We start from the raw sequence: 240,405 nt of genomic DNA on the forward strand, positions 1-240,405 counted from the left end.
TGGTTTTATTTGCCAGTTGTGGTGTTTATTTCCAAGTGTACCTTGATATAGATGCATTTCTGATCATTTATTCTTGATCTTGTAAATCTAGCAAAACTAGACAGACTAAGCTCTTACTATAATCAATACATATCTTGATCCTTTTACCAGTGCTATTAATTTCTCTTTATATTAAGCATCTCTAAAATGTAACCTCTGTCAAAATCTTACACCTACAACTGAGGAAAGCAAGGAGCTCTGTAGCTTCTTGAAATGTTATGAGACAGAAATTATATTGGAGTGAATGGAGGAAGCCTATTACAGTAAAATGGAGCCTGTTCTTACAGATGATGTCAAATTCACTTGGCTTTGCTTCTCATTAGTGCAACAAAGACTATGGCCTACGCCAGATATAAGTAAATTTATAGGCAGTGAAAAACGTCCCTATCATAGAACATGAACATTTTAAATTGACAAGGGTTAATGGAAAGACCATCAGAGCTGAATAAGTATTTGAGAATGTAGTCTACACCTCAGTACACCTCCCAGGAAAACCAATGCTCAAAATTGTTGAAAAAACATTCTTAATTTTTCCCCCATTTGTTTTTAATGCTTAGAAGATTTTATCCTCAGGAATGATGTTTCTTTGTGCTCAAAAAGCTGCCTTGGTAAGTACTGGGAAGGCCGAAGGCATCACTTGATCCCTTGATCCAGTGTATGCGTAGCTGGGGAGAGGCTGTGGAGGCTATCCCAGATTGTCCTGCCAGCGTGCACAGGCCATGCTGTGGGGAGGCAGAGCAGCTCCAAGGCTACACACCAGCTGAGTTTCTCAGGTTCTCTAACAGGGCAGCTTGTAAAATGCTAGCAACCCCTCATGACTGTTTCCTCAATATGTTCTATAAAATACACAAAGCACCAAAGCTTAGCAATGTGGGAGCCCAGCACTGCATATTTTTCGACTTGTGCTACATCACTAGCAGGGGAGAATCAATGTAGCTCTGAGATTAATGGTCTTAAGGTTACTTCTATCAATTGAAGATGTGACCCAGTGTGTTAAGATATGTCTTGACCATGTAGTTCAAAATCTCTTTTATTTAACTGCCCACATCTGGTTTTGAGTCCCTCGCTTTAGTGCATCACTTCATATTCTCTGCTCCACTGTAAACTTAGAATAAAGTATTGGGGGGTAGCCGGTCAGTACCCAAAAAATCATAGCAATGTCATACTGCAGGTGGCCTGGGCTCAGTTTGGAGGGTTGCATCTAGGAAATTCAAACAGTCAAGAAAAGTATGAAGCCTCCTTCCTGAGCAACTGGGGGGAAACACTACAAGGTTTTCTCTGGCCCTTTGTTTTTATAGCTCTTATGTTCTTGGCTCTGAATGTGCAAAGGGAAGCAACAGTATATGAAAGAGACTTTTTCTGTGCATGCTAGGAAGCCACACCTGTATGTAGGGAAACTGCATGATTTCAGTCTGGTATACATTTTTTGTATCAAGAGCTGGGTTTCAGCTCAGGTAAGATTCTTCTTGCAGTTTGGGTTTGGTTTTTTTTCAGCTCAGTTCATCCAGTTATAAAACTGCATTTCAGAATTACCTTTATGCAACTGCTACTGCAGGAATCAACTTACATTTGGTGCGTGGAGAACATAATGTTCTACTTGTTCAGCTTAGTACCCAATATTCAAAACTGAGTACTGTGTACCTGGATGGACAGCAACATCCCCACTTATGTGTAAAATTCGATGTGTGCAGTTGCACAAATAAATGAAGTAAGCTCATTCAACAGGGGAAGTGTGAGTCAACAAAACAAACCAAGGCACCATCCTAAAACAGGACCAAAGTATGCCTTGCCCATTGCATTCCAAAGCCAGTTTTTCCAGGTTCTCTGAGTAGCTGAAAATAATGGAACTCACGGTGCCTTTCTGGCTTCTATTTATCTTTAAAGGCCAGAGAGTAATTAATTACCTTTATTTTCAACTAGGTTGAGAATACCTTAAAATAAGCCATGACATTGTACATGAATATTTGCATCTATTTTCAGATGGCTAACAATGTTTTCTAATACCTGATTACTTAAAAACTGAAGCTCTTTGCTTAAGTTCATGCTTCATAGATATGGCTTCTTCCATGTAGTTAAAAGTAGATGTTTTCATCTCTTTTAATCGGCATCTTTCTGTTTGTTCTGTACTTTCCTATCAGTCGTATGTCAGCCACATGAAACTTCAGCAGGCATTTGCAGTTTGTATTCTTTTAAGGGATGCTCTTCCATACGAGCATAAAGTCATGCAAGTAAAAAAAATAGCAAATACTTTAACAAAACTTATCATTTTACTCAAATAAATATATTTTTACTCAAATTAATATATTTTTGCAATATTTGCTCAAGTATAGTACAGTGTTCTACACGCAGATGCATACACAGGTACCTGATCCTTATCCTTGACCTTCAGATTTCTCTTTTTATATCACCATTAAACACCGATTTGTTACTAATGCATACTTTGCAATTAAAGATTAATTGCTTTAAAAGCAAAGGCAGTTTCCTGCCTAGTCCTTAATTAATCTTTATTTAAGACATTTAAATATTTATAGTGACTTACTTTATTTTCATTATAAACACTGTAGTGCTTCAAAGAACTTTTATGTTTCTGAAGGGTTTTCACTTAAACTGCAATGGCTACTCACAAAAAAATTCAGGACCCGTCTCTATCCATAGACTGTGATGTTACAGCAGCTGTAGGCACAAAGATGTGAGGTTTAATGGTGGCAGATTGGTACAGAAAGAGTCAGGTTTCCCTTAGGCCTCATTCTCCCTCACTGAAAAGTGGAACAAAGTGCAGGTAAACTATTACTGTGCCTGCTAGACATGAGCAAGGTCCTACTAACTTCACTTCATGACAACTGCATAGATAAGGGAACAAAAAAAAATTGGATCTATTGCTTAACCTTCTGCCTGCTTCAGCATTCATCATGCCAGAGCAGCACACTGCTCTCCCGAAGGACAGCAGCAGGGAGTGGCAGCGGGGTTTTGCCACACCAAGGCATGGTGTTTCCTGGCTCCTGTGCTTTATGAAAGCCACTGTCCAGTATCTGCACAGAGGGCTGGGTTATGCTTCCACCCTCGACCCACCAATTGACTGTACTTCAAACCACTTGGCTGAATCCCCAAGACAATTTTTTAGACTTTCCCAAATTTGCTGAACCCCTGCTTATCTTGCAGATTTTCCCAGGCATGCCTGGACTTGAAATCATCAGCTGAGCCCTATTCAGTATGCAACCTTTCAATTCCTCCAACTACTTAATGCTTTTGGTAATTATGTAATTGTAGATAGAACAGATTCTACTTCCTTATTCTACAGACAAACGTACCCTGGATCTAGATGGGAGGAATTGGCCAGTAGTAATTCCACAGAACACTTTGTCTGACCTCCTTTCAGTCTGTAGAACCATTTTTTCTCAATCAGCTTTATTTTTCTTGTCTGTATTCTCTTTAGAGAAGAAGGGAAAGCATAGTTTTTAAGAGGAATCCTATTTTCATACACTAAAACCAAACAGCTTTGCTGGTGAAAAGAAGGATACAGGTGGGAAGGGAGTCGTTTAGGCTCGTAGTTGGGGACTTGCAAAGTAAGTGGGATTCTGCATCACATATTCTGCAGTAGGTCAAACTTGGTGATCAAAGAGGACCCATAAGAAGGTCCTAATCTGTAAGCAATGGAAACAACCATGGCTCTCCTTTTGGCACAAGGAAGGGTAAGGTGGACTTCTGCATGCAAGTTAAATTAGAGAAACATCACTGTGCTTCTGCATGGCCAAATTGCCTTCAACAATGGGATCACCACAGTGTTCTGGGAAACACAGCAGGTAAAATTGCTAAGCGGATATGAGAAAACTGAAATCTAAATTGCAGTACAAGCAAATGACCTGCTGCTATAAACTGTACCCTTACAGATTTGCTTACTGATTGCAACACTGTGTATAAGGTCTGGATTTATCAAGATTATTTGTTTCCATTTATATCGTGTTGGAAAGCAATGGGAGATCACTGTTTGAATGAGGTAGATTACTGCCAATCATTCTGATATGTGAAATGAGGAAATTGAATAAGCATTATTCTTGTCATTTTCCACTGAGTTATTTAACTGAAACCATAGCTGAAAAGGTGGGATTTTTCACACTGTTTAACTGGAAATACTTAATGTAGCCAGAGATCAATATTGATGCTTGAATGGATGAAATATCATTTTAAGTACTGCAGTGCTGAGTAAAGATAACAGTATAATTGGTGATGTGTAGAACGCATCAGGGATGTCAGCTGACCGTATTAAGTGAAATCTTGCTCATCTTAATCATGTGAATGGTTTCAAGGATGTCACTGAATGAGATTCTTTTATAAAGCAAGAGTATTGTTTTAATATATAAATGAAATGGGATTGTGCCCACAGATTCTTTTAACAAGGTATGCACTCATTTATTCTAGTCCTGCAATAAAAATTGCTGATTAAATTGATACTCTGCTAATAAGTTTTTCTTCCTAATATACCTATATCTACTGGGCAGTGAGTTCTCTGTGCAAATTGTAAGTCTGTGTTATGATTGTCCTGCTTCTCTTTGCTGGAGAGTGGTACTTTAATGAGAGTCATTTTTGTGATGCTAGCAATAACTTTCAGCAAATCACACTGAGACTTTTATTTTCAGTTGCCTTCTGATAGCATCACCATTTCATTAGCCTTAGCTTATTCCAGAGGCAGAGCACTTTATCAGATAATGAAGGCTGAGTAAGCCTCACCTATGTGACATGTGGCAAGTTATGTCATTTCTCTGCCCTTACCTGTTAGATGTGTCATCTGTGTAACTCAGTCTGCAGTGATGGTACTTACACAGCACCTGGGACAGCTCACATAAATTTTACTTCTAGTTCTATCCCTTTCATTTCAAGACCTGAGGCGGTGGCGCAGCCTTCTTTGTACTTGCATAATACTGCATCTCAAATAGTAAAGGATTTTGATACCTACTGTGGAGAAGAATGATAACTCTGGAAGTGTTTAATATTCCTGCTGAGCAGTAAGGCACAATAAGCATGCCAAATTGGCATGGTGCATGAACTAGACAGTCTCTCATTCTTAACCATTACTGATCAGTGCCTACTGCATAGAGAAGAGTCTCTACAAAGTGTGTCAGGGAAACAACCCTTGTTCTCTGCTATCTGCACAGTCTTCCCTGTCAGTCCAAGCTTGTCAAACAAAGATCCCGTACTGACCACCACACTCTTTTTTGTCCATCCTTCCCAAGGCAATGCTTACTCAGCTGTGGAGTGTTCCTCACATGCATCTTTGTGTTGTGCATGTCCATATGAAACTGAGGCAGCTAGAAAACTTTCAGCATTTAAGTATTGCTTCCTGACACACCATGGCAATTTTCAATAAAACACCAGCTTGCTTCTGGATGAGGTAGCACAGTGTCCGCTGCCTAGGATTACTCATGTACTTTCCAGCTGGACTAGCTCAGACTAGAAGAAGAGCACATCTCAAGCAGGTGGGAGATTTCTCTAGCACAGTAGCCACAAGAAATCTCAGTGCATTATGGACAGTTGGGACCAACTGAACAATCAGTATTGAATAAAGGAGGAGACAGCTGGGAGGACTTGAAATTTTTTCCTCTCATCATAGATACTGTGATATTGCCAGTCTCTCTAAATGAAATAACAATACGGAAGCCTCAGGGCAGATTGTCTGCTTCCCCTCTCTTGGGGAGTATCCCTTATTTTCCTCAGCATATTAGAGGTGGCTGATCCATTGTAATGCAATGTCAAAGGCCTTTGGGACTTAAAAAATGTTGTGTATGTGGTATTGGAAAGGCAAAGAAAAAGCATTGACCCTACCAGATGTGATCTTTTCAGGTGGCATGTATGCACTAGGGTTGACCAAGCTTTAAGAAAATGAAATCATTCCAGACGATTGTCTGAGCTTAGAGTAAATATAATTATTTTAATTGATTGCCCCCATAGCTTGTAATCAAAACTCCTTGAGGAATATGGGAACCTTTGCATTACAGATTACATGAGAGTTCCAGTAAAATTGTTTTCTTAAAAACTGATTCACCTCTGCTGTAACATTTGACAAAAATGTGTGTTAGATCCAAACAGCTATTTGACAAATACTTACCTGTGTGAGGAAGCACTTTGCCATGCTGATTGTTTTGTACTCACACACACAACAAATCAAGGTGCAATCTAGCATGGTTGCTATTTTCTGTTTGTTATTCAGTCATTTCTTAGTCACCTCTATCTTGCTGAAAATTGTTTTCATCTGTTCAGCAAGTAGAAACATTCTGGTTACTATGAGGTGGCCATTCAGGAACAGTGTCATTCTTCCTCCACCACAAGGAGCAAAAGGCAGAAGTGGAAACAACTGTGAACAATGCATAGCCAATAGCAAACAGCTGACAAACCACCCACATGCTGAAAATGCTTTGTCCAAATAATTCAATGCATAATTAACAAATGCATCTGCAGAAATCTGCCCATTAACAATTTCCAAGTGGAAAACATGGCTAGATAATGCATTTACAGTCTACCTATACTGGATGTAGTAAGACAGTAGGGTTGCATCCTCGTGCTCCCTGAGAACAGAATCATTCTTTGTCAATATAAGGGTTGCTCAGAGCAGTTCAGTTTAAGTTAACTGAAGGTATGGAATTGGTGTGTATAACTGAGGTGCAACAAACCCGGTCTGGACATTTTTACTGAAAGCAAAGTCACATAAATACGTTGCCTGATCCAAGGATCCAGTGGGTTGATCTTGGCCAGTGGCTAGGCACCAACCTGGCTGCTCTCTCAATCCCTCTCCTCAGAAGAGGAGCTTAAAAAGCTCGTGACTCAAAACAAATTAGATCATTTTACTGTCACAGAGAAAACAAACTCAGCTTGGGGACTTGAACAGCTTGCCCTAGACCAACACAACTCTCCTAGCTGAAATACCAGTTAACACAACTGGTAACCTTTATGGAGTGGACAGGTGTTGGAGTAAGTACATGCCTGCATAGGAAAGTCTTTTTGCTTGGACAGAATAATGATTTCATGTTCATTCATTCATTCATGTAAACTTTGAAGGAACTTACGCAGACACTCTGATTTGTATGTAAACCTCATTTGTTTCCCATCAGTTTTGGACAGCTACCATTTCTCTGTACAGAGTATGAATTTCAAGAGTAGTCACTGTTCCAATGTGGGCAATTAGAAGTATTTTTCTGCAGTATCTCTTGACCCTTGTTTTTATTTTTTGGGCAAGGCTCTTAGGAATTGCTCCAGCTAGTATGCAAGAAAATTTTTGAGGGCAGAAAATTCTGAGTTTCACTGGCACCTGTGTACAACTTCACATTCTAGGGTAAATAGAATAAATGAGGGGTTTTATTTTCAGAGTTCTATACATGACCATCCATAGTTTAGGAAATAAAAAATTAATACAATGATAAATATAATAATTCTGTGCGCAGACCTGTGACAATATGTTAGTGTTTTGGCATTTTGCATAAATGAGTAACTAAAAGTGTCTACACTTAGGTCTGTCTACCTAAGCCTGTATCCCACCTACAACAGTAGCCGAAATACCAAGTTAGCTTAGACTAGCATGACATATTCAGCTTTCAGGACACTTAACACTTTAAGAAGCCATGAAAACATTTTTTGTCCTGAACAGACATTGAGTAACCACTATGAAAGTACTGGAAGAAAATTCTCCTCAGGCTTCTGGTTCACTTCCCAGTGACTGGGATCACACCAGGCTATGCCCTATCCCTCCTCCCATATGCTGGTTTTCAACGAAAAGTAACACGGGTAGGTAGCAGGAGGGAATAGTGATAGAAACTAAGGTTAGTGATCTGGGCAACCAAGAGTTGTGGGGCCAGACATGCCCCACAATTTAGTTGCCACCTTCACAACCAGAGATCTAGTCAGCCAAAGCCAGTCAGAACATTTCTGTCACAGTCTTCTAAAAGCATTTCCTGACCATGGCCTCTTATCTGACTGGAAGCATCAGCCATCCCATGGTGGAAGTCGCAAGCCCATCATTTGTGTCAAAACAGTCTCAGGGCAAAGTCTTTAACAGATCTGCGCCAGATGAACAGAATATGCATACAGAGTTCAAGCAACCTTGCTTATTCACCAAAATTATGGTATTTTATCACCACAAAAAACAGCAAGTGACAACTCCATACATCCTATGTCTATGTGGTTGTCTGGAAAAATCTCTACTCCTGCCATCATGAGACACATGAAACAGTTAAGATGAAGATCACTGACTACACAAGAAAGACCATTTTCTTCTTTCTTAAGGGGAGAAAATTCAGTATCATTTCTTATTTCCATAAAATGAGAGTTTTGTTGATCCATCCCTTTAGTCTTCAGTAGCAATTGGATGCTTGGATGCCAGACCTGATGATCCTCAGAAAATCCTAGCCTAAGGCCTGCCTGCCTGAGTAGGCTTCACTATTTGAACTTAAAATGGTCCATAAGCCCTTCTATATATATGTTTATATAAATCTAAAATCACATATTTGCACTAATGCTCTCTAACATCTGCATGTTGCAAGAGATTGCTAAGAGTTCAGTAAAAGAGCAAAATTAATGAGAACAATTGCAACAGCTGTATTTAAATCAGACCAAAGGACAACCTCCCCTGGTATCACCCTACAGCACTCCGTGATGCTTCGTACCCAGACCGTTTGTACCGTGCAGCTTTGTGTAAAACACAGACTGGTACTGGTCAATGTTTCTTTTACCACTACAGTGACGTGCTTTTTGAAGCCCACACATGTTTGTAGCTTCCCACCACATCCTGGGGCAAGGAGTTCCACCCTTTAATTATGATCCTTGTGGAAAGCATTCTTTCTTGTGTTTCATGTTTTTAACTTGCTAACTGCTCATTTTATTGTGACTGCTTCCTTTGCTATGAAATAAAGTGAAAACCATTCTTTATTCACTTTCTCAGTACTGTTCATGATTTTCCTGGGGCTCTGTCACAGTCCTTTTCCTCATTTGTCCCTCTTCCATATGAAAATCCTAAAGCCTTTCTTTTTCCTTTCCTAGCACAGAAACCATTAAATACCTTTGATCATCCTGTCACCCTTTTCTTTATCCTTCTATTGCTATCCTGTCATTTTTGAGATGAGATGACTGGAACCATAGTCAATATTCAAAATGCTAGGTGGGCAATGGATTTCTATGTCAGCATTATCATGTTTCTTCTGCTGTTTTCTGTTCTATTCCTAGTATTTCCTAATATACTGTTGGGGGTTTTTTGACAGCTGATGAGGATTTAGGTGACATTTTCATAAGGCTGTCTCCAGGCTCTCTTTCCCAACTAGTAGTTAATTTCACTGTGTGTTTATAGATTTCCCAGGGTACAGGTAGGAGACCTTAGTCATTTAGCATTGAAAACACAGCTAAATTACAAGAGTGGTTGGGCTGTAAATGGGAGGTTGTTGATAGAATTTTGTACTCGCGCAGTTCTAATGGCAACTTTTATTCTTCTAGGTCTTGTTATACCAGAGGTTTCTCACATGTATGTGAGGCAATGTGAATGTTTGCCATGGATCTCACCTTTTTAGTGGGTTGTTGATTATTTTAACAGAACATTAATTCTAACAGAAAACTCATTCAGGAAAGAGTTTGTTCAATGACTTTTACAGAGGGTTTTGCTAATTTTTCCACTGCAAGGCATATCCTGACCAAAACCAAGGGAATCCAAACAAATGCATAATCCTCTGCAGTACTAACTCGATGGAGATTTCATCCCATAGCCTTCAATATCAGGTAGAGATGCATAGCACTTCAATCTTTTTCATAGCTGAAATGTGCTATTGGCATCATAATGATTGCTAAAATGGAGTTCTGGAGCATAATGAAATCTGGAATTAAATAAATCACTTCAGTTTTGTAAAACCCTAGCTGCAAAAGAACTTTAAATAGTTGTTTCTAAAAGAGTGCTGACAGAATAAATATATTGCTACAAGTCGATCAGTCTCATCTCTGACTTTAAAACACTTGCTATGTTATATTTCAATGATTGCAGTCAAAAATTCCTTAATGGGCCAAAGACACCTCAGTATCATATCACAAGCACAGATCTTTTCAGCGGTCTCCTTTCATGGAGTGGGAGTCATTTGATTTTGTCCATGTTACCATAAACTCTGCACTACAGTACAGAAGTCAGAGATCTACAAAGTTTTCCTGTTAATGCAGCTTTCTCTGATCAACATTTCTGCTCCTTACTAATTCTGTTTATTCCAGTATGTTATAGGCAGAGTTTAATTAGTATGGATTTTTATCTCCATTCCAGTCTAAGTCCTGGGGATCTTGGAAACATTGGCAATGGAAACATTATTTTATAGCTATGGTGGGCTGACTCTGGCCAGCAGCCAGGCACAGGCACCCATCCTTCTAGTCTCTCACTTCCACTTCTCAGCAGAACATGGGGAGAAAATATGATAGAAAATATTACAGACTGGAATAAAGACAAGAAGATAACTCACCAATTGCCATCATGGGCAAAAAAAACCCCAGACACGACTTGTGGAAAATTAATTTAATTTTTTTTTCCAATTAAAAATAGTGTAGGAAAGTGAGAAACAAAGATAACACTAAACCCACTTTCCCTCTAACACTTCTTTTTCACAGGTTCAACCCCACTCATTAATTCCTAACTCCTCTACCTCCTTCCCCCACAGCCTAAATAGATGGAAGCACTGGTCATCTCCCAGTCTTTCAATTTCATTTTGATTTGGAGAGTTAAAAGTGCTCCTTGACACAGTCAACTCCCCTGTCTGTCAACGGCAATTGGAAATTATAAAGCTTGACTTTAATGTAGAATAAGGTTTGAGTATAAAGGGATATTCTCAGCTACTAGACCACGAATGAGGAGGCCAAATACATGAACTAATCCAAAAGATAGCAAATTAACTCTAAGTCATTTGTTTGAAAGATATTTAGGGACATGATTTTCTGTGCTTGTTTTGGAAAGTCATTTACTCCAGTATAGTGGTTTTTTAAACAAGAAAGGAGTCAGACTTCTTTCATTTTCGCTGTTCTCTGTCAACTGTAAGAGCTTGGAAATGTAGGTATGCAACAGAATGAGTAATATAATTACTCTTCTCATTGTTCTGACTCCCTGTGCACTTCAGGAAGTTTGATCTGAGCAGTTCAATTTCTGGAAGCCCATAAAATTGCTGCAAATGCAGTGGGAAAATAAAAACATACTTTATGAATTAATAACCCCATAAAATGGGAGAGCAATCTATTTTGGACAAGTTTCAGTTTAGTATTTGATAGGTGATAAAATTACTAAATCTTTGATTCTTCTCCTTTTCAGAGCACACTCAACACTTTTAGATATCTGGAGACTGCAAAAGCTGACCAACAACAGCAGGTTTTTAAACATCACTGCTCTTCTGACAAGTAAGTTCTCCATTCTCAGATTTTTTTTTTTCTCTCTGGTATTCCTAACTTGTATTTTATTCTTGCATTTCTTATATGGACTACCACATTCATTTTCTGGGCCAAGTAAACGTGAGTGCAAATTGAATAGTATGGAACTGCTCTTAAATTTCCCAGCTAGAATGAAACCTATCAACATTACAGATAGAGTTGACATAAAGCACTGACTTGCCTAATTATTCCAGCTTGTAGAGCCAATGGAACTGTGGTCATACCTCTGGATGTTTCGGGTAAGCTTTTTCTGGTAAAATGTTTTTTGGATGGAAAAATTAAATTATTTAAGCATTTGCATGTTCTTGCTGGACTTAAGGAAAGGAAGATGGAAGAATTTGGAAACTGCTGGAAATAATAGTGTCTGAGGATAGCCTTTACAGTTAGAGGAAAGAGTGTTAGAAAAACTGGTAAGGATTGGGAAAAGTGGAGAGGGAAAAAACTCTGCATTGAACAGAGGAGGAAGAGGATCCTTACAAAGAGGAACAGAAAAGAAAGTTCCTTGCTGTTCATGACTTGCTGAAGGAGAGCTTCAGAACTTTTTCGAAAATTTTAGTTTTCCTGCACATAAAGTTTAACTTTCATGAGGGACTGCACTTTAAAACACAAAATTATTCTAAACAACCACGTCCACTTACCCTAACTTCTTAAGTGAGAGATCTTATATATCCAGAGACTGCTGCTCCAAAATATCAGTGAAGATTCTCATAGCACTACTAAACTTCACCTTTCTTTCTAGTTTCATAAAACTACTGCAAATACTATGTTATTTGCTACTTCTTGGAATATATTTCATTTATTTCACTTCAGTGTATCCAGTAGATTTTATGAAATGTAGTGCCTGGTTACAGGTTGCTTCAGCTTTGACAATCTTGTTTTATTATTCTGTGGATGATTCGTATTGAAATTTTGGGTGGGGTTGTTTTTTTTTTTTTTTGGCCACTGCATATTTCTGAGATAAGGAATACATTGAATTTAGTTCATACAGTATAAAATATTTCATGACCTTCAATATGATAATTAAGCATGTTTAGCTACCAGCAGTCTGCAAAGCAAAAGACTTCTGATGTATTATTTTTATAAAAGAAGAAAAAGTGCTGTGAAGAATATGCACTATTTAATAACTGCCCATGGGAATAAAAATCTTTGGGTTTACATTTATAAAAACAGCTTCCTTCTTTCTTGTTGCTTGTTTGGTTGCTTTTCAGGCATTTTAGCTGTAAGAACACAGCCAAACTTTTGAGTCTTGTTTGGGGTCCTAAAGGATCACAGGGTCATGACTTTGATTTCTCTCTTCCCAGAAAGCAGAAGTACCGAATACCTCACTCATTACTACGTGATCCACCTGTCCGCAGTTCTGTGTGGTTCACCTTCCTGTTTGGGCCAGAACATGCCACAGGCGTGGATAACAACACAAGCTACCATATCTACTTAAGTGACCACTCAGTTGTATTTTGCTAAGAGGACAGACAGGCTAGAGCCAACAGCTTCCATTCTTCTTGGATTTGTCTGTGAGACGCAGTTTGGAAGCTCTGTCCTGTTTACCATGAAAAGCAGATTGTAAGGAATATGAGGCTCTTTGACAATGAATCCAAGCTTAATAATTGAATTAATGAGTCTCTGTGGCATTAAGCATGTCAGGACTGTGCATAAAACTGATTTATCAGTTCATCAACCCAGGAAATAAATAATAAATTTTGAGACAATCTAAATGGAGAAAACAGAGGGTTTCTTTTTGAGATGAAGTGGGAGGGCAAGTTCCAAGGAAGAGGCTCCATTTCTGCTTGGACAAATTAATTTATTTTCATTAACAATATTATGTTTTCAGGAAAATGCTACAAAAGCAAAAGGAGAAGGACAATACACCCATAGGTGAAGTAGTGGTGGTCATATCTCCTTCTGTTTTGTAGTACAGAATTGCAATAGTCACAGGGTAAATCCTCTCCTCTGCTAAATAATATTGGAACACAAATCCCTCACCTCTGGTCACAGTACCTATCAGCTTCCTTGGCTCTACAGTATTTCCAGCAAAGTATTTATTAGAGATTACTTCAAACTATTCAATGTTCTCATAAAACATTAACCCTACACAATGCAAATGGAGCACATGCTAAATGAAAATATCACAGAAAATACTTGGCAAGAGGAGTCGTAATTGAGGCAGAGTCTTTGCAGAAGATTTCAGCAAGTTTCACAATTAGATGTTTTCAGTATTTTGCAGACAACCTGGAAGCCAACAGAATATCCTTGTCAATGAAATTTGTAAATTATACCAACAGTCCAACAGGACCACTTGCTCTATCAAGCAGCCTGGGTTGCTTGGTAACCTCAGCCCATCTATGTATAGCAACATACTGAATTTAAGGCTGAAGAGTACTAGATCCATCAAGAGAAACAGGAATTGTGTTCTAAGGGGTCCTAATCTTTGAGGGAAATATTTCAGGAATCACAACAGATAAGCAACTTCATTGAAAAAACTGATAACATAAAACAGGGGTTGTTGCTTCGGTTGTGAGTCTGACTTTGGTGAGACTGATCCAGAAGTCTGTGTTTTGGTGCCTCTGCTTTAAGAATGTGTGCTGTAAAAACATAGAGGGTCAGAAGAAATTATCACTCTGTCTTTCTTCTGTGCATTTGCTTTGTAATGAGTTTTCTGGAGAAGGGTTTGTTCCCCTTAGCTGGTATTATTAAAGTATTTTGGTTTTCTGCCAAAGTGTAGCAGTAAATAATATGGTGGATGACCTCAATAGTTTGATAATCTAGACTGGGTAGTACACTATTACCCAAAAAAAAGTGGGTAACCTCCTTTTACATCATCTTCTCCCTGCTTACTGTATTGTTGACTGGTAGCATAATTCCTGTAGTCAAAATAATGATGGGAGAAAAGTCTTTGATCACTATAATCAGTCCTGTTCCACTGTTGTGAGAATATCACACAACAGATTATTTTGACTGCTACTTTGTTTACTTTAGGTACTTATATTAGTAAAGGTGGACCTATATTAAGTCTCATTTAGAGAATTACATAAAACTTTCTGATATATTTATTCAGATTCTTGATATTTGCTTTTTGTTTTCTTAGAAACCAATGAATGACATTTCACATTTTTCTGTTTGTTTATTTATTTATGGCATATATTAAGGTGATTTATTAGTCAAATTAGCCATTCTTTGTATTGAGTAAACAGAACAGTGTGTTTTTTTCTGTGCCCTGCAAGATTTTAGTATTAGCAGATTTCAGTCTCTGCTATGGTGCTTTTCCCTACAGTAGAAAGTAAGGTTTTCTGCCTTTATCAGCTCTCAAGAGATAGCTCTGCATGAACTAGATATTGCATAAAGCTAACCTGAATAAAGTGAAGAAAATACCTCCTCTGAACAGGCAGACAAAGCTACAGATATCAAACTTGGACTAAACACTTCTGTCAGAGGCTGTTTTCTCCAGTCACTTAAACTCTCCCAGCTCAGGGGTTTGATGATCAGCAAATATTTGCTAACATACACATAATAGTGAATACTGAATGTTATTTAATGTAAAATCAGATATTGAATTTAAGAAGTTTGGCACTACATTATTAAAAATTTATTTTTTATTTTAAATTAGCCTATTTGAAATCAAAGGATAATTTAAAATAAAAATATAGGTTTAAATTTTAAAAATGTACCTATTAATAAAAAGCAAACAGCAGTTTGAACAAAATCCATTCTTGTATTAAAAAATGATGCATGACTTCCTATGCAGGCTGCCTGCAGGACAATGGAAAATGAAGCAAGCAGCTCTACTTTGCATGGCTAGTTGGAAACACTTGAGATGTTAAAGAAGTGAAATAGTGGCTTACCTAAGGCAACAACTGCATTAAACCTACATGTTGATTTGTTTATTTAATAAACATAACAAAAAGGCAAAATACTAAATGAATTATCTTCGTGAAAATAAACAGAATTATTACTATAAAGAAAACCAATATTATTTCTTATTTCAGGAATTTCAGAACCAGATTAAATGGGCACTGAGATATAAAGGGAACATGCATTTTTTGTTTCAGCTTTTAAAGACAAGGTAGCATCCAGGCAAGTATATTTGAGTTCTGTTTGGTAGTTATGCAATATGAAGAAAAGAGAAGCTAGATATGTATTTGATCTTTCTTTTTTCCTAGAAATGCACCTTAAGTCTTAGGCAGTACTCCAGCTCCCTAATGTAAAATTCTGTTCAAATGAGTGTGATGGATTTACTTTCAGATATTTTTTCTCAGATTTCTAGCAGAACTTCTGCAGTAGAAGCCAAATGGTGCTGAATTCTTTGTTGTGGAAAAAGGCACAGGAAAATTCAGATGAGTGTAGAAAGACTGTAAATAAAAAAACATTAGCCTCTGACCCAACAATTGTCCAGAAACAAGTGTGATTATGTAGACAAATGGTGCTGATCACAATCTTCTTCCCCACAGTGCAGCAGTTGCTCAGCATAGAGCACTGCTGAATAGGTAGATGTGCTTTTGACATCAGCAGGATGGAATATGTCTGCCCACAGTGAGATAGAGCAGTCACTGACTGGGCTGACAGCTATAACAAATAAAGATCTTGCCTCAGCGGGAGATGTCAAGCACCTGTGACACTTGTCTTTGCTAATTCAGGTTTTTGCAGATGAATGCAAAGGTGAATATGAAGGGTCACAGTCACCTGGCTGGGAGGGGTGGGCAGCAGCAGGGAAATCTGAATGAGGTAATCACTTTTAGGGAGCTTCTAATCAGTCAAGAAATGCCAGTGGCACCAGACACACAAAAAGCAAAAATTCAGATTTCTAATTGTAGGCAGGGATTATCTATTCCCTCAGGATTTTGTGCCAGAGCAGCCATTGCCTGCCTTTTCCACCTGATGCTGAACCCACAAGCAGCACCTTCACTCCCTGCCTCAGTGGAAGCTCTTCACAGCCCTCCCTTCCTCCCCAGAAATGTCTGTGGCCCCAGGTCTCATCCTGATCCCTCAAGGGGACCCTTTGAGGGGACCCTTGTGTAACCCCGACTTTGAGGGACGCTCTGCAAGGGTGCTCATGGCAACAGGAGGAGTTAAGTGGGCAGGTCCTGCTGGGGTGTTGGGTGCCATAGTCACTGCTCTCACCCTCATGGGTGCTCATTCCTCAAAAATCCCATGAACACACATCTGTGTAACTCCTGGCATCTGATGGAGGGTCCTAAGTTTAGTCATGCCATCATCTTACATTCTTCCAGTTAACACAGAGGAGGAGTACTTGGAGGGCAAGACCTTGAGGGTTCTGGTCCATTTAAGAGCTGATTGAGCCTTCCAATGTGTCCAGTTTCTTTCTGTTGTTGGTCAAAAGCAACTGTTCTCCAGAACTGGGAGCTTTGGTAAAGTGCCTAAATGTAGGCAGGATCGCTGTGAACTTCAGTCCTCATTCCTGTAGGTGAAGAGAGTGGTCTCTGCTCCTTACAGTGCACAGGCAGGCTGCTGCTCTGCTCCTGCTCTCAGCAGCAGAGGCAGCTGAGCCTTCCAGGTGTGGGCTCTCCCAGCCTCGCTCCTCTGGGCACAAATCACGAATGCCCAGCAGCAGCCCTTCCAGTGAGCACAGGATTCTGGGCTGAAAGGGGCTGCAGGGTCAGTGTGCCTGCCTCAGCCCTTTGGCTGAAGAACAGCGCTGCATCACTCTCAACATTAAAAATAGAAGAAATCTATGTCGCTGCAGCTGGGATCCCTGGGGCTGTGGAGTATGTCTGTGACACCCTGTCCACAGCAGCTCCTCCTGGGGCTCTGGCAAAGGGCTGCAAATTCCTGACATACCAAAGAATTTGGGGCAGAGAGCGAGTGTTTAGCATCTTTTTAAACAGGAGTGCCTCTTCCAGAGTATGATTCCCCAATTCTTATACGACAGGGCAGGTTCAGCCCAGCTTAAGAGCAGTTTGGCTAAATGGAATCCGATGTAGCTCAACACACATAGTATTTTTGTGTTGTAGTATAATAACCAGTTAAAAAATAACACTTATTAGACAAATTATTTGCCTGTCGTCAGGATAGAAATGAGCAAAAAGCCAGAAATACAGCTCATTAGGAAGGAACTAGGCCATATAATTACCCTAAGAAAATTGTCTTCATCATTTTTTTTTCTTTCTCTCTCTCCTTTTTTTTTTCCTTTTTTTTTTTTTTTTTGGACTAATGGTTCTTACTATTCACTGAGATTTACATATTGAATAGAAGAGCAGAGCATCTGTCTTCTGGCCTGTTGACTTCATCAAGCTTGGGGAGTAGAGGTGGAAAAAAGGAAAAACATATGTGAATATAATAGCATGAATTATTTTATGCTGCCATATGGACTTAAACTGGTTTTAAAAAAAGGAGATCTCCATTTCAATGCTATTTGTCTTATCATAGAAACTTTCCTTTTCTTCATTCTTCTACTTCCAGAAAGGTCTTATTCAGAGTATTCTATCCTAGCTGAAAGGTCACTGTTGTCCTACAAGAGAGACCTCCCTCCCCTTCCTGTCAAGTCTGGATGCTGTGAATAGGGGTCTATTTCTCTGAGGCTGAGAAACATCAGTTGGAAGGTAGATATTGCTCTCCACTCCTGAAGGTCAAGTGTGTCACCCTTGGTGCTGCAGAAATTGTGGGAGGAGACGGAAGGACAATCACAGCAGTCCGCCTGGCTCTGACCCTACAGCACTCAGCATGCTGACCACCCTCCCACTGCATTGCACCATTAATTTAAATTAATTCAGTCTCTTTGATAGATAGTTCCCTAGATAAGTAATCTTTAGTTTTATATTAAATTTCTTAGTCTAGGCATTTAACATTTGTATTTGTAAACACATTTTTCTTTGTGCAGTCCTAACTTTGACAAGGCATTGATGAAGTAACACATCCTGCAATATGAAGCAGTCAAAGGGATCCTCATTCCAACCAAATTCTGACATTGCCAATCACATTAATCATGTTTCATTTTAGTTTTGTCTTATAGTATTCAGTAGGAGTTCTTATAGAGTAAAACTCAAGTCCATGTGAATAATGCTCTGAGCTTTTTTCTGTGATACTGGGAGAGGACATGCAGGAAGGCTGTTGCCATTCCAGCTTGTGCTGTGAAGAACTAAGAGACTAATTAACCAGTATGAAATGGAGACAGGACTCTACCGTAAGGCTACTCAACTTGGTGATTTCATTGGTTTGTGATCAGAGACCTTCGGCTGCACTGGATGGTTTGAATCAGAGTACGACAAAGAGCAACAAACCCAACACTAGAGGAGGATTTGAGGTCTAGGACAAAAGGACAGTCTCAGACCCCCTGGCAGACATGTTTATGGAGAGATGGCCTGTACTGCAAGAAATGGCTGTGAGGGCATAAAGGGACCTTTTTCTGCTTGTATTTTCATACTTCCTAAATTAAACTGTGCCTATGTGCCTTTACAAGCATCTCTCTCTCTTCACTTGCTTATGAAAACTCAGACCAGCTCCAAGTTCTTGCTATTAATAGGAAACAGTAAAGATATTTGAAGAAAAGAAACAAGAAAGACTTATTACTTGCAGGTAAAAGCTCAGAGGGAATAGGATATAAACAGCACAGAAGAAATCTTTAGAGAGTCTAGCTGCTACTGTTTGGCATGCTTTTACTCAGTGTCTGCAAAAGGAGATTTGGGGCAAAGCTGAAAACACTCAAGAGACAGAGCAGAGGGTGCACAGGTAACATCAGGAACTCCTATCAAAATTAGCAGAGTTTCTGAGGACAAAGGAATAAGAATAGTTAAATACTGTTTTGCAAAAAAGCTACATCAGTTTAATTGTAGCCTTTCAAAATATCTGACCTCAAATAGACAAGGAGGCTCACAGGTTTCAGACTGATGATTGGAAACTATGATAAGGTTGCAAACAATCTGTTAATTTTGGCTTAACTGTAGTCTTTTTTATCCTTAATTATTGGTGACATTTTCCATGTATTGCCACAGAAAAGGACAGACTAGAGACTCCTAAAACATGACTTGTAAAGCAGTGAGAGTGTAGATATCAAAATGACCAGAAAGGGACTAGATCAGTCCCCAGCAAATTAAGAATGTGTATTCACTATGCTTGTAATAATGATAGTGTATGTTTTATAACATTACATTTAAGCAATTGTAATTTCAGTCTTATGGAGCAAAGAGTGCAATCACTGAGATTTAACTTTTAAATAGTGGATTTAATTGACACTGCTTGAAAAATACTCACAGCCCTTCAATAGTTGGTATTGTCTCTCCCCTTATCCTACATGATTGTTTTAATTTAAACTAGCTCCTTGCTTTGTGCATAGAATTATTGACAAAAATATGTCTTTCTTCAGCAAATGATTAGCTAAATCATCCTTTTATTTACAAGCAGCACTGTGTCCCTGTGCCCTAAATCTTGCTAGTTGGAAGAGTAGGAGGGGAAGCAATTTAATTAAGTTAACTTTATTGACCCAGTGGAGCTGTTGTTTAATAGCATGGCTCCCTGGAGTGTAGTGCAGGTAAATTGAATGAATGCCACAGAATATCACTTCCCTGCATTGCATATTTCAAACCTCTGCCAGGCAGTTTGGGATGAGCAGCCAGTCGGGAAAAAGGTTTTTCCAGCCTTGCTGGTGTAGATGGCATTTCCCGTTACGCTTCGAACCAAGGTGCCGGGTGTTACCCATGCATTCCTCTGAGTGTATCGAGAGGGATAACTCTGGGACTATGTGTTGTGCTCAGCTGCTGCATTTGGAAGGCAACTCTGTGGATGGGCTCTTCAGCCATGTATCCAAAAATGCCTTTTTATGAAGGAGGAAAACTAGCATGTGAGTCTGAATGAAAGTGCTGTGAGTAAACTATTTAATACTAAAACCTCAATACGCTGCATGAGAAATCAGACTCCAGAAGGATAAGAGACATTTCCTCAAGCTGTGCTTGTCATTAAATACTTGGGAACAAAAAGAAAAATTGCAAAAAACTTCTTTTTTTAATAGGTTTTTGATAAAACAAAAGCTACAAATACTTCCACAATGTATACTCATATATAATAGCGCCTGGTACTATTTCAGTTACTGTTTCTGTTGTTAAAATCTTTGTCCTAATGTTTTATTGGTATATAAGATGAGTACAACTGCTCCTCTGCAGCTGACTGGAACACACACCCTTTTCTGCACTGTTCTTCAACACTGCCCACTGAATGATAAAAAACAGCATCTCAATCTCTTGCACCTGTACTTTCAATCACTTCTTTTAAAAGTCAAGCCAGTTATGTAGTTCTGCAATGTAACAGCAACTTCCTACAGCTTTTAACCCCTGAAGAATTTAATTTTCCTTGATTAAAGCTGAGACCTGAAGATCCAGTCCTACAGTTTTGCTTGAAGAATTAAATACAGCCACTCAGCTAATTTATGTTTCACTCTGTAAAATAATAAATGGTAGAACTTTATTTACAATTCATACTTTTCTCACATTCATTCAATTCAGTGTCTGAAAAAGTTTGTGTGTAATTTTTTATTTTACCTAGGAACAGATTTTTCTTTACTTCAAACTGCTGTTTCAAATTTTAAATGCCTGTGAGATGAGAGAGATGGGCTGTAGGGGAGCAGCACTGTTCTTTTTGGTGTGGACCAGAGTAGTGGAGAGACGCAGGCAAGTGTCAAGCATGTAAATCCTTTAGGTTAGATTTGTGTATCTTCTAACAATCACATTTAAAGAGTTGCAGTGATTTTTGCCCCCATGGCAGGCTGTTGATGAGACTGACTGTCCTTTAGAATGTCATGTCTCATGGCACTGAGGCACTTTTGGGGGTGGTTGGCCCTTGGGGTGATCATTTTCAGTTCCTCTCCTGACCTTTATGCCCTAATATGCCACAGACATCCTCAGAAGTGCTGCCAGGTGCTTTTAATATAGAAACCCAAGCTTGGTGCAGCCTCGGGAAACTCCAGGCACTCAGAATCCGGCCCTCTGCTTCGATCTCTGGAAAAGTTAAACTGCTTTTAATTCAATGTTAGATTAATGTGGCTTTTGACTGGCACTGCATGTTTGTGTACTAGTTTGAAAACAAACCAGTGGGACATCACAAGTCAGAATTATAATTTAATATGAAAATTAAAATAAATGCAATAGTACAAGAACACTGACAGAGTCAGGATACAACCTGACACCCTGTTAGGGTGGTGGTAGCAGTCCAGATGAAGTGGTCCTGTTGAAGCGGTGATCCTGTAGAAGGGTCTGGTCTTCACCTGAAGGTCCAGCTCTTGTCCTCTGGAAATCCAGTAGATAAGGACTGCTCGTGCTTTTCCAAACCCCAGATTATACCTAGGTGGGAATGCTTGGCTGCTCCCCCCTGGGCGGAGCATCTCACAGTGGGCTGATGTAATTCTATGAGTCACGTGGTGGGTCCTTGATCGCCCACTGAACAGAGATAGCCCCTCAGCAGGAGTTATCAAGGATGAGCCATGGTAGGAGAACACGAACACTGCCCCACCTGCTTTAACAGCTTGTGAAGATGATAACAGAATACATGCTTTTGGTTACATCTTACACTGTAACCTAGGACAGTTTGCAGAAAATTATGATGTCTTGCATGAGTAAGACTGAGCAATTTACTAGCTGATATTCTTCAGTGCTCTATTACTCTACTTTCATTAAATGTGTGCTTTGGCAGCCATTGCTTGAAGTCCACATTCCATATTTGTGCAGAAAAGTGCAGTTTCTATGCTAATAATTGTGTCTGAAATAAAGATATTCTGAAAGCCTTATTGTGTATCTAATGGAATGAGAAGAAAACATATTTCCATGATGCCACACCACAGTTCCTTCCAACAGACAAATCACAGTGAATCATAAGTGTTTTCCTGCATAAGAATGCATACTGTATTTTTAGGTGAAGTTCTTTAAATGTGTTAAAATGCAAATACATTATAAATGCCTTCATTTTAGTTTTGCTTGATTATAGTTTTAAAGGAATATTAAATCAAGGTTTCTAATATTATTTATTTAGTATGTTTAATTTTTAACTTAAAATTATTTAATGTATGTGTATATTAGTACTAATATAAATTAATATATGCTAATTGATGGTTCTGGGTGGGGCACAGAAGTCATGCCTGATGCTATTTTAGACTTCAATATGTATATTTTTTGGTGAAAAAAATTGAACTTAAGCATCTCCCACCCCTCACCACAGCCTTCCACCTATCTCTGCCCTTTCCTTCCCATTGTGTTGGCATAGTTCGTTTTAGGACTGAACTCTGATGTGGGTTAGTAACCTTGAAAGATTACCCATCTCCTTTCTTTTCCTCAAGGTCCTTTATAAAGCAGAGCAATGTGCTCATCTGGTTTGCAGTGTAGCCTCCAAATCATTGCTCCAGTGCAACTGAACATGCATCAAGGGGAAGGGAGCTGACTCAGTTCAGGCAGGCCAGGGGAAAATGCCCATTAAACCACCACTGGATTTTAAGACATGCCATTTGCTTGATGCTATAGCCTGTAAACTCTACACAGACACACTTAAGCAACAGTAATGGTGTTTTTTCTGAACTAAATCTTCACTGAAAACTTTTGCCAGTACAGAAACAACATTTAGGGTTAGATTTAGTTTTCAAAATTTGAAGGTTTTACGAGTTTGGAGAGTTTTAATACCAAAAACTAGGGGAAAGTTTGTGTCAGTGCACTTACACCACAGATAAGGACCATTTGTTTATCTTAGAATTGGGTACAAGAAATTTGTACTTTCTATACTTAAAAGAGATTGCTCATTTACTAGCTGGTTTTGGGTTGGTTTTTCTTTTCCAAGTACAACATATATCAAGTGGACAGAAGTAACATACTGTAACTTTTTCCCCCCAGATACTAAAAGAAGCTTTTCCTGTGGCTGGTCTTTCCCACACCTAAGGGACACTGGGGCAGAAGTTTTACAGCTGCAGAGGGATGGCATCTTCTGTGCTCCAGCTGTTCTGCTTAAAGATGTTCCTGCTTTCCTCTGCCACTGCCACCCAGCAGCTGGCAGTGCTGCCCCTCTGGTTTTGCTAGTGGAGTTCCTTGCATGATTTCTCTTTGGCCTGAAACCTGCTAGCTCAGCCAAGCCAGTTCAGATCCACAGGTCACATTGCTTAAAATAAACTGGCTCATTTGGCCTTGAGTATTTTAGAGAGTGTTCATGCAAACCCCTCTGCTGGCACAGCTGTGGGGCAAGGTGTGAAAACCAGGGAGAAGTAATGTGTTGCGGTGGCTAAGTCCACTTTACACCCCCCAAGCTGCCTTAAAAGTGGTCTCTCCTTACAACACTGTGCTAGAAAGTTCTCCCTTTGTCTAGATTCTGCTGGCCCTCTCCCCCCTCCCATCCCTTTTCCCATTGGCCCCTGTTATGCCATTCAACCTTGCCTCTGCCCCCTAGCCTTTAGACTATTGGTTTTGGATGCTCTGCCTACCTTTGGGAGTTTTCGGGATAAAATGGGCATGGGCTTTCAGTTCTGGGTTCTTCTTGCCTCTGTTCCCTTCGGGGTGTTGCCATTAAACACCTTGGAATTGGATGCAGAGAACCCCTCTCGCCTCTCTGTCTCCGGTTCGTGCACAGACTGTGGGTGTGAGCGGCTGTTCGCGACCACCTGCGAAGGTGAGATCGTGTGCATGCATGTGTGCTGGGAGAGCGCTGCCTGAGCGTGTCCATGAGGGACCCAGCAGGGACAAACATGGCATCGATCCACCGACGCCCTCTTCCATAGTAATGTTGTCAAACCAGTGTAATGTTGTGTGATAAGTTAGCTATTCCCTAAGTTTGAGCCACTTTAAACACAAGAGAAGGTGACAGAAGTGGCTGTAGCTTGGTTGTGTCCAGCAGACTTGCATTCAGGTGTGATGCTAAGCATGCAGTGATAAGTAAACCCATATGCAAATATTTTTGTTCACGCTGGTATTTAGACATTCATTCACAGTTTTCTCCCTTCTAAAGACTAGCATGGGCTTATGCCTGCATTTTGAGGTTGGTTTTCTTTGCTTCACATTAATTGATTAGCCATTTATTTCAGTAAGTAGAGATCAATGATGATGTGTCGAATCTTTGCTACACTGGAGACAAAACTTCAATTTAGACTCCAACATCATCTCTAAGTTGACCAGTTAGAAACGTAAGAGTTGATTAGGAGGTGCTCTCAGCAGCTCATGGAGCTTAACCTGGCAGCAGACAGCTAATGCTCCATAATGCCAGCTATGGAAAGGCCTAAGGAGTTTGAAGAGTTCAGTTTGGTAATTTACTAGGAAATCCCTGATCATTCCTCCAGAAGAAAAATTAAGTATATGGAGAAGATAATGTGGTCTGGACACCTCAGGAGGAACCCAGATGCTGAACAGGATTGATTGGTCTCTTTGACCTCAGTCAGAATCCTGTTGCTGCAATATCTAAGTGGATTGTCTGCCTTATTGTGTATTACCATGAAAGGATGGCTGCCCCAGTGTCACAACGAGAAGATCCCTTCTCTGTTGCAAGGTGTATCATCAATGGTATTGCTCTTTAAATTCCCTACCAGTAGATGACTATAACCTTCATGAGTAGAACTGACAGAAGGACCAGGAGAATAAACGTAGTTTCTCAGCTTGGAAGTCACATATGAGAATTAATTAAACCCAGTGGGTTTTTTTCTTAAATAAGGAAGGTTAAATAAAATTATTGAGAAGAACCTTGTTTCCTTGCATAAATGCAGCATAGTATTTCAAAAATCCTGACCACGAGAGAGAAGAAAAAAAATCACAGGAAAGAAAGCTTGTTATTACAAAATCCAGGAAGTCTGAAGGGAATTCTGTAGTACACTGGCAGTAGAGGTATTCTGACTCAAGAAACTGCTTCACAACTACATCAGTCAAGTCAGACATGGTATTTTAAAGACTTTTATTGAAGCACAAAAGGCCTGCAATAACCAACATCATAATTTCTGCCAGAGAACAGGAATTAAATAGTCATTTTGGTATTTTATTTTATGATCACCGTTAACTGTCTTCTGCACCCAGATGATAAGATATCTCTTAGCTGTGTTCTGCATCCACAGAATCACAGAATCAATTAGGTTGGAAAAGACCTCTGAGATCACCGAGTTCAATCCTTGACTGAACACCACCGTGTCATCTAGGCCAAGGCACTGAGTGCCATGTGCGGTCTTTCCTTAAACACCTTCAGGGACAGTGACTCCACCATCTCCCTGGGCAGTCCATTCCAATCTTTAATCACCCTTTCTGTGAAGAAAGGTTAATTGGACATGAGGAGAGCTGCTAGGTTGTTCTTAAAACCTATCCCGTTCCTTGGTCTTGAGGAGAGGCTGAGAGAATGAGTTGGGGGAGCAAAGTCATATTCAGATGGCCTAATTTCCATGTAAATTCCTGTGTCAGATGTTACCTGAAGTTTTAAAGACTGTTAAGAGGAAAGAATTAGACACAGAAATTAGTGTTCTTATATAGGCCCTGTGACAATGTACCCTGACAGCTAAATGCAAGTAAGCATCACTCAGCCACCTTCCTCTTGGACTAGTTCATTTATGGAAGACATGGGAAATGTAGGAATACCAGTGGTGCCACTTTAGTACAGCAAATTCACAGCTTTATTTGTGTTCTAGATTACCAGTCACAGGCTGTCATGGTGCCCTGACTGAAAACACAAAATATCTTGTTAATCTGTGTGTGCTAATAGATTTTCTGTGTTGCAGAATATGAACATAATTTTGAATAATTCCGCTCTCCTAATGCATATAATTTCTACTCTAAGTAACTACTCGGCCTTTTAGCAATAATTCTTGATATTTTTAAAGATACAGGTTATAATTGATATTTGTGAGTTATAATTACCTCTTGAAAAAAGAGTCCACTGAAATACCTAGCCACTACTACTCAGTACGTTTCCATGTGGAGTGCATGCAATCGCAATAATTCTAGTTAAATAAGAGGTTGCCTACATACTGGCCTATTTAATGGGTTTTACATCCAAGAACAATCAAAAAGAAAAATCTAATGTTCTGTCTCTAGATTTTCTACTTTTTATTTCAGGTTCCACTCTTTGGCTCCACTGTGGCAGAAAAGAGATGCTTTATGCCTGTGATACAATTGTATTCTGAAGCCCCAGGCCTTGACCAGTACAACTATTTCTTATGGGTAGCTTCAATAATTTAAAAGCAAATCTAGCACTGGGAGAGGAGGGGAAAAACACTTTTTGTGAAGTTAGACCCCATATAAGCATCCAGCAGTCTGGAAGAGTTTCAGGGATGAGCAAGACCCACTGTTTACCATAGAGTTGCAGTCATGCATGCCACTTACAGGACCTGTTCTTGGCTAGAACAGTTCTATAGGTTATGGGACAGTCAAAAGAATGGTGGCCCTTTGCTTCAGGGGCACCTGCTGAACAGACATTACTATAGACTGTGTTTAGATCCTATTTAATCATAAAATAATAGAATATGCTGAGTTGAAAAGTACCCACCAAGATCATGAAGTCCCACTCCTGGCCCTACACAGGACACCCTAAGAATCCCACCCACCACGTGCATGGCACAGATTTTCCCTACATGAAGTACTGGAAAATGTAAAAGCTGTTGGTTTTCATCCTTGTGTATATGCTCCATCAACAGGAACAGCATAAATAGAAGGAGGCTGGATGGGAATAAAAGGAGAAGCAGGGAATGTCTGGTAGTGTTATGTATAGCAGAGACTATAGGAAGAGAGAAGATGAACAGGAGGAAGGGCGTAGCAAAGAGAGGAAAAGAGATCAACAGACTGGGAGAAGGTAAACCTGCAATGATAGAAGGGCCAGAAAACTGTTAATGGAAAAATGAGAACAGAGAGAAGAAAGAGAGATGGCACATTCTGTTATTTAATATAAGGCTTAATGGGCCAGGTACTCAGAAGAATTTTTAATCTAAATAAGGCAACTGAGTCATCTTCTTAACCTGAATTCTCTAAGTGTTCCCTTATGACCAGATGAATGTATGTGTTATCTCATAATGTGATTATGACAGAAGATGCAAGCAAAGCAGGTTTGAACACAGTATCTGTAGCATATAGGGACAGCTCTTAGGAAAGTTGGGAACAGATGGAAAGTCAGTGAACCTACCCAACTTTTAAAGCAGAATACTTGAGAAAGCTGCTTTTTTGTTTGAAATACTACTTAAAGATCAGCACACACACACACAGCCCTTCACTTTCCCAACCAAAGAGGGAGAATTGATAGCTGAGAGCTATGCAGATCTTGATCCTGTAATTTTTTAGCCATAAAAGATACTTTGCCTACCCACCTTATAAGCAGTCAGGTGCAGCACAGACATTATTCAGTCAATTTTTCAGTACAGAAAAAATCATAAATTCCTGCCAATGAGCAAAAAGAACTTAAGGCAACATCCATTTACTTGTGTTCATTTTACATGGCTTTATAAGGCACTGTGCAACATTGCAGTAACGTTTCTTATCTCATTTATGTTGTAGGGGTGAATTTGATTTCTCTATCTGCTACCCTCTCCCTGCACCCATGTGTGACATTGAACTGCATTGCTTTGGCCAAAATTACCAAAGTACTTTCTGTAATATAGTCCTAAATGGCACTCTCAGATTTAAGGTGAGATTGTTTCTAAAAATACTTTTCTATAACTTGAAGAAGAAAGTGCTACAGAAACTGAAATTTTGACTATGTTTCCTACAGGTTTTCTTACTCTAACACGTACATGTTGCACTGTTTGCTTTTCATGCAAGAAATACTGTGAGAAGTATAGGCACAGATTAGTTCAAATAATTTTATTCATCAGCTATGTGTGGAAACACAGGATACTGAGAGAGCCATCAGCAGGCTAAGAGATTATTTAAAGTGATACTGCCAAATTCTCAAGTGCCACTTCAGTATGTTAGTGGATTAGTGTTTAATCATTACTTTAAAATGTGTTGCAGACTCCAAAGTGGTCTGCTCTACAAGGGGAGCATGTTGAAAAACTGGAAATGTAAAGGCTAAGATAAGAACGCTGCCTAGATGCTGTACAGGTCATAGGACAGTCTGAAATGAGAGCTGGTTCCCTCCCTTCTGTGACCAATATGGTTTGTGTGCCTGTGTGATATAACAATATGTAGTGAACTATAAGGTCTGGGAAATTAAAGTAACAAATTAATGACTATTGTGACTTTGAACTCCATTGATCTTTCCCCCTGTCCAAGACAGGGATGGCAATGTGAGCTATTATCAATGTAAAATTTACTGGAAAAAAGCAATGACAGGGGAAGTTAAAATTAGAGCAGTCTTCAGTTTTTGCAATATTAAAGTATAGATGATGAATCACAGTCAATGTAGATAAACCACTTACCTTCATAAGGCTGATGTAGGATGGGAGCAAACGCTCCCCATTCAAATATCCTGTTGGATGCCTGTATACTATCCGACAGGCAGTAATCAGGGCAAAGCAGTACTGAAATTAATTCCTATAATACTGAGGGGTTTAATGAAAATCCCGATGACAAATTGTCTTTGTTGTTCTCTTCACCATTTTCTCTCTTGTATCCTAGGTTAATTATATGGCATTTTAAGAGAAGCTTTTTAAGCATACTGTACATGTTGAAGGAAAAGTAAAATGCTGTCAGTTGCTGGAACTTGCTCAGACTCTCACAAACATATATTAATTTAATGCTGATAGTATTCTAATCCGAGGGCTCATCATTTATATTTTTACCTGTCAAAAGCTCATTCAGCTTCTCTTACCATAACAGGTGGGAGCAAAAAACCAGTATTCTCCCTCTTGCTTGTCTTTTGTAAATAAAATGAAAGAAGCAGTAATTGCACATTTCACAACCTCATGATTTAGGACTAAAAAACACAATTACAGAATGTTTAAATTAGGCACTGCTGTGACTTGCAAAGCAGGCAAGACAAGGTGAAAAGTGGAACAGATGTTGACAGGCAGCAAGCAAAATTCATGGAATGCTGAGCTGGGAGGTGTTCTTTGTAATCTCTCTTGATTTTATTTTCCATCCATATTGTCAGACTTAGTCATGGATCATTATTTACAAATTAGTATTTAAAATTATAAATAATCTAAATTATTTTTAGTCAATAAGCATTAAGCATCTCTACTCCATTACTTTTCATTTCACCTTAGTAAATGAACACAATTTAGTGAGTATGGCTCCTTGTAAAAGTTCAGTTGCATCTAAATTGACTTCGATAGAGAAAAAAGTTTCATTTAATTTTTTTTTTTACACTTTATTTTTTTGAGAATCTTTTGTCTGAAAAGAACAAATACTTTGAGCAAAACCTGAAAGTTTTCAGAATGATAACAGCAAATGAAAATAGAGAGTTCAACAGCTCATTCTGGGAACTGTTTGGCAGGTTCCCATGAGAGATTGTCTGGAAGGACAACGGGAAGGGCAAGGGGAAGGGGAAGGGGAAGGGGAAGGGGAAGGGGAAGGGGAAGGGGAAGGGGAAGGGGAAGGGGAAGGGGAAGGGGAAGGGAAAGGGAAACAGAAAGGGAAAGGGAAACGGAAAGGGAAAGGGAAAGGGAAAGGGAAAGGGAAAGGGAAAGGGAAAGGGAAAGGGAAAGAAACCCAGAGAGGATGCTGCTCTCTGAGGACAACCTCCCCAGACCTGGGCTCAGCTCAGCCCACAGCCCATGCAGGCACAACAGGGAAGCAGGGAGCTCCAGCTTCTCTCCAGTGCAAAAAAGGCAGAGGAAGCCAAAGAGCGCTAGTCAGGAGCAGAGCGCTGTCAGTCATGTAGGCAGGGAACTAGAGAAGTCAGAGCTCAGCTGGATTTGAAACTGGTGAGGAACAGAAATAGCAACAAGAAGAACTTCTAGAAGTAGAATCAAAAGGAGGTCTAAGGAAGATGTGGGGCTATGAAGCAAGGCAGCAGACTTGAAGCATACCGAAAAGGCTCAGCAACTCAGCATCTTCTTCTCTTTGGTCTTTTGTGGCCAGTTCTGTCCTCACATCTTCCAAGCAGAATCTGGGAATATCGTGTTGGTGACCAAGTAAGCAAACTGGACATACACAAGTCCATGGGACAAGAGAGAATGTATCCAAGGATATGGAGAGAAGTAGCTAAGGTCACTACAAGGACTGCTTTGTATCTTCTTCAAAAGGTCCCAAGGAATCAGGAGAGGTTCCTGAAGTCTGGGAACAGGCAAGTGTTACATGCGAGCATGAAGGCAGATCTGGGGAACTATTTGCTGATAAAGCTCCCTTCAGTTTCCACAAGGATTTTGAAGAAAACCCTTGTGAAAACCATGTCCAGTCACATGGAGGACAAGAAGGCAATTGGGAACAGCATGGATTCACAAACTGCAAATTGTGGCTGAACAGTCTGAGTGCTTGCTCTGAGGAGATGGCTGCCATGATGGATGAAAGAAGAGGTTATTTACCCTGGCTTCTGCAAGGCCTGTTACATGGTGTTCCTACAGCCAAATAGATGAGACATGGGCTCAAGACTTGAGCATGACTCATGAGACTTGAGCAGTGGACTACAAGGTGAACGCACTATTGCCCATATCATGAGGCTCCAAGAGTTGTGATCAGCTGTAGGAAGTCCAATTGATGAGTGATTTCTAGTAAGACCTATCAGTGCTGACATTCATTCATGCCTTCACTGCAAATGTAGCCAGTGGGACGAAATAAAGCCCTCAGCAAGTTCACAGATGACACCTGATTAGGAGAGCAATTATAGTGCCCAGAGTGCAGGGCTGCCATTCAGAGCATTCTCAACAAGCTGGAGAATAAATCTGGCAGAAACTTTTTAAAGTTCAGCACAGGCCAATGCAAATTCCTGATCATGCAGCAGGACAGGCTTGGCACCAATTGGCTCCAGAGCAGCACTGCATAAAAAGCCCTGGGTGTCCCAGCAGACAAAAAAACTCCAATGTGGATCAGCAGTGCATCCTGAAGGTCAACAGCATCCTGGGCTGTACTACCAAGAGTGTAGCCAGCAAGCTGAGAAAAGTGATTCTTTGCCCTCTGCTTGGCACTAGTAAGACCCTAGACAAGACTGTGTCCTGTTTTGGATTCCACTGTACAAGATGGACACTGACATACTGGAATGAGTCTCTTGGAGCTCCAGGTGCCTGGAGCACACAACATACATGGAGAAGCTGACAGAAAAGGGGTTCTTCTGGCTGAAAGTGAGAATAAGGGGGGGATCTAACTTCAAATAAACTAAGTTAGTTTTCACCTACCTATTGGCAATGTACAGATGAGATTAAGTCAGACACTTCTAGGCAGTGCACCAAAATAGGACTAGAGGCAGCAGTCCCAAGTTGTATTTTGTTTAAATATCAGAAAAATCTTTCCTTTCTTGTGTGGGTATGTCAGCATATATTTATGTGTGTGAAATACTGGCACAGGTACCTAGACAGTCTGTGGCATCTCCGTTCTTGGACATAGGACAAAGATGTCTTTGCAAGCTCCTGAGCAACCTCTGAACTAGAATGTAACTTCAAAGCTAATCTTGTTTGGGTGATGAGCCCCAAAGACATCTTCCAACCTGCTAATTCCAAGAGAATTTGGCTTTGCTTACTTAAATGGCTGCTTTAATGATTTAAACAGTATTCCTGGGACACTTTGTATTTTGAAGAAAAGGAACAGTGAAAATGCAGATCATTATTATTACCAAAATGTATGTCTTTGCTGCTAGGAAATATTGTAGGAGTGATCATGTACACCAGGATGCCAGAATAGATTGTGGGTTTTTATTGAACAGAACAAAAAAAGTCAGTTATCCCAACCTGCTTATTGTTCCTCATACAGATCCCATGCCTTACCATTAGTTACCTTACTTACTTATACATGCTTGTTTATATGTTTTCTACTTCAGGTGAGATAAGGTGTATTTGTGACTGTATCATCTCTCTTCTATTTCATTTTCCTAATAATTCATAATATTCCTTTTGCTTTAGGCCAATGCTTTTATAGAATGGTACCTGGTTTCACCAGTTGCAGTAGCCCTATTTCAGATTTTGTGGGAGCTCACTTAAGGCTCATCACTGGGTATGTTGTATAGTTAGGACTCCTTGTTTTTTTGTTCCAGACTGAACATTTACCAGCATTACTCTTGGTCCAGACTTTTATCACCAATCACAAAGAACTGAGATTATTCTGCAATTTTTCAGACATCTTTGGCTTTTACTACATTAAATAATCTAGTATGATTTACTCTCACCTCACTATTCAGCCTTAACCAAATTACCAAGGACTATGCTGAACAGTTTTTTCCTACACTGATCTACTAGAAATCTCTCTGAATTTTGAAGAGTGAACATTTTATTTTCTGCTCTGTTTCCTACTGTCTAACCAGTAAGGAGGTTGTGCCCTGTAAAGAAAGTTTCAGCCTGGGAACCTCCAAAGTCTATTCCACAGTGAACACCAGTGTAAAGATTTCTTTTCACGTTGCTGAGGTAGAGTCTGATCTTATTTGGGTTCCCCTTTCATATCCAAGTTACTTATCAGCCCTACAGACATTCTGGCAGACTTCCTGTTTTGGATGCACTTAAAAATACTTGCTTTATGCCTTTGGAAATTTGCTCTTCAAAATAATTTTTTGGCTGGACTTATTAAATTTAACTTTCCAGAGTTGATATTCTTGTCTATTTTTCTGGTTGGGAAACAAGTTCCACTTTCAGAAGAACTTCTAATAATCACCACTGCTGTGCTGTGTATTGAAATGGCACAGAAAAAATGAGAACTCTGGGGAGTTTCTCTTTCCCTTTTCCCTGCCTTCCCCCCAAAATGACCTGACATTAACTGAAAGAGGGTAGATTTGGATTAGATATTAGGAAATCAGATATTGAATCATGCTCAAGTTCATGTTCTCTGTTGTCAGGGTGGTGAGGCACTGAAACAGGTTGCTCAGAGAAGCTGTGGATGCTCAATCCATGGAAGTGTATAAGGACAGGATGGATCAAGCTCTGAGCAACCCGGTTTAATTAAAGGCGGCCCTGCCCACAGCAGGAGGGTTGGAACTAGATGATCTTTAAGGCCATTCCAACCCATTCTATTATTCTATGGTTTCATGTAATTAAAAGTTATAAAACAATTATTGTTCTTTTTCTGAATTGTTTTCTCTCACTTTAGTGCCTCCTCAGAAAAGGTCCTAAAACATGAGGGGAATGCTCACAAAATTCAAACCATAGGGAAAAAAAAAAAAAAGAAAACTTTTCCAGAAATTAATTGAGAAAAGGAGCAGAATTATGAAAGAACAAGCTGGGAAAACTTAAACAGATAAATAAAAAAACTGATCATACCAAAATAATCACTTCTGAAGTACTAACAATTTCAGTGCCACTTGCTCTATGGTTCAGTGAGTCCTAGAAATATTCTGAAACTATCAAATAGTGTGTTTTCTGAAAATTATACCCACATATAGACAGAGGTGTAGATATGGATATATGCATGTGTGTATGCATGTTTTGCCTCAGAAATGCAACTGAGACAGCAAGGTTTCCAAATGCTTTGATGAGATTTGAACAGTGAGCAGAACACCCTAACTAGAGGCAAATTTCATCCTTGGGCACCTGCCAGATTTCATCAGCAGATTCCAAATAGTGGGCTCTGTCTCCTGCAAACAGGTGTGTACAAATGTGATTCCTGGGTATATTCAGGCAGTGGCCAAGCACTGCACACTTGCAGATGAAGCCAAGGATGGTACCAGATTATATCAGTGCCTTTGCAGGACTGAGTCCTGCGAGCTTTTGCTCACAAGCCAGTCCAGGAGAGTTGCTGATTTCTCCCTGAGCCAGCTGCTCTGCACAAAAATGGGGGGTCGGTTTACAGTCGTAACAAGGTAAGGCCTTCTGGCCATGTATTGACAACTTTAACTTTTTTCCAGATTTGCAGAGAGAAGATATCTTACCTTTTGGAACTGAACAATTATCAAACTTTAGAAATGCACCTACCACCCGTTAAAGGGAAGTAATACAAAGACTAATATCATTCTACGTGCAAATAACATGTCTATTCTTACTCTAGGAGCTCTGCTGGATTCTGAGTTCTTATTTGAAAGGCGAAGTTGCAGTTGCAGCTGTAAGCATCTTTTTTTTTTTTTTTAAACTAGGCTTAACAATGAGACTTTTGATTTATATTTCTGAAGACAGAACTAGGTCCTCCAAATTATTGAAATCGAGGTAAAGATAGCATTGGTTGGTTCTGATTTGCACTTCTTGAGAATTCGCTGCACAGCTAGGAGCCATCAGCACCTGGGCTGCGATCACCCCATAAACCACCTGTTTTGTAGCTCACACCAGCTTTGAGTTTGTTTCCCAGTTGGGTCCAAGATATAAAATTTAACCTGTAAAGCCTCCTGGGATTTGAGCTGTAGCAACTTGAAGGCCTCTGCAAGGTTAGCAACTTTTTTGCACTGAGCACTGAAGAAACCTCTATTTCAGGCAGATACCATCCCCACCCTGAAGCACTCATTATCTCTGAGGCATTTTACACATCACTAAGGGCCTTCATGTGCCCTGAATAAAAGCTCTCTGATCATTCATTCTTTGTGATTTCCTTGTCTCCTCATCAATGAATGCTTGCAGGTGTAGTGCTCTCCTTTACCCCCATAAAGGGAGGAAATTCCTTCAGGAAGCAAAGCAAGGTGGTTCACAGATACGAAAGGAAAGGCTCAGAGTAATAACAGAGATACAAAGACCTGAGTAAGTTTGAGAATAGTTACCTAGTCTCAATCTGGAGAGACTGGCAATATATAAGAGAAATGAGAAGACTGAAACAGTGGAGAAAACAAATACTGAAAAAAACTCATCACAGATGACACAGAAAAGTGACTGAAGCAAGAAAAAGACTATACCAGGAGACACAACACAGTACACAGCAAAACAAGGTGATGGAAGTTAGAAAAGAAAATGAAAAACCAAATGTTCAAGAGACAAATTTAGGTTTTGTGGGTTTTTTAAAAAGTTCAGTGGAAAATGTACCCATAAAATGGTACATATATAAACCATTTTTCTTCCATAACACTGTAATGCTACAGAATATAAATGGGCTCTGCTAATAGTAGCTCTGTGAGGTAGGACAAGGTTATTGTTTTACATCCTTGGAGCTAAGGTGCTGAAAGATAAAGGGAATCTCAAGAGGGCACAGTGGAAATCTGCAGGTGGAGAAGGGGTCTGAATTTGCTGAGCATCACTGAATTATTTCTCCCTTAGTAAAGTTTCATATATTAAAAAAAAAAAATAATGGAAGTAGAAGATGGGGTTTGATATAAAAAGTCATTACAGTACAGCAAGGTATGATTTTATGCTGCACAAAATTATTGTTCTACCTTTTTTCCCTGCTGTTGCTACTCTACTGGGCAACAACAGAATAATCTGTTAGAAAAGCTGCAGCAAATCTACCTGCAGAAGGCTTTAGTAACTTCAGCTTGAAACACTAATATTTACTGAAATTTGAGTGTTTTCTGCCAATACTGATGCAACACATGTTCTGATGGTCCTGTAAAAGGAACAACTGCCAATATACATTTCAAAGCATTTTCTGATTTTACATCTGTAATTTACTCTACAGCTCTCCAGTAGTTTCCTGATCAAACAAGTCATGCTCTACCCTGACACACGGATAACTCTTATGTTGCACCAGCATATTGAAATATCTCACAGTGGCCTTTTACATCAAGAATTTCCCTGCAATTTCACTTTCATAAGGAACTTGAAGAGCACAATACAGACAATATATTCTTGAGCATTGGAGATGAACTATTTGCTTTTTTGAGCATGATTTTATCCTGGTGACTCTGGAGATGGAATTAAGACTTACACAAGGTGGATTTCATAGGGTCAAGGCCCCAGATTCTCAGAAGCATTATGACACCAGTGGACATAACTTTTGCGGAATCTTCTGAGAATGTAGAAGAAGCCAAGTTAAATTGAGTCTTCAGCTTTCAGCAGCAAACTGGACTGGCTGTGAGCAGAGGCAAAGCAGAAATCGTCTAAGGTGGCAGGCTCCTGGAAAGACGAAGCACACATCCCTTAACATCTGTCCACCCTAATTTTGTCCATATTAGGACAGGGAAAAACAGGTTGTCTGAAAGTGCTGCTGCCCCTAAAGTAGGAGTGGAAACTATGGGTAGAATGCTCAGTGCCAGCAGCTGTGATAGCTGACTGCTATCAGTCCCTGGAGGCAGCCAGATTAACAGCATGGATCCTCTAGATCTCTTCATTGCAATTCCCCACTTTTCTGTGGCAGGCAGGGGTGGCCCTGTCCCATCTGTTATTTTAGGAGGATTGACTGTCAGTTTTGTCTGAGGCGTTGAAAAGTCTTGTGCTGGCTCTAGAATAAAAGGCATGCAAAATGATTATAGTGAGGAATATTTTAAATGAGGAATAATCATGGCATTACTTGTATTTAGAAATTCAGGGAGCGTCCTTGGTCTCAATGTAGTGTGTAGTATGCTACATATTCCAAAATGTAGATGACCTTATCAGAGTTTTATTCTCCACTTCTGGCTATCTCAGTTTTGTCTTCTTCTACCCCAAGTTCTTTGTGAATTCAACAATTTAATATTAAAAACATTTTCATTCAGAATGGACGGATGGTCTACCATCCCTGTCTGCTTTTGAGATTTGAATCACAAAGGTTCAGTTTTGACTTTAAAACGTCCCCGTGTTTGGGAGATTTTGGTAATTTCCATACCTTTTATCAATGGAATTTCCAGACATGACCAATTCAGTAGCCAAAGTCAGAAATTCTAAGTGGAACTTCCCAAGTTCTCTTCCACAACTGTCTGATTGATTTTTGTGCCCTGGAGCTTTGTTCCTTCAAACTGGCAAACCTCAGACCTTATAAGATGGAAGTGAACCATTCCTTTAGATTTCTGAATTGTTCTCTTGGTTCATTCTGGGCTTGTGCTACCCCCTCATGTTGCAGCCACTGTTTTTCATAGTGGCAGAATTTTTGAACGTAACTGCTTCTCTGGTTTCACAAATCAAGATAGCTTTTTTTTTAGTTAATTAATTACTTTTTACAATTGTTCATAAGTGTCACAGTGAACATATTATCACATATTATAAACCCCCTTTTTGTCCTCTGTATTAGGTCAAGGATTGTATTATGAGGCTCATGAGGATTAGATTTCTCACTCCTTATTTCATACTCCTTATGGCTGCTTCCTGTTTGGTATACTACTGCTCTAGGAGAGAGGAGGAACCTTCTGCGAGTTTTGCTCAGGCTCAGTCTAGGGCTGCACTCTAGCCAGTTCACAGGCTTCCTTGCTCTTTCTATTTCTGGCTTTTTTCTGGTTGGTTGGTTGGTTGGCTGTTTTTCCCAGATGCAACTTATTCCAAGAGTAAGCAAGCTCTGATGTTTGTATGCACACATCCTTGCCCTTCTTTGTGAAAACCCTTCGAGCACCGTGGCTGGAGGCTTACTTCAGCTTTGCAGTTGGACAGTGGCTCCTGTTATTTCAGTTGTCATTACTGTCAAGGAGCTTGATTGGTTTTTATACTAATCCGCAGTGAAGACTGGATATTTGCTTCCAGTTTTTGATGAACTATTAGGAAGCCACTCCAAAAAAAATTGCTTCTTTGAGTTTTTAAAAAAGAAGATGGTTGGTGATTTAAAATTATTTTTAGCTCTGAGATTAGTAGCATGTAGATGTTATTTAGACTTTATACAAAAAATACAGTAATTTCTTCTTTGTACCACACAACTAGCAACTCCTCTTACACCTGCTTAGTCACATTTTTGCCAATCAGCACAAGCAAACTTCCCAAGGGCAGCTTTGATAAAATGGCACACTCCCCATGCCGGTGAAAAATGACCTGCTGCCTTCCCTGTAAATAACCAAACACAGAGTCAGAGGCTGTTTGAAAACCCAGGGCTCACCCAGAACTGTGGAGTGTTGCTTTGCCAGCATGCAGGAGAAGAATTAGTTCATGCCTGTTAGGGATAATCCTTTCCCTGCTAGTAAAGTCATCCCGAGCCAGTGACCCTTTGAAAATAGGAAGGAAATATTTGCCAGCTTTGGTCTTCTATGACCCTGCTGGAAGAGACATTCATGTCTCAAGGCACCCTTCTTTGTTTTCTGCTGATCATCTACTGGTTTCACTCTGTTTCATCTTGTCTCTTCACTGCACCAGGCTGGCTGGGTGGTGAGACACCACAAAATTATGTTAAGCAAGACCTAAGGGCAGACATCCAAGTGCAAGATTGAGAGCAAAAGGGTATAAATAAAGCCATGACAAATTCGCTTCCAGAGTATACTTAAGCATGACTCCACTTCCAAGTATCCCATGAGGGATTTCTTTTGCACTGCTCTGCAGTGAGAGCAGAAGATGGTGGATACATAATCAGATTTCTTCCCAGATGGTGAGCTCACTTCTGTGTGGCTTTCATTTTTATATGCCCTGTATTCCTCTGGGACTCTGCTTCTGGATGCACATGCAAATGCTGATTACGTCCTGTCTTGAGAGGTACCTCAGATACTTAAAAGTTTACTTCCATGTGAGCCTGGCAGGGCTGCTAGCAAAATACTGCTGATTTTGCCTCCTGAGATCAGAACTGTTGTGCACCAAGAGCATATTCTCCTTTTGTCCTTTGGCAGTCTGCTGACAAGCTGCCCCTGCCCATGAGATCCTTTAATTCTCATCATGCTCCACTGAGGTTATTTATACAATCATCATATGTCTATTATAAGATATCAGTTGTGTGTGTTCTGCAAGGTTCATGATCACTGGTACCTTAGTGGCATTCTACAGACATCACACTTTAATAACATGGATATCTGATGCTGTAAAATTCATATGGTATGGGTGTTAATGCAACTTGCACCCAGTGTTTCAGATGGTGTCTTTTTGGAAGATCAGCTCCTCTCTGCTTTGCTATGTGTCTAGGTACAAAGTGCATTTTCTTCTGATCTAACTGCACTAGAATTCCAGGCGAAGGATATCACTTTAATAGAGCTATACCATAATTCCATTTAAAAAAAAAAAAAAATCCTAGTTTTATCTTGAATGTACAGTGCTCCTGGTTCCCTGCAGATAGTCTTCCTTGATACAGAAACCCAGACACTGATTTTGAAGATAGAGTTCATTTTGGACTTTATTGAGGCAATAGACCTTGGTTTTGGCTGCCTTCAGAGAACAGAATTTCAGTCAAGCAGAGCTGATGTTGTAATCTTGGATGATGATGGCATTTGTGATTGTTCAGTGAGCCTTCCAAGGGATCAGCCTACATCTCTGGGTTTGCATGCAATTATTTTCATTCTGACAAAATTACTTGTGGTGTGGAAGGAGATCACGACTAAAGCTGGGGTAGATTTAGATCTTTACCAAACATGAGATGTTTTATTGTTTGCATCATGTCCTGCGCTTTTAAAATTTTCAAAGTCAGCTGAGTAAAAGGCCTGATTCTCTTTTCAGAATGGTGTATGAGGTCAGCTGTCTAGAGATATTTCTCTCTTCACAGTATTTTTAGGAAAGAGGCAAATGCGTAGATTTTTAACATTATGCTAAAACAGCCATCATATTGAGATTTTCATTTTAGAAAACAACTGGCTATGAATGAAAGATTTCTCCTCTCTTCCCTTCACTAATTAATTTTTTAAAACACAGCTTGGCTCTTTTTTTTTTTTATTCCTAAAATGATATCTGTTTATCTGTGTAAGAGAGCTGTAAACCAAAATTATGCAATTAATTGATTGATGTGTTTCAAATGCTGTATATGTGGGTTTTTATCCCCTTTCTCCCTCCCACTAATGAGCAAAAGAATTCTATGTTTAGGGGATTATACCACTAGGATCATGAGTTTAATGTGAAGCTCAAATAATTGGCATTGACAGTTTTATCAAACAAGAATAAAATTAGAATGGTAAAGTAAATGCAACCTAGAGAAATGAGACAGAAGGCAGAAGCAGAGGAGCAGGTTTTTCCCACCACTAGTGTTTTTGTAGTTGGTGGCCACACAAGCATCTTTCTGACATGTATTGCTTGGTGTGGTGGGCTGACCAAAGCAGGAGAGAGGTAGTAGGATCAAAAGTTTTCTCAGGCTTTCCAGCTACAGATACTTCCTGATGAACAGGGCTCCTAATCACTCGATAGAGCTATATGCTTTATGCATCACTTACCACAGCTTTCTCTTGCAATCTTTGGTTTATTCACATCTAGTGAACTTCACTGTGCTTTCATTTTTTGGAGAACTAAATTTTTACTGTTTATCTGTTTGAATGCAAGCTCTTGTAACACATAGTATAGAGTCAATTGAACATGGGCTTTTAGAACAGAGTATTGACTATTCTTTCTTCAAAGGTTAGAATATATTTCCAAATTTTGGATAGTTTTTTGTGCTTTTCTTTCTCCTTTTTTTTTTTTTTTTTTTGAAATCTAGTGCACAGTGCACTAGAGTTTGATCCAGAATAATCGAAGCACATGCTTAAGGAAAAGAATGGCATGCGGTTCATGAACCCCATAATTAGTTCCCCTTCCTAGCTCTAAGCAGTAATTAAATCTGTCACTTCTGCTCTGCTGATTCATTTATTTAGCTATTTAATTGCTCAGCTCAATACGTCTTTATCTCCGGAACTGCAACATTTTATTCAGGCTAAGGAATAGCAGAAGCCATTATTATTTTTTGTCCAAGGGCACGGACATGTAAAAGAAAAGAACACTAATACTAGATGATTTGGTGGTGTTGTCAGTTTTCACTTATCAAACAAAACAGTATTTAAGGGAAAACTTCAACGAGTGCTTGAGGAGAATTTTCCATACACAGGTTTCCTTCCCCAGGAAATTATGTCAAATACAAGGACCCAATGTATCTAGTCCAGGTTTCCATTGCCATAATGAGTTAACCTAAAGCACTTCCAGATAATGCATAATTCTCTATAAAACAAGTGATCTATTGGTGGAATACTTTATAAACAAATTTAAATTGCAAATATACATTATATTGTTTATAAATTAAACAGTATCTTTTCTTTATACATTTTCATTTTGGGACATTGCTCAGTCAGGGAGATTTCTGTCATCTGTCTCTTAGATTTATCATCAAATAGAGCATTTTAATCTGAAAAGCAAATGGCATTTGGAATACTTTCAAGTTTGCATAGACAACCCTCCTGAATACCCCTCTGTGAGGTATATTTCCATACATGCAGTTTTTCTCATATTACATTTTCCTCAATCCTTAAGGGAGATTGCAAGATTCCTCCACCATTTCTATCCACAGGTTGGAAAAGCTGGTGTAGGAAAGCAGCATGCAAAACAATGAGGAGCAGATCACGACAGATCAATACAAACAGAGCCTTTTGGCAAAAGGAGAAGGTTTTTTTATTTTTATTTTTATAACCCTTTTTATTTACCCTCTTTGAACTGTGGAATGACAGATACAAAAATTAAAGATACAAAACCCACCCGGAATTCAGAGACAAGGATATTTTTATGTCACTTCTGGCATCAGTGACTCAGTTCCACCAATTTATTCACCTGCCTGGCTGGCTAAATTTGTATACCATGCACACAGCCTTGCATTTCACTCCATTAGTGATTTATTTTTGCTGTCTTGTTATTCAGTTACAACTATGCAGTTATTTTAAGTCATTGCTCGTATTTTTGCCAGGTAAGCTTATTATTCTAAAAATCTTTTATTTGCTTACCTGGAGGGTTTTTTGTTGTTGAAGATTACGTCGGGGTTTTTATTCCTTCAGTGAGAGATCTGTCCACTCTTGCAATGCAAAACATGCCTGTACTGCTGCTGTGGACACCCAGCTTGGCCATGACTGAAGTAGAGGCAGGAGCCTGTGTAAAGACCAGCCAGTGGAACTGGCAGGGTTTATTAGCCATATTTCATTGAACACCTTGGAAATACAGCTGGATGTGCTGCCATAACTCTGGCTGCTGTGCTGGGCTGCACAGACCTGCACCATGCCTGTGCCAGAGTGAGGACCTCTGCTTCCCTCTGCCCCTGTCATCAGGGAGAGCTTTGTCAGCCCATGAGTTGGTAGCTTTGCCTCGACAATGCTCAGTCTGTGTTGCTCATGTTGGTGTTATTGTTTTGCATCTGTGCACTCGGGGTTACTCAAAACTCTTTGTTGAAATAAGGAATATTTCTGTCCCTGCTGAATCTAGGAAGTCTGGAAATCTTGCGGGCAGTTTTGTTCTTGCAAGCCTGCACATGTGATTTTTTGGACTAGAGTTTTGCAGGAGCTTCACTTAAATATTCTCTCTTTTAAATGTGTTTCTTTAAAAGATCTTCTAAAGTACACTCTTCATTATGTTGGGCACATGCTTAAATTCAGGGAATTAATAAAGCAGCAAAACCCCTCTGTGAACATCCTTTGTGGATAAGGGTGCTTTGAGAATAAGTCTGTATGTGACTTGGTTTAGTTTGAGAAAGCAGTGTTCACTGCAGCAGGACAAACAAGTATGATCAGAGGAGGGCATGGGAATGAAATGGAAAAAATAACTTTTTTTTTGTAGTAGAAGAGAAGTTGATTTTTGAGTGATGGAAACCCGACAGAGGCAACACAGGGTTAATTTCAGATAGCCTTTATCTCAGTTCTAAAAGAGCATGAGGTTGGTCAATAGGATTAACTACTTTTACACAGATTTGTACATAAACATTGAGGCACAAGACTTGGACATCAGCAGAGGGAGTGCCCTCCCTCTGCAATGATTACATTCTTGAACGTCTGGGGAGGGAATTAGGTGACAGTGGCTATTGGCTTCCCCTCAGATGAACCTAGCTGTTGACATCCGGCCATCAACAGACTGGAAATTACTATCTCGAAGGGACTGCAGAGTTTACAAGCAGTCTTATGGGACCAAAACCACTCCCTTCTTCCACTCTGCCCCCCCTCCCCATGCTAGAACCAGTGGCATCCCGCTACTTGCACAGTGTGAACTGGACGTTTTTGAAGTGGTGCACAAGCCCAAGGTCCAGGCACTGCTGGTGGAGGCTCTGTGTTTGATCAAGGGTGTGTGGGCTTTTTGTGAGGTTGGTCGGTCAGTTGGTTGGTTGTTTTTTTGTTAGTTTTAGCTATCTCCCTGTATAGTTAGAAACTTCGGGCTGGAGTTTCTCCTCACTCACAGCACCAGAATATGTTAGTGTAAAATGTGTCTAAATCAAATTGCATTAAACGTGTAAAATGTGTCTAAATTAAATTGCATTAAACCCTCCAGTCTTCATATAAATGCACCCCTGTCTGTACTGTACCAATGTATTGCTTTACTTATTGGTGTACTGGGAACTTCTTGTTAACGTTTTAATTTAGAGAAGTCACCACTTGTACTATTTGTGTGATGCACCATATCTGTGGGGTTGGAGGCTACCTCTGCCCAGCCCTGGTCAGTCGACTTGGTTATATAAGGTGCACAGACTTGGGTACCTATAAATATTAGCGAGCAGCTGTCACAAAGGGATTGTGAACGAGCTGCTCGGGACCTCGAAAACATAATAGCTTGGCACCCAGAAATACACAACTTTGATAACACGCTACAAGGTCACATACTGGGGGGAGAGGGTAAGGAGGTGGCAACTGCTTTTAATCTTTGTCTCTTTTATAAAAAAAAACCAACCTACTTTTCTTGCTTTGTGTTTCTGGTATACATCGGATATTTACAATTTTTATCACATTAGGATATGACATTCCTGGCCTTGCCAGTGCTTTTGTTTGGATATTTATAGCAGCTTCTGGTCATTGTTGAGCAAAGGCGATTGCCCTGCCCTCTGGCCCTTTCTTAAGCAGATTTTGGGCAGAAGCTCCTCTCATGTGGCACTAATTGAAGTGACTGGCGGAGGGGGTGTTGTGAGCACACTTGTGCTGATCTGCCAGGGTCTAAGCCAAGGCAGGAAGAGAGGAAAGAACACGGAGAAGGGAGGAAAGAGGAAGGGGAAAAAAAAAAAAAAAAAGGAGGGGAAAAAAAAAAAAAGCCGGGCTTTGCCTCACTCCGGCAGAGCGGAGGGCTGTGAGGGCTGCCGGCCATCTGTCCGCGCAGGGCGGCACGGCGGGAGCTGCGCCCGGGGAGGCGGGAGCGGAGCCGCTCCGCAGGTGGGTGCCGGCCCCGCGGGGCTCCGCGCTGCGCTCGGGGGTGGCGGGGGCCGCCCGGGTGGGCGCTGCCCCGGGTGGGCGCGGGGTCTTTGTTGTGCGGCGGCGGGAGCCGAGCGGGCCGCCCCGCGGGGAGCCTGGCGGGCCGCGTCCCGCCGCGCTGCCGGCCCGGGACGGGCAGCGCCGGGCCAAGTCGGGAAAACTCCACTTGTGAAAGCCCGAACACAACAAGTTGCTGTGTAACTCCTCCGTGCGGAGATGGGGCTGGTTTATCCGCCGTGAGTGAGCCACGCTGAACGAGATCGTCAGGGACTGTGAGTCGGGAAGTGTGGGCTTCCCTCGGGTGAGTAACCCCGCCTGAGCCGGGGCTCCGGCGCTGGAAGGCGATAATATTATCCGGAGCCTGCTCGGTGTGTGTCCGTGTGTCCCCGGTTAATGGTTTCCTGCAAGTTGAACGTGAAGCGGAGAGAGGCCGAGGAAGACCGCAGGGGTTGCGGAGGGATTAGGAAGGCAGAGGCTATTAAGTTTCTGATGTGCTGTAAACCAGCATCACTGTCGGAAGCAACCAACCTGGAATATTGTCCCATGTTTTGGAATTTGTGTTGGCATTGGAAGTTACCACCTTTCGTTTAATTGTTAACGTTTCTGGAGGCTTTTCTTGCTGTTGTTTTTGAGTTGCTGTGTAAACAGCCTGAATAAACAACCTTGTCGTCGCTCTGAGACTTGTGCAGTGGGGGAAAAGTGAACTTCGAAGTGTGTGTTTCCAAAAGAAAAGTTAGAAAGTATATGGTAGTTTAAAGTTAACAGTAATAATAGAGGAGTCTGGACTTCAAACCTCATTACTATGGTAATTAATATTATTATTTTTGAAGATGAAAGAAATGTTCCTGTGTGCCTAAAACTATGTTTTAATGTCCTTTATGCATCTGTCAGAATGTCCTGTTAGTGGATATGATTATGTTTAGTGTACAATTTGTATTTGTGTTTCTGATAACCTTCCTAGTGCTACTGGAAAAATAAACACTCAGTTAACGCACATTACCTAAACATATTTTAACAGCTCAGGCATAAATTATAGGCTACAAAATTCAGTTATAACTGGCAATTCCTTTGCATGTCTATCTTCAGATGTTAAAAATGAATAAATAAGTATGTGTTAGAAGTGTGTGTGTACCATCCAGTCTAGCTGCAGGTCTTGTTTCTTTTGTTTATGTTTCTAGAAGTAGAACAATAGTGAAAAGTGGAGTTGAACAGCTGGTAATCCATTTGTCCATTGCTTAATTCTAAAAAGATTACTGGTGCAAAGTTCGTGAATGGTTCAAAGCAGAGTCCAGAAATCGGCCATGCTGAAATCCATCCAGGGTTTATAAAAATAAACAGAAGAGCTGAGGTTTGCTTCCTCATAAACCTCTTAAGAAATATGTCCTCTATCTAGTATGCTGCTCGCTGTATTCAAGGCAAGGAAGAACCTTGTTGGATCATGTGGGTATTGCTCCATACAGTCCTTATCTGTAATCAGGCGGGCAAAAATATTTTTACTTTCTTTAGTCTGGAATAGCTGGTTTCTTACAGAAGACCTCACCTTTTTTCTTTCTCTCATCTGTGTCCTTGCTGCAAAAACAAATCTTGAAGAATATAAACGTTTGTTTTACTGGTTATGTTCCTTATCTCTCCTGCCTTCCAATTTATGCTGGTTTGAATATTTCTGTAATATTGAAGTCAGTTGCCATTACTTCCTTCAAGGACCCTATTTAAACACATTTGTAGAGTGTGTGCAGTATGATAACGTGTAGCGCCATGGATATATTAATTTTATTCTTACATGGCTCAGTCTGTTTCTCTTGTTACTTCAGAGAAGCAAGAAACATGATGAACGCTCCATTAGTGGTATTGGTAAGAACTACATTAACGCAAGCGCACAGTCAGTAAGAAAGTGTTTTTATTTGAAAGCTTCTTGTACCAGACAGCGTACTAATAATCACAACCTGTGCCACATATCTTCAGTGCTAGATTGCATTTGCTTTTAGGTTCTTTATAAATACAATTTTTATTCAGAATAGCTGCATTTCCACCAGATGCCCAGGCTCCTTGTTCCTTTGCAGCCTTTGCAGCCTCTGAATGCTGAAGGAATTTGCTGGGCAAAGGACTGGGTGTCCATGGGGTAGGCATTTCAGGATGCAGCCCCCTTCTCAGAAGCCAGCCTTGGTATTGTAGGACACTGAGGTCTGATAATAAAGTGAAGTGAAATGTGGTATTAAAAATATAAGTCAAATCCAAAGACTGCTGTGTTGGTTGGATACCCAAGAGCAAGCTGGAATAGCCACTCTGACAGATTACTGAAAATACGGTGAGCGACTTTTGCAAGCCGTGAGGGAAAGTGCTCCATTTTCTGCGTGTGAAGCCACTTTCCACAGATCCATTGCAGGGCAAGAGGTTCTCCTGGTGAAAGGACCGGGGTTCACATCCCTCATGGTGCTCAGTGCTCGGGGAGGACAGGACACGGGGGAGCAGAGGGTGAGGTGCGTCTCCTGCTTGAGAGGGTTGGGAGCCTGGGTCCAAGCATGCTGGGCAGGGACAACTGCATAGGGACCCTGCAGCAGGGTATCACTGCCATGGAAAGTCGTGGAGCAGCTTGCAAAGCTGATGGGGGATGTGACTGCAGCCACGGGTGTGTGTGGCAGAAGTGGAAAAGAGGTATTTGTGGGAGGCAAGGGTTTTGGAGTGTTAGACGTTGTGGAAAGACACATGGTAGTCGTGGTGTAATGTTTTTAAGGTGGAAGAGAGATCAGAGGTCTAGTGGAGCAAGCAGTGAAGGCAGGTGGGTGACACCGGGAGCCAAAGGTCGTAATGCTCCCCCAGGGAGGCTTTGCAGCTGGATGGATGACTCAGTTTGAGTGCTTTGGAAAGAGCGAGTCAGGAGCAGGGAAGAACCAGCAAGGTTCCCGTTTGTCATCATGGACCAAGGAGGAAGCATTGAGCAGCTGAGCTGAGGGGAGATGATGTGCAGCAGCTATAACTGCAGGGCTGACAGCCAAGAGGCAGGGGCACAGTGAATAATCTTTAGCCTTTTCTGTGGCATATGTGAAATTGGGAAGACAGAGTTCAGAGCAAAACATAAGGATAGCAACCAAAATGATTCTGTAGCACTGAAGCTGTTTACTCTCACTGCTATTCTCTCCCCAAGATTTTAAGTTAGTGGGATCATCTTCTGATGTTTATAACAACATGATTTGGGATTGTAGAATGCAGAGAAATTAATTTTCTAGACTTTGCCAGATCATTTTCCTTGAAAAGAGACCTAGTTACACTTTTAATAACAGATGCACTCTGTTGTAATCATTTGCTAAGCAACAGGCTCACTGTGCTGCCTATGAAGCACAAAAGCAAGGGACGCCTTGACACGTCATGTAAAGCTTACGTAAAGTTTGTGAACAGCAGCAGAAAGAGTGAGTGATGAATGCTCTGGGTTTTGTTCCTTATATTAAAATAGTTTAAAGTTGGGTATTTTTCTCTGCTGGCTGCCATCAGCAATCGAAGTATCAACAGGAGAAAAATGGGTCGCTTGGGTTTTAGCATTAAGCAGCAAATCCAGGGCCAATAGGATTTAGCTGGGATGTTAAGGTTTATTCAGTGCATTTAGTTAATGAAATTGGGGAGGGGAGGAAGAAGGAAGAAATCAGTGTCTGGGCTTGGGGGAAGGGATGAAATAGCCTGCTGCCAACCAAGTGCATCTTAGAGTGACTACTCCTGATTGATAGATGCTCCACAAGACAAAAAACAACGGAGCAAAGGAGATTTTAATTAAAAAACAGCAGCTCAGTGCCAGCTCTTTTGGATTAAAATCAAGCAGAAAGTCTTCGTAACAGACATTTACCTAAACTAAAGGGTGTGTTTTTACCCCTATGAGTGTAGTGTGTGTCAGCTTGGGAGAGGGAAGAGGGAGATGATAATACATGTGAGCATTTATAAAGTGGTCATAGAGCCACAGAGAGGTTCAGCAAGAGAAGTTGCATGTTCATATTCATCAGTCAGGCACAGAAATCAAGTTCAGGCTAACAAACTCCCATTTGAACACTCTGCCAGATTTCTAGCAGACAGCCCATCATCCCCTATGCACACGGGTGGCCCTTTGCTCACCCGTTCTCTGAAGCCTTTGTGTCCCCTGCCAGAGGCTGTCATCTTGTGTACACACATGCTGTTCAGCATCTTGACTTGCTTTCTGAGCCCTGAAAGCCTTCAGCACAGAGACACAAAAAACAATTAGTATAGAAAGTCGTTGTTATTTAAAATATAAAGGGCTATTATCTATATGTCCAAAAAAAAATTTGCAAACCAACATGACTTGATCTCTTCTCCCAAGAGAGTTAGTTGGTTGGGTTTTTCAGTTCTGATTCTCTAGTTCTGCCTTCCACTTGCATCAGACCCTGTTTTCCCCAAAGCTGTAATGGTCATTTAGAGTCTGATGAAGTTACTTTCTTCCATGCACCTCCTCGGAGGTCTGTGCCTGACCATAGTATCTCGTTGCTGCTGGGAGTTGTTGAGCAGTGATTAAAACCATCAAAACTCAGCCAGTGACCTCCACAGACTTTCCTCCTATGGGAGATACAGGTATCAGTGGCAGGATCTGACTAACAGTATGGAATAAATAAGCAGCAGGTTTACAAAATGAATAAAAAGAATCTATGTACCTGTTGTTCTTGGCATAATTTAGCTGCTCAGACAGCCTATAGCTTGATAAAATTCTGTGAGGAGGATGCTGCAATATTTCTTAGTAGGATTTATTGCAATGACACCTGAAAACTTTCACAAAATGGTCCAGAGAAAAACTTGAATGTGTGATATTTGGTGTTGTTTCTTTTTGACCTTAAAAACGTTTTAAGAGAAATGTTTTCAAATAATAATTAAAAAAAAAAAAAAAAGTAGTGGAAATGCTTAGGAAAACTCTGTACTTTTCTGCTTTGTCCTGTACTGTTTTATTTCTGTTAGATTCACAGTACATTTACTGAAAAACATTTACTTACATAATAGTTTAGGCACATGTCTGTAATAGGAAAGAAAGAATTTGATCTCATTAAAATTTAAAAAAACCAAACCAACAAAAGGACTTGACTGTGATGCTTACAGCAGGGCTTTATGAATGTTCAGCCAAGTTTTAGAAAATGGGGGTGACTGTGTCAGAACAGCAGTCCCAGGCATGGCAGCAGGAGTCTGGGCAGCTGCACACAGAGAGTGTAGAGGTCTACGAAAAGACTCCTGTCATGTTTTATGTACAAATAGGTACCTGTTTCTTGGTAAGCAAATACAGATATTATTGCTGATCTTAGGATTTCATGAAATGAAATCTGAACAGTCTGGTTGTCTCAGTGGCACCAAGGGAAGTATAATACCATCCCAGATGCAGAGCATGCTACAGAAAAATGAAGAGGGGTACATCTCCCAAGAAAAAGAATACTTTTGGATGTATCTACATGGTAATGAAGTGTGTGGTGCAATGTCCACACCATCTAGTCCTGTATTTATGATGGTCTATTACCTTTGCCCCTGTTGGCATGTATTTTCTTGTCAGTGGGCAGTAAAGCACCTATTCAGCATTTGAGCCTAAATGACTAGAAAGACAGAATCTGAGACTTGAAGACCATAAAATGACTTTTCTGTGATTCCACTCAGTTAACAAAACTGTGTGCATACCTCAAGGATCTCATTAACGTTGTTCTGGCTACATGCCAGCATCTACCCAGAAGAGCAAACAGAAAACTTCTTGCTGTGTTGTAACATTAAACACTTTATAGAATAACAGCAGAGATTTTAAATGAAAAGGTTGTGAAACATTGGGGGCTAATGCAACCTTTGTAAATGGTGTAAATCCACTCAATAATTACTGTATAGGCTCAATAATTACTATATAGTACTGGATTAAATACTGAAAGTCCCTGATCTGCGTGGATATGGTGGAGATTTCATTACATATGACCAAAGTGATTAAAAAGACTTGTTTCTTTATAAATGCATGCTATACCTGTGAGAGTAAATGAAAATGAAACATTTTGCTCCTGCAGATAGGAAGACATGAGAATTCTACCTTTCTTCTGCTAGACAAGTTCATAGTATTCATTCACAGCAGTGAGAATCAGGTTTGGAGTTCCAAGTCTATTTAATTCGGCAGTTTAGATCGGTGGATTTTGATTGAGTAGTAGGGAACATGAAAAGTTACACCTTTCTCCATGAAGAGCAAGGGCTCTGTGCTGTCAACAAGAGAGAGATGCACTTTGTTTCCCCCTTCCTCCTTCCCCCATCAGCATTCACACTGCACAAGTATAGATGCCTGGCAGGTAACGAAGAGACTGTCACTGTTAATCTGCTGTGAGCATCCTGCGGTGCTTACTGTGGGCTGGGGTGGAGTAGAGGAAGCTGAATAAAAATTGTAAGAGCTGTTAAAACTGGCTTGTAACAAAGTCCAGTGTCCCTTCAGTGTTTCTAATGTCAGATAAAATTCTCAGAGTCTGAGCCTGTGTTTTAAAATGCTGTTTAAATTTTGGAAGCTTCTGTTTTTTGTATAAGAGTGATACATTTCTGACAAAAGACTCCAGCATGAGCCATGATGGTGGAGCCTCCTGGAATCTGTTATTTTTCCGTCAACTAGAGCAGATCCCCAAGCAGCCCCCAATCCTGACTGAAATGCTGCTGCACTTGGAGGTGACCATCGTGTGCTGGCGTGGCTTTCCCACACTTCCAACCAGTGTTGCTGTTGGCCTCCTGTTTGCTTACTGGAACCTTAATTGCCAGTATATCTCTAGGAGCTTCAGTACCAATTAATCTGTTGGCATATCCTGTTATAACTTAATATGTGACATCATGGCATTCAACCTCTTATTGGTTTTTCTGAGTAATTTCCTCCATGTCTTGAAAAGCATGCTTTTAGAAGGCACTGATCTTGAGCTGTGACACAGTAACTTCAGGGATACCTGTTCTGTTCCTGGCTGTGGAGGAAAATGCATTAGCTTAAACACTAGAAATGCAAGTTTCTTCCTTCTGCAGCTATTAAGACTGTCATGACTGAGTGTAAGAATACCTCACCTGTTTTGTTCCATTTTGCTGCAAAGTAGGATCACATCCATGGCCAGTTGCTGAGTTCCAGCTGATGAGTGATACTCCTCAGTGGTACTTCCTAGCCAGTGGGTGAAACAATCTTCTTGCAGCTGTGTGATCAACTTTAATGTGCTTGGATGACACTTTGTGATTTCTTGGTAACATCCCTCCTGTCTTCCTGGTTTCTAGTTTCAATGAAAAGATGATAAAAGGTGGATGTATGGCCATTTAAGTGACCTATCTTGATATTTCCATGTTTTCCATTACTACCCTTTTTCTGTCAAAGGTAGCCTTAGCTTTTGGATTTGGTAAACTTTGATAGAGTTCTCTTTGTTTACTCTGGGGTTTGACTGGGCAATTGTATGAACACCACTTGTGGTGGATTACATATATGTGTGTGTGTATATATATACACATGTGTATATCCAGTTTTGTTGGTAGTTACTTCTTGACCCCAGATTTGCTGGGGGGAGATTGCTGACATAGAATTTGGACTTTGGGCTTTGCCTTGTCATTTCTGGGTTTCCTTTTAGGGTGATCTGCTAACCAGGACCTATTCAGTTCTAATCCTATTCATTGTCTGAAAAGAAATCTCCCAGCACCGTGACCTTTCCTTGTCTGTTGTGCCACCGGTTAAGAAACAACCCTGAGCACGCTTTGAGTGGGTGTGTGGAGTTACTGGGGAGCTGGCAGTAAAATGTGAGAGAGGCTTTACAGAAAAAGTGTACAGGAATCTATTTTACCGTGGCTTTATTAAACACAGATTATTCTGCACAGATGGATGGTCTTTTACTTGGCTCAGGTGTAAAGGGCCCACCAATATATATCTAAATCTTTCTAAAGCAACTTGAATTCCCCTAGGAGAAATGCCTTAAAGTTCCTACGGAAATGGAGTTTTCTTTTACCTTTTGACCTTTCTGATTTCCCGTCCCTAGACAGGAATGACCCAGTCTCCAGTGAATATTATTATTATTATTATTAGTCAATAAAGTTAAAAGCAGCAGATCATGTAGATATTGGGGCATATATAAAAATGTAAGTATCCAGAACTAGGGTTGCCTATGGCTACTAATAAAATGTCACTTATATTTTAGCTCTGTATGCCTCTGAGATCATACTTTAAAAATACATGAAAATGTGATTCTCTCAATGAGAGTATGAGTGACCTGCCAGGAAAATAATTGTATTTCTGAATAATATATTTTAAATATACAGGACAATCTTAAAAGATTGCAGATAACACCTAAAATCAGTTTAATTTCTAGTTCCTATGCTGCTAATGCAATTCGCATTTTTCAGATACATATATTTTTTTATATGGGGGGATTATCTCATGAGGAGTTCATGAGATTTTTGCACAATCCTTTCTTGGTTGTGTTGGTTTCAAAGATATTAATTCTTACTCAACTGAAAAAATTAGCCAGAATCTTTAACTACAACTTTGTCAGGTTTATACTACATTAAATTTCTTGCATGCTTTCGTTTCTAGAATGTGGGCAAATCAGGCAAAATTTGTGGGTATGTTTGTCCTAGTTTAAAAGGAAACTAATTTTGCACTATTACCACTGGCTTCTGAAAGAGGTTTGAGAAACTTTGTTGCTTGGAATAATCACAGAAATGTCTCAGTTAAAGTTGTTTTGGATTGGGACTTTTATTTTCTTAATAGTAATTGCAGTTTTTTGGGGGGTGGGAATAGCCATAGAATAAAACCGCTTTGGCCCTGCAAATATGTCTAAAGCTAAGGGCAAAGTCTTCTTTAAAAAAATCACATTAGCACAGATCCAGTCTAGTGATGAGTTTTTCTCAGCGCGTCTTCTGCCGCAAACCTTGTTTCAAGAGATTATTAGTCAAAATTTGAAAACTGTGCAGACATCTCTTGCACAAAACTGATAATCTGTCTAATGAGCCTCAGTGCTCTGGGGAAAGCCAAAGAACAGGGTGTGTGTACTTGAATGCTTTTCATTATGAACATTTATTAGGGTAGATGTCAAATGGGTAGGCTATAGTAATAAACGAAAATGGGGTTATAGCTCATGTTGGAGGCAAGCTTTCATGTCCGCAGCTCTGAATAGCTGCTGCCTGTGACAGTGTCTCCACGCTTTCATACAAAAGAAGGACTTACGGAAATGTATTTATTCAAATAAATACCTTTTTTCATTTATGATGTGTAATCAACAAGGTATGAACATCATCTATATTAATTTTTAGCTTATATTGTTGTTCAGCTAATACTTGGTAAAATTCAGTAGTTTTGTGCAAGCACTGGAGCACCTAATTTACATACCGGTCTATGGTTTGTATATATGCATAGTGACTTTGTGACACAAATGGTATTAGAGGAGATTCTGAGACATAAATATCTTCCATTTATTGTCAATCTGAAGTGTCATTGATCTGTATTCCTAGCCAGCAATGATCTTGCATTTGTAACTTTAGTTCTATTTTAATATGGTTTACCTGGTTATTTTTTGCAAATTGAAACAGTTATTTCAATGCATTCCATTCATTTGCTGCCTTAATTATTCGGGACAGACTGTGAAGGTTGTCCTGAATTTTAATATGTGTACAGAAGACCAAATCTGATAAAAGTCCCAGCTGTAGGTAGCCTTGCCCAGTTGTAACATCCAAGGAAGATGCTGAGGACGACATGTCCACAAAATCTGTGACAGAATTTTTCCTCTGTTAATCTGTTGGAGCAGTAGGATCAGAACAGGTCTCTGTCTAATCCCTGAGGATTTCTGGGATCCTCTGTCCTCCTACATCCAATTTTTGTGATGACACAATGATGTTCCCAGACACTTCTGTTGACTTTGGCTGCAAAATGGCATCTCATTGTGAAAGTGATGTGCGACACTACTCCAGCTTCTATCTGGATAAGAACAGAACCTTTTCTCCAAGTAACAAGTGATAGGACAAGAGGAATCAGCTTCAGTTATGCCAGGAGAGGTTTATATTGGGTATTAGGAAAAAATTACTCACTGAAAGGGTTATCTGGCACTAGAACATGCTACCCAGGGAAGTAGTTGAGTCACCACCATTGGAGGTATTTAAAAGACATGTAGGTGTGTCACTGAGGGACATGGTCTAGTGGTGGACTTGGCAGGCCTGGCTTAATGGTTGGACTCAGTGATCTTAAGGGTCTTTTCCAGCCTTAATGATTCTGTGTTTCTATTGTCCATGGAAATTTTGTGTTCACAGGTTCTGTCTTCTTTGTCCATCTGTTTCTCCTAACTTTCACTCGTTCTTCAGAAGATCTTCTGAGTTTTCAACCTGGATGGTTCCTTCTGTTGGGGTAAAAGGAGAAAGGATGCAATTTGCAGAGATGTATTGTCTCAGTGTGATGGGACCAGTGGAAAGTGAGCGTGGTATGTCCATGGGATTGGAAGAGGAGTGTTAAAGTCTTTGCAGTATGTGTGGATAGAAAAAGCTTACCTTGGTATGTGGATTTTTTTCCACATCCCAAAGAGGAGATAATATTTTTATTAACGTAGGAAAGGTCAGTGGTTAGTACAGGAACACTACTGTGTCCATCACCACTTTTCTTCAGTAGGAATAAACTTTCCAGAACTTGTGTATTTTCATTTCAACCACTTGGAACATTCAGCAGTGAAATAACTAAAAGATCATATTCTAGGCAGACTTCCCCCCGCCCCCCATTCAGAGCAGCCTTCTGGATCTCTATTAATCATAAGACCAGCTTCTTGTCTTTTTGTAGATCTCTGCTACTCTGTTGAATGTATTAGGAAAGTCACATTGGAGATTGAAGATTATTTTGCAAGTTTGATCTGTTTTCAGGAGAAGCTGTTTTTTGGTGTGCATGTGTCCACTTTTTTTTCCGTTTTTGAGGTAAATCTCTGCTTACTCATTCCAGTTTATATGAGAAGGCATGTGTTACAGTGATGTTATGCAAATTGGCAAGCTGGATTAATTGGGAGCAAGTCTTCTCATGCTGTTTGAGGTGCATCCTGGGCACCCAACGTATGTCCATCTTTAAGTGTTCTGATGGGTCATTTGCCATTTCAATGCCATTTTTTCCTGTCTGTGGTTAGTTTTAACAACCTGTCTCCCATAAGTTGGAGGGGGAAATAAAAATTCTTCTTTTGCACAGCCTGTATTCTAAATTTATATTCAACTTTAATGTCTCATTTGAATTCATCTGTGCTGTTGGGTACCCAGACACCAAAACAAACACCAGCCCATTTGGCAGATGACCACAGGATTGGGCTGTGTCCTGTGAGGCACAAGACTTGCCTATTTTACTTGGAACTGCCACACGTATGAAGTGATTCCACCTTAATTAAAATGCAGTCCCATGCATGATGGTGTGGGATATTAAGTTTTGCAAATGTCTGGCCTACATTCTTCTGTTCAGTTTTTCCTTCTTTAGCTGAAGAAAGTTGCTTCTCATCTTACCCTCTATGAGGACTCTCAATAATTCTCTTCTTTCATCTATATTGTTACCTGTAAGTTATTTATAGACTATGATCATATTCTCCTCAATCCTCTTTTCTGGATTATATAACTTTAGCTTCCTTAGTCTGTCTTCATATTCAGTGTCTTATCCTCCAATTCCTATATCATTTAAGTTAGCCTTCTTTGTATGTGCCTAGTTATTTTATCTCTTTTTTTGCAATGCGTGGAGATAAGAGCCGCATACGATATTCCATTTGTGGTCACATCATGGCTTTGTACTCTGAAATTATTACCTCCTTGGATTTATATGAGATACATGCACATCAAAGACCAGCAGTTGCTTCTCTTGCAAACAGATCAAATTTGCAAAATAATCTTTGATCTCCAATCAAATATTTTAGATTGCATATTTCAGATGGCATCACACTCTATGTTTTTAAACAACATTTAGTACTGCTTATATTCCAGCCTAAAGCAAGAATACCTTTACTTATTATGAGGAAATATTGCCTTGTTTTCTGCATCAGCACATTTCAAATGTGTGTGGATTACTATTCTCATGTAGGCAAAGACAAATCAAATGGGAAGGTGGAAAATATTTCCCCCGAAGTACATGAACTTAATGTTTGTGGAATTAAAAAAAAATAAAAAAAATCATTCATCTTTACTGGAAATGTGTTTGGGTTTTGGTTAATTTTCATGTGTATTTGTCATTTTTTATTTCAAGAGAGCAACAAAGTAACAGTTCTAAAATAGAAATTAACTGCACATAAAACCAGCTGCTGGCAGGACTCTCACAAAACCAACTTCAGTTGCTGTGCTTGGGAGGCCTCTAAATTTTTAGAAGCTTGGTTGGTTTTGTTCTTCACACTCATCCCCCCCCCCCAGTACATCCAACCTCTGAACTGTCTAATTTATTTTGAATTCAAAATGTTTTCAGTTTCTGTGACCCAACAGTGAATTACATTCATGAATCAAATTACATAGAAATATCACGTGGTTCTATTAATGACATGTATAGTAACTGTTATTATTAAAAAATCATTATTTTAGCTTCCTGTAATTTACTTGGTGTGCATTTTCCAAGTCAGTAGTCTTTTTCTGCTAAATTTATCTTACTTGTCTAATTCTTTCTCTATTGCTGCTGCTGCTGCTCCTCCCTTGAGTAACATTTAGAACCTTTTACTTCCTTCCAGAGCTGCTTATCTGTGGAAAAGCTCACACTACTGGCATCTTGTATACTTGCTGGGTGAATCCTAGAATTTCAGAACTAGTAAGAAATAAGTTTGTTGCTTGATTATCAAATTCATCTACCCATGCTGATGTAATAAACACCTAAAAGATTATGTGCTGATTTTATCACCACCGGTGGTTTCTTCTTCTTCCCATCCAGATTTGTCATCGTCATAAGTGGCCTCATTTCTTACTTGCTTCCATACTAGTCTGTGAGAGATTAATTTGTTTCATCATCTTCAGATGGAAAAAAAATTAAACATTGCTGTAATATTATACAAAATATTTTGCTGCAAGGATGACTCTTGTAGTAATCCAGGTGAAAGTTGAGTGAGGCATGCTGCCTTTAAAACGTGCCTGCTTCCTCCTGTGGTGGAGGTTCTTACCAATAGTTGGCAAATCCATTTTGACTGCTAGGTTATACTGGTTATTTAAAATAGTAATAAAAAAAGTTTTTAATGCATTAAGTGCTTTAAGATTAGTGCCAGAATGAATGTCATTAAGCAGTCTAATGAATCCAGTGTTTTCCCTTGTCAAGTTAGCAGTCACTGAGATCGGGGAGAGCAATGTTAGTCCTGAAAAGTTTAAATGCAGTCGAAAGGAAGCCCAAGGAAAGGGGACATGCTGCAAAAATTGAACTGGAATTAGAATGTAACAGGATTTAGGGAGAAAATTTAAGCCATTTGGAGGAAGTTTTCAAACCCCGGAGCTGGAGTCTTATCTCATACCTTATTGCCACTGAATCTGCAGAGACATGGCTTTGATTACCATCTGCTTGGTAAGTGACTGGCTCCTTCCTAAAGTCTGTCTTGGACTATTAGATGGGGACTTCATCTTGCCAGATTGTGCTTGGAGCAGAGGGGTTCAGGATTGTTATTCCTGGTTTGCCTCCCTGATCTGTAGAGCAGATGTCTTGAATGCCTGCAACATTACTGTTAACACAAGAGTGGTGAGGGGCATTCTTTCTGGAGGATGAGGGTATTCCATGAGTGCCTGAGTTTGGGATGTTGAAGTGGCTAGTTATTTATTTAATTATTCTACTTGGTGTCATTTCAAATTAGTAGCCTGCCCAGAAAGTTTGTGCTGTAGTACGTAAATAGCAAAAGAAAAATGCGTGGGGAAAGACAGACATGGTAGAGATAAAAAGTTCTCCAGATCAAAAGAAGCCATTTGGTTTCTACTTGTACAGCTGAAGCCGTCTGTATTGTTAGGTTTCCGAAACAAATGATGCTGCCACGTTACTGTGGTTGGCTGCAAGAGCCTGGGAGTGCCCTACCAGCCCTGCAGATCTGTGTGGCATCTGGAGATGAGGCCAGGGAACAGAAAGTGTGAGTGGGCTCTGCACCACAACTGTGTGTCCCCATGGTATTCACAGGCCCTTACAGCATCACTGGTAGACAAGGCATGGCCAGGGAGCATGTGACCATGCTGCTTGTGGCGGAATTGTCAGAGAGAGAGAATAGGGGTGTATTTGGGGCTTTTTGTTTTGTGGATGGTTTGGTTGGGTTTGGGGGTTTTTGCATTTTGGGTTGGGTTTTTTCATTTTTCTCTTTTTTTTTTTTTTTTTAAACACAGCCACCTAGCTTGATTAGTCTGCTGAGTGCAGGCAGTTGTGCTGCAGGGACTGGTTGTCGTCTCGTGTCTGTACCTTCTGGGATGAGCAGAAATGGCTGTTCCACAGCTTCACCTCACAGGCACTGGAAATGCAACTACATCTGCTCCTGAGTCAGCAGTTGCTTTTTGGGGGGTATTACTTTGCAAACATACCAGATTTTTGAGGTCTGAGCAGTAATTTGTACTGAATTCGCTTGCATTGTACTGCACTAGCCTTGCAAGATTAAACAAGAAAACAGGCTCCTAGTCATAGAGTTTCCTTGGGGCAGGGGGAAGTCTGTACCCATTAGAGGATCCAGAGATGAGGTGGGCATGGGACGTGAGTGACCACTGTGTGTAACACTCCCCTTCCTGTTCCCTCAGCTGAGGCCGTGCCTCCTTCACTCACAGGCTGAGGAATGCATCCCAGGCTGAGCTGGGACCCAGCTGCATTTGGGACATGAAGTCCCTAAATATTGCTGGCACTGGGCTGGGAGGAAGGCAGCTGGGACCCAGTGACAGTGCGTTAATCCATTCTGACAGAGAATCAGAGCTGGAAAAGGATGATTTTCTGAAGAGTTAGGGCATCAGAAGTTGATACCACAGCACCAGTGTGGGCTTACGGTTACTGTCTCCTGACTGGTTTTTGTGCCTGGGTAATCCTTGCACCTTAATTGCTTCATCCTTTGGCTTGCATTGAACATGACCACCACGGTGATTGTCAGGTCTGGTTTTAAATTGGAATGGTACAGGGAATGCTTACAGAGGCAGGAACTGTTCTACTATCTCTTCTGTGCACTCTCTTTCTCCTTCCCGCATTCCCCCCCCACCCCCCCCTGCTTTTAACCGCCCCTCCACTATTTTTTTTTTTTTACCTTCTCTGCCAAAGAAAATGTAACACACAAATTAAAATCAGAATAGCAATCATTTTGTGCACTTTTGACATCAAAAAAGAGGTCACCTCAGGAGAGTTAAGTTGCAAAATGCTGGGAAACAGTCACAGTTTAAGGCCAAGTGAAAGTGTATTAGTTCATAATGCTGGGAGGGCAAAGGCACTTAACTCTCGATTTCTCCTCTGTACCCACTGATCAGGCAGTCATCAATGGTAAGGAGGCTCTTTCTGGTGTGATCTGAGTTATTTCACTCTATGTGTGGCAGTGTATTTCAAATTTACTTTATTATTATGAACCAAGGGTAATTAATTTTAGTGCAAGTTTCAACAGCATGTTTCGTTGGTTTTTTTTTTAGTAGTTTTATTAACATTACTTTCAATTTTCCCTAGCTAAGCAGCCCAATTGCCATTGTTTCAAGTAACAAAGATGCTCAATAAGTTTTCATGGCCACGTAAAGGAAAATCATACATTTTATTTCATCCAAAAATAAGAAGGATTTTTTCTGAAGTAGTCAATTGTTCTTTGAAGCCCCTCTGAACCACTGATTCCTAGAGTCAAGTTTTTATTTGACTTCTGTGCAGTTCTATAGTATGAACATTAGATCTTTCAGGATGTTATAACTTGTTGGGGAAAAAGTGTACCAGTCTCTGTTCAGCATCTTTTGTTCCTCAATGAAGATTTCTGATGTTATTTCATGTACTTGATCTGGATATCTCTGAAAGCATAGTTGCTCCTAGTTGCAAGTGAGAGGTGTTGACTCAGCCACAATGTTAGTCAGTCAGACAGACGCTAAAAGAAAACAATTTTATTTTTCTTGATCAAGTGCAAGAGTAGATGCATACAACTTTTCTGCTTGATGTGCTCATGAATTCCTCTCCCCTCATTTTTGATCCATTTTTGATCCTCACAAAGAATCTTGAATGTGAGCCAGATTTCTCTGGGAAATTGTCCCCTTGATGATGATATTTGCCAAGAAAAGGATTTCCACAGTGTGTTAGCAAGGGAAAGGACTGTTAACACTCTGTAGATGGGGGAATGGCTAACATGAAAACCACCATGGAAAAAAAATGACATTCTTCTTGCCTGCATCATATAAATGCGTAAGAATTCTTTCTGGTGATTCTATCAACCTATCAAGGTTTTTTCATGTTTTCTATCAAATTGCACAATCTCTACCTAAGAATTCTTGTGAGTATTTTTTGAATTATAGGTCCTGTATAAAATATTGAGGGGAGGGGTTGCTGTTATAGTAAAGAGCCTGCATAATCATCTAGATTGGGCCTTTGCCAATGCATGGTGGCTGTATTGTCCTCTCCTCTCTGTAGTACAGTGTATCAAGAGAAGCCATGACATGCCTGTGACAAACACCAGAGTTAGAGCTGAAGCTCAAACCTTTAGTCAGAGTTTGGAAAGGGGTTGGGAAAGAGAAAGTACATAGCCGGGAAGAATGTGTTCAAATGATTATTTCTTTTAAATGCCTCCCCCAAGAACGCTCTATAAAGAGTAGTAGGGATGCATATCTTCAAAACCTAAGTGTGTACAAAACATGGATTGAACTAAATGCTCCAGGAACTTCTATGCTTAGTAGGCACAAAGATACTTTTGTTTCCAAGTCTGTGCCTGAGGAGATATCTGTCATGTATCTAGATGAGTCTTCCCATAGACCACATAATCCTGGCGGGGCCCTTTTTGTGAATCTTATCTGTTGATAAACAGGTGCACGAGATTCTCCCAAAGGAAAAGTAGAGAGATCTGTACATCTGTCAGAGCAGCAGTTCCTCCTCTGGCTCCGGTGGAACTGAGGGAAAGAAAGAATTCTGCAGGCAACTAAAATAAATAAAAAGTAAGAGTTCTATAGGTTGGTTCCACGTCTGGACATTCTTGGGCAAATGGAGGTGACATGCAGGGCTTCTCCACGGTAGCAGGTATATACCTCCCTGGGCCCCAGATTGTGTATTGGCATTTCACTTTGTGCTGTAAATTAAGTCCAGATGTTCTGGCTCTGAACCAAGAACAGGTGCAGATCTCATGTGCTGAAGGTCAGTCTGGGGTAGATAGACATGGGTGCTTTCCTGTGTAATGGAAGGCTGATAAACTACAGAACAAAGGTTTGCAATGCAGTTTTTACCTAAAGCCATCCATGCCAAAGAGACCTGAAAACTAAGCATCTGTGACTTCAGGTCAAAGAAATCCTGTCTGCAGAACATGGGTAGGGTATCTCTTCTTCAACCTTCCTTTTGAGGAAGGCTGTGATGACAGTATTCTAAGCAAAACAGCCAAATTATGATAAAAAGATGTCTTTCAAAAAATGTTTTTCAGATGATGGTCTGTGAACTGTATCTAAGAAACCCATGGCAGGTAAAGATGAAAAGCAAGCGTTTTGCCTTGGGCTTAATTTTGCGATTCAAAGGTCTGCATCTCCACTGGAAAATATTTAGGGATCTGTGAATTGAAACAGTTGAAAGTCACTGACCTGAAAATATATTTCCTTGTTTTCAGAGAACCAGCAAGACTGAGTTAGCAGGACATTTGTCTATGGTGATGTTGATGTCTTTCCCCCCTACCCCCCATCCTACTAATGGATCACATGATTTGTAACTAGAATATAGCCTTTCATTTCTTATGGTCCTTCTCTAATGAGATCTTTCTCACTAGATGTGTTGAAACATCAGCACAAAGCTTTCCTAGACTGCTTGTACAAGTGTCCAATGTACTGCAAATTTAAATGCAAATGAAAAGTTCGATTAGTTTAAAAAAAATCATGTTTTCCACTTAATTTCAAATGGTCAGTCTTGCCATTGCCAAAGAGATCTCCCATTATAATTAAGATGTCTTACAGTTCTGGGATCAAGGTTTATTACTATTTATGCTGAAAAAAATGACTGACTACTATAGATGGAACAGATGTGTCTACACTAAATGTCATAATTATCCAGGACCATGTAGCCTGTCTTTGGAATGCATGTGCTACAGGAGCAGCATTCGAATATTCCAGACCTCTGACCTTAAGCAGATGTCATTATTTTAGTCATATGGACAAGCCAGAAGGAAGGTCAGAGCTCATTCATATATATTTATATCATAGTCCTTTATTTTATGTGTACATGTGGTATTTTGCTTGAAGGTTTATAGGAAGAGGTTACCCCTAAAAAGTGTTTAGGGTGGCATTTGGCTTCTTTCTGACAGAACACGGTGTTTTTAGTGATGTGGCATTGGGTTTTTTTGTTTGGGACTCCCTGCCGCCTTTTTTTCATCATGGAGGTTGCTGTTACCTGAATTATGCACTGAAATCACTGGGATTGCCTGGAGTGGACATCAGCCCAGACTTTGTTTCCCTTAAAGTAGCTGTCATCTCAAGTAACTGTCATCTTCATGGAATATGCTCATGTCTAATCATAGCCTTTGGCAGCAGTCTTGAGCAGAAAAACATTATTTCAGTTTGGGTGATGGGGGCTTGTGTGTGTTGCAGACCACTCTCAGTGCAGGTAGGGAAGCTGCAGCTCATGGAGTTTAATTGTACTGCATTTTACTGGAGCGCTGCTGTGATATTGGTGACCTTCCTCCTTTTGTTTGACTGAAACCATATAATTTCATTTTGTGCTGTTGCCTGAAGCCACCAGGTTATCTAAATAACTTGCCAGCCTCAAAGCAAAACTCTCCCCTTTTACTAAAGATCCTTTCCCTACTACCACCAGCAATCTATCTTTTTTCTGGGAGGGGGGAAAAAAGCTGTGCTAACCTCAAACCATTTTGCAGTTGCTTATACAGCAAGTGCGTCTAATAAAATTAAAAGGACAAGCGAGCAACAAATGAAAGGAAAGGCCCCGAAAGGAAATGAATAGATGAGTTCCTTTGTGAAAATCCACCTTTTTCTTACATTATATGTATAGGGTGACAGCGGCACTTTAGCTGAGTAATTGAACTCTGGGGTACATGCTTATGATGCCAGGAGAGCAGAATGACTGAGGCTGAGAATTTCTCACAGTTAAATCACAGACCTATTAAAGCTGAAGCAGCAGCCAGGTAACACTGTGGTGTCATATTAGCGGTAAGAATGGTCAGAGGGATTCCTGACAACTTACACCCATGAATTTATTGAAACAAATGCTGCTTTCAGCTCTTTAATGAAAGCACCTGCCTTTAAGGAGTGGTCAAAAGATGCTTATAGGTTATGAGAGGTACTTCTTCAACTGTGTACTTTCCTATCCCTACAGAAGCATATGCAGCCTAACTATGACCTCCAAAACATAGGTGGGAAATAGTTTTCTGTATGTGTGACCTCAGTTTTGAAAAGCACTCATGGAACAGCATGGTTGCAGCAGTCAGTGTGTTGGAGCTGATTCCACCCCTCACCTGGTACAAAGTCTGGACTGCTTGGTCCTCTCCAGTGTGGTGCTCCTGGGACTGCTTGGTCCTCTGCCATGTGTTCCTCCCAGGCTGAGTGCTCAGGCAGAAACCCAGGCAAGACACCAAGCTGACAGCTGCCCTCTGGCTTTCTTACAGTCTGTGCTTTTTGATGCTCTTCCTAAAGGCAGGGTAGAAAAGCCTGGCTTATATGTAAAAGGTTTGTTGCTTTGTTATTTATATTTTAGGGAGAAAAAAATCCTTAAAGCCTTGAAAACTGTAAAAATTGCCAGCTCAATTCCTCCTTTTACCAAAACTCCTCTTTCTTGCATTATCCACTCTCCTGTTGTGCACTGGGGCTGAAAAGCACCAGAGCAAGTTAAGGGCAAAAATTTATACTGTATGGATCTGTCTCTGTCCTTAAAAGAGCCAAATGAACTGTGCTGGATTAAGATCTGTTTTATTGTGGTTTTTGGCATGGTCCTCTAGAGCTGCATTCTGTAAGGCTTAAAGTTGTTGAAGTTTAAAGAAAAATAGATTAATTATGGAGAAGAGATATGAGGGTTCACTTACAGTTACCTGGCACCTGTTTCCAACCACAGGTGGAAGGCAGCATAATTTGGCAAAAAGATACACAGACAGAACCCCAGGCATTGTTTCTGTGTGGTGCTAGACCACATCAAAATTTCATAGGGCATGACAATATTTAGATCAAAGCATTAAAGCTGAAAGATCATCCAAACCTTATTGCACCTAAAAAAAAAATCAAGTAATCCTTGTAAAAGCTTTGGCACAGCATTGCTTTGGTGGGAGGGGGAGATAACTCTTGAAAAAAACCTGATGTTTGCATTGACTAAAAGTAAAATTGAGATTTGCAGGTTGGCAAAAACCACTTTAAAGGGATAAAATTGCATTGTCTTTTCTTTTTTAATAGAGAGATGTTAGTAACCTGATATGAAAATGTCATTTAGCTTCTTTGTATGATGTGTGAGTCAACAAATGTGCACTATGAGTTAGCCTTGCAATGTTCAGCATTGCTAGTGCTGCTGGATTTAAGTCATTTAGGTTCCAGAACTTTGCGGGGGCCAAAGTAAAATGTGTTTCAAAATCACTGATACTCTAAAAGCCTGTTTGCTTCCCAGTTCATGCAGCTCAAGTTCTTAATACCAAAGGAATGGAAGTTCAGGGCATGCTTTATGTTCTTTCAAAAGTGTGTTGTGCATCACAGTTCCATCTGAAAAATAAGAGACCAATGGGTGGGGGGAAGCTTGTGACTTTCCAAGGCCCTTGCTGGTAAGAAACTGTCCCTCGGCATTCAACATCCTCATTGAAGAGAAGAAGCTTTTAGCTGAGGTTTTGCTTAGGCATGGGAGTTCAGGAACTCTTCTGGCTTTTCTGTAACTTGGCTTTTTAAGAGTATCTTACTAGTTTGACCTAACAGAGTAGCAAGGGATGTTTGATCTAGAGGAAAAATAAAGAAGTTATAGGATACAAGCCAGTAAGTTGAAATGGGATAAATCCTTTTAACAGTTCGCAGCTTTAATTTCTGTTTTAGCCTGTAGAGAGACGCATCCCTGTGTCTTTACTGTAAACCTGGCAATACTGAAGCAGAAAATCTGTTTTCTGAGCCACGTTAGAAGAGCCCTAAATTTTGCTTTAAATTTAAGGCCAGCCACAGTCTGCAGGGACCCTGATACACTTCTATTAAAACAAATGTTGAGGTGGGAAGGATCAAAACAATGTAACTGACTTCAGTTGCAATTTCTTGTTGATGTCCAGACTATAACAGATTTTGGACTGACTCCGCAGGATAGCCTTAAAATAATGTTGGTACAAATTGGTGATGTTTTGCTCTCTTTTTGCAATGTTGTTCTGCAAGAGAAAAAAGCCAAGCAAGTTCTGTTATCTGTGCTGCCAGTAGGGAGATTTTCCCTGACTGAAGACAACTGCTGTAAAAGCTTTAGCCGGTGGTAACCCATCACAGGACTGAAGGAAAACCGTTTTTATCTGCACTTTGGCACAGATGCCATTCTTTTCATGGAGAAGAGCATGGGGAATCTCTTGGCAAGTAAATTTTGTGGATGTTGCACCTCTTAAGATTCCTCTCATTTCTATAAATCTCACAGAACAAGGTTTTTTTCTGAAAGGGGATTTATTGCTGCTATCTGTTAACTGCCTGTAAACAGTGTGTACTTTAAATATTTTATAGCTACATGAAGGGACTAGGGCTCAGGGCACTTTGGTTTTGTGCATCTTATCTGTCAAATGGCTGTTACACCTTCCATTTCATAATATGTTTTACCTAGAAGTGTGATTATCAGGACACATTTTAATAGATAACTCCTTTACACCAGGAGCAAAAAGTTAGCATATAAATTAATTCCTCGTGAGTCTTTACATGTTAGTCCCTTGTTTGTTTTTGGATCATGGAAACTTTTAGCAATGCATGAGAATAATCTGATCTAATGACAGGAACAAAGAACCGGCTCTCTGTTTTCCAGAGTTGCAGCAGATGTAGAGAATAAATTATAAACTACTTTCCAAACATAGTGTATAAATTCTTAGCAGTGACATCTTGATCTTGGACGAAAAACACAGCATATACATACTAAACAGAGCAGTTCAGTCTAAGCAGATGCAGGGTCATCCATTAGGAATACTTTATCTGATTAGTATTGTTAATGGAAGGGCTTATCCGGCCATTCTGTAAAAGCGGATCTGCTGTAGATCATGATTTCTTGTCAATACAATCATCAAGGCTATCATGGTTGTGACAGCCCAGTATTAACCTATTAGAGAGAACTGGGCAGGAAAATATACCAAGCCGTCAGTGAAACAGAGACCCTTCCAGTTACTTCTCTTCCACACATAGTGTTACCCCCTGCAGTGCTTCTTTTCTGTCATTCCATTTGGCAAGACAGATTACTTCAGCATCTTTCTTTACTCAATCTCTGATATATTCAATGGCTTTATTGTGATAATTTATGATACTTTTGATTTTTGTATTTATCATGGCCTTGATAAATGAAAAGGTAGTACAGAAAGGGTGTATTTCTGGAACTGATGGAAGTACCATAGTTATATTGTAGATTATTCTAAAACATGTAAATTAGAAAGCAAAACAAAAACTCAGTCTTCTACCTGAGAAAAAAATGATCTTGAGATTGGGAGATCCTACATTAACTTTGAAGATCACCTATCTAATGTTTTAATTCTGTGTAACACAATTCTGTTGTTTGTTGAAGTATTTCTGACAAGACTCACAGTATTTAATGACCTATCTTCATTTCAAATAGTATGTTTAGATACTAAAATCTGTCTTCATTATATATTGTATGCTTGTATACTAACAGTTGAGCATAATTTTAATCAAATAGAATTTATGCAGAAATCAGTTCAATAGGCTGTATTTTGTTTGAAGTTATCTATAGTACTTTTGAGTTGATCTTCGAAGCCACTCTTCAGTTTAAATATAGTGGACTTCTTGTTTATTTTTAATAACCTGGGAAAAGCAGATCTTCTGTTTGGAGGTAAAATACATGTTTTTAGACAAAACAGGTTTTCCTTAACTATTTATCTAGTTCTGAGGAGAAAACATTTATTTTTAATGTAAGATACTGATATATTTAAAAAGCTGTTATGAGTGTAAATTCCTTGGAAAATAATCCTAAACCAAGCAAGGCCTACTATGACTGGCATTCATAGTAACAAACACACAAAGTAGCTGTGCTATCACAGAGCTCTAAAACCACAGTGCTTCTCTTGGTGCTGATCATGATTCCAGCGCCGCACTGCCTTTGCAGCTCCCATAGGAGATCCTAGCAGCAGGAAGTCAGCTCTTTGTTGCCATGGTTGTAGAGCTGAACCATTGACTTGGGAATAGCTGATCAAACCAAACCCATTCCTTCCCTGTTTTCAAGAATAAGATAAAGATTAGTAAAAACTTCAGAAGTACTTTGAATTTTATATACCTCCTGGTAAGACAAGGTGATTTTCACTGACATTTCATTGTATGAAGGGGTTGTATTTCTTCTCCTAAAAATGTAACTGAGTTTACCTGCCTAATTGTAGGGTTTTTTAAATACTCTTTTAAGTTTCAAATACTTCCCCTACTTTTTTTTTCTTTTTCTGTTTCAGGCTTTACTGCATACACTTTCATTCATTCATTTATTCTTGTCTTCTAATTGTACTTGAACTTCTTAGATTCTTTGTCCTTTTATTTATTTCCGTATCTTTCTTATCTTTGCCTTTCTGTTTTTTCTCTTCCATGTTTTCCTTCCCTAGATGGGATACAGGACTTTATGTCCCATTCTCAAGGTGTGGCTGAATCTGTCCCTTCCTGTTCACCTGGCTGCCTCTTTCACTCCTTAGGTAGGGGTAGGGAGTAAAACTTGAAAGTTCTGAAGAAAGATGTGTCATTACCACAAGAAGATAACAATTCTTGAAATTCTGAGTGTACTGAGAGCTGTAAAAAAAAGCAAAAAGACCACACCAAAAAGACCTCACCAAAAGAAGGTAGTAAAGCCTTCAGTGAAGACAGGAATTTGTACAAGAAATAGAAGCCAGACTGCAAGAGGTTAAAAAATGGAAATGGATGGTTTGAAATACTATCTGTAAAAATGCTTGTGGGAAGTGGGATATCTGGACAGTTCCCATACTTTGTAATGAGGCAGAAGAACAACTGAGTTCAGAGTGAAAAAAGTGGAAAAGAGGGATGATCTTCAACTGCATGCACGGGAGCAAAGGAGTGCAAGGCTAAATTGATAATAGGCAAAAAGATACCCCAGGGTTCATGACCTGGAAATCACTGAGACTTCTAATGACAGGGAGGAGGGGTTGATGCTTTGTTTTGGCTGAGATCAGAATATGGAGAAGGCTGCGGAAGAGAAGGCTCTGGGGAGACTTAGACCTTCCAGTACCTGAAAGGACTACAAGTGAGCTGTAGAGGGACTTCTCGCAAGGGTCTGTAGTGGTAAGACAAGGGGTAATGGCCTTAAACTGAAGGAGGGTAGGTTTAGACTAAATGTAAGGAAAAAGTTCTTTACAGTGAGGGTGGCAAGACACTGGAACAGGTTACCCAGAGAAGTGTTGGATGCCTCATCCCAGGCTGGATAGGGCTTTGAGAAACCTGTTGTAGTGGAAGGTGTCCCTGTCCATGGAAGGGGATTGAAACTAGATGGTCGTTAAGGTGTCTTTCAACCAAACTGTTTGCTAGTTCTGTGAATAAACAAAGATGATCAGACATAACAGGTAGGAACCAAAAATAAGTTAACAGAAGAAAGCAAAGGGAAAAGAGCAGTTGGATCTACTGTAAGGAAAGGATAAAGGAAGCAGATGCTGTAAGGCAGTAAGGGTTATGGTGAGAGCCATAGGAGACTAGCAGATGGAACAGGATTTTTAAAAAAGCAACAAACAAAAAAAAAAAAAACCCAAAAGCCAAACTCCAACAAAATAAAACAACAACAAAACCCATTAATGACATTCAGGGAATTCACGGGCTTAATCTACCTTCAAGAAGAAAAACTCATAAACAGCTAGGATATCGTAGTCAAATGGATAAAATGTGAATGGTTGTAAAGTGCACGTGTGGACCTTAGATGCTGTAAACTGAAAGGTAGCTGGCACTGAATCTTTAGCTTGGCACAGCTCTTCCTGTGTTACCAGAGTGTGAGTGCCTTGCTGGAGCCTTAAAACTGAAAAGCAGCAAACCTAAGTTTCTGTGCTGCAGAAGATGTGCACAATAATGAGCCTAAACTCATGCACAGATGCCTTTTGTATCTAGTACCTCTCATCTCTTGTATTTTTTGTGTCTTTCCTGCATTTAGTTTCCTATCTGAGCACTTGGAACCGTAGTTCCCAAGTGGATTCTCTGAAAGCCTATCCCTGAGGTGAGAATTTTGCACGCTTACCACAGTATCTCCTTGCATTTGGAGTTATCCAAGATCTAACCAATGGAACGCACTCAACTTCTGAGTCATGTTATAAACAAATCACGAGATACCAGCTCAGTCAGAACTGGTGTGTTTTCGATGACAACACTCTGAATTTGCACGGATGTCCTTCTGAACAAAATCCAGCCACTTGGTCTGCATGAGTATAGGAAGCATCAGAGTTCTTCTCACTGAATGAATTACTTATTCCTTGCTAGACACACTCAGATACCAATTTCTTTCAGGTCTTTGTATTTTAAGCTTAAGGGACTGAAAATGACACAGCAGTCATCCGTGCCAAATTATATAGAGCACAGCACAATAGCAGTGACACCAATGCATCCTCTAATGTGTGCTTCAACATCCTGATGCCATATTTGACTTAAAAGCAATTGTTGTCCTGTTACTGGGAATGATAACTGCACTTCCCCTCCCTACCCAGCATCTTGACTGAACAAGCTACTGAATGGAATATGCTCTAAGTGGCCATATTTTATATTAAAATTTGATTAAATCCATTCTGTAGGCCACTTCAATGTGAATCATAATTATATTATTCTGCCAGTAATTGAGGTAATATGATAAGAAGAATGTCACATTCTCTGGACTGCTTTTAGTGGAGTATATATTAGAGCTCAGTGCTTCACATATTCAGCAATCCTCACTTAAGACAGAAATTTGATACTAAATGGCAGCTTAAAGCTGTAATACTTGGTGGGTCACACTCTTCCTGCTCATGCATAAGCATCATTGGGTGTAATGGAAATTGTGCAAGATGAAAATCCAGTGCAGGATTTGAAAAGAAGTGAGGGTGGTGATAAAGCTTCCTCATATTATTAAACATTTTTCATACCCACTCTTCATTATTGCAAGGCAATTGGGGGCACTGTACTATCTTGGTTGACTTCCTCTGTGACTTATTTTCAGCTGACCTCCCTCAATAAATGAGAATGGACGTGGATCTCTGTGACAGTTTGTCTTACTGCAGCAGAGCTGGAAATTAAATTTCCTGTGTGGCTCTATGTTTTCAGCCATCTAAGACAGTTTTGGTTTTAATGAGTGTCCTTAAAAGAATAAAAGGGAAAAAATTTTGGTGAGAAACTAGAGGACTGAGAACAAGGTAAGCAGTTAGCACCTGTTTGTCAGGTTAAAGAATATAGTTTCCAAGTAGGCATTCTGTGTTGTGGCTGCATTGAGCTGTGGGTTACAGCAATCTATTCCAAAATAATGATTTGCAATTGATTATCTGGTACCAAATGGCCTGAAAATCAAATCTACAGTTGTGGATTCCTGCATGTGCAACATACAGTTGTAGGAAAATAAGAGCCTTAAAAAAGATAACTGCTTGGGAAAATGTATTGTGTTTAGTGAATCAGCTGCTTAGATGATCAGTAGGTCACTGCAGATGCCAGATTTAGAGTTTCCTTTACTGTGCTACTGTTTCTGGGAGGTCATTTTGTCTTAGTCCTCTCCACACCATTGTTCTCTTTTCCTTGAGCATGTCCAGCTACATACCCATTGTACAAGCATTCTCAGACAAACTTCCAAGAACAAAGGGTTTGCGCTTTGTATCCAAAGAAGAGCCGCTCAAGTCTGTTGCAGTTAAGCTGTGATGGGCAAGGCACTGGAAGTAACAAAGGAGGTTAGTGGGGCTCTTTCCAACTGAAGAAATTAATTTTCTGTGTACTGCCAGTCAATGCACCTGGATTCTCTTGGGTTTGGGCGCTCTGTGTGCAAGAATTAACAGCTACGCTCTGAGCTCTGATGGAAAATGTAGTATGTTATTGTTGGTTTGTGTTTTCTTGTCCATGCCAAACAAGCTAAAACTGTCAGGAAAAAAAAAAAAAATTAGTGACCTTGTTCTGCTAAGCCTTGAAATGACATTGGAACAGCAGCTGACTTTGGCCAAGTTCTCTTGTAAAAACACCCTCAGCAACATTGCAACATGTGAATAAACAGTAAGTGTCGTTCTGATAACAACACAAAGGTTGAATATAAAAATAAATAAAAACAAGGATAAAAACTGCTGACCTGAGGCCCAGTTCTCAATCACAGAAGTCAAGGGACTTTCAGCATGTTCCAAAGCAAGCTGCCTGTGTCAGGCTGACTGGGATTTGTATTTTTCCTAGTCCCACTTGTTTTTGCTTTCAGTGCAGCCTTACAGTGATCACTGTTTACACTGTGATCAGACATTAGTAGCTCTACTAGATATGGGTCTGCTTTCACTGATATTGGAAGTGCAAATTTTTAGTTGTAGGGGGTTTTATTTTCACCTCAACAGTAGGATCACCTTTTGCAATAAGGAAACTGTCTCATCGTGCTAGCCGGTGCCTCTTGTGGCTGTGTCTCTTCTTGTTGGGCTGGGTTCTGAATGTGGGATGTCACTGAATTCATTAATACATGGAAATAATTAATTTAAGGGAGGTTTCTTTCCCCTCTGTACATGCTTGCTAATTAGCAGATGAATTTTGATGTTCTAATTGATCTGCTGCAGAGAGACAGCTGTGTGCCCCAGCTGTCCCCCACTCCGGTGGGCCTCCTCTGCAGTAGGGAGGCAGCAGCCCCGCTCCTGACAAATTGATTTAACTGGAGTGCCGTGCCTTGGGGGAGCCGTGCACCACGCTGTCGCTGCAGATGATTGCAGCCTTTGTGGATGGCAAACACTGGAGCGCTGTAATTGCCCAACAATGTCCTTTCCATTGCCTTGCTGAAATTCAATTTTTCATGCCTCACCAAGCTTTCCAGTACCCCTCCTGCCCCTAGTGTGGAAATACTGTATTCTGCCTGCTGCCATTTTAGGTAAAAACTCAGATGCTTGAGAACAGAGCTTAAATTGTACTTAATATGCTAATACTGTCAGTCAAATATCAAAGTATTTGCATTTAATTCATAGGGAAGTGTTCTCTAATTACATTGTATTTAGCAGGTAGTCATTGCTAGGAACCTTTCACACTGATCTTAGTGCATCAGTGTTCTTCCCAGTGCTGTACTGCTTGTGTAGGAATGATGGCTCTGGTGCCCTTTAAACATTTTCTCTTTCAATTTTAAGTATAAATTTTTAAGGCTTCATGTCCACTTACACCCCATTTTGTCAAATCTGGTAAGTACTTTTCAAGTAACAGGTGCCTCTCCACAAAAATGACAACTGTGGCTCCAGAAAGTACAGCTATCTAATGCATCTTTCATGTCACCCTCCCTCAAGAATGGATTTCCAAGCTGTGCACTGCATCATCTCCCCTTTCTGCAGGCCATTGATTTGGCCTGAATATACCTCTGGGGGAAAAAAAAGCAGCAAGAAGTGCAGTAATGAACTCTAATGTGTGCCACACCACTACCTTTATGCATATCTGATAGGTAACCAAGCATATCCAGCACATTATGTGTGTGCAGCTTTATAGACTACTAGTAAGTAGCAGCTGTTGTGGACATTCACTGGTTTTGTGTGGAGGAGGACATAGAGGTTTCCTCAGAAGTGGCTGTCCATTGTGTTTGCAGAAATGTAATGTCACTAATTATTATTATTACTATTATTTTTTTCTCAGTATGTACCTCTTTGTGTAAACGTGTGCAAGTGGCGGGGAATCAGCAGAAAGGAAAAAAGATACGGGTTTATACCATTGCCTCTTGAGGAAAAACCAGCATATATATGTATGCAGGTATTAAGCCATAAGGCTGCTAAAGATTTTGTCAAATTGACCATATGTTCAGCCATAAGTGACAGCCCTTAAAAGTTTTGAGAAAACTACCTTTATGAATTACATTGAGCTATAGTTCCAAAGAGTAGCAGAAAGCACACTGGGGGAGAGAAGTCGGGATTTCATCCATCTTTTATGCCACTGTTCTCCACCCCTGCAAACACAAACAGAACAGTATGGGTTGAGCTTAAGCAAATATTGTTTAGGTAAGTGTGTCTTCCTTGATGTGAGGCAGACAATTTTCTTAATTGGCAGCGCTTTTCTCAAAACTCCTGTTATAATTTGCCTAGCTTCAGGATCAGTACCTCTCTCTCCTAGGGTCAGCCTTTGTACCACATGTTGCCATTATTTTCATCCTTCAATAGCCTTTCTTGTTTTATTTGTTGTATTTCCAGTGAGATATAATGTAAGTAATTAGGCATTTTTCCCTCAGAGAATGACAGAAGCATATCTTGCATAATGAGTAAGATGTTCTGTGGTTAAAAATAGTGCTTACTGGTCATTTTATTTCATTGTATAGCAGCAGCTGAAGATTTACTGAGTACTGCATGGTGATACTACATGAAATTCATGGGCTGAGGAAGCAACCTGAACTTGTAGTCTTTGGCAGCATTTTAAAAAGTGATGCCTGGTGAACCGTCACCAGGAGAACTGGATTATGCTGATCTCATTTATAAGCCTTAATGTGGAGAAAGATATTCTTAGGGATGAGGTTTGCATCCCACTACTGTGTGCTGTAGCCCCAAGGGGTGTAGAAGAAGGTGTGCTCTCCTGACATGCCTGGGATCTCTAAAATGTGAATTGTTCCTTGGGGAGTTCTGCACTGATGGCTGTGCCTGCAGCTGGCTGCAAGTCACGGTTGCTGCTTCACTGGAGTGGGAATGGTATGGATGCTGTATTCGCTCACCTCTGTCCAGCCATCTTGTGCTTCAGCCTGCTTGTGGCTTCATAGCAGCAGTGCAATTATGGCTGGTAACAGAAAGCAGGAGGCCACAGGAGGGGGAGAAATCAAAAGGTCTTGTATTTTTTCTGAATGCAAAATTGCATTGTGAGGCAATTTCATCCCAGAAAGGCCTGAATGAGTAAGGCGGAGAGGCACTCTTTGGCACATTGCTCAGGATAAAAGCTCTCATGCTCTGACCATGTCTGTCTGTAGGAGTACCCTGTGCCCATTAGTCACATACACTGACTCGAGGTCGTTGCATTACAGGGTATTATTTGTTGCAAAAAGTACTGCAGGTCCTGGGATCTCCATGGATGGTCAGATGTTTGTCTTGCTTTGTGTACAACTCTTTTTTGCTGCCTTACCTCAGAGGTGAAAACATCCTGGTAATCCTGTTTTGTTAATACTGTGAGTATATGCCCCTCTGCAGTGCATATTCTAGATTCTGTCGTTGGGAAAAGCCAGTCCTTCCCTCCCTGCCCTCCAGTTGGGATGAAAAGCCAGCAGCTACCTCTGGCTGATGCCAAACCTCTCTTTGTTTTAGTACACGCTAACAAGGCAGGCTGTTTCAGAGGAACACTGGAAACTGGAAAAATGTGGGGGGCTTACCACTTCAAGGATTAATATTCTGGGATGGGATTATTTTTCCCCACAGCCAAGATGGTTTATATTGCATTTTAGGCTGTCACGTCACTACAAGATGGTACTTTTCTAGCAGCAGGGTGCTGAAGATTGCCCATCCTCTCATGCATCTCTATCGTAATGCTTGGCTGTTGCGTATTAGAGAAGTGTTTATTCCAGCGTATGCTTTTTTTGTACCATTTTGTGCTGCCATTATTTAGTTGTGTTTCATAAGAAGTGAATAGAATGGTAAAGGTACACCTGCAATAAAGCTTCCACAGTATATTATCACAGCTAAGACATTAAGGAACTGCCACTTGAAGCAGGCAAATGAGTACAGACATGAAAGAAAATGCAGTGCTTAGCTCTTTTGTTTTGACCAGTGTAATGTAATTACTTATACTAATCTTCCATTATATTTCCTTGACTAGCAGAGACAGAGACCTAATTGTGTCTCTAGCTGTTGCTACTGCAAAGTACCTTTTAAATCATATTAACATCCATACTTGATCTTCCTATTGGTTTTGACATGTAGATCACAATATACTGTTAAACTACTCAGCAAGAGTGACTGGTTTACGGTGTATCTGAGCCACAGCATAGCAGTGTATCTAGTGTGATTGATTTGATGGAAGTAGAAGAGGCACTGACCCCTTTTCTCTGGGAAAGCACTTGACCTTCCTTTTTCAAAGCATTATGAGTTCTGTGCAGCATTCTACTCTAGCTGGTACTTCAATACCAAGATGCCAGAAATAGTCAGAAATTAATTATTTTACTTCTGGCTGTTCAAGAAACTATGCTTTCTTTTCTTTGGCGTGGATGTAGCATTAGTGATGAACACATTCTGCACAACCAGGCTGGATTATTGTAGCTCACTGAAGCTGAAGATAAAAGCTCCATAGAAACTTCAGCTGCCGCAGAGCGCAGCAGCCTACCTCATTAGCAGGTGCAGCACCGCGAGCACACAGCACCAGTGCTGTGCATCATCAGCTGGCATCCCATTTACTTCAGCAGCCAGCTGTGGGCTCATTCAGCACGTAAGGTCACCAAAGGACTGGTATGGATGCTGCTTATCTACACATTACCACGTTGCTAGTTTCATGCCTCTGGTTCAGGGCTGCCCATCATGTGCAGAATTAAACCTCCCTGGAACTGGGCATGGCCAGTTTTGGCCAAAGACCTTTTCTAGAATCTGAGAGGCAGCTACAAAAAAAAAAAGTCTCTTCTTAATTTACAGCCTTTATGTTCTTTTGAAGCAACCCTTCCTCCTACAGTAGCAGAAGAGATATTTAAAGATGTGTATGTCTGAAAGGAGGAATACTTGGGAACAGAATAGAGTCCACTCTGGAGAGGTCTGCAGACTTCCAGTTATGACATTGCCATTCTAGTGATGTAGCAAAAGGTGTCACAGAAGTGCCTTAGCTTGTGTTTTACTGATAAATACACCACAGTGTACCATGGGTAGATCTCAGTCTTGCTGTCAGGATAGGCATCAAGAGGTCATTTAGCTCCTCTATGTAGCCTGGTTCCTACAAGAGCTGGAGACTGCTCGCCACAGTCCAAAGGGAGCTGTTGTCCATGCAAAGATTTGAGAAGGCTTGGGAGGTCAAGGCAGAGGGTCACGGGAAAGGCAGCAGAGAGGATCAGGGGTGGCTACAGAAGACAGCTCTAGGAAACAGCAGATGACTTTTGGATGATGTGCTGGCAGAGGGACTTCTGAAGAAATTATGTTGTTTGACTCCTGCTGCATGCAAAAAAATGGAAATTCTGTCATTCAGCTCTGTTATGCAGGCCTGTCTTGTCAGTCTCAGAAATACAAGACTGGAGGGTAGAGAAGTTGTGAGGGTGACTCCTCCAGGCCCTTGGATGGGAGCACTGAGCCCTACCAGCCCTTCTTCAGCTGGGATGGAAAGCCATGCTACCGGGGAAAAGGGGCTCATCCCTTCCCCTCTGCCTTGTGGACCACCATGGTTCTTACACTGCTTCTGCTAGAAGGGATCTCTAAAGGTCATCTAGTTCCACTAGGATGTAGAATTATTTACGGCTACATTATCTCTTACAGAATTTTTTCCTTAAAAATCTTCAGTGAAGTGGATTTCATGCAGTAGTCTATTTCTCTGCTTTGTGGTCCTTTTAGTTAGAAGGTCTGCTCTCTGATTAATCAGAATTACAATATTATTACTTTTTTTTCCTTTTTCTTGTTTTTTTTTAAATTGCAAGTTAAATTGGTGATTTTTTTGTCCAGATATGCAGAAAACCAGCACTGTCTTCATTTATAAAAACCTTTTTCTCTCAGAAAGCTCTCTTCTTTTACTGAGACAAGGAAATCCCACCGTTCAATCTCTCCTTCCTGATCAGACCTTCAGGAACTCTCTTAAATATGTTGCTCTTATGGATTCTCTCCAGTTTCTCCACACTTCTTGCAAGTGCAATGCCCCAAAACACCAAATTTGGCCTCCTCAGTGCTGAGCAGAGCACAGTCATTGTTTCCTGTTTTCTTCTGCTAAAATGTCCCAGAACAAGAATTGTCCCTCCCCCACCCCAAACAGCCTTACAGTATTGGTTCTTACGCAAGTCATAATTCATTGTTGGTTGCACATCCCAAGGTTCTTTGTGGGTTTGGGGTTTTTTGGGTTTTCTTTTGTTGTGCATCTCTTTCATTTTGTACCAAGCATGAAGGTGTCTGCATCTAAGGATGTCTGATTTCATTGTGAACTTTTTGTTCTAATGAAAGTAGTCCTCTGAATTTTGGTGTATTGTTAAGGTCAGAAAGGGATATCAGTAAGTTTTCATGAGGTATAACAGTCTTAATGTGATGAATAACACAGTCATTGCAGCATCTGGCTTTAAAATTGATGAGAAGAAGGATTGATTCTAGTGTTTTGGGCCATGCTACATGTTGAAAGAGTAGAAACAAATGAGGATCAGCTGTTGTTTTCCATAAGAAGCCAGACTGTGGCAACGAATCAGAAAGCCTCACAGAGTCCCAGCAAATTGTGTGGGTTTCCTGCTGAAATAAGTGGCATGCCCTGCAACATATGACATGTCTTCTTCTGACCTAGGACACCTTGCTTTTAGCAGCATTCATCTCTGCAATTTATACGGGCATTCATATTTCACTTTCTCTATTTAATCCTAATAACCAGCTTTTAGAAGAACATGACAGCATAACATATGGATGGTAAAACTGCTCATAAACCATAATAACATGACCAAAAAAGATTAGATAGATAGATACACTATGCTTATTGTGACATTCTCTGATTAAGAGGTATAGCTACGTATTACAGCCATTAGCTTGGTGACTTGGAAGCAGACTGAAGCTGTTATTTGAAAAACAGGTCCTAAGTCCAAATTTTAAACAACTGTGTACTTACTACACATAAGAGATATAATTATGTTTGAAATTCTGTTCTTCAGTGTGCAGATGGTAATTTTGTTCATTTATGGTTTGCACACTGATAATGTTTTCTGTAGAACCAGCCTTGGCAGGATTAAGTGTGTGTTAACATTAAGTAGGCAGTCTGTAATACATGGTTATAATTTTGTTGATAGGGTTCTGGTGGGATGAAAACCAACCAAAAACATAAGTCTAAATAATTTCTTACTGTAGACAGGCTTCCTCTGAGTGTGTGTGTGTGTGTGTTTTTGTACCTTATTATTTACTTCTATTGTGTGAAGAATTTTTTCTTTCTTTCCTTCTCACTTGGAAATTTTTATGTTAGCTTCATTTTCAGCGTAGGCAGTATCTGCAAGTTTATGCCTTTAGGAATAAAATTCAGTTTCTACTCAAAGTAATTTGAAGTTTCCTATTAGTTTTTAGGAGTTGATGTATTTCGTATACACTTACGAATGTGTATATGAGAGAGATACAAAGAAGAAATCATCCATTAACGGTACCCCTTTGATTTCATATTTTCTCAAGCGTTACTCAGCAGATGTTTGAGAACAATTAACAGCACATTTTCAACAGCTACTCCACTTTTTCAGATTGAAAGGGGAACGTATAAATATGCAGATCAAATCTGTAAAATGCTTTTATGATATTGGAGCTAGGTGTTAGGTAGTCATGGTACAGTACACCTATTTGTACAGGTCATTGTTCAGGTTTTGCACTTTTAGAATTGTGTGGCACTCTCACTTCAACTTAATTAAATAGCTGTAAAAGGGGGGGGAAAAGCAGTTATGTAGCAAGCCCAAGATGCATAATAAACGTTGTCTATTGTTTCTTGTTGTTTAGCCAGTACAAAGAGTTTTGCAATGTACTAAGGAAAAACAGCATACTGCAGCATACTGCATCTAATCATACATGTACATTAAATATATTACATACTATATAAATTATATACAAGTACACTTACTAAAAATAGACTGCATATTACAATTATCTATGCACATTTATATGTTAAAAATTCTGTATAATAATCACAAATTTTACTGCAAAAAAATAAAAAGTGCCATAGAATGTATTGTCTTAGAATGGTCCAGATGGTGTAAATTCTCAGAATAAATGAAAAAGCCCAATCTGGCCTTTGATATTACACTTTAGCAACTCAAACAAGATTTTGCCAAAAGCATCACTGCCACCAAAGCCACATAAAGCAAATACGATTAAAAGGATGTTTCATTTAGTATCACAAAAAGCCCTGACTGCTTTATGTTCTATAATTATCCTCTACATCACTAAGTTTGTGAAAGCAGCGTTGTGGGTAAATGAGAGTGTTTCATCTCAGTTTTCCATGGTCATGGGAGGAGATAATCACTCATGGAGCCTTTTGTGTCCTGTTAGGACTAACCCTAAAGGATCTTCCTTTTACCTGTAACTTGTGGGCTGCAGCTTGATGTGAATGGACTTTCCTCCATGTGAGGCTGTGAGTGGCACTCAGGAAAACACACTCTGGTAATTGCATTGCATACAGATGTGTTTAGTGTTGTTGCTGTCTTTCCACTCTCACTCTTCTCTCTGAAGACCATCAGCCTGCCAAGGCAAGGATTTCATCTGTTCTGTAAAGAACCTAGTACAGTGGTTGGCAATGTAAATCTAAAAGGAATATTAAAGATCACTTATATTAACATGAACAAATGTAATCAGTACATAACCAAAACTAATTCTTTCTGAGTCTGAAATGGTTACTGTGATTTTAAAGGAATATATCATTGTTTATGGGACATTAGGCCCTTTGGCTTCTCCATTCCAGATCTGTTAGTAAGTCCTTTATTAGGTATTATAAGAACTAATTTATTCCATTCTTCATAGATGTAACCATTCCACTTAAAGTATGTTAGGGTTGGTTGTTTGTTTTTTGGGGTTTTTTTTGGTTGGTTTTTTATGTTGTTGTTTTGGTTTTTTTAATAAGCCAGCATAGAGTCAACTACCTGTGAATCAAAAAAACCCGTGAATTAACCGAAAATATTCTGAAAAATCCACAATTTTTCTTTTAAAGAAAAGGAGTGTTCATTTGTCTTGGTTTGAAAGACAGGTGTCTGCTAAGGAAGGCAGAAGCCTCCCTTGGAATGGCAGATGTAACCCCCTTCCCTCCAGGTTATTATAATTTTGAAATCAAGGGCTTTTAGGCAAAGATGTGGGAAATAGGAATAACAGTTCTTTACTATTATATATCTATGTGTGTATAACCAGTCAGACAAACAGCAATAACCATGGCAGTAACAGCAAACAATCCCAAGCCCAGTGCCAGCCTTCTCGGCTGTCGGGCCCTTTCCCCTCGGGTGCAGTTCCGCTCGCAGCCGGCAGGGGCGCTGGCGGCTCCCGGTGAGCAGGGCAGGTGCGATGGTTCCCCCGCGGCTGCAGGGGGCGCTCCGGAGCGAGCTCGGGGAGCACGCGGCACCCGTGCCCTGGGATCCCGGGAAAAGGATGGAACAAAGGCTTCACAAACCCCTGGGCAGCCGATCCCGGTGTCTGGCCGGACCCTCGGGAACAGCAGGCTGGAACGGCAGGGACGAGCACAAATCCCGGATGGCAGACGAGGTGTATCCAAGCGGGGAACCCCCCGGAGGTCTGGGCAGGCAGGGCGAGCACGGCTACAGCGCAGTGAAGGCTCGAAGCAGCGGCGGGGCAGGGCAGCCACAGCCCGGCTCTGAGCGGGGCAGGGAAGGCGGCTTTGGGATCCCGGGGCTTTCCAGCACAAGGAGAAGCAGCTGAAGAAAGCAGACTCCTCTCTGTCGAAACGCTGGAGACCGAACTGCCCACACACCCGGTGAAACAAAAGGAGCAGCCAGGTCTTATGTTTTTCTTAAGCACTTAGCCATTTGTTCCCCTAGCAACATGCATAGGGAAAAATTCCTTTAACAGAAAAAAAACAAACCTAGGACTAAACTAAAACCCCGACATCGTTAATTTTGTAGCTGAGAAAAAATCACACTTTAAATACAGTGTAGTTAAACATCTGAATATGATCAGTAGCGCACAACATGCATTTGTTTTCTTGTCTGTAAATAAACTTGCTTTTCCCTGCCCCTTGTTGATCTAATTATTGATGTAAGGCTGTTGATACTTACCTGAATTGTTACTGCTTTGGGCAAATACTCCTAATAGAGTCTTTGCTCTTCCACCAAACAGCAAGATGTCTGTCCTGTATTTAGTCCCCAAAGAGTTACAACATTAAAAATATATCCTTAAATATGTATTGCAAGTTTCCCAAATAGTTTCTTCTCCTTCCATCCTGGAGTCTCCTGGAAATCAAGACACCTACTTGCCTGTCATGCAAGCCACCCTGCAAAATAGCATCTTTGGAAGGCATAAGCCGCAATCCTCCTAGTTCATTCCTATGCATTTCTGCTCCTCTAAGTCGTCCACTTTCTCAATTTAAAATCCTAAGTAATGCTTTCTTTCTGCCCTTTTACTCTCCCTCACCGTTGCCTCTTTTTGCAAGAGCAAAGTCTTTGTTTCAGACTGTGTTCAAACATCTGACTCACTGGGACTTTGCAGAGAAGGATGTGGCCCCAAAAAAACCCAAACAGGATGTTATAATCTGTTTTCAGACTGTCAGAAGAGATATGGCTGATTTTGATTTAGTCAACAAAACTGGCTTTGACCATCTCTGAGGCCTTAAAATGTTCCTTAAGTAATACTGATTATTAAAAGAAAAGATAAATTGCATGAGGCAGAAGATGTTTATACAGGGGGAAAAAAAAATCATGTAAGTCTGGAGATTTCCATAGCATGTTTTTTATATAATCATTAGCAACCATCTCTTGTACAGTAGGTTGCTTTGTATGGCAACGTAAGTGAAATGTTGAAAAGCATGTCTCAGACACTTCCTTATTTGTTACCAGCTAGTAAGCGTCACTTTTTGGCCCTGTTTACCTGTGAATAAAATTTTAAATAGTCTTGGAAAATAATCTGAATTGTATGTTAGTGACCAGATAAGACAGATAACCTTATGTAAATAACAAATTTACAGGCCAGTAATACTGAATGTAATACCTAGGAATGCAAGCTGTGTCTTTGCCACAAATGCTGTCTAATAAATGGGGCTTTGCAAACAGAGTCATAGGAAAGAGTGCTGCAAGGCACCTCAAAAGGTCATCCAGTGTGGCCCTGCTGTCATAAGGATCAGCTTTCTTTAATCATACCCTGAAGGTCATCATCTTCCAGTTTGTTTGAAAAATTTGCTCCCTGTTGTGGTCTACAGTTTGTTGCCCTCATGAAAAGTATGGGAGTTGCAATCCTGGTTCTTTTGTACAGCAGTGAGAAGCCACTCTGTAGCTATGGCAAAAAGGTATAAGAAGAGGGACAGTCACCTGAATGCGTCAGACCAGGCTCAAAGTTACTGGAGAAGGAAAGGAAATGAGATTTGGCTTTACTGCATCTTGGGACAGGAGAATAGCTTTTCCCCCATTTCCCAAATCTGGGCTGAGCAGTTGTCTGATGCCTGTTTATAACTTCATATACAATAAAGAACATCTCAAGCTTTGCCTGCAGCCTAATGTGGACTTGCAAGCTTTGGTATGCTCAGTTGGCATGCTGCTTTTCTCCACACTGACAGAAAGGCAAATGGTTGCTGCCAGAGCCCCACTTGTCACTGGAGGTGGTGAAGCCATGGAGCTGAGTAGCAAGGCTGGTGTCTCTGGGAGGAAAAGTTTCATCTGCTCAGGTGCATGGGGTATGATGTTGTCTGGAATAGTGATGTAATGTGGTCATGTACCAGCAGATGGATGGGGAAGGAGGAAGTAAATAAATCTATCCAGCATGCACTGGCAGATGGGACATATCCTGTTTTCCCTTGTTTGGTAAGGCTGGTGGGGAGCTGTATGGTGGGGTGGAGGGCAGGGCACTGACCTCTGTGTTGCACATACGCTGTTCTTCAGGCTTTGTGGCTCTGCCTTGGAGAGGTAGCAACCCTCCTGCCTCCTAATGCACATTTATCCATACGTGCTCATAGCTAAGCTCAAGGAGTTGTCCTCTCTGCGCTGCGGTGGTGCCTCCGGTGCTCTGTGGATCAGGACTCTGTAGTGCTTTGACGCTTAGGAAGACCCCTTCAGCAGCTGCAGTCGCATGCGGATGGTGCAAGAGACTGTGGTGCCTTCAGCTCTCCAGCTTGCAGTACCTTGGGAGAGCACCTGGTCTCCCTTGTGACCTTCTCGGTGCTGATCATTCTTTGTTACAAGGCTCAACTGGATTTGTGTCACGCGAATAGACAGAAAGTTAATTCATGATCTTGGCAAATGCACTCCTGGGTAAGGATGGACACAGTGTTCGTGACCAGTGGAGATACCGAGGATTGCGAGACTGTGGAAAGGACTGGCACTTAGTCCTCCTATTCCTCTTTGAGTCAGATTCCTCAAGGCAAATGCACTGAATTGCTTCAGTCAGCTGTGCCCTACAGGACAGGCTGATTTCTGTTTGCATTCGTGAGGTGTGAGTAACTAACCACTGTCTTCTGTGAAGATCTTGTGCATTCCTGTGGAAAAGGCTGGAATCTGCAGCACCCAGCTGCCGAGACAATTAACTGCCTCCCTTTGTTGTGGGTTACGTCACCTCAGCATTGAGAGGGGGCCTTGTTCTTGCTCCCCAGCTCCAAGGCTTTGTATGCTACCAGGGGCTCCAAGTAGCCTTGTAGTAGGTTCCTGGTCTGTGTCTCTCAGATGGGCTCTGCACACCTAATGGTAGAAAGTTATACTGGAAGGAAACAATATGGAAATAAATATATACTAATTTAATCAGAGTAGAACTGCTTAGTTATTCACTTTCCCCTTTTATTGAGGTTTTGAACAGTTTCTTTTTCCTGAAAATATAATTGTGCACAAGTAATTTCTAGCTTTTCTTTTCCTACTAAAGTTTTTTTTGCTCTTAGTTCTGCCTTCTCAGATGTTTCCTCATGTCCTTTCAGCTTGGTGGTTGCCATACACTTGCTTGTGAATTAGTATGTATTAAAAAAATTATATGGACATGCTGTCTTTGGTATGTAAGTGGTCCTTATCCCCTGCAGAAGCTAAGTGACCTGTGATAGTTAATACATTTCTTTCAAAGACTCCAGGGCAGAACAATCCATCAGCTTGTAAAACAGATAAATGAATTCACTTGACAAAGATCAAGCAAAAAGTCTTCGGGAGAGGGGATGTGAAGCATGGTTTCGTAATGTGCATCCTAGACCAGCCACTGTCTCTGATGAAGGCAGTCAGAAGCATTCAAAGGGATGTTTAATTTTGGCAACTGCAAAGGTCATTTCTTGGAAGCTGATACTGTCTGTATCAATTATTTCTTATATTTCTATCCGTCATTTGCTTTTGATCACAATTCTTTCTTTTTGGGGCTATATTGCTTTGAGGGGGGGTTAATTTCATTACATGAAATGATAGTGTTTCATCCAAAGAAAGGCTAAATTCTGATATTAAGGTCTGTAGTGTCTTTCATAACAAAAGTAGCATCAGGTCCCCAATCGATGTAGGTCACAGGAGAGCTTCAGAATTGCATCTGAATTAGGCTGCATCCTCATTCTGGACCTTTGTTGCATTTTACCTTTGCAACAAGCTGTCATTGCAGAAGATCTGGTTTTCAGTACAAATGTGATGGGGTCGTAGCTGTTCAGACCTGTCGAACACTGATGGTTGTCCCAAAGGCGTCACCCAAGGACCTGCCAGCCCAGCAAGTACACACCTGGTAGGTTTTGCACTGCTTGTGCTTGATTCAGTGAATCCAAGGTGAATAAGGAGAATCCTGAGGTTTCAGTGCATTGTTATACACCAGCTGCAGGACATTATGGTGGAGGTACAGTAAAAATAAAAAGGCCCCAGCAAGGGTTAATGTACTGGAACAACTGAAACAATCACTGTTGATAAATACTTTATGCAATTTGTATAATACTTTCTTCTGTTAATGAGCTGAATCTGGGGTGGGGTGCAGCTGCTTGGGGGCAGGGAGCACTGAAGGGGGATTTGAGGCTGACAGCACACTCAGCCTCTAATAATCTACTAGGCCATTTTTAATTCAGAACAGAATTTCAGAATATTTGACGTAGTCCTTTTCTCATGCTTATTGAAAGTGCCCCTAATGTTTTAATTCCCACCCCAGTGGAACAGAAAGTGAATAAACAAGGAAATGAATGGAGATGTATGAAATGATGATCTTAAACTTAACAGCCTGTTTGTTTTTTCAAGCTGCAGTATAAACCCTGTGTGGTTTCTGCTGCAGAGGTCAATGTTCTGCAGTAGGAAATGACTGGTTACATGTCAGTATTCTCCAAGAGTTCATCTCAATTACTGGATTTGTCAAACATGACAAGCCTGAATGACTGTGTGGTGAAAATAGCACACAGTTTGACTATTAAAGCAATTGGAGCATTGACATTTAACCGAACTGCAAGAGAATTGCAGTAATAAGTCTGAGGAGCACTATCAGAAGCAAAACAGAGACCAGTATTTTTATAAAATCTTCAGTGAAACCAGTGCTTTTTTGTGTTTTGATTAAGGTAAATTTCAGTATATTTTTAATTTAAATCATAAGATTAAAAGGAAAAGGTAATTCCTTTTTCTACCTTTTTTGGAAGAAGTAGTAAGATTTGTATAATTGGAAACTCCACTAATTTGATGCACACTTTGGTGCAATTTTGATATTGTTATGAATAATTCATGTATGTATTTTTAACGCCCTCATAAAGTATATACACTCTAAAGTTAAAAATCTGTGTTTGTATATACATGTATGTGGAGATCATGTGATGATCATAACAGAATTTGGTTTTAAATGTGTCCATTACTTGATCTCCACTTGCTACTCTACCTTGCTAAAGAGCTATTTTTGGGCTTTCAAGCCTGAAATGTGGGATTGAAACACATTGCTTTAGTAAATGCAAAAGAGCTTTTCTAAAATCATTTAAAAGTCATTTACTTGTATCCATCTGCAATGAGATTTTAATTTTTTTTAAAGATATTATTTCTGATGGTAAATTCTACATACATCAACTTTTCTGAGGCATATAAAGGCTTTGGAGAACAATACAGCTATCAATCACTGTGGATAATTTGGATTTATACTTGTGGATCAGACTAGATTTTACAGTCACCAAAATTGTGTTTCAGACTGGCTTAAACCACAGCCTCTTCCAATGTCTGGAGTAGGGACTAGCGTAATGATGATTTATGACAGTAGTCTGAGGAGGCTCATCCTCAGGTGAGTTACCTGCATTTTGGTACATTAATTTTACCCTATCTGAACTTGAAAATTTGTTCTCTCCCAATTACGGGAGCAAGTCTTCATGTGGAAATTGGGACTCACCTGTTCCCGGTGGAATAAATCAGACAAAATAATCCCAAAAGACAGGGTCAGGAGCATGATACAACCAACAATATGTCTGAAGTACCTCAATTACATTAACTTACATTTTTTGTGGGGTACAGAGTATGATTTGCCACTTCTGCAGCCTCATCTTAATTACTGTGCTATCACAGACACAGAGAGCGGTACTTACTAATTTAATCTGTTACTTGCATTGGCTTGCTTAAGTCCCAGCTCCAAAGAGCTGTTGAACATTATGCTTAAGTCTGTCTCCTTTGTGTAAAAGCAAGTATATGTTTAAATCCTTTTGATTTCAGCGAGACCATACGTATAGGTGAGTTTTTAGCTCAGCAGTAAAAACCAAAATATAAATTTAACTGGTATACTGAATTTGGGGTTGAGTGATCCAAAGCAATACTTAGTCACAGCCTAAGTACAGATTTTGGGCAGTCTTTGAAAAGACCGCTTTCCTGTATTTCCCTGTGGAGAAAACAAAGGAGAATTCAAGGAAATACAGCAGATGCTTGGGTATCTGTTTGCTGACCTTAGTGTGAAAATAAACCATGTGTTAGGACCAGAACAATATCTTGGGAAAAACAAAAGGTGCAGGTGAGGGTCATAGTTTTGGTTTGTTTTCCCCCTGAATTACATCCTGGGGGTCTGTATGGGCTCAGGGTTGGGGACAGGAGACGTACAGGCCACTTCAATTTTTTAAGTACGTTCTATAAAACCAGTTATCTTCTCCTCTGTCATTGATACAAATCCATTCAATGTCCTGACGTTGCTCCTGATTCGCTACTAGTGTATTAGAGATTAGATACACTTTCCCGAAGAACAAGCTCCTGTTTCAGAGCTGAAGTGGCACTATCTTTACCTAATTCCATTTACTTGGAGTGCATATTGCAGTTGTCCATCTTTTAGTGTTCTTGTCAGCTTCACCTGTAAATTAGCTTTGAAGATCCAAACTCATACTGAAGTGTTCTTCACAAAAACACCTCAAGTGAAATGAAGTAAATAATTATAAAGGAACAGTAAGCTGTGCCCTTTTCTGGAGCTTGAGTGTCACAAAGTGGAAGCCTCAGATTGATGCATGCAAGAAGAAACTTCCTTATTAAGCATTAAACAGTTTAGACAGTTTTAGCTGCAAAGGTTAATGTAGAGCCCCAAATCAGCTATTTGGAAAATTGGGTATTGAGGAATGATTTTTTTTGTGTACCATACAGTGGAAATAGGAGAAACATCCACCCAGTTAAATCTGGAAAAACTTCCATCCAGGAAAAAAGCATAATGATTCTGAGTGAACAGTAAAACAGGAAAATAGTTCGGAACAGGTTTTTTTCAAAGCTTCTGGAGGAGAAGGAAATTAGGTAAAAACTGGGAGCAACATTACCTTTGGGCTCTTGGGCAGAGGGATGAAGGCAGCATGCACTCTGACATTAGGAGAGCAGCATAGCCTGTGTTAGCCATCCAGCCTGTTAACCATGTTTTGAACTTTCAGATGATGGAAACGATGCAGAAATGCCAGATACCAACCGCAGTAAATCAGCATCCAGGAAAAAGCTGCTGCCAGAGATTCTTGAAGCAGCAGGAGGACCTTGTAGCAATTTTACCTGACATGTAGGCTTCAAGTCTGAATACAGTGAAATAATGTGTTGTTCTTGATGGTAAGAAAAGAAATGCTAGGGAGATTTTGCAGATGACTGCCAGAGAGTCACTGTCACTAGAGACACTTGAACAGATGCCAGTTGTGTTAGGACTTCTGAGACAATCTGCATAAATCCCAGGTGGAAGAGCACTCACTCCAAAATAATGAGTTTTCCTCTTGATTACTGGCCCTGCAAGAAGATGACAGTCTGTGAGGCCTAAAAATAGTAGCTCTAAAATGCAAGAGTACAGTTACAAAATGCACACAAAGTTCTTTCAGTCAGATTTCATTCTGATAAGTCTGCAAATTTGGCCAAGATTGAAAGCCATCCACGTAGCTGCTCTACTGAGCAGAACTGTCTGTCCATGAAGTTTCATCTGCTTGGTGAAATTGAGTTATAAAAAGTTTAATTCCAGAGATTTGTCAGTGATTTGGCCAACAAAAGAAAGCAAATCCCAATAAACTTTAGGAAATCCTATTGTGGGTGACTTATATGGAGCAGATGGGGAACTAGGCTGGGTTTTGCTCTGTGGACTGTGACTGAAGAGTTCCATTGATTCAGGCTGAGGCAGCTTAAGAAGTTACTGCTGTCTACTTTGCCCTGCCTCTGTTGGAATTTCGTATCCTTGAGGTACAAAAATAGCAAAAAGTAGTATGTCTGCTCCCCAGCCACTGCAGCTCCCAGCTTGAGGGCAGCGTGATTCACCTTCAGGTTTCATTTGGTATTGAGGCAGCTGTGAGCGGAGGCGGTGGGGAACTTGGAGTCACTAACTCATCAGATTTAACTGTGGCAATGGAGTGGTATGGGAATTGGATGGGAGGACCAGCAAGCTCTTCAGTCACCGCTGCTAAATCCAGTAGGAATTGCTTTGCAGAGTGCTTAGTCCCAATTGTAGAAGTTGCAGTGAACCGTTCCTTTCTGGCAGCATGGTTGACCAGTGCTTTGCTATCTTCAGGGAATGAAGGAGCCCTCTATTAGCTGCTAACATTAGTCTTCTTCTAACTGAGCTCCTTTAATAAGTTTGCTCAGAAAAACTTGATGGTTAGTTACAAAGTTAATATTAAATACAAGTAGGAATTAAATAACAACAAATATGGAGCACGCTCATCTACCTACATTGTTTTAGTGTTTTCTAAGAGATAGTATCTCAGTTTCTCTCCTGTAACTGATTCAGGGCAAAAGTAAATAGTCTGAAGTGACAAATGACTAACCCTGGAGTCAACAGCTGTAAAGCAGTTGTACAATTCAAAGGTGCTTCTGGTGTAATTTTTAAGAAACTGTTAAACTTCTTGAATGTAGTAAGCATGAAGACATGTTTTTGTTCTGTAATTCTTCCCCTTTTTTAGCAAATTTTAAACTGGAGGTTTGATTATTGTTTTTGTTGGTTTGGGAGAGTATCTTTCAGATTTTCAAAGGACCTTCTGCAGGGATCTTAAGTTTTGAATTTACACTAGAAGGTATTTTGTGATGCATCATGTTATTTTTACAGAAAAAAAAAGAACTTTTAAGTACATTAATCTCATCCCTTTATTCATACTTGTACAAAAGTAAAGCTTTTAAAGTAAACCATCTCTACTTGCAAGGCTAATATAAGCTTGATGTGGGAAGGCACTTTGGCATTAGTATAGTGTTTAAGCACATGCTTAACTTTGAGTCTGGAAGCATTGGAGTACCTTCCTGAAATGGAGTGGCAACCTGGGGCTGTATTCAGCACAACTTAGAAGCTTTCTCAAGGAGAGAAAGGTTTGATTCGCCTTTCTTCTTCCCTGTGAGGAGACACACCTGAGCCTCCTTTTCTAAGGATTTTTACTGTAGCACTCAGGGAGAAGCAGGGAAATAAGAAAGGACGTTTCCTAACCCATCCTAATACACGGCTGCCATGAGACAGCGTAATTTAATCATCATCTTTTTTCACTAAAATGATGTGAAAATGCTCTAGGTTTACAGTATGGAAACTTGAGACTTATACTGTGTTCTGCTTTTGTATTTGGTATCTCCTTGAACGCAGAACTTAGGTCTGTGAGCTCATCAGCTTCACTCACAGCCAAAGACAGCGTTCACTCATATAAATCCCTACGAAGTCAGAACTCTGTTTCATATTCTGACTTATTATTAGCTTCTTCCTAATAGCAGAACTCACAGCTTCCTTTGTTGTTTTTTTTTTGTTAAGGTAAAAAATAAAAGTTGCTTTCATTTTTTGATCAGTTATTTAATCTAAGTGTGATACTCAAGCTTCAAAGAATCCTGTGCAGTACATTTTTAATCTGTTTTTTTTAATGAATTCTAGTCACTAGGAAATACTGTTATCTAGGTCAGATTTTTTAAATATTATTTTACTGTGGCTGCACGTCCCACTGTGCTTTCTCTAAAATGAGCTCCCCAATGAGGTCTTGTTGTTTTACTTTCTCACAGTTTTGTGGAGTAACTTTCCTAACTGTAAATGTAGGTTGTGCTTTGTTTTTTAATGTGAGTGTATTCTCGACTGAACCATCCACCCATTTAAGACCCAGTCTCAAACTGTGAGAAACGAGACAACTCTTAGAAAAATTAAAATAATTTATTAAGAATGGAAAAAATTGAAAAACTACAAAAATCGGAAGAATATAAAAATTTGGGATCCTAGTGGCTCAAGAGGTATGCCCCAGGAGCGCAGGGATTAGAGATCTTTAGGCTTAAACAGCACTGGACCTCTGGTGGAAAACTTGCAGTGCTGCGCTGACTTTTAACTAATATGAAAGTCAAAGGAAAATTATTAAAGGCTCCTAAATAGGAGTAAGGCTTAATTGCCCAGCACTGGCATCCACTACAGCTAAACCTGCAGTGATCTGCGCCTGCTCTGAGGCTGACTCACTATTTTATAGTACCTTTGCTCCGCCCCAGTCCGCCCACAGACCGCCCATGGCACACCCCTTTGGTTCCAAGTGATTGGTGCTTCCCTTTTGACAGATCATCTCTGTCTACCAATGGCTCGTCGTTGTCAGGGGGGTAGCAGCAGCTGGAGTAAGGGTGGTAACATGCCCTCGTTAAGATTCAGGTTGCGATGGAGCTTAGTTACAGACCAACGGCTAAAGGTCTAAAATTAGCTTTTGGCTGTTAGAAACTGGGGTTTGGAGCTGGTTCTGAGACTAAGGAGCAAAGTAGAAACCCTTAAAATAAATATTAAAATACATCTAACACATCTTAAAACATTTGTAAAAGTATACAGAGAACATGAGAAAAACAACTCTTACAGTGTACACGTGGTTTAAAGTTGGAAAGGGATTTTTAACTGGGACACTTTTAACTGGGGAATTTTAACTGGAACTGGTGCAGATAAACTGCTTTGAACAAGTGAAAACACTAATAGCAGAACTTGATTTTTGTACCTGGACTGATGGGTGAACATTAACACTCAATTAAAATTGTTTAACCCAAAATTAACTAATTAAAACACTTAACATGCAAAGACCAAACTAATTAGGGATTTCATATATGACATAAACTTTCTTGGGGGACAAGGGAACAGGATATAAAATACCCCCAAATTTTATCATTGATATTCTTGATCCTTCCTACATGGAAGGAATGGAAAAGAGATGATCAACCCAAAATTTATTATTTCACTTCAAAGGTGTTGATATAACTGCTTCTCAGTTAGTCACAGCAAAATGGCCTTGTCCATAAGGCAGAGCAAGACATCATTTGATGTCATGGAGAGGCTCTGAGATTTCTGAGCATTACTCTTTCTGGACCTTTATTGTGATATCTCTTTGCCCTAACTTACTTCTTAGTATGTCTCCCCAAGAGACTTTTCAGTCAATTGAACAGAAAAGCGTCAGGTCTGTTTGCCATGCCTGCAGGAGGGGACACTGAGCAGTGGTAACCTTAGATCACCTAGATCAGTGACAGTAAAATTGCACCAGGTTTCCTTCAGCTGGCTGTCCTACCCTTTTCTGACATCATGTTTTCTTCAACATGTTGTATGGATTGGGCACATACCTCCGTGTTCATTGGTAGAATATCACTACTCAGCTGCATAGTTTCTTTATTTAATTGACATCCTTTGTCACTGCTGATGGAATGATTACTTGCATAAAGATATTTCCAGGTCGATGCCCTAACAAAGTAGTTCATCTCTCAGGATTGTTTTCTTCATCAAAGAAATATGAAAACTTAAAATTTTGATGACTTTCTGTGTGGAGTATGACTTTCTGACCGTGATGTCAGATCACTTTATAGGTGGCTGAAAGGAAAAGCCTATTTTGTAATCTAAATGGGTAAGAAGAGAAAAGGAGAGAAATAGTATGAAGTTTATGTCAGAAAGAGGATGCTGAAACTGAAGAGATTAGAAGAAAGCTGGATAACAGCCTGCTCAAAGCACTTCTGAGGCAGCTCAGGTGTTGGGGTTTTGGACTTTCCATCTCCCTGAGGTTTATGGTAAACCTCAGAAGTCTGAAAACTGGGGCTGTAACAGGGCACTCAAGGAGCAGTTACTTTTAAAAGCTCAAGCTTAGAGAAAGTCTGGGGTGAGTCACTGGTGCCAAACATAAATAAAACTGACTGTTCCCAAGGAGTTCTGAGCTCTGTGAATGCTAGCTTGGATTTAAAAGCTTATTTTTAATCAATAAATAATTAATTAAACACAATACTGCAGCTTTACTAGAAGTTTGCAGCTAGCATTGACATACAGCCAAAAAAAAAAAAGGAGATGTGGACTTCAGCCAACAAGAAATACAGGCATTTCAGCTGACCTGACCTGGTGTAATTTCATTTTCAAGTAACACAAGAAGGACTTCAAAAGGCCCTTGAATAGATGGGCGATAATTGACTCCTAGCAATGAATGCTGAATATGGAGGTGCCTGTGCTGGTTATTATTAGATGTATTGTCAGCCTTTGACACCGCTGATCACAAGGCTTGTTGACTCATGTGCTGTATGATCTACTTCATACCTAAGTTAAGCATTCAGGCAGGTGGTCAACATAACAACTGTACCTCTCCCAAGTCTCATTTAAACCCTAGTTTGAAAGTTCAAGAGGGACTTAAAGCTGGCTTGCTCTCTGAAAAAAGGGAAATTACTGAGGTGAATTTTGCTGTCTGAAGGAGCCACTGGATATGGATTTGTATTTCAGTAGGCACCTGTCTCTGATTAGATCTTCCAGCACTCATTACTGATAAGGTAGTGCATTGGGACACATCTATGGAAATGGAGGCTTTTTTTAGTAGCAGTTTGAAGGTAAAGCAGTCTTTTCAATCCTTTGCCAGGTCCATAAACATCCAATTCTACTTTTGTAATGTAAATTAAGTGTCATTAAAGACCAGCTGTGGTGCTGGATTTGGTTTTATTTGTATACATTTTATTTGTGCTGAAGACATCCTTATATCCTTAAAAAGCACTTGTACCTTTTTATTAAAGGTTACAATTCTTCTGAAGCATATTTATTTGGACATCTCTGACTGGTGACATTTTGAGATCAGGACCTTTGAGGTTCAGTGTGTAGAACAAAATGTTACAAGTCTTTTGTTTCTGCCATCAAATTCATTCATTGAGATGGCTGAAACTGTGCCCAGTGAATTCACAGAGAGCTGTATCTTGCCCTCTTCAAAGCTGGTGGGCAGGGATGGGAGAGGACAGCAAGGTGGCATTTAGAGAAATATGTCTTTTTCTCCACGACGTTGGTTGTCTTCCCCTATGTAAGCTTGGTGATGCCTCTAATAGGAGTGCTAGTACTGATAATGGGCCTGGTTTCCTGCAGAAAACGTGGGTTCTTGTTCTTTGCTTTCTGCTCCAGGATCTAAGTAATCATGCAGTGGGAACAGTCTGTCTGTCACTGTTTTGGTTAAGCAATAGGAGTGGGATTCTTGAGCACAAAGTGCACAAAGTAATCCAGAGAAGTGGTAGGGAATTTCAGAAGTGTATCAAACCCAACAGCAGGTCAGGGTCCCTCTTCACACTGGGCTGTCAGCACACTCCATCTGAGTTGGCAGGGAGGGCACCTTCTTCAAGTGCAGCAGCCTGGGCTGGTGCACCCCCTCTTTGGGCTGTGGGAGTGGGAGCTGACAGTCATCCAGGCTTTCTTCGAGTTCCCAAAACCTATTGCCCGTGTTTTGGAGGTGGCAGAAACACCCAGATCTAGAACAAGATAAATAAGCATGTGCCTTTCAAAAGGAGCAAACAATAAAACTTTAACAAATCAAAATGATTCACTGCTCAGAGCTGCTTGCTGAGGAAGGGACTGGAAAAGAAACCAAGACAAAAGACATTAGCGCGCAATGTTTAAGCAAAAACTGCTTGATCCTGCTGCTGAGTTCTTTAATGCATCCTAAAGCAGCAGTAGGGACATAGATTTTTGCTTAGCAGTTCATCTTTAAGTGAGGAAAACAGCCATTTAAAATGTATATCTTATTCGAGCATTGTGATGGCAGGCTGATGCTCGAACACAGAGGCTGACTAACAATAGCCTAAAGGTAAATGTCTTTACATGTGTAAGAACGCCAGAGACAATCTTACATTTAATACATCTTGATTGACAGTGATGGATTTACTCTAATTTTTTCTTTCACTAATTGACTCTATAACGCCTAACATCTACATTCTACAAATGAATCTCATCCTGACTTCTTTTTTTACAATAAAGGCATGTTTGTAGGCAATTAATTTACCTACGATTCCCATTACCATTGATGTGGCTGCCATTTATTCTCATGGCAGAGTTCCTGGTGTTTTCCACAAGAGGAGTCTTGGGGGTTTAATACATGTTTTTGAAATCTAACTTTTGTAAGAAAGTGTGGATTTAGAGGAACTTTTAAAAATTATTTCTTTCCTTTTAAAATAAGATTCTGTTTTTAAAATGCCTACAGCAAGTGTACTTGACTATTTTTGGTACAGTAAAATGGAGCCTCATCTACCTTCCCATCCCTACGCAGTAATACCAATAAGATAAATTAATTTACTCTAGACTTTTATTAGTCCCAGTGAAAACAACATCTAGTGAGATCAAAGTAATAAAGGCTTTGTATATGTAATTTGGATATGTATTTTCAGGGAAAAAAAAAGTAACAACAATTCTGCTGGCTTTGGCTGACCAAATTTGTGTACAAATACAACTAGCAGATTAACAATGTATAATGTGCTTTGTGTGTGTGCACTTCTGAAGAGCCCTCGACTCTTGATGCATGACATTTTCAAAGGGGGCAAAACCTTCAACAGATCGCATCATATCATCATATGTGTTTGTCTGTTGAAATTTTTTTAAAGGTATTAATCACACATTTCATTGAAAAAAGGCTCATCCAAATGCTCGGCTTCAAGAGACAATTTATTCTTTTCAAGATCTGGTTCAGAAAGTGCCATATTGTTTGGATGACAACTGGATATATTTTTATGTTCATGTGTTATTTTGGAGAACTGTGACTCATTGTAAACTGGTTTGGGGCTCTCTGCTTGCTTTATGTTCTTTTCTCCATGCCTTGTTAACTTACTCCTCATGCACTCCAGAGATCCTCTTCATGCAGTGGCCTGGTTTTTGTCTTTTTCTTAATATTGTACAATCTCCCACCACTTACACATGGTCAAAAATTGCATCATCAATTTTATTCTTGTTATAACATTACCCTAGAATTTTCCAAGCAGATTACCATATGTTATCAGTATAGCAGCTGCTTTTAAAATAGAGCAGTGTCCCTGAGGCTTCTCTTCCCAGGCAGTATCCTAATGTGTTCTCCATGGCATCTTTTTTCTCTCTTTCTCTATCTAGCAGTGGACAACTGTTCTGAACAGTGCTTCTTCCCAGATCTACAGGTCCAGTCCCCTGCTAATTTGTTTAGCAACACAATCAGTGTTGCTGTTCCTAGCAAGATGAATTTCACTGCTGTGTGGATACAAAAATACGAGGTGAAGATGCGTAAATCCGTTGGAAAGTGAAGCCTTAATTCAACAGGAAGCACCAACTTTTCTTACTTTGGCTGAACATTTAAAATGCCTTTATAAAAAAAATAAATCATCTCTCTGAAGCAGTTTCACACTGGTTTTGTGCTAAAGCCTGCCAGTTTCCCAGCTGCCTGCTATTCAGTACAAAGACAGGTAGCATCCTCTGTTGTGCTTTTTTGACCCAGATTCTTTATTCACTTACATCAGTGTTTGCAGTAAACAGGAATTTGCAATAACCAAGTGCTGAATCCTGTTGTCTTGTGACTGAACTTTACAATCTTTGAATAACTACCCAGCAGCAGAATAAAAATGAAGCAGAGGAATAAAGCCTGAAATACTCAATAAAAATACAAGTGAAGATAATTTCAAAAAATGGATATGCACCGTTTATAGGAAGCTGCACTGAAGGATTTGCATATGTTGCAATTCACAATCGCATCTGCTTTGCACAGTCCACAGTCACTTCTCTATCCCATTCCCATCATAGCCAGTGCACACAAGCCTATGTGGAAAAAGACCAGAGACGTTGGAAGAATTTTTCTTCCCAGCCCCCTCCTCTGTGCATTTCTGTGTCACTGTTGTCAACGTAACTGGGTTATGTGTAACTTCGTAAAGCATATCGGAGTGTCATTGCCATTCTTGAGCTGGATTTGTGCAAGTTGGCAAAAGTAAAACAAATTCTACTTTTTCACAGTTGTAATAACAGTAATAAAAGGAAATCAGCTCAGAAGCCTTTAACTAATGCAGAGTAAGCTCATACATCTCCCTGGGAGGCAAAGCTGCGATTAGCATGTTTGAATGCCTTACTACAAGTGATACTTTGTGGAAATGCAGCACTTTTTGTGGGAATGAAAAGTGCAGTTGCAGAGCAGGCCGTTAAATTAACAGAAGAGTTAGTGTAGTGTTTGCTGTGATTTCATCCTAGCTTAACAGAGCAGAACCAAACTGAAGAGCCAAAAAATCAGGCGAGCAAGAGGCATGTTGTTGTTTTTTACATCCTGAGAATTTGACTTTATACATCATTCTAGTTCCCTGTACATTAGAGTTGGGGGCAGAAAATACTGGTGCTGATTTTAATTCAAGCTTCACTATGCTATGGAGTAGGTACCTCTGTTTTTCTGATATTACTTCTAGTTGTTGCAAAGCTTGGAAATGAACAAAGCAGTTTTATGTTGTTGAAATCGTATTCATGTTTTAGTCTGAGCAGAAGAAATAAGAAGGAAAGAAAGTCTCCATAGGGTAAAGGCATCATGTTAAGGCCTCAGAGTGTTCTCTCTTGTAACTGCACTAATCCCACTGCCTAAGCAAACTCGTGTGCAGATGCTCATGTGACATCATCTCTGTGCCACACTTGGATTTGTGCTTCGGGTTAAAGTGAGTGGACACTACTTTGCCACTGACCCACTGAAGGTCGTTATGCTCTGTGTGTTTTCAAGGTTTTACAGAATCACTGTGAACAATTTAGGATACAAAACATCACTAAATACATACCACTCAGTGACAATTAGTATTAACAATACCTGAATCAAATTTTATTAGAAAAGTCCTTCACATAGGCAGTCCATTCCAATTTTTTAATTGATGCCCTATTTTCTACATGTGAAAAGCAGTATTACCACATCCCGTTGTCAGATGAAAGTAACAGATGGATGAAGTTTGCTTTCAGTGTTAAACTGTATGATAATGCAGGGTGACAAAATGAAGTGAATTATAGATCAGTGACAGATGAAAAGTGCTCCGTCCGTAGAGTCACTGATACTGTGCTGTAGCAGAAAGACTCTCTCTGTAAAACTGCTTTATGGAATGATTTGCATTGCTTGCTATTCCTGAGCTACTGAGCCACTTTGGTGGCTCACATCATATATGCTCATGTTCCAGTAGAGAACAAGACAATACCGACACATCCTGGCAGTCTTAAAGCAGACTCTTAGCACAGCTTCTTTGGGGAGGGGATTGAAGAATTCTTCCTGCCTGTCCAGCCTCAAGTTCCTGTCTTTGCCCAGCAGTAACTGGATAAGGGCAGAGACAGCTGTTTTTCTTTGATGCTAGGGTTAATGAAGATGGTGGTTCATTATGGTCAAAAATAATACTGTTCCCAGGTTTTGAGTGTCTTACTAAAAACCCACTCAATAGCAAGGAATGTTTGGAGGTTTTTTGCCTCAGCTCCTAGAGTGACTTCATGTATTCATGTCTCTGTTTCATTTATTCTTAAGCAAAATATGCTTTGTAAACTAATTTTCCTTAGCTTAAGGCCTATTTATAAGTGAGTGCTTAAACCTGCATGACTGCAGATGAAGACACCCTGTGCTGTTGAAGTGCCCAGGGTTGTCCCAGCTCTCGTCTGAGGCCAGAGAGCTCTTTTGACTGCTGGTACACTCTCAAAACTGCACAGCATGGCAGCAGTACATTGTGGTGGCTTCCAGGGTTTGAAAGGTCTTCTCTGCCCTCAGCTTTGTCACTCCTAACACAAATCTGCCCTGAGAGCATGGTTTCTCTGAGGCAGCCTTGCCTGTGCTATGGAGGACATCACGCTCTGTCCAAAATGCAAAGTAAAAGGCTGCCAGGGACAGCATGAGCAGGTCTGGGATGTGGCTTGCACCGTGTGAACTGGCTGTGAAGAGGCACAGCTGCATGAAGTGTAAACTATCACCCACTGCCCATGGCTGGTACCACTTGGCATCTGAAACACCAAGAAACACTCTACAAAGAACAGGCTTCCCAGACCCATAAAGACATGCCAGTTGTATTGCAGTTGTATATTAATTGTGCAGCACTAAACATTAGCAAGAAAGGAATGTTTCATTACTAATATTGGTGAAAAATCAAGTGATGTCAAGTGACCACTCTGAACAGGGCTGTGGTTGTAAGCCCAAAAAATGCAAACTACAAAGCTTTCTTGTTTCCTGTGTTCAAGTTATATTCTCACATGAATGTGCATAGCAACAACTTCTGAAAACAAAAAGAGTCTTTGTTCAAAATAAGTGATTATTTGGTCCTTTTTAATTTAGCATAGAGTGACCCTTTATATTCAGAAGCTCAAACATGTCTGCAAATTTTTTGAGTGCCTAAAATTCTCAGCATATTAAAATTGCACTTATTAGAAATGGAAACGGCAAGCATAGCAGTTCCAAGGCTTGAAAGGAAGAAGAGGGCAGAACCAAAGGTAGTGCTGCTTTTTCTTGGCATTGGTCTTTTGCATGCAGCTCTGACTCTCATTTTAAAAAATCTTAGTGTATGATATTGTGTGATGTTAATTGTAAAGCAGAACAAAAGTGGATGTGATATTGATTAGAACAATGAAGCTTAATGAAGTAAATGCTAGGGCATAGCCTCCATACTGAGGAGGCTTGAAGTGCAAGTTTTTCCTCAGAAAGAAAACCAAACCAATCCAGACTGTGTGTGAATGAAGACTGGTTGAACACTAGGGATTTAATATCTATGCTGTAAGAGCTGCCGTGCTCTTGACTGGTAACAATATAGACTTAAGTTGTGTTTAGCTTTATTTCCAGATGAACCAATAATTGTGTGTCCCCTAGTAGTGGTTCAGGGTTGTGATGCCTGTAGATTTTCCTTGACTGGTGGTGGGAGGTGATCATGAAGTTCTGTGAGGCAGGGGTTCAGTCTCTTTTCTTTATGCATCTTTTTTGCTTGAAATGATCTTTCTCAAGACAGAGACTCTCTTTATATCTGTTTCCACTGTGGCACTAACCCCATGGTCAGTGCTTAACAACGAGGATGTAGCATTGCACTGAAAACCAACATGAAAAGAACTTTTAAGTGGCAGAGACAAGCTCTTAGAAGTTAGGAGAAGCCAGATGTGTGATTTCTTCTGTGCCTCTGATTTGACCTTATTATTCATACATATTGTGTTACAGTCCCGAATTACATCATTGCAGCCCTTTTTCCAGAGGACCAGCATTCCCTTTGAGGATGAGATGAGCAGTGTTCAGGACATGAATCAGTTTGGTGTAATGAATGAGGATGTTGTCGACGAAGTTAATCTAGGAATTGAAAATGGTGTGATGAAGAGCAAGGATGGCTTCAGGAAAGGAAATGACAGTCTTGTGTGTAAATCAGATGAACTGGAGACAGGAGACTTTGCTGCTGGCACTGCCCCAGGGTGGCAGGGAGAAGGACAGCATCGGGATTAGGAACTGGCTCTGAGCAGTGTGGGAAGGGAGAAGTGCAGCCAGGCTTATCTGTCCCTCTTGGCTGCTGGCCATGGGCAAGCCAGACTGCTCTGGGTCCCCAAGGTTCCCAACATCGTGTGCGCAGCTGTGACAGAAGCAAGCGGGGGGGGGAGGGGGCAGCTGTGGGACAGGCTGAGCTTTGGATGTTTTGTCATCCCAAGTCTGGAGGGTGCAAGCCAGTGGTGGATAATGATCATTCTCTGGTTTGTTAAGCAGGGAGAGGAGGTGTCTGTCCAGGTTTGAAGATGTAGAAAAATTCATGTTGGTCCAAAGGTAGTGTTGGCAGGAGGCCACCAGGCTACCATGCCTGCACAAGGCAGCACAGGAAAGTTTGGAGCCAAGAGCCAGGAACAAGTGTCAATGCAGGTTTTGTTTAAGTGGGCAGGATGTGGGTTATGAGGTTGAATCAGGGGGCTGCTGAGGACAGCAAGACCTCTGGGAGATGTTAGGAGCGTGCAGTCCCTTAGCTGCTTAGATATTTGTGGTTTTGTGGTCACTGGCATGTGCTCTCCAGCTGGCCCCAGCAACAGTCCTTTCCTGATCCAGAGATGCTTAGTGAGGAACTGCAGATATTTTGCAGAGCCTTATTTGCCTTGGGAAAGGCACTGCAAATTATTAAAATATAATATAGGCAATAATATTGTTTGATGGAGAATAAAAATAGAAATAAAATTAAGGCTCAGTTTTGAAGCTTGAATCTTTCTCTTGGGCTTTGGTGGAAGTACTTGTAATTGTCAGTAGTTAGGAAGAAGCGACACTTCAGAGTTTGGCATTCCCAGCTCAGGTCTTGATTTCAACCCATCTTCAAAAATCACATTAGCAAAATTGTCAGAACAAGATGGTTGTGCATGTCAGAACATGCTGGGATACTGGCATAGAAACAGGATGGTAAAGTTTGCTATTGGGTCCTTGGGAAAAGCAGGAAACCTGCTGCTGGTAGTTGTTGTTCCTTGCCACACACTTCAATATAAGCATCATCTTTATTTATTCCAGGAGCTTCTAAACTAATCAGATTACTCTTGTGTGGTTCTTCCCACAAGACAAAAGTGGGTTTAAATCCATTTCAGGTGAGCCAGGAGAATTCAGTTAATAACACTGAGCCATTTACACTGGAGTGCCAGCAGATCACTAAAATAAATTGAAGTTGCTTGGCATGCCTTTGACAGGACATCTGCTGCTGAATTTCACCTGGTAACATCTGGGCCCAAGTGCTTTTCTAAAATAGGGGAAATAAGTTGTCTTGGAGAAATAGTGTCGGCATTTCTACTGCATTAAAATTCGTTATAAACATTTTGTGTACCATTTCTCTAAAGATGAGCAGGTGGTAATTTTAACAGTAAGGTTTACACTTTGTCTTCTTTCTGGGGATCTTGAAACATTTTTGAAATGTGAAAGAACATTTTCATTCGGTAATCAAAATGTGTTTACAATAAAGCTTTCATTTTCTTAGAAAGTTATAATTAATATATAAGAAGGCACAGTAAATATGTTTTTCTTTTCTTGACTTTTCTGTCCATATTGAGCATTTAGCTGTCACAGCTTACTGGAAAACAGTGTATGCTGCTCTTTTCAAAGGAAAAGAGATCACACCTATGTTTTGATGTGTGAATTGCTGAAGAAAATTTGCAGATTAATTTAGCCTCCCTATTTGACACATCTTTCCAGTTTGGTTAACTGTGAACACTGCAGCTCTAAGACTGATGAAGGCAGCAGTAGTAAGAAATGACCACTCCTCTTGTTTTGCCAGCAGAAAGGCAGTTTGTGGCATACTGCTGCGACATTAAATTCCACAAATGTCCTCCTCCATTCATGGACCGGGTCAGCATGACTGAGAAACAGCAAGGAATTACAAGAGATGGCAAGATGTCATGTGATCACATGAAAACAGCAGAAAATTTTAACCCTGACAAACTAGAAATGGCCAAAATGACTAGGGAAAAATTGTAGCATCTGATTCTTCAGTACCACCCACTCTGTATAGACAAGTGTGATTACAGAAGTGTTTTCTCAGCCAGCAAAACTGAGGCACCGTTCCTGCACTGTTGTTCACCCACTTCCATGTTGTGCCAGATGATTATTTATAGGGTTTTGCTATAAACCAGACCCAGATTTTGGGTTTATTTTTTAGTTTGGTTTGGTTTTCAGATCAAATAAGTACAGTTTTGTTCAGTGTATGGTTGCATCAGCATGACTGAGGGGATAGAGGACTGCATGAAAGAAGCAAATATAAAGAAAAAAGTATAAAGGCTTCTTAAACTGCATTTGTCATCACATAAGATGTTTCTGTATCTCTGCTTTCATTTTTGCAGGCTGAAGGTATGCAGTGCCACTGTTCTGATGTAACAGCACCTTCTTAGGAGTTTTCTAATGAAAGAGAAAGGGGAATTGTCAGAAAAAAACATTATCTGCCAGTTCCCAAATAGTTTATGGAAAAAAAGCAGTTTCAGCATCTTCTAATGAAATATTCCTCGTTGTCTGTCAGGTTATGGAAACGGGCTGCTGAGGATATGAAAGTAATAGCATGCGTATAGGAGATAAGGATGTGCAACATGCATGTGGGCTTGCCTACTCTGGCACCAGGAGATTGCAAGTCTGAGCTGTAAGTGGCTCAGGGTCACTTACAGTTTATATATATATATATATATATATATATATATATGAAATATATATAATGCATAGAATATATATTTTATATATAGAATATATATTATATATATTTAAATATATATATATATATGCATAGAGGGGGAATTTTTTATTAATTTGAAATTATTTTTTATTCTGCGGCCATGGAAATTTTAATTCATCTTCATGGTCACATTTAAACACTTACCAGTGTTTAGAAGGGGTAGTTACATTATGCATGAAACCATAGTCAGAAAACAGCAACCTCTAAACAAACTATTAAATTAGAAACTTTTTATTTGGATCTCTCTGCGGCTCAGGTACTTATACACCAGATTGCATTAAATTGATTAATACTATTTTGTAATGTTAATTCAAGCCACATTGCCCTATGATGGAATAAACCAAGTTGGGTGCACGTACAACCATTTTTGAATGCCAGATGCTGTATGTTGTCCAGTCAGTTTGTTATTCACTGCGAACAGTTCAGGATAAACCTGGAGCTGGATAAATCAAACCCAGTACACTAGAGAATGGCAAACACACTTGGAAAAACTTTATTTTCTTTACAGACAATTTAGCAGCAGGATAAAAACATGGTATTTGTCAAACTGCTGGCAGGCAGTGGTTGATCTAGATCCAGTGTTCATAGTGATCACTTAACTTCTCCGGAACTGCAAGATTTTGGATTTCGTCTTCTTCAGTGCCAGTATATGATAAATTGTTACTCTGTCACAGAAAGTGTGTGGTCATAAAGCACCTTAAAGCAGGGATGTGTACAAAAATTAGTGGATTAGCTTTTTACATACCAGGAACAAAAAAGACATGGAATACTCAAAATTAAATTTATTTGAAAAGCAAACTCAAATGAAGCCAGCACTTTTAATCTACTAAAGATGTAAATGGCTGCTCACCTTGCAGAGTTCAAGGTAGTATTACAAGGATAAGGCCCAGTTCTGTATACTTTCAGTCACAGTGAAATTAAGGGCACCTCCTGTGTTTACAGCTTGGAATATCAAGTGAACACATTATGGCTTGTGCACAGTAAGCACAGTAAACTGCTTCTGGTAGGTGTGTGGTTCTGGCCATATATTGGCCTGGAAGGTTGCATTGGGAGAGCTTTAGCCCCCAAGAGCTGCCTATTCCTGTCCTTTGACAGTGCATGCTGGCAGAAACCTGCAGTATCAATTTAGTTAACCCTTGCTAGAAAGCAGGCTAATGCTCTCACAGCTAAGCCTACTTGTAGAACCAGATGTTGTTTCCATTTGCTTTGGTCCTGTGTAGCTGTGGGGGGGCCTTGGTGCCCTTGCTCTGAGCTCGGTAAGTCCCCAGATAGTCCATGGGCTGTTACCATCTTCAATGGCTGCAGAATTTGCAGCACAGGGCTGTAAGTTTGTGAGTCTTGAGGTGGCCATGCTAGGATGTATAGGTCTGAATAGCAGGCTTGGGCTTGGCCAGAATTCCTGCAGGATGTGGGGGACAGCTGCAGTGTAGGAAATGGCATAGCTGGTTGATGACTTCAGCAGCACCTGAGACCTTGGACTGGTTTCTGTATATTCTGGCTGCACCCCACAGAGGAAATGCTGGGCATGGGCTTTTGCCCATCTGAACCTGGTCTTAAGGATAACTGTGCCATTTTCTGTAGTGTGTGTGCTGTTAGTGCATGCCTTCGTGCCTGTCTTTGGTCATTGCTAGCTGTGGGGTGAAGGGACAGGGGACAGTGTCCCTCTTCCACATGGAGACACAAGTCCTCCTTCCTCTCACAATCCGGAGAAGTGCATTTATGTTCAAGCAAGGAGAGAACAGGTCAAGGGTAGGGAGTGTTTCCTCAAAACTCAGATTGAAACTGCTCTGGGCAAGATCTGAAAAGAGGAAAGGGAGAGAGCGTGGCCATGGGTTTCCACTTTGGTATTCTACCAGCTACATGATATTTGCTAGCTGCCACTTCATCCAGCAAAGACCTCTCCCTGGGAAGAGCCATTGTTATTGTAATACATGCTGCAAAACTGTTTTGTGATTAAAATTGGAAAGTGGGATTTGGAATGTCCTTCATGCAAAAAATAAGACTCCTTGTTTAAAATTATAAAGGAAACAGCAATAGAATAACTCAGTTTTCCATGAAAAAGCTGTTTTCATTAAAATCTTGAAAGCAGCCTGTCTCAGTTACTTACGCATTTAGGGGAGAGACCAACAAGATGCCTTTTGTAATAGGCTGTGCACAAATTTGCTTCCAGCCAGACCTACATGTCTCAGTTACAAGCCTGTATTTTGCTAGAATATGTGAGTCATTTTATCCTCCACTACATGGATTCTTAATTTTTTTTTTCTAAGTGTGTAATCTGAAAGGAATTTCATATCCACAAGTAAGAAACTGGTCTGATAACTCTGGTGACAAAGTTAATAACTCCGTATCTCATTTTCTGAAAGAATGGGGCTGTTAGTATATTCAGTGTGCGCTTAAAGTCAGGCTTGCTAGGTTGTGTTGATAGTCCATTGGTAAGGAGGGGGTAAGACCCATTGAGTTTTGCATTTATTTCCAGAAGCTGGGTGGCAAAACCAGTAAATCTCATAAGTGCCAGGGTATCAGCAACTGGGGAGTGGTGTGAGGGGGTGTGTGGGGGAAGAAAGAAAGCACAGAAGCTGTAGCTATTCCTCTACATCAGCTTCTGTGATTCAGGGAATAAAAAGACTTGGATTATGTATTTGCACGACCTGAAAAGTACTGCTTCTTAAGTATTTAGTCAGCTTTGCACTTCTCTGTTGTTTTGCTATTATTTTTGCTATTACTATTAAGAGTACAGTAACATTTCAGCATTGCAGTTACCTTGGTTGTCTGTACTCCGGGGAGAACTGGCTTCCACGGTTTTTCAGAAGCAACTGATATTTGACATATTTTTAGGTAACAGAAATAGGACTTTTAGACTAGTTTTTCCTTTAGTAATTCTTAACAAAGCACCTTGCAGAAATTTGGAATATTTGGCTTTGAGTCTCTTGAACTAGCTGGCAGAGACCTGATGCAGGGAAGAAGGCAGGCAGCATGGCTCAGAGTGAAGAGAGTTTGCCTAGGGCTTAGGGATGTCATCACGAATATCCTTCTATTAACACATACACACCGCATGATGCAGCTTTAAAACTTCATCTTTGAAGAAATACTCTGGGAGGCAGTGATGTGATTTTGGAGATTTTGGGGGTTTTTGTTTAGCTAGCCATAATATCAAACTACCTGTGTAACTCTTTTCCAAGGTCCTTCAGACTTCAGAAAAAAAAAAAAAAAACAAGCCCAAGAAACATACAAAATTATTAAAATGATTAGGTTCAACATATCCAGACTGTCTACATCTCTTTTCTTCAATTTTGCCATTAACCAAATCTGTCACAATGAGAAATTGTGAAGTAGAGCCTTCTGGAGGCTATCAGTAAAGCCCAGTAAATCCTTCAAAGTGGTTCACCACCTTTCCTATTTAGAACACAGGGAAATCAAGGGAAACAGAAGGAAACAACACATCAGATATGTCTGATACATCCTTTCCCTAAAATGCCTTGTTTTTCACTCTCTTATCTCACAGACATCTACCATCAGCCTTTTATAATCAACAGGCTGTTGTTTCTCCAGTAGAAACTGTAAAGGAGTGTTTCTCTGTAGAAGTCACCCACCAAGTGTTGTACTATTCTTTACATGGTTTTTTAGGTGCCTGATATCCTCCTTAAAGGTCCAGTTTGTGCCCAGAAAAGCACTTCCTGTGACCTCTCAGTCTGCACGCACTTGTGCTCACAGATCAGAGAAGCTGGATCATTAATTTTATATATCCACAGAAGCTGTGCTTCTGAAGCAGTGCTGCCATGCTTTTGTTTGATGCTGCAGTTTGGGGGTTAGAAGTGCATGGACTTAGTTTTTTGTTTGTGCCTTTTCCATGCCAGAAAGGCAAGACCAGTGTACCCTTGCCTGTCACTGTGGCAAGGGCTTTTCATCCTACGAGATGCTGAGAATTTGTGCCTCAGCGCGATAGGGGACTCAGAATAATCTGGGGCATGTCTGTAGCCTATGGCCGATCCAAACTGACACTTGCATTGGCAAGAACAATACATAATCTGACATTTGTGTATAGAATGACTGTGTGAGGAAAGAGTGGTTGCTGCTGCATTTTATGTGATCAGAGTAATATCTCTGAGCGCTGGAGGAGTGTTGGGGCTGATACAGGCAGTTTTATGCGTGTAGAACTCCATCAGAATGAATAGATATGTATGTATATGTGTATTGCATGGCTGATCTCTCAGTTGTCTTGATTTTATATTACAGTACAGTCTGGGAAGACTCTAGGTAGCGTGACTGAATGCTGTTGCAAAGACAGAGCTTCTACTTTATGGAAGCAGTTGAAAACTTGGAAGATCCTGCTCATGAGCTCAATATTAAACAGGCTTGGGGCTGTTGCAGTCTGGGATAATTGTGATTTTTTTTTTTTTAAAGTAATGCAGACTAGTTCCTCTTGGCAATGTTTTGGTGTCATATTCCAATTTATAGAAAATACATGAACCCTGTTACCATTGCACATTGGTTCTACAAGCACGTGTGTGGACATGAAGGTGCACTCTGCTGTGTGTTTCAGATATTGAACAGCAGCTAATTAAGCAGAGCACAGTGAAGCCTCCCACACAGACCATTTTCCTTTTGTATCTTATAACTTCTCCTGCTGAGCTGAAGGATAGCCACGGACAGAAACTAGGTCTGTGACAAACAGGGTCCATTTTCATTTCAGCCACTTTTAGTTGATTTCACTTCAAGGATGTATAAGTAAGATACATCCTTGTAGATGAAAATCAATTGCATAGTTGAGAAATGGAGCATCAGAAAGCAATTTTAAGTAGATTTCCTTAAATGCTGCAAGAAAAATGGTTGATTTTGATGGAGCATTTCAAGGGGAAAGGGATGATGAATAATTAGTGTGCTATAGTGAGGTCTTCCTTTGGTGCTGACCTAAGAGCAATAATATGGAGCAGGTCATATCTTCTGATGCTTTGTTGGGTGTACCTAGTTGATTCCAGACAGTCTTGGACGGTGGCTGCAGCTGCTGGGAGATAACGGTCCTATACATAAGATCTTTACGATAGAATGACTGCAGACAGCATTTTGTTTCATGATAGCAAGATTTGGTGTCTGTGTCCACACTGGGCAGGCTCCAGGATCCTTAGTGTGCTTGAATTAAAGGGCCTAAACCACCCAGTTTTATATTCGGCTAAGTATCTAAAGACCTGCCAGTATCAAGACACTCAGGAGGTATCTCTTCTGTTTCTGCTGGCACACGAAGATTTCACTTCTGTGCCCTGCCTAAGGCAGAGTGGGTGGGTAAAAGGCAGGTTTTGCTTGTGCATAAACTGAATCTCTTGTTGCTGTAGTTCAGTGGAAATGTCTTGGACAGAGCATGAACTCTTCTTCCTGCCACTCCCTGAGATGGGTCTCAAGTGATCTGGATAGGAACCTGTGGTTACAGGAGGAGGAGAACTCTTTCCTGGTGAGGACTACTGACCATGTGACAAGACACAAACCAATTTCCCCTGAATTTCAACTCTTTCCAAGCTGGTTATTCAAATTTGCTCAAAACTAAAGTTTTACCTCTTCAAAAATTGGTTTTAGGAGGGCAGACTGGCATCACCACAGGCAACAAGCTGACACCTCTATTGTTCTCTTAAATAACCTGGGTAAAGAGCCCCTTGTCCTGTGCTGCCCTGTCCTGGCTTGGCCCTGACCTTACAAACTGCTTTTATTATCAGTGCTTAAGGGATTGCATTGGTCTCTCTCTCTTCAGTTGCTACCAGTGGCTTGAAAGCTTTGTTCCAAGTTCATGTGGCTAAGCTGAGGTAAACACTTGTGTGTTCAAACACTTACCCTGTCCTTAAGAACACCTTTTATGGAAGAGTTGCTGCCAAGCCACATCTGACCAGCAGCGCAGCCCAGGCGCCTACTCATTGTCCAGCAGTGGTCACTAGCTGGTACTTCAGGGGGAAACCTATTTTCACCTTGGCTGTTAAACAGTACATCCTTACCAATTCTTCAGGGGGAAAATGATGGCTTTTGTTCTTTGGTAATACTGACAAGATGACAAAGCCTTGTCAGACTCTGTGCGTCTTACGCTGTGTACATTTTACATTGAAGCTCTAGAAAAGCAATGAGTAATTTCTTTGCATGGCCACTAGCCCTGCACAACTGCTGTGTTACAGCCCAAGGTTGTGAGATGAATAATGAGGGGAGGAAGTAGATTTGTCTAAATTAAAAGAAAAAAATAAGAAAGAAACAAAATAATTGTTAATACTCTCTGTTAATAGGATTTTCACAGCATACTCTGTCACTGGAATGTATCTCTCTTCAGGGCAGCTTCCCTACCTGATTTAGCCAACTACAAACCTTCTGTAAATAGCTGATATCTTCTATCAGATCTTCACCTCCATCTTCAGACCTTAAAGAGGTATCAGGAAGCTTGGTTAGGAAGAAGGTTTTTTTTTTCTCCTAGGTTTCAAGTAATTCATCAGGAAAATACTGACAACTCTTCCTTTTTGCAAACTGCAAATTTTTGGTTTGGTCTGTTTTCTTCCAAAAGTCTGAGTTGTTTACTTTGGGGATTATGTCTTTTATGAAAATAACCAGGCTTCCAAATGCAGACTGTCAAGCTTGCCAAGTTACTATCACACAGGTTGGCAGAGGAGTTTTGCTTCTCATATTGCCTATAAGTAGATCAACAACGTGGAAGCTTTGATTTTTTTCCTGTCCTCAGCTCACCTGCTATATTTTGCAGAGGAAAGGTGAGGCCGTGCAATACAGAAGAGGAGGAATTTTTTATCTTTCCCTTTTGTGACCTTCTCATGGGGACAACAGCAAAGTGCATGGGCACCACTTAAGAGCATGTCTTTGGTGGAGTTACATGCCCTAGGTGGATGAAATCCCAGAAGAAAGCTGGGATCTTGACTGGGGCAAGAGTCATTCTGGTCATATAGGAAAGGAATGCCCAAATGTTTGTGACATTAAGGCCACACGACCATGGGAATCAGGCTAATACAGAATTGTTTGGGTCCAGCTATTGTGCGTTTGCATGATACCTGTTACTTCTGGGGACGATGATTTTTCTTCATTGTTTTCCTGAGAACTGCAAAGCCTCCCTTGAAATTGTCTTTAAGTAATTCCTAGGAAAATATATGTGTCCAAACCAGTTTGTTTCTGATGTGCTTGCTCCAGCAATATAGCCCAGAAGACCAACAAATCACAGAAAAAATCTGCAAAAAGAAAGGTGCAACAAGACAGGCAAGATTTTAAGCTCTCAAAAGTAAGAAAGAGCATGTTAGGAGTTGTTTTGCTTGTTATCCTTATGGTCAGCTCAGTCTAGCACTTTGAATTTTAGTGGTCGTTATCTCTAAAGCCTTGCTGTCTGCTTCTCTTGCCAGAGCTGCCTTCCTGCAGCACTTTCTTATGGAGGCAGTGGATGTGTCTTGACAAATGTATGTTTACCCTCTGCAAAAAAACAAGCAAAGAGAACTAAAGAATGAAATAAAACCTGGCCAACACCTGTGATCTTTTAGAGGGCATGTCTTTAAATGCTTATAATGGTTTGTGGGTTAACAAATCCATCTATAACACAAAAATAAACAGGAGTCAACAATGGTGGTTTCCATTGTGTTGAATCAAAGCTCAGGCAGGCACTGGCATGTTACAGATGCCTTGCACTTGGTCATCTGATACACAGGTGACCCAGATCATGACTGCTGATATGTGGGAAGTTATGCTGAACTGTGTACTCGGTCCATAGCTGTGCGGTGGCACTTGGCAACAGGTGTTGGCTGTAGCTGCCTTTGGAAGGATGTCAGGTCAGGCTGGAGCCTGGATTTAGCTCATTTATTATAAGGACTTTTGTCAACTGCTACGGATCATTTCAAACTGCTTTGTGATTCTCAGGGGATGGGGCTGCAAATGTAATTCATGAAAATTGTATTAAACTGATCAAGCACAGCACGAAGCTTTAGCTGGAATGTATTGCATCTGTGAGCTCCCCCTAAACAGTAAAAGGAACTGACTTAGTGACTCATCTTTTCATGTATCATATCATCCATCAGATAACAACATTTGCAGAAGCACAGGAAGAGGAGAGATTATTTTGATGTCTTCTGCAGCATGCGGCATAGATCTGCTTTCTCTTTTTCCCTGGTCTCTTCCCTGTCTCCAACTCTGTCTCTGTGTCTCTCTCTTTTCCAATTTATCTGGATTAAACAAGTCTCTGATTATTCTTTATGCCACTGCAAATAAAGTCATTTTCAGAAACAGATGTCGAAAGAGCCCAGTGAAATAATCCTGGAGGCAGATGCAGTCTTCCATAAGCTGCCAAGTGCATGGTGCAATCAAAGTGATGAAACAAAATGGAACAGGCTGCAGAAAAAGTAATTAAATTATAGTTCCATTGTAGAAGCACATTTTAAAATTACTTAGATTCAGAGCCCATAATGCTGGTATTATAGTTGAAAGAATACTTGCCATGGGTCATGAGCATTTTTTTTAACAGTTATTAATCATGCTTGACTGGAAAGACGTGTAACCTACAACAAGCAGTGGCTGTAGTTGTGCCAAAGGAAGCTTTTGTTCCCTGAAGAGAATTGTATCAAAGGCCAGTGTGTCCTATTATTACGTGTGCAATAGCAACGTGCAGAATGTGAAACGGGCTTTTCAGATTTCAATACAGAGCACTGGAGGGGAAAAAAGAAAACAAGTATTGTATCTCTTCGAATACTATATGACCTCCTTTTCCTCCTACCAAGTTAACTTACTTATTGACTAAATAATGATAAAAAAATTTCTAAAATATCCCTCCCCTCCCCAACTTCAATAAAAATAATTCCATTACTCCAGTATAAATGGAAAAGAGACACAAAATGTATAAAGTCTTGGTGACTGAAGATTAATAAAACTTCATGAGTTCATTCACCTCTGTTTCCTTTACATTAGACTGGACAGTGGCTAAGATCCGCCTCCATCTTTCTGTCATTTTTAGTTAGTAGGGTTTTTTTTTTTCTGTGCTCCTCTCCATTAACTCCTTCTTTTTCTTTTGCCACTTCCTTTTTTTTTGTTTGTTTGTGATCATTTGGTTTGTTGGGTTGGGTTGGTTTTTTTTGTGTTGCTATGGTTATGGATTGTCCAGATGCAAATATAAAATAGGAGATGGTTGTGTGAACATAGTTGCTTCCTCTTTCCCTGCTTCAAAGTACAAGTTTTCAGCCTTTAATTTGTAGCCTGGGTCATCCCCAGGTCTTTTGTATCATCGGAGCCTTCCAGATGTGACTCATTTTGAAGAAATGGGTTTCCCAGTTGTTGTATTTGTATTGTAAATGTATTGCTTGTATTGTAGATTTATTGTCACTTTTTTTTTTCACTGTGTTATCATTATTATCATTCTGCTCCTATTTGAGCTCTTCTCATTTTTAATGTCTGCAGTCCATGGGGGGTGTTATTTATTTAGTAGTACCCCATTCCACAGTGTATCTCTGGCATTTCTGCAATAAGTCAGCAATTATCTTCTCTTGGTCTTTACTTTTTTCTTTTGAATGAACAAATGGATCACTTTGTGGTCCCAAACCAAAGGTGAGAAGGTAAGGGTGCCATCAAATCATTCACATTAGCACAGGACCTGTCTTGTTTTCATGAAGAATGTAGAGCACCAAATTACACATCTGGTTATGTCCATGAAACTCTGTTAAAGGTATTGGGATTGTGTATGAGCCACAAAGCTACTGGAGCAGCTGCAGGAAAAAAAGGGAATGTGTGTCCTGTGTCTGCTTAAAGCACCTCTTGTTGGGAATTCCTCTGAATCTGGGAGCTTTTTCAGTGTATTAGTTCACTTTCAGAGTCCCCTCCTCCCTCTTGGCTTGCTCGAGGTTATCACTGGGAAAAGAGGCTCCCAGTGGCCTGCAGTGGAACGTTGCGCCTCTGCTTAGTCTGTGTCTCAATGAGACTTGTGTGAACCTGACATTTGACATCCCTGTATCTCTTAAAAATGTGGAAAGTGTGTGGGAAGCTTGTATGCATTCATGCACATATATGCAGGTACATGTGTATGCACGTGTTTGTATGGAAAGGGACTGAAGGTTAGACAAAAGGACAGACACTTCGTGAAGCACTGTTTCAGCTGAGCAATTTGGTGAAACAAATGAGTTGTTTATTCAAAAATAGGCTCTTTCCTTTCTAAAGGTTCCACAGAAGTAACAAATGGATGGCTAGAGCCAAATGCAGTGCTAGAGCAAGATACAGGGGCTCACTTTACAACTGGCACTTTGAAGTCGCTAATAAACTATTTGATGTTTTTCTTTGGTTTTGAATACTTCATCAATTAAACTGGCTTTTGAGTTTAAAGATTCTCCTGATTTAAATCAGTGACAAAAATATTGATTTAAGCGGCTTAAATCTTGGCATGTGTTTGGCTCTTTATTCTGAGTATTGACTGCTCATAGAAGAGTTATTTGGGCTGGGTTTTGGGGGTTTTTTCTCGGTTCTTTTTGTGTTAAATCTTTTTTCAAATGAGGCTCTGGAACATTCTGGGGTTTTTTACCTACTGCAGAGTCCTGAGTTTCACAGTGAAACCTGTATAAGGCTGTATGTTTTGACTAACCATCAGTGCCTGAGAACTTAACTATTCGGGTTGTGGCTTTTGAAGGCAACAATTCCAACACCCTGGCAGGACATTGCAACATTGCTATTTGTTTTCCCCTTTTTTCCCCATGAATGATGGAAGTCTTTGCAGCACTCAGCCATATTTTCAGCTGTTACAGCTGTGCTGCTGTTGGACACCAGTTTCTGAGACAGTTCCATCTTTGCCTCAAGCAAGCACAAGTGTGGTGTCCCAGGAAGGAGCCTGTGACTCACACTCCAGAGGTTAGTACTCATCCCCTTGTTGACTGAAGGATGGGAGCTCATCCTCTTCCCTTTCTGAGAGGCTGTGTGAATTTCCCTTTCTTTAAAGAAGTATTTATTTTATTCATCTGGGAAGCTTGAATGGATTTTTAAATCACAGCCTTGTAAATAACATAATTAAAGTGATGACTAAAGGGATATTTTTGCTCTTTTGTGTCAGAGATTCAATTATATCAATATATAATATTTTTATGTTTAATAAAGTAAAATGTATCATTATTATTATTATTATCAACCTCATTTTGCTAACCAACAACCATGTCTGTGGTTTGAGTGAAACAAATGACTCATCTTTATCAAACCAGATATGTCTAGAAAACATTTAATTTACAAATAGATTGGACAAAGATATATTCTAGGACAGATATCATTTCAACACTGATGAAAATATAAAACCCCAAATATATTTAAATATCTGTTTGTACTGTGCCCAGTAGGAACATACTTGATGGGTTATTGTTTCCTATTAAAGAAGCTTCTGTATTTCCTTGACAATTCTTCTGGTTTGGGGAATTTTTTCCTTTGATCAACAAGAAGCTGGCAAAGAAAATTATAGATCTCTATGTCTGTGAGACCGTTTCTACTGAAGATAAAAATCTCATTTTAAAAAATCATTCTATTCTTAATATTTGCTTATTAGATTACACCCCAGCAATGTGGTGCATAATGTTTTAAAATTTGTCCACATCTGTCATGTAAAAAAATATACCTTACTTGCTTCGCAGCGTGTAACCATATTCTATGCATATATGCATACTGTGTTGAAATGTATCTCTTTTTTTTATGTATGTACATAAATCTTACTTTAAATATGTTGGAAATAGACCATGTGAACAATTTCTCTGTTCTCTCGCACATTTTAAAAAATTGGAGAGAACAGCTGTTTACGCTTGACTCTCTTGCATTTAGTGCAAGTACATTTATTTTTTAATCAACAGGCTTTATTTGTTTCAAATTGTATTAAATTTACAATTTAAACACTAAATGAAAATATTTATTGAGGAAATGTCAAAGTCATGTATTTGGCTTTAGGGGGCAGAGATTATTTAACAAATACACCACACATTCACAATGTGTAGGTCATCAGAACGTGAGGTTTTCCAGGAATAGGTGTGGACCAAAAATCTCTTCTTATATGGTAGGCCATTCTTGAAAGCAACTCTGTGTTGGGCAGACCACCACTTATGATGGTGATCTGTTCAATTTTTTCTCACCTTTCCTGTGACTTACATGTACATTTCTTTATTAGATTTATTATCTCACACCATATGGAATGATAAATCCAAGTTAGTTGGAGTGTCTGTTTCTTAGTGAAACCTAAGCAAGCAAGTAAGGCAAAATTTCAGTTTGAAACAAGCAGCATAAAAAATGCCAGAGGTCTGAGAAACATGGTGCTTTACTTGAGGGTTTGGAGCCACAGCATAAAGTGGCAGCTAAAGCTGATTTTATTTTTAAAGCTATGATTAGAGCTTTAGATTCTTTGGTAAATAACTGGTCTACCATATGCATAAATTGTTTTCCCTGATGTTGCAAACTGGCAGGCTCATGAGGAAGCTTACAGTTCATTTCATTGCTGCCATTAGGAAAGGAAAGAAAGCACCTTCTGCTCTTTCGTCCTGCTCATCCTTGAATCCTCTTGGAGAATATTTGCACAGAGTAATTTATAGTGGGCTGCCACAGCTTTATTGTGGAAGCATTTATGTTGCATTAGTCCAACACATCGGCTTCTATCTACAGGAGCTTTTATCTGCCTGGCTTTTGCATGTATACAGAAGTGCTAGTTGGCTACTGGGTTTGTACAAAGTACTGGCATGCTCACTCCACTGCTTGTTTTTTGGTTCATGGGAAATTGTAAAGGTGCTCTCTGCACTCCTGCCAAGGTAGTTCTTTCTGGAATAAGTGCAGAAAGAAGGGGAAAAAATTACAAAGATGGAAGATACCTTTGGCAAAAGAATCACTGTGTTTTCTTTAGCCTGGAAATTACTTACTTCCCTCAGATCCCAGATCTGTTTGGCATTTGCTGAATGCCATTATGTAGCTTTTCTAGATTTCCTGATACTTGATTTCCAGATATTTGATAGCATTTATTACCTGTTTGACATGTAATGTTTTCTGAAGGGATAACTTTCTCTATTTTGGCAGTGTTGAGCTGTCTATTCACACATGGAGTAGTATTTTGGCATTAATTTATGTTAAATAAGTAATTGGTCATTAAATGTTGATAGTAGAAAATTTGTGAACAAGACAGTAGTCTTTATTGTGCGTCTGAGATTTTTCCTCCTGTAATAAATGCACTATATCATATTGTTTATTCAAAAGGCTTTTACAAAAAAAGCATTATAACTAGAAGAGTCAATAAATATGTTGCTGTTTAGTTCCTTTAATAAATCAAAAAGGGAACAGCCAGTGTAATTGCCTGAAGCATATGCTTATTGACTAGCATGAGGAAAAGTGATCCATTTTAAGAACAGGATTCACATACGTCAAGTTCAGCAGCTAAACATTCAGCAGTTGAGAATAGAAATGTCTCTAATCTTTTGCTGTTCTCTTCAAAGATTATTTGACATCCAGTGATCTTCAGCAGATGAGATGTCAGTTGTGTAGGGTGACAGCATTTCTCGTTTTAGGGAGAACAGGAAGGCAGCTGCAGGGAGAACACAAGGCAGCTTCTTCTATAGATAGGATAGGTTCTTCCTCAGGCAAAACACCATTAAACATATCAAGGAAAAATTAGTGCCACTTCACATACTTCATAAAATTACATTCAAAAGGGAGCATTCCTGGAGTCTTGCCAGTTTTTATACTTGCAGTTGCCTTTAAAAGTTGGTATGTTATTTTTTCATCATGTTCTTTCCTTATCAGTTTCACATCTTTGGCAAAACTACTACTTCCAGCTATCTGTAGTAAGTACAGAGCTTAGCATATGGCAGATAAAGAGATTTTTACAATAATTAGTAAAAGGAGCACAGGGCTTGCAAAGCTGTGTAACTGCCTTTTGTTAGTGGCTGTTAACTGGTGGAGTAATGTGTTGCTCTTTAATCCCCTTTGACTTTTGAGCTAATATTTTACCACTTAAACCCCCCCACACACAAACAGGTATTTTGTATATCTGTTTGTGTACTCAATCACTGCTTAGTGGCCCATATTCAGCTTACTTTTATTAGTTGTTATTTATATCTCCTTGAGCATGTAATTTATTAATTTCCTGAATCCTTCTTCTCTCTAGTGTTTCTTTAAATTTCATTCTTGAGCTGTTCTTTTATCTTATTTTACCTCTTTAGCAAAAACCCATTTGCCAACTGACACATGCATGCTTTGTTCTGGTAACACAAAGAATTAATTTCTCATTTCTGGATTTTTGGACTCATACCATCTATCCCCCTACTTAAAATGGGCCATGATACGATGATTTAAGGGAGCCAGGTTCTGCAGATCTTGTTCTCTTCATGAAAGAGTTAGAGATTAGCATTAAATCTATTTTGGGGATATAAATTATAAGGATGTGAATAAAATGTATAATCTTATTCCTTTGTATAGAGTCCTCTCCAGTAATTTGGGAGATGGAAGTGATAAAGTAGAAAGGTTGATACTGCACCTGCTTCTTTAGCTATTGTTCATTAATCAGGTTCTCCTGGTGAGGCTTCTGTGTAAAACTGGAGTGTTCCAAAGCCTGATTTCTCATTTTGCAAATAGTTATTATTGGGAGAGAAATCCTTTGAAGAGCTGTCATTATTATTACTGTTATGTTATTGTGGGCTTCCTTTGAGCTTTTTGTTCTTAGTAACCTCACAACAATATCGTTTAGTAACAGTGGATGTCTTTATCCTTCAGTTGACACAGAAACTGAAGAAGTGTATGTTTAGCAAATATCCAGTTGTCTTCTTTTGCTTCTGCGGAAACTGTAAATATTGTCTGATCATTTCTTAAAATAATGTTCCTTGAAACAATACAACTGCAGATGAGCTGGTTTTGTTCTGGATTACACCTAGAGTTGTGGTTGGTGGGTTTGGGGGAAGGGGGTGGGGGGGGAGGGTGGAGGGGAAGGGATAACTTTTGCCAGTGGTTTTTTGGGTAATTACGCTGTTTAGTCCTTTGACATCTAGAGATGCTACTTTCAAGTGAAAAGCCATAGATAATAGCTGCCTAGCCTATCAAAGAGCTTGGAAGCAAAGTAGTTATTTCCTTGTTTGATAGCATGAACCTTTCTGTGGCAGACAACTTACTTCTAATTTTAAGCCTTTTACTGTATGGCCAAATATGTCGATTCTGCTGATAATGTCATCAGTTCTTGTCCTGTGGTAATTTATGTTCCTTATTCATTCCTGTATTCCCTCCAGTTTAAATGAAAGACTAAAACTGTGTAAGTAGCATAAATCTGCTTCCAAAGAACTGTGCTCTGCTGAAAGCACAGGTTGTTTCTTCTCATCATGATCCCTGGCAGTGTGTTTCTTCCAATTCCTAGGTCTCCCTCCACCTGGAATGTTCTGATGAAGAGGACTTAGGTACAGCCTTTTTATGACTTCCAGTGTTTCAGATGTCATCTGTTCTTTTTTATTCACTCTTGCTTTTTTTTTTTTTTTTTTTTTTTTTTTTTGGGGTAATACTGGTCTTCTGGAGTTCTTGCTAAGTAGATGAAACTCTGAACTATTTCTTCATAACAGTAGTGTGTTGCTGTCCAATTTCCAGTTCTTCATAACTCATGATAAATCTCCTTGTTCATCTTCACATTACTCTGCTCATGTCTTAGTCTTCTTTTTCATCCTGTCTTTCCCTGCCCCCCATGCTTATGGCTTGATATCTGCCTAGCTACCCCTCCTTTGGGATGTTTCCATATATTATGAAAATGACATATTTACTGTGAGAGACTCGATGTTCTTATGTTTCCCTTATAAAAGTTATCTTTTTCTAAACCTACAGATACATGGAAACTATATGACTGAGTTTAACTGTCCTCATGTAAATTAGAAGTGGCTTCTCCTAATGTCAGTCACTATAATTTCCCTATTCTTCTATTTTTTTTTTATTTCTTCCAATGGAACAGCTGGAATTTGTTCTTTTGAATTTCATCAGTAGATTCCTCCTTGCTTTCTTCATAATTACATTTTTCAGTTGGTGGTGATGAAGCACCATAATTAGGTTCAAGAGGTTTTGAGGCCCAAACACAGAGAATGCTGTGTTGGGTGCTCTGGCCAGTTTCCTCCTTCCCAACAGCTCAGATTTTACAACCATATAATCAAGATTTCACACAGCAGAGCAGGCTTTCGCCTTTAATATTTCCAGGTGGTTCTTGCTTCCACATTGATTTTTCTCACATTGTTCCCTGTATCAGGTACCTGAAGGTTCATTTCCCTCTTTCTCCCTGCCTTTCTTCTCTTATCTCTGCATCTCTCTGCTTTCCAGCACACCTCTGTGACTGTGCAGCTCCGCCCCATCTCACCCTGTGCACACTCTCTCTTTCTCTCCCTCCTCCCTTGCATCCCTCTGGATCTTTGAGATGAGTAGCTTTCTTGGCAGATTCACAGATGTCAAATAATTTATTTGGGCTTTAAACTCAGAGATCAATTGCCTGATGTCTACCTTGGTACTTTGTTGATTTTATTCATCTTTGGCACCCCTGCCTGCTGCTTTCTTATCCTGCATGCCTGAAGTGGTTGCCTTAACATACATACTTTTTTTAAAGCACTGTGCAGCCATATTCTCTGCAATGGTCTGCTTATTTTCTTGGAGGGGGTCAGTAGGCTTGAGGGGTAGGAAGGCAGGTGGTCATGAGATTGACTTTCCATGTCTCAGGCTTCAGGCAGCCAGCTCACACTATCCCCTCAGCCATGAGGATTCCTAACCTCCATGTGTGTGCATGTGTGGGGGTTGTGACACTGCCCTTTAGCTGTGTAGTTCATCTTGTAGCTTTTATTAATTCACTGAAATCTCTAAGGAGCTGTGTTGGGGTTTTGTAGTAGTCTGATGAACATGTGGCTTAGCTGCTTGTTGTTTTATTCACTTAATCTACCCACAATTACAGAGAAGCCATGTTAGAAAATTGTATGTAATGAATATTGAGCATATAGGACATGTGGGTTTATGCCAGTTTGGGACAGCTAATATTAAAAATGTATAGAAACACATACTTACAGATAAAAGGCATTTGCATAAGACTGCACATCCATTTTGTTGAAGTTTTAAAAAGGTTGTGGTTTTAAAAATGCATTTGGATGTCTTTTTCTACCAAAAGAAAAATGTTTCTTTTTTACATAATAAACAGCAGTGGAAATATCCACAGGACAATGGAAAAAGCCCCAAAGGAAGCAAAGACCTGCAGTTTGCTGGGATCTATCTGATGTGAGCTACTTTCCTTTATTCTGTGGGCATGGTATTTTTTGCTCGTTACCTGGAGCTGCAGAATCCCAGATCATGGATTTTGTGCATTCTGGTCCAGAGTCCCAAGGTCAGGAAGAGGATGTTGTCCAGCTGTCCTCCTGTCACTGCCAGCTCTCTGCTGAAGGCAGGCTGAAATGCATATACCCTCACTCTTAACATTTAGCCATGCCACTGACTCTGCCTCCCTGCACAGTACTCTCTGCTCACCTGTGGAGTCCCCTGACTTCCCTCTGGCATCAGGAAAAGTGTGACACACTGATTTCTTTTCAGTCTGAGACTCAACTCTCCCAGCCCCAAGCATAGCCATGGGACCTCACCACACAGTGCTTGAGGAAGGAAAGCCTTCTGTGTTCAGCCTCCTCTTTGCTTGCAGAGAGGCACACACAAGGCAGGAACATAGTAAATTGTTCAAAATGCTGACTTTGCAAAGGAGAGGGAAATTATTTTACTGATTAAATATTCACAATGTGCTTGTATATGACAGCAGTAGGTTTATAAATACTTGGATGTTTTGCTGTCTGGTAGGAGGCTCTGTGGAGAGAACCATTCTCTCCTTGTGCCATGATCTGACATTTGTATGTGCACAGAGACAGAGATCAGCATGTTTTTAGTGTTGTCTGCAGAAAAATTTGCTTTAATTAGTTAAAAGTAATGAAGTACAACCATGCATTTTATTTTAATCTGTCTTTAGAACCAAAATACCCAGGTCATTAACAGTGCTGTAGGTTTACTTTGTAAAGCTGTAAATGTTTTACCCAGAATACTTGCACTCTCAGGACAACTGAGGCAGATATAAATGACCTGGCATAGTAAAAAGTCTTCTCTCTTCATTGTATATGTATAGGTTTTAAATACTCTTCCTTAGCATGTGAGACCGCCTTTTTGAATTAATTCCTTTTGTGTCTCACACAGCTGCCTAACTCCTTGCAGGCACACACACTCTCAGCCCTCCCCCAGACATCTGTTCTGATTCTCAGTGCCAGGTGCCAGAGTTTAAGCTTGTTGGGAGGGGGGACGGTGACAAAATCCTTCATAAAATCAGACAGTAGTGATGTTTTTAACAATATTTGTGGTGGAATTTCATTTCTAACCCTCTGGGTTTTTAAAAAGAACCCAAAAGCTGTTAGTCTTTATTACTGATTTTTTTCAGGTTTTATCTGGAAAAGGTCAGGCTTGGGTGAAGATTGGCTTGTTGTTGGGGTAAAGATTTTCCTCCATATCTTTTTCCCAAAGTGAAGCTGTAGTATCCCAGTAGTAAAAGACCATGGCAACTGTAAATCTGTTTCTAGCCTGGGATTATTTTTCCCACATGGGAATACATCTCATTAGAAACACAACTGTACCTTCATCACTGAATTTTGATCCACAGAGGTCTTATGTACCTTGCTTCTACTTGAAACACAGCTGTTCTTGAAATCTTCCAAGCATGTCCTAAAGCTGCCATTGGTTTCTAGAGGTCTCAGATGGCCAGTGTTGCTCCCATAAAGTCCAAACTGCCGAGGTCTAGGCTACTGTTTATGTACCATAGTGCTCCTGTTTGGCTTTTTGGGTTTGGTTGGGTTATCTTTGACAGAGCAAAAAATGCTGGGCTGTCAGAGCCAGGACATTTCCCTCAGCAAGGAGCAGGTGAGCAGTGTGAGACCATTCCCTTTCTCAGTCTGGGAACAACCACAGTCATCTCCTCTGTTCCACACTCTGAACTTGTCAGAAGGGGCTGTCATGGTCATCCAGTTGCAGGTTTTCCCCTGAGTTCTGCTCTGATCTTAAACAATCAGACTACAGCTGATACCTTTCTCTGCCATTCCTTAGGATCTGCCTTGGAACATTTTCCTCTCACCTTCTTGCACTCATGGTGCGTCAGAGACATGGCCAGGCTGCTTCTGCTTTCTGCCTTCTCACCCAGGCACTTGGTTTCTTGTCTCCCTTTTTCCATTGGGATAGGGAATATGTAATGTAACTGATAAGCCTAGAAATGTGAAATAAATGGATTTATATCAGCAGCTGTGGTCTGAGTGATAGAGCATATGGGATAAAATTCACAGAGTCCATGCTGCTGGGTTAGGGGAAATCAGGAAGGAGAAAAGAGAAGTTTAAGCTGCTCTTTCCCACTCTTTCTTTTCACTCTCCTTAGGCATGTCTGCCACTTACTCTTGCAGTCACCGAAGGCACAGGAACTCTCTGTGGCACTAGCATTCCTGCAGAGGCTTGAGAGAAAACTCTGCATCTTCCAGTGTATTTCCCAGGAGCAAAAACATTAGGAGTGGCTTGGCCACTCGCAGGCCCTGGTTGAAATGGCAAGTTTCAGCTTCAGAAGAGTGACTTGGTGTGATGGTCTTCAGATAACACACACAGGGCAAAATGTGTGACAAGGAGAAACTTCAGTGAGGAAATTTAAGCCAGATAGAGTGGAGCACATTTTTCCATACTAATATTAAATGTGTGAGACCACCACTTTTGGAGACCAGATATATGGATTCAAGAAGGCAGTAGACAAATTCATGGAGCTGTCCACCAATGGCTATGGAAAATGCAGGCCTGGAGGCAGTTTCGCAGGGTACCATGAATCACAGATTGCTGGCAGCTCAGCCTGTCCATCAGGAATCACTCCACATGTTTCTCATGCTCTTTCTTTAAGAATTGCGGTTGACTTCTCACACATAACATGTTCAACCAAGGCGGGCTTTACTTTGGTCTGGTAAAGTGCTTAGTGGCTCTTAGGATAGAGCTTAATCAAGTGGTGAAACTGCCTCATGATACTTCCTCCAGCCTCTTTAGGAGAAGGATCCCATAGGCCCATCCAATTGTTTAGTTCCATGCCTGAGCACTCTTGGCAAGGGGAGAGCAGCCTGCGACAGCCGTGGAACACTGCTGTACCCTCTGAAACACAACATGGGTGTCCCTAGGAGTGCTCATTAGCCAGTGCCCTATTTATATATAGTGCAAGGCAAGTTTTTGGGAAGCCCAAAGATCCAAAGCTAATAGGGTTGTTAAAGAGGATGGGTAACAGAAAGGGATGGTTACTGAGAGGCATGATGTCTGTTTAAGGGTTTTATGCTCTGTAAGATAAGCCTGAAAAGGACAAAACTAAATAAGGAGTCTCTAAGCCTTTTCTATTACAGAATTTGCCTGCCCTTGGTAATATTCCTTCCTGCCCACATTTTTGTTTGTGCTGATAAATGTCCTTGCATTAATAAACTCATAATGCATCTTGTTTATCCCTTCAAAGCCAGCCCTTGCAGCTTTCATTAGCATTTCTGGATATTTATGGCTTTGTAAATGACTGAAAATCTGCCATTTGTCATTAGGAATTAAGAAAAATCTTCCTTCCACTTAGAGCTGAAGCTCAGCTTTGGCCTTTGAGGGACTGAGCCACCTCTGGGCCTCATAGACAAAAACAAAGTCAGACAGTGGCCAGATTTACAACAGCAAGTGCCTCTTAGTTATTCAGATGTCTTTGATAATGTGTCATCCACTGTTGCTGGCAGGGATCAATGTTTAGGCTCAGAATTAATTTCTCTCTAGCTGGAGAGAAAACAAAAATATCTCCTCTGCAAGAGCAAAAAGAAAAAGAGGTAGTAACAAGGAGAGAAGTGAAAACAGCACCAGGCACATGGAAAAAAATGTATGTATATAGCATATACACACCGCAGAGGATAACAAAGTGCTCTTCAGAAGAAAACATTGTATTTCTCTCTGCTGTGCTCTGTACTTTCAACTGTGAAATACAGGAAGTTAAGAAAATTTTCAAGGTTTCAAAAGGGAGTTTATCTTGTAATTGGTGAAGGGCTAAAGAGTTGGATGGGGAGGGATAATAATCAAAGGAGCCTTTTCAGCTCTAAACTGTAGTCCAGAAAATCAAAGGAAGGGATGTTAATTGGTTTGTACAACATGATATTCTCAGTTCAGAGTAGCTTCAGCCACTCAATGGTACTTTTTCTTTCTCTCTCTCTGCAGGTTGATTAAGTGAATAGAAGAAAAAAAAAAAAGAAAAACGAAGCTACTTTCAAGTATTGAAGATACAAGGCCAGGATGAACACGAAGGACGGAAAAGTGTCTGAAGGAGGTCTCAATGTCACGCTTACCATACGCCTTCTCATGCATGGCAAGGTGAAGCATTTTATGTTGCCTGTGTGTTGAGTGTGTGTGCAGCTACCAGCAGAGCCTGGCAGTAACACTGACAGAGGGTCTGCTCCTCCTCCACTGTGAGTCAAAAGCACCATTGCCACAGCCAAAAAATCACCCCCTGCCTTTGAGGGAATCCTGCTGAAGTTAACACTGCAGCCCGAGCTCATTGAAACAAACCCTGCCTGTAATGAACCCATTTTGAGCGGATCTGATGGCAAAAAAAAAGGAGTTCTTCCATTGATAGTGAGCCAAATTGAGCAGACCCTTGCAGGAGGCTGACCTGCATACAGCTCCCCTTTCTCAGTATTTGCTGGGTTTTGCAGGGCTTTTTTAGGATACCGGAACATTGACTCGTGTGAAATAATTGCCACAGAGTTACTGTCTGTTTCTGTTGAATGCAAATGGGGTAGAGTTCTTTGTTATTCTGGTGTGACATCTCATCAGAGTGGGCCCTCTGATATGCCAGGGATTCGTCCAGGTCCCCTGCGAGTTTGCTTTGGAAGGTTGACTCTCATTTCCTTTCTGTCCAGTGCAGCACTTAAAGCATGCAGATAAGTGGGAAATCTGTGCCATGGACGAAGTGCCAATTCAGTATTGTCAGACTGAACAGTCTGGTCACTGCTTATTTCCCACTGACATATCATAAAGTGGGCTTTTAATTAAAAACCACATTTCATAGGTTTGTCTGTATTCTTTGCACCAGGCAACTCCAGGCATTTTTAGGCTTAATGAATGAATGTTAAATAAAGAAGGTAGTTTGGTCTCTTCCTTAACGGGGAACAGTGAATATGTATGCATATTATTCTGGAGATTAAATTTGTATATATAAATCTAAAAAAGTATTTTTACTCCTAGAGTTTAATTTTATAACTAAAATACTTTCACATTTTAAAATTGTGAATGTTTTCAACCTATTGCATGAACACATACATGATAAACTCATAGCACAAATAGCGCACTAAGGTATCTCCCACTGTATTTTACTTATGGACAAGTATGGGGGGGTACAGCTTAAGTTTGCAAATTAAAAACCTCAGAAATTAGGTTATGTCAGATGAAATTATGTTTTTTCTCAGAAATGATCTAACCATTTTGTTTGATTTTTTTTTTTCCCCTGAAATATTCAGCTTCAGGCAGGCATCTGGTGTGTAAATCTGCATCTTAAATAGGGATCTGTCAAACAAATTTAATAACACTCTCTCTTACAAAACCCACCTAAAATCTGTACACGTGTCTGTGCTCAAAATTAGGTCTTCAGGGTTGATTCTACTGAGTTCTGGTCCCAATCCATTAAAGCATTTGAACACACACGTATCCCAGTGGGTATAAGCAGCCCTACTGGTTGCAGTCAAATTCCCATGTGCTTAAGTGGTGGTGTTTTGGGCTTTTTTAATCACTGTCAGACAGCTCTGCTTGTTTCAGAATCATGCCTTTAAAGCAAAAATCAAGTGTCTGTAATTTTCAGGACATTTTAGTTAAACTGTGAGCTAGGATTATTGGGGTGTTTTATAAATCAGAAATGAGATCAGATGAAGTTCATTTTCTCTGTTAAACATCATTGATTGTGTGTGCAACCACTTTTAACAGTAATGGATGTTATGTGTGCAACCTTCAATGCATATGTAGCCCCAAGGGTCTAAATTAAACCCACAAAAGCTACAAAGCTCAAATTTTACCTGGATCTATACAATGCACCCTCAGTTAACAAGGCACGATGGGTATTCTGTTAGCTCCACTATGTTCTAATCATGTATCCTATTGTGCCTAAGTATTGGAAAGAGTACATTAAATCAGACTTTATTTTGGTGATAAAAGTCAGATGCTTTCCATTTCTTTGATATCATTTCTGTGATTTAGAAATAACATGGAGGAATGAAGGATGTGTGAATCAATATGATCTCAATGTGAGAAGGCATTCTGAAAGTTGTATATGCCTCTGGAAGAGAAGAAACACATTTCTAGACTCTTCCTTGAGATTTCTTGTGGTAATGTTGTGAGTGGAAATTGCTGATCTCTAATTAGTATTTCTAGAAAAAAAAGTTTGTCTAGAAGCAGAAGTTGGCCTGTAAATAGCTGGACATAACTTGAGAGAGAAGAAGGGAAATAAAATAGGTTTTAAAAATAACAGTAGCAAACTGGATTCAGTTACTTTTAAATTAAGATAATTTTAAAGTTATTTATTTATTAATCCGTTTCATGGAAAAATGAGGATCTCTCCCCACTAACCTTAACTCTCTGTGTCTAAACCATTATTACCAGTGTACCTTTGCATAGGGAAGACTATGTGCTTTGTGTTGTTTGCATGCATTTTGGTTGGAAGTCCCTAACTCATGCTACTGTGTTTGCTTATCTTGGCTGTAAGTTCTGTAAATGTTGGAAATTTTCAGCATGTACTTTTCATGTGATTTGTATAGTGGCTTTAAGTCAAGAATGGACATCTTAATTAGGCAATTAAGGTAAATTCTATACGTTCAGAAAGATTAGGATTTATATGAATGGACAGACCTGTCCAAGATGGTAATGAATAAAAAAACCACAACAGCAAACAAATTAAGTGGCAAAAACAAAAGACAACATTACTGTGTAGTGAAAGGAAAACAAATGGGAAGAGTGCCTCCCCAGTGCAGGTAGGACACCACTCATCAGCACCTTTGCTTTATCTTGCTTTGGGGAAAGGAGCATCTGCACGTCCAGCTGAGCTCGTGCAGGGCTTTGTGCAGCCTCTGGCTGCAGAGGCTGGGATGGCCCCAGGGAGCACAGCCACTCAGCCACAGCATAGCAAGGTTTGGGAGCAGCCAGCTGGCAACAAGGCAAGGCACAGCCTTGATATTCTCATGGCAGAAAACATGGTGTTAAGGGAGGGAAGCAATTTTTTTATCAGTGGAAGTGGAAAAAGAGTTTGTGCAGGCCCAGCAAAAAGCCAACCACTGCGAGGTATAAAAGGTTAACCTCAGGATAACCTCAGTGTTTCCAGGGCCTGGTATGAAAGGTATCCTCCTGAGCTGGGACTTCAGAGATTTTGTGCTGATGCAAGATGAAAGGTCTAATTTCCATCTTGTGCCATGTTACATCAGTGAAAAAGTTATGATGGTGTTACAGCCCTGAAGAGAAATCATGAGCAGCACAAAACATTTGTCACATTTTCTGGTGATGAATTAGAGGGCAGGTGTTGGCGAGGATGCCGCAAGGGCAGTGCTTAGACATTCCTTGCATCCACAGAGAAGCAACTGTCAGTGTTTGCAGGAAATCTTAAAAGCAAGATTAGGAAAAACTTGTTACGAGGACGTGTGAGGAGGGGAGGAGGCTGCCTGGGCATGTTGCACCATCCATCACTGAAGGTTTCTAAGGACAAGTCAGACAAAAACTAAATTCATCCTGTAAAGCTGCACTTCACAGGCGCTGCAGCCTCTGCTGCTCAGCACCTTTTTGACCAAGCTACCCGAATGCTGCTCCAGAGAGGTCAGAAACAGAAGAGCTGTTTGAGGGACATGCAGTTCAATATACAGAATATGTTAAATACTGCAGATATGCATTTTCATCCTTTATTAATGAGAAAGATGCACCACATTAAGAAATAAAGCTGTTTCATACATTTCAGAAAAGAAAAACAGAGACTATGAGTTGAGGCTGTTTACAGTGCCCTACTTTTGTATTTTCCATCTGATTCTTGCTGTTTCTTGAAGTAAAATAAGTAAAATCACTGTGTAGGACAGACACGTGAATGAATATGGGTATTTTATTATCTTTGTCTACTTCAAAAGTATAATTTCTGGGCAAGATTGGAATATTGCAGGGATTGCAAGATTTCTGCTTCCAGCAAAGGCAAGAATAGCAACATTTGCTCAGATCAGATCAGTGTTTTTGAAGGGTGTAAAGAAGACAAATGGAGTGTATGTGCATTCATGGGCAAACAGCCCACAGCCATCAGAGCCCTCTGTATGGAGAGGCAGAGCTCAGGCCCCAAAAGAACTTTATCTTTTACTTTTTCTTCCTTTCTAAATTTCTGTCAAGATAAAAATTCTTTTGGCTCTTTGCATGTTATAGGGTATAGGTGTAGAGCTCCACATTTCTTACTATTCCTTGCTCACCTGTTGCTGAATTTTCTATGCCCCTGACTTGTGGATGATTTTTTTTTTCCTTGCTTACTGCCATGGGTAATGAAGTTGAAAGACTGAAAAATTGAAGCACTGCCCACAGGTATCTGCGAACGTACCTTAGCACTTGACATCTGCAGTGTTCTTGATCTAGCTTTGGTCAGTTCATGCCCAGAAAGAAATAACTGTTGAAAAAGCACCTATTTTGACTATATTGGATAATGATTACATGATTTTGGACTAGTTTGGTTTTGTACACAGCCAGTGTTAACAGGCTGATTAAGACTCTGGAGACTCACCATTAAAGGTTAATTTTACATGTGGATGGTAAAGAGACTGTGCCGGTAGAAAGATCTTAAATCTCAGGAAAGCAGCTTAATGAAGATTTAAAAGCCAGGTCCATGAGGTGGAACAGGAGAAAATGTTCAAATGGGCCAGCACAGAAATGGCAGCAGGTCACAAATCCACTGTGAGATCCACCTCCATCTCATAGTGGTGGTGCAAAAATCTCTGCTTCCTCTCCCCAGTACAAACCTGCAGGAGAAATAATGCATTGTTTCCAAAGGCACTGTGTGAACATGTGCATTGATGAAATCATATTGGGTGCAGTGAAGTCTGCAAGAAACCAAAGTAGAATATAGTAATGTATTGAGTCTGAGGAATCTTTTAGAGAAAGAGAATGGAGTTCAGCAATAAAAACCAAAATGGATTAATGAAGTCGGATGGTTAGGAAGAACAAGGAAATAATTTACAGGTAGGATGAAGGAGTGAAGGGAAAACTGGCAGGGAAGTAGGAGTCTTGCCAAATATTGAGAGGTGTAAATTGGAGAGTTGAGGCAATTAACTGGAGAAGGTAATTTAGAAGATACATGTTCAGTGACAGAAGGAAATCTGGAAAGCATAAAAGGCTAAAAAGCATCAGATGTGGCAGTGGCTAGAGAGTGGCACATTTGGGATATGCTAAGTTGGAGAGGAAAGCTATTGCAGCAAAAGTGTGTGCAATTTTGGATGTATAGTGTTGGTGCATCATGGGGCAAAGAGAAAGTAATTACCTTACCGCTCTTCTGGCAGAATCACACCTGCGGTTCTGTACTCAGCAGCAGGTGCCACGTGTGTGAGTGATGGTGAAGACTGAGCAAAGGGGGAATTCACAGAAAGATAACAAAAGTTTTAGGAGACTGAGGAGACTGTGTGTAGCTTTCTTCAGACATTCTCATAAATACATGGAGAGAATAAATACAAATGTTATGGAGTGTAGTTATTTTGAATGCTGCAAGTGCTTGTGGCTGGAAATAATGGTATAAAATACTGTTTTGAAAATAAATCTAATACGGGAATCCCAAGAAAAATTTCTGGTATTATGATTTTCATTATGTTCTGTAAGTCTCCTATGCAAATTTTAGACATGTCTAGGAAAGAATAGCACATGTACTATTAGATTGTATAATCTGCATTGGTGGAGGAAAGATATGATGACTGAGTGGAGCTTTTGTTTCCTTGATACTATTTGCTCAATGATACATTTCTCATTCAGCACTAGTGAATTAGAAAGATGTACCAGCAGTCAAATGTTTGGGTTTGGACAAAACCCTACGAGTGCCTTGAATTTTAGGCACTAAACTTCCAGTACTTACGGCTTAATTTTACATTCCCTGAGGAACTAAGGGTATCTGAGTTCAAAATTGTTTCAGCAGATCAGTGGGTGACTTGTAGCACTGGAAGTACTGGATACAGTGGACTTACATCCAGCTTCAGTGGTGACTTTCAGACATGTTGATGATTACTTTGTGGTGCTACATACAGAATTTTTACAAGAAAAAGAAAGAAAATTTAGACTCATAAATTGATGGCTTACACTTACCAGCTCAAATACAGAATAAAATCATGAAGAAAAATGGCCTTTTTCATTAGTACAGATAATACCATTTTAGCATCAGGGATTTCTTTTAGTAGCCACTTTTTCAATGCATGCTTAATTGCCTCCCTGAAAGACTGCAAAGCAAGTACAGAAATTAATTTTCCCTGTCTTAAAGGTAATGCCTTTCTCCTTTTCCATTTTTTATTTTTTGCTTATTGAAATACAGGATGCAACAAAGTAACTTCAAGAATCACCACATCAGTAATACAATCCAAGCTGTAAAATGCCAATCAAGCTAGTGTTTGTTCTGTTCTTTCCAGTTTCCACAAACACTGTCAGGGTATTATGAGGATTGACTGTCCTGCCTATTGCTATTACAGTTCCTGTTTTGTTTGCTTGCATTACTGTGATACCTGAGAGCCCTGGTCATGGAACAAAAGTCTGCATGCAAATGTACAACACAAGATGGATCTCCTCTCAGTGTGTTTGTAGGAGCAGCCAAGAATCTCTCACTAGCCTCAAAAATCAGCAGAAAGGAGGAGAGTTCCCTCAGCCCCTGGGCACTCTCTGCCCCCTAAAACAATCTCCACAGCTGAGTGTTCCCACTTTTACCCAACAAAATCTCCTCATCGGTCCATGAGTGCAGTGAACTGAGATTGCAGAAGTCACACTCCCTACTCAGTGCTGCTGCTTCAGCATCACAGGTGTGGGGACAAACACAGCAACAGAACTGAATTTTTGGGTTGGTTTTGGCAGGCAAGGCTGGGAGCTTAGGTGCAAAATGGAATGTAAGCTGGCTAGCCATCTGCTGTCAAAAACCAAAGGAAAAATGCTCATTGGCACAGCAACCCAAGAAAAAAGTTTAGATGGACTTGCAGAAGATGCATAATACTGGAATTTCCATCAGAAAAACCATAATTTGTAGATTTCCTCATACACCACCACATTTGTTAGCATAAGATCTGCCTTTTGGAATACTCACAGCTTTTTTACCAGCTAGCCCTCGTAGTTCAATGCCTTAGAAAGCCTCAGGCAGCTTAGAGAGGTAGCACGGGCAATCCAGCATTTCAGTAGCTCTAAAAGTGGCAAATAGTAGCTGCAAAGCTGATACCACCAGTAGAAGCAAAGAGGGAGAAATGTAGCCTTTTGGTTTGCCTAATTCCTGCATTTAGAAGCTTTCAAACAGAGACAGACACACAGATGTTGTTCGCAGAAAGGATGCAAGCCAAAGAGCGCGGGCCTGCTCTGAGGTCCCTCTTTTATTCGGGAGAAAGGAAAGGGGAGGACCGGGGGCGGACCGGGAGTGAACGGCCAATCAGACACTGCTCCAGCGTTTGAGTTTCTTTCAGTTTGGACCACGCTTGGAACAAAGGAGTTCAGAGCACATGGCAGGGACAAGTCCTGGCTTGTTTGACCAGGGAGGGGGAAGGGCAGCTCGGAGCAGGCAGCAACACTGCCTCAGTAAGGAAGGCCTTGGACTGCAGTGCCTTTCTAAATTAGGGTGCTGAGCATCAGACGGTGACTACTGAAGCATCACCTAGGAACATGAGATCTCCCATGTCAGTGGAGCTAATCCCACACAATCCCAGAACACAAATAAGATTCTCAGTTTATCCAAGGTAGCCGTTTTTTCCCTGAGATTGACACATGACATCATGTTTCCAAAAACTGACTTTTCTTCTAGTCTTTGAAAAATGTTGATGCCCCATATGCTCCATGCAAACGCATTGTTCAGAATATCTTTGTGAAACATGTTCTTGGGATCTTCCATGCAAGCATATTTGTGAGCTTAGTCGACTGCTGGCAGCTCTGTCCTCAGGTGAAGGTGAAGAGAGAGAGTTGAGTTATGTTATGCCTCTTTATGGATGGGAGAAAGGCAACTGGCCTGGGTCTAGAAAACTTTATCACACAGCTGTCATGTGCTGTTGCCAGGACCCCTCCTTGCCCCATGACAGATGTGTTTCCCCACCATGGAAGGCTGTATTTCTTTCCTTTCAAAGCTGTTTTGTTTGTAGAGTCCAGCCCTACTGGATCTGCCTTGTCCTTGCTCATAGAAAGCAGGTTAGCATGTGCAGTAAGAGCATTGCCTGAAGAAATTTCAGGCTTTAGGATGGAGCCTGTTCTTTGTCAAATGTTTTGGGGTGAAAACATACATTCCTATATTATTTCTTAAATGTGTTTCCATCTAGGTGTGGCTTTATCTCAGGGATCCTATGAATTTTTTGTTCCATTTGCCCCGTAGTGCTGATAATAAAAGTTGCATGATAATAGAGCAAGGCCTGTGTGTTTCTGTGGTCCCACAATAGCTACTACCGGGTTTTTGTTTGGTTTTCCAGGACTCAGTAATTATTAAACCAACCTCACACTTGGAAAAAGTCATGGAATTTCACACTTTATGTTTACAGATCAAAGGTTAATCTTTAAACCAAGGTTCGTTACCATTTGTTAAGCCTCTTGTTTTCTTAATATGACTGATTTCTTTCTCTTGTTATTCAAAGGACACACCAGATAACTGATTAGGAAACAGCCTTCTTCTACAGCCAGTTTTATATCTTTGTTTAGTTATTCTTACTATCAAGAGCCCTGCAAAAGCCTTGACTCACAGACTTTTTGGCTGCCACCTTTTGTTCTGCTGGTGCTGCCTCACCTCCACCACAGATGATGCAAAATGTGCAGAAATAGCTTTCTGCTCTTTGATGGGGCCACCACTTCCCAAGTGTTCATTAACAACAAAATTCATCCCATTCTTGTGAATAAGGTGTGCAAATAATATTGTATGCTACATTTCAGCGTGAAAGAAACCATCCCGTGTTTCTACCATTGCTTTTCCTTAAGTTATCTGCAATGAATTGGCTGATTGGTTAGCAATATACTTTACTGATGCTGGGCAGTCTCCCAGGGTTTGTTGGTGAGGTTCAGCTCTTGTTGTTTTATCTACTTGATTAGAAATTGCCGAGTAAAGAAAATCATGATGACAACTCACTCCCCCAGGCTTGAGAATTATCTTCAGGCTATCTGAAATCAGCACGTAGATTTCAAATTTTCCTGGGGTTTTCCAAAACGACTCCTTGAGCACAAGTGTGAGGTCCCCTGCTTGAGATGCTGCCACCAGGTGGTAATGCCCTTTGGAAGGCATTACCTGGGCTGGGTACTCAGCACCATCTGAAACTCAGGCTCCTTTGGTGAACCTCAGGATAGGCACCCCAAATTGCTGTCATTCCTTGAAGGAAAGTTGATACCCATTGTTTAGTTCCTGCATGTATATGTTGACTTCACAAATACATAAATACACCTGTGTGAGTGTGTGTGAGTATGGATCAGTGGGTGTAGGCAGACACACACTTGCAGTGCTTTAGGATCATCCTGTTCATCCAGCATGGGTGCTGTGGCACAGCTGCTTCTGAAGGATGGCTGTTTATATGTTGAGGCCGAGGAGCCTGGGTAGTACTTTTAGCTCTGGCATCTGTCTGCCAGGTGGGTTGGCTTGTCTTTCTCCCACTGAGTTTGAGTTCCCCCCATTATAGCTTCTTTTTGTGCACTTCTTTTTGATCTGCTGTTGAAATGTGATTATATGAAACTCAGTAATAACTTTTTCCACTATATTTACATGCAGATGGTTAGTCAATAAATCAGATTGAAATTGAAGATAAATAGTTACTGCTAGCTTATGTTCCTGAGCACTGGGAAACAGCAAATAGTTCAGGAGTTGTTAGTTTATTGTAATAAGCAATTACTTACTAATACAGCTAAATCAAACACTTGTCTGACCTGCACTGAGGCTGAACTTGACATGAGTTGTAGGACTCCTCTCACCAAACTTTGCATATATTAGTGTCAGTTTAGGCTGCTTCTACTGCAGATGAGAAAAGCCAAAAACCCTTGGGAGTACACTTCCTCCCTCCTTTTTTAGGAACAAAATATCCTGCATTATCTCTGCCTGGACTGCAGCGAGGGTTGTCTGCCTGACTTACACTGAACTCCTAACTTGTAATGAACCAGTGTAGGTGACAGACATCTTATGCACTTAACTACAGCACATTTCATGTCTGGCAGATTTAGAAACATTTTCTGAAGAAGATAAAGCCATCAAAGTAACCTTGGTTAGAAATAATGCTAAAACTTGAGTGTCATAAAAATGGTGTTAAATATTATCTCATTTAGCAGTAAACTTACTTCAAGGTGATGTAAGAAACTGTATGAAATAAATATTGGACTGCAAAAAGAAACATTAAAGATTTGGTGAGGTAGCTCTGGTAGTTTGAAGAATGAGGTGAAAAGAGTCTTTTGATTTACTCTGTGGCTGAAATAGGTTTCTCATCATAATTAAAGACATCATCTGTTGTCACCAGTACTTCCTAGGAACTTTCCTAGAAAAAGATGAGGCCCCAGAAAAGTCTGAGGTGACCCATTTAAAATCATTCCTGGTTTGGTTTTTTTTTAGTAATTTGTATGAAGCAAAATTTTGAAAAAATCAGAAATGTCCATGTAAAGTTAGTGCTTTTCTCTGTCCCTGTGACCTTACCTCACATTGCCAAGCAGAATCCCATCTCCCGGTGTAGAGGGAGAGGTGGCATTGTCTTGGATGTTTTGAAACGACCTTAAAGAATAAGCTCTGAAGTCACCCTTTGATGAGGGGGAGATTTGAAGTACTCTGTATGATTACAATGACATTTGCTAGCATGTTCCGAGGAACTGGTCACCAGTCTTACTGAAATACTTTTTCTCAGTGGGATTCACACAGTTCTTTCACTCAGTTCTTTGGTAGTGTGTACTCTTTGTTAATAAATAACAAGGTGATGATCGGTCATGTAGAATTCCTGTTCCCACTGAAATCCAAAGCAAAACTCACACAGAATTCAGTGAAACAAGCAGCTTGAGAATCTTTATATTTTATGCTCTCCTTTGCTTGTTTAAATACTCCTAATTTCCGTGTTGGAAATGGACCGTCTTTTTTACCAATGCTACAAACAGTACATTGCTTTTCTTTTCCTAAAGCAAAGTATATTTTCCTATTTCCAAGGAAGATATTTTTGCATTTATTAGCCATGACCCATCCATTCATTTCTGAAAGAACTGCATCTGTCATTAGGACCCAAGATGATCGAATGGATTGGGATAGATTCCATACTAAGTTTATACTGACAAGGCCTTGGAGGTTCAAGACCAGGCCTACAGATTCTAGTGAAACTTCAGATATACAAAACATGAAGCTATACCATGGACTGAAATATAGTTGCTTGCCCATAGCAACTGAAACAGAAATCTCTCACCCCTAGCAAAAGGTTCTTCTACCTCCTAAGAATTTGTTTTATGAAAGTAATTATTTCTGAAAGCTGGAACTGAGAAGAATGGAAGAAGTTTTTAAGATAAAACTTCCAGATGTGCTAAGTGGTCAGATAGGAACTGCTGGACATGGGGGATTCCCAAGGCTTGTCATCCCAAGCCTTGCTCCCTGTATTGGCTAAGCCCATTCAGCAATTACTGGTAGATTGGCAGAGTTACGATGATAATATAAAAAATATTAAGATCTTAAAAATTTGGGGGAATGTTGTAACCGCTGGACTCTGCCTAGCAGGCTGCTGCTCCCTGAGAGCTCAGCGAGGCTTTCCTAGGGCCATGCGATCAGTCGCATCCCAGAGTCCATTTGGGACAGCCCTGCGATCTGGCTCCGGCAGCCAGCAGTGTTACAATGCAGTGGTGGTAAAGAAGGGTCTCTCATGAGGGTTTGAGATGGCTTTAATCTCATGAGGGTTTGAGGTGGCTTTAATCACATCTCATCCCTGCAATGTTCAGAGGTGGAGAGACAGCGTGCTCTGAGTGCGGGATGGTTTTGTCAGGGGCCCAAGGGCGGTCCCTGGGTGGGTTTGGGGTACAGAAACAAATAGGAAGAAACCGAGGGAGGGGCCAAGGCCAGGGAGGAAACAAGGGGAATGTACAGAATCAGGGGATTGACAGGTCACCCCAGGGGAATGGGTGTCCCAGATTTGTGTCACTGCTAACAAAAAAAGCTGCATCTCATTTGAGAACCTAGGCAGCGTGCTGGTATGGGTGTCTTAGCCACAGGAAAAGGTGTGACCTAAACCACCATATTAAGAGACAATATTACAATAATTTGGTTACAAGACAGAAAACTGCAGTGAGTCCGCTTCATTCATTCCCATTCTCAGAGAACTGCTTCTTTGCTTTGTATGTACAGAGGTGCAGATGAGGGTCCCAAATGGACACAAGCAGCTTTACCAAAAACACTCACACAGCTGTGTGAAGTGTAAAGGTCTACTCTACATCAGCCAGCAGAACTGTAGGTTTGTAAAGCAGATACCTCTGGAAGATTTGCATCTCCTGTCTGGACAATATCCAGTCACTGGTCAGTATGTACAAGAGAGCAGAATGCCATCTTGAAAGAGCAATTGGAAGAGAAATAATAAAGGGAAATGGGAAACAGGAAAAGTACAGTTTGAATATAAACCTGAGAAGGGGCCTCACGGGACTGAGGAATTTCGTGGTTAATAAGGCGTTGACTTCAGTGGGTATAAGGCTATGACTGAAGAATCACAGACCAATGAAGGTTGCAAGGGACCCCCAAAAGTCTCCGTCTGACCTCTTGAATCAAGCAGATTCCATTGGAGCAGATTACACAGGGCCTTGCCCAGGCTGGGTTCTGACACCTTTAGGGATGATGTTTCTCCGGGTGCCTTTTTCAATGTCCAGCCATCTCCATGGTAAACTTTTTTTCCTCACATTGAGTAGGAATTTGATATTGTAGCTTGCTTTCCTTATTCTACATTGCAATACAACTCCCCTGTCAAGTCTTTTCTTCTTAATAACAAATCTGGTTCTCTCAGCCTCTCCTCGTGTCCTGTGCTCTGGTCCCCTGACCAGCTTGGTGGCCCTGCATTGAATTCACCTCAGTGTGTCCTTGTCCGTCTTGTACTAGGAGCCCAAAACTGGCCACAATCCTCCAGGCATGGTCTCACAAGCAGAAGACGAGAGTCATTTGCCCTAGCTTGCTGGCTACACTCCTGCTAGTACAGTCCAGCCTTTGATTGATCAGGGATACACTGCTGACGTACTCAGTTCTTTATGTTGAAGTTCTGAGTTGAGACCCTTGGGACTTTTTCTGCAGTCAGTTTTAAGGTAGGAAGTTTTTGTCCAGCTTGTCCTGCTGCATGGGCTTTTTCCATTCCAGACATGGGGCTCTTTATCTGACCTTGTTCTACTCCTGAGGTTTCTCTCAACCCGATTTTCCAGCCTGTCCAGCAATGCATTGACTGTTCCCCTCAGTCTGGTGTTATGTGCAGACTTGCAGAGAGCATAAAGGAACAGTGTGCCAGAGTTCATTGAAATAGGTAACTTCTTCTCACTGAAAAGTCTTCATGTCTTGGGAGCAGGATGTGAGGAGTTGCAAGGACAAACGGCTTCATATTATGGGCTTATAAACAACTGGCAAAAATAACTCAAAGTCACTGCAGGTAGTTCTTTCCTGCAGAGTGAAGTCAGTACCACTTTATCATGAGTCCATCACTGGATAGAGCATTGGAGGACAATTTCAAAAATCCTGCACTTCGGACTGTGTGCCAGGATGGATCACACTTAAGTGTATGGACTGGGTGGGGGGAAATGGTATATCCTACATCTGGGACAGCTCAACCATCTGAGATAGTCTTTAACTGTAGATTTCACAATCTTAGAATAGGAGAGGAGTTTATTTTCCTTTAGCTGGTCTCTCCATCAGATGATTTCCAGTCTAATGCCACAGCTGCATGATTTGTGTAACATGTCCAGACTGCTCATTTTAGAGTTAATAGTTTCATTTTTGCAACCTGTTGGTTTTATTCACCAAGCTTTTAACCCTTGGGATGTTGCCAGAACTGCCACATTGTTCCCCCTACTGTTCACAGCCACATTTCTCAGTATTTTCTTCCCTTCGTGGAAGATGGTGGGAGCCCAGTCGCAATTCCCAAATCCCTAAAAAGTGATTAGCAGTTACTGTTCTGTAAGTGCTTAATAGGGAGATTAAGACAGGCCACCAGGTGTTTACACAATAACACTCAGCAGCGTGGAAATTCAGCTCTATTACAAGGCATAAGGAGGGTAAATGCCCACCCTTGCGTAAGGAGGGTAAATGCCTGTCCTTGGAGAAACCAGCAACTATTGTGATGTTTGTATTACACCTCATTTTCTCCAGTAGATTGTACGGTTCTGTTATTTCATAACTTCTCATTCCCTGATGGGGTTTTGTCTGTGTTTTTAGTAGCAGGATTGATCTGTAACCACGAGGTCATTTTCTGGTAAAGGTGTTTTTCTTGCACGATCAGTTGGCTGCAAAGCTGCTTTTTTAGTCCATCCCTTTGGATCTAACATGGCATATTTGTATACAGCAACAATGGAAGGGAGCTATGCTTCACACTGAAGCTTTGAAATAAGTGATAATGAAATACCTTAGAAACAGCACGAATGCCTTTCTGTAACAAATCGTATCATTCACGGTGTCTCTTTTTTTTCTGTTTCAGGAGGTTGGAAGCATTATTGGAAAGGTCAGAAAATTACTTTATTTATATTCATGTCAAAATATTGTACATCAGTTCTCTTTTCTTAGCTCAGGCTAACGGGGGTTTTTTATGTCTCTTTAACAGAAAGGTGAGACAGTGAAGAAGATGAGGGAGGAGGTAAGACAAGCCTTGATGTCTTCACTTGGATTTCTTTCCAGCTCAGAGAACAGGGAGTTCAGCATATGCAGACCGATGCTGCCATCAAGTGGGCAGATCGTTTAACATCCCCCTTCTTTGCAAGGGGTGAGGTATAAATATGCTCGGCTAAATTAAACATTGTTGTTCATGTAACCTCCTTATCACTGCCTCAGTCTGGAGTCATTCATTCCCACAGCGATGTGCCTGCTGCTGTCTTATCTCAGGAACAGCTCACCAGCATGATTCTGTGCATCAGACCCACTGTATCTTGCATTAACATACCAACATCAGTCCTGCACATGGCTTGGCCTCCTGGTAGAGTTTCCAAAAATCTGAAACCAAGCGTTAGACTGATGCACGTCAAGTTTGAGCGTAGACACAAGATTCAGCAGAGCTGGAGCTAGACTTGTGTAAGCCAGAGCATCTCTCTGCCACGTCTTGGCAAAGCCTTAGCTTTTTCTCATTTTGCAGCTGTGAGTGGATGTGGGCAGGGTAGACCTGCACATCTGCCATTCACATCCTTTGACAAGGCTGAAGACACAAAAGGATTAAAACAAAGCCCTGCATAAACCTCAGCCTCCCCAGTGTCTGCAGGCTTCTTTCCCTGCCACAGAGCAAGCTGTGCTGTCTTCAGAGGAGTGCGCTCGGGTGGAGGCTACAGACCCACACTGGTCCTGCAAGGCAGCACATCCTAACTGCAGATCCATATAATTTTTCTGCTTTGAAGCAATTGCTAAAAGTATTAAGTCAAAAGACAAATCCTACTGTTTAAAACTTCAGGAGTGTAGTGTATAGAGGGTGCCTCAAGAAAAGTCAATTTGGCTCTAGTAAAGCTGCACTACATTACTGTGTCAGCTGCTTTGTTGTTTTCTACTCTGATAGAAGGTCTGTGGCAGGGAAATGTCAAAGTATTTTAGTAAAGAAAATTGCAGACATCCATCTTTAAATATACACAATAGGGATTTCATTGTCAGGCTGACTGAGTTCAGGGCTCCTTTTTTGATGACATTTTCGCTCAGGTTTTCACACACTTGCTAAGACTTAAAGAAAAAAAAGGTAAGAAAAAGTGTTTCCAATGTACTAGGAAACATAACAGTTGATTAAACACATTTCAGTTTAATTATTAGTTATGATCCTGGGCAGATATCTTTGTATATAAATTGTATGCACAGAAGGGAAACCATCATTGGAAAGTGCTCCTGACTTCTGAGTAAAACATCTTAGAGAATACATATGATCCTTGGTCTGTCTTTCAAGATAAATATCAAATGTTCTTCTTTCAGTCCTGGTCACCTGCTGTCATGTATCTGTGGTCAGAAGACACTTTATTTGTTTGGTTATGTTTTTTTAAAATAATGGAGTTTTATCCATCTTTATATCAGCACAGGACTAAGAGACTGTGTTTCCACATGATGATAATTTGGTCCCTCTTTAAATGACTGCTTTTTTCAGTACTTCTTTAAAAGCAAAATGCAACTTTTATTTTGACTTCCCTGGCAGATGTGGCAGGGTGCATGCCATCTTTATGGTGTGAAATGTATCTCTGTCTTTGGGGAAATGTCAGAGACAGTTCTGTCGTTGAGGAAATGTCAGAAATTACTTCAAGCCTAAAGAAAAGTACAGAAACCTCAATTCTGTACCCAGGTCTGTGGCAGCAAGATTTTTGTAGTGTTGTTGAGCTTTGATTTTTTTCATGTTGTGTGGGGGTGCTGTCGTGGGGAAACACAGCAGCATGCTGTGAGTAAGGTCTGGGACACACAGCACATCGGGAGCTGCGTGGTGACCTGGCAGGCAAAGGGCCAAACTAACCCAGGTTGTCTCACATTTGCTCACATTTGCTGATACCTGAGCAGGTCAGTGCCTGTGGGTGAGTTGAGGCTCCAGTGACTTCTTAGGCTGCATTAACACATTTCTATGACTGAAACCTCAGGGAACACGTAGGGTGGCTCTTACCTGAACTAGATTTGATCACTACTTACACCCAGATCCTCTTAAATATATATTCAAAAATATATAAATACAAATTTATAAATATATAAAACCCCCTGGTTAAGAAGTTTTCTCTGCACTGCTGCAGTGGCATAAAGAGGACCAAGTATACCTGAGAGTCAGCCTGGCTTCTCTACGAGACTTCTGGTTTTCTAACTCCATCCAACAGGCTCCTTGCCTTATGGACACAGTACTGTTGCTGTTTCTTGTCTTACCACTACTCCTTTAAAGGGTTGCTCAGTGCTTATTGATTGACTGCCTTCACATGAGGCACATCTACAAGGAGCCTTCTCCACAGTGCAAAGTGAGACCCCAGTAGAGAGGCTGAGAGGCCAAGCCCCACCTTTGGGGCTCCAAACCAGAGAGGTGCATCATTCCTAGGAGATGCTGGTGCTTCCTGGAGACAACCGCCTTCTCTTAAATTCTGTAGCTCCAGTCCTACTTAAGGTTAATCCTGCAAGGGGAAGGGAAAAGACTTGATTATGCCATTATTTGCAGCTTTGAGTTACAGAGGTGCTATTTGTATACTGAGAAGGCCACATAAGGATTTACCCAGACAGAATCCAGCTTCCCACAGTTACATGAATTTTGAATGTGATCAGTTTATGCTGAATTATATGATGTTGGGGCTGCAGTTGTAGGGGAGGGAATTAGATGCCCCAAGGTATTCCTTTCCAAACTGTATCCCTAATCCTACTTAGTTTCCTCCCTGGGAAGTATAACTTTGAAAAATATTTTTTCCTTTTGACAGAGCGGTGCTCGAATCAATATTTCAGAAGGGACTTGTCCAGAGAGAATTGTGACAATAACAGGCCCAACAGATGCAATTTTTAAAGCTTTTTCTATGATTGCACTAAAATTTGAAGAGGTAAGCAAATAATTTTTTTTTCTCCCTTCAAGTTGAAATACAAACACTGTTTGAATTTTCTCATGTTTGCTTTAATGTTAAATAGGATTTGTTTAATGTTCTATATAATAGCAATGAAAATGGTTGTATTTTTATAAATGCTTTTGGCAGCAATACTGAAGAAAAATAATGGGTCAATTTACAAGATGTTTGATCATTTCTTTTGCTTTTTGGAGGCTTCAGGGAAAAGCAATTGCTTCTAGTAATGTGCGCTAATGGTAGGAAAAATGTCTTGGAAAAATTCTATTCCCATTGTGGGTTTGATTTGAAAAGAATAATTGCGTAACTTCTAACTCTGTTTTTATATGAATCCAGTTGGTGTGGATGTAAATGTTATGTGTGTCAAAATAAATGTGTAACTCATTTAACTAAAAAATTTTTATTTTAAAAACAAACTACATTATTACCAATTACCACATTTAAAGCTTGTCTTTTAAAACCAATTAAAGTAAAGGTACTCAGAGTAAGTAAGGCAAGAGCTCAATTCACTGTAGACAACTGTTCTGTGCAGATATGTATCTAAATTGCTGAGATTTCCTTCAGTTTCATGGACCAGCTACAATTAGATGTGGTCACCATTTTAATGGAGAACCTCACAGAAAAGGCAGCAGAATACAGAACATGAACTGTGGTCACTCTGGAGAGGATTTATCTCCCTCTACTTTTGAAAACTGTATGTCTAGTCCAGCTATCTCTCCTGTCCTCTCTGGAGAGGCAGATGCCCCTGCAGGAAGCAGTTCACCTTCTCATAATGGAGGAGCTTGCAGACAGGTCAACTGAGTCACCTGCAGCAGAAGCAAAGGGCAGGGTCTCTCAAGAATGGATTAAACTAGAGGGATGTTAATCCCTTTCCTAAGAGTTCTTATTTCTCCAAGTCAGCAAGTTTAGTCTCCACATCTCCCCACAGCACAGGGAATTGATGAGAATTATCAACAGGTGCCTTTATTTACCCACGGCAATTGTTCAAGCTTAGAGCAACAGGACTAGAAGAGAGCTCGTAAGTCGTCAGATGCAGTTGTCTTCTAGAATAAACTGTATGTTTTGAACTTGCAACTTCACAGCATGATCAAAAACCAGTTAGATTTTTTCTATTTCCTTATACTGGGTCCACAGCTTCAGGTCTCTGATATTTAGACATACTCTTTTTGCTCCTCACCTGCATTTATTCATGAACAGTTCATGTGGCTTTGTTTCTGTGCCAGTACTGGCCATTAGTTTAGATAATTCTTGCCTTTCCATCCCTGAGGATTCCCTTTGTTGATACATATTTAAAAACTGATTTTACCTTCTCACACCCTTGCTTCTGCCAGAGAGAGTGATCCAAGCACGGTCTTTCAGAGCATGCGTTCCGCACCCCTCTCATGACTCTAGTAGTCCCTGTCCACCTTTTTCCAGATACATTTTATATTAAATGTGTGCGCTAATTATGGACAGGTTGCAAATGAAGTTACACAAAGGCTTATTTAGCAGCATTAAGAGCCCCCTGCCCTGCTTATCGTGCTATCATATCCCTGCCACTGCTGGAAATGCCTCACCTCCTACTAGTGCAGTGCTTTGCACACAGCCATGCTTTGCCTGGTGGGTGTCCCCAGCTCCTGCTCAGGTGTTTTCACCTCTTCAGTCTTGGCAAACATTCCTGTCAGCTCCAGACAAATGACCCTTTTTTTTTTAATACTGCAGATGTTAATCCAGTTTGTATTTCTTCAGTCCTTCATGGGTTTTCAGGTCTTCCTGTGGGATATTCCAGTCTTTCAATATGTTGATGAAATTTCTTAGTTTTGTGGCATGGCACTTTTTATAAGAATGCTTTGGGGTTTTTTCTTGCTGGTTATTAATGAAATAATGATTTTGATGTTTAAGCCTGTGGAACCACACAAGTAATTCTGTCTAACCCAATTTTAAAACCTCCTATTGTCATCTCTTTCTCCTCTACATCTCCTACCCATCATGGAATAATCCCTGTTTCTTCTAGTTTAAGAGGTAGCTTGGTGTACGGTCCATACTCTCCAGTCCAGAGAGTCCTGGAGAGACCAGTGTCTCTGCTCTCTACAGGAAAAAAATGTTCCTTATCCTGTAAAATGCTGAGAGAATCATTAGCACAGATAATCCCTGCCAGTTCCCACCAAAATGGGTACCCATTGGAAATAATGCTGCATTTTTCATAAAAACATCAAACACTGCACAGCATCAGATCCCCAGCCCACCACCCAACGTGATGTAGTCTTTGAAAGTGCTGTAGGTAGCAATAGGCAAAGCAAGCTGAAATTCAGGCATCTCACTGGATTTTGCACCTATTTGCACTTGCAGGTTTTAGAGGCTAGTCTGGCTCTTCATATGAGCATTAGCAAAGGAGTACTGGCACTCCCTGCAGATCAAGTACTTTTCTGAAGTATCTGTATTTAGTTTTAACATAATTGGTTTGTGGTATATTTAAAAGAACAGCAGTAAAGAAATATGTCTCATATAATCAGTTGGGTTTCCTATAAATCTCCCTGCCAATAAAAAGAGGTAACTGTAACGCTCTGGAGGCAAAATAAAGTGCTGTTTCAGAAATTACAAATTAGCTAGCTACCAAATGCTATTTTTCATGCATATCTTTTTGCTGGAGAGTTCTTCAGCCATTTAAAAAAAATCAGTCCCCCTCTGGTTATTGCAGCTATGTTGAAACAGAAGAGAAAAGATGCATGTGTGAGACTGCTGCTTTGAGGGATCTTTTTTGGTATTTGTTATGCATGCCCACATGAAGACCTTGAACCCTTAATTTCAACCCTATAGCTGTATACCTGGGGATGAGCAGGTCTAGGAAGACATGGAAGTCCTGGAATGCTTTTCTAATGTTAGTGAAAATCTCAAAATGTGTCAGGGAGATAGAAAAATAAGAAAAGTTGTATTCTTCTTGTGGTTGCTCTGTAGCCTTATATCTCTTTGCTTTGACAGCCTTCCTAATGGAAGTTGCTTTTCTAGCAGGCTTACGATGAATTTACGAGCTAGGTAGATATTTACGTAAATACCTAAAGTCTTCACTGCAGGGGAGAAAGAGAGTTGTTAGAAAATGGCACTAAGCCAGAAGACCACTGGCATTGCAAGAGGGGACATTTTAGTGCAGTCATTTTTGGACTGGAGGCTGAGACCCAAGAAATGAAGCTGTAACTTCACTGGCGAGTGGGGCAGCTCTGGCTTTGCTTTTAAGTCTGCATAATCCACTGAAAGCACATGGTACTTAAGCACTGGAATAAGCAGCAGGCGCCGCTCAGTAGTCAGACCTCCAGATAAGTAAGAAAAGGGTTTTTGGAATCCTTGTCCTCTGCAAACATCTATGAAGAACTTGCTCAGCTCTAGGAATAAGGACAAGAGAAAAGCAAGATGATAAAAACAGTCAGGATGAAGCCTTTCTCACAAACATTAATTCTTGCCAGTACAACTGTGGTCCTGTGGTGGTCATTTCCAAGTGGGGAGCCACCTCACAGAATCCTCCTTGCTGTGAAAATTGGACAGTTTAACATTTCCTTTGAAACCAGTAGGAAGAATTTTGGTATGTTTTTTCCTTGGAGGTTTGGTAGGTTTCGGAGCTGCCAGGTTAGCTTGCCTTGGGAAGCCTTATGTGCTATGACCCTGGGATGCCAAGAGCTAGGGATGCTGCTGGATCTTCAGCACTTCCAGTCTCCCAGTTAGCCTGTCTTGGCTGAGGAGCAGCCCACCAAGCAGGGAGAAAGCCATGCAAGGTCCATCTCTAGTGTCTGCCAGAGCCCTGAGGAAATGGATGCAATGCCACAAAAAGTTGGAGGTTAAAGAAATAGGAATCTCCCAGTTAGAAAGATGACTGTTCTGTGGGAAGGTCTCCAGCCATCCCTACTCAGAAGCCTGTAGTTGTGAAGGGGATTTTTTTTGTACTTATTTCTCCTTTGTCATGTTTTTAAGCGGGAATAGTTCCTGTATGCACTCCATGCTGCTGAGCCCGCATGTTTCGATTTTGCTCTTCTTAAATGATGAGGGCAAAATAAAGAGAACAGTGGCTTCCGGTTCCTGCAAAGTGCTTTTGAGACCAGGAAAGGCAGTGAAGGCTTTGAGGCCAGGCCACGTATGGTAATGGAAGTAGGAGACATTATTAGGTTTCATGCTGTGTGGCTGAAGAGGATTATTTACCTACACGTGCCTCCACCTGACACAAACATGATACAGTGAGATGGCATCTTCCAGCTAAAAAATTAGTGCAACTTTATCTCAGATACATGGGTACTGCAAAATTCTGTTATCCCTCTGGCTTTATTTTGGATTGCAATCTCTCACTGACACAGACACTAAACAGAATGCAACAGTGAGTTACTGCTGGCTGGCAGAGGAATGATTTTGTAGCTGTCTTGTCACATGCAGCAATGCCTCATTCCATTCAAGATTTTGTTTTCTTCTCTTTTAAGCTAAGTAAGGTCATACCAAGCCATTTCTTGGATGGAAGAATGCTGCCATCACAATTGGGGAGGTATTGTAGGAATCGGTGCTGGTGTCACTGGACTCCCACACTGGTTCAGTGAGATGTGCAGAGTTGCTTGAAGTGCTGAGTAGTTTTGTTGTTGATTGGGTTTTTTGTAATTTGGGATCCTGATGGCACAATATATGCAGGTTTGGTTGGGTTTTTTTTTTTTTGACAAGTGATAGTCTTTGTAAGCCTAGGAAATCACGTCAGTTCTGTTTGCTGGAACTCTTGTTGCATCATAAATGACTCAGTAGGAAATGAATGTTTTCTCATTCCTCTCCTAATCTTTTGGTAACATTTCTGTGAAGAGTATAATAGCTGTGCTGTGCCACCTCACAGATGGAGGAGAGTCTTCCCAATTCATAGGTAGTGTTACCAAAACGCTCTGAGATTCTCATGAGTTGTTGAACAGCTGCAGTGCAGCTTGTGGCTTTTTATTTTTTGATCCTAAGTTCCCTCAAAGCATCCCACTGATCAGTGGGAAGATAAGCTTTATCTTTTCTTTTGTGATGAAGTCTTTAGCGGGATTGTTTTGTCTTGCCTACAAGATTTTGAACAAACAAAATATATTTAAAACAATATAAACCTTGCAACAAGTAGTATATTGAACTGCTTAGGGGAGTGTGTAGTGTAGTCTCATTGGATAGTGGGATCCACGGATATATGTTACATTACCTGAACACAGGCAATTGCTGCTCTGCTGAGCTTTTTGTACTCTGGTTCCATAACCATGATGGAAAAGATTTTAGAAATTGTGTAGTGCTACAAATATTTATGGACCTGCTACAAAAGAGAAATTAAATCTAGAGGGCAGCAAAACACTTATCAAAATAATCTGATTTTCTCTGCTTCAGATTATTCACAGGTTCTTTGTCATTCCTTTTTTTAACCGTTTTCCTTTGAATCAAATCTGGGAAGAAATGTGTGAAACGTAGAGACGTATTATACAGTGTAGATGTTCTAACTAAGGTGGTGAAAAAGACACCAAAACAGGTTTTGGAAGCCTGTGAATCCAAAAGCCTCTTTGCCTTTCCCACATGTTTTGGCTGGTCTAATGGCAGACACCACCTCCTCCTCCTAGTCCTGCCCTCTGGTCCCACAGCATGGATCTTGCAATGCTGGACATCCGAAGGGCTCCTCTGGCACGAGCCACTTCATGCTTACGGTGTATCACCGGCAGAGCTGTGATGGGCTTTCCTTACCACAAAAACAAGCTGCTTGCACACTCCCTAGGTCTCCACAGACAGCCTGGGCATTTGCTCTGAGCCCTTCAGTGCTCACCAGGAGTGACAAATCCCCCGCTAATACTTGCTGACATTGTGATTACAGGACATAAACGCTTCGATGACAAACAGCACGGTGACAAGCAAACCGCCCGTAACACTGCGGCTCGTTGTCCCAGCAAGTCAGTGTGGATCCCTTATAGGAAAAGGAGGTTCCAAAATCAAAGAAATCAGGGAGGTAAGTCTTGGGATGTGTGCTGGGGACACTGGCTAGCATCCTGCTGCAGTGTGCCCTGCCAGCATCACCCACTGCACTTTGCTGATCACACCAACATGAGCATGTGTCAACTGAAAAACCTGGAAAAGCCTTGCTCTGGGAGAAGCAGGGAATCCAGCACAGCTGGACTTGTACTTTCCTTGACACTGAAGACCATGTGTGAAATAGACAAACAGCTTTATAATGTATAAAGTCTTTCATGCACAATTAAGCAAAGCAACAGTGACAAATGGCTCTTCGAGTTTCTCTTTGCGCACAGACCCCTGCCCAACAATAACTCAAGTGACCCCAAGTCAAAGAGGTGCAGCCATTTCCAAATTAGTTACCACCCTTACAGTCAGAGAAAAGCCCAAGCAGCACTGGGGATTCCAGGCTAGTAGATCTGCTTTCTAGAAAAGTGTGATTTTCATGCTCCTTCCCTGTTTCTTCTTAATGTCACTGGGCCACTGGTGACCTGACTTGATACATTCCAAACACATGCAGAATATAGATTTAGTCCGGACTTTAGCAAGAGGTATTCATTCATTGTGCTAGCAGCCACTTTTTTGTCTAACCAAAAAATGCAAAAGGTACCATACACTGCCTGTTTTAACTCTTCTATGCATGACTGTAACAATATAGCACATGCCAAGCCAAGGATCTGGTGTTTGTAATCACTCATACAAGAAAATCAGGTACATGCTCAGTTATGTGGAGAAAATCTGAACAGGACATTTCAGAAAAATGGATTGTTATCCTGGAGGAAGTGACAATATTCCTTCTAAATTTGAATTCATTCCAGCATGGGATGAAGTGTTGAATACTAAGATAACATGTTGATCCATTTTTTTTGATTTCCCTGTGTCAAAACAGGCTCTACAAAGTTGAAACTTCCTTTTTTTAATCTAAACTGTGGATTCAAGAGAGTAGGTTTTATGGAGCTTTTAAGTTGATTTCTTAGTTGTGTTAAAATAGGAGCAGGCATGAATGTGAACTGTGTACTGGTGAGTGCTTAGCTCTAGTTTTTATAGCTGTCCATACTTTGGATTTTATATTAAATATTGGTAACTTCATTTGGAGCACTGTGAGAATGTGCTCAGGATATAGGATTTTAAAAGTGAGATTGGTCTGTTGGTTAAATGAAATGACTGAGGTGATTATCCTGGTGAGCATAGTTTCAGAAGCAGTTGCCTCTAGCTGGTACAAGGAAGTAAAAGGATAGTGTTTGGCCAAATAGGTGTTTTGATAAGGCTAGTGTGGCGAGAAGTCACACTGCGCATCTTCCTAAGTATAAAGGTAATGGACAAAATCTTACTCACTTCTTGCTACTGATATATGACCAAAGTCAGAGAACAAAAAAGATTAGCACTGCAAGTAAATGCATAAATGACTCTGGTATTTGGCAGTCTTTTGTGCTGGATGTACAGATACCCAGGAATGTATGTTAAAAAGCAAATACCGGGAAAAGAGGGGGAAAATGAGGAGCATCCAGCCCAAGGTGTGGTCTAATTTCATCATCACACAACACACTGAGAAGTTGCAAAAGGGATGGATGGTCTTTTGTGTTCAGTCATGCACCCAGGAACAACATGTAGGGTTGCAGTACTATTTTTGAGATAAGATTATAAAAAAAAAGAAAAGAAAAGCACAGGGGACTGATCAAATTACGGTGAAATTCCAAAGTCTGTTATAGATCATGGAATTGATACTTTGGCCTTAAACAGCACTAGTGAACAGAAGATGCAATCAGTACATTAATCAGTCTTTGGAAAGAAGGATAATGTGTGTTGTGTATAACCAGCAGGAAAACAAATTAACTCCTTGCTGACTGACACAAAGTCAATCGTTACTGAAAATACTTTTTTTAAAGCCCAAATACTGCATTGCAATAACAGTCAGGAATAGATCTTCTGTGCAGTATTTTAAAGAGCTTAGTCAACATCAGATGCCTGGGATTTTCTCTGTTGACTGAAAAGGTCTTCCATATTTGTATAATAATGTCACGGGTTGTTTGGGCCTCCTGTATTTTCTTCTTTCTTTGTTTTGTTTGGGGTTTTTTTTAACTAGGACACACTAGTACCAAGATCAAATTTAAAAAACAGAGCAGAAAACCCCCCAAGGCTCATTACCTTCTTGGGTTCATTAATGAGCTAAAAGTTGATGATATGCATATATTCAATCAACACTAACTATGATTTAGAAGTGCTTCTGTACTATATAGTATAAGACAGCGCCAAATTTCAACAAGAGACACAAGTCAGCCATCAGTAGATTAAAGAGCCATCTATCAGTAGATTAAAGAGTGACTCGTTTGATTAGCCAACCTTCTTCAATTACTGGGCTTTTTTTCCTTTTATTTTTTTGTTATTGGAGAGTACTTCATTTCACCCTTTTCACTTTTTAGTCGGTATTGCAACTGTCTGTCTTTGAGAGGGTTAAAATGCTTCTCCTGAAATTCAGGTCGCAGTTTGATTCACTGACAGTTACTGAGGACTAACCACCCTAGGGTGGTAGTGTTGGCAAACTGGCTTGAACAGGCAAATCCATGTCTGCGGTAGGAGTTTCCATGTGTGCTCCATCAGATATCCAGCAAAGAAAAGACAAAATGTTCAGGGGTACATCCCACTCCATCGCGTCAGGGAATGTCTGGAGAGGTGCCATTGCCTGCCTGGCAGTGACAGTGTGTTCGCTGTGTCTCTGCTGAAGTCCACAGGAGCCCAGGTGCAGGTGGCAGGGGACATGCTGCCCAACTCGACGGAGCGCGCGGTGACCATATCCGGCACTCCCGACGCCATCATCCAGTGTGTGAAGCAGATCTGCGTGGTGATGCTGGAGGTAAGCGGGCGTCCAGCATGTCCCTTCTCACCAGGAGATGCTCAAACACATTATTAATAATTGTCAGTTGCCATGGGTTCCCCTGGGGTGCTGTCTGCCCTTCCCGTGCCAGGGATTTCCAGAGGCTCTGCTAGACTCTGCTTTTCCTGGCATTTGAGAGCCTCTCACAGCAGGGTTGAGCAATCAAAGGCTGTCATGACATTGTCAAACTACAACCAGGTCCAGCACGGATCTTCAGTCATTATGACAGAAACACACTTTATTCTGATGCAGTATAGGGCAGAAAATTCTGACCAGCCAGGATTTTTTGCTTCCTTAGGGTCAGGCCATTGCATAAGGCCATAAAGTTTCATTTTGATGGCACTTTTTTAGCCCTTAGATTAAATGATGGAAAATAAATTTATATAAAAATCTGGGCATTTTAACCTTTGTTGGAAATGCCTTAGCATGCTTGATGAAGCTTCCTAACTTCATCTGACAGCGGCACTAATGAATCCACAGGTGTCACTATTGCCTGTTCTGGCTGTGCAGACGGGTCCTCAGTTCCTCCCCCAAAAGCCCAGACAGGAGGCCTCTAGCGTGCTTTTGGTCTGATGGGGTGGAGGGCAGGGGGGGCTGGACTGGGTTATCTGCATGCCTTGTTGTCTGAGGTGACCAAGATAAAGAGTCATCTTTTTAATACAAGCTCTGCTTCATTCTGCATTTTGACTGCTTTGTGTTTTTGTCTGCAGTCCCCACCCAAAGGTGCCACCATCCCCTACCGTCCCAAACCTGCCTCTGCACCTATCATTTTTGCAGGTGGCCAGGTAAGAGCAGACACCATTTTGGCTTCAGCTGGAAACCACACCGTCCTGGCCCAGCCTCAGCCAGCGCCTGTTAGTTTTCAACTTTTACTCTTTCTTGCCTGGTATAGTATTGGTGTGCTTTGTCAACTTTGTGTGCTTACAGTTTGCAGGACAGGAGAACACTGCATTGTAAACTTTACACAAAATTGTGACCATCTGTTATTTTACCAAGATTTGACATTAACTTCTGTAATTAAGAAAAGTTTGCCCTTCTGCAGATTGAGAGGTGTCCAGATCAGGAGCTCATTGAGTGGGGCAGCCCTGCTTATCATAGCGGTTGGGGGTTTTTTTCTTAACTTGCAGCTTCACTAGCAGTATAAGCGGTTTTGTCAATTTTCAGAGATGGTGAAACAGCAGGACATTTCTGCTCATGAAAAGCATAATTTTTCTCTCATAGTTTTTATACTTTTTGGGACCAAATAGTGCGTTTTAAAGTAAGGATTTACACACACGTAATTTCCACTGCTTGCAGTCCCCCGGGACCAAGTAGCAATGGAATTCCGAGGTGGCTGGAACTACTTACATGCAAGTGAAGACCTTCCCAACCGTGGCTTGGAACAGCCTGATTGATAACACAAGAACAGCATTCCTGTTTCTTTTTTATGTAAGGAAGTTTTGATGATTCCCCCTTCACCTTAAGCTATATCAGGCAGGGTTCTCATCTGCCTTTAAAAACCCACGTGCAATGTGGTTCTTCTGTGTCTTTTAGTAATGTCTGAAATGGGTCTGCAGCATGTGGCAGAGGCATAGCAGGAATGCTCTGTCACCATCCACTGCAGGGGGAATTCAGCTTTCACCGAAGAGCCAGTGATGAACACAGCTGATAAATACCCTAAAAACACCCTGGGAGGGTCACAAGGGGACCTGTGTAGCCACCAGGCTACGAGCAGTGGTGGAGGAGTGAGATACTTACTGCAAGCCATGCCCAACTCAAGGGGAAATTGACCCCATAAACCCAGCCCAGAAGAAGGCAGACATCTCTCTAGTGAGGATTAACATGTGTAAAGCCTCTCTGGCAGTAAGGCACCCCCACCCAGCCAAATCTTTTCCCCAAGGTGATGCCAAGGCCCCTTTTTAAGCAGTTACCCAATTACTCACATGCATGGTGGAACATCTGCAGGCAGCTGCCCCCTCCCTCCACATCAGCCCATCCCAGGTCATCACCCTGTCACAGGGTGTGGGCTGATGGCACAGACTGTGTCCCACCTCAGGCAATTTGGAGATGGTATGAGAAGCTGAACATGGAGTTCCTGGTGGGGCTGAGGGCCCAAGGTGCTGCTAGCATTGTTGGTGTGATGACCTGTGCCACCACAATCTGCTGGTGTATAAGGAAGCTCCTGCACTTCTCAAGCATATGCCAAAATGCTTCTTACAGCCCTTATCATGAACTTTCTCTGATTTTTTTTTGTCTCAGAGTTTTACCTTCTACTCTGTAATGATTAATTCTGATGTATATCCAGATTTTCATAACCTGGATGTAGTAGCTTTCATCATGCTCGAGCCTACTACTCTTACTTGTGGTCAAAATAAGAAATCTGCTTCTTTAGTGAGCAAAGCTGAATCGAAATGTAAAATAATGTGCCAGAAACTGGTCTATGACTGAAAGTTCAGAATAATTTACTCCATAAGTCTACACTGCAGTGCTTTCCTTTAAGAAATGTGTATGTGTATATATATACACAGCAGCCCATTCTGCCAGTGTTGTAATTGCCACTGCCTTCAAAGACCATCTCTGTATGTCATCAGTCAAAAGTATTGAAACTGTTTGCTAGAGGGTGCTGAGCAGTTTGTATAAATAATTGAATGTGTCCTATTTTCAGGTCTAATAGCTCTTGGCATCTTCAGTTTTATCAGTTAAAAAAAGTGTTCTCACTTTTCTAATGCAACCATGTTGATGTGAGAAAGAGTGTAAGAGGCAGACACCTTCTGTGTGCTTTGAATTTCTGTGCGCTCTGACTAAGCAGACTTTTTAAGAAAATGATTAAGGTGTGTTTGGACACCAGTATGGAAAGACACTTTAACCAGGCTTTATAAGTGGAAATTAATACCAAAAATAAAATTTTATCAGCACTGTTAATTCCATTCAACCTTTCAGCTAAGCTATCAGAAGTTATTTTTCTCTTCTAAATTACATCATGGCTGTCTTGAAAGGATTTTGGTTTTTTAACACTTAGTAAAATAAGTAACATTAGCAAAATATAATCTCTAGTTTCCCATAAAAGTTGGGGTTCTTCCACTTTAAGTATTGCTTTTAATTCTCTTGTGCTTCTTCGATACTGCATTGTATAACAAAACTAAAAGGAAACGGAACACTGCTCTCCTCTGCCCCTGTTACTTAGCATGTGCGGTGGTTAAATTGGAAATTTCTACCCCGTGTGCTACATTGGTGTTTAAATGGGTACTCAGAGGGTGCAGCTTTGCTTTGTGTCTCTTACCAGTAGGATGGTCTAAATTGAGGGAGATGTGCAGACCAGGTCATCCCTGCTGTTACTTAGGTCAGTAGGAAAGTTGCCCTTGACTTTGATGGAAGCAGATCCATAGCCCATGTGCTCAGTGGAACATTACAGGACAGATGTCTCAGTAGCCTCTAATCAGGCTTGTGCTTAGCAAGCCCCAGCCCTCAGTCCCAAAACTACATGGTTTCCCTGAGAAGGGGTAAAGCAGACAGAGACTGTTTTTTCAAGCTAAATCAATCAAATGATCTTTTGGCAGCCTAAGAAATTAAAACCTCTCTCATTTTTTTTTGAAAGAAAATTCAAGGCCCATCTTCTCTATTCTGATTTGTTGGTTTTTGTGGACTACCAAGCAACCAAGTAAACCTGGTCCGAGCACTGAATGTTTGTTATTTTTGTTACTTCTCCAGTTTGTTTGCTTCCTCGTATGTATACACGGAAGGATGAGGGAGCAGCATGATGAGGGAAGGGGTGACTTCTGTTAGGTTTTCTGGTGACTTTTTTGTGATGGATTCCTGCTGGTTTGCAGACCACTGCTTGGAAAAAGCCATTAAAAGATGCTCTCAGCTGGGTTTGAAGTATGGCTGAGACCAGAAAGGACACCTGTGATCCAGCACAGAGGTTCAGACACCAAAGCGTGGTTTCCAAACCCACTGTTTGCTCGTGGACCCGCTGTAACCTCTCTGAAGGTGCTCCTGCGCTTGGCTGAGCACAGAGCCCCCACTCAGTTTGTCCTCATTTGGTAACACAGTTAAACAAGTTTTGCTTGCTTGAATACATGTTTCCTTTAGACCCCCTGATGGGGGCAATCATTTGTTTCTGTGGACTGAAACCTTTTCTTGTGGTATATAACCCATGAGTGATGCCCATCCCCTATAGATGCACGTGAATACGTTGGCCCATGAACCTCCCATTGAGCCTGGTGCACACACTTCTCCCTGAAAACTGCTCTTGTGCATGATGGTTGCCAGATTATGGCCTGGCTTTGTAATTAATTCAAAAACTAAATGAAATGTTTCTTCTCCAGAAGGGGAATTCTGCTGCAGAAATGTGCATCATGCAGTTGAGACATTAAAGGTTTTAATATCTGAACTCCATTAAATGGATTGTTTTATCATTTGCAGAGGATTCATTACTTTCTAAAGGCCTTTTGTCAAATAAGCATTTTGCAAACTAAGCTAATCAGCTCAGTTCCTGTTTATAATTCTCCCACTACAAATATTTATGTTATAATTTGTCTTTCTGCATTCCTGCCTGTCTAAGCACAAGCACATTAAAATTTTTCTGGCGTGCCATTCCTTTCACACATAATAGAAAATCATAAACCCTCTGGAGTTTGTTTTTTGTAGGCTGCTGCAGAGACGTGAACAGGACCAGCAGGAGGGACAAAGGGCTGTGCTAACTGGTGCCAGGCATGCCACCATATCCTCCTCATTCATGTGCTTCTGTGCCCCCACATCTCACCCCAGCGCTGCCAGAAATGACACCAGAAACTATACCCCTTGCACTGCTCTTGTGGTGCAGAGTGGCTGGATTTGGAGGGAGGATATTTGGCTTGTTGGGGAAGATGAGACCACCCACCATGCTGGGGGTCTCCATGATGCTCCTGTCTCCAAACTGACCTGCTGGCCCTGTGCCCAGGCACTGCAGGACAGGCTACCATCAGCACACATGCTCAGGTACCCACTGGCACGGCAGCCTGGGCATGAACTCCGGGAGGTGCCCCAGGGCACACTGTTGCTGGCACTTGGCATCTGTGGCTGTTGGCAGCCAGAGGAGGTGGTTCAGAGCTGACTGGTGTGTGGCCCTGCACACATGTGGCAGTCTGGAGGTAGAGGAGATGGCAGGGCATCCCCTGAGCAGGTCTGTCCTCACTGTGCCCCTTGCCGCTGTGGCATCAGCATCTCCCTACGTGCACTGGTGTCATTGGGCAGATGGAGTAGCAAGGAGGGGAAGTGACCACCCCCTGTGCTCCTTGACCCCCTCAGTGTCCTCAGCTCTTCTCCAGGCAGAGAGAGCTGGACTAAAGAGAGGTCCTGAGGGCCAAGATCATCAGAGCTTGGGCAGCGGCGTTCGGCATCCTCTGCTTGCAGGGCGTACACAGGCAGCCTGACAGAGACCTTTCTGCACCATGCCGAGCATTATCAAGCAGCACAAGACAATTAAACCTCACTCAGCGTGGAAAGCAATGCAGGTGGCATTTGCTGGGGTGGGGGGCCAGGAGAAGCTTTTCTAATGAGAACAGGAATGCTGCTTGTCCCACCTGACTAACCTGTGTCTTAACTGTGCTTGTTGTTTCCAGGCGTTCACGATTCAGGGGCAGTATGCCATCCCTCATCCAGACGTGAGTCCAGCACATGTAAATTACTCCCTTTTTGTTCCTCTCCCTCTTATTTGTTCTGGGCAGCATTTGCTTTCTACAGTTAGCAATAAAGACACGGCCTAAGGACACCTTTCCTGACCAACACACTGTATAGCCAAGTGTTAGCCCAGCTGCATCTCCTACCTTGTGCAATAATTGCTAGAAAGTACAATGGCCCAGGAACAAATGACAGTTATCTTGGTCTTTTTTGCATGTGATATATTTGAGTTCTTTTAATATGTAATTCTACAATAATTAGTTAATATTAACAATAGCCATTACATGTAATAACAGTAGAGATGTCATTTATAACCAGTTTGTTTTTTTTTTCTCTACGGTAGATTAGAATGAATGATTAAACCTTTTATTTTCAATATAATTTTAATTAATCCAGTTTTAGAATACGTAAGACGGTTTCTCTGCTCTGAAATAATTCCATTTGATTGGTTAGTTCTAATTTCCCATCCTGCCCTGCAGTTGACCAAGCTTCACCAGTTGGCTATGCAGCATCCCCCCTTTACTCCCCTTGGGCAGACCACCCCTGGTTTCCCTGGTACGTACCCATGACCCCCTGGGGATGTCCTTCTTCTTAACAGCTTTGTTTCCTGTGGTCATTACATCATTTTAATAATAAATGTGGTCAATGACCAGCAATCCTTCTGTTTTTACACATTAATCTCTCTTCTTCCCTCCCGTACCTCTGTTACAGTTCCTTTCATCATTACTAAAACGTGCTTTGTTTGTTACTTTTATTAATCACAACTGCTTCATTTGTGCCCTTGGCTAAAAGCCCTGAGTTTCTTCTGTTCAGTCCTCTCAAAGTTATTGTGGACCATACAGTATGTACCAGTTGGTTCCGAGGGAAGTGCTTGGACAAACTTGTTGTCCATGCTTTGGTAACATGGATCAGAGAGAAGCAAACATGGGAAAACAGCTTGTACTCCTGGCACAGAAACACCAGTTAAAGAAACTACGGCATGCTGAAAGTTGAATTCTTGTAGAGCCATATGTCTTGAGAGCATCTGTAATCATCACTGCTGGGACAAGTGCCTTACTTCCTGCAAGATAATGCAGATATAGCTACAAAATGCAATGGAAATTTAGTTAAGGACTTAAATTTTGCTCCATACTTAATAAAACTGAGGCTGGATTCTTGGTTCAAGAGTGAGAAGTCACTTAACCCTGCAAATAAACATTTTTACTGTGCTTCACAACATACATGCTTAGCATCTAAAAACTTCACAGAACAGAAGTGTATCTCTACTGGTACATGCTTTGTATGGCAAATAACATTTTATCACGTACATCACAAATTCTGTGAGCAACTTGATTATTTGATATCAGTGTGAAATAAGCTTATGCAACTCATAATTGAATGTAAACATAAAATGTAGGTGAGTCACTTTTTACAGAATATTTACTTTTCGTGTATTCTAGTTGGAAATTAGTATTTTTGGCATGTCTTTTCAGATAATACAATAAATACCAAAAAAAGAGAAAAGAAGAGAAAAGATTCATGACATCAAAACAAACTTTTGTTTCTTCGTGATGTATCTGATAAAATATGTACAAGTAATACTAAATTGCCTTTTCCTAGCTTTGTATTTTCCTTTTTCTTGTCATTAACATCCTGCTCCTTAATCTTTCCCTGGTTATATTTGTGAGATGTATGTTTCTGTAGTGTTACTGTGTGTTAGAGCAGTAATTCCATTTTTCCTGAGCATTTCCTTTTGTCCACCCAATTTACAAACAAATGTATGCAGCTTAGAGTACTTTGTCCATTTCCCTTCCAAAATTACCCTTCCCAACATTTCTTCAGCAACTAATCCCACATATAATTTCCAAATTTTCTTAGGTTAATTCCTTCGTCCTTATTTTAATTTTTTAAATTATTTTTCATAAATATGTATTTTGTTCTGCTAATTGTTCATTTGACATCCACTTTAATTTTCCATGTTCTAGAACTCCTAGTAGACAGGTCCAATTTCAGCCATCCGTTAATTTCTCAACTGATGTGTTTAGAACAAGCTTCAGAGACTATTTTTAGAGCAAACCCTTCATTTTCTAGAAGCTTTTTATGATGACTCTGTGGAATCTCATGTGACATTTGTTGCTTTGGTGGGTTAAAGGTTAATTAAAATAAGACTCATTTAAAATTAGTCCAGCCCTCTGAGTTTTGCATCCTTTGCTTTCTTTTCTGTTTCACTAGCAGTTCTCTATTGTTCTTTGCTCCTTTCTTTTCTCTTTTTTCTTTTCTCTCCTTTCTGTATGTGTCCTTCTTTAAAATTTCATTTGTTGTGTCTTGCCCTTCTTGCAAACAGCTGGCGTAACATTTTCCCTCTGTCCCCTGAATAGGACTGGATGCCACTACTCCAACCAGTTCCCATGAACTTACTATTCCCAATGATGTAAGTGGACCAATAGTCCGTATCTCTTTCTCTTCTCTCGCTCCTCTGCCACCAGAGGGGACACCTCTAATCTTTGGCTGATCTGCAAGCACCAGCCCCAGAATAAACTGTGCAGCACTCAGTCTGTGGGGAGGGGTGCGAGGGGTTGGTGAAATGCTGGATGGAAGCAGCAGGAATCACTCTCCCCTCTCATGCCCCATGGTGACAGCTCCACAGGGCTTCACTGGCCTCACATAAGCCTGTGTTCCCAAAATTCATCTCTCAGGTGACACTGGCGTGGGTGTTCTCATCAGAGGGGCCAGAGGGGGTGGAAGAATGTGCAGCCCTGTGCTGTGTGTTGGGCTGGAGTCCTCTGTGCCCATCTCCACTGAACCCTGCACTTACCTGAGACTGTATTTTTCCTGAGCAAAAAAGCTACTTTGGATAGGTAAAGGTGCAGTATAAGGGTTTATTTAAAAAACAAGGGCTAGAAATGTTCCTGCTCCAGCAACTCTGGGTCATCTGTGATCAACAGGCCCAGTGTCCATGAGCAACATGGTGCTGAATCTTAAAACAGCTACTCAAAATGCCCAGCTGATATGTTGGGCGTCACATAAAAATGCCTTCCCCTTTTATTCAATTTCATTGCAGACAGGATTGGGGTCTTTGTTCAGTTTTCATTACAAATGAGTCACTTGGAAAATGGAAGTTTTTCCCTCCAGTAAAAAAAGCTTTCAAGCATGAGTGGGATCACAAATAGCAATTATATTACTTAAGAGATATTTACAATATTGTGCAAGCCCTATTAAACTCAGTGGCGATGATTTACAGTAAGAAAAAGATATAGAATCACAAAGAAGTGGAGTTGTGAGTGCTGTGATTTCTTAAGCTTTCTGTTACATATAAAATGCCCTCCTGATTTATCAGTTCCTGCTTTACAACCCAATTTATTTTAGGTTGAGAATTTTTTAGGAGCACCCTCTTTATCCTTACAGCACAAGTTTCTTAATCTCACTTTCAGGCAAATGTTGTTCTTGCCATCAGAGATGTAAATCCAAGGTCACTCTTCTGACTTACTTTCTTTCAGGGCTCATAGCAGAGAAAGAGAGGGAGAAAGTTGGGCCTGGGTCCTGTAGTGCACTAGAAATTTTTAAAAACCATCAGTTTCTCATCCATGAGGTGTGAAATGCTCAGCTCAGCACTGTTGGCGAAGAGCAAACACGAATCTGCGCGGTGCCTCTCACAGGAGGCTTTTCTGGCTACACGGTGTGTTCTTGCTGTTGTTGCTAAAGGAGCAAAGCCGAGGCCAAAATGGGGTTAGGCTTAGGAAGAGCCTGCAGAGGCTCTGCAGGTGGTGAGAGGGAGTTCTTATGTTTCTGTGGTGTCAAGGTGTGCAGTAGAGGACCGGAAGGTTGGCGCTGCCCGCCTGAGCTCTCTGTGCTCCCGTCTGTGTGTGCACACCCAGGGTTGCAGAGCAGAGGGAAGAACGGGCTCTTGTCCTATCAGCAATCAGGAGCTGCTCGGGAATTTTGCAGGTGCCTTCCCTGGGGTCTCCCAGTGTGACCATGCATACTAGTGTCCCATGTCCCCATCACAGCTGCACTAGGGCTGCTCTCCAGGCAGCCCAGTGCCAAAAATGTATTTCTTTCTATCAACAGTGGCCAGCAGGATCAGGGCAGTGATTGTCCCTCCGTGCTTGGCTCTGGTGAAGCTGCACCTCAAATCCTGTGTTCAGTTTTGGGCCCCACAGTTGAGGAAAGACACTGAAGTGCTGGAGCGAGTCCAGAGAAGGGCAGTGGAGCTGGTAAAGGGTCTGAGCACAAGTCCCATGAGGAGCTGCTGATGGAGCTGGGGGTGTTTAGCTTGGAGAGAGGAGGCTCAGGAGGGACCTCATTGCTCTCTGTAACTGCTTGAAAGGAGACTGTAGGCAGGTGGGGGTTGGTCTCCCAAGTAAGTGATAGGAAAAGAGGAAATGGCCTCAGGATGTTGCACCAGGGGAGCTTTAGATTGGATATTAGGAGAAATTTCTTCACTGAAGGGTTGGTCAGACATTGGAACAGCCTGTCCAGGGAAGTGGTGGAATCATCATGCCTGGAAGTGTTCAAAAGGACATTGTGGATGTGATACTTGAAAACTTGGTTTAGGTGGTGCTGGGTTAATCACTGGGCTCTGTGATCTTAGAGGTCTTTTAGAACCTTAATGATTCAAAGAGAAATGAGGGTATGGGGGAGATGGAGAGATATGAGTCAGAGAGGGTGGGAAGGCACCAGCACCATCAGTCAGATGCTGTGTGTGGAGGGAGGTCAGGGTGGGAGAGGCAGCAGCAGCTGTGCAGCAAAGCCTGCATGGGCAATTTGACTTTGCTTTCCCAATAAGCATCTCCTAGTCCCAGTTTTGATGGACGATCTGTCAGTGTGGGACAGTGATTGTTTATCTGGCCGAAGGTGAAGGAAGCTGCAGGCTCTGGCATGGAGCTGCAGTGCAGCCCTGAAGCTGCACATGGTTTGTCCCCTGCCTGCTCCAACTCCAGGGATTGCATTAGTTCCACAGCTTTCTTATCATATGTGCTTATCTGTGTAAAAGTCCAGCACGCATGAGAAGACCATGGGACTTGCAAATACCTACGTGCTTTGCAGCTATCAGAGAAGCCAGTGTATATCTACATGTGCTACAACATACCTTTTAAAACCAGAATAATCATAAACACATAAAGCCAAAGCCTCAGTAAGAATCTGCTGGAGAAAAATCAGATATAAAGACAATAAGGAGCTGAGAGTTTAGCCTAGTCTACAGCAGATAGCTATTAATAGCCATTTACAAGTTATGTAGCTTCGTATTAAATTTTCCTCACTCCCTCTGGCATTTTAGGCAGTGACAGAATTTTTTGTTATTAATAATTTCTGTAACAACATCATGCTGCTTTCTTCATACAATATGCTGACAATGGCAGTTAACCTGTTGCTCAATAACAGAGAGATACTGGAGAATAAAAAAAAATACGTTTCACAGAAAGTTATTTTCCACATGTTAAAAGCTGAGGCTTCCTCTCCAAATAATGAATTCAGAAGATTTGCCTTTCTAGGTTTTTTCATAACTTCTGTGTAACTCCAAAAATAGAACAGAGAGGACACTTTTCCCAGTCCATCTCAGAACTCACTTTGGTCCTTATCTAGTATCTCATTTTGCTCATCAAAGCCTCTTACAGGGGCATTTGGTTGCCTTTCTTTCCTTGCTGGCATCTTGTCTGTCCTTCCACTGCTGCCCAAGTTATACAGTAGAAGTGTGTTTCACCTAAATCCCAGAACAAAGTGGCATAAACAGGTCCTTAAAAGAATCTTAAAAGAAACAAGACATAGCATCCTTGGGTGTAGATAACAGATGTCTTAAGATTTCATGAGTCAATAGCCCAAAATGTTCATTGAGAGTAAACGAAGAAACCCAATAATAATTTAAAAATCTGTCTCATTAAAAACAATATTTTGCATTATGTGAAAGAGACAGGGACAAGCAACAGGAAAGCAACTTACCCCTCAGGAAGCACCAAGAACATTTTAAGGCAGCTGTAAATCTGATCAGTACTCTGTAGAAACAGAAGTGTCAATCCATCCCAGATGGATATGGCAGACTTGAAGAACTGCCTTTATTTCCCTATGGTGCCTTAAATACTTCCCTGCAAATGAGTGGGACCTACATGTGCAAAATGTTCTCAGAGCAGCCCACATGTTTTCTGTTTTCTGTATGGCTCATTGCAAAGTCTGTGCATCATTATAGTCTAGATTTTGCATTGTCATGGCAAGGAAATTTCTTAACATTATTATTGTTTTGGTCTTAAGAGATGCAGAGTATTTAAGCATCTTTTTCCAGGCCCTGCTGCAAGTCTGTAAAGAACTGTAATCCTGCCTCAGGAGATATTTCTCCCTATAGAGTACTCTGCCCCAGACCTTCTGGTTAAAAAACACAAAACGAACCAACCCAAACCTGAAATTAAGAGTTTCAGCCTGTATCTTTCTGAAAAGAGATTGAAGAGTCTCATTCATGACGAGCACCTGCTTGCTCAGCTAATGCAGAGGCTTTGCCAAAGCAAATGGACTTGCTCTGTGTTGGCAGCGGAGAGCCAGGGGGAACCATGAAGACCTGTGGACTGGTGTGGTCAACCCCTCTGCTCCTGACAGCAGATACCAAGTTGCAGAGGCTAATTGCTGGCCCTTTTTACAAGCACTACATTATAAGAAAGGAAGCTGATTCTTTTTTACCTGTGTGTAAAATCTCCATGCCACTTCCTGTGGCAGTCAGTGCTCTGCAGGATTGAACTCTTTTATTAGACTCTGTCAGTGCTTTAGCATTACAGGAAAATTTTATATATATATGTGTATATATATATGTAAAGAATTTCTATTTAGCATTATGGGGAAGATAAAAAAAATGGAAGAGAGGTACCTGAACCAGAAATGCCATAGCATATTGGGAGAAACTATCGACATCAGGAGTTTGGGGTGGGAGGAATTATAGCAGATCTTTGAGTCCCATCCTTTAAGAGTCCAGAGCTCCTGACCCAGTCCTATTTCCCTTTGTGCCAGCAGAACTTTACTGAAGAACAGAGTAAAGCTAGAAAAAGGCAAAAAGCAGAACGTGTGTTTTAGGGTTGGTTTGTTTGGAGTTTTTTGGCACAAGGAGAAATGAGGTACATTGAGGTAGGGGAAGATGGAGGTGGTGTAGAGAAAGTGGAAAGGGAACCATTTTTACCTGGTGCTCACAGATAAAGAATCAGCTGAAATTTTGGGGTGTACAACCAAATAGTGATACTTAGACACAACACATCAGCAAGCTCTGCAAGTCACTGCCATGGCCCTTGGACAGCGAAAGGAGAAACAGGTTCATAAAGAAATTATCAAACAGATGGGCTATGGAGCAGAGATAGCAGCTGCTGCTCACAGGGTCTGTAAGCCTTAGGTGGGAATTTGAAATACTGGTGGAAACTTTATTTTGTATCTCACACTGGGGTTTTTTTGGGTTTGGTTTTTTTTTTGTAAGGGTGGGCTACTGCCACAGTCAGAGACAGACTACTGGGCTTGATGCACATCTGATGTGAGCTCTTCTAGCCAAGTCTTGAGAGAGTCAAAATATATATGCATGTACATACTATGTGTGTGTGTATGTACATACATGTGTATGATAGATACTTATAGTACAAGTATGCAAAGAATCACTGAATGGGTCTGTTTGAAGGGACCACATTGGGTCATCTGGTCCACCCTCCCTGCTCCAGCAGGGTCATCCTAGAGCACATGGCACAGGATTGTATCCAGATGGTTTGTGAATATCTTCAGTGAGGGAGACTCCACACCCTCTTTTGGCAACCTGTTCCAGTGCTCGGTCACCCCCACAGTAAAGCAGTTCTTCCTCTTATTCAGGTAGAACTTCCTGTGCATCATTTTTTGCCCATTGCCTCTTGTCCTACTGCTCAGCACCACTGAGCAGAGCCTGGATCCACCCTCTTGGTGCCCTTCCTTCAGATACTCACAGACATTGATGAGGTCCCCTCTCAGTTGTCTCTTCTCAAGGCTGGACAGGCCAAGTTCCCTCAGCCTTTCTTCAGGAACTCTCTGTCTCTCCTGTCCTGAGGAGCCCAGAACTGGACACAGCACTCCAGACACGGCCTCACCAGGGCTGAGTAGAGGGGGAGGATGACTTCACTTGATGTGGGGGCGGTGTTATTTATTCCTCATGCTCCCCAGGATCTCATTGTCCTTCTAGGCCCCAAGGGCACACTCCTGGCTCATGGACACCTTGTTGTCCACCAAGACCTCCAGGTCCTTCTCCACGGAGTTGCTTTCCAGGGTCAGCCCCCACCTTTGTTGAATTTCCGAAGGTTCCTCTCTGCCCATCTCTCCACCCTGTCGAGGTCCCTCTGTGCAGCTCTCTGGGGTATTGGCCACTCCTCACAGCTTTGTGTCATCATGGAACTTGCTGAGGAAGCCTCTGCCCCTTCATCTGAGTCACTGATGAACAAGTTAAGCAATACTGGGCCCAGTATTGAGCCTTGGAGGGCACTACAAATGACAGGCCTCCAACTGGACCCTGTGCCACTGATGATTATATTTATTAGTAAGTGTAGTATTAGACTACAGTGTATAGTAGGCTTGGTAGTCTGTGGTAGGTTTGGCTTCTCTCCCCAAATGGGCCAGAGGTGTTTGGATGCAGTTTGACATGGCTTCATCTCAGAGCAAGACATCTGAGGCAAGTGTCTTTATGTTAAACCAAATGCCCAAAACCAAATGTTCCTTGAACTTCTTCAACAACACATCAGCTCTTGAATACTCAGGTACTGCTCAAATTTCAGTGTAAGTAACACGTAACGTGAAAGGCATCCCAGAGAGAGCCCCAGCCCCCAGCACTGCTGTCCTTCCTGCATGGCAGATGGAGTAGTGTGTTCTGCACAAGCCACAGCCCATGTCATGGCTTGCAGAGGGTGTCCAAACAGCCTGTTGTCACAGCAGTGAAGGGTAACTTTGGAGAGCTTCTGGCCAAAGGTTACCAAACGTCTCCTCCAGACACCAGCATCACCAGTGTCCTTGACCAGTGTGGACTCAATCCTCACTACCTAACTCAAAGTCAGCTAGGAGATGGCACATTCTTTGCACTGACCCACCTGGATGACAAGCTGGGCATCACTGGAGGACCCCCAGCATGTACAAGTGGCAGTTTCCTGAGTGACCCAGCAGGTGCCTTCTCTGCCTGTGCTCTGGTGCTCTCCTCTCCTACGCCACCCTCACTCCCTGCAGACCATGGAGGCCAGAGAGATTGAGGCATCGGCAGCAGAGGCTTAGGGGTCCCTGTGCTGCCCACAGGTAGCCAGTGCAGGCACACTGGTGTGCACACAGACAGGCCAGAAGCTCACATCAGTCCTCTGCACTGGCATGTGTAGTCACACACTAAGAGAGATCCGTGGGATAAGGCCAGCAAGGCCCCCTGTTGTAGCAGGATGGGAAACCCTGTGTGCATTTCCTGCCACCCCATTTTTTCCCCTCGTGGTTGCTCCTCTTGTGCTCGTCACAGCTTGGTCTTTGTTTCAGCTACCTGGGTATCCACTTTGGCTTTTTGTTTGTCCCCGAGTGTGAAGCAAGGATTGCGTTGGGAGATTTTCTTCTTTTGATAAAATGTCTGGACAATGTGAATCTGTTTCTGGCCAGTTACTCCAAGTACTACAGCACCACAAAGGATGGTCAGGCGTCAGGGCCTGAAGCAGCAGGAAGGGTGGGAGGGTAAGGGCAGTCTCTCTATCTTGGCACATCCTTCTGCAAAACTGGCAACATTATCCCAGCATCAACAGACCTGTAGAGTAATTCCATTTTCTACCCCTTCTGGCCATGGCTGAGCTTCTCAGTACCCATCCTTCCTTAACACAGAACAAAATCCCCCTCCTCACCCTTACAGAAACCAAAATATCTCAGCCTCAGCTGCTGGCTTGGTGCCCACTTGCTCCTGGGGGCTCCCCATGCTGGAGGAGCAACACCCTGGGACACACATGCACACACACAGAGCTCAGGCTCAGTTCTATTCACAAAATAAGAGTTTTGGTAAGTTTCTGTAAAGGAAGGCAGACAAATTTCAGTCTCTTCCTATGCCTGTTTCTGCCTGCAGTCAGCTGTAAATCCCACTGACTTTAATGCACAGTACCTGGCCAAGCAAGAACCATGTGTACCCAGGGAGGTGTAGGGCAGTCAGCGCTCTGGAAAGGTGCAGAGCCACACTCAGCTGCTGTGGATGGTCAGCCTGACTTCCAGCTGCTGCTCTTGGCTTGCTGCTGCCACTGGCAAGTCAGGTGGGGCTGTGGTTTGTTTTTCTCAGCACCTCAGCAGGCTGTCATTTTCTGCCATGGGAGACAGTGAAATAGTCTTGAAACACCAGAAATAAGATACTGACTTAACCATGTAGCAGCAAAACTGGATCTAGAGGCATATGAGCATAGAGCCAATAGACTGCACTAGTGATTCCTTCCAAACAGCAGAGCAGAAATCTTCTTTTGCTACTGAGCTGCTCATAACCATGTTTTTAGCAATACTACAGATTGCAGTTAAGTGGTTTTTGCTTGTGTCTGTGGCACTAATCTCAGTCTTTGTCCCGCTCCAGTTAATAGGCTGCATTATTGGCAGACAAGGCAGTAAGATAAATGAAATCAGGCAGATGTCAGGAGCGCAGATCAAGATTGCTAATGCCACAGAAGGCTCGGCAGAACGACAAGTTACAATCACAGGATCCCCTGCAAACATCAGCTTAGCACAGTACCTCATTAATGCAAGGTAAGTTGGCTTTGTAAGTGATCATGCTTCTGCGAGATTGCTCTGTCTGCTCTCCAGCAAATGTCTGTCCTGGGTAGATCCAGAAAGTTGCTTTGCAGTGTCCATTTTGCGTAGTATTACCTAATTCCTAATGGTTTGTAAAGCTTGTATCATTAGAACCTGTGTTTGCTGTTGGTTTATATAGAAAGGAGCTTAATCCGGTGCAATTACAGGTACATGTTGAATGACAAAAGCTGCAAAATCTGAATTCTCACATTAGCATCCACCTAAAATATCGGTGGATAAATTAAATGAAATGACAATCATAAATTCTTTAGAGGAAAATACTTTTCACAGACCCATTTTACTGTCCTAAATGGCAAATATAGTGAAACAGATTGCAAAACAGATCTAATTTACCGAGTGGAAATTGCCACTCAGAGTTGATAAACTGACATTAGGTTGCTGAAGAGGCACAGGATTTACTTTTTCAGAGACAGCACCACAAATCTGTAAGAAGCATTCCCTAATGAGACCGGGTGAGACTGCTTCTCCACTTCTTATTCCCAGAATTAATGAAAGCACTGGCTGTTTAGCTAAGCCACGGTGATGGCTTAGCTCTCTAACAGTCTTTATATGATTATTTAGAAAAATATTAAAATTGATCCCACTTTTATTTGCTATTACATGGAGAAGAAAGTGCAATGGATATAGTGCTGTCTCCTAGATCTACTTGTAAATGCTGGACTGAGGCAATGTATTTTGGGGGAGGGGGAGTAGCTATGTATTTTACGGCTTCTTTTCTTTTCTTTTTTACCCCCACAAAAATACTGTGATATGAATCGAGCTTTGTGTTTAACTATGTTTGCTGTTAAGGTAGTACAAAGTATGTGATTTATGTGGGGGCTGCAGTCACAGGCCTACAGCTTCCTGTGGTCCAGCCTCCTCTCCATCCCGGTTCTGTAGTGCACCACTGTAACGGTTGGAGTGGAGGAACGGGATGTTTGTGCAGCTCTGTGTTATAGCAAGCAAAAATACTGCTTTTTATAATTTAGTATGAAAGCAGCTTCCTAGGGAAAGATATATATAGGGATGGCACTGTGAAAACTAAGATAAGCCATTTCCAGAACCTTAAAACAACCTACAGCTCTTTTGATTTATATTCTTTGTAGCAAATATAAGTCACTTCCGTAAGCCCTGTAATCAAATAAAAATGTGTTCCCTCCTTTAACCCTTAAGGATATGTTCTTCTCTTGGTGTTCAGGGATTCCCCACACATCGAGACGAGAATAGACCCCTTCATTTTTAGTTGCACAAACACCATATGGCATGCATCTGGATCTCGGAAGATAACCATTTAAGATCTTCAAGACAGCTAAAGCATGCAAATAGAATAATGCACTTATTAATGGAGTTGCAGTGAGCTGCTCACCAGAGACAGAAACTCTAGTGAACAAAACTGTTTGACTCACTTTAGAAAAGCCTGTGAACTTTCACACTTCTGTTGATTCTGTTTAATGGTTCTTTTGATGGAATGGGATCTGTATGAGGTCTTTTAACATACTTTCGCAAAGAAGAAAACTCCTCAGCAGTCATATACCATGAATCTCTATCTATACCCTGTGAAACCAGAAACAGAGTTCTTTGTTCCTGTTAAATTTCTAGATAGAAGTCAATTGTTACCATAATCTACAATAAACCATCATATATTATTATGTACCATGTGTTGGAACTGTATTTAGATGAAGTGACTTCATTTGTAAATGAAGACTCTTAAAGTAATGTATAATAAATTAAGCTGTAAGGTAACATAGGCAATTAAGGTGGCTTTTTCATTTTAAAAAGTGGCACTGTTCCAGACCTCTCCTTTCACGTGAGACATTGCTGTCCAGCCAGGTGCCACCACAGCAGCAGTGCGAGTTCAGTCACACAGGAGGAAAACTGAGAAGCTCTGAGGCGGGCAGGAGGTCTGCTCTAGTGAGGTTTAGGTGCTCGGGTAGGACAGTGGTGCAGAGCCAGGCTGCTGCTGCTGCTGCTGCTGCTGCTGCTGCTGCTGCCTCTGTGTGCTGGGAGCCACTTCCTAAACCTGCCACAAGTGATGCCGTCTCTTTTAAAGACGGTGGCATAAAACAGCTTTGGGGAAGAGACTGCCCAAAATGTGGTCTGGTATGTGAAAATAATAATTAGAAAAAATAACAGCCATATAAGCATTCAGCATTAGGTAGATCTTTTTCTCCCCTACAATATCTATTGTTCACAGGAATCGGTTTCCAGGGCCAGTATTTCTGCATAAACCAATGTCTTTCAGCAACGTAAGATGTAAAAAACTCAAATTACCTATCCACAGTATTCCTGAAATGTACTGCGTGTATCTTCAAGCTATCCTCCAGCCAAAGTTGCTATCTATAGAATAATTTATCAGCTTGCTTTAAGACTTTTATTGGAATCTGGTGTTGGATATGTACATAGTATATTCTAAATTATAGATATATAAATATATTGATATAATATCAAGACAGATTTAAATCTTTCTAAAGTATTGGTTTGATTCTGTATTGCTTACCCGAGCGCTGGCCTCTGTACGAATAGAGTGTGTCTTAGCTTGTTTGCAGTAGAAATGTCTTTTTTCCTGTAAAACCTTCTGTCTCTTTAACTGGTCTCCACTGTAGTAACTAGATTTTCATTACCCAGTTCCATCTTCTAGCTTTTATTAAGATTGAACTGCATTTTAGTTTTCCTGTGTAATATCTGACTTTGGATTATAAATGAACTTAGCCGGCAGCACTTGCTCCTTGTTGCAGAGCAGTTTCCTGAAGGTATTTTTTTATGTGAGGTCCATTCACAGACACAACAGGACTGCCAAAGCCACACCTGCTCTCTTCTTTTCACCAGTTTTGGGTAATGCAGGATGTGGCCTTCAGGGTATGTATTCGGAAGGTGCAGGTCTGCAAAGGGACAGTGTCAGATTGTCACCATGAAATTTTGTATGAAGGCTGCCTCGCCCACTTCCACATGCAATGTTGTTGCATCCACAGTTGGTTTGGGAAACTGCCACTGCCATGGGGCAGCTGATAGCTGACCTGATGAACTCCCACCATATGTGTTGCCACCAGTAACAAATGGGAAACAGGGCAAATTACTGCTACAGTTGTACCTGTGTGAGTAAACCAGAGACAGGGAGTTTGAATGGTTGCTACCAACACCAGCATTTTGGCCTTGGGATCTGTTCTCCATGCTGGTGCAGAAAAAAGCTTAGGCTCAAACACCCCCCCATATCAGTAAGGATTTTTTTGGTTTTGTTGAATGCACAGTAGGCAAATTTGGAGTCACTGAAACACTGAGTCCTGCAATACCTTGCTATGGGCCTCCCTCCCAGAATAATACTGAGTAATACTAAAAAATCCAACTGTATAAACTGAGTTTTTCAAAACATAGTGGGGCATGACATGTAGCTCCTACACCCCCTAGTCGAGGATGTACACTGGAGTTGAGTCTCTGATTCAGTGGTCTTGACATATATCCCTCTGTGTGAGTAGACACCAACAGCACAAGGGTGCACTTCTCTCTGCTTAGAAAAGCTAAGAGTTGCTCATCCATGAGGACAGATAAAGACTATAGAGCAGGAAAATCAAAATTTCACCTCCCACAAAGGAGTCTGAATTTCATGCACTCGCCCTCCTTCCCTCCCAGCTCCTCGCAGAAGATGCTCTCCTTCCAACTTCCCAGCAAGAGCCGCCGAGGTGTTTATGCTCCAAGAGCCCTCTTGTGGGGAAGAGAGGAGCTCAGTGCTCAAGCATTTCCCTCTCTCCTCCACACACTCCTCTCCCCAGCTCAGACCTGCTTCAGGTGCCCTTCAGACTCACCATCAGGAGCAGTGCTTTGGGAAGCTCTAGTCCAGTGTCCCCATTCCCTGCATAGCCCTGGTTGATCCTTACATCGTTGCAGGAGGCAGGCAGTGTGCTGGTCATTGCCTTTCTCTGGCTATGAACAGCCTTGGGGCTGTTACTCTCAGAACTGTGTCTAAGGTGAGGAAAAGTGAGGCTCTTCCAAGCCCTGTGTGCGGTGACCATGCTCCCCTCCCAGCCTGCAGCCTGGTGACAGCTGCTCTCCAAGCCTGCTCACCCAGTCCCCAACAGGGACCAGCACAAACCCTGTGCTGGGAAGCCTCCCTGGGTGTGGTAAGAAAGCACCAAGTCCTCTGCATGGCAGCCAGCAGCTTGCTGGCACTTCACTCTGGAAGCAAGGAGCTGCTACAGCTCCTCAGCTCACCTCAGGAGAAAGCCTAGGAGCCTGACAAGTTAGTAGTTGCCAAAAAGACAACCCCAAACTTGCTATACACATATAACTGTAGCTAGTAAAGGTTTTCTAACCCATAGTCCTATTTCTATGCTAGGCTGCCATAGCTCCCTGCTGGTCACCTGCAAAAAGCATCCTGAAATTGGTATTTGTGTTATTTGCCAACCCAAAAGCCAGTGCACAAGCTGCAACAAGCAAATGGGCAAAAGGAGGATTTACCTAGGCAAAAAATCTTGGCATATGAAAAAAACATTTTGTCCTTGGAATTACTGTATTTTAATATCTAAAAATGTACAGAAAAACAGGAATATATGGGCCAAACTCATCTTGCCTGCTGATGGGTGGCGTTAGATTAAAGCGAAGGTGGTTTGATTCCTACATCCTCCAAAGAGCCCATCACTGCCTTGGGCTCGGAGGCTGGGTCAGTCTCGAAGTTTCTGGTGCTGGCGGGGGCTGTCTGAGGATGTGTCTGCTGTATCTGTGTAGTACCTTGTCTGTAAGCTGGAAAGCTTTGTCATGTTCACTGTAACCACTGCTGCAAGCTCAGAAAGGATACCACTGCTGTGGAAGCCGGGGTGTTCTTCAGTGTTCCTTTTTACTAATTTACTTTTAAGTAGATTGCATAAATATTTTGTTGTGATATAAAAAAAAAGTCTGGAGAAAGTACAAACCGAAGTGAACACACTGGCTAATCTGGTTTGTTTTATATGAAAAATGCACACTGACCTCACAGTGAATGAAATGAAAAACTAACTCACTTAAAATAAAAACCAAACCAAAACAACCAAAACTTTATGCCTTAAATGGGAGCAGCAAATTGTTGCTCAGTCTCCTCTCATCCTAGCAAAATGACAAAGGGTACTAATGTCACAAAACTGACAAACTGAAAAAATTACGAAAACCCCCCGCGTCCCCCTTTCAAAAATACCCTGATTTTGAAAAGCAAAATTCACCATATCAGTGCTGGAGAGTAAACTTCATAGTTATTTTAAGTTTTCTTTTAAGTTTTGTTTTTTCCATCTTTTTGCCATTACCTGCATTCCTTAGGTTTCTTTTTTTCATATGTAAAATGAACTATCAACACCCCCATACCCTCTTCTTTTCTCTTTTTTTTTTTTTCGGTTCTGAAAGAACTTTAGACTCTCAGTAATGTTTTCCCCATCAAATCATGGAAAACCCTTTTGTTATTTCTCTTCTTTAACACATAACATGTTCCTCCTTTGACCCTCATTTTCCCTTTTTTTCTCTCTCTTCCCCCTTCTCTCTCCCACTCGTCTGTCCCCCTCGTCCACCGATCTAATCCTGGATCCTGCCCTTTCGTGGTTGCTGTCCTTCCCTCCCTTCTTCCCTCCCTTCCTCCTCCTCCTCCTCTTCCTCCTTCTCCCGGCCCCACCACCCTGGCTGAACCCTCCCAACCTGTTTGTTCCTCTTCCTCTCTTCGTTTGCAGCTTAGAGATGGCTAAAGTCAGCACCCAGACCGCTTCCGTCACGACCCCTGTTGACCTCAACATGAACCTCTCTCAGTCTGCCACCCCTACCTCCACCCCCACCTCCATGGCCGTGCTGGCGGCCGCCTCCGCCGCTACCGTCAGTACCCCCCCTCCCCTACCAACTCTGCCAACCACCCACTATGCCGTTCCTGTCTCCAGTCTGCTTGGCATGAAAACTGTCCCACTCCTGGCACTAAATGCCGCGGCCGCCGCGGGGGCCACGGGGAGTTTGTCCGCTTACACTGCCAAAATTCCTTCGACGAGTGGGGTTAAGAAATCTGACCGCCAGAAGTTTGCTCCATATTGAAGGGATGAGACACAATGCAAGCTTTGCCAGCTCTGCCAAGAGTCTGTGGTAGCTCCTAGTTATCAAGGAAACAATACGGCATCTTTTCTTTTCTGTTCAATTGCTAGTGTTAACTGTTGCCGACTCAAGTCGTCTTCCGCTCTCCATAACACCTAACACCAGGCACCACCTCCCAACTAGTTCCAACAGCCAGCGGGTGCCAGCCTGGGCTCTTTCTCCCTGGACACCGTCCCTCCGACGGGGCTGCAGCCAGGGCTGCCCCCAGCCCACCAAGGGAGACATAGTAAAGAGAAGGAAAAAACATCAGCGAGGCAAAACGTTCACAGCCAGGTCCTGCTCCAGCAATGCTGCCCAGCATAAAAATACACTTAGATCCACATTTGCAGAGATCCCTCCAACTGCAGAACAATTCCTTATGGCAAACTGGCATTTTTAATGTATTTTTCCTATTGGTAGAATTTGCAAATCTGGCACTTCTGATGATCACTAGTGCCCTTACAATGCTCTATGAAGTGCTGCTGGCCCCCTCAGCCATTCTGCTGCTCCTAAAAGGCCTGGAGACCCCTATACCCTGCCCCAAAATCTGCCTACAAGCAGGAGATGGGGGCTAGGAAGTACCTAGGTACTTCTGCGTACAACAAGTGAAGCTTTCTGGTCTGAGAAAAACTGCTAAATTAAAATGACTGGAAAACAGTCAGGAAAAAATGTCAGGAACCTGTGCCTTTCCACATGACTCTTTTAAAGGGTGCAACCATTTTTCTCTGCTTTGGAAAAACATAATTTTAAGAACTCTGCTTTAGGGAGGGAGGGAGAAAGAGAGCAGGCTCCTCCTTTAGCACTCAAATGTTTTACATATACCAACACAGTACTTCTTGCTGTAAGTACTTCAGAGCAGGTACAAACTAGATGCCATCACTATTCTGATGCTTCCTCCCATGTGTATTTTATTCAGTCAAAATGACCATTTTTTGTCAGGTTTCTGTACAAAATACATCCCTGTTTAACTCGCCACTAATCATGCAGTCAGGCTGTACGGTAATCATGAAAAACATGTAGCGTTTTAGAGGTCATTCAAAGGCTGCTGCCTGGACAGATCCCATCCCTTGACCAAGCACTTCAGGATGTTCAGATGAACTAAAACCAGACAGGTAATTGCAGCCAAAGCCAAGAGAGCTGGGGAATGGAGTGGCTGGTTCCCAGCTGTTGGAACTAGTTCTTAACTGCATTTTCTGTTTGTCCATCCACCTTCTTTTTAATTTCTGTTGCATAACTCAGTAATGCAATATTGTTTTCCTCACCACTTCCAAATCCAGAGTCCCATTATCCCACCATGTTCATCCACTTTGCACTCCTTGGACACAAAGCTTTAACAGTTGAACTGTATTCAGTGCATTTTAATATAAACTAAAAACACAATGCAAATGCAATACTTTTTAAAACATGGTATTTCAAAGTGTGTTATTGTATAGGGCTAAGTACTATCTCAGTATTTTGTGTCATTTCTGTAATCTGTGGGCTTTTCTTCACCTTAGCACCTTTGCACTAAGTTTTGTCACTGTAATCATTTGTAGAACTGCCATTGTTACAATTTGCACTTATCCAAATGGGGTTTTTAGTTGGTTTTGTTGGGGGATTTTTGGTTTTGTGGTTTTTTTTTGTTTGTTTGTGGCTTCCATTTTTTTTCCTTTTTTTTCCTTTTTTTTTTTTTTTTTTTTTTTTTTTTTTGGTTGTATATAATGAAGGAAAAACTGGGAATAATGTCAAGGTACCACAGCTATTTAAAAGCTCTAGAAAAGTGCTGTAAAATTGTTCTGGACTATTGTAACTGTTTCAGTAATTGACATTTAAGGAAAAAAAAAACCACCAAACTCTGTGTGAGAAAACTTGCCTGCACTGAAATGCTGTTCTTTGCTGGTTGTACTCAAGTGGTATTTTTTTAATAGTGAGAAGATTTTTTTTCTTTTTTTCTTTTTTTTTTTTGCCTTTTTTTTTTTTTCCTCATTTTTGTTCCTACATTTTAGGCTGTCTTCAGAAGTTACTGGCCTGGGGGCTCTGTAATGTATCTCATCATGCCCTAGTGCATTAGCCACCAGACAGGACTTTTCCAAAGCCCCATGAGACAATGCTTTCTATGGACTAATCTACAGAGGAGTTTCTGCCATTTCTAACTTTCTTATTATTCTGAGACATCAAAAGAAAATACTTCCTTTACTCTTTAAGCAACTGTGCTTCCTAACTCTTGTGTTGCTTTCATTACTGTTCCAGTTCTAACACTGTTGTGGCTCATAACGTAAAGCAAAGACAAGTTATTTTCGGGGGTTAATTTTCATTGATGTTCATGCTTTGGCTAATCTGTATAAAAAGCATGGGCTGTTAGTGTTCTAAACCACTGTATTCAGCTAGAGACTCGACAGTAAGTTAAATGAGACGTTTTTATAAATAAATTTTTTTCCTGATTAAAAAAACAAAAAAAAAGACGTGGTAGCTTTGTGCATACAACTGTTGTGTTGTTTAAACTTTGTTCTTTGTAACCGAGTTGCTAACTTGTCATTGAAGAAGCACTATTTTATGGATTGTCAAACTAAGATCACAGACAAATGGCTTGTTTTCAATTAATGATTAAAGGTTTCATATCATCACGCTTAAGGTCCCAGTGCTCATTGGGAAACAGTGTAACACCTGTGCAAGACTGGCAGCCTTAGTAAGGATATTAGCCCGTTGTCAGGGATGATAAATCTCTTCGGGACTAGACAGAGCCAGATTGTGCAATTAGTAGAGGAAGCAGTATTTCTGTAAAACTTGATTTGGTTTTTATCGAAGCTGCTCTTTGAGAATTTCTCACACTGCATAGAAAAGATAAATTTGGCTTCAGTTTACAAGCAGCCACTGATTTGTATCTCTGGTCTTTTCCCAGACTGATTTATAGATCAGATACTGGGGAAAGGAAAACAGGAACAAAAGAATGAACTTGGATACTGAGTACAGTATTGCTAAGGCCCTTCGTACTTCCCCACTCCCAGCAGCACTGTCCAGTGGCGAGACTTCTAGTCAGCACCTTCCACCCTGCCAGGAGCCAGCCCAGCAGCTGGGGGGAGCTCGGCAGTGTGCAGTAAAAAAGGGAATGGAGAGCTGAGCAGGCCCAGGAGCTGCCTCCTCCTGCCCTGACACTCTGCTCCAGCTGTTCAGACCCTCCTCTGGATGTGCTGAAGCACTGCAGTCACAGCCTCGAGTTCTCTCTTCACACACAAGCAAAAGAAAGGGGCTGGCCCTGAGCTGCTGCTGCATTACAGCACCCCTGGCTGTGCTCTGGCCCCCTCTCCTCTTGGGGCACTGGCACTACTGTCACCTGTACTGCTCTGGCCTCATGAGAAAGCAGCTTTTTGGCAGTGCAAGAGTAGCATCCTTAATGGCACAAGACTGAGTGTACAACCTCCATCTCCCTAATCTGTTAAAGGTCTCTACCTGCCTTCATGTGTTTAGCTTGGGGTCCTCTTCCCCTCCCTGCCCCTGCTGAGCTTCGGGGCAGACCACGATTATTCTCCGTGGTCTCCAGGGTACAGACATCTCTCGAGTCTGAGCCTGGAATCGGGGCACGACCACGACATGCATACAGGCTTGGAGACCTGTAGAAATCAACAGCTTTTTCAATACAGATGCAGCCACAGAACCCCTGATGATGACAGGTGCCAAGGGACATTACAGAACAGCTCACTGCACCTCAGCACCCAGGAGGCCTTACCCAATGTTGGCAATTAGCTATTCCAACCCTTAGAAAAACTATAGGCTGTAGTACTAACCTTGATAGAACTCTCTGTTATTATTACTTAAAATACATTTTTATTACTTAAAATGTATTTAACTCCTCATTCTTGAAAGGAGAGCTGAAGCTGCTGTCACAGCAGAGACCTCCGTAAGTCTTCATTTCTTCAACACCAAAAGCTATTTCTGTGGCTAGCCTGCCTAGTATAAATGAAAAAAAAAAAAAAAAAGAACATTATTACAGCTCAAGTAAGTAGGTCAAAGCTCTGCTCTCCCAGTAAAGCTGCCAGGCTAAGGGCAGCAGCAGCTCTGGGCTCTATAGCATCTTTCACGTTAATAATTCACGTGTGCCTTGCAGAATCAAAAGATTTAAACAAACTAGTGCAGGGGCATGTTTTTGTGAGGAATGAGGAGAGGTAAAATAAAGACATGGACAAAGAAGGAAGTCTTCTGAGAAGGTTTTTGCAAAAATACAGGCAGAAATGTGATAAAATCTAAGCCTACTGCAATTTCATTATTTTAGTTGGAAAATATTTCTGAATGGCAAGAAAAAGCCCCTGAATAGCTTTAATATACAAAACAGACAAACAAAACAAGAGGTGGTAAAGAAAAAAGGGGGAAAGAAGGTAAATAATAATACTGAGACAGAAAAGTAAACCATTCATGCCCAAAGGTAGATAAGAGGAAGCGTGCACTCGCTGTGAAAAGGTCACTGCCCACACAACTCTGAGTTTCCAGATGAAAGACAGCACAAGTTCCACATCTTTTGCATCATCAAATTGGAATTAGGTTTCTGGAAACATGTCAAATGAATTCAAACAGCTCTGTTGTGTTTCTCAAGCAAAAAAACCAAAACATTGACAGCATGAATGCTGGCTAGAACAGTCAACCAGAAGGAAAATAAACAAAGTTAGTCCTCTGCTAATACACCAAGTGCTTTCTGTTCTCAGGCATAGCCAGAGGGCATCTGTGGGCCCCAAGGTTCACATTTGTGCCAGTCAAGCTCCTAGGAAGCAGCAGAGTGTCACTGGTGACACGAACAGAGGCACCTGGTAAGTGCCTCAGCCTCAGAAGGCTGCATAGGCAAGGTGCTGTTTGTCGGGTTTCACAAAAATCCAGTTTCTTCCAAAGCCTTAATATCAGCTGAATGTATTTCAGCACTATTTGTATTCTTGGGACAGGACCTTCCCCTTCTGGAGTGAGGGTCGTGATTATCTAAAGGAAAGTCACAATGCTCACTGATCCAGTGGTTCGACAGTGGCACAGCTTCTGCAGGGAAGACTGTCACTGTCAGGCTGCTCAACTGGGTGACACAAAGTGTGTGTTCAAAGGACAGTGTCCAAAGGAGGGATTTGAACAGAGATCTCTTCTATCCTCTGTATTTGCTGCAGCCACCAATGCTGCAAGGCTTTGGTGCCTCCACTGTATTTCTGGAAGAAAGACCTGGTTTAATGTCTACACAAAGGAACCGTTTGTTTTCTCAGCTCTCAGGCCAGGATGATTCTAACTGAACTGATGAACAGAAGATCAAATGAAGGCAGATACTGAAAAACTGCTTCACATTTCAAATTTCCATCTCTTGGCCAGAGCAACACTCCAGGGATGTAAGTACACACTGCCCTTCTTGGCACGAAAGTGTACTTATTTTCCTTGGTTCCAGGAAGGAATGCAGTAATGCTGATAAAATCAGTTTCTGCATCAATGCCTGTGTCCTGTCACCCTACAGACTGGCACGTGTCTTAACACAGTAACTGAAACTAAAGAGTCAAGAACTCTTATTTGATGGTACCAAACAAAAGGGAATTTCTGTATTACATACTCACACTGTGGTTTCTAATGACAGCTACAACAGCATTCATGCAGGCTGAATGTCTTAATTTTCTAGGGCAACCTTTATGGATTATAAGAAAAAAATATTTTTAAGTGCTGAAAATACTTTAGTAATATGGCTTTTCTCATTTCTAGCTCAGTGTTTTTAAGATGATAAAATGCAGAGAATCTAATTATAGATTAGGCATGGCATGTAATAAGAAAAATTTGTCTCTCCTCAAATTGAATTTATTGGCAGGGGGCCTGGCCAAAGCTAATGTTAATGTTCTTTTTAGGCAGTATTTGCAATGTGAAGCAAATTTTAACGTTAAATACTGTGGTAAAGGAAAAACAATCATGTTAGCAAATGAGAACATTGTTTGGTTTGTTATTTGGATCTGTTGGTTTTGTACAGTCACTTTTGGGGTGCTCTGTACCAAATACAGACCTTGTTCCACATCTAAGGCATGAGAGCAGCAGCTTACTTCTTCAAGGGCAGGAGAGAAGTTAGCACAGCAATTACCATTTGTGACTGCCAGCCTTGCCAGAGGAGAGCTACCAGCAGCTGTAGCTGTGCTGAGCTGCTCCCTGCAGAGCTGCTCCCTGGAACTCTTATTTCAAACACGCAACACACACTCTGCCCCTGGAAGTCACTTACCAGCTCCAAAACCACCGAGCTGGGGAATCTCAACTACTGTTTGGTGGCATGAAATTCCACAGTTCTTAAGTTTGGACGGCACTTTCCATTACTATATCAGTAAATAAGGGTTACAAATGTCTTCCTCCCTAACTCCGATACTTCAGTCTTCTGCAAGTCCTGGAGATCAGAGAATTAAAAGAGTCTTCCTAATGCCAATTAAAATTTCATTTTTAATAGTGGCTATTGATGGAGCTAGTTATTAGGATTATTTTCATCTTTATGTTAAAAAATAGAATCCAACAAAGTTAAGAAGTGAGAAAAATTAAGGAAGTACATATTTTTGAAAACAATCATTTCCGCTGGTTAATAACCTAGCTGAATAGCTCATCAGAAGTACATAAAATTGTTTTCTAAAACTGAAAACATACTTAAGATTACAAACTAATTATCCATGTGTTTTTCTAAGATACAGGAGATTACTTACCTTGATAAATTAGCTTGACTACTGAGTGAGGTTAGGATATTTCCCTCTTCTCCCCTATAGCCATGCTACTTTCACTGCTAAAAAGCAGGATGATTTCTTGCCCTCTTGACACAATAGCACAGGCACATCAGTGGTCACAAGGGACAAAGTCACTCCCATCATCTTCACAAAGCTCTCTAAAAGCTTTGTTTCAAATGCTGAAGAAAGGTACAGTTGTATGCAGTAAGCTGTGAAAAACTTGGATGCAACACTGTTTGGAGATCTGTGAGATTCCTCCAAGGAAAAGAGCACCAACTCCTAAACAAGACACAACCAAGAAGGACGGATGCTGTCACTTCCCCAGCAATGCACACACCCACTGGCTGGTCCATCTTTACCCTTCCAGCAAGTTATGCAAGGATAATGAGTAGAATGATGAGTGATCTGGTGTTTATTCCTGCCATCTATTCCTAACAACAACGGGCTGCACTGGTTTGGATTTGAATGTTCAAGCTCCCTGCACTGTAACTAAACTCACTGCCTTCAGGTTCTTACCACAAGATACCTCTAAAGATGAAGGCAACTGGACTAAAACAGCTAAACTGCTTTAATGCTCAGTTAATTTCCTACTCATCCACAGCTGAAACCATGATTTGCAGATTTATGTACAAGATGAAAGTAGAATTCCAGAAAAATGTACAAAATGGAAGTGTAATTTATAGACTCAGAGATTAGCATTTCTATACTGTCAAAACATGTATGTCCATGATGCTCAGTGTAACCTGACATTAATCACATCTGTTTCTCTGATATTAAGCCAGATGCAGAGTGGTTCTGAAGTTCAGTGTGCTTTGGTGAGTGGGGTCAGTGGAAAGCAAAGATAGAACAATTACAAACTTAGCTTAGCTCTTTTCAGGGGGAAACTGGGGGAGTGTCTTTTGGTTTGTTTGGAAGAAGACTGTCCTGTTAATACTGCACCACCCTCTCAGCTGGAAGTTCTCTTTCCAGGGGTAAATGGATGTAGAGATCTCTCACTGCAGCATGACAGGCACTTTAGACATTGATATTCGAATGTTTTATGCCATACAAAGAAATTTTATTTTAGTTTTGGTCCAACTAAATTTTCTCCAACTTGTCCAAGCATTCATTATTTATTTCAATATTCTCTGAACGCTTACTCTGTATTTCAGTACATATCTGAATGTTGCTGTCTCAATGACAGTCCTAATTCATGTAAGACTGCAGTGTCACATCAAACATTTTAGCAGCAACAGCTACTTACACTTACTGTTACTAAATCAGCCCAAACCCAACAGCTGTAAGCCAGCACATGTGAGCAGGCACGTGCGGATGCCATAACCCACTAAGGACCATTGCTTGAATTTTGACAGCTTTATAAACAGGAAGAGCTGAACCCAAGGATCATGGAAATTGGGAGTGATAAAAAAGCATCTCACTATAAGGAAAGGGCTTCTGCCGTATCAAATCTTTCCTGCAAAACAAGCAAATCAAACATCTAAGTTTAATCTTTATTGCTTGGTTAATAACCATCTCTGAGGCAAGTAACTGGAATGCTTTCATAAGAGCAAAGCTTGTTTTCTTCCTTTAAAATCTCACTAATTTTAAATCTAGAATCTTAAAAAAGATTAACCTGTTCTTCACAACTTTCCTTTTTCATAGCAGTCAAGCCACACACATCTCTCCTGTTTTTAAAAAGTCCTCAACAAATTTGAAATATTTGAAGATTTGCGAAAGTAAAAAAAATAAAAAATAGACACTTACCAAAGGCAGTTCTGCTTTCCATGTCCCAGTCTTGTCAAGTTTGTTGGTTCTTGGTTTTAACTTAATCTGTGTTTATCAGAACAGAATCAATTTTAGATGTTTTCTGTGCCTAAGATAGTATTTTAAGAAAATTTGCAGTATTTGCAGCTCTTATTTTACCTCCTCAGTTTCCAGTGCAGTACCTTCCACTCAGGCATTTTGTCACCTTTTCATTTAGTGATGCAGGTGTGTAACCACTGTGTTCTCATCCCTCTGGTTCAAGAAATGTGAGGTATGCTACTGCATTAAGCATGTATGGTGTGACGGCTGCACTAAGCAAAACAGGAGACTATAAAGAAAAATATTCAGCAGTGCTATGGCACATCAGAGGATATATACAATGTGGAGAAGCTGTAGCCCAGCATTTCTGAGCTTAGTCCTTATATACACAGAGAAACTGTAACAGACCCTGAAAAAAAATGTACATATTTTATTGGGAGCTGGGGCAATGGACAGAAGGGCACTTAAAAATTTTAAGAAAACATAAATGCATAATATTTTCCTTTCCCTAAACCCCCAGTCTGGGAAAACTTTGTAGACTATGCAAGTCCTTTACTTCTACAGACAATAAAGCCAAGTCTCAAAATTACCAAACTGAGCTAATGCTTCCAAAAGCTTAGAGATTCTTTACAGATTTATTAATCCCATTAAAATACTTCTGGTAGGAAACCAATCATTTTAATAGGAAAGGTGGGCTCAGTATTGTAAAATATTTGCAATATACAGTTTTTACAACAAGTAATACACCACTGTAGATCTACAATTTTTTTTTAATAAGCTTAGCTCTTTAACTCATGATCCTCTTTAAATAAATACTTAACAAAAGAATCTCCGTTCTAACAATGGAAGTAACACCACAGATAAAAGTGTATTGACCAGGTTGCAGAAATGCTACAACAAAGCCCCTTTCACCCGCCAGTCTTGTGACAGCAAATCCTGCAGTTCTTCTTCATCTTCACTACCAACATCCTCCTCCTCTTTCTCTTGTGCTGCTCTTAATCTCATGGCTTCCTTTAACTTCTCCTTCATCTCATCCTGGCGGTTCCGCAAAAGCTCGACACGGCGGTAGCATTCGCTGTTGGAAAGTGAAACACCTATTAACACTTTGGGCCTGTCCACATTGATTTGGTCATCTCCAGTGCTGGATTTTGCTTCTCCAGCTTTGGATAAAGAAGCTTTACAGCTTCCCATCAATTAAAAAGAAATAAGCTTTGAAGATGCTAGTGCACCTTCTCTGTGTTAATAGAGTGGAAACAGACTGAGGAGAGGAGAGGAGAGGTGTGGTCAATTCTCCAGCAATGAGAAATCCAGATATTTAACAACTGCAATACAGTCACAAAACATTTTTTAAAAAGCACAGAACCAATATCCACTTCCACACAAGAAACACCATTCTTTCATCCATTTATGGATGGTTTTCATGAGAGAAAGGTGTGACGTCAGTTACCAATTTTGATAACTTAGTGGTGGCATCTCTGAAAAAAGCAGCACAAAGTCTTCAGATTCTTTATCTGCTTCCTCTGTGCTATAACAGAACATTTTAAGTAAACACAATCCAAAGTTTCAGGTTTCCATTTACTTAAAAAGTTCAGTCCTTGAATTGTGTTTTATAACTATTCTAGCCATTTTAAACAAGGGTATTTTGTTGAAAATGCCAAGTAGTACCAGCCTGATTTAAATTTATCTTTGCTCCTTTCATTCTTATTTGCTCAGAAGAGTCGACATGGAGGAATTACTATCTGGATCCTCTTTCCCCTTGTCTATCACCAATATGACTCTTACAGGCAGTCATAGCTGAAGATTTGAAGGCCAAAGAATTTATTTAAGTTTCAACTTAATTTGAAATAGCCTGCATTTAAATACACTCAGAAGACTAAAGTTACAAAAAGTCTTTAAAAATCTATTTGGAACTCTTATTTTGGGGAAAAATAATTACAGTGACAAATTTTAAATACTCTATGAATTTCTGGTATTTGGTTCTATGTACTATAGCAGCCTTAGCTAGTGAGAAAAATGAATTCTCAGAGAGAGGCAGGTTTAGCTCAAGCCCTCTCCAGAATGACATGAACATTGTTAAAAGACATTCCTGTAATACCACAGTTCAGTTTGAACCCAGTGCTGTTGTTACCATACACTGATTATGTGTAGCAGGTAAACCTGCCCAGATGGTTTAAGCGTAATTTCTAGTGTCTTCTTTTTGTTGCATCTCTTTCTTTTCAGTACCATTGCCATTATCACTGTTAATATCAGTTAGGGTTGAGCTACACGATAATGGTAACAAACTGTTCCACTGAGCTGGTTTTTAGGTTACTTGAGTTTAAACCAGTGCCTATCCAACCACCACACCCACCGTTTTAGCAAAACAAAACCAACCACTTCATGTAATGAAGTGCATCATTCCACAAAACCTTGAAGTAAACTTCCACTAGAATTAAAGAGGGTTTGCCACAGGATGTTTTCAGTACAGGAGATGTTTCTTAAAAATGTTCACATAAATTATACATCAGTTGAAATTCACAGGGAAATACTAATTAAGACATTTGACAGGGGAGGAGGGACAGTTTGTTCCAAGAATTTGCCTTGTGTAGTTTCAATGATTCTAGTGCGTTCTCTCTTTGGAGAAAGTTACCTAACTTTGTACCAAAATTCATGTCTTTATTAGGTATCATTCTGCAATTTGAGGGAGTCTGTCCTTCAGATACTCAGGTGATTACTGAAAGGTAGTATCGCAGATTAAAAGCGTTTTTATCACTCTAGTCAAAGAGCAATCCATTGCTGCTGGAGAACAGAGAATTTGAGGAAAAATTGATCTACTTACATCTGCTCATCAATTTCTCCAATCTGGCGATCTAGTCGTCCCTCCTCATCATCTTCTGCCACTATTGCTTCTGAAATCTAAACCAGAAAAGCGCTGAGAAAATTCACCTTCATCCTGAATTCCACTTCTGCTCCTTTACAATGTCTGTGTCCTCCCTTGCTCCCCTCCTACCTCAAGTTAGTGTCAATCTCCTCTATGTATATTCCCATCTTCACAAGGGCAAATACACACATAAAAAAAAAGGTCTGGTTTAATTTGAAATGGAAATGCTTTTTCTTAAAATCAAAAGTAGTTTGGCTGCTTTGGGGTTATCTTTGGAAATTTTCAATACACTGTGATTTGAAACTGAGCATAAACAAACTACACACACCCATAGTCTGAGGTTGAAACAGGAGCTCCATCCCAGTGCTTGGGACTTAAATACACACACTTATTGAACATACTGTGTAAATATTCCCGCTAGATCCCGAAGTGTTTCTAACCTGTTATTTTTTTCAGCATATACTTTCTCAAATCTGAATGTCTGGGAGATGCTATGCAATCAATGGTCCACGCATAACTGAGAAGATTCCTCCTAAGCTGAAGAATTATCTGAATGGCTTATGCTAGCAAAATGTATCCACCACCGCTTTTGTATGAACATTCGCTCTGTTTATAGTGCTGACTGCTTCAAAATGAGCAATGATACATTTTTCTGCACCACTTTTCTCAGCAGTTGACATATGAGTAACTATTTACAATTAAAATAATTTAAAAGATAGCAAATACTCCAGGGGAAGACTGAGAACACCAGGTATCTGTAGTACAGTTTTATATTGTACAAAAGGGCAGATAAACACCTGCTGCAGGAAGACTTTCCATGCAGTGGTAAACAGTGAAAAATGGAAGTACAGAAAAACTGCGGCCAGTTTACGTGTCTCACACACAAACTCTTTTGTCACTTTCCCAGATTCTGGAGTTCCTTTCCAGTACATTTAAACCAAACATGAAACCCAGGCTACCTACACTTTATAGATACTTTTTTAAAGAGACAGACAAATGGGTAGTGTTTTGTTCTGTGTTTTTCAAAGTTAAAATACGAATATATCTCTAGATCTAAAGAAGAGCCCACAATTGTGTCCTGATCTGGACAGGACACTGATCTGAGGTATAGACTAGCTAAATAGTATTTAAATTAAATACACTGTAACAAATGTAACTAGATGCATACAATGACTGGCTCTTGATCAAAAGTTTTTCAACGTAATTTCCTTTAAGTGGAAAATACAAGGAACCCTTTGCTCATTTATAAAGTGCATTTAACCACACACTGCATTGAAACAAACAGCTGACAAATGCAGATGTCAGCCATTCTGCAGAGCTGCATGAAACTGTTGTTTTCCTTATTGTGTATAGTATTTAGAATCAATAAATATAGATTCCATTACTTACTGTGTTGACCTGTCGCATTGCCTTTTGAAATTCATCCCATTCTTTGTCCATCTGATCCTTTGGAGCATCAACTTTTCTCACCTAAGGAACATGAAAATTTATTAACAATTTTAAGTCTAATGACTCTTTGGGGCACTGTAAAAAAACCAGGAGAAATAGGAAAAATTATGCCATGTTATCAGAAAAGTCTGGTTGATGTACTTCAGTTTAAGTAATGGATATGAGTGAGAGAGTGCAGCTGCACAATGGTTTCGGAGGAAAAATCTGACTCGACTCCTGGATTAAAACATCTGTGACTGCAGCATTAAAGAATAATTGACTAAGAATGGCTGGTGTGGAATGTCTGGAGTAACAAAAGTGAGTTTGATGGTCTGTCATTTCACTGTGTCAGGTGATAACTATTACATTCTTCTGTAAGCTGCCTGTACAATTGCATACAGTAGCCATTTCACAAGCCAAAAAGCAGTCAATTGTTTGCCTTTGGCATAATGTAAAGTATCAAACTTTGCAGTCACTAGTCTGCTGGTGTTAGGTAGCCTGACTGTATTTCAAATCTAGTCTAATTTTGTTGGCTAACAGAAGAGACTGTACAGCTACAAACCAATTTTAACATGCAAAGCTTTTTATTCTGTGGTAGATGGCATTAAGTACGAAGACATGAAGTCTGAAAAAGTAGTAGTGGTAAGAATGTGTTTTAAGATCTACAGCCAAGGTAATCAATGCCAGATTGTGCTTTTAATGCAAATAAATAAACAAGGTAGTCTACCTATGTAATTGAAACTTCCACAATTCAAGTCTGGAAGATGTGGCATATAATGTATTTTAGATGACAGATTATGCCTGACTCAGGACTGGGTAGAAATTCTATAGCTAGGAGAACTAAACAGTTTGAACATAATTATTCATGACACCATCTTTTTGCATTAGTTTTATTTTTCCTTTATTCATTCTGCTCTTTTGGTGACACATCAGTCATCACCTTAGTAAAGACAACAGTTTGGTGCATTTTGTTCCTGAGTGATAACACAAAATCAAGTAGTATGAATTAAGTTTATAGAATAAATTAGAAGCTTAGAAGTAATAGTCATCATTTCATTTTTCTGTTATTATTTCTATCATATGTGTATGTACTGTTATTATGCATTGTGGTTGTCTTTTGTAATTCATAATTATTTGTATTTCTTACAATAAATTTAAACACTAAAGTTACTATTTTTTCTTGAAATATTTATCTAATCCAGAATTTATATGCTTTACAAATACCTGATGCAAATAACAAACATTTTTCACACCCACGATCTCCCTTTCAAATGCCCAGTTAATTCTTAAAATAATGATTTTGTGTATGATTCCAACACTGAACCACTGCAGCCACCTCAGTGTAAGTGATGTCACAAACATTTTCCTTCTCTGAGTATCAGTTACACTCAGAAAATGCTGATTAAAAGGAAGAGCCTCTGCAAGCAACTCAAGGAAGAGCTGACTGGAACAAGTAACCACTTGTAAATTTACCAGTGGAGGCCATAATCAGAATAAAGGTCACTAACCAGTGTCCTCACAGATATAAGCAGATTCTCCTGTGCCTGCCAGGCATCCCACTTTATACAAGCTTCCCAATTCATGATGAAATTAAGTATTTGAAAAATTTAATACTTCAATTAGTCAGACACAAAACAAAACAAAAACAAAAGACAAAAAAAAACCCAAACAGCCAAAGCATGGCTTTTAAAGCTACATATTTCAGTATTTCAATAATATTCAGTATTCAAAACTATTCACATATGGCAACATGTGGGCATGAGTGGTGCCAAAAGAAGCTTGCCAGAGCAAATAAAACACCTAAGCTTGTCAGCTGGGCCAGTGGGACTAACTGAACATAAAGAAGAATTATTTGAAAGGTCTCCAAATTAGATGTCATGGCTTGGCCTCACAATGCAATTTAAATACAGCAGCAGCCTTCCACAGTGTGAACAAGGAAATACACTCAAGGAAAATAAAAAAGACTTAAGCCTGCAACACTATATTTCACTAACGAACGCAAGAGAGCCATCAATTCTGTGGCAAATTTTACAAAACAAAACAAGATTTGTGTTTCAAGTATCAGTATTTATTTTGGTCATCACTTGGCACTGTGCAAGTTGAAGGAAATATGAATGTTTTTGATCACAATTTCAAGATTTTTAGTTGTGGGGTGTTTTTTGAGAAACAAGTTGAATACTCATGTATCTGAGCATCAAAAAACCCCAAAGTGGCAAGAGGGCTGAAGACCAAGTTCACTCTTGTGGTGTAACTACAGATGACAGTGTCTGCCATCATAGAGCTATTTTCATTCCAACAGGATGCACCCTATCAGTCACACAGTAACTCAACACTTTTCAGGAGGATCTCACAAAGGATATGATAGAACTGTTACCTTATCCCCAATTCCAAAGCAAAACTGAACATACAAATTAGCTGAAATGCTTTTCCTGGGACGACTCAGAGAAATAAAGGTAGACTGCCCAAATCTCAGTTCAGCATTCCAACCAACAAATAACATTTCTTTAAGAGCCACAGAGGAACCACAATCAAAAATACCTTCCAAGAGATGGTTTTAACAAGCTCTTCCTGCCCAACTCCATCCCTTTTCACATTTTCTAATTCATACACAATGAATGTTCAAAGCTGCACCAGGGGAGGTTCAAACTGGACAGTAGGAAGCATTTCTTTACCAAGAGGGTGGGTAAACACTGAACAGGCTTCCTGGAGAGGTGGTCAATGCCCCAAGCCTGTCAGTGTTCAAAAGGCATTTGGACAATGCCCTTAATAACAAGCTTGAACCTCTGTTCAGCCCTGAAGTTTTCAGGCAGTTGGACTAGATGATTATCATAGGTCACTTCCAATTGAAATAGTCTATTGTAGTCTAAATAGTTCAGACATTTTGTTATATTCCAGTATGACTGATTACCTGGAAAAGCATCCTTACTACTCAAACTCATTACAACTGTCAGAAATAAATCCAGTAGCATGAAAAGAGTAGATCACTTACTTTTGCATCCACTTCAGGATCATCAAAGAAACCCTCTGGCAAAGCTTCAGCAGTGTTTTCTTTCCTGAAATATTTGACTAATATTAGCCAAACTCTGCTTTACTGCAGAGTTAAAAATAGCCAATAATGAAATTCACAGTCATTTATGTAAGTATGTAGAAACACAGCAAGTTTTTTAAGCCCTCAGTTTTATCTACAACCATCAAAACTTCGTCTTTCAGCCTGGTCTTTCCTCACTTTGAAGGAGCTGCACAGAAAGGTTTAAATCTCACTGTTAAAACAAGAGCTGTTCCAGTGTGCTGAACACCCAAACATTGTAACAGCACAGCTGCTACTCCTGAAAGACTAAACCACTGTAAACGAGTGCTCAAGTGAGCTGAACCCTTACTACAGAACAAGCAGTTTTCTTTAAAGAGTGGGAAGCAGTGGTTGATATTAAGCTCCCACAGTACCCTGTGTTAAAATTTGCAGAGATGTCTGACAGACTCTGTATGACATTGCTCCATCTCTTCTGTCCCTACGGTGCAGGATTCCTGTCTGAAATAATGCCTGAGGCTGACATATACACAAACTATTCTGAATGCAACTTAACAATAAGTTAAGATCTCTAAGTGATCACAGTCTCTATTTCCTGGAAGATAAATGTTTGTTTACAATTCCTAAGATTATCAATATTTGATTTGAGTGCTTACCTTTCGACTACTTTCTCTTGTATCTCTGCTTTCTGTATGGATCCTGAATGGGAAACTATAGGAGCAGCTGGAGTTTTGGTGTCAAAAAAGTCTATAGGAAAGGACAGAAGTCTATGACAAAAAGAACAGCTGTTGAGGCATTTTCTAAAATTCCTACTAAACAGGAATTTCAGTTAGTACCTTACTGAATCAAGGGAAGAACAGCCAGACATTACTTCCCTTGACAACCTCAAACAATTAGAACATAAAATCAATAAGTACACTGAGAAACCACCACATAAGAACAGGAGATTCTTTGCTAGTTTTTCTCTACTTCCAGTATTACACACCCTCACCTAATTACCAACGGCAGTAATTAGAAAAACAAAATAAAAACCTTTCATTATCAGTTAAATCATGGGTTCTCCTTACTGAATCACTATTTCAGTCAGCATTACCTGCAGGCAGAGAATTGGCTATTACGTCTTGAGCTGGAGGTGGAATTTCACTCTTATGGACAACAGAAGATTTTCTGGACTGTTCTTGTTCCTCCTCTTCATCATCGTCGTCGTCGTCGTAATTCCCCGACAATAAACTGGGACCTGGGCCCTTGGAAAGCTGGACCTTGGCGCTGTCTTGCTCCGCTTCATCAAAAAAATCTGCTGGCAGCCTGGTGAAGAGCCCACAACACAACTGCCTGAAGCTTCACACCAGTGACTCCAGCCCAGCACCAGCAGCCCAGTCCCTCTGTGAGATACTGAGCACCACCCTGAACTGCACAGCTGCCAACACAGCCAGTGCCTGAAGGCAGCACACACTTGGGGCTCTCATTCTAAGTTCCCCAGAAATGCCCAGGTTAATTCTAAAAACACATTTTAGATCCATTTTTCTATTTGGGTAGTCACTATCAGGAACATTAATAAAAATAACCTGTAACAAATTGGAATGGTGGTTAAAGTAATTATTTTCCCACCTAGTAAGTGATTTGCTACTTATTTTGGGTACCTACTGCTGTCCAGGACTGCAATTTAGAACAGCCACACAGGCTCAGCAATGAGAAAACATAAATTTGCTGAGAATAGCTGCAACCTCTAAGCCAAACATTTTTCCATGTTATATTTTAAACTAATCATACCAACAAGTTCAAAAATGGACAAACCTCTCAAGTGTTAATTTTGTGCAGAAACTCAAATTCCTACAAGGAAACAGCACGTGGGACCTATGCAAGATAACAATTTATCCTGTGAAGTGTAGAGGAGACCCACAGGTAGAGGTCAGGTGTAGAGGTGTCACCTGACATCTGCCAACCCTGCAAAGATGTCTGAATACCATCAGAAATTTTTAGTGGCAGTTGAGATGCTTAACCCAACCCACTGAAGTCAAATACAGTCCTATATTTGTAAAAATTCAACTGCAGCATATGCACTTACATGAATTCTAAGTGACAAAAACCATCCTAATGAAGATCTGTCAATGACATTTGTTAGTAGTTTTTGTTAATAAATATCATTTAATTATACATTCAAAATGTGTCTTAATTTCAGACTGTCACCTCTTCTGTAGTATGGCAGCATTATTAGAGTACATGCTACAATCTAGTTATGTTCAAACTGTGTAATAGCACCACATGTCAATCCTTAGAAGTCTCTCAGTGACAGTAAAAGAATTCCTGGTTTCTCAGACTCTTAAGAGTTGATACAATTATCCAGGAAGATGCTGCCATGTTCAGGAATATACAACTCTGTTAGAAAACGGGATCTACTGACTCTCTGAACCTTTGCCCTTGTCTAGGAAGCAGAAACAAGGAAGAGCTGGGCAAGAATGCAGCTGTTGGTAGTTAGAAAAAATTTGTATGTAATAACAAGATCTACTTACCCAGACGAAGACGTGTGGGGCTTTTCATCTGTACCTGTACAACAGCCAAGAGTCACTTCTCAAAATCCACACTTTTTAAAGAAATATCCCTCTGACTTCTGTGACAGCACCAAGTTCCCAAATATATATATATATATATATTTAACATATTTCATATATTTACATGTCTGGTAGCACCAAGGGAAAAAAATTAACTGTCTTTCCTCTGGGAAGAACTTTGGTGCATTGTTTGAGGTAAACCAGTGAGTGGCTTGATCCCACTGAAAAGGAATAACATCACTCCTAGGCAAGTGCTCCTACTGCCTAATTTACAGTGCTTCTTGCTCTGTTTGGGCCAAGCCCACAGTTCCATGACCTAATTTAACCCAATAATCCAGAAGAAAACCAGGTAAACTTCTCAAAGAACAGTTTTCTCCTGACACAAAACTCACAAAGAAAGAGCAAGCAAACTTCTTCCCTTTTCAGCAGCAACGGGCTGACATTAACTCAACATCTGCCATATTCATGCTCACTTCCACAGGAACAAAACAAACCAAAAACATTCAAGATGTAAAATGGACGGATTCTGACAAGCGCTTCTCTCTCATTACCTTTTACTCTCTTTAGGTCTGTATTTTCTGTCTCAACTGTTTTTCTTTTGACAGGATGAGATGATGTGCCAGCAGCTGAGCCAGTGGCCGTCTGCTTTGTGCCTTTTAATTCTGCAACTCTCTGCAAAAAAATAAAAATTCAGGGCATGTTACTAGCAATAACTTGTGGTTTGCAGCTTAAAACACAGTGCTTTTACAACAGCTCATCAAAGTGAGCTAATACCTTTCTAGAACAAGATCACGGAAACAGACACCACAGGTACCAAAACAAAGACCAGTGCTTCTGTCAGCCTCTGGAATGATGTGACATGGAGGAAGAGGAACTGACACTCACACAAGGGAGGCTGTATCAGTAAGAAAGGAAAGACTAAGAGCTGTGACACTGACAGCAGTAAGGCTGTGGAGAAAAGAGCAGGAAGGCTGGATCCATTCTAAGGTCCTGGAATACTAAGTGTTTTAGAATTGAAACACGGCACTTTAACAGCATGAAAGATGTCACTGTGCCTTGCCACAGTCATCTAGTCTAAACACAGAACCCCCCCCGTTCCTTTGGTCTTTTCCTCAGTACTTCTGAAATTAAACATAATCTCTCAGTTTTTGCTAAGAAGCAGCAGCAGAACTTAAAAGGAAAAAAATTTAGGATTGCATCCAAGTTACAAACTCCCTGACTTGCTTTACAAGTTCTTAATCTTTACTGCTAAATTACAAAGACAAAGAAGTATATTTTCTTAATCCCGCATAAGCTGTCACTTGACAGCTCACAGGTCCCAGAGCAATCCCGGGGGGTTTCCAAGTCCGAGCTGCAGACAAGTGACAGCCAAAAGCTGTGGGCACTGCTCCACCCGAGGAGCGGACCCCTGAAAGACACGGGACTCCTTTTTAAGCGCTGGCTTTTCAATCCCCGCATAGGCTTTAAGAGCACAGAACGCAGACGGAACAGCCAGGCTTGTTCCCACACTGCTCCCTCCGCCGCTCCCATTACCGCACAGCGCCAGGAGCAGCGAACCCCAGCCCCCGTTCCGGCGGTGCGGCCTCTCCCCAATCCCCCGCTTTCCAAGTGCTGTCCCCGTGCTCCCGAACAACAAAGCCCGGCCGCGACCCGCACCCTCCGCACCGCCGCTCACCTCGCGGTGCTGCTTGCCCAGGACGTGGGTCTGCCACAGCAGCTCGCCCTTCACGGGCGCGTTGCACAAGGAGCAGCTCAGGTGCCCCAGGCTGTTGTACGTGTCGGCCGCGTTAAGGGAAGCACCGACCGGGGCGCGGACCCCCTCCCTCCCAGCCTCCCTCTCTCCCCGCCGAGCTCTAGGGAGCCCGGCGCCGAGGATATTTGGCGAAGGGCGAGTCGATGCGCTTCTTGCCCGCGTTCTGGCGCTGCTTCTCCCGCATGAGGCGGCGCAGCTCCTCCTGCCGCACTTGCTTCCGCCCCGCGCCCGCCCCGGCCGCCGCCATCTTGCCCCGGCGCGCAGGGGCGGGGCCGGCGCGCGCGGTGACGCGGCCGGGAGCGCGCCGGGAAAGGAGGGGCTGGAGGAGAGGTGGATCTGCCGCCGCCGCCGCCAGCGGGAAGTTTCTTAGCTAAGCCTTTGGAGCAGCACCAGAAACTCGGTAGACACATCAGCCCAGCTGTGGGACACGTCTCTGAACAAAGCGCCTGAAACCCCAGCTCTCACGCTAAACCACACAAATAAGTAAAAAATAAGAAACAGTACATCCCATACATCCACATGCAGAAACCACAGAATCATAGTGGGTCGGGTTGGAAGTGACCACAGTGGTCATCTGGTCCAACCTGCCTGCCCAAGCAGGGTCATCCTACAGCCCATGGCACAGGACTGTGTTCAGACGGTTCTTTAGTATCGCCAGTGAGGAAGAGCACACCCTCTCTGGACAACCTGTTCCCGCGCACTGTGTGCAACACAACTGTGTAAAGCGCTCTTAAGAAAACACACACCCCCCCCCACACACACACACACAAAACCAAACCATCAACCCAGCTTTTTTAAAGCTCTGTCTCGTTGCCAATTCAGGGAACGCTCGAGGCCCCAAATCACGGTGCCCTTCAGGAGACCCCGCTCGCCCAGCGAGTGCTCCCAGTGCCTCCCGCTGCCCTGCACAGCGCACACGGCAGCACCAACGAGAGCGGTGGGCACCTTCCCCTGCTAAAATACGGCCCAAATACAGAATGTAGTGACTACAACATGACCAAGGACAGCAGACAACTTTCTGTGTTTTATTTTTATCTTTTCATTTATCATAGTACAATAATGTAAGTTAACAACAACAAAAAAAAAAAATCTAGTGCCAACTTCCGTGGTGTCAAGTGCTCCACAAGTGTCCATGAGAAGTCAAAAAGTGTTGCTCCAGGCTTACAGCGACATTACCTTCCAGAGAACTTGGTCACAGAGGATGCCACTATAATTTTGTGCTGTTTCCGGAGAGCAACCCATCCCATGGCTCCAGACTCCACAGTTCCCTGAATGTCGGGTTTGGTTCATCTCACACCAGCCCGTGGGATCTGGGAGAGAAAATGGGCCAAGGACATGTGCAATTCAATTTCCATTTTGATAAAAGACAAATCCTGTGGTACATTTTGCCAGGATGGCAAGTCCAAGGTGTGTAAACACAGCCAGAGCAACACAGCAACTGGAGGAAGACAATGGGGTAAGTGCAACTAAGGCAAAAGGGAGTAACTTCCATTTTGACATGACCACAGCAGATGGTTGGGCTGAGGAAATGATTCAGTAGCAAAACAGGTATCACAGTATACCTGGACTACAGAATCAGTGAGACTATAGCTTAAGCTTGATTATTTATATTTACAAATTCTGAAGAATATTTAAAATTTCCTCTTCCTTCCCCTTCCTCCCACAATTGCAGTCTGCTGCACTTTTCAAAAGCACAGACGCTTGCTTTTACTGAATTTAAGGCTATTATGACAAAAAAAATGTTTACGACTCCCCTCTCCAAAACTAAGTATAAAAGTCAATTTGCTCTAGAATGTCTTGGATAACTCTAAATATAACCATCTGTTTCCCAAAACAAATCAACTCATTTTTATATTTGGAAGACAAAAAATTTACACTGCAGAAGTTGGTCTTCATACACATACTCTTGTCCTAGAAACCAAACGACTTAGCACTGCAAAGTAGGTGTGACTCAGGACACCCACCCTCTACTGAGTACAGATGTGCTGGTGGGAGAGGTTCACCATCACTCTCTTTGCCTCAAAGTACCAGATCATCAAAAGATCTGCTATGGAACATTCTAAAGTTAATGCACCTTGCTCTGAGACAGGCTGAGGATGTACTCACATAAGCATATGTAAGGAAGCAGCAATTTCTGAGAAAGAGTGCTGGGAAGACAATATCTGCCTGTAAGTGTTCTCACCCGAGAGAGAACTGCACAGGAACAGCAGAAATGGACACAGTCCTAGCCATGACCACAGCTCCCAGTTCTCTCCATGGGCACAGGAGGATACTTGCTTATTGTACCTGTGAAAGCTCAACGCATTAGAGAACCCACATTTAGGAGGGTGAAGATCCTTTCCAGCACAGGAAAGTGGTTGATTTTGCATTCCCTGAATTAGGCAAGTGTTGCTGGTGGTTTAACAGTCAGCTGAACCTGGTCGAGAAGCAGCCACAGGTTGGGCAGAGCTTCACAAAAATTACTACAACCAATGCTTCCTCCTCTTAACCTTAAAGTGCTGGGAAAATGCAGCATGACCAGACTAGTTAGCCTAGAAATAAACTTCCACAGTCCTACCATACCATATCCTAACATGATAGATAAGGTTCCTAGGAGTTTAGACCATGAAATCCTTCACAGATGCTGATAAGAGAATTTCATAAGGAAAAAATATAAGGTTGTAGTAACTGGTTAACAGCAAAAAACATGGTAAGTCAAATCCTGGTATGGTCAACCAGCATTTTTAGAATACAAATGACCCTTTCTAATGCACAACTATCACTTCATTTGTTCAATGGCATTTTTCACTAAAAAAAAAAAAGTTCCTCCAATTACGGACATCAAAGACAATACTGTAATAAAAACACTTCAGGTATTATTTAAGCTTTATAACTTACTAGAAGTTAAGATCTTTTTACATACATTTCCTATTTTTATCTTGAAAGGACAGCTAACCTTAAAACATATGAAGAACGGCTCACTACCTAAGGGCCAATTCTAAACATTCTCGGTCTGACTCATTTGGGATGAAAGAGCTTTATTTCTTGCACAGAAAGAGGCCCCCTACCAGTCGCTGCTTTGCCAGCTGCTGTGTATCTGGCTGACCTCCCAACAAGGAGCATCAGTGAAAAAGCAGCTGCTATACATTTCTGTTACCTACAGGCTGACACGCTCCACAGTCTGGTCAGAGCCTCTGAGCAACCACTGCCAAGTTGGCTGCACCCACTCGAAGTTTCTGTCTCCTGCAAAAGCTGACGTCTCACCTAACAGAGAAGGTTAAGCACGGCACTGCCAGCATCAGTCATAACCCTCACACAGATGGCATTGCTAAAATAAAGCTGTGTCTCTTTGCAACACGTTATAAAAATTCACTGATTGCCTTAACATACTGGAAACAATCACTGCATTTTCCCATTAAATATAGCATCATGAATTCAGTAAAATCAGAAAAAAGTATTAAAAAAAACCTTTCAAAATAGCTCCTTAGTTATACCTTGCTTGAACTGAACCCTTGGTATTTGAGCAGCATGAGTAATCTCATTTCATTTCTCAACATAACTCAAGACAGAACACAAATAATAAAAATACGAATAATCTATAAAAACCACAGTACATCAGAAATCTATGTAAAAAACATACGTCTGTATCAAGGAGCTCAGTAACAACTTAAAGCACCACTCAAAATTAAGTACCATACATGTTACAGTACATTCCATTTATTATGACAATTTAAGGCTAAAATAGGTATGACTCCCTTATAGTCAAGCTTTCTTATATTTATAAATGCATACAAACATTAAGTAGATACAAATGCGTAGGGTTTTTTATTGCTCTGAACTGTCTACTTGAATGTTCAACTTTCCCAGATGTTGTCTCAGTTTGCCTTTTTCAGTCAAGCTGAAGTCCTACAACTGCAACTTATGGCATTTGTACAATTATAGACCTTCTTTGATTCGAGCTGTAAATAAATTCAAAGATATATCAGACAAAATTGCCCACCATTGAAAACTTCATAACTTAGTTAACTAAACTATCTTATCGTCCATAAGATACACAATTCATCACATAGATTAGTTCTGCCATTCTTCAGGAAGGATTTTCTTTTCAAAATAATAGTTCTAACCAAGCGGCAAACAAGACAACAAGCAAGAAATGATTGACTGGTACCAGTCTAACAGACTGGGCTTTGGGGGGAAAAAAAAAAAAAAGGAAGCTGGATATGTGCTCCAAAACAAAGAGCAAACTTTTCTTCTTGCTCATAGAGCAATTATGTTTCCTAATTATGTAAGGCGATGCCTCATTCTGCCAGTGCCAAATTCTTTGACTGTAGCTTGTCCATTTCTTGACCAATATTCCCCTCAATGGTATCACACTGGGCAAGAAAAACCTGAGAATAAGAAACAAACAAATGTTATTGGAGACAATTTGGCAGTGGGAGGTGCTTCTGAAGAACTGAAACTGCAGTTTCTATCATGAATTTGAAGATGTCAACTCAACAACCATTTTCCAGTTGGTTTGGTAATAGTTTATCCACACCTGCATTTACCCAGAATTCAACAGAAACATGACATTGGATAAGGCAATAGCATGGCTACACATCATCACCAGTCCTTTCAGTTGTTCCAATGTTCATAAACAACAGTAAGAAACGTAAAGGTTCAGACAAGTTAGTGCTTCATTCAGTTTGGAACATGACTTTTAAGCTCCTTTCTAAAACGTGTTCTTCAGAGGCCAAGGCTGGGAGGGACAAACCTGCTCAGTCAAATTTAAAACAAGCTTTCATGAAACCAAGACCTTTTCTATTTCTTAAGACTAAAAGGCACCACTGAATACTCATCTTTATCAGTAAGTAGCTGGTGTTCCTCAAAAGACAGAAGGCTCCTTTCCAAAAAGGGCAGTCCACAGCACCTTAAGCTTTCTTAGAACCTGCCCACGAGTTCTCACAAGTAGAGCAACGCACAGAGAGCATTTAGGAGCCAGCAGCCCCTGGTCACTTTGCTCATCCTGTACACAGCACAACACACCAGCACTTTAAGCCAATAAATTGTTTTAGGCCAATCCTAAGGTATGTAACTATATTGCACTTTCTGAGTAGGATTCTCCCATTAGCTATTCATGTCTTGCCTTTGATTTTGCTATGTCTGCACCAGACTCTGACAGTCAAACCAGATATTTCATGTTATTTACATTTAAGTGATACTAAGAAAGTGCTTTCCTTCTAAAGCAGCAAACTGTTGTGCCATGTGAATGTTCCTCAACCATCACACTGCTTTGAATCATCTGTTTCCAACCAACCCCTTGAGCTGTCATCAGCTCATGTCTGTAAGAACTTGAGTGATGAAAAAGTGAAGGTGGTAACAACTGCAGTTGCTGGCTGCTACTGTTTTATATTTATCTCCCCACCCAGGAAGATGTGCGACTGCCAGCAGTAAAAGGCAGTTAATAGCTCCCCCTGGCTTTCATGGATACTCAAGAATGATAAGCGTAACTTGCCACTGTTCTCCTGCTCTTGCTCTGGAAAAACAAACTGCTGTTGACAGCTCTGGTCTGAAACCCCTTAGGATTCTTCTGCAGTCCTCAAAGGGTTCAAAACCCACAGCTCCATAATGCTGTGCCTATAAAAGCACATCAATAATTCCCATCTCTGCTCAACAGAGTCCATTTTATGCTTTAACAGCAGTTCTTACACAAAGCCCCACTTACTTCTGCTGTAACTTCACTCAAGAGTGGAGACCCAGTAGCTTCCACAAAGCTGAGAACAGCCACCAGTCTATTACAAGTTTTGCTGCCTTGGTTAGGCACATGGAATTAAGAGCATGTTCAGAACTGCACATAACACAGCTACACCAGCAACCACCTTTGTTTCCATTTGCATTACCTGAACTTATCTCAGTAACTGAGTACCAACTGCTTTGTCCCTAAAGCTGTAACTAAAACCATTTCTCCTACAAAGTACTTCCCGGTAGGCCTTCCTCTATAATAGATGGCTATTCTAAAAAACTTGTGAAACACCAATGGGAAGTATTTAATAAGGTTACAGTAAAAGGCAAAATCTTTCAACTCTATATATGAATGCAAGGTACTTCCACAAACAATTTTTAGGAGCCCAACCTGGCACTAAAGCTAGCACAATACAAAGAAATCCAGTAAAACAAGTATCATTACCATTCATTTATGTAAGTTTGAGTGGCAGGGGATGAATTCCAGTATTTATTAACAAACCTTTAATTCAAGGTCTCTAAGGAAACAATGTCTAGGAATTTACAAGCATCATACAATAGAAAAGCAATTAAACCCTCCATCCCCAGCACAGCTGCTCTTCTGTACAGATCTGAAAGACCTACTCTCCATAGAAAGTTGGTACATTGCAATAGAAGCTAAATTTTCCAAAGAACACCTCTGGCAAGGTCAGGAGTAGGTCAGCAGAAGTTACAGCTGACTGCATCCATGTGCCCAGACCTCAGTCATTACTCCAGTCCACTAAGATTCAAAAAAAGGAGGAATGATCAGTCCTGGTGTCTTTACAAGTTATCAGAAGTACTTCACATCGTCAGGCAGCCATAAGATGAACCACTAATATAAATGACAAACATTATCTGAAAACAGCATGAACTATGAAAACCTGTGTTTTGTGAGCTGTTCTATAAAGCTATTAAATACCTCTCAAAGGGAGGTCATACAAAATACCAATGTAAGAACAAACACTGAAAAAATCTAAGCACCTCATTTTCACAAACTCTTGGTATACATGTGCCCAGCATTTATGGAGGAAAAAAAAAAGGAAAAAACCCCATCAGAAACAAACCAAGAAAACTCACCTGGACCCTCTTCACCAACCCCTTCTTTTTCAGTTTGCAATCACTGAAATTCTCTGGCAGATTCTGCAGTAAAATAAGCAAACAGGTTGATGCAGCTTAATGCTGAAATTAACATGTTAGACTTACAGCAAAAACTGGAATTATCAAAGAATCCTCTGAATAGGCATCCTGAAAATGCCATGCCTGCTCAGTGAGGATGATTACACAGGAAAGAATATGTAAGAAAAAGTCACTGAAAAGTCAGGAATGCAGCATGGTGACTGCAAAGAACCAAGCCAGCAAATCTACCATGTGCCTTTAGAGAATACACAGCAACAGAATACACACACTGCTTTTTCTACTGCGTTGTGTTAGCCATTTGGCCAAGCTTCATTTTCAGTATTGTTTTCAGAGATTGTAACATGAACAAATTTCTTACAAATACATTAACTCAATTACTTGCCATCATTAGAATGTATCATTAGTAATGCAGCCATTGCCAGTCTAAGCTGTACATCTGATCACCTTTGCAAAGTAATCATGGAAGGCAACAGATGTGAAGTGCTACATGATGCCAGCTTTTAATTTAATTCAAACTGCATCATTTTCTGTACTCCTTCCACCTATTATGTTCATGTATGTCATCCTGGCAAGTGTTACATGCTTTGTCCTTTTTGAGCTATGTGAAATTGGGGTTGTTGCTGGGGAATGGTGCTCAGGTTTATGGTATTTTTTTAAACAGGTAAAAACATCTGTATGGATGATTATCATTATATAAAGTTTATGTTAACATTCTTAGAAACACTGCATTCTCACTGGTGAAGATGCATAAGAATCTTGGGAGTTTCACACTAGTTTACCTTTTATTTTCCAGCCTAACTCCAGATCAAGAAGAGAGGTTTCCCTAACCTAATCTGTTTCATTTCAGCCAAAATGTGAGCCCAGCTGGGAGGTTTAGATACATAAACTTTTGTAACAATCAAAAAATGCTACTCTTTTCTTTTATTGTTCAGACAAATGGTTTCTACTCCTCCCGTTGGTTGCCCATGCTGTGTGTGCTGGTGTGAGGCACTTCAGCTGGGCTGTCGGCCGTGTGTCACCTTCCTATGGGAACACTCCTTAACTCCTCAGAGGTACTTCAGTGGTGTTTCCCTCTTGGTCCCTAACAGCTTGATGGCTGGAGTAGAAAGCTACAACCTAGTTCCATTACTGAACCTTGGTAGGACAAATCCATCACTGGAGTCATGGGATGGCATTGCCAGGAGGTTGGACAAGATGAACATTAAAGGTGCCTTCCAACCCTAGCTATTCTATGATTATACTCCATGATAAACTGGCAAGATGCACTGCAGGCTCTCACACATTACAGCCTCAAAGACTCATCTCTTGTATGCACAACACTCACATTTTATACAAGAAATCCTCAAACCAACCACCGTTTACACAGTAAAAAATGTCTGTATTTTCCTGCCTGTCGATTCTCCCTGTTCTTGAGTGTTCTTTTAACTAAGAATCCAGCATTCCTGAGCGCTGCTTCTCAGGGAATGCAGACTCTCTTTAATTTCTGTCCCCTCTCCCAGCTGATCTCTTAATAAAACCACCTCCCTTGCCATAGAACACCACCTTAAGCTCTGCTCAAGTTCCATTTGTTCTGGCACTACTTCCAGTAACAATTTTTAAGTTTAGTGTTGCCACCATGTCTTTTGGTTCTCCTCTTTTGGTTCCTAAACCACAGATCCCAGTACATAGTATCTGATGACTGAACCTACTATAGAGCAGTGTAGTCAATCAATAAACAAAAGAAAGCTAGTAAAATTTATTATTTATGGCTATCTTATCAGAACCAAAGCGACACTATTATAAACACAGGCACTCTTCCACAATGGATGTCACTAGCAGTAATACCTAGAAATATTTTGGGGTTGTTATCAAATGGTTTAAAAAAAACTAAAAAACACTCTGCTACATATGGCATCAACTCTAATCAGTTGCAAAAAAGGATTTTTATTGACACTCCATCCGTCTAACAAAAAGCTTTTTCATTAAGTTCATTCAAAAATCCAAATGAACAAATAATATTTTATAGGTTTTCTTGAGTACCAGCCCTTCTTACACTAATTTGTAAACTGGACAGGTAGACTAGTTTCTTTAAAAACAATTATTAAATGGCAGCACTTGCCAATGGGTTTCTTAATGCAGCAGTGGTAGCTAAGAATTCTACCCTCACTGAGGGATGACAGTATTTTTATGCTTGTAGGGAAAAGTCCCAGAGTAAAATTCAAGAAAACTGAGAAGCTACAAAATCTGTAATCAGCATACAGGCTAAGGGGGGGATGAAATGGAGGATGGAGCAGGGTGGAAAGATACCAACCCAGGTATAACAATATGGAAAATTATAGGGAGAAAATGTGGTTGCTACTCCCTGGATGGAATGCGCTCAGCATGCCCGACTTCCCATACACAATATGGGAAGGCTAAGGGGGCCTAGAGAGACAGTGGACTGCAGACAGCATGGCCAGGGTCTGTCCAAATCCTTGCAAGAGGGGGAATGTGGTGGTACCTTGCAGCTGGTAAGCCACGTAACATCTGGCACCCAAGGAAGGAAAAAGATTTCCTGCTGTTGAACCAGCAACTGTGGCAAGATCACAATGCCCACCTCCATCCCAAAGTCTCCCTGAGATGCAATACTAACGTATAGCTGCAGCCTAAAGGTCACCTCAGATGCAATGCTGACATTACCCACCTCCAAAGCACAACCACCCCCCACTGAACATGATGCATGACTAGAGTCACTTTAGCTCCACCTAAACATAAAAATAGTATAAAAGTAAGTTTAAAATGGTGTAAAAACGGGGAAGACTCCATTACTGGGGATTAGCACTGGTTAGTATATTGCTTTAATTACGGTTTTGCAACCAGATATTATCACCAGCAATCCTGTCACAGTTTTCTGTTGTATTAATAAAGGAGTGCTATTCCACAAACTGTTAGAGTGAGTCCTTCAAGGGCACTTACAGTCACTGGCAGCAGGTAAATATTTGACTATGGATACCCAGGAGGAAGTCCCTCTTATGCTGTTGGCATTTGTCCCTGAATCTTGCCTGAGGCACGAGCAGACTGATTAAAGGTGTGGAGGCCCAGGAGGGTGGCCTCTCTGTTTGCATGTGACCCCAAGCAAGTCAGCTGAACTACCCTCAGATCAAGTGGACTGCTCAGGGAAGGGTCGCCATAACAGGATGCTGACAGACTGGGGGGCACAAGGGTCTCAGCTAACCTGGGCCACCAACACACAAATCAAACAGGAAGGGTTGAAGAAAACCTCCCCTTTCACATGGCAGTGCTCCTTGAGCTTTAGAAATACCTTCCTCTGAAGCTCTGATTTCATGTTTACAACTCATGCTAAGATATTAAAGAATTATAGTAAGAAACACTTATCACATTTTAATTGATCCAGATAAATTCAAAAAGTTTAGTAATAGGTTCTCATTTTATCTGGAAAAACTTCCCAGATGTCTGGGAAATGTTTTTTGTTACAGGCACAGTGATGGGGTTTTCTCCAGAATGCTTCTTTCTTTTAATCCTTGACATGTTTATTTGGTATTGATTTACCCAATGACAAATATAGCAGAGACAAGGAGACCATTGAATTTCATCAGAACAGAATGGTAATTTAAGTAAGTTCTACAGAGGAACTATAATTTAAAAAAATCCTCAGGTAAGGAGGATGGGCCAACAGAGCATAATTATGAGTCAGTAACACCCAGACCAATAGATGCAATTTAAGAGATTTCTCGTGAACTTATGTTAACAAAATCAGTGACTTGTATTTCAGAAGAGAAGGCTTTTTTCAGTCATTAGAACAATCTGTTCTCTGCAATATTGTCTTTCTAGATTAAAAAAATCGGCCATTTAACAGGAGACCATCTTGAGGACAAAGTGAGTGCTCACACTGCGATATTGGTGAAAGCGTCCATGTAAACTAGAGCTGGTTCACAAGTACATTCTGTTCATGACTGTGGGTTTAAATCTTCCTACTGCTGTCAGAAAAACTTTCCCTTTTTTCTTGAAAAAGCTTTTCAGATATTTAAAAACCTGAGCCAGATGACCAAGTAAAGCATTTCCTGTGTTCTTCTCACTGAAATTTGTAGTAAGCAGTGTATTTTGACTTCTACCCTGGACCATTTGTTTTAACTGATTAAATAAATAGCACTTCTGCTAAAGCACACATGTATCTTCAACTGTTGAACAAGACTCAACTGCATTCTTCCTGAAGAAAACCTCTAAGATCTGTAGTTTATGGCAATGTCTGACTGTGTCACAATATCAAAAATTTGTAAGACGCTTCTAAAATCTTACAATCTTAGGAGCAGTGAAAGCAGTAGCTGTTTAAACACATTTATGTTAAAATGCTCGTTACTGATGCTGTACCCAAAAGAATCCCTTCAAGACTTTTCTTTCACACCTCTGGGGGTGACAACTCTGTATTTTTTCTCTCACACCCCACCACTGTATGACTATAAACTTACTTCTCCACCTTCCAAATCCCGTCTTTTAAATTCACAATTGTTGAACACAATTAAAAGTATTTAATTGAAAATAGGAAGTATTTAGTTCCAAACTCAGCTCCTCTAACTAATGAGCTCATCTGCTACCAGTAAGAGAGTGATACTCCTAGAATAGAGAGAAAACAATATGCAGGCTTCCTCACCCTTAGCTCTCTGTAACCAACCAAATCTCATTTTGTACCAAGCTGTATAGTTTTGAGTGATCCAAGTAACACACAGCAGCTGAGACACTTTAATGAGCTTTGACAATTCTGCCAAAGGAAAAAACTGGAACATTTATAGTGTGAGGCTGCTGGTATGTTCCACTTCTACAATGCATCATCCATTCTTCTCAGTCAGTCACATTTTTCCCCTCTGAATTTTTTAACATGCTGTTGACAGAATCAACAGCACCTCTACATGTTCAATAGCATTTAACAGATGTGTCAGAACCAGCCTTTACTTGGCTGCCGAAAAGAACGCTAATTACTTGTATAAACCAATTCTACAATACAGATAAAATACTTTACTGCTTTGCATTTCTATTTGCCATTTTTTACTCCAGTGAAACCCATTTATTGTTCATACACACCCCTCATTACCATTCTGTACTGCTGCCTCCAGATACTGCAACCACAGTACAGCTGAGTACTGCCTCAGTTGGTGGCCTGTTCGTCTGACCTGGTGTAATACCAGCACACTGAACTCCCACATTTTATGTAAAGATTCCACCTACATGTACTTCATCTGCAAGATTTCAGAGAAGTCCAGTAGTCATGACAAATCTCACAGCCAGCTTTGTATATTAAAAGAAACAAATATGTGCAGCGTAACTGCAATCACCAGTAATCCAAACCCTCATTTATTTAAACAAAAAAACAAAGACTTTTCAATGTCATAGGCTCTTATACAATAAAGTGACAAACAATTATGATGGATTTTGAAAGATATTAATTATAATTTTAGTCTTAGCTCTGATGTTGGAACCCTGGGTTTAGAGAATTTAGGTTTCTAGGATATAATAATATATATATGTAACAATATGGAGGATTTTGGGTGTGAATTTGTTCATCATCTTTTCACCTTCTTCTGCACAAATCTGGCTGTTCTGGTATTGGGTCAAAAAACCCTCACTGCAGGTCATGAATAGATAGTTATTGGATTATAAATAAAAACATATTACTTAGCATTTCATAATTGGTTGATTTGTACTTTAAATGGCCTTGGAAGTTAGAACTCAGGGCCATCTTCCACCTTGTTAACTAAGAGACACATCCAGTGCAGCTGTGCTACAGATAAGAAAATAATAAACAACAATTAGAAGAAAAGCCTGGTGTTTCCTGCATTTCAATCTGAACTCTGAGTAAAAGACTCGAAATTCAGAGACAAAAAGAAAACAGAGAAATTAACACTCTGACTGCTCCACTTTCTCAAGAAACAAAACTTCAAGAAACAAAGCACAGGGATTCCATTATTTCCCAACCTAAACACCAAGTCACTGATCATAAGTCTTCTAAAACATTGCACTAGACCTAAAATCCCTTGTCCAGTACTGTTCAGAGTATTTTGGATGAGGTGATACATCACAGCATGGTTGCTGTTTAAACCACACAGAAAATAACAGAGTTAAAAGCAATCTTGGGAAATTGAGTTTGGATTAATCAGGAAGCAGTGAAACAGTTTTACAAGGCTGCCTGCTGGGTTCCAGAACTGCACACCCAAATACAAGTACTGAGGTTTTTTCTAAATAGGATTTGGTATCAAAAATTGAAGGGGTCAGAAACAAGCTTTAATGCCATCCAATTGAGACAGTTGTCACCTTATTGATATTTCCATGACAACACATAGTAAATCTGCCACTTCATACAGGAAATCAGTTATATGAAGTCTTTATGTCTAACAGCATTCAGTAACTGTCAGCATATTCTCCTTCATACGAGGAACAGAAGGAAACAGAAATTTGAAGACTCCAAAACACTCAGAACACAGCAATTTCTTTTAAAGAAGTATTTAGAACTGTTAGCTCTAACAAACAGCAAAGACTAGGTTATCATCATACGCTCACAATGCAAAAGCAGGAAATTAGTTATTAAGCTTCCCACTATTCCTAGGAACACATCCGTATTACATAGCATTTGATGATGGCCAATTCAAATTATTAGTCTTTGATTTAGTCTACTGTTGAGCTTTTCAAAGTGTCTATCAATTAAACTACATTTATTTCACCAGTTATAGGTATTTGCATGGCATCTTTTTAAAAAAAAAATCCAATAAATAATCTGTACCAAGGAGGAGACCCAAAAACACCACTACCAAAGAAAAGCAGCACTTTTCCTTCAGAGCAGGATCTTACAATATCCTTGATATGCAATGTAATTACATAATGAAGCTTACAGAGAATGATCAGCAGAGAAACAGAATAAGGAGATTGCCACAACCAGGGTATCTTCTATTTATCTCTGTATAAGACCCTTATTCTCATCTAGCTCTCAGCTACTACATGATACAGAAAGATGTATATTATAGTCTGGAAATGTAATGTAAGGTTATGATCCACTAATGACTGCAAAGCACCTGGATATACCCAGTATATATATACCAGTATATACTTTCTTGAAAGAACCCAGTCCTCAATATGCAGGTATCTCAGATAAAAGTACTGTCAGTCCACATATGACTGACCAGAAAATCCTTCAGTCTGCAGGACCTCCTTGTTCCTCTGTGGTATAAAATATGAAGTGTATCTCATTGTTTGGTTTTTTTTTTCCCCCAGACCTACACTGTACCATGAAAGTTTGCCAAGAAGCAAAAAAAGGACAAAACTTGAGCAAAGGATACCCATTTCACCTAGTCTTCATGGGCTGCTGTCCCAATTGAAACTCTTCTGTAGAATGGGAATTCATACACAGGCATTACTGGCACCATTTAGAAAGAGAGGCCGCCAGGTAGTCTTTTGGAAACATACAGGGTCAAGTATTGCATATTAAAGAAAAAAATGAGCAAAGGGATTATCCAATTTTCAAAGTCAAATTCAATTTTTAGTACATGAAAATATCAAGTAAGTTTCTGTTGGGATTTGACCCTCTTCTGTGGTTAGTTACTTACAATGGCATCAATCTGTTCAAGGGTCTTCATGAACTGCTCTGCAGTTCCTTTTATCCTCTTGTCCAGCTGTTTTAGTGCTTCTGCTTGGAGATCCTTTGCTAAAAATCCCTGAAGAAGAAAAAAACAAAATTATCCCACACCCTACACAATACTCACCTTAGAAAATCTGTCAATCCACAACAGGAGAAAACATCTTGTACTGTTTCTGTATTTTCAAGCATAATAGGGACTCTAATCTTAATCTGTATTCTTCTGTATGTTATCAATTCTTGACATGGTAAATCTGTTAGGTTTACTTAAATGATAAACAAGTAATAGACCTTCTTCTTTCGACTTTGAGAGAACTCTATGTTTTTCCAGATATAAAGAATATAACTTATCCCCTATGAAACAATATTTACCTTTTTCTGAACAGTGCCATGTCTCTACTTTGCAAACTCATATATGGCATTTGAAATTCATTAAGAATTATTACTGACTCTTGGACATTTAGAGGGGTGGCCTATTACTGACTACTCAAAACCTTCAAACTGTTTTGTTTGGGGTTTTTTTAAATAGATACACCTACAAAACTGCTTTGCAAAGATGTAAAGTGATACAAAACTGGCATACCTTCTGGATACTTGTGAACTCTTTATTAACTTCCTCTAATTTATTAGCTATTTGCTCCACTGACTTCTCCAAATCTTTTAACTTCTTTAATTCAGCCTCTTCTTCTGGACTATTCTGTGTATTCAAAAGTACAACATTCACAACTAAGGGACAAATAAAGATACAATGCAGCTAAAAAGCAGCAGTGCTGACACAGACATAAAGGCTTCTGATGGTTTAGAACACACACTACACTGTGGCTATTCTTTCCATATTTCAATACCTACCAAATAAGCTTCTTCCAAAGCTTAATTACAAATACAGCTAAATCAGCAATGTATTATTATAATGAGATTAATTTGAAGGGAAAAGGAAAAGTGCAATTTTTTTTCTTTTTGTAAACTTATCATTTCTAAAGTATAGGCAACATTTACATAATGAGATTATTACCTCATCCTCGACTTGCAAAGCCAGCCACAAATCATTTCCCCAGAAATAACCCAGACAATCAAGACACAGTAGCTACAATTGGGGAAGTGTTTTTTAAACCAGAAAAATAGGATGAGCAGATAAGGTCAGCAGTGCACAGAAGGTTCATGAGCACTGACCACAGATTAGGCAGAGTCTTGTCAATAATGTAAAGCAGAAGCCAGTCAATAATGTAATTTCAGAGAAGTCCAAACTGCACTTATTTGCAGTGTAACATGAGATTGAACTCAACTTTGTGGATAGGTATACAAGATTAGGTTAATGCTAAAGCCTGTTTGTGTGTTCAGCAGCTGACTTACTGACAAAAATGATGACAGTTTAAGGGGGAAAAAAGGTCCAAAGGCAATGCTTACCCTTTTCCCAATCAACATGACTTTGCAACCATTTTTAACACCAAGTGCTGATAATGGTTGTTCCAATTCTTTCAGAGACTTTCCTAAATGAAGAATGAGAGAGGAAAAAAAATAGTTAAAGTACAGTTAGTGGCATAAGAATGTCTTTTTGAAGACATTCAAAACATGGACACCTGAAAGTGACTACGATGAAAGCTCACCATCTGTACAGATCATGGCAGATTTATAAGTTACCTTTGTATATCAGTTTCTGAAAAGGAACTGGCACTCCAGTGACTTGTTCAATAAGTACAGCCATGTCTTGTAGTGTAGGTTCACCATCTTCTTGTTGAGAAGCAACTTGAATACTGTGTTTTTCATTACCTAGTAGAAAAACAGTAACAGTAATACTTATTGTAACCTGAAAATATTACAGAGAAAATCCATCTCTAATATTTATTACCATTAATACAGAAAGTTCTCAGATCACAGGTTCTCATGTAGAATCATACTTTTCAATCAATTTATTCTACTACACTTCCTTCCTCTTGAAGTAACTGACCTCAGCTGAAAATTTTGGGTTGCACTGGAATAACCTGAAGAGTTTGATCAGGTGTTTTCTACTGCCATAATTCAGCTCCTGCTAAATATTGTTCCTTATCTCTTTCTAAAAGTACAGATGGTGTCCAGACATCCTACAAGCTAAAGCATGAAAGCCCACACCTTCCTGATGTATCCCATTTCCAACTTGTAGGAACTTCTGATGTCATGAGTCTTTGGTATCTGAGACAATTTATCACTTCCTTTGCTCCCTTCTCCTCAAACACAAGAAACAAGCAATCATTGTCTACCCCGTTTCATCTCCACCACCAACCAGAGAGAATTCTCAGAGTGCAAAAACTATTTCTCCCCATGAACTGCTGATAAGCAGACATAACCACTTGGAGAAGTCCCAGCTTATCTGTCACCTTCCACTTACGGAGCATCCTATTCAGACTCCCTATGATTACTTGCATGCAAACAGGAGGTAGCTCTCAGGGGGAAAAAAGGAGTATGCCTATTAATCTCTGCTTTGCAACAGACCCTTTCTACAACCCTCTGCTCCCACACACTTAAGGTCTGTCAATCTCAAAGCACTCACAGGAATCAACCACCACTGACTGCAAGGGAAATCAAAACAGGTATTTTTTACTCTGCAGGAAGAGAGAACACATACCAGAAGGAAAACTATTCTCACACCATAATTTAAAGTACATGTATCTTTTACAAAGGAGAGTACCAGAAAAGTTGATTTTAAAATGCTCCAGCCTCCCACAGTCACATGACAAGTGACATTGTAGTCTCAAAAATTTTAAAGCTCTAACAAAATTTGTTATTCCAAGACAATTTTAAGCTTAAAATCACATTATGCCCATCTCACCCAAGCATTTTTCATGAACTGCCCTTCTTACTAGTTTGTTTTGGGGAAAAAAAAAACAAACCACAAAACACAACCTCAGTATATTTCAAAAGGTCATTCTGATATACACAACTGCTTTGTATAAGGGCTCTGCCAGTGAGCAGTTGAGAGAAAAAAAAAAACATTAACTGAGGAAAAAAACAGATCAAGTTTGTCTAACAAAATAACTAGTTTAATTACAAATTATGAGTACCACTTTGGGGGGACTGTAAACAAATTTTACTGTAAATTCACAGCAGAGTGAAATCACCATAAAAAAACAACTCATGGGTTAGAAGTGGTATCACAGCTTCTCAGCTTGCTTCAGTAAATTACAACACTAATTTGAAGTAAGCACTACTGCAAAATTCCAAAATACTTATTTTTTTAAAAGCATAAATATATTTTAAGAAACAGGTCAATTCATTTTCTTGCTGTATTGGGTTTGCATGGCAAGGTTTTGGTACTGGGGGCCACAGGGGGGGTTTCTGTGAGAAGCTGCTGGAAGCCCTCCCTATGTCCAACAGAGCCAACACCAGCTGCTCCAGGACAGACACACGCACTGCTCGCCACGGCTGAGCCCATCAGCAATGGTGGAAGCACCTCTGCGACAATGTAGCTAAGAGTAAAAACAAACCTGTGCATCAGCAACTGCAACCACAGAGAGGAGTGAGAATGGGTGACAGAAACAGCCTGCACTCACCAAGGTCAGCGCAGAAGAAAGGGCAGGAGGTGCTCCAGGTGCTGGAGCTGAGATTCTCCTGCAGCCCATGGTGAAGACCATGGTGAAGCAGCCGTGTCCCTGCAGCCTGTAGAGGCAGAGATCCATCTGCAGCCTGCAGATGATCACCACACCAGAGCAGGTGGATGCCTGAGAGGAGGCTGTGACCCTGTGGGAAGCCTGTGCTGGAGCAGGCTCCTTGCAAGGACTTGTAGACCCAGGGAGAAAGGAGCCCACACTGGAGCAGGCTTGCTGGCAGGACTTGTCACCCTGTGGGGGACTCACACTGGAGCAGTCTGCTCCTGAATGACTGCAATCCATGAGAGGAACCCATGCTGGAGCAGGGGAAGAGTGTGAGGAGTCCTCCCCCTGAGGAGGAAGAAGCAGCAGAGACAAAGTGTGATGAACTGACTGCAGCCCACATTCCCCTGCAGTGGTCAGGCAGGAGGAGTTAGAGAACTGAGGAGGAAAGTTACGCCTAGGGGAGAAAGTAGTTTTTTCTCTTTTACTTCTCATTGTTCTACTCTGATTTGAATGTTAATAAACTGCATTTCCCTGAGTCAAGTCTGTTTTGCCCATGACCTAGTGAGCATTCTCTCCCTGCCCTTCTCTCAACCCAGGAGCCTTTTGCTGTATTTTCTGTCCCCTGCCCAGCTGAGGAGGGGAGCGACAGAGTGGCTTTGGTGGGCATCTGATGTCCAGCCAGGGTCTGCCCACCACACTTGCAGATTGTCAAGTCACACACATGGGTCTACTGTCGCTGTATTTTTCAGCCCTGATTTCCATCTTTCCCCACTTTCACTCCTGCACACAAAACTTTACTAAAAATGTTTTGCGCGAAGTGGTCAAGCAGCACGTGACAGCTGCAGGTGTCAATCAGACAGATGAAGCCCAAGCTGAACAAAGGCTTCTATTTGCTATCTGTTAATGACAAAGTAATTAGCAGGTAAAAAAACAATTGGAAAGACAAAAACATCCTCAGACAAGCAGGCTGTTGGCAAACAGCAAGATGTTGGAATTATAAATGTCAGTATCATTAAATTACTGACATCTTTGCAAAATGAAAACCCCTCAGATCAAATGGAGCTCTCTGAAGGCACCAGTTAGCGCATGAATCATGATGATTCAAACAGATTATTCTACAAAATTCCTCACCAAAGACTTAAATAAAACTACCAGGAGATAAAGGAAACCTTTGAACAAAACAATTTGAAACACAATTTGAAAAGACGAAATGAGCAAGCAGAAATAAACAATAAGCTCTAGAGATGGAAAGAACATGACCAACACAGTGCAAAACGAACAAAGGCAGAATTTACTATCAATAATTTTAAAAACTAATCCAATTAAAATATTACTAGGTTTAAGCAGAATACCTTGCTGATTTAATACTTTACTATCTTCTTCATTCCTCCTACTGTCTCACCTAGATCCACTTCAAAATCTAACTATGGTGCTTCCCATCTTATTTTTAAGAACTGCAGAGTCCAAGCTATTCTCATCCCTTTGCAGTACCGTTTTGTATCTATTTATAGATACAAGCCCATCTTCACCTCCACTTTCTTCTCCCTCCTCCTGTTTTTGAGGGAGGAAAAAAGCCCAACTGTGTCAGCTGGCCTTTGAGTGACCCATTTCATCAGGTCAGCACCAGCACCCACCTGTCCTACTGAAGAAACCACTCTCTGTTGCAATCTTGTAGCTCAGTACCTGCGAACATCCAAGTCTCTTCAACAAACCAGAAGAAAGCCTACTGGGTAGCACCTGCTTTTAATATGCAGTGCTGACTTCAGCAATATATTTCATCTAAGTCAAGATTACCAAAACAACAGAATCACAGAAAGGGTCAGGTTGCAAGGACAACAGTGGGTCATTTGGTCCAACTTCCCTGCTCCAGCAGGGTCATCCTACAGCACATGGCACAGGACTGTGTCCTGACAGTTCTCGAACATCTCCAGTGAGGGAGACTCCACAACCTCTCTGGTTTACCCCCACAGTAAAGAAGTTCTTCCTCATAATCAGGTAGAACTTCCTGTGCATCAGTTTCTGCCCATTGCCTCTTGTCCTATTGCTCAGCACCACTGAGAAGGCTCCATCTTCTTGGCGTCCTCCCTTTACATATTTATGCACAACAGTGAGGTCCCCTCTGTCATCTCTCCTCGAGGCAGAACAGGCCCAGCTCCCTCAGCTCTTCCTTTTAGGAGAGATGCTCCAGTCCCCCCATGATCCTCGTCGGCCCCAGACGACCTCTGCTCTGCGCCCTCCGGCAAAGGCCGCCCTGTCACCTGTTCCCACTATCAACCTTGCAGCACACCTACGCCGGCGATCCGGAGGAGACACTGGGAAGCCGCGGCCAGCAAGGAGCGAAGCCTCACGGCAGCAGCCGGCATGGAGCCCAGGCTGAACGGGGGCCGGGCCGTGCCCCGCCGAGGCCGCGGCCACCCCGGCCGCCCTCCGCTCGCCCCCCCCGCCGATGCGGCCGCGGCCCGCCCGCCCCGCAGCGCCCGGTGCCGCTCCGGGCCGGGCGGGGATCGCCCGGGGCAGCGGGGAGGGGAAGGGCCGGGAGCAGCGCCCGCGGCCGGAGACGCGCCCCCGCCCGCTGCCCCGGGCGCTTACTGTAAGTGACGGTGACGGTCACCGGGGCTCCGGGCGCCGCCATCTCGCCCCGCCACAGGGAACCGTCCGCGGCGCTGCCGGGCCGCGTCACTTCCGGAGCAGGAAAACGGGAATGCCGTTTTCCCGGTCTGCTCTCACGGCGGCACCGCCGGGCAGCTCCCGACAGCAGCAGGGACGCGGCCGAGGCGGGCCTGGCGTAAACGGGACCTTTTCTTCCCCATCCCAAACCAGGCCCCGCCTCTGGCCAGCCCGGTGCACGTGACGCTGATAACCTGCCCCCCGCCCTGTCCTTCGCACCAAATTCATCACCAAAAACGCCACACAAAGGGATCTGCTAATCTACGTGATTTTATGTCTCCATAGAATACATAAAGTTGATGATAACCCGAGCAGTTTTCAAGAAGGTTACAAGTACAATCGCATAAAAGTTTCAGGACTGCAGTAGTTTAAAAATTGCTTTCAGTTCTTTTATCAAACAGGCGTAGTAATAAGGGAGCTATTTTACAGAGAGTAAGCAGCAACGTGTAGTCTTAGTCTCAAGAAACATAATACAAAGTCAAAATAAACCTCAGCTATCGACAGCCACCACTAGTCTTCACGTTTTACTTTGTCCATAAGATACGGAAATCAAAACCTATCAGACTGACTGTTTCCACTGAAGGGAACTGCGATGAATTTTCCATTAACAGAAAAGTCAGTAGTAGAACAACTTTCTCCAAAGAAAGAACACCACCAGCCACTCATATTGCATTCTAGGATGTAGTGATATTAAGGTTACACTGGAAGGACAAGTTCTCCAGAATTTAAAAAAAAAAAAAAAAAAAGATTCTTAATACAATTCAGAAAGTATAGTTCATTGTATCCATTGTGCTTTTGAAACATTTATGTTGCAGGGATCTTTGGCAACCCAAATTCATCCACCAATACGCCATCCTGTAGGAAAGAAGAAGAAGGTGGTTAACGACTCTCCACCAACCAGAACATTTCACAGACACTTCCTTACTACTTCTACAAAGTGTCTGTATCTGCAATTGCCACTGTGTGACAGCTGGAATCAAAACAAGAGCATCAGTGTTCTTCCTCATTATGAAGCTCTATTAAAGCCCCAAAAGCAAACATACAGAAGCCTTTCTTATGGTTTTAAGACTAGAGCTGTAATGGTACACTTAAATTCTACTGGCAGTGTTTGATAGGAGTGACAAAATGTCATTCTAGTTCTTCTAAACATAATTAAAAGCATTCAGTACACTGTATTCTCAAATTCTCTGTATTTAGCATCCATACATATAATACATAAATAACATACATAAAACATTAAGCACAGTTTTTTGTTCAAAATATTAAGGATCCCAAATATCAAGCAACCAACACAAATGTGATTAATCCAAAGCAAACAAAATGTATTTTGCTGTTAAAGAGCAAAGGACTCACTTTGTTTTTTGTGTCTGTAGGAGTGACCTCTGGGATTGCTGGAGCAGATGCGGCTTCATCTAAGTAGGAATTGTCTTCATCAGCTAAAAGCTCATCACCTAATGCATCCAGTTCTGAAATTATATTATGTTGGTTGAAAAATTTTGAAATAAGTTCCTTTTGCAAGAGAAAAGCTGCTCTTATACTCAGGATTCATACTGAATGCTTACATTCAGACTCACTTAGCATCAGTCATCAGTCAGAAATACACACACACACAGGAGAGAACCTTCTTCCCTGCTTTGTAGCATTCCATTGGTATCTCATGTTTGTCTCATGCTCTTGTTACTGCTCTTAAAGCAAATCCAGCTTTACTGTTTAAAAAAAGCTGTTAAAGCTTTTTAAAACATATTTAAAGTATTTGACCAATGAAATAAAAAATCACTGAATGACAGTATGATGATTTTTATATTCAGTAACAAAAATATCACCCTCCCCCTTCCTAACCTGCTTCCAAATCATCTTCATCAATCTCTGGTGTTCCATAGCTACGGCTCAGTGCCTCCTGGACTTCATTGGCTTCTTCCATCATATCTTCCAACTGATCTTGTATGTCCTGAAGCAAGAATCATTTTAAATTGGTCCATATTTACTCAAATTCAGTTTAGTAATTCCAAAATACAAAGCACTCAATTCTTTTAATGCATAAACCATTTTTTTGAAGCAGCAATAATACAGGTCAAGACACACACATTCAGGACAAGAGTACCTGAAAATCAGAAAAGGTATGAAATGCAGACAAATTAAATCTACCATCTGGAAAATAAGCACTAACCTGAGTGGTGCCACAGCAGAATTCAGAAGATATATTAGCATAATTATTGGCAGTGTACTTGAGTACAAGTAAGGAAACAATACTTGCCTAAAGGTTTACAATGCAGGCCATATATAAAAAACAATACAAAAGAGAACTTAAAGGAGTTCAGCACTGGCATTGGGTAAGAGTTTAAATGCAGCGTACTTGAAATTATATTTAGAGATCTTACGGGGGGGGGGGTTATGCATTTTCTGAAGTCAGGGCCAGGCCTTGCGGACATTTGGCTGGTGTTTCTTTGGTTCTGGGTTTTGTTCTTTTTCATCAGGCACTACCTTGAACTGGGAGATTAAAGGACTAATCTGCACATTACTAGTATAGGGAAACAAAAAAGGACAAAAAAAGCCACAGCAGGAAGTATCCACTAACATTTATGCTGAAGTGCAAGGAAAGGAGAGATTGAAGATTAGCTCAGCAAGGAAACAATAATCAGTACAATAAGGCAAACAACTGATTGTGCAATACCAGAAAAATCAGGAAGGAATTATGATGGTGGTCCCATAAATAAGGCAGACAAACTCATGTGAACTAAAACAGTCACCTTCAAATTACATAGTCCACTCACCACTATTTCAGTACGTTATTTTTGTTCTTTAATCATTTAAACTATAAAGCTCACCTCAATCTGATCAATCTTGACTTGCTTGTAAGCTTTCTTCATTTCTTTCACCCCCAGTTTCATTGCATCCACCTAGAAGAGCCAAACATCATACTTGTATCTAATATCTAATCTAGCACTGATTAAACAAATTAAACAAGTTTGAGATTAATAAACTAGTACCGTTGTCTTTGTATCCTTCAGTGCCTGAATAGTGTAATTAGCTTGTTCCATATTAAAAGACTGCTGTGACAGATTATCCCTCTGTTGTTCATACCTGTTTAAAAAAAGGCAAATAACGACTTTAAAACACCACACTATTTATTACCACAAACACTCCTAAATTTTAAGAGTTGAAAAAGCAGCAGCGGTAGTCTAAAGATATGAACAGATCTGGGTTTTTATTTTTCACTTATTATAGAGAATTGCAGAATAAAGAGCTTCATAAAAATCTGGCCATTATGCATTTCTGTGTACTTGAAGCTGACAAAGCTATTCCTGAACTAAGCTTTGTTTTAACTGACACCAACACCATATTTGCCTAGACTGACAAAGTAGGTGAGGATACAGCAAAAGTTTAATCACAATAAGCTAGACATGCATGCCATGCTCACTAATGCTGTAAGGAGAAGGGAAGAGTTGGCAGGTTATCCAAACCACAGTGGTTCCACACTGGAGTTTTTCAGGGCAGGGAGGAGGGGGAAGATAGCATACCGAAAGGAAACCTTTAAGGGTAACCACAGAGAAAAGAAAGACTTTAAAAATTAAGAAATCATCCTTCTTGAAGCTAAACTTGTATCAAATCAAGAATGTAAACTATGTCAAGTTAAACAAAAGAATGAAAACATAAAAATGAACCATGAGTCCTTCTAACATGAAAAGCAGGAGGTCTGATAGACAAGAAGGATCCAAATGCAAAACCTTCTGGACAACTAATGACTGCATATATTACTGTTCCACAAGACCTGAAAGAAATGACTGAGGGATATGACAATAGCCTATTATGAGGGGCCCAGTACTCCCACCAAGGAAGAGCAGCAAGCAGCATAGTCAAAAAACAGAAAAAAAACCCCTAAAGCCCAAAATCAAGCACTCCTCCTCACAGCATCTAATTAAAGTACTGCATTCCTTGCCATTTGATATTTTAGATGGTAAGAGTTCACTAATACTTAACAAGTAATTCAGTGAGTCCATAAAGGTACAATTCATCTGAGGGATGTGAAATACAAGATGATGGGAGCTTTGGCTCAGACAGCTTCTAAGATTTGCAGTTCATGGACTATGACATATTCCAGTGAAACATTCCTGAACACTTGCCATGTTCTGATATTCTTTCCTTTGGATCTGCTGCTGGACACTTTCAAGACAGGACACTAGACAAGACCAGACCACAGGACCATCTATCCTGTCCACTTGGGGGTCTCTGTAGAGCCACAATTACCTGCACTACATCTGCTCAAGTCCTCAAGGGTGTCCATAAAGAAGAGGTAAATTTCCAGTAAATCAGAGCAAGATCCTCAAATACACAACTCACAGTAATCAATCAATAATATAAAATGAGGCAATCTCTCAGAAAATTTAGGAGCCAAACATATTTGTAATAATGAACAGACTTAGGTCATCTTGTACCAATCCAAATTTATATACTGACATATAAATCATAAACATGCTGATGCAAAATCTGTAAGGAGATGCTTCTGAAAGACTTGTTCAGCATTTTTCTTTAAAGAATGCTCAAGAGAGTACTGGAAAGAGAAATGAAAGTGTGCCTTTGCCCCCCAAAGAAAACAACCTTTTATTAACTACAAGCTCAGAAAGGTTTCAACTTACATCCGCTTCTGCTTTAACACTCTCAATGCTTTCTGCTTTACTGTATTCTGAAAGACACAATAGTGTTACATTAGGAAAAAATATCTGACTTTACACTTGGTTATCCTGTTTAAACCTAATGCATTGGATTTAAGTTTTCCAAAAGATTCTCAGTTACTAGTGCCAAAAGTTTAACAATAGTTACATTCAGCATTTGGCCTGCATTAATGATTAACAAAACAGGAGAGTACACAAAACTTCTAGTAGAAAATATTTTCAGTTTCTAGCTTCTGATTTCTGTTTTCAGTACAGAGAATAAGATGTCAAACTTAGTCCATCAGAACTAGCTTTCATTAATACATTTCAATGGTCAGCATCAAGTAATACCACAGCAGGTACTTTGACAATACAGTTTGTATCAGATATGTTTATTTTCAGACACATTTTATATTCTAAGTTCATCCCTTTAAAAATGTGTTGCCCTGCTCTGTTTAGGCATAGTGTAGAGCTTTTTATTTTGGCTGACAAACAAAACAGCCTCTCTACCAGACTTAATTCAGGTAACAAGGAAGAAGGGAAGCAAGTTACTTCCCAGGGAGGAATTACATTACACTCTGGAACAAATAAAAACCAATGAAAACACTGTTCAAAGATGCATGTCTAATAAAAAAATCCTGCAGGACCTTATATCTCATCTATAGGGCAAGATAAAGTTTTAAGAACCAGATGAACTGGCTAAATCACATGACAAGAAGTTTGAGTCACATCCTCTCATGCTTAAATTACATAGAACATTCTTACCTTTGCAGGTCCCTCTCTCATTTTCTTCATTTGATCCTTATACTTCACTAGTTCTGCATCAAGCCTAGCAATTTTCTTGTCAATTGACTCAGCTCTGCTATCCACCTTTAATACATGAGGGGGAAAACAAAGAAAACAACATTCATTAAGGTTTTATTCAGGTATGGGACAATAAAAAGAACACCCTCCATTTTATTGTGTTTCTAGCTGAATTGTTTCTTTATAAAACCACTCAGTGGTTTTATAAACAGTTTAGATTTTGCAGAGAATCCAAAACCAGAACCAAGTGAAACAACTTCTACAAGGAGCACAAGAAACAATGCTCTGAGGCTGCAGAAAGCTCTGCCACTGTAACATGTTCCCATCATTTTGAGATGCTCCCTTGCAAATGAACTCAGGTTAGAACTCCATTCAGGAATTTCTGGTAACACACAGTGCCACGGACTAAAGCAGAATGGAAAACTTCTAGGTGTACCCTGCTGGCATTCCACAGAGCTCTCATTTGCGATATATTTTAACCCTTCACCATAAGAGGGTTAAAAATGACAATTACATAACCAAGCATGGGTATAGGTAGTTCTAACAGCATATACAAATTCATAAAAGGCCTTTTTAACATGAACTGACTACCCCAGCATTTCTCTGGAAACAACAAAATAAAGCTTATTAACTTCTCATTCCAAGGAGCCTCTCTGGGGATTAGATTATAATGACATTCCAATTATAGCATAAGACAGATCAGTGCAAATTTACAATTCTGCCTTGCTAATGGTGTTGCTAAGCATGTACAATTATGTGGATTTTCATTTCGATGTTTCAGTGACCCTTTTAAAAGCCCACTCTATGACAGCAACATGCCTTTGCCAGAGGCATCCTGAGCAGAACATCAGATATGAACATTCCACACAAGACATTAAAGTGCCTGGGCACAGCTGGCATTGAAAAATTTGTATTAAGCTTTCTATTATGCCAAATATTTTACTAATAGCAAGAAAGAGAAAAATTTGAGATTTTAATACTCCTGTAGGATCAAAGCATGGCAACTCCTCAAGATCTTCATCAGCTAACTGCACCTTTGAGGTCAGCCTCCACGGGGGAAAAACAGTGATTTGGTTTATTTATATGATTCTTTCAAGCAGTACTACCAGGAAGTGGAGACAGAGCCTCCCATATCCATTAACTACATAAAAATTTCACACACACATGACACAGGACCTCAGCTTTTAAAAATGAGACTGGACAGGAGAGGGGAGAATGAATCTAATTTATCCAGAAAACTAGACTGTTTATTAGGACTTGAAGAGCTTCTGTCTATTATTCACAAATAAGGCACACTGAGGAATGTTTCATTGCTACACAAGGGTCCCAATTTACACAAAAGAAAGGGAACCTGAATTTTAACACCGTTGTCACAACTATTAGCCTTTTGTTCCTATGTTTCCTATTTACTACTCTGAAAAACCGTAAGTTTAGAACGAAGAAAAAGTAAAAACACTATTAATGCTTTACTTCCTGGTGCATCCTTCCTCCTACCGGCCTCGTGACAGCTTTGAGTCATCTGACTGTGCTCTGCCAGCAAGCAGAAAAAATCCTGCCTTTAAGTGCAATGAATTTTACGTAACTAAACTTGCCTACACATGGAAGATCATCCAAAACATAGGCATGATTACTGCCTAAGAGTTATCTATGTTTTTAACTAATGTTTCATTAATCACTGCTCACCAAACACATTTCCCAACTGCCATTTAATGGCTAACTATCACTGAACTAACATGGTAAGATATCTTACAAAGCAATTTGACTCTTTCAAAAGGCAGAGCAAAATGCGTCTAAGATAGAAGACACCCCAGAAGCCACAGCAGTTGAGCCTCCAAACTGTTGGACTTAACATTAAAAAGGAATAGTATAAGTTTTTTAATATCTCACATACCTCTCTTCAAAAATAATTCACATGTAATTGAAGATAAAAAAAATATAATAATGTCTGTAGTTTTAGCAGAACCTATCCTAGAGACTCCACTACTGTGAAAAGGCAGCAAGTCTTTCACAAATCAGATAGCATATAACTTGGCACAAAAAGTTAATTCATAAAATTCAAACTACTGAAAGGAAGTGTTTCTCCCCATGCTTACTAGTATACAGAAATGCCTTACATTTTAATCCCTTCCACAGAAATTGAAAGGCATCGAAACAGGGTGGTTTATACACTTCCTGTGATGACCCACCTTTAAGGGGTCTGCTTGCAACCAGCCCTTCATTTCTCAACAGCTGACCAGCACAGGCTCTCGATTTCATGTTTTAAAAACCACACTGTAACTCATCATTGGTTGCCGAAGTCATCACATGCATAAAATGAAACTGAAATTCTGCTTTTTGGTTAATCTGCTGTCTTCCATAATCAAACTTTCAGACAGTGCAATTACAAACAACTAGAAGAGGATTAAAACTGCATTTAGCAGGATTTTTTTGGAAAAAAAAAAAATAAATTCCTGGTGTTGCAAATCAAAACAGCTGTTTAAATTACACTTTTATGTACCCCAAAACTCTACTAGGATTGAACACGATCTTAGCACAAGCAGACTGCTGACCTATCTAAATTTTCCTTTGATTTAGCTCAATATTAGAAAAATGGACATCAGCTTGGAACTGGCAAAAGCAGCGTGAAAAATCTAACAGACTAATAAGGAGTCAGTTGTTGTGAGGGACACAAGGCTTCCTGCTCTTTCACTTACATTGCCAAAATAGCAAATTTAAGTACTAATAACAGTATCTCACATGGATTTTGGAGTTCAAGTCATCCACCAAAGTGTTTACTGACAACAATGGGAAAGCTAATCCTGATTTTCAATCAGATGCTGCATTCACTGTTCTAACTAAATATATTTAGAGTTATGTTTGGGCTTAATACTGCTAAAAAGCAGTATTAAAACATTCTTTGTCAGTAAGATAAAGCACCGAGACAAACATTATGACCACTTCTCTCTCTCCTCATAGCAGCCAGTGGCATACACAAGAGACTGATGTGTAGGTTTGTGGAGGTAGCACTGACAAAAATTAGGTATTTAATTTAGAGAGTCTTTTCACTGGGTAGCAAAATAGATCTTCTGGGAGAAAAACTGTGATTTCTCCACGGAAACTTCTTGTTGTCAGGTTCCAGTGACAAAGCTTAGTTAACCCACATTTATACCACAGCTGTTACTGCCCTTTGTTTACTGACACAAATACTCAAGCAACTGCGTGTTCTTTCTTCACTTCTTCGAATTAGCTTACAACAGAGGGAGCTGCAAAACCATGCTACCATTTTCCCCATACACGTTAAAGTCAAAAAAAAAAAAGACTATGAAATTACAAGATAAATCTTAACACTTTTTCTTAACCTTTTTTGCAAGCAGGCCAATACAACAGTTGTCAAGTGCTTTGCCACGTGTTTCCTGAGCATTTCTTATTTGGTGTGAGCTTGCTTATCTGTCCATCTGCACATATCTTTGGCATCAACCCTACAGCAACCCTGCTCACCCCTAAGAGACAAAACACTCTTCTGTATTGGACGGGGAGACTGATTTTCTTGCTCCTGCCCCTGCCTTGCCTCAACTTGCCATGGCAGGAGTTAGCTAGTGCAGTCAGAGCACTCCGCAGACGGAAATGCTGAGAAAATCCAGGAGGATGTAAGGAGAGCCATGCCTTCCATGCTCACTGTGAGCACCCATTTATGGGATGCGCTCCTCGGCACAGGACACAAACGCAGGCACGGGTGTATGAGCATAAAGGTACATCCCTGTGTCCGTGTGCGGACACACAAACACGCTGCACCAAAACACACCGTGTATCCCTGCACATTACAGTGCTCAAGGCCAGCCGGGTGTGGCTCTCAGTAACCTGCTCGAGTGGAAGGTGGCCCTGCCCATGGCAGAGGGGCCGGAGCTGGGTGATCACTAAGATCCCCTCCAACCCATTCCGTGGTTCTGTGATGGACATACCCACACACGGACACACACACACTGTGCCCACGCACCGCAGTATCCACACACACACTCTCACACCTATGCACAGGTGCGCGTCCCTAGGGCCGCCCCGGCGCTCCCGCCCCTGCCGAGGCGGCGGCCGGGCCGCGCAGCGCTGCGCGGGCCCGGGGCCCCAGGGCGGGCACTCACCGTCCCGATGCAGTCGGTGAGGCTGGGCGGCGGCGCCTTCGGCTTCGCCTTGCCGAAGAAGCGGTTCATGGCGGCGGCGGTGCCTCGGAGTCGCTCCCGACCCCGGCAGCGGCGGCAGCGCTCCCGGCCGACCCGGAAGCCCACGGCCGGCCCCGCCCCGCCCCGCGGAGGAAGGGCCGCGGGAAGCAGGAAGCGCGGCCCGGCGCCGGCCGGAGCTGCCAGCCCCGCTGGCTGGCGGCGGGGGTCAGGGGCTCCTCGGGCAGCACGGAGTCACAGCAGCCCCCACACGGGGACGCTTTTCCGCTTTTCTCCCCCAACACACCCCCTTGTAGCCACTGCTGGAGCTGCACCGCCGACTTGCAGTGTAGAATCACCCCCGTAACAGCGGCTCAGCTGATGTGTCAGAAATACCAGGAAAACATGTGAAGTGTACCAAAGCGTGCTGTGAATCAGGAACAGTGCGGCCAGCAGGATAAGGGCAGTAATTGTGCCCCTGTACTCGGCACTGCTGAGGCCACACCTCGAGTGCTGTGTCCAGTTCCGGGCCGCTCAATTGAGGAAGGACATTGAGGGGCTGGAACAAGCCCAGAAAAAGGCAACGAAGCTGGTGAAGGGTCTGGAGCACCAGTTCCATGAGCAGCTGAGGGAGCTGGGAGTGTTTAGCCTGGGGGAGGTTAAGGAGAGACTTTATTGCTCTCTACAACCCCCTGAAAGGAGGCTGTAGCCAGGTGGGGGTTGGTTTCTTCTCCCAGGTAAGAAGTGACAGGACAAGAGGACACAGTCTTAAGGTGCACCAGGGGAGGTTTAGGCTGGACATTAAAATAATTTCTTCACGGAAAAGGTGAACAGACATGAGAATGGACTACTCAGGGAGGTGGTGGAGTCACTGTCCATGGAGGTATTTAAGGACGGACTGGACATGGCACTTACTGCCATGGTCCAGTTGACATGGTGGTGTTCAGTCATAGGTAGGGTTCAATGATCTCAGAGGCCTTTTCCAACTAATGGATTCTATGATATAATATGTATTTATTTTTTTATATTAAGAACACTTTTTTTTGTACAGAAGTTACTGAGGACCTAACATATCTTTAGGCTTCACCCACTGATCAAACTGGTCTGATGTAAGGAACCCCAGCTTTATAGCAGCTTCTTTTAACGTTGTCCCCTCTTTGTGCGCAGTTTTGGCAATCTTGGCTGCTTTATCATATCCTGTTACAAAACAAAATCAACAAGTTATCCATTCGCAATTTCAGATGATTCATTAGAGGTGAGAGTAAAGTGTGACGCAGTCTTTGGAAAATTATTTGCTAGGCATTGCTATTACTGCTTAACTCAATTTGCAGGAAATGAAATGTACCAAATGTTTACACCAACTCCTTACTTAAAGTAAATTTTGTTATAGTCATCTTAATTAATTTAGCTCAAAGATTTTTACAGCATTGTCCTTTAAATAAAAAATCTCATATTGTAATCTTTCACTCATCATTATTAGAGGTCAATTTAGGAAAACAGGTACACAAATTCTCCCAATCTCCTTTTGACTCTAATCAGTTATTTTTCTAATACCCTGGCATGGCCACTACAAGGAGAACACATCTTTTACAACAGCAATTGGTGATGCTGAAGTAAAGTAACTTTTGACCTAACCTGGCCTCCAGGCATTGTGACAATACAAATAAAGTGTACAAAATTATGCTACCACAAATTACTTCAGTATGTTCTGAGAAGTTTTTGAGCCTTAAACCTACCTATATGTGGGTTCAGTGCTGTTACCAACATCAGAGATTCATTCATCAGTTTGTTGATCCTGTCCGTATTGGCTTGGATTCCAACTACACAGTTATCAGTGAAAGAAACACACACATCTCCTAGAAGTCTTGCAGAGTTTAAAACATTTTTAATCTAACAAGACAAAGAACAAAATACCAATTATTTAATTCAGGTACTACTAGTTGCACATTCTGGTACCTTTGTTCATAACCAGTGCCCTCCTTACAATATCAACTTATTTAACAGGCTGTTTTCCTTCCAGTATGTAAAGGGGGCCTACAGGAAAGGCAGAGAGGGACTCTGTCAGCAACTGTAGTGATAGGACAAGGAGCAGTGGGTACAGGCTGAAAGAGGGGAACTTCAGGTTTGGTATCAGGAAGAAATTTTTTACTGTGAGGGTGGTGAGATGCTGGAACAGGTTGCCCAGGGATGTTGCAGATGCCCAACCCTACCAGTATTCAAGTATTCACTGAGGGGGGGTTCTGCCCATAAATTATCTGACTGTACACACAATTACATATAAAGTCCTAGATATGTAAAACTTTATGAACTTACCATCATGGGCTTAAAGACATTCAGTTCAAAGTGTCCATTGCTTCCTCCTACAGTAACAGCAACATGATTTCCCATAACTTGGGCTGCCACCATAGTCACAGCTTCACACTGGGTAGGATTCACTTTTCCTGGTTGTGAAAGGGAAAGAAAAATGTTACCAAAGGAGAAGGAAGGGGAAAAACAAACCAACCAACCAACCACCAAGCAGCTGTTTACCAAATCACATTCAATAGAAAATGTTTTGTAAGAGATAACTGGTCTTACTCCTCTGTATCTGTGCACCACAGAAAATAAAGTATTTCCACAAATTATATTAAATTGACTGTACTATTTCAGTATTTTCAGCTAGGATTTGTAAAACAGCTATGGCTGCTTCAGCAGTCTCCCAAGACTCAGAGCTGGATCACATGGGCATGAGCTAAGCAGCTGTTCATTACCCCAGTTCATAACAGTCAAGAGATTACAACCTGTCTTTACATGTGCAAGTTGGCATTTCTGGGAGATCACTAACAAATCTCACTCAGCTCAAGAAAAGTATTACTGATTTGTCACAATTACTTGTGATAAAGTTAGTACACTTTATCAGAAAAAAAGAAACAAAACAGAAAAATAAAAAAAAAACAACCCCCCGCCAAACCCAACACACACACCAAGTTAGAGTGGCCTCCCAACAAGTTTGTTTTATGACTTAATTTTTAGATATAATCCTAGTAAGAGCATTCATTGTTTGCTTTTCTTAGAACCAGATATGCTCATTGAGCTGTTTCTTTTATAATTTACCACACAGGAGGAACAATCTTAAAATAGTTATTGGATGTACAATATTCATATATAAATACTTTTTTAGGAGAGGAAAGGAATGATTTCTAGTATTATTCCTTTCTTTCTCATCCTCCCATACAACGGGATCATTGCAGAAGGGAAAATGTGAGTGCATAACACTAATCATGCTAGGAAGTAAAGACAGAAGTCAAGTTACATGGTGGTATTGCTTCAATTTGCAGATTAAAGATTATTTCAGAAAAGCCTTTACCTAAAATTGTAAAGATCTTCCAATTCTAAAGGAAGGCTTTGAGAAGTATGCTTGTATTAATAAAGCCATATTCGTACAGATACTACTCTCCCCCATACACTTGCCAGCCAACAGCTGTGCAAGCATTTTTATGAACACAGGTTTGGTAAAATACAGCACTAGATAAAACCTGAGAGAATCATGGACTTAACTGACATTTGTGATGGTGTTTGGTAAATATCTGTTAAGAGACAGTGGTCCAAAAAAAAAAAAACCAAACAGGTCATTTTTCCCTGTATGTTTTCTCTGTACCTGGCATGATGCTGCTCCCTGGTTCATTTTCAGGCAGGATGAGCTCTCCCAGTCCAGAGCGTGGTCCAGAGCCCAGGAAGCGAATGTCATTAGCTATTTTCATCAGACTGCACGCCACCGTGTTCATGGCTCCACTGAGCTCCACTAAAGCATCGTGAGCTGCAAGAGCTTCAAACTTATTTGGAGCAGTGACAAAAGGCAAACCTACAAGGAGAGGCATAAACATTACACCAGTGAAGCATTTCCTTGTGGACATAAATCAGACAAACACATAACTAGCTTAATAAAAACTAAAAATTATTAACACTGTAAGATCATCTCTTTCCTCTAGAGCTTTCTTCACACACATATTTCTTAATCAAATTGAATTAAATACAAAAAGACACAATAAAAGTCACTGAATAGAAGAGTATAAAATTTGAGCATCTACCTAAAACAAAGGTACAAATTTCAAGCTTTCATAGTGTGTTTCATTCTAAGCATTGCTTCTGCACCACAGTATTTTGTGAATGTCCATTATCTTTCAGAAGTTAGCCCAACTTAGGCATTTCTTGCATTAAATCAAATTAGAAACTTTAATTTGTTAATTGCTGTGATGCTTTCGGTTATAAAAATAGATGGTTTTGCATCGCAGTGCAGGCATTAGGGTAAGTAAGAAGTAATCACAATGGAATTGGCTACTTAGAGAAGAACCCATCTCAGTATCAGCACTGGAAGGGAACAATAAACCAGCCAGAACATGGGAAAGCTGGTTGAGACTTAGGAGGATGCCTGCCAACAGCAAAAGGACAGGAGCAATGGAAGGAACAGCTCTGTTTATGTTAATTAAATGCCTGAGATGCAAGCCTAGGTTCCATAATGAAAAACATTCCTTCAGTACTTTGCCCTGGAAGGACAGTCCCAGCAGAATGCTATGAGAGGTTAGAGACATCACTAAGGACTGACTGTGGGCTGGACTTCTGCCCGCAGAACCACTGATCTGAGCTTTCAGCACCAGTTCCAAGGAGAGCAGCATAATTCCCTTAACTTCTAGTGTTTTGCACTTCCAAACAAACACCAAATCCCACACAATTTGCATGGCCCTATGAACTGCACAGCTGGCTTCTCAGCTACAGAGATTCATCCAAACTCTTCCTTTTGTCCTCACCAATAACCACTCTCTGTAAGAGCATGAGGAGCCTCAGGAGTCCGCCCTATGCAAACAACCTGCCCACACAGGACAGAAAACATTCCATTGACATGGGAAAGCTTCCTAACATCACCAAAACAAGCCCTGTACTGCTCCTGGCAGCTGCTGTTTACAAGAAGTTACTCCTCTCACAGGGTACAAGAAACTCTTGACCCTCTGAAAGACAGTGAATAATAGATCCATCAAAACAAAAATGCTGTCAACTAAGCAATTTCAGCTTTCACAGCAAAAGTAAATGACAGATGTACTCATTTGTTTGGGGGGCATTTTGAAAACTGATACCATGACACAAAAGATCTGGTTTACAGATCAAAAAACTCAATTGCACTGTAAATTAAGTTTTAAGATCTATAAAGACAGAATCAAAAAAATCAGTTAACTTCTACTCTTTCATATGAAAAAACCAGAGTGGCTTTGGAAGTGCTTTTTTTCCCTTCTTTTGCACCAAGTCACTGTAAATTAAGAGAGGCAGAGGAGCAAAGATGAAGACAGAACCATTATAGTTGGGCTAATAATAGAAGTCTGAAACTGTATCCATATCCAAACAGCTTTGCTTGGATAAACACCATCATTTCAGTCCCTTCCAATGCACTGAGTATAATTATCAAAACACATTAACACAAAAATCCAAAGTAGAAGGCATATAACACATTAACAAAAGTTTCACGTTGTAATATAAATACAATTTAAGCTTATGAGAAGTATGGGAACTGGAAAGATTTAGTTTGAATTTGACTGTATGTTACATACACTGCTTTACTGACAACTCACTCCCAAGGATCATTCCTCACCCGTCAGTTCAGCCACTTTAGCAGCAACTTTCTCAGCAAAGCCAATTCTTGTGTTCAACCCTGTGCCAACTGCAGTCCCTCCAGCTGCCAGCTGATACACTCTTGGCATGGTAGATTCAATCCTAGCCACACCATATTTAACTTGTTGCACATAGCCACTAAATTCCTTTGAAAGAGAGGAGGACAAAGTTAAGGAACGAAGACAACAACCAAGAACAAGCATCTAGATTACTTTAGATTTTTAACACGATTTGACTAATTTCTTTAAAAACCTGAGAGCACCCAATCTAAGCATGTTTCATTAAGAGGGAAAGCATACCTCTATTAAAAGACTGCTCCCATGCTACCAACAATTAAACATAAACCAATCTGACTATATAAAAATGTGCATATAATGCATCTTTCTCTTGCCTTTTATCTCAGTTGTGTACTTAGCAGGATCTGATTCCATAGTAAATCAGCTCCAAGATGACACTAATGTTGTCAAAGTACAAACAGAGAAATCTATCTCGGGCTTTGTTCACTTAATCTTAGTAAAAACCCCACCTGTGCATTCTTGGAAAAACTCCACAAATTCTGCCTGGATTTCTATCAATTCAGTTTAATTCATTACTAAATTACTGTAATATAAGCCATTTCTGACAATATGGTAAGATTTGCCATCTTTTATATCTATATACACATACATACACACAAGATCATGTATCAAAGATTTTCATTCAAAATACTTAGTAGTTTTCTGTATTGGCAAAACATAACTTACATAAATTTACAGATTACAGACTACTACCACCTCTTCCTTGCAATGTCAGTGTAACAGAAAAACTGCTGTGCTATCTAGTAATGAAACATCATTTTAAAACAATTTATATTTTACTACTTTTAGAAGTAAAACACATATGGAAAAAAAATTAAGAAAAATTATGACACATGTATTGGTGTATACCATACCCAGCAAATTCCAGTTCAGACTGAAAATACTCAGGCTGAGATTCAGCCATTTTCCTATATTTTATCTTAAACCATCAACTTAATTTAGGCATCCTTAAGTTTGACTTAATTTCCTCCAACACATTTACAAGAATTTTCCAAAGAAATGCATAATTCTTTTTTTACCTGTCCAAGAGTAAGTGGAACAGCATCTTGTGTATGAGTGCGCCCTATTTTTATGATTTGGGAAAACTCTTTGGATTTCCCTTCGAGTGCATTCTGTAGCTTCTTTAGTCCAGGTAACAAGACCTCATTAACCTCCTGGGCAGCAGCAATATGCATTGCTGTTGGGAAAGTGTCATTTGAACTCTGTGGAGAAAATTCAAGCAATTAATTTACAAGCTTTTCTCACCACTGCTGCTCTAAGATGTACATGTGTGGCTTTATTCTCTTTATCTCATAAACAATTAGAAACTAAACTAAGAGTAAGCAGCTTAGGGGTGTTCCACAAGGTCAGTTCCTTATTGATAAATCAACTTTTTATGACTACACCCACAGAAAGTTAAATTTAATAGATTGTTCACAACAACCTTGGGACAAAAAAAAAAGAAAAGGCAGTAGTTATGAGAGATGGCTAATGAATGGACAGATGATTGTAAAGGAATTGCAGGCAACTTTAAAGCATGCATGTGTTGCTGTGATAATGTTAAATCCACAGTTCACAGAATACTGAGTAAGCACAAAGGATCAGGAAAGAACACAACCAAGTCAGTGGTTTAATCTTTCCTTCAAGGTAGGTGAAGTTTAAGAGAGAAGTATAATAAAAACGTCTACCATGATCCAACTTTTAGAAACTGGACCTATATTTAATTTAAGACTGTAGCAGTGGCTGTCATAAAGCCACTTCTGTCTAATACATCATGTGTGAATTTATCTATCGTGAATGAATTCGAAGTTTTTAATCATACTGTCGCTGACAAACAAAGTTCATTTTAACTGAAAAAACCAGAAAATTGTTGCCAAAGTTGTCCACAGAACTTTTTTTTTTTTTTTAATCTAAACAGTGGATAGAAGAAAACTCAAAATTTACAATTCAAAGACACAGAACTTTTGAAATTAAAAGCAGTATAAAACAAGTGTAACAACCTGGCTTTTGTTAACATGATCATTTGGATGCACTGGCTTTTTGCTTCCCAATGTGCCCCCCATTATCTCAATAGCTCTGTTGCTGATGACTTCATTGACATTCATATTGGTTTGAGTTCCAGACCCAGTCTGCCACACCACCAAAGGGAAGTGATCATTTAATTTTCCTTCAGCTACCTACAATAGAAAAAAGAAAGAAAAGTTGTTTCACAAGAAAAAAAAGTAAAAGCATTAAATCTGAAAATTTTATTGCATAATTAAAATTATGCTCTCCATTACATTTTGAAATCTACATATAACATCAGGGAATTTACACTATTACATATTACATTTTTATGTAATACCTGATATTAACAGGGAAAAAAACATTTGCTATGCTTTTTGAAGACACTGGATTGCAAAATACAGAGATATATAGAATTTGATTTCATGTTCTACAGACATAGAAAATATTTTCAAAAGGTGCTTTAGGTTACATCTTCTCTCTGTGCAATTGGACTCTGCTATTTCTCAATAAAGAAATTTCATCCAGGGAAGTTCCAGATCTCTGATACCTGTACACATTACATGTTGCATCAACAAAGCCAGCAGATGGCTGCTAGTATCAAACACTTCCTTCCTGTAAGGCAGTCTCTCCTGTTTGATCAACATTTTTTGAAGCCTGCTGAATGTCAGACACATTCAGAGAGTTTTCTAAAGATGTGTTTCTGATAGTATCAGAATCTGTGCTCAGAAGTATCACTCTCACACATACTAGCCTCAGAAAAGCAAAGGATCTGTTGTCACAACTCTGAGGCTAGATAACCAGATTATCAGGATACATCAGTCCTCCTGGAATAACGCTTTTCAAGAGAGGATCTTCTGTATTTCCCATCTTATAGAGAGGCAACATTCCCACCTCCAAGAGTAACTTGATTCCTCTTTCTATTTAAGTTGTATTAGAAAATTATTTTGGAGGTGAGGGAAAGGATATCATAGCAGGGGTGTTTTAAAAACACAACAAAAAGAGCCACAAACAACTTTCAGAATTCATGACTCTCGACTAAGGAGCCTTAATCCACCCAAAACTTCTAATCCACCTTTAACTAGGGGAACCCTAGAGACCACAAGAAGAGCCTGGATATATTCTGGAGTTCTCCAAAGCTTTTGGGTCTAGGAAGAGTATACGGCTTCTGCCAACACTGAAATATTTTTAAGCTAGTCAGGACAAGAAAACTCTGTTAAAAATGCTTCTAGATAAACAACTCTGTTGATTTATACAAAGGAAAACACCTAGTATTATTACACCTCAAATAATGGTCACTCAGAACTCTCTACACTTGGGTGGCATTTATCAACATGAATTTGAACATTCTATCATTTCTTTACATGCTAGAAAGAAAACAGTAAAATATTATATTAAGTAAATGATCTCTGGAAAACAAGATTTACTAACAGGAAATGCTTTTAACAGGAAATGCTTTTCTCTAACAATCTGAGAAATGCAATCCCCCAACCTCCTGTGAAAAGCTGAACAAAAATACAGTGGCAGTTTCAGTATTTTGAATAGCTGGTTCCTACCTCATTTGCTGCCTGTACAATGGCTTTAGCAATCTTTGGGTCGAGACCATAGTCTTGATTTACTTCAGCAGCTGCTCTCTTCAAGATGCCAAAAGCCCTTATAACTTGGACCTGAGACACAAGGGTAAGTTTAAATACACAATTTCTTTCCCTCCAAAAGGACATGTTAGCAATTCATAGCACAGGTCTACTTCTAAACCAAACTCCTCTGCTCTTAAACCCAGCAGCAGTCCATCAACCAAACCAGAGAGCAATCAGGACATCTGACCTATGCTCCCACCAACAGTAACATTCATCCAAGCAGTCCAGAGGGCAGTACACAGCTGTTTTTGTAAGCCCAGGTATGCTCTGTGTGTCAAAAGTTACATGTATCAGAACTGAACTGGTTCCATTTCTAAAACAGCCTTTTGAGGGAAAACTGACACATTTCAGTACATGGAAAGTCAGTCTTTGACAAAGCACGTGCACATTAATGGTCTATGCACAGCTACACATCCTAAGTTTAGATCAACACATGCTATCCTAGACAACTTCAACAACAAACTATATAAATCATCAGACAAATTATTCCATTGCTTTTTCATCTTTGTAAAGATGAAAGACAGATTTCTATTCATTCTGTTTATGAAAAAAATAAAGCAGCACCATATAATTATTCAAAAGCAATTTTCAGTTTATTTAAATGCAACAAGAAATATCTCTACCAAAATAATATATTGCCGTGAAATTTCTACCTTTAGTTAAAATTCAAAGCTGCTCACACTTTCAGCAAAAGCTTAAGAGGAAGGTATCCACTTTCACATCCAAAACATACTCTAGAGAAGAAGAGAATACAGATTTGAAATACTTACTGGCATCCTTTCTGAAACACCTCCAATTTTGAAGTTCATTGTAGATCTAACAGTCTGGGCACCATAGTATTTGTCACTTGGGACCTTCAGTTCACCAAAGGTATCATATTCTATCCTAAAAGCCTCTTGAGAAGACTGTGGGAAAGGAAAAATAATTCAAACACTGGCAATCAGTATTCTTTTTGAAAGCAGGTTGTCAAGAAAAAGATGTTAAAGAAGAGGGAAAAAAATACAAAGCCAAGACATGCACCTAGTCACAGGTATTTTTCTAATTAGATCTTCAAAGTTGAGACATTCTTCTAGTTTGAGCACCTGTCTCGCTAAAAGCCACAACTACAAACTGTGTACCATAGCTGACCCGTGGTGACAGGCAGCCCTTGTGGCTGAAGACCTTGGGTGCCCACTGCATGAAGCCTCATCCTGACAAAAGACTCTGTTTCTCCTTTCCAAAGAATTACTAACATTATTAATTAGTAAATTAGTAATTAATTTACAGAACAGCATTTTGTTAAAACCCAACTGAAGAAGTAGCATGGTAAGAATTTGGGCAGCATCTGCCTGATCAACACATGGGCAACACAATTCCTGTTTGAAATCCACTCTGCATGGGACACTTAATACTGGAAAGGAGCAACTGACTAATCCAGTACCAAGTTACTGACCATTAATTGTCATTTCTAGCCTAATAAACCAGGAACACAGTTGCTCTTTAGCTGTGCAACACAAAGAACTCTATCTAGGTATATTTTGTGCAATATTTATGTATGGTAATATTTCTGTGTCATATATCCACCTAGCATCTGTTATTATCTAACACAGGCATAAATAAATTAATTTAGGTGACATTCCCCCCAAAAATTGAATGGTTCTTTTTGTAGAACAGCCTATTCATTTGTGATGATGTGATCACATTCACAAGCATCTCTACAAAGATTCTGGAACGGGACAAGAAGCAAGAGCAGTTTACTCTTCCTCTTCCCACTTCCAAGTGCTGACCCACTTGGTCAGCAAAGTCGCAATTTTCTGTGAGAAAAGTATTCATACTTTCCCACAACAGGAGATTATCTTCTTTCAGAGTCTTCAGGAAGGGGGAAAAAGTCTTTTTCATGTCTTTATCATGGATAAAAGTTAAACAATCCCAGCCCTGTAGGCAGGGTATATACATACAATGCAGAGTTCCTGACCTAACCACGACCCTCAGGGGTGAGTCCTTGGGAAACAAACCCATTAATAGAGTCAAGGTTCCCGCTGAGCTTCCTTTTCTCCAGGCTAAACAACCCCAGCTCCCTCAGCTGCTCCTCACAGGACTTGTGACCCAGACCCTTCTGAGTCCAGCTTCACTGTGCTTCTCTGGACTCACTCCAGCACCTCAGTGTCCTTCCTGAATTGAGAGGCCCAGAACTGGACACAGGATTCGAGGTATGGCCTCACCAGTACCAAATACATAAAGAGTTTGGGTCAGAAAATGGGGAAAGCATAGTCTATGTTCACACAGTTCTTACTCTTCCCTAGGAGTCCACTTCTGAAGTCAGACTGTTCCTCTCTCTTCTTGGTTCATTTTACTTGCTCCTTCTTTAGTGGGTCTCAGTGTTCTTGGACAGAAGCACAGCTGGGTATTGGCCAGAACACCCTCTCCAGCAGCCCTGACCTTCTGCCTGCCCAGGTTTGCATCACCATGGATGGCAAGCTGCAGGCAGGGAGGGGAAAGTGTCCCACCCTTTTTATTATCCTAAGCATCATTCCCATCCAGATGGAGACACTCTGCCATCAGGTACCATCAGTCACATACCAGAGACATCAGCCCTGCTCACTTTGAGTACTCCAGAGGAGGTGGTGCCTGCGAGCTGGAAGAAACTGCAGCCCGGCCCACAACAAGGGTTAGCTCTCACACGGCTGTCCTGCTCCCCACACCTTGTGTTTTGGCTGATGCTCTCCCAGGCACTGACTCCACAAGAACAGAAAGCTTAGTGTGGAAGAGTACATAATTCCTATGTTCTTTAATCCTCTTTGTCCTGCTTGAGTCACTTAGCATTCATTTACATGCTAACAAAAAACAGAACATAGTAAATGCTTCTTTAGTATATTACTACCAAAAATGTTTAATTGGGATGCTTTCGGGTCTTAATGTACATGTGTGCACATTAATATTCCAACAGTTGGGACCACGGACTCACAGTCTTTGAAATGCCTGCTTTTGACATTTGGGCACCTTGTAAAAGCACACAACGCCAGCTTTCACAGAGCTGGGTAAGCAGAACCAAATTCAGCTCCAAGCCTAGCTCTCAATATCATCAGTGGTTTAATCACCAAAAGTATTCACCCTCAAACAATATAAAAAGTTAAACTACCTGTAACCTTTTAGACAAAAAAGCTACCAGTTGCACAACTGATTCCTCAAACTTACATAATTCTAATGTCAACAATAGTGAAACAAAGATAAATAGGATCGGTACATCCTCGTTCAAGTACCTTTCAACAATGAAATCACTATTAAAAAAACAACAACGTTCCTAGCCAATTCCAGTGAAGTTAACAGGGTGAGGTACTTTAAGAAGAATGTCATTTGCTGACTCCTAGTGCACCAGGTGCCATTAGGTAAAAAAGCAAAGTGATCTTTTTCATGCAAACTGAAGTAACTGAGCTGCAGCATTACTCTCAGACCGCTGCAGCAGCCACTGTCTGAATGTGAATGTAACACACATGATTCCCTCACTCCTCAGCCAGAATTCAACCTCTTGAGTGGCTTTACGAGCTGAAGGTCCCAGTTCCTGCATGTAAAGCAGTTTCCGCAGTCACCCCCTGACCCAGAGGACCAGCTGTAAAGTGGTGCATCAGTAGCACACTCGCATCAACCCTCTACTCCCCCATTCCCCCGGGCTCAGGAAAAGCCAAAAGGAGACGTGGAAACTGCCACAAGCCAAGGCAATCTCCTGTGCTCACCTAGTTTCTATCCTAGCTACAAGCAAGGACCTGCTCACAACTACTGTTCCTCACATTTACTGAACTTTTTTTTTCTTAGGAGGCCTGACAAGGTGTGTTCAGCCCTCCAAAATCCCTAGAACCCAAACACAGTCTAAAGCTTACAGAGTTAAGCAAATAGAACTGTACTTTTGCCTTGCTGCAGGGAACTGATCAGAACTGATTGCACCATAACACACCAGAGATACTCAAATGGCAGAACTGCTGCAATAATGCTTCCTGTGAAAAATTACATTCCGATATATGGATACAGCAACTTTTGGATAGAAGTGTTTCAATTCAAAGAACCATCATTTTTAGCATGTCAAAAGCATTCTTTTGAGGCCATCAGAATATGTAATTTCTGTTCAACTGCCCTCCTTTATCAGATGAAGAATGTTTTCATTTTTAAGCATTGTTTCTCTTTCGTAACATAATTAGAGTCACAAATTCTGAAAATTACCTTTTAGACCCCAAACTCAAATATTTTACAATGTTCATCTACAGAAGGAGCATTATAACAATTTTATTTAAAACATCTTGTGCAATTTAGCTGTTAGTTAAGGCAACACAATAAACATACCAGGACAGCATAAATGTCACCTTGGATCTACACAACATGTTTTAAAAGAACTCTAGCTACTGAAAAAATCTCTACAAACATCAAAAAGTCATGCCTTGGGTTTGTTGGGAGGCTGGTTTTTTAATTTAAATACTGGTTAGTACATCTTTTGGTCACTCCTCTTTTACATAAGAATATACAGAGCTCTTCCTGTAAGAATTCAACAGCGGCTTGACTTCCCACTTCACTGAGGGATGTTTTAACTAGTGCTGTTATTTAAACTCAAGGAACTCACAATACACACAGAACTGGTCACATTTCTCACCTGCAAAGAGCAAAACACATCTCTCTTTCTTGTAAGATTGCAGATCAGATTCATAAATACCAGGTTTTCAGCAAATAAACGAAGGCCATGATCTATAATGTTTTTCTCAGATGACGCCAAGTGGCAAAATAAAAAAGGGAACCGTCCAACAGGCCAGTGGTTTGAGTTACATATTCTGCTCTGACACCAGTTTTCTTACGCAGGGTAAGTTTCACCCACCATGAAGCTTTTTCACTCGTTGGGAAGCTTGTTCTTTTAAACGCTACTTTTTACACCTTAATCAATATCACAGATTGGAAACTAATGTTCTAGATAAATCTATTAACTAATTTAGTAAACTAAGGAACCGATAAAATCCCGAACACGCCGCTTTCTGCTGAAATTCTTCTGACAGTCTAAATTACCTCCTTGTTTTAAGGAGTGAACTCACAAAGATGCACCTGAGACGAAGGCTTCCATGCAACATCCTACGTGTTAGCAGTGAGATTTGAAGTTCCTTATCCAAATAGTGTTTCTGTTTCAATGTTGAACCTCACTCAACAATCAAGTCCCACTCGCGTCTGAGCCCGACAATCAACTGATCATACATGAATATCTACTGATGATGCCTGCTACAGGTACCCGGCAGTTCTCAGCTGAAAGCTCCCTAATTTTCAGGAAGCCCCAGAGCTACTCCAGTGGCGAATATTCCCATTCCTGCGAGGATGCAGCTTTCTGTTATTCGCACCTCCACAGCTCCAAGAAAACGCCTAAAATTCCTGCTGGAAGCAGCTGCCGCACAGCACAGCTCTGTGCAGCAGGTCCTGCACCAACACCTTTCCTGCCTGGCAGGATGCCCGCCCTGCCCGGCCACACCGCGACGGCTCAGGGCCGTGCTCGGGCGTGAATCTCATCCCGGGCAGTGCCACGGGAGAGCTGCGCGCTGCACATCCCGGCCTGCCCGGGAGCCGCTGCCGAGCGGGGCCGAGCCGGGCCCGGCGCCGCCTCCCGCCCCGCCGCAGGAAGGATGCGGGAAACGGCCGCAAAAGCCCGGCAAGGGATGGCGGACTCGTCTTCCCGGTGCTGGCGAGCTCCCGACGCAGCAACACACGAGATTAAAGCCCCGGCCCTGCCGGAGACCGCCGCTCCCGCTGCCAGCGCCCGCTCCCCACTCCCTGCGGGCGGGGGCGGAGCGAGGGCGGCGGCGGCCGGCGGTGGCACTTAGAGGTCACGGCTCCCCGCTCCCCGCCCGGGGCTCACCATGGCGGCGCGGGGCGGCGCCGGGATCCAGCGGCCGGGGGTGGCGGGAGGCAGCGGGGGCGGCGGGCAGGAGAGGAGGAGGCCGGCGGAGCGGCCGAGGCGGCGGCAGGCGCGGAGTGAGCGGTGCATGGTGGCGGGGGCCGGGAGCACCGCGGGGGCGGGAGGTGCGGCGGGACCGCCCCGGACGAGCGTCACCGGCCCCGGAGGCTCCGCCGCGCCAATCGGAGCAGCGGCGGGCGCTGAGTGCGGCCCCGGGGCGGGTCCGCCCGGCCTGGGAAAATCCGGGAAAATGCGCCCGCCCCGGGCGAAGGGCAGCAGCGAAAGCGCTGTAGCAGCGGGTTCTCCACGAGCGGGAAAAAAAAGTATGAGCTTGTTCTGCGTTAATGTAGCCTTTTCAAAGATGTAGAGAACCTTATTCCCTCCCTCCTAACGACAGTCAAGGCTCCTTTTATAAAAAAAGCCAAGTCAAGGCGCAGCCCCCTCTTCACTTCCTACTCAAGAAGGCAGAGTGCTCCCAACGTGTTACGTCCCTCCCTGGCGCAAAGTACAGAAACCTTTCTAGAGTGAAAAGAGGGCACATTCCATTTTTCCACCCACCAGCAGCAATATTCCAACACTTCAGGTTTTCCAACAGTCTGTTTTTTTTCTCAAAGAGCAGCCAACATTCAGCTGTTAAGAAAACAATTTTTGGCAAACATGGAGAATGCTTCATTCCATTGCAATCTTCATAGGTACACTTCAGTCCTACAACAACTGTGTTATTCACAGAAATGCGGCCAGAAACTCCTCTATTAATGCCGTACAAGTTACACCTTGGCACTAAATGCACATTGAATTCGAGTCTTGTAAGCTTTTAGTATTTAGGCAAGTCTTCTGCCCCTTGGCTCCTGCGAGAAAATACAGTCTAGGAAATATACAGGGCATGCCACTAGAATGGCTTAAGAAGTTCCAAAGACAGTAAACACTGGGTAATAATACAGAATATAATATATATATTATTCTGTATCAGAGGAATTAAGTGGAAGTCTCCTTTTTCATTCAATAAAACGGTATGACAATACAAAGTTTTAAGTACTACTGCATCATCTTATTTTCTTCAATATGACTTAGTCAGCAACTAAGATGCTTAAGTCCCCACATCACAAAATTCACCATCTCCATCTTGTCTAAACTGTTGCAACGAATAGCTGGGGTTGGAAGGGATCTACGGAGGTCATCTAGTCCAACCTCCATATTAAAGCAGGTTCACCTTGAGCAGGTTGCGCAGGACTGCATCCAGGCAGGCTTTTAGTATCTCCAGGGAAGGAGATTCCACAACCTTTTTGGGCAGCCTGTTCCAGTGCTCCACTAACGCAACCGGGGGCTTGTCAGCACAAGCCCCGGCGTGTCCTCGGGCAGAGGGGACGCAGCGTT

At 40.9% G+C, this 240,405-nt stretch overlaps 5 protein-coding genes across 6 annotated transcripts; 1 reads left to right on the top strand and 4 right to left on the bottom strand.

Moving 5' to 3' along the window:
- Positions 1-44,311: 44,311 nt before the first annotated feature.
- On the top strand, positions 44,312-173,429 carry LOC309572123 (poly(rC)-binding protein 3-like; the record flags this gene model as incomplete). Its single annotated transcript, XM_082280140.1, has 13 exons — positions 44,312-44,403; positions 124,520-124,672; positions 139,153-139,176; positions 139,276-139,308; positions 142,070-142,186; positions 148,026-148,157; positions 150,882-151,010; positions 151,742-151,885; positions 156,611-156,652; positions 157,148-157,223; positions 159,026-159,078; positions 167,188-167,357; positions 173,081-173,429. Exons 2-13 carry the CDS (start codon positions 124,595-124,597, stop codon positions 173,427-173,429), a joined length of 1,347 nt encoding a protein of 448 aa, XP_082136266.1. The 5' UTR covers positions 44,312-44,403; positions 124,520-124,594.
- A 9,108-nt stretch (positions 173,430-182,537) lies between these two features.
- ZNF830 (zinc finger protein 830) lies at positions 182,538-193,793 on the bottom strand. The gene is made up of 10 exons (XM_082280160.1): positions 193,662-193,793; positions 193,459-193,558; positions 192,335-192,455; positions 191,745-191,778; positions 190,328-190,539; positions 189,891-189,981; positions 189,199-189,262; positions 186,171-186,251; positions 184,740-184,816; positions 182,538-182,996 (listed from the first exon to the last, which is right to left on the bottom strand). The coding sequence occupies exons 1-10, from the start codon at positions 193,781-193,783 to the stop codon at positions 182,813-182,815; spliced, it is 1,086 nt and encodes a 361-aa protein (XP_082136286.1). The 5' UTR covers positions 193,784-193,793; the 3' UTR covers positions 182,538-182,812.
- A 767-nt stretch (positions 193,794-194,560) lies between these two features.
- On the bottom strand, positions 194,561-214,229 carry BAG1 (BAG cochaperone 1). Of its 2 annotated transcripts, XM_082297076.1 has the most exons (7): positions 214,147-214,229; positions 209,630-209,758; positions 209,396-209,478; positions 208,575-208,688; positions 207,963-208,070; positions 200,335-200,397; positions 194,561-197,903 (listed from the first exon to the last, which is right to left on the bottom strand). In XM_082297076.1, exons 1-7 carry the CDS (start codon positions 214,187-214,189, stop codon positions 197,814-197,816), a joined length of 630 nt encoding a protein of 209 aa, XP_082153202.1. In that variant the 5' UTR covers positions 214,190-214,229; the 3' UTR covers positions 194,561-197,813. The 2 variants fall into 2 exon arrangements, with proteins under 2 accessions (XP_082153202.1, XP_082153203.1); XM_082297077.1 differs by lacking the exon at positions 208,575-208,688.
- A 247-nt stretch (positions 214,230-214,476) lies between these two features.
- Positions 214,477-223,926, bottom strand: CHMP5 (charged multivesicular body protein 5). The gene is made up of 8 exons (XM_082282841.1): positions 223,790-223,926; positions 219,639-219,743; positions 218,859-218,905; positions 217,212-217,305; positions 217,050-217,121; positions 216,064-216,172; positions 215,578-215,690; positions 214,477-215,079 (listed from the first exon to the last, which is right to left on the bottom strand). The coding sequence occupies exons 1-8, from the start codon at positions 223,856-223,858 to the stop codon at positions 215,029-215,031; spliced, it is 660 nt and encodes a 219-aa protein (XP_082138967.1). The 5' UTR covers positions 223,859-223,926; the 3' UTR covers positions 214,477-215,028.
- An 868-nt stretch (positions 223,927-224,794) lies between these two features.
- On the bottom strand, positions 224,795-239,166 carry FH (fumarate hydratase). Its single transcript, XM_082277682.1, has 10 exons — positions 238,993-239,166; positions 233,909-234,043; positions 233,058-233,168; positions 231,498-231,674; positions 230,538-230,720; positions 229,422-229,587; positions 227,442-227,645; positions 226,118-226,245; positions 225,541-225,694; positions 224,795-225,001 (listed from the first exon to the last, which is right to left on the bottom strand). Exons 1-10 carry the CDS (start codon positions 239,119-239,121, stop codon positions 224,859-224,861), a joined length of 1,530 nt encoding a protein of 509 aa, XP_082133808.1. The 5' UTR covers positions 239,122-239,166; the 3' UTR covers positions 224,795-224,858.
- Positions 239,167-240,405: the final 1,239 nt, after the last annotated feature.

The sequence above is a fragment of the Coloeus monedula genome (assembly GCF_965178545.1).
Source record: "Coloeus monedula genome assembly, chromosome: 1".
Taxonomy (NCBI): Eukaryota; Metazoa; Chordata; class Aves; order Passeriformes; family Corvidae; genus Coloeus; species Coloeus monedula.

Excerpts from the sequence above, each read along its gene's own strand:
- BAG1 (XM_082297076.1), bottom strand. The coding sequence starts at position 214,189 with ATGGCGGCGCCCGGAGCCCCGGTGACCGTCACCGTCACTTACA. Across the intron at positions 208,071-208,574 it reads AGTTCACAAGTATCCAGAAG|GGATTTTTAGCAAAGGATCT; the intron begins GTATGCCAGTTT and ends TTTCTTCTTCAG. Across the intron at positions 200,398-207,962 it reads TTGAACAGATTGATGCCATT|AATCTGCCAGAGAATTTCAG; the intron begins GTAAGTAACTAA and ends ATTTTACTGCAG.
- FH (XM_082277682.1), bottom strand. The coding sequence starts at position 239,121 with ATGCACCGCTCACTCCGCGCCTGCCGCCGCCTCGGCCGCTCCGCCGGC. Across the intron at positions 233,169-233,908 it reads GTGTTTCAGAAAGGATGCCA|GTCCAAGTTATAAGGGCTTT; the intron begins GTAAGTATTTCA and ends CTTGTGTCTCAG. Across the intron at positions 225,002-225,540 it reads AGCACTGAACCCACATATAG|GATATGATAAAGCAGCCAAG; the intron begins GTAGGTTTAAGG and ends GTTTTGTAACAG.
- ZNF830 (XM_082280160.1), bottom strand. The coding sequence starts at position 193,783 with ATGGCGGCGGCCGGGGCGGGCGCGGGGCGGAAGCAAGTGCGGCAGGAG. Across the intron at positions 191,779-192,334 it reads AGACCTAAAGAGAGTAAAAG|GTACAGATGAAAAGCCCCAC; the intron begins GTAATGAGAGAG and ends GCTGTTGTACAG. Across the intron at positions 184,817-186,170 it reads CAATGCGACAGGTCAACACA|ATTTCAGAAGCAATAGTGGC; the intron begins GTAAGTAATGGA and ends TTTCTGGTTTAG.
- CHMP5 (XM_082282841.1), bottom strand. The coding sequence starts at position 223,858 with ATGAACCGCTTCTTCGGCAAGGCGAAGCCGAAGGCGCCGCCGCCCAGC. Across the intron at positions 219,744-223,789 it reads TCACCGACTGCATCGGGACG|GTGGATAGCAGAGCTGAGTC; the intron begins GTGAGTGCCCGC and ends CATGTATTAAAG. Across the intron at positions 215,691-216,063 it reads TGAAGATGATTTGGAAGCAG|AACTGGATGCATTAGGTGAT; the intron begins GTTAGGAAGGGG and ends ATATAATTTCAG.